This window comes from Strix aluco, chromosome 18, assembly GCF_031877795.1.
Source record: "Strix aluco isolate bStrAlu1 chromosome 18, bStrAlu1.hap1, whole genome shotgun sequence".
Classification (NCBI taxonomy): Eukaryota; Metazoa; Chordata; class Aves; order Strigiformes; family Strigidae; genus Strix; species Strix aluco.
Genome location: NC_133948.1, coordinates 14,525,345 through 14,770,516, shown reverse-complemented (window position 1 = coordinate 14,770,516; position 245,172 = coordinate 14,525,345). Strand labels below are relative to the sequence as shown.

The following is a 245,172-nucleotide window of genomic DNA, read 5'->3' as shown; positions in this document are numbered from 1 at the left end:
CAGCGACACGGACCGTGGGATCGAGGCACCCTCAGCAAGTTCACCAATGACACCCAGCTGTGTGGTGCGGTCACACGCTGGAGGGAAGGGATGTGCCATCCAGAGGGACCTGGACAGGCTGGAGGGGTGGGACCATGCAAACCTCAAGTTCAACAAGGCCAAGTGCAGGGTCTTGCGCAGGGGCTGGGGCAATCCCAAGCACAAATACAGGCTGGGCAAGGAGTGGAGTGAGAGCAGCCCCAAGGAGAGGGACTAGGGGTATTGGTGGATGGAAAAGTGACTATGACCCAGCAACATGCACTCGCAGCCCAGAAAGCCAACCGTGTCCTGGGCTGTGTCCTGGTTGAGGGAGGTGATTTTCCCCCTCTGCTCTGCTCTCATGAGACCCCATCTGCAGTGCTGCGTCCAGCTCTGGAGTCTTCAGTGCAGGAAAGACACAGACCGCTCGAGTGAGTCCAGAGGAGGCCACAAAAATAATCAGAAGGATGTAACACCTCCCCTGTGAGGACAGGCTGAGAGAGTTGGAGGTGTTCAGTCTGGAGAAGAGAAGGCTCCAGGGAGACCTTAGAGTGGCCTCCCAGGACCTAAAGGGGCTACAGGAAGGATGGGGAGGGACTCTTGATCAGGGGGTATAGGGATAGGATGAGAGGTGATGGTTTTAAACTGCAAAAGGGGAAGATTTAGATTAGATACAAGAAAGAAATTCTTCCCTGTGAATGTGGTGAGGCCCTGGCACAGGTTGCCCAGAGAAGCTGGGGCTGCCCCCTCCCTGGAAGGGTTCAAGGCCAGGTTGGACGGGGCTCTGGGCAACCTGGGCTAGTGGAAGGTGTCCCTGCCTGTGGCAGGGGGTTGGAACTGGATGTAAGGTCCCTCCCAACCCAAACCATTCTATGATTCTATGAAAAGCATCCAAGTACAAAAGCAAAGGGCTGACAAGCCTTGCAGTGCCAGGCTGGCATGAGGGGACCGTGGCTGTGATGTTACCTGATACACGGCGGTAGTTTTACCTTATAACTGCAGCAATGTCTAACTCAGACACAGCGGCAGTGTGACCTTAGACATGGCAGGGCTGTGACCTCAGCCACCGAGGTGGTGTTACCTGACCCGTGGCAGCATCGCCACCTCAGCCATGTTGTTAGCCCAGACACCTCACACACCATGCTGGTGTCACCTCGGTCCCCATGGCCGTGCCACCTCACGCACCATGCTGGTGTCACCTTGGACCCCATGGCCGTGCCACCTCACGCACCATGCTGGTGTCACCTCGGACCCCATGGCCGTGCCACCTCACGCACCATGCTGGTGTCACCTCAGACCCCACGGCCGTGCCACCGCAGCCGTGGCGGCAGCGTTACCGCCGGTGCCACCACAGACGTGGCGGCAGGGTTACCTCAGCTCAGTGTTCCAGCTCTGCCCTGCCCTGTTAGCCCCGGCCAGACGGGCACAAACCTCTTGCACTCAGCTGGCCCCCTGCAGCCTCCCCGGGAGGCAGCGTCGGCCTCGGTCTCTGCTCTACCGGGGCCCGGGGCGGCGGGCGGAGCAGCGGCGTTTGGCAGGACTGGGGCTCCCCGGGGGTTGACGCCTCCCCTCGGGGGTAGGAATTTGCAGACGCTCCCTAGCCCCGCCTCGGGCTGCTGCCCTTGACCCGGCGGGGCGGCGCGCTCCGCTCTGCGCCGCGGCACTTGGCAGACGCTCCCTAGCGCCTCCACGGGGGAGGCGCCGCTCCGTTCTGCGCTTCGTGGAGCGGCGGCACTTGGCAGACGGTCCCCGGATCGTTCCTCCGCCTTCGCTCTGCGCCGGAAGCGGGAGACGCTCCCTAACCCCGCCCGCGGCGGGTCGCCCAGGTAAACATCCAAGATGGCGGCGGCAGCGGAGAGCCCGGGCCCGGCGGCGGCGCCGGCGGGGCCGCGGGGCGCGGCGGAGGCCGATGGCGACGGGATGGGCCTGACGGACCTGCCGGGCGAGCTGCTGGAGCTGATCCTCTGCTGCGACGTGCTGGGAGCTGCTGACATCGGGCGGGTGTCGTGCACCTGCCGCCGGCTGCGTGAGGCGTGCCAGCCCCGCGGCAAGGTGTGGCGGGAGCGCTTCCGCCTCAGGTGGGCACCGCCGCCCGGCCCGGCACGGCACGGCCCACCGGGGGCTGGGCGCGGCTTGGCGAGGGAGGGCGAGGGCTGCCCGCGCGTCTCCTCAGCGCCCCGGCGGGCCCTGTCAGCGCAGGCCGCCCCCCCCCGCCCCCCCCGAGGGGTTCAGCTGGCACCGGGGACGGTGCCCTCGGGCCGCTTGGCCTGGGAGGACCCGGGTGCTCCTGGGGTGGTGGAAGTGCACCCCCATCACCAGCCGATCCCTGTCTCTCTTCTGTTCCCGGCTCCGCAGGGTGCGTGCTGAACCCCTCGTGGGTTGGACGAGCTTGCAGCTTTCTGCTGTGTATGTAACGGGTGAAATGGGGGTGTCCTTCCCGAGCAGGGATGTCACAGACAGTTGCAAGGCTGCTTCCCCTTCTAAATCCTGTTGGGTGGGACCAGGCTGAGCCTGCCGCTTGGAGGAGATCTCTCTTTGCAGTCCCTGCTCGGAGGCAATCAATCTTTGCAGCCCCTTGCACAACCAGACGCTTCGGTTACCTGCAGCCCCCAGATCCAGCCTGGGCTCTGGCAGTGGTACGGACATAGGGCCACATGCACACTGGGGTGGTCGACTGACCTCTCTGGCCCCGCTACCGGCTTCCAAGACAACTGCCAAGACTTGTCCTATTGCAGGACTAGTGCGTCACAGTAAAGAGAGGTGTTTATTTGTAGTGCTTTTGGGAGAGCTGTTTTCACAGAAACCAAAATCCTTTGGATTGATTTCTGCTGCTTGTGAGTTTAGTTTCCCCTGAAGGCTCTCACAGGGAAGCTGATGAGGGCATAACTGTTATAATCATTGTTATAATCAGTGAAACTCTTAACATTTTAGCTGGGAGTAAAACATGAGCGTTCTATCGCTTATTCTACGCTGGTTTCAGCAGTCCTACAAATGCCACTCCTTCATTGGGACTGCCAACCTATCTAGAATAGGGCATGCTCATCTGCTACCTGCTTTTGGCACAGGAAAAGTAGCAATATTGCTTTCTCTAATTGCCAGTTGGCTTCTAAAATTTAGCATAGCTCAAATGAGAGGATTATTCTCTTTTCATGGGTGAAAAAGGCTACTGAACAATTAGTTTCCCAATTCGCCAAGCTCTGGCTTGGGATGGCTGGCCAGATACTTTCACCAATTCAGTGGCTCTAATGTCTGAGGCAAACCTGAAAGTTTAAAAATGGTTGAGATCCAACAGCTGAAATTGAATGTGGTAGGTGATTAGCACATGCTGCTGTCCTCCTCTGTCTTTGATAATAGAACTTTTGGCAGGAGTTTGCACATTGACCTTGTCATCCTGGCTGGATGCCATTGTGGGTAATTGCACTTTATCTTCCTAAAATTTTCAACCCAAGAAATTATTCTTTCTCATCCTAAAATAAATGATTGTAATTGTTATTACGATGTGGCTGCATTTCAGCAGTAGATGAATGGCTAGGGATCCATCAGGAGAGAGGTGGTTATGTAATGTGAAGTTACATGGTTAGCCTTTGACTTTATTTTGTAACTGCAATTGCAGTGTAGTTTTATTACTAACTGGTAGTAAAATATCTGTCTTCCATGTGCAGATGGACATAACTTTGCATTTTGGTCAGTTGGTAGTAATTTTTATACAGAAGTAGTGATTTAAGTATTTGGCATTTTCTCTCTTTATAAAAGTAAAAATATCTATTATATAAAAGTGAATATATATGTATATAAAACCTGAAAAGAACCTAAGGCAATCCATGTAGTTGAAGGAAAATGTTTTGTAAAAACCGGTAATAATTGACAGAATTTCAAAATGTGAAATACATTCCTCTGTAAATTACAAGAGGCCTTTCTCTCTGTTTTCTTTCCCATGCTGTCCAAAATATTTCCGTCTGCACCGCTTCTTCTTCGTGTTTCATACACAAATGATCTTGGTATCTTCAGAACAGTCATGGGTATTGCTGTGCCGGCCCGGATTTTACTGCACAGAGCTGAGTTGTGGCAGCACACGCCCACTTTACTAGAAAATGTGCTGTTGCTAATAGCCCCCAAAACATTACCTGAAGTTAGGTTTTCAGATGAACCTTGAAACGCTTCTTTGTAAGCTCTGGAATGTTTTAGCTCTTGGACTTTTAGACTCAGTAAAGCAGGTCCATCTTTCTTTTACAAGAAGGGTGTAGGGGTTTTTTTAAACATTTATTGTGTTAAAAATGAACTGCAAAAGTATTTAGCTGTCACAATTTGACTTCACAGTCCTCTGTTTTCCTCCAGTAGATGTTGCCACCAGCAAGGGCAATAGAGGGAGCTCTGTTTTGTACATGCTTTGCATTAGACCCACAGGGTAGTAGGAAGAACACAGGACAATGAATTCTTATTCTGTTAGATGACAAGTTAGCTTAAATGTGATACATCTTCAAAATGGCAAAATGTTATGATGAAACTCTGCATCTCTTCTACTAATGTGAAACCTGTGTGTATCTTGCAACGCTCTAGAGGAAATCTCAAAAGTGTTCAGGATATAGAGATACTGAAATACCTGGAGTATGAACCTTTTGAAGGTTTCCTGTTGGCAGGCTTCAGGAGAGCTTACTTCTAAATAACCATTAATACACAGATGAAATCAGTTGGATTTATGCTTTGATGCTTGAGTCAGTCATTGGATTAATTTATACAAGTACATTTAAAGTTGTACTGTGTCTTGACAGTGTCTCAGCTCCTCAAGTCATGTGGTTACAGTAAGCAACACTGTACAGTTTTGGAGGTTCTCAGTGATGTTGAAATACTAATGAACCTGTTCACTTATGTCTTGTCATGTAGGTGGCCATCACTGCTGAAATACTACAGCCACACAGACAGTGTTAGCTGGCTTGAAGAATACAAAGCACGGCACAATGCTGGTCTGGAAGCCCAGAGAATTGTAGCTTCGTTCTCCAAAAGGTTCTTTTCGGAACACGTAAGTCATTTTCTCTTATGTATGTGCAACAGCCTAGCTACTTGTTTAGTACTTTTTATTAGTTTGTCTTTCCTCTCTCTTCACGTCTTTGTAACTGTGCAGTCAGAAACTTCATATTTGCTCACTTTTGTGCTAGATCACCAGCCAAAAGGGGAGAGACAGCTCAAAATCCAGAGGTGTGTAGAGTCCAAAGCACGCTCTGCATATCGCATTCAGCTGTTGCCACTGCAGCTTTAAAAGCTCTTTGCTCATTGCTGCGTGTTCAGACCTGGCTCTGGGAACTTGTGAAGGACCGATAGTTTGTTGACACATGCCAGAGCCTATGAATTTATCTGACTGCAGACCTTGTGCAGGGATACGTTCTGTAAGTTGTCAGAAGTCATTTGAAAACAGGACCAAGGCGCAATAGGTTCACTGAATTGGAAAGTATATTATTTAAGTTCTTTACCCAACCGTGACACCAAGATGCTTTTGCATTCAGTGAGAAAAAGGTGAAAATGTAGTTTCTCAGAGAGACTTGAATGTGGAACAACAGTTAACTTCATTGTTTACTTAGTTGACAGCTGTGGGTTTTCACTATCTGTACAATGCAGGTCAACCTGAAATTCTGTGGAATAAGCATAAATGCTGCCTATAACACCAGCTGAATTAAAAAGTTCACACAAGAGCCATAAATGGCCACCCCTCTGGCTCCTTTGAAAATATGTTGTGGTCCAGTAGAGAATTCCCCTAAAATATAGGAGACCCATGTTGAAATCCTCTTACCTGATTTTAAGCAAGGGTTGGCACCTCGGTTTTCTCCCCTGGAGAAAAAGGCTGTGGGGCCAGTAGGGTGTTTGGAGATGCGAATCTCTTAGCTGTTGTTTTTGGACTGTTCCACACAGCAGATATTTGACCATGGAGAAATCTGTGTCAGGGCATTAACAGCGGGCAGAAGCTCCTGGATTCCTACTCTTTTAATCATGTATGCAAAGACTACTGAGAGGCCATTCAACAATACCCAAAGGCCTAATAATTAGGACCATCTCCTGTGGGGCTAGAAACTGCAGCTAGATTCCCTGCTTAGAATTGAGGGGAAGAGACTTTCAACCCAGTTCAGCTAGATCCTGCTGAATGCCTGCTAAGATACAGTATAATGGGAATTGCTTTTTCCTTGCTCTATTAGCCCATGTCCTATACTGGAAAGCTTGAAAGCAAAAAGATTTGTTACAGTTCAATCCAAGCTTAAAAAAGAATTCCAAATTCTGGAAGAAAATAGCTGTTCTGAATATAGATGCATAAGTGATTGTTTCAAAAAAATTCTGTTCTATCAACAAGCTGGTAACGCTGGGTTAGTGCTCGTCATTAATCAGAGGAGGTTTTTAAGCATAAGCTTGAGGCTGAAATGAAGGTTCCCACTCCTTCATTCCTTCCCCCAGGAGCAATCTGCTATGCTAGGGAGGATTTGTAGAGGTTCAGTCAACCACAGGCAAAAGTTGATTCCACCTTAAAATTCCTTCCAGCTTGGGCCCAGCCTGTGTAAGATCTGGTATGCTTGTGCTGGTCACACACCCGCTGTAGGAGCCCCGAATGCTGTAGTAGTTAACTCAAATTGCTGTGGAGTGGTACTGGGGCTCTTGGTGGATCCCTGTAACAAATCCATGGAGTAGAGACTATGAGTACTTGGTGAACTGGACATTTTTAAGATCTTACATAATTTTAAAAAAATAGAACAAAATTGGTTTTGAGACGATGAAATTATGTTCTTTTGGGAAGAAGCTGTTGTGCTCTGCATAATTCATTGTCTGGTTTGACAGGTCCCTTGTGATGGATTCAGTGACATTGAGACTCTCGGGTGCCCAAGTCATTTTTTTGAGGATGAGCTGATGTGTATCCTTAACATGGAAGGAAGGTAAGAAAGAGAAGGGTTGGAAATGGAAGGGATTTTTCCCCTTTCACCAGTTAAAGGAGAACGGTACTGTGGAGAATGCCTGACCTCAGCTTCTGTCCTTTTGTCACTCATAAGACAACATCCCCAGGCTTACCAAGGCTGGGAAGTATTGCTGTGTGTTTAATTTCAGAATAAATTTAATATTCCCAGAAGAAACCATGTAAGCTATTCTACAAGAAGGAGGTTCTCTGGCTTTGTGTTGCTGTTTGTTGCTTGTTTCCTTGCCAGTTCATGACATCTCTCAGGACATGTTCAATGTACCCTCTTCCCTGCAGTAGTTTTGGTTTAAAGAGTTCCCATCCTCATGTTCCTTTTTTATTTAAACCTGGATCAGCTTCCTGAACTGATTTGCAAGATGAGGCCACAGCACCAGAGGGAAGCAGGAATACTCAATGAGGATTGCCACCATGAATCCCTCTATCATGAAACTACAGCTTTTTTTTTTTTTTTTTTTAATTCGTTGCTCTTCTTAACTGTAGTAGGTTGGTACAATCTTTGTCCCCAAGTAACCAACTGAGTTTAATTCAGTCGCTGCAAAACTTGCAGTTCTCTAAATTATTCAGACAAGTGAAATGCCAAGCAGGTAAATAAAACTTCTGGTTTGCATCTGCCTAGGTATTCTCATCACCATGGTTAACACTGGGCAAGATGAATAAGTCTCTGCTTTACTTGAAGGTTTTCCTGCTGGTAGCATATAAACCATGCTGATTTTGCTGTGGTAAGAAGCAGCAATAGATTGCTCTTAATGGAGTCTAATAGCCGTGATTAAAGGGACTGTTAGCAGAGCTTGAAAAAACATAACTGGAATGGCAATCATCTCATTTTTGCTTTTTCACATCCATTTTATTACCTTCTCTATTTGAATTGGGACTAAACATCTCTCATTTGACAACTGCTTAAAAAGCTTTTGAGCCTTTGCACTGGCCAAATGCCTCCCCATAAAGCAGAATTGATGCTAATTACACCCTGATTAAGCTGTAGTCATTGCCATTCAGGAGCATTAGGCTAAATCATTTCCCTGGAAGATATCCCAATAAATCAGTTGTCCCTATTGAGCATCCAAATTTATTGGAAGAGGATAAAGTGTTACAAGGTTTGATTGTCCTCCTGTCCAGTCGGATGGAGAAGGCTGATTTGATCTGGAGGAGAGGAAATGTGAGCAGAAGGAGAGGGTTTTTTCTGAGGAAGGAAACTGGACTTGTTTTAAACACATGGCAAGGACAGAGCCTGGGAATCAGTAGAATTCTCCCTTTCAGTGTTTTGGGGGCCAGGGCTTTGTGCCATTTCTAACTATTTGGTGTAAAAGTCCTCAGTGAAGCACTGGATGACCCATTGCTAAAGGCCAGGGCTTGCTTAGATGCCTGTGATTTGAATGCCTCTGAGTTAGCCTGTCATATTTCGGGTGACCTCTTCAAACCTTATCTGGACAGTAACCAGCTCTTTATTGCTTCTTCCTGGGCACTCTACCTTCACTTGTTAATTTAGGAAGTGAAGGGGTTCTACTATAAAACCTGTAAGGTTTTGGGTTGTGTGATCTACAGACTAACTGTTGATCTGTTCCTGCCTTTTCAGAGCAGCAGAGGTGTTTTTCCTCTGGGGATTTTTTTTTTTCCTTCTGAATATTATTGGACCTACATTCATGTCCCTCATCAATTTCTTTTTAATGTTGAGAGGATAGTTTAAGATTGATTCTGGAGGGATCCAGTCAGACAGAGGGTAATGTTTTATGAATAAAATACAGCATTTTAATCAGATATTCCCAAGCTACTTTACTTAGGATCTGTGTTGTTTCCCATGATACTGTATCTTCTCAAAATTATAGATTGGTAATAGCATAAAAATCAGAGATGATAGGAGCAATGTTTTGCAAGTGTCTTATATTGTGGTTTTTTTGATTATGAATTTCTCCTTAACCCTTGCTGGTTGACTCTTTGGTGATGGTGATGTCAGTCTTGTTTAGAAAAGCAATAGTCTCAGTTGTAAACTGTATTCCCTGGAAAAGTTAAATGTTCACCCTTAAAGTGCTTGTTTACAGCAATACTACTTTTTGTATTTAAATGTGCAGGAAAGGTCTCACCTGGAAGTACTATGCAAAGAAAATTCTATACTTCCTACGGCAGCAGAATATATTAAAAAATCTGAAGGAGTATCTTCAACGCCCAACTGATCGGCAGTCGTTTTTGGAGGGTAAGTCTTTGGCAGAAATCCCCTGTAGAGCACCTGATGACAGCTTTCCATCATTGTTGTTTTACCTGGAAAGAGCCTTCCTTGCTTATATTTCAACCAGCCCTTGGACAATGACTCAGAATTAAGTTTGGATTTTTTGATGTACCCGAAATCCTCAAAATCTTGCAGTAGTTGCGTAGTGTTGCGTCAGAATGTCAGGATTACATTAGCTTCTGTCAGTGCTGTATGCTTGAATAATTGCCCATGGACAGACGAGCTGAAAAGCAATGGAGAAAATGTTAAAACACTTGCATTTGAATCTTGAACAATGTCTTAAGGAAATCAGCAGTAGCTCAGCATCCTAATTAGCTGCCATGGCAGAAGGCTTGACTGTGGCCCATGAGCTGAATACAGCCTAACAGACCAGCTGATCTGATTGCGAGTCAGCTCCCTACTATCTCCTTTCCCAGAGCTTCTCAGATACGGGCAAGGAGCAGGCTGCAGGCGGGGGGAATTGCTGTCACGGCTCATAGTCTGAGCACTGTGGTGTTCTCTCGAGAGCTGCCTGACTGCTGGGCTGTTGAAGCTGTGCAGTGTAGAGCTGGGGAATGGGTGCGAATCCAGTCACATGGTGGGAAGGCATGTGCGCCTGATAGGAAGAAAGAAAAGGCTTTTCTGCAATTCATGTTCTCAGTCTGGTGGATTGTTCTCTTCTTCAAGCTTCCTATGGAGAAGATAGTCTTCTGAACGGATCAGAAGCTGCCAGTGTCTGTGGAAGAGTCCCTTACTCTTGGTATACACCTCAAAAATGTCGTATGAAAGAGTCTCTAACACCAAAGCTGGTTCTTGTTAGTGACAGTAGACTCTGAAGAAGAGGCTGTGTTAGGGGAATAAGGGGACGACATAGCTTGGGGCCCTGCTGAAATCCTCAAATACAGGCCTGTCATGAACGTGCTAACGAAGCAGTGTAGGAAGCTGGAAGAGGTATGATCCATGTAAAATTCATGCAGGTGAATACAGTTGATTCCAAAGGTTGAACAATACAGAGGCTTTGGAAAGAGCAATGGTGACAAGATGACAAGAAGAAGATTCTGAAAAAGGGCTATTTTTTTTTTCTCCACAGAAGTTTGACAGAAGAGACTTGGGCAGAAGGAAAATGAAAATCTGTTCAGTTATAGTGGTTTTCTGACATGAAGATGGAGAGCAGGCGTGGAAGGGAAAAATGAATGTAGCAGAAGAGGGAGTGATGAGCAAGAATGGTAGCTATGAGGATATGGCAGAAAGAGATCGGGACTGAAGCAGAAGTGAAGTTGAGATTGTTTCAGACTCTGAATAAAAACACCAAGTTGGGAGGATGCCAGGAGATACGGTGTGACCAGAGAGTTGGCTGGTTAAGCCTGGTCTAGCAGCATACCTGCTCAATGTACAAATCTATTGCTTTCCCTTTCAAGATGGTGGAGGGGGGAGTACTGAATTTAATTGAAATTTATGGTGTCAGCGTATTCTTTGCTTTGCATTTGATGTGATAAATCCCCAATATATGACTGCAAATGTTAACAGGAAAGCTCTTGTGTTCTGCTGCAATTGCTTGCTGCATGCCTGGGATTTAGAATAGTAAAACTAAGCAAAGAAAAAACTGAAGTCCTGTTTCTTATATAGTTTGTTTTTTCCAGGTGCTGTTTTAATTGATCAATACTGTAACCCACTGTCAGACATCTGCTTAAAAGGTGTCCAGGCACAGGTGGATGATATCACAGATAAAGTGCGCAAAGTCCTGCGGACAAAAAATCCAAGGCACCCCAGCTTGGCTTCCAAGGCAGGTACTGTACAGAAACGTGTACTTTACTGCAGAGCATTTCTGCAAGCCTTGATACAGGGAGACAAGGTGAAACAGCTGTGGAATTACTGCAGCTTAAAGAGCTGTTGTTCTTTATCCCCTGACAAGTGTATTCTGGCATTTGCTTAAACCATCATTCAGGAAACTGCCATTTGTTCAGCCACAGGGGCTCAGTAGCCCAGGGTTGTCAGTCCATCTGATGCTGTCTAAGCACAAAGAATTGGGAGGGGAATTCTTTTTTTATTTTTTTCCCATTTGTCCCTGAAATCTTAAGTAGTCCTGATGTTTGTAGGAGAGCTGTGGGACAGGGGATTGACATCTTTTCCTCCGCAAGTCTCAAAGTCATCAGCAATAGAAAAGATGCTTTAACATCTCCAACGGTCAGGCAGCGTCTTGCTCCTTGCTGTTTTGTAAGCACCATCTAATGTTTGCTGTCTTTCAAAGAGAGAATGAGCGATCTGCCTGTATCTGTGTATCTGGAGTGGCCGAGCTGGGACTCCCGAGCAGTGAAAGCACACTGCTGTGCGTGGGCAGTGTGACGTGTCCAGCTGCAGCTGAGCTGGCACAGGGTGGTGAGGATCCAGCCCTCTGGCCACAGAAGGAAGCGAGGCAGCAGTGCTGCACAGCGAGCTGCAGGGCAGCCCACCGAGCCAGGCCACGCTGGGAGCAGAGTGCTAGGGCTGTGCGCTGCCACTGTCAACTCCTGCCAGTCTCTTGACTATCTGAATTGGGACGAGTCTCTTGTGTTCTCTGTCCACGTGAAGAATTTTGGTGTAAGGTTCATTGCATAAAGGTTAAGTACACTTGTTTTCTCAGTCTTTATTTCTTTGCATGTCTTTTTAGGAGAGGTCCTGGTTTCAGAAGTGGAGCTTCAGCGACAGGTACTTGATGCTATGAATTGTGTCCTATATGAGCAGTTAAAATACAAAGGAAACGAGCTGGATTACTATAACTCCCTGAACTCATACATTCACCAGGTATGTGTATGTTAGGCAAAAACTAGGCTGCAAGGCTTGAGAATTCCTGTTTGTGGTGTTTATTTGTCCAAATGGAGTCAGACAAATAATTCTCTCTGAAGAACAATTTGCTGTAAAGTTAATACGATACCATCTTTTAGTGCGTATTCTGTGAAGTTGGTGTATTTTCATTTGTGAAATCAAACCTTTGGAGGTTTGTGTTTTTCTTAATACCCCACATGTTTTTATCACACTTTTATCCTCCAGGTTTTGATCCGCAGGACAGGAATTCCCATCAGTTTGTCTGTGCTTTATTTAACAATTGCCAGACAGCTGGGAGTCAGACTTGAACCAGTCAACTTCCCTAGCCATTTTCTACTGCGATGGTGTCAAGGAAAAGAAGGGTAAGTGGCCTGCTGAATTTTGAAGTTATGTCCACGATAATAAAAACCAGAAAGCATTTACAGCTCCAGACCTATACTAGAATGTTTAATTATTTTCCATCTGTAATTATAACCTACACGGAGGAAAAGATCAGACCTCTAAAAAAGTTTTCCCAGAACTCAGCTCTGCTGATGATAAATGGTAACAGATTTCTTGACTGTGACATAATAATACTAACCATGAGGTAATGTTTCTCTTAAGAAAATTATGAAAACTGAAAAGAAGAAAAAACATGTTGATTTCACTTAACCTTGCATACAGAACAGTTGGTGGAGGCCACTGCTCTTGTTCTGTGCACTCATTTAATTCTCTGAGTCAGTGCAAAGTACATCTTTGACCAGATCACAATCAATTTACAGAAATCTGTTTTGTGAATGACATCAGCAGTTCGATTCAGAGCAATAGTTTTGTCTATATGTACCCCTTCTGGCACTAGCCTTCAGATGCCATATGCGTGGGCTCTGTTACACTTTCCAGTGCAAGGCCATAATATAATCTAGCAATAGATACAGCAAACCTGAACATACCTGAAGGAAAGAACTGGTATGATGGGGTGAAAAGTCCCCTTAGTTTCTCTGTCTTTTCCCATACGTGTTTATCTGAAGAGGCAGCTAGGAGGAGAGAGAAGGTACCAGGTAATCTCTATTTAGGAGGGAGCTGAGGTACGAATGACACTTGTTTTACAAACAAGCTTGAAAATGGTGAGGGAAGAAAAGAAATACGTAATCCTGCTTTACCATGAGACCCAACATCACAGTTTAGTTTCCTTGTTATTTCATTAGAAGCACAGATATTTTTGACTACACCTACATTGACGCCTTTGGGAAGGGGAAGCAGCTGACGGTGAAGGAGTGTGAGTACCTTATTGGCCACCATGTGACAGAGGAGTTCTATGGAGTGGTGACTTCAAAAGAGGTCTTGCAGCGTATGGTGGGAAATCTCTTAAACCTTGGCAAGCGGTGAGTTGAGGATCATCTGACATGTAAGGCATGTGGAAAAAATGGCCCAGAATATACTCTCTGCCTGTCTGATACTGCTGCTTCACAGTATTTGAGTGAGTGCTTTAAAAAGGTGTCAGTCACCCCAGGGAATCGTGAAAACTCTGTATGTCATGTTGCACTGTCTAGTTGCTTTTAATCACCTGCAGCGGTATTGTGTGGAAACAAGGATATTTAGTAAAACTAGTTCCCCTCAAGAAAATGGACAGATTGTTTTTTTCCTTTGTGAAAAGCTGATAGGGACTGTCCACCGTTCCCTTAAGATCAGAGACCTTTGTTATGATCTGGTAAGCACAGCCCGCATGCTCAAACGAGCAGTTTCAAAGGTACTGTTGGTTTGTGGAAGATCTGGTTTTATTTTCAAATGCCCCTGATAATCACTTTCCCAAGTAGCCAGACACAGAAATCACAAAGTGAGAGGATTCTTTGGGTGATTTCAGAAAGCAGATTTCAGAAAGAAATGGCTTGGAGAGTGAATTCTCTATGTAGGATTATTTGACCGTGTGGAATACCAGTGAAGTGGGAGGGTAGAGTCCACTCATCAGTTGTGCAGCATTTTTCCTTCTGAGCAGGCTGTTGGATGTGATGAATGACAGTCAGCGCCGGAGTCACTCTTACTGAATGAGCATGCCTGTACCTGTAGCATCATTTTCAGTGACTCTCCCTGTACATCGGAGTACTGGGGATAGGGGTTGAAGAGCTAGCCTTACAATTGAGTTTCTTTTTTGCTGGCAGAGAAAGCACTGATCAGTCTTACCAACTCTTGAGAGACTCGTTGGATCTATACCTGGCCATGTATCCGGACAATGTGCAGCATCTAATGCTCCAGGCTAGGTTATACTTCCACCTGGGAATCTGGCCAGAAAAGGTACCTCGCCACTCGGTCGTATGTATTCTGATAGGCTAAACACTATTAACACTAGTCGATTGATTTTTGGACTACGTCAGCTTGCATTACAGTCTGCCACAAGTTGTTTCTGTAATAAATGCAATTGAACAAGTTATCACATTTCAGAGAATCAATTTCTACTATATGAAGCAAGGAAAAGAGGATGATTCTTGCTTGTCCTAGGGGAGACTTGTGAGCAGCCTCGAGTCTGAGTCATAATTTATGATTTACTGCCCAGGTCTGACAGCTTGCAGCCAATAGTGTGGACTTCTAGCTGTAAGAGCATTCTATTTGGTTTATGTCTAGATTGTGGTAGTGGTGGTAAAACTCTTGATGGACTCATGTAAAAGGAATAATTAACTTATCAGAAAACTTGTAGGAAGTTATGTTTTATAAATACGACCATAGCTGTTCTCTGAAACCTTAGCCACACAAGTGGCTCTTGTGAAAAAGCAGCTTAACATTCCTGCCCTTGGGATTCTTTTTTAATACAGAATCACAAAATCATCTCGGTTGGAAAAGACCTTGAAGATCATCCAGTCCAACCATTAACCTCACAGTGACCGTTCTCAACTCCACCAGATCCCTCAGCGCTGGGTCACCCCGACTCTTAAACCCCTCCAGGGATGGGGACTCCCCCCCTCCCTGGGCATCCCCTTCCAACGCCCAACAACCCATTCTGTAAAGAAATGCTTCCTAATATCTAGTCTAAACCTTCCCTGGTGCGTAGCTTGAGTCTTGCTATCTTGTGAATGTGAGAAAGATGGTGCCAAGACTTACAAGTTGTCTAAGTTGTCTAGATCATCCGCGTCTTTCACTGAATCAAGGGAAGACACAGGGAAGAAGCATGTAACTCAAGAAAGTGTTATTTCTTTAGTGTGTCACTACAGCAAAGAGGTGTTCCCTAGTCAAAATTTCCTGTGCTATAGTGAAGCTCACACACTAGGGCAGTGCCTGTGCCATTTCCAAATGTGAGGGAGCAGAAGTATTGGCTGGACAGCTGAGCTTTCAAAATCAAAGCTTTCCCCACCAAATTAACTGAAGCATAGGGCTGCTGGAGAAGCTGCCTTCCTTTTGAAGAACAAACTGTGCTAAGCTTGCTGCTCCTTTCTTACAGCAGCAAGTTTTAGGGTCACCACAGAAAATACAGCACAGACTAAGAAATTGTGTGCGGGGGGCACTCGCTGAGCTGCAATGGCAACCATGTGTAAATAGGGGACAGCCAAGTGAAACACTGAAAGATCTTTCCCTTTCTGGCACCCAGTGATGTGTTTGTAAAGCACCAAGACTTTACATACTTGCATTTTGCTGCTCCTCAGAACAAGTAATACAACCCCATGGCTGAGTTTTACATGTAGTTTCTCTGCACCGCGTTGCCAGATGCAATGAAAATGTGCAAATTGGGACTCTTTAGTGTTGCATCCTCATGTGCATCCAGTCATTCCAGGCTGTCGGGTAGGATTGTAGCTAGCCAGAGAGAATGCACTGTGTCTGACAGAACAGAAGATCCCAGATTTAATAGAGGTCTGCCAGATTTGTGGAAAGTGATACAAAATCTTAAAAGTCAAGCAGAGCTACACAGAATGTTGTCCTAAATGTTTGCAAACAACAGTAAATGAAATTGCCAGGAATCTCTGGCAGCTCTGGTCACTGTGCTAGGCCTTCCCCTTTATGTAAGATTTTTCAGGATTTTCATGTCTTTGAGATGCCAGCCAGAGAATCAAGGTGGCCAAGAAGCCTGAGCTGTGTTTCTTCTTCTCATACTTGATTGCTCACCTGTTTTTTTCCTGAATTCATTTTCGTTACCTCTTGGCTGATGTTCTTACTCAGTAGCCTGAGATGTCTATTCCTCTTCTACTGCTGCTCTGAACTTAGAGTGACCAAAACTTTCAGTGTGTGATCAAGGAGACAATCCTTTTGCCAGGTGCTAAAGTGTGTGAGATTTTGGAACTATGGCAGCACTTGAGGTGTTTGATACTGGAACAGATGTATCTGTCTTTTCCCCAACCTGTTTAGACAACAGTTTTGGTAAGAGCAAGAAAGGGAGTAGGGGAGGAAAAAAAAAAAAAAGAGTAAAACTTGCATTGCCTGCCTCTAACAAATTTGGCAGAAGATGCTTTGATAGTGTGCCAGAGGGTGTTTGGTGTTGGTAGGCTGGTATTCTGGATCTACAGGGTTTGCTGCTTTGAGAGCACGTGTAAAGTTAGTGTTCTTTAGTGATCCTGAGACAAGCAGGTTCTCTGTCTCTTGTTCACTATTACATGATATAGCATCATAGAGGTTATTTGCATTTCCTTCTGTGCTGCCTTATTTTAACTCTGTCAGGCTCCCACAGACATGCTGAGGAACTCTTTTAAACTAAAACGTTTGTTCTCAAGTACAGCAGAAGTCATCTGGAATAACTTCACAGCAGCAGTTTGGGAGACTAGCAACAGTATTCTCTTAAAATTTCAGAAACCTTGAAATGGTCTCATCAATGCCTTGTGGTCGCAAAACGCGATTAGCTTGTATGACTTAGTTTTAAGGATTTACTGTGCTCAACAGTGCCCTTCCTTGGAAGTAGGTCACTTTACAAATAGAGAAGGACTGTTTGCCATTTCTGCAGGTTAAGCAGATGTGAAGAACTCCTTGGGAGTGTGTAGCTAGAGCAAAGATTCTCAGTCCTTTGTGGAAAACTCGTGTGGCGGACCTCTAGGCCTGGGCACGTAGACCCTGTCAACTTGAGAAAGATTATCTGTATATATTTGCAAGTGGTAGACTGCTGTAGAGACTTGTTCTGAATCTGTCTCTTTGTTTTGGTTGCTGAAGGTTCTGGACATCTTGCAGCATATTCAGGCTTTGGACCCATCCCAGCATGGGGCCGTCGGGTACTTGGTTCAACATACCCTAGAGCATATTGAGCGCCGGAAGGAGGAGGTGGGACCTGAGGTGAAGCACCGTTCAGATGAGAAGCACAAAGAGGTCTGCTTTTCGATTGGGCTGATTATGAAACACAAGAGGTGAGCTCTTCAAAACCTTCCCCCTGTTAGCAGTCTGTACTGTAACAACGAGTGCAGAAGTGTTTGTTCTGACAGTAATGAGACGTGGTTTTTATCTGCCAAGGAGGAACCTGGAATGGAAAATGCCAGGACGTGCATCTATACCACGTACCTCATAGAAAAATGGGAGCAGCTCTGTCTGTCCTTTGAGAGAGCGAGTGTATTCACTGCTGTTTGCTTGCAGAGAGACATTTGTGGAGTGACTTGTCTGAGTTATCATAGATCACACAGCTAAAATTTCCACAGCCTAGAGCTCCCGAAGAAACATCAGTAATCAGTTAATGAGGGACTGTGGAAGAGAATTGACTTCAAAAGATTCCTAAGACAGCTTATGAATCTTTCCCTGTGCTATTATTACCCCTTCTTTCTGCACTGCGCAGAGGCTTTGTGTACTCCTCTGCCAGAATGACATGCCAGCACTGTGTTCTTCGGCCACTCCTCAACTCAACAAGACATCTGGAGCATATTTTAAGGGTGTCAGCAGTGACAGTTCTAATACCTCGCAATTAATCACATAAATTATCTGAAAATAATGATGGCACTGTTTCTGGGAGTTCAGTATTGGGGTTACCACATCTGTGTGATGGGCACAGAAATAATAGCACGACACAGTAGGATGGTTGTTTCTATTTCTTGTTTCCTGTTCTCCTGGTTGCTGACATCCGGTCTCTTTCCCATTTTCATTTCTTGCTCACATTTGGTTTTCCTTTGTCCTCAGTTGTTTGTTCCTGTCTATTTATCCACTCACTGGTAGTCATTTTCCCTCCTCAAAATACACACACATCTTTTTGAATTGATTTTTTTTTTTTTCCCCTCTTGTCCTCTCCTCCTTGTGCCAACTTACAGGAGGCTCCTATCCTGTTTGTGCTATATTAGTCTTGAGGAAAAAGAGCTGGCTCTGGAGTTTTCACAGTCTTTGGTGTGCAATTTTTTTAATTAGATATGGCTATAACTGCGTGATTTATGGCTGGGATCCTGCCTGTATGATGGGACATGAATGGATCCGGAATATGAACGTCCACAGCCTTCCACACGGCCCCCACCAGCCTTTCTACAATGTGCTAGTGGAAGATGGCTCTTGCAGATATGCTGCTCAAGGTGAGGAGGAGTCTCCTGTGTTTACTATCTGTTTAGAAGTACATTAGGAGAAATGGATGCTTAATGATAAACTCTTTTAAGTATGAAACATAAACTGTTAGTTAAGGTTGAGGTAGGAAGGAAAATGATCTTAAAATCATGGCCTGCTTTGTTTGCTCTCTGTGAAATCAGTACTGCTAGGAATGAACATGAAGAAGCACTCTGGTGTAATCTCTTGCCCAAGAAGTGTGTTCTGGATGTGATTGGGTTTACAGTGTAAACCATGATTGCTGCTTTTGAAAGAAGTAATTCAACTTCTGCTGAAGTCTGAAGGTCTGTCAGCAGCTCTTGCTCTTTGAAATTGTAGCTGTGCTTTGGGCAGGACCTTGAAATAGGATCTAGTGAGGGAGCAGGCGGGCTTTGCTTGTCAGGGCATGGTTCTGAGCGGTCATCAAGAGACTGTATGTGCCAGCATCCCAGAGACACAGGTAGTGTGGCTTTTGGTGCCACCTCTAATAAGAATGGGACATAAATGAATGTCTCTTTACCAGTGCGAAGAGGTGTAGAAATCTGTCACCCATTCTTTATACAACATATCATAAGAAAGGGAATTCTTGTCTGATGGTCAAAATGTGAGAGTAGGATACAGGTAAAAGTGTCCAACTGAGGTTCAAAAGAAAAAAAAAGGAAAAATACATCTGTAACTGTACACTGTAAACAGAGTGTTTCTTTGCCTCATGTTTGTCCTCCCTGTGATACAGAGGCATGCCATCCAGCTGACAGGGCAGCTGCGCAGCCTGATTGTATTTTGCTAAGAGAAGATGTGGAAGCTGCTGGAGGGGAAATGCTGAACAAAATGCAGTTCAGCTCTTTCCCAGGGGGTGCTCCCCAGCATGTTCTGGCTCTGTACATGTGAGCAAGACGTGGTTTTACAGGAGGAGACACTCCTGCCTTTGTAGGCTTAAAGTGCAGGTTTTTCTCACTGTCCTGAGAGTTCCTTTATATTCAGTAGTCCTTTTTGAATGAAGTGGGGACTGGGAATGTTGTAGCTCAGCCTTATGGCTCATATTAGGGACTACTTGGCCTCTTAGAGAGTCTTAAAAACCAAAAATTGGTGTGTGCCGTGGGTTGATATTAAAATATGCATCTCAGTGAAAACTAATCAGATAATTGTCCACAATGCTTCTGGGGCTGAGTCATCTCATATCTTTTGTCTAATAAACAAGCATAATGCTGGCTGGTTCCAGAGCACAGAGTATTTTAGCCAAGCTGTAGGTTGAACTGTGGCATCCAAGTGTTTTGATACTGATAGGGAAAATGGAAGGGTTTGTCCTTGCTGGCTGAAATTTTGCTGCCTGACTATTGAGTATCCCCTCTGAATACATCCTTAGATCATTTGGGAAGGAGCTGTTTCATAACTTACTGACCTGACCTTGGGGAGGGGATGGTAGTTTTGTACTGAAAGAATCTTAAACAAATCTGCAGGCAGTTTTATCTCACTAGCTCAGAAATAACACCAAGCTTATGTAGGTAGTTGTACCTCAGTTTGAGTCCTTCCTGTAAATTCGAGGTTGAGCTGTACCTCATTCCAAAACACCTGTTTCATACAGTGAGTTTGGTATCTACCTGTCCGCTCTTGTCTCTCTTTTGTTTATTTGTGGCAGCACAGGCCAGATATCCGTGGTTCAAAAACTTCTAGTCAGCATGTTCCTCAGGCTCCCCACCTAGTGCCAAACTTGCTTGTCTCAGTCTCTTCCCCCCTGCCAGCTTTTGTTTCGTCACTGTGTTCTTCCCTGTGTACGCAGCTCACTGCTCAGCCATGCTTCTGCAGAGCATACTGGAGTGTGAATTGTTTTCCGCAGTGGTGCGGTATACGAACAAGGTACTTTGCGAGCCTGTAGGACTGCACCAGCCCACTGAGGTGTAGAAAGCTCTTCTGCTTTCAGCTGCACACACACGTACAGCAGCTTCGAAGAGCCTGTATGGATTAATATGACCTGTGTGTGCTGTCTGTAGTGAACGGAATAGTTTCAGAGACAGATTAATTATTCCTGAATGATGTTCTCTGCATCCCATCTTCTTCCTGCCCTGCCTTGCAGATAAGTCAGACTTTGGGTCTCAGGCAGCTTTTGTTTCTACCTGTGTATCTGGCACTGTGCTCGAAAAAATGACATCATCTGGGGACTGCTGCAGGGCACCTGCGCATATGATTTACCGCTGGGCTGCCTCCCAGTCATGCTGCTTTATACAAACACTGCGGGAGCAACACAACGGCGCCCTCAGCTTGGGTCACCTTTGCATTTTAATGCCAGTGCTTCTGTGGTATTTAACTTAATCAGATTATTTTTTAGTACAAAGGAGGAAATGGGATGCTCTGGGAAGGAATGAACGTGCTCTTCTTGGGGACTTTCTCTTAACTTTAGGAAGTTTGGATGTAGAAAAGTTAATTTGGCTGTGTGAGACATACTTGAAAACCAGGCTGGTGACTTGGCATGGCTGAAACACAGGTGGGTGACTTAGGGCAAGAAAGCTCCTCTACCAGGACAGCCTTGTGCAGTCAGCCTCACCTTGGAGCATTTGAGAAGGATCTCCCAGAAACTCGAGAGCTCAGTGCAGCAGCTTCTCCCTGCACTTACAACCAACATCTGTGACCAGCAGAGTGGGGGCAGGTCAGCATCCTGCTGCCCAGACCTAATGCCAGACAACATGGTCTCAGGCATAAAACAGTTCTCAAGCCACTAGTAAATGGGGTTGGCATCACTTAGGAGATGAGGCTCTGTGAGCAATCCTACTGGCATACTATGTGTACGTTTTCTTGGATTAGGGTTTTTTTCTTTAAAGCATCAGGAGGTTGTGTTTTTAGAGATGGAAACAAGACTTAAGGCGGGTGCAGGATTTACTGCCTTCCAGCAGGCCATTTCATGTGATAACTGATTCTTTCCTCTCCTAACAGAGAACCTGGAATATAACTCTGAGCCTCGAGAGATCCCTCACCCTGACATTGGCCGCTATTTTTCAGAGTTTACCGGCATTCACTACCTAGCAAATACCGAGCTAGAAATTCGGTACCCGGAGGATTTGGAGCTCACACGTGCCACAGTTCAGAAGATCTACAGTTCAGGCAAGGAGTGAGTGCAAAAGGCATCATGAGGACAGAAGCAGCTGGAGTGTAGCTTTACCCTCTTTGCAAAACTTGCGTGGAAGGCAAGTTTGGTGACAATCCTTTGGCTTAATGCATTGAAAACTGCATTGAACTTTGTAACTGGTGCTATAGCATCTTTCCGTTGCCTGCCTGCCCATTCTGGCCCAAAGGCACAGGGACACATTGGTAGTTGAGGTCAGGCGTAAGGATCTTGCAGGGACAGTCGTGCTAGGAAGCACGTTGACCTTCGGAAGGATTTGTGCATACTACACATTCTGTGATTGTCTTGCCTAGAAGGTTGACGCAGTGAGATCCCTGATGTGGAATATGGAAGAACCCCCTCTTCCAGAGAAGGAAGTTGCTTGTCCTTGCAGTGTTGTGGGGTTTTTGTTTGGTTGTATTCTGGTTTTTTTTTAATGTATATCTCATGCAGGTGATAGTTTTTAAAGTCTCTTACGTTTCACTGTTGTCTTCTCTGGTCTGAATTTTTGGTCAGATTTTGCTTCACCTCTGTAGCCTGATTGTTTGCAGAGCTACCGTTCTGGTTCTGAATATCCTTATGAGCCTGGGAAAGAGCACCAGCAACAAAACCAGCAGCAGCTAGGCTTGCAGGGGTGGCAAGCGCAGTAGTAATGCTGAGGTCCAGTTGGCCACCTTGCTGATGATACAAACTCTCCTAATGCAGAAGATGAGCTTCCAGCCCTTTTCCATGTGTGCTGAACACACGCAGTCCATGTTCTTCCTTGTTTTTTGGTCTGTTCATCATGTATGTCCAAGGCAGGATCTGCAGCACAGCTGTGGGTGCTCCCAGGATGATTTTGAACCTCGTGGCACTGTTTAATGGAAGCCTTGAGGTCAGTGCCAGGATGACTTTGATGTGTGGGGACCTTCCACTCACTGCTGTCTCCAGTCTGTAGGTATTTATGCAATACAGTGGGATTGTGACTGGAAACTGGCCAGGCCTGGAGTCAGCCAAACCCTGTATGGAAGAGAGATGTTAATTCCTGCAGCTTGAGACCTTCCTTTTTGCTGAAAGAGAACAGATTTTGGGGGAGTGCATACTCTGCTGCCCAGAAGGGAAGAGCTTTAGCAGCTCAAGGCACATGAATTTTCACATGACTTAAAAGGCCCAGACAGAACCACTCCAGAAAAGGTTTTCCTCTGTGTTCAGGTACTACAGGGTGCAGAGTGACACAGTGTGTGTACGCAGAGCCTGCTTATCTTTGTGGTTTCTGAAGCAACGTCTGTAGACGAGCTGCAGCTAGTGTCTCCTGTCACGTCCAGTTGCAATACAGTAGTTCTGCTGGAGATGACAATTAGGTGCTGTGCCCTGTAGAGTTAGGTGGATGCTCTTAGTTTATTATAGCCCTTCAAGTATCGCCACGTGAAATCACACAGCCCTCCTCTTAAAAGAATGCTTGAACTGCATGCCATCCTGTTGAAATATAGAGCACTGATTAAATATGAGAAATAAATACTGAAAGCCCAGCACTTTTGCCAGCGGAGTGGTGGTGGTGGTCTGCAGGAATCTTGGTGCTTTAGGAGGAAGAACCCTGTGTGGTTAGTGCTGAGGAATGGGGAAGGTGCTGTACCAAGTCTTTAAAGAAGTCTGTACTGAAATAACTTGGAGGGGGGGATGGAGGAAGGGACTGAAGAATTTCTACAGAAGCAGAATGGATCCAACTGAAAGCAGGGCAGGGAATCACTAGGCAAAATCTTAAAATCCATCTCTTGTTTCTGAGTGTTGAAGTAGACCCCAACCCTTTTTGAGGGTTGAAAGCAGATCCCAAAAGATTCCTAGCAGGGATGCAAGGCTGGGAAGAGTGATGCTGGTAGCTGAGAACAGGCATGCAGGAGCAGGGCGTGGGCTCCCCGATGCCAGCCTCAGCTCTGCGACGGCGCCGCTGTCAGTGAAGCCCCCGGTTTCCTGGGTTTCATGCTCCCCTCTGCCAAACGGGCAGGCTCTTGACACCTTGCCCCTCTCAAGTGCATCAAGAAAGTTGCCACATTCCGAGCTCGTAGGAGTCCTCAGCAGGAGGTGCTGCCTGGATGCCAGGTAGAACCATGCTATAAAAAAGCCACAGGAGTCAACAGAAAGCTGCCCAGCGTTCCTCTGAAAACTGGTGGCTGGACAATGCACATCAACGTGCTCTGTACTTTAAGATGGGGCTCCCAGAGTAGCGGGCAGAGCCCATTATACCCATCTTTCTGGGGCCACCCTGCGTTTATAGTCTGGACAGGAAGCGTGGGAGCTGCTCCTCTGGCGGTTCGTGCGCGTCGCCCACCCACAGACTCTTAACCATTTCCGTTTTTGCGTGGGGTGCAAAAGGGAAACGTTACTGTGCAACAGGGGACGGACGTACTGCAAGTGACTTACGTACACGAGCAGCCCAGCCAGCCCTGTGACTAAAACCTCTCATCCCTTCGGCAAACGCTTTGTTGGAGGAGCTGTCCCCTCAGACAGGTGTGCCCACCTGCTTTGCTGTGCCCACCACGTCACCACATGGTTCTGTGGGTGTCGGTGTCGCCCAGGAGCGCCAGCACGGCCTTGTACGTGCCAGAACCGGAGAGACCAGAGGCATTTCAGTAGGCACTGCACAACGTCAGCACAGGGTCCAAGTCTGGCTTTGGGTTTTCAGACAAAATGAAGGGAAATGGCACATAAAGGTTTTGTTCTTGGTTTTATTCCCATTTAGTTAGACACACCAGCCGCCTCGATCCGCGTTCCTGCTGCTGCCTGTGGGGTAGGCTGCATGGTGTGCTGGGTTGAGTCCTGAGTCTTGGTGAGGAGGAATTCCCATGTAAGTATTTGCAGCTGTGGGAGCCCAAGCATCCAGGGTGGCCAGGGGAAACTGAAACCCCCCCCAAGGATCTCTATCTATCCCTGCTTGACCAATGTCTTGAAATGCACATCAGTTCCCACAGGCTGAGCATCCGAGGTGCAGCACGGCCGGGAAATGGCTCTTTGGGCTGGTGGAGGGCACACAGGAGGGGTTGGCCTACACATCAGGTGGCCCCTCTGTCCCCTCCTTCTCTCCTGGCAGCACAGGTGTCTCTACAGTCACCATTTTCCCAGGAAGACAGCAGTGGATCCATAAAGTTCCCTGTGTGAGTAATGTCTGGGTCCGTGTGAATGCACATATGTTAAAGGTGACGTGTATATACATCACAATTTGTCCTGTCATGGCTGTGCAGAGCTCACCCAGGAGAAGGGATGTTTTGCTTTCCTGGGGAAGGTGGGATTGCTGCCCTTCTCTTGTCTGGCTGCACTCACCCACCATCCCACCGAGCAGAAAGACTGTCCAGGTTGGTCTGGTGCAGTACCCAGTCCTCTGGGCCCGAGCCCTTCAGCTAATGCCATCTCCTCCCTTTTCTGTCTGTCATCTATCCTGGGTGCTGTCATGTTAAAATGGCTTTCTGGAGGATACAGGAGAAAAATGCAGAGAGGGAAAAAGAGGAGGCTGGGAGAGGGCAGGAAGCAAGTAGTAATGGCTGGCTGGATTCGGGGAATGGCAGAGAGCTGAGCAGCAGCCTGGGGGGGTTCCGAGCGGTGCCACTGGGCTGTGGGGCTCAGGGTGTGTTATGCAGGTTCCCAGACTTCCCCTCGCAGGGTGGAGGGCTGTGGGCAGCAGCCTGCCCGCAGGAGGCTTGTCCTCCCTTACAGGTCTGTGTCTGGATCTGGGGGTGCTTGTGAGAGGCTGAAGAGCTGCTCAGGCCCTTCCCCAGTGAAGGGTGTTCGCTGGGACCGCTGAGGGTGCAGCATCCTCGTGGGACACCCACCCCCTCTGCACCCATCCTGCCACCCAGGGCCAGCGGGGACAGGCTGCAGCGTGCCCTGCCACCCCCCTCCAGAGCCGAGGGCACGGCGTGTGGCCTCTGTGATGGACCATGGCAGTTTGTCACCAACCTGTCCAGGAAAAATGGAGGCCCCAAGACCCTACGCACCAGCCAGCCCTGCCTCTGGCTGCGTCCTCTGAGGCTGTGCCGCTGCAGTCAGGAGGGCAGGGGGAGGGAAGGACTCTGTGGGGCTGGAGGAGGGCTCTTGGGGATCTTCTGCTCCCTTCCAGGCCACCTTCACGTTCACAGCAGGTTGCTCAGGGTCTTGTCCTGACTAGTTCTAAGCAGCTCCAAGGGCTGTCGCAGCTCTGTGGGCCTGACCTGCCTCCCTGGTGGCTCTTCCTCCCCCACGAGGACCCAGGGACTGGCTGCGGGGGCAAGAGCAGAGGTGTATGTGTTACCCCTCTCTCCTCCCCTCCTCCTTTTGGTGGGGAACACCTGGGCTAGACAAAAAGGCACATTAGGTGAAAAAATGCCCCCGGCCTGAAGGGTGAGGACTCCTGAGCCCCAGGGTTACCCTGACACTGACAGCTGTGGTTGCAGGATGGGGACATCTCTCTTTTTTTTTTTTTTTTTTTTAAAAAAAACCAACAAAACTGACAGGTGTTTCATTGGATCTGGAACAACTGGAGGCTGGAAATGATTTGGTTCCTTTCCTGTTTATATTTGGCTTTTAAAAAATAAACCACACTGACTTGCTACCTCCTGCCCCGGCGTGCTGTGCTGTCTGAGCTGCTGCTCTTTCTCTAAACCACTGCCTTGTCCCTGGGAGGGGGTTTGCTCATCCCCTGCCCTCAGGGGAGGCTGCCGTGTCTCTCGCAAGGCTGGACCCCAGTCTAGCACCAAGAAAGATGGTGACAGAACCACCCACCTCTGCGCTGGGCCCTGCCAAACCTGCCTGTCTGCTGCTGCCTCCACCGCCTGGGGTCACAGCCAGCACCTCTGGCCCTAAGGAGGGCCGGGTTTCTCTTTTGCGGGGGGTGGATCCTGTGTCACCCCTCTGTCTATCCCCCTTTTTCTCTTCCCACCCTCCCCCGTCCCTGTGCGGTCCGGGTCCTATCCACGCCGGCCCGCTGGTGGGTCTGTTAACTCTGGAACCTAACGACGGCGCGCGGCGGCGGGGAGCTCAGGGACCCGGGGGAGCCGCGCCGCCGCTGCCGCCTCCCTCCCCGCCGCGCCCGCCCTTATAAACGGCAGCGGCGGCGGCTCCCGGTGCAGCGGCCCGCGGCGCGGGGCCTCCCGGCACGGCGCGGCCCGGCCCGGCCCGGCATGGGCTCCGCGCACTCCGTGCCCGCCGAGATGCGGGAGCTGGCGGACAGGACCGGCTGTGAGTACCGCCCGCCGCGGGGCTCCCGGAGCAGCCCGGCCCGGGGGCACCTTGGCCGGGCCCTGCCCGCTGCCTCCCCGCTGCCCCCGGCTCCGCGCACTCCCGCGGAGGGGGACACAGGCTGCGCGGCCCGGGGGGGTGCAGGACGGGTCACCTGGGGGGTGCAGGGATGTCAGCGGGGGATGGAGAGGTGAAGGAGGAGGGGGGGGGAAGGGGGGAGGTGTCGGCTTGTCACCCGGGGGTGTCACCGGGGGCGGCGGGAGGGGGATGCACCCGTGTCACCCCGGTGCCGCACTGCTGCCAGCCGGGGCGCCGAGCCTGCCCACGTGGGGGCCCCGGCAGCGCTGCCCACCCACGCCGCTAGTGCAAGAAATTGTCCCCACGCCGCTGCTTTGCCCGGGGGCCACCGGCTCCGCTGCCACCGGCGATGCTCCGGGGGCTGGGACCGGGCGGAGCGCCCGGCGGCGCGGGGGAAGGGACGAGCAGGCCGGGGCGGGGGCGGGGGGAGAGGGGGGCAGCAGGGAGGTGGCCCGGGGCCCCGGGCAGGGCTCGGCGCGGGGACCGGGGCCATCGTGTCCCTCCGGGGAGATGTCACCGCTGCAGGACACGCGGGACGGGACGTGGCCAGCTCCGGGCACAGAGGTCGGGCTGCTTCCGCCTGGGTCCTCCGGGTCCCGCCGTACCGGGAGGGGGCTCTGGCGGAGGGAGGGCTGGAGGGGGCAGCTCTGCCCACGGCCAAGGACGGGCCGGGGTCGGGGGGGTCACATCGCCCTTCCTCCCCTCTCACTCCTCCTCCTCCTCCCCCTCACTGGAGGAAGTCAGCCCCCCCCCCCGCAGCCTGGGCAGCCCCCGGGGTTCGAGCGTGGCAGCCCAGGGTGGGAGGAGGTTTCGGGGACCGCCGTGGGCTGGGGGTCCTGCCACCCCGGTGCTGCCCGCAGCAGGCAGGGCCCACGCAGGCAGCGCTGCCCGTGGGCTTTTCTCCAGCACCCACCCGTGGGAGGCACCTGCCTCACGCACAAGTGCCACTGTGAATCGGTCCTGCAACACCCAAAAAAGTCTCATCAAAACCAGAGGGTGGGGTGGGGGGAGTGCGGTGACCCCATGCCACGACCGGGGTGCATGTAGCGTGCTGCTGGCAGGACTCACGGGGCTCCCACCGTGCTGTATTTTCCCAGAAAAACCTGGGGAAAGCAGTTTTTTTACAGGCTTGCTGCTGTGGTACAACCTCGTGGAGGGCATCGCAGTCACCCGTGGGGCCTTGGGAAGAGCAGGGACAGGGCAGAGCTCCCTGCGGGTCCCCAGGATGTGCCCATGGCATGTTTCTTTGCCTTCTCCCCCACTGCCTTAACCCCGAAAAGCCTCAAGGGACCCTCAGCTGCCTGTGTGGGGCCATCGGGGCCGGTTCCCGTCCCTGCTGCCGCGTGCCCCATCACGAAGCTGCAGCAGCGGCGTCTGCCTGATGCTGAAGAGGCTCCTCCCGGGACGTGTCATCTTTTCTTGCACCCAGGCTGGTCCCACAAGGCAAAACACAGCACGGGGATGGCAGCACAGGCCTGAGCCCCTCCAGTGCACCTCTTTCCCAGGGGGGTGCCCTTTCCTCAAGCAGCACAACCCGCTGCAGGCTGGGAAACAGCAAACTCAGCGCCTTTTGGTTTAAATACCATTTTTTTTCCCCCTATAGCGTAGGTTGTTGTGCTTGGACACGGGCCTGCAGCATCAGAGCACTGAGGATGTTTCTGAGCGATACGAGCAGCCGCTGCTGCCCTTGAGCCAGTCCTTCTCACAGAAAAGCCTTTGCCCTTTGTGCAGGTGCAGCTTTTTTTCTGGAAAGCAGCCGAGCACTGCTGCCCTTCGCAGGACCGGTGCAGTCCTCAGAGACCTGCCTGCACCGCAGCCCTGCACCAGGCGAATAAGACCTGGGTTTGGGGAAAGAGGGAGCAAAAGCTCTCTTTTTTGCCTTGCAGCTGTGGGCTGGAAGCGGAGCAGGGCTGGACTGACCATGAGCATCCAGCCAGTTTTCCTGTCATGTCCGTGTCTGGGACATTTTTTTGAGAGATCAAAGATTTTGGTGTGCAACCAAGTCCCAGATGCTGAAGGCTTGGTGGCCCAGCTGCTCCCATGGTGACGGCGATGTTGTCAAGGGAGAACGTGAAAGGTCACTTCTTCATGGCCAAAATTGGAAAGCAAAGTCCAGAGAAAGTTTCCATATGTGTGTGGACAGCAGCAGAGCACCATCCAGAGAGGGATTAGGGAAAGAAACATCTTATGGGTGAATCGGTGGTGCCTGTGCAGCCGGGTGTCACCACCTGAGAGCCAGTGGGTTGGGAGGGGGGACCCCCCAGAGCCCATCCAGGGGGCTTAAACGGCCTCATCCTGCAAAGGGGCTGGTGGCTGCCAGCACGGGCAGCGATCAGGGCAGGCACGGAGCCCCAGCAACAAGCACAGATGGGTTTTCCAGTCCATTAATAGAGGTCTGTAAATGCTCAGCCTTACTGATCAATACAGTTTCTATTTCAAGGCTGTGAAACCACAGTCAGAAACGAGCAAGGACATTATTTAAACATAATAAAAGAGACAGAGGGAGCCAGGCAGCCAGCGAGCACCCGAGCTCAGTATTGACCTGTTGTCTTTCAGCCGCAGCAGTTAACCATTTGCAACCCCTCAATTATACTTTAACATGCTTTTATCTTTCTCCGCGCCACCAGGGAAGGCTGACAGCCAGCCACCGGCGCAGCCCTGCCCCGTGCCCAGCTCCGGCCACAGCCGCAGCGAGCGTGCGGGTCCAGCTGGCGCCTGGACAGACGCCACCGGCTCTTGCAAACAGTGCTGGGAGCCGCTTCCCTGGCCCCTGGGAATGGCTACTGTCAATATTTGCACGAGAGAGTCAGGCTCAGCATGTCTTGGGGGTTTGTAGAGCTGGGTTACAGCCTGTAAGCGCCTAGCTGGGAAAAAAAAAATAAAAGAACCTGTGACATGGGATTAAGGAGGTGAAAAGATGCTGCTGTTACCTCAGCGCCTGTGGGTCTCGAAGCAGGGCTGATGGGCACCCCGCTTCCAGCCCCTGCCCCAGGCTGATGCCCCGGGGGATGGTGCTTCCCTGGGGGAGGCAGCGCCCACCTCGATGGTTTAGGACTTCCCAGTGCCCCAGGTTCCCCAGAGCAGCAGCAGCTATTTCAAAGCCTGGCTTTGCTTTTTGGGTGTCAATGTGCCTCCTCTTCTCTCCAGCCTTTCCTTGCCACTGGTGGCTGCCATCAGCTTTGGGGTTTTCTTTTTTTTCGGTGTTATTTTCTGTCACTCAGCATGGCTGTGAGCACACGAACCTCCCAGCTGCAACAGAGCAACAGAGATGCCCCGGGGCAGGTTGAGATGTGCTCCCCGTGCATGGCTCCTGCCCACAGTGCCAACAAACCCCAAATTAAATGGTCAAGCCTGTTTGAAGAGTCTGCTACCAGGGATCTGGGGGGTGGTGGGATCCTGCCGTGCCATGTCATGCTGTGCTGTGCCATGCTGTGCCACGTCGTGCAGTGTGGGATGGGAGCTTCTGCAGACCAGGACTGGTGACAAACCAGCCCTTGGCATCACCCTGTCTCCCCTCTGCAGCAAGCAAGGGACAGAGCACACAGCGAGATGGACATTGTGGGGCTGCATGGAGCCACCAAAGGGAAACAGGGGTGGGGACAACTGTGCCAAGCAGTGCCCAGGGCCCTGCCCCACTGCCAGGGGGTGCAGCAGCAGGCAGCCTTTTGGCCATTGCTGGATGGGGTGGGCTTTGGTGGTGTCCCCAGGGAACAAGCTTTGTGGCAGGTTTTGGTGCCCACCAGTCTCCTCGTGTCCCTGGGCAGGACATGAGCTCTGCAGATGGGTGTCCCGGGGGGGGCTGCCCTGTGCCCAGGGAGCTCACCCCGCCGTCACCTCTCTCTTTTCCCCCAACAGTCACCTCTGAACAGATCGAGCACCTGCACCGGCGATTCAAGCAGCTGAGCCGGGACCAGCTGACGATCCGGTACGGTGCTGCCATTTCCACTGCTGGGGGATTCCTGCCACACCGGGGCTGGCCAGAGCATCGCCCGTGCCTCCTGCCTTCCCCGGCTGGCCAAGGAGGAGTGTGGCTTTCCCAGTCATCCCACGGCCATCCTGAGCTGGCTCTCTGCAGTGTGGCACTGCAAAGCATATGAGGAAAAATGAGCGATGAAGCAGAGGCCAGAGAACAGGGTCACTCCTGCCAAGCATCCTGTTTTCCCCCAGCTTTAAAATCAGTTTTGGGGAGGGAAGTGAGAAGTCCCCACACAGCAGCTACGGTGGGGTTTGCAGTTGTCCTTTCCCCCTCCTCGGTGTCTGTGCAGGCAATTGGGCACCAAAGCCACGACTTTGCTTCCTGGGAAAAGCTCTGACATGTCCAACCAGCTTCACCAGCCACACAAGGAAGCAGCACGGGCCGGGGAGCCCAGCTACCCTCTGCTTCCCCTCCCCGGGGATTATTTCTTGGCTCATTTGCTTTATAAAAAAGCTGATAGCAAATGACCAGCTCAACCTGGTGTCTGCAGCACAACATGGGGTGGCAGCGAGATGCAGCCGCACTGGCAAGGGCAGAGGAAACCAAGGGGAGAGTGGGCACCAAAAGCTCCTTCCCTCGCCTTGTCGAGCCCCTTTAGGAACCTTATTCCTGAGAAAACTCTCGGAAAACCATGCAGCCATTTGCAGGTCGGGCTGTGCAAAGGGCCCCCACATTGGCCCCAAGCTGCTGTGTCCCAGAGCTTCCCAAGCACCCATTTTAGTGGGGGCAAGAAAAATCCCCTGTAGCTGCAGCAAGCACAGACTGATGCAGCAGCATCATGTTTCAGCCTGAATTGAGGCAAATAGGGGTTTTTGTGCAAAAACCTATTTTTTTCCCATAATTGTTGAAAGAATGGGGTTGGGGCTTCTGCCCCAGCCCTGTGGTGACCATCACATCATCTCCCTCTCACATTTTAGGCTGTCTCTATTTCCTTTGCAGCAAGGAGAATTTTGACAGCATCCCCGACCTGGAGTTCAACCCGATTAGGGGGAAAATCGTCCATGCTTTTTTCGACAAGCGGTAAGAATGTCCCCAGCACAGCAGGGAGGGTCAGTGCATTTGGTTTATCCTCTGAAAGTGGAACATGGCTGGGGAAAGATCTTCTTAAAGGCTGGGAGGGATCAAGGGTGAAAATTGCAGACATTTAAGCTAAGTCTTAGGGAAAAACCAGTCCTAAAGCTTTGCTGAGGCACGCGCTGGGCTCTGTGGCAGGCTGGAGCGGGTGGCTGGGGGGGTTCTGGCTGCCCATTATTGGTGGTTCTGCTCTTGTCAGGAACCTACGTCAGGAGTCGGATGGGCTGGCAGACGAGATAAACTTCGAAGACTTCCTGACCATCATGTCCTACTTCAGACCCATCGAGATGAACATGGATGAGGAGCAGCTCGATCGCTTCAGGAAAGAGAAACTCAAATGTGAGGCTTGCCCAAAGCCCAGGGCTGGGGGAGGTGGTGGGAGGGGGCTCCCCTGACCCTGCCGCGCTCCTCTCGTCCCTCCCAGTCCTCTTCCATATGTACGACTCGGACCACGATGGGAAGATCACGCTGCAGGAGTACAGAAATGTAACGTATGGTCCCTCCCGCCCCATCACCACTGAATTCCCGGCCCCGACTTTGACCTGCTGCCTCGTAGGTGGTGGAGGAGCTGCTGTCGGGGAACCCCCACCTGGAGAAGGAGTCGGCACGGTCCATCGCTGATGGGGCCATGATGGAGGCAGCCAGCATCTGTGTGGGACAAATGGTGGGAGCTGGTTCCTTGCTCCACTACAGATGGTATCGAAAATGGGGCTGGAAGGCGTCTGTCCTGCCCAGGGTGTCTGCCTTATCCCAGGCTGCTTTGGCTGGAGAAGATTTTTTTTTCAGGCAGCAGCTTTCAGGGTTTTGGTTTTTTTTTTTTAACACTGTAAAAGCCCAAGGGGGATAAGCAAGGAGCACCCCATAAAGCACCATCCTTAGTGCTTGGGGCTTTAGTGCTTATAAAAAAGGCAGCTCCTTGCAGCCATGGTGGTTCTGGGAACTGATGTTGGGCTGGCCACGGGTCAGCACTGTGCACCCATGGGAGACACATCCCACAGCCCCGAGGGAACCACCCCCCCTCACCCAGTGCCATGAGGGCTCTGCCCCATCGGCGTGGGACAGCTGTAATGTTACCTCTCTTGCTGTGCACAGGGGCCGGACCAGGTGTATGAAGGCATCACCTTCGAAGACTTCCTCAAGGTTGGTGCCATCTCTGCTCATCTCCCCAGGAGGAGGGGGCCGGGCGGCTGCAGGGACCTGGGCGTTTGGGGCCCCCGGCCCCGCTCACCCCCTTCCCCTTGCAGATGTGGCAGGGGATCGACATCGAAACCAAGATGCACGTCCGCTTCCTCAACATGGACACCATTGCGCACTGCTACTGACCTCCAGCTCTCTCCTGGGAGCCAGAGGAAGAGGAGGAGGAGGAAGACGAGCACTCTGCAGCAGCTCCATGTTCCTGGCACGAAGCGCTTTGTACCTGCCCGCGTGCCTGTCCCGTAGTGGGGCTGCCTTCTGCTCTCTAGAAACATAAGAGGCTTTTATCTGTAATAAAAGGTATTTCTCTTTTTACTCCTTGCTGAGAAACGCTCCGTCCATCCATCGCCCAGTGTCTGGCAGGGTCTCTCCCTGTGCAGAAAGCCTCCACAAATCCTCGTGTCCCCATAAATCTGAATTTTTAGCCTCTGCTATGTGCTGCTCTGGAGAAGGAGCTGCCTAACTTGAGCTGTGAACCCCCTGAGCCCCATGGCCTGGGGAGTGAGTGCCAGCAGGGATGGGGATGCTGAGGGCAGGAGAGGAAGGCAGCACCCTCACCACCTGGAAAGGCAATTACATCCCTCTCCGCATCCCATGAGATGTTCAAGCCAACGAAGGTGGCAGCAGCACAAGTAATAACCCCAATTTAAACCAAAACCAGCCACCTTGGCTGCATCTGCCGGCCAGAGCCAGGCAGGAGGAGCAGTGTGGGACCACGCAACGGCCCGGACTTTGCTACCGGCGCCCCCCCACCGGGGCTGGGGCGCAGGCAGCAGGCATGAGGGAACATGGGGACGTGGGCTCCTGGCAGCCGGCTGGCTCCCACCCCCACATGTTCCTGCTAGAACAAGGCACCGGAGATAAGGGTTTGTTTACTGGTATTAATAACTGGATGGCTCGAGGCGGATTTCTGTCTCTACGGCAGCCTGAGCTAGGAAAGGAGGGGGAGAAAAAAGGGCAATGGCTATTTTTAGAAAAGCTGGAAAGATTTGTTTGTTTTATCAAAAATAGCTTCCCCTGGTGACATGTACACTCGATGGGAAAAAAGCCCCCGCCACAGCAAGCAGCCGGCAGCGCATGAGTAAAGGCTGGAGGGAGCGATGGATGCGCAGCCACCACAGCCCCGGCGCCAGCCCCTCCGTCCCCCGTGGGCACGAACAATTTCTCCTTCTGCTCTGCATTGGTGGGGGTTTTTGTGCTGCCCAGGCATCCCCACAGATAAGGACTCACCCTCACAGACTTTTGTAGCTTTGTCCCTCCGAATAACCCCGCTCTCCGTTCACAGCTGCTGGACCACAGCCCCGGCTCCAGAGTTGCTCCTCAGAGCCAGCAGCCGGAGAGCAGCTGCACTAACCCAGGGAAGGACAGTCCTCCCCTGCAATGCAGTCCTGTCCTGGGGAGACCCGTGCTGCTCGGCGGCACTGAGACAGGCTGGGGCTGACCTGGCTTCGGAGGGAGCCGCAGGGATGGAGCTGATCCCGTCTCGCAGCTCCACGCACGGGGGTTGTCACCACCCCTGGCATTGGTTGAGCTGTTGTGGAGCTGGCACACGGTGCTTGACCTGGGCTGGGTGGCAAGAGCCAGGGTTGGTGCCGGTGCTGCAGGCAGGGCTGAGCGCCAGGGCTGGGGAGGGGACAGCACTGGAGCTCCCAGCGATCCCAGTGCAGCCCTTCAGCCCTGAGGGTCGCCCAGTGCTGCCTGATGGCAGCTGCAGCCGTGTCTGCATGTGCAGGGCTCTGGGACTCTTTAGTCTTGTTCTGCTCTTGCTCCTCCCGACACCTCCATCATCTGGGCTCATCCCTGGCTGCACTGGCACCATCTGGAGCAGAGGCTCAGGGCCTGACCTCCCAGCTGAGGTTGAACCTCCTCCCGAACTTCCTCATCCTCCTCCTCCCCATGCCAGACCCTCGGTGCTCCCTTCCCTCCCCACACATGGCTTCTCCCAGATGCCCCCAGGTTCCAGGAGCAGACCCAGGCTCCTTTCTCCATCTTCTCACAGGAATTACCATAGAATCACAGAATCATTCAGGTTGGAAAAGCCCCTTGGGATCATCGAGTCCAACCCTCAGCCCGACTCTACAAAGTTCTCCCCTACCCCACATCCCCCAACATCTCATCCAAACGACCCTTAAACACACCGAGGGATGGTGACTCCACCCCCTCCCTGGGCAGCCTATTCCACTCTCTGACCACTCTTTCTCTGAAACATTTTTTCCTAATGTCCAGTCTAACCCCACCTAGGGATGCTGCAGAACTGTCCTGCTCCCCAGGCCGCGGCAGGGTCCATGCTGCCAGCCTCACCCTGCTCCCACAGCACTTGTGTGTAGCTGCACGGCCCTTTTCCACCCCTGACTCACCCCACAGGGCTGCCCCTCCCGAGCAAAGCCCTCGCTGCTGCTGCAGGGGCTGACAGAACATCGTGGTCCCACTCCCCCTTCACACTGTGGTTTTCTTGGAGGAGACATCAGTGCTTCTTGCAGCCAGCAAGGGCTGGGTACACTGTGCAATGCAGGGAAATAGAGGGCAGGAGGACTGAAGACTATTGATAAGAAGGTGATTGTTATCATAGAACCATAGAAGGGTTTGGGTTGGGAGGGACCTTACAGATCATCTAGTTCCAACCCCCTGCCATGGGCAGGGACACCTTCCACTAGCCCAGGTTGCCCAAAACCCCTTCCAACCTGGTCTTGAACCCTTCCAGGGAGGGGGAAGCCACAGCTTCTCCGAGCAATTATCCCTTGAGCTAATTAACTGTTCCCCAGATAAATAGGTGACAAAGAAAGTGTGGGAGCAGGGGCTGCGGGGAAGCAGAGGCAGGACCCAAAGCAAACTGGCTGCAGCGTATTTTGCCTTTGTTTGTGTTTGTCTTCTCTGCAGGAAATGGGATGGAGAGCAGGAGGGAGGGCTGCATGGAGCAGATGAAAGGGAGAGTGGAACGGGAGGGACCGGGGGGAGATAAGCCCAATCTTCACCCCAGCAAAGGGCTGATGATAAAGGCCAGAGCCCCAAGGCTGCGTACAGCCCTGCCTGTAGTAACAGTTCCTCCAGGTGGGCAGAGCATCGCTCCCACCGCCAGCAGAAAGCCAGGGCAGCGCAACGCGATGCTGACGTTACGCACAGCAAAACCCAATGAGATGGAGGATAATAATTCTATAAAGCACAGGAAAAACTGGCAGAGCACTGGGAAATCTGGCAAGGGTAATGTTTCTGTTGCAGACCACAGCAAAATCCGTCAAAGCCCAGAGCGTTCAATAAAGGATAATAGTTCTGTTACGGGGCACAGCAAGAGCTGCCAAGAAGCTGAGACCTGTGATGTGGCACAAAGCTCCACTGCAGACCCCAGCAGTGTCAGCAGAGGGTAATTGGAAAATTGAAGCCACTTTGCTGCGTCAGAAAGCTCAGGGAAGGCTGATAAAGGCTGAGCAGCATATCGCAGAGAGCAGGGACGGACTCGTGGTTCTGGAGGAGCAGGACTGAGCAACCCACAGGACTGCAGGGCAGGCGACCCAGGCACGGTGTTTTTTGGCACAGAGGGTATCTTGAACAGGTATCTTGACCCATCTCACCATCCCCACCCATCTCTCAGCCCCTGGAGCTTGGGACAAGCAGGAGAGACCAAAACAAAGGGGACACCTGCCTGGGAAGGGCAGGAGGCTCAGGAGAGCAGCAGGACAGCAGAGGAGCACGCAGTGATGGAGCCAGGGCAGCCAGCTGCAGCCCATAGCTGCAAGCTACATTTTGAGGAGCTCCTCCTTCCTTCGAGTGGCACCCTCTGATGCAGAGGTGACATAGTCACTGCCCCCCCCCCAACAAAGCCAGCAGCTGCCTTCCATGAAGATGCATTTGGCCCAGAGGCTGCAGGTCCATGTTTCTGGCCAGAAATTTGTCAATGGCACAAATCCTGATCTGGAACAGGCACTTTCCTCACTAGTTTCTACTGCTTAATCCATTGGTGCATCATCTGCCTACGGGGTCTCCGACCACTGCTGCCCCATCTCCCCTGGCAGCAGCAGGGACCCATCTCAGAGGTACGAGTGACTGGTAGGGGCTGGGACACCAGCATCAGCGAAAATGTATCTGAAGGTTTTAGGACCATACACAGAAGGGGGAAATGAGTGGCCAAATGTCACTGAAATAAAAGAGGGGACAGAGGGCATAAAGAAGTATTTTTTGCACCACTGTGGCTCATTGTACCACAGGCTCTCCCCTCTCCAACAGCAACCCAGACAGGGACTGACAGAGGTATCTTCATCTCTGGCCAAGGGCATGAAAGCAGACGCTGAGAGCAGGGAAGGCCCCAGGGTGGGAGGGGAAGTTGCTGCTCTGCAAAGCCAAGCTGCAGGGAAGGGGAGAGGAGTCAGAGACCCCCACAGTCCCCCTCTGCACAAAGAGCACCCGCTGTTCCTCCTCCCACCACTCCTCAGCACCAGGAGAGGGGATGGCAGCCCACAAGACACTGGAATCGCTCTTCCCCCACTGCCAAGGTGGTCAAGGACACAAAACAGAGGCAAAAAGTGTTTTCTTGGGCCTTTGCTGGTGGCTTGGGCCCAAAGTATGTGGAGGGACAGCTGGGGTTTTTCCAGTAGAGCACTACAGCTGAGTGTGTCCTCACGTCCTTCGCATCGAGACGGTTTTGCTGTGCACCACCCTCCCTCTTCCCTGAAGTCAGAGCTCCAGAGCCTGGCAGCAGCTGGAGGCTGTGATACAGAGACAGCCTCCCCCTTTGATCACATATTCTCTTTGGAGAATAGCAGGAAAATTTATGTGCAGGGATCCTTCTCACGAAGACAATAGACACCTCTTTTTTGCTAAGGATCATTGTCATCAAGAGCAGAAACCAGTTGTTCTTGAGGCTCTTCACTCCAAACTACAACCTCCTTTGATGGCTTCTGATTGTCAGGTGTCCCCAACTACCCAGCCCAGGGGACAGGCACCAGCCTGGCACACTGCACCACACTCTCACAGCCTGTGAGCCTTCACCTTCAGTCTAACCTCTGCCTGCTCAATCCACAACCCTGGTCCAACAGGGCCTGAGTGGGGCTCCTCACCTCGAACCCTGCCCTCAGCCCCAGGCACCACCCACCCCAGAAGAGATGGTGGGATACAACAGGGGTCTGCTGGGACAAGAGTCCACCTCTGCCCCTACCTACCACAAACTGGTAGCACTGACAAGTCCTAAGGAGTGCCCAGAGGGGAAAACCAAAGGTGGCATCTATCTCTGGTAAAGACTGGATGGTGACTCCATTCTTGCTCTTCAAGGTATTAGGGAAGAGGCTCCATTGAAGTGTCACCTAACCCTGGCAAAGATGTAAACAGTCACAATTGCATTTGCCACACTCCAGCACCCACTTCAGCACAGTATTAATGATTACCCAGGGAATTAGGACAACATCCCTTTTCAGAAAGAAAAATTGAACTGGCAACATGGATACTCTCCAACAGCCTAAGTGCCCTCATTTGCATTATGAATACTAGTTAAATACATACACAATCTTCTGCTGTGGTACAACCTTCCTAAACGAATTCCAGTGACAGGAAAAACAGACCAAAAGGACCACCCTCCAATCCACCCCGAGGAGCTGCATCCGGGCCGTGAGCCAGCGAAACGGTGGCTGTGGGAACAGAATTTCTCTCTCCACTGGAGGTGATGCAAGCCTTCTGCTGTCTGGATGGGTTGATGTCTGGCCCCAAATGAACTGATGATTGTAGGTCTTCTCTGCACAAGAAAGCAAACACCCCTACAAATGCAGGTGCTGCAAAGCATCCACTTTCTAGCTGCTCAGTGATTACCAGGGCTGGGGAGCAGTAAGGAGGCAGCTCTGCTGCTGGCAGTGCAGAAAGAGAAGGGAAGTGCAGAGGTGGACTCCAGGAAAAGGGCTCGACACACACCAGCACAAGACAAACTTATCTGCTACTCGCAGCAGGGAGATGAAGAAAGAACAAAGCTGTCCCGAGATAATGAGGCAAGATAAGGAGAGGCAAAGTCAAAACAAGCCAAGGGTGTATTAAGTGAGACGGGGCAGCAGGTCGCAGCACCGAGGGGAAGAGAACAATGACAGCAGCAGCTCTCTCTGTTCAGCCACATCAGAAGACACGGGGCTGGAGCAACCCACAAAATTATTTGTGCTGCAGAAACTATTATTTATTTGACAGGTTTCAGCTGACCTCTTGTCCAAACCATGTATCTGTGACACTTCTTGCTCTTCCAGGAATGAAGGGAGCTGGCTTCCCAAAAGGGCAGTGGAAGGAAAAGAAGAAAAGACCAAAGCTTTATGAAAGATAAAATTTATTGGTCAGACTGAGTGACTATGCCCCTTGCACAACCTGTATCAGTCCATCACAAGGAAAAAGCTAACTGTTAAAAACCACACATGTGAAAGTTGGCCTAGGGGGTCGCAGAAAACCACCCCGAAGACAATGAAGAGGCAGGAGGGCAGCACGAAGCTCCCCAGGGGCTGCCTCAGTGACTGGCTAAGAGCTGAAGGGACAGTCCAGCCAGCCCCTCTCCTGCAGGTTCCAGCACATTTCCTGCACTCCTCCCCAGCACTGTACTTGTAAATTGATTCCATTAAGCCAGCAAAAAGGTGTTAAGTTAAAACTTAACCTCAATTTAAACTTCATTTACATGGCTTTGGCTTGTAGGAGGAAGTTTACAAGGGCAAATCACAACCATAAAATAGTTTTAAAACAGTAAAACATACCATGCAGGACTGGAGCTCTTGTTCACTAAATCGGTTCTACCTATGTCAGTGCAACTTGGGTTTAAGATAAAGCCTTACTCCTCGTTTTCACCTGAGGTACCACAGTTTCCCTTCAGCCTGGATGCTTCTCCACAGCACTAGTGCTAACTGCCCATGCAGAGGGATTGCGGCCAGTTCATCCCTTCTCTTTCATTACACCAACATGATCAATTCCCAGCTTGGACGTGAGGACAATGTTGGAAACCCAAGTCCCAGCCACCTGGGAAAAACCTCCAGGTGCTGAGGAAGGGTGTGATCCAGCAAAGAACATACCTGACAACTAACCTGAGACATGACGGCCTTTTGTTGCAGCGCTCTGGGGCTAGTTCACCCTAACAGACTTATGAACAGAAAACCCGCAAACACATGTACATAAACAATTAGAAAAGATTTAATCCAGAATTTTAGAGACTTAAAAAAATAATTTGTTTTAAAATAATTCTGATGCGTGTGGCTTGCTGAATTTCCAAGCATCCAGCCCGGCCAAGGCCAACCTTCCCCTCCCTCTCTCCACCACACTCCCCCTCTCCCAGCCACCATAACCTTTTGTGCATGGTCCTGTTCCTAGACACATTCCGATGCACTCCAAGGAAAAGAAGAATGAGCAGCTCATTACAAGGGAAGAAATTTCAAACATGTGGCTCAGCAAGATGCTTCTTCCAAGTCCTTGGTGGGTTTTTTTCCCCTCTCAGGATAGGCGTGAGCTCCTCAGTGTGCTCCCAGCCCCCCACCAGTGGCAGTTGGCCACTTGGGGCTCTCTCTCGCTTCCCGACCGCATCCTCTGCCAAATGGGAGCAGCAGTGTTTTTCCCACAAGCAGTGGGAAGGAGTATTTTTGTTTACACTGAAGTGTACTGTTCCCCTTGACTCTTCAGTCTCTCCGTTCCACCACAGTGGACCTTTGAACATCTGCACAGCAACATATTTTACTGATACGCTCAAGGGCAGCCATACTTTCTGTTCTGGTTCATATCCCCAAGTTTTCAGCAAATGCTCAGCCCATTTGATGTGCCTGCGGCCCATCTTTCTGGCGTTTCTCCCGTGTGGATCTCCTTTTTGCCTTTGGCAGAGGGCTGGACCACAGAAGCCAAGTAAAGTGAGTTACCTAAATGTTATCATAGGGAACGGCAAGGCCAATGTTGTAGTTGTAACCAGTCACTTCATCGTAGGAAGAGCGGCAGATAGGAAGGATGCTTTCTACAGCCAACTGGTCCACTGAGAACTCGTAGGCATAAATGATTCCTCGATGCCTGGACAAAACACAACCAGGACACACCATTTTGCCTTAATTATATATTTCAACAGGGGAAACGAACAAAGTTAGAGACTGTCATAAAGATTCAATGCTGAATATAAAAACCCATTCCTTCTGCACTAAGGCTGTGCAGTTTTAACAGAGAAAACTGCCTCCTGCCTCCTTGCAGGGACCCCACCAAGCCCTGGAAATGAACAGTGAATCATTCACATTAGCACTGCAGAGACATGACTGTCATCTGCTGAAACACTTCTAGTCTATTCAGGAACAGGGAAGATAAGTGCACTGTAGTTTGATAGTTCAATTAGACATGCTAACAGCCATCTGAGATGCAAATACCAAAACCCAGCATTTAAATATCAGTAGTTTTCCTTTAGGAGGAGATATCATTACTAATATTTAGAGCAAGAAAAAGGCTGCATTCCCTGTCTGGCTTCAGTGGCCTTTACATTTCCCTGCTGTAAAAGAAATGTAATTTTTTTTTGCTCAGAAGTAAATAAAGAGCAAATTCGTCAATGGCTTTGAAAAACCATACCTTTAAGCTTTTTAAATTTTATTTTTCAGATGTTATACCTTCTCTGTTACTGCTCTGGATCACGACTCAGGGGCTTAGTATGTCATTTAAAAATATATAATGAAGCAGATCCTTGCAGTGCCAAAAATCCTACCCTTCAGAGCTGGCTTACTCACTTGCGGTGCGTGGTTAGGTCATCGGCCACGATGCTGGCGCCTCGGGGATTCTTCTCATCAGGGATGTTTGCAGTGATGAGGCTGTGAGAATTAAACCATATGTGGCGGACTGGATGTCTGAAAAATAACCAGCAGCACTGGGTGAGATGTCACCTGCAGCAGACTCCTAAAATCCAAGTGCAGTAAAGGAATCGCTCTGGATTAAACAAGAATTCATTTAAATCAGCGCCCTCTCTATGGCCAGAGGCTGGGAACCTGCACCTTTGACTCTTCTTCCCTGTCTGGAGTGGATAAACACAGCTTTTATCCCCATCTAGTGGGCTGTCACCAGAACACACACGGAGGCCAGAAAATATATTTTAGACACTCGACAGCACACAGGCTGCAAGAGATCCGGGCTGCCTGCTTGCTTTGTTGCTTCAAGGACTGCAGCAGCACACTCCTGGGAAGAGCAGGATGCTTCCCAAAAGGAAATACGGGGACACCCAGGACCCCCACACCCCCAAGCGCTGAGCTATGGCTGATTTAGAAATGCGCTCTATGGCACAAGCTAAGAGGTCTGGTCTTCATTCTTTTTCCTCTTGCTGGTGAATAAACTAACCCTGAACCACTGTAACAGCATTTACTGTTCAAGTAGGAGTAACTTATCTTCTCAGATTATAAGATGGCTCATCTCCACAACTGTAATGTGTCTCGTGTCATTTCCGTTAGTTTCTGCCCCTGCTTTTAATTCATGACACTGGGCTGTAGACACGGATAACAACAAACACACCTTCTTACGAGCGAAGGCCTTTCTGACTGAAGTGAACCCTTCTGATTTGTATATAAACAGTATTTTAAATGTTTATTCTAATGGTTTCATTTTTAGCACACCCCCAAAGCTCAAATCTGCACTGCCTGTCCTCCTCCTTGGCATGCTCATTAGTGCTGCTCCAGGAGACAATCAATGCAATATTGTCCTAATGCATCAGCCACATCACAACGGGCTTTATAATTCACAGGGTCAAAAGAGAAGGAGATACCTGCTATTAATCAATGACAACTCCCACTTGAACTTCTCTGACTGTAAATACCTCATCTAGCACCTCTTTGGGGAAGATGCATTAACAAAAAAAGATCAGGATTTATCTGTTCATTTTATTAAGGCTATCACTCAGACCTACAAGGGGCTAAAGCCTTGAGGTCTTCATTCAGACAGAGCTAACTCCCTGGGAATTGTGCCTTGATCAGGAAATCACAATGTGGCTGTAGCAACCAGCAGTCTTCTGTCAACTCCAGGATACTGATCTCTGCTTGTATTTTCAGTACTGTACTTCTTGTGCATTCCAGCATTTTAAATGCAAGGTTCAATAAAGTAAATACAGGTCAGGGATGGGGCAGGGAGAAGACACTAACTGAACTTCATGGAAAAATCCAGGGGAAACAATGTCTATGCTCCCTTACACCAACTGAAGCACTCTTTTTAACTAACGAGTAAAAAGCCTACGACAGCTAAAGGGCACACACAGAAACACGCACAAGACTCCAGGTGGGGAGACAATCTGTTCCCAAATCACATGAAAACTAAATAGAACTCTCTGAAGCTTCAGACATGGGCATGTTATCATTTTGGTCCTGGATCATCCCATTCCACATTCTTCCTGTCAGCCAGATCCGATAAACACCCTTGCAATAAGGCCCCACGCAGACTAAATTACCTGGCATACATTTCCCAGAGTTTGGTGCCCATCCGATGGTCCCACACGCAGACCAAGCCCTCTTCTCCTCCACTGACAATCTTCCAGTCATCCATCTGGACTGCAGACACTCCTAACTGGTGGGCATAGAGGGAGCACAAAGATTCACTTTTGCGGAGATCGAATACCCTGACCCTAAACAAAAGCAAATAAAGAACAGAGATAAAACCAGCTGTGGATCTGCAGCCTGTAGGTTCTGCAAGCACAAGTACTTCTGGGGTTATGAAAATGTCTAGGACAGTAGTCCCATGGCCACTACAGGGCCAGAAATCCAATACAGTTGACACTTTTCACCACTGAATTTTCACTCTGACTTCTATTATCAAAGACTTTTTGAGTCAGACTTCTCCCACCATACAGGACCTCTCTGACTCTTTACAAGTCTGAGGTGATAGAACATGTAAGTGAAATTTGGAAAAAGCTCCTCTATTCGTGCTTCCCAAAATGTTAGCAACACCATGAGGCAAAATACCATGTTTTGGGCATATTTGTAACACATCCTACCCCTCGGTACCTAACCCACATCCAGGTCGTAGGGGCAGTATTATTATGAGGATCAAGGAAAGGACTATTAGGAAGAGACTTAAACGTGTGGCAATTCAAGAGACAAATCAAGGGAGTTACTGGTTTATACGCTTGAGTTAATCACCAATATTGAAACAAAACTATCCACAAGCACCCAGCAATCAGTACCTCTTCTGATTTCAAAAACACAACTACTGACTGCGGGCAGCTTTTAGGTACATCTGGTTTCCAGAAATTATTGATTAGACAAGGCATTTTGAAGAGAAGACTTGGCTAGAAGCAGAATTGCAGAAAAAGAGCTTAGGATTTCAACCACTGTAACAAGTCCCAGGAACCAGTTAAAGCTAATACTGTGAAGTTTGAAACCTAGCACATAGCACAAAGGAGTATGTTTTTCGATCCTTACCTGTCAAGATTAAGAGATAAAGCGAAGTACATAAGTGAATCAAAAAAAAAAAAAAATGCAGCGAGTGAAACCAGAAGGGAAAATACTGATCTCAGATTTGAAAAGAAGCCAGAGAAAGTTCCTCCCGCCTGATGACTATCAAGAATGAAACCATCAGGTACACATTAATTCCAGAAAAGGCCAAAACACACTTGTTCCAACACATTAACTGTACTTTATTCCATACCCCTGCTACGATCCTAATGGTGTTGCAAGTCTTTCCTTTTCCTTTCTCAAATGGAGATTGCATCATATGATTTTACAAAAAACACATTTCAGCAACTGAAATAAAAGGCAACAGAACAGTCCAAAACTCCAACAGAGTAACATCCATCTGACATGTAGAAAAACATGCTGGAACAGAGTGAGGAGCACACTCTGTGTGGCTCTGCAGTCACCCTTAGGAAAACCCCACCACGACAGTTGCTGATGGCGAAAAGGACTTCTTGCTTTCTCCAACTCCAGCAGAGAGAAGTTTTGGCTACATATTAGAGCTGTGCTTTGGGTAAGGATGGGGTATTTTGGAAGTGTTTGCACCCAGCACTCTCCCTGTCTTACTGCATGTGTTCTGCACGGCAATCAAAGCTTCTTCTGTTTGGTAAGCACAGTTGGAAACAAAGATCTGATTGCGTCCTGGTTATTTCATTAGCAAGGGCCCAGGTTTTGGGCAGGTGTCCATTCTGGCACACCCTTGGAAGAATTGGAGGCACACTTGAGTTGTTTAGATGTGCTTTAGGAAAAAAAAAAAAAAAAAGGAAAAGCATTTTGCAAATCTAATGTGATGCTCTAATGCAGACCTGGCATGGGCCACCATCTCCTGCCTCAGCAGCTGGGCTCAGTGGGAGCACACTGGATTCATCCGAGTCCAAGGGAGTCTTAAGGAAGGTGTTCTCATGACCAGGCTTTGACTCATGTTAAACAATCTCAGAAGTAAACTCACTTGCTTTAGGAGAGCATGGAATACATGTTTTGATCCACACCTTTCAGCGACAGTATACACTGGGCTTGCCATATGTTTGCTTTCCCAGTGCTATTCATCCTTTTAGGTTCCACCAAGGAAAAGGGTGCTGTTGTGCAGTGCATCAGCACATGCTCCCTGTTACCAGATCTCCTGCCAGTGTGAAGCTCAGCTAAGTAATCAAATAAACCAGCAATGCTTCAGGAGCATTTTTTGATGGAAAGACAGATTTTATAGGTCCTACCAAAAACATTTCACAAGTGTTACTTTTCAAAATCATGGCTTTGAATGAAAGAACAGCACATACTAGTAAAACTGTGAAATTGCTATATTTAATTCAAGCAGTAAGTTTTCCCACTGGCCATCAGCAGCGTGAAGTCCCCTAAAGAGGGACCTTACACTTGCTCCGTAACAGGGCTCTGGAGGTTCAAGTCACATGCAGCACCACATGAGGAACTGACCTCTGAGATACACATGGTCTTGCCTCCTGGATGCCAACTTATTTGCTGAACTATTGATTCCTAGCTTCTTGCTGTTCTAGTGATGGCCAACCCCTTAAACTCAGTCAACGCTTGAGCCGAAAAAGTGAAAAACTTTCTGGAGGGGAAAGGGCACAGACATTTAGTCCAGTATGAAGGGAGTAAATTTCAATCTCACTTCAGGGATATCAACTTTATCTACTCTTCCATCATTGTCCAAGAGATTAAAATTGGAGGTAGTTTTACTGGGGTGCTTTGGAAAATCAATTATCTGCTTTTAGAGGGAAAAATCTCCCAAGGATTCAGTTACACATATCAAACTTCAGGTATTTCCTTTATCCTCTTTGCTGAGAAAGTGTGAGGTTTGCTTCCTCTGCCTATTCACCAAGAAGGAAAAAAAGCTATTTGACAAAATAATCATTTTTGCAAGCTGCTGCACTGGCGGGACAGAGGTCTGGGATTTGGCAAAGGAAAGTATCCGCCTTACAATCTGATACCCACCACCACACCAGACCACCACCTGCAGCCTGATGCCCAGTGCAGAAAGGAGGAGGGAAGGAAGAGGGAGCCATTAGAGACTGGCTCCTCGCCATCCCACATCTCCTTTGGTGCACTGGATCAGACCCCACAAATAACTAGCCAAAAAAAGAAAATCTAAAAATTGGACTCAAAGGGTGTTTTTAAGCACTTTAATCCTTTTGCACTGACTGTTCCCAGCGCGTCCATTCCTGGCACCAGATATTGTGCTGGGAAAATCCTACTCCCCAAGCCAAGGAGTTAAAGAGAAAGCTGCTAATCAGCTAAATAGAAGCTGGAATCTGTTCATATGAAAGTCTCTTTTTTTTGTCACCTGAGGGACATCACAGTGTTCCGAAATACACTCTTGACATCATTTGGCAGACGGACCCATCTCATCCTACATGATTCATCCCTTAGGTTATTTTTTTAATATCAGAAAGTGAGCTTTTAAATGCCAAACTAATTTTGCGGGTGGTGGTGGGGAAGTGGAAGATATTCCAAGTGGTCTCGCTGGGCTGTACACCAACTGTGTCCACCAAATGGCTTAAAAAGAAAGTCTTCCCGTGGAGCTTTCTGAAACAAAGCAAACTGGCAGCCACATCCAACTATTACCTAATGTTTTGTTCCTGAAGTTCACGCAGGCTGCATTTGAAACATTAGAGAAGAAACAAATTCTAACAGGTCCAGATGTAGGACAGCAGGACAGGAAGTAAGCTAATTTGAGATGGGTTACAGCTCTTGGTAGTACCTACCTTCTGTCTTTATTGCCTGTAACAAGCATGTTTGGAGGACTGTTCTGGAGGTTGACACACGTAAAGTCACCTATTGAGTTGCCCATCTTCTTCAGACACTGACTTGTTTCCAGATTGTAAAGAAGAATCTGGCACAAAGAGAACAAACACCAGCTCAACGTAGAATGAGCACAACTACATTTTGCTGCAGCATAAAGTAGAGCAGAGCTATCACCATCAGAGATGGTTTGCAGGACTTGTTTTTCAACATGCTAATATATAACCAAGATACAGATCTGTCACGATTTAAGAAGGGCAACAACACCCTCAGAAATAAGGAAATCAAGTTTCACAATGGAATCCACCAAGAAGCAGGGATGCAAGGCTCTTGCCAACCAGTATCAGATAGGTATAGCTCTCAGGCAGACAAAGCAAGCCACACAGATTTTCTCCAGATCAAATTTTTAAGGCTTACATGGAAAAGCAAATAGTTTCTTCATCAATTTTAAATATTTGAAAGAGTAGTAAAAGTAAACAGAATCAACATTTAGAAGGTTTAGACAGATGGACTGTGCAAGAAAGATTCAACCAAATACAGCAAAAATTGAAGAGCAGAACTGAACACCGACTCAGCGCTGACAGGCCCTGCTGATAGCTTCTGTACAGATCATGCGGCAGAAACAGATTAAGAGAAACATTACATCTGAAGTGGCAGTTCAGATGGGAAAGGAATAAAAACAACTCTGATTTTAAGCAACATCCAGGACGATTTGACCAGAGACTAGAAGAGAGGTACGAGTTGTTTCCCGTCTCTTCACCCTCCTCTCCTTTGTGCAGCAATCAGTTTAATCACGTTCACTGTCTTTCCTGTGGGGCCAGATGAGATTTATCTATCTGGGCCTTTCAATTTAGGAGAGCAAGTATTTTTAGAAACAGAAAAATGTACTGGTCAAAGCCCAGTGGAGCTCAGCACAGTACCTGGTCTTACATAACTTCATAAACATTATTAAATTTCGTGGTGATGCTCCTTTAATTTAAAAGAAACCTATGACCATGAAAAGAGTAACGGTGGTTAAAACATCAGAAAAAACTTACAGCTTCCATGGCAACATCAGCCTGGCTACGTCAGCATCACATCAATATACTTAACTTCTACTTTTCTGATTATATCCACATGCAGCTTAATAAATATTACACTATCTGTACATATTATTTCAACATTTGCCAGAACAGCGATAGTGATGCTGCCTGGCCTTTTACTTCCTATCTGTGTAATTTTAGTACGCATCTGAAAGGTGGAATTAAGAGAGCAGGAGGGGATCATTTTGTGATGGATGCCTCTAGGCAACAAAAGTCAAACTTTAATAATCTCTAGGAATACTGCAAAGAAAGGCAGAGAATCTGCAGGTTTCCTCCATCTGCCATTTCTCCCAACTAAAAAGCAGGCATGGTTTTATTCAGATGTATTATCAGCTCCCTATTAGAATCAACATATTCATACCCTACTTTCTCAATATTTATAATCTCCCAACTAGTTCCTTCTCCCAGCCTTGTCTTTGTGAAGCTATCTGCCTCAAATACCACTCTTAAGAATGAAAAATTGCATGCTAAAGACCCAAAAAACCAAAGCAATTTTACCCAAGCTCTGTAAAGCAAGGAAGACTCTACCTCTGCAGGGACACTTAGGACACAAAAGTTGCTAAAAAATTAATTTAAACTTCCATACCTACAAAAAAGTTGCTACAAACAGCAGGAAGATGTTAGTCTTCAAGGTAAAGACCAATTTACAGTCTGTTCTCACTTGCAGCACAGCTTCCAACAGCTCACTAACCAAACCCAGAGATAATGACATTCTGGCAAGGGTATTTTGCACAGTTTTCAGTGCAAAGGAAATTAATATCTGTGCCTGGCAACCAAATTCCTCCTTGGAAAGTTTTGAACAAAAGACAAAGTCAATAAACTTCTGAATTCAACTTATGAACAATAAATGATCGGGTCAACAACAACGTCTTCCAGCTCCCAGTTGAGCCTCTGAACCAGCCCTTCCCAGCTGTACGTTAAAACTCTGGAGAGGGCCAAACGCTGCTTTCCCCAAAGTCCCCTGGGGCTAATACTTAAAGTGAACATCCATAAACTATTAATTTATCTAAATGACCACTGCTCCCATCTATCTTATAAACATATGATACACACTTGAAAATTCAGATATGGCCATGAAAGACTATAATGAAAAATTGCTTCCACATAGCAGTTAAAGATTCCCCTGTTTTACATGGGAGCAAATATTACAGGTTCTCCTGCCTGCAGTCTCAAATTCAGACCTGTGGCAATTCTCATATGTAGGCAGCACCAGCTGAAAAATTATTTATTCCTCCTGACATAACTTGCAGATGGCCACCAATTTAAAGTGTTTACATCTAAGAAAGAGAATCTGTAAAAAAAATAAAGGTTCAGATCCACAAAACTGGAAGAAAAGCTGTCTTTCATCTTCTCCTACCCCCTCCAATTCCTTCTCTTCTCATGTCAGTCTCCACTCTTTAAAAGACTGTTGTGCTGGTTTTTGTTTGTTGGGTTTGGGTTTTTTTTAATTTTTATAATGCACCTGTATTTCTAGCCAATTAGCCCTATCACTGGAAGAAAGATTCTCTTTGTCATTTTCAGTTTCCAGGGTTTACCTATCTTTAAATTCAAATTCTGTCTTGAGCAATTTTATGGTTTGCAAACAAATTTCAAAACCTTATCCTGACAAACTGATAGGTAAAGAAACAAAAAGAACTCAGAATGCTTTTTAAAGTCTGAATAATAATTTCTTGAAGACAGGGTTTTTAAGAGTATGCTGATGACAATTTTGAAGTTGCTAGAACACTTGTGATGAGCTCTCCCATAATATCCCAAGGCAACAAGGATTTTCTTTACAAAGGCCAAGGAGAAAGAATGAAAATACCTGGTCAATAGGGACTTGAAATAAGGGCCTGTATGTTAAAGGGCAGATAAAGCATAAGATCTTTAGGAGGTTTATAATCCTATAATGCACACTGCAAAGGGATTACCCTTTTAAAGATATTTATAATCCTATAATGGACACCCAAGACCTGTGACCTAATAGGTACCGAACTGAAGGTAAGTGAACCCAGAGCATTTGGGTGTGAAATGAAGTACCCTGGGATAACACACTAACGAGCATCCCTTCCCCCAGTGGGACTTCAGCAACACAAGGGAGGAAAAACATTAAATACTCCATGCAGATGTATCAGGATCTAACGCACAAAATAAAAAGTGTTACCTATTAACGTTGTTCAAATGAAAAAGTCTAAGTTATTGGATAAGAGCCAAGCAATCTCCCAGAATGCTTAATAATTCAACAAGCCAGAAATAGCCAGAGTACCTTTACCATTATGTTTAGTTAAAGACCACAGAGATTAGAAAACACATTATCCATCTCAGAGGCGATTCTTTCCATGTTACAAGTCCCTTAACGACCTTTACCATCTCTCCCTCTCTCTCTCTCTTTTAATAAGGCTGAGCAAATGGGACTTCATTTTATCCGATTGCCACAGACTAGTGGTATTAATTATTCAAGCTCATACTCTCTCTTTTGTTAAGGCAGTGCATTAGACTAATTTCCCTCTTTACTGTGCCAGTTGGGCAAGTCTCAACCTGTGGTCACTGTTCTCAGATAGATGCGCTGAGAAGCTGGCAAATTCATAAGACACTAGGCAGAGGAAGAAAGGAAAAGTTACTGTACTTCACGGAACTGCAGAGCAGTGGGTACAGGAACTCTCTTTAAATGCTGTCCAAGAACTCAAGAAAGAAGACTAAATTAATTCACAGAGAATTAAACTCTGTAGCCAGAATAGCTAAGCTGTGAGCTTTGTTACATCTTGCAGCTAAGTGAGGTCAAGCGTGGTCGATGTGCTCTGGTTGAGATACTTCCAAGAAAAACCAAGGAACTGAAGGAAATGCTGTTGATGGAACTCTTCCATGCATGTCCAATACCCCAGCAGGTGTTTTGGGATCCTGTGTTGTTGGAGATGTCTTTTTTGGATGGAACATTAAAACAACAAATCCCCAAGCACTTGTTATCAAAGAGCCCGTGGTACTTTCAACAAGAGCAGGGGTGTTCAACCCACTGTCCTGGCCAAAAGCCAGCAGACAACTGCTTTGTGAAACAGCTAGTTCCCCTCTGCAATAGCATTTCTGCTTCTTGTCAAAAGTTACCACATCGCACAGCTAGTAAAAACTGAGCTGTCTCTCAGAATTGGGCGAAGCACTCTGTATATACAGTATATTCTGTTCTTATTTAGATGAAGTATTGAACAGAGTATCATAAATACTAGCAAAAGTATACTGTAAAACCACATTCAAAACCTACATCCTTTTCCTTACTGAATAACATACAGGATACATTAAAGAACCACTTTCTCAGAAAGAACTGTCTAGGATAGAGGTTTCTAACTGTCAATTTAGAGACAGAGGATCAAAATAATAAAACCTGAGAGGCAGAGGAACAAGCATCAAAATTGGGAATAGAATTTATATTTATTTTCAGATTATGTTTCTTCCCCTTTCCTTCTGCCCATCCCTCTGCCAACTAGAAAAAACATTGCCTAAATACACATCAATATTGTCAACAAAAGAAAGGGTCGTGAAATTTCAAGTCTACCACAAATAAAAAGGGATCTGGGTTTTGCTCAGATCAAAACCCTTCAATTCAAAGGGTGTCTACAAAAGCGATAAGGTTATTTCATATGCATTTGCAGCAGAAGTCATCAAATTTAAGTACAACATAAGGTACACACTGCTGTAAGTTTGAATTTTATTTCTAAAGGGATGTGGAAAAAGAATATTTTCAAAGTTTACAAGCCTCAGGGGCACGGTTTCCCCATGTAAATGTACTGAATTGCCTACTGTAAATATGGCACATAACACTGCAACAACAACAAAAAAATTTGACTATTAACAAATGCAAGGTCAGCATATTGATACTTGTACACAGAGATAAGTGTTTTGGCTCCATAAATTTAAAGATGAGCTAAGATTTAAAAGGAGCAGCTGAGGGAGACAGACAGACAATCAGAGAGAAAGAAAAAGAGTAAATCATACACAAAACAGCCAGTAAAAAAAAAAAAAGCAGTTAATATACATGAATAATGGATGTTTGATTTAAAAGCAGTTTACTCCAATATGATGTAATTTTTGACAATCAGCCAGAGAGACTATTTTGCAAGTTCTTGCCAGATATAAGTCATTGTGTAAAGCTGGTAACACAAGCGTTTCTCCGAGCATGTGGAAAATTGACTTTCATGCCATCCTAAAGGTGACTCTATGCTGGCAAATGAGAACTCTTATTTTGCATGCACTGAGCTGCACCAAGCAGTCTCAAGCAATGTTTAAAGACCCACACAGAGGATAGCAAAAATAACAGAATCTGAAGAGCTTGCAGCAAATCCAGCAGCAAAAAAACCCAGCCACACACACAGCCTGGTCCTCCAAATACCTACACCTGCCGTAAAAGTTATACATGAAGCTGAAGACAAGCATAGGTGGGTTTTTCCTTTTAAGTTTTCATCTGACTGGAGTTAAAAAGTGAGACTCCAAGCTGGTAGCAAGAAGTAGAGCCAAGCGTTGTGCAGGCAGACGGCGGGCAAGCTTCGGCAACGTGGTTCTGCCAACACACCTGCAACCCTCGCTGTTCCAGCGCTGGACACTGCCCGAGCCCGCGCTGCCAGCGGCAGGGACACTGCCAGCCTTGACGGGCTTGTGATGTGGACAGATGTCTGCTAGGACCAGGAATGAGGTCACCAGACTCACTTGACTTGTGGCTGAAGACTGATGTAAGAGTTCAGGTAGCCAGAAGATGAAAGGATAATATGTTTACCCACTGAACCACCCACTCACTAAAAAAACAAGCCCTAGCCCAGACACACATTTTCCCCAACATAAGGATAGACCAGGGAAAAGGAAAGCAAGGTAATTCTTAAAAACTGAATGAATTCTCTTGGTTTTATAGGTTATTGACTTGAATATGCATGGCACATCCTAGCAGCTATATTTTCAAAACCCGAGACACCTACCTAAGCAGCTGTGCCAATTTTGAGGTATTCACATTAATGTACAAATAGGGAAAGGGAGAAAAAAAAAAAAAGGCAGAACGTCATTAACATTAGCCAATAAGCCAATACAAAAGGGATTTTTTAACTTGCAATATTATTTCTGGTCATTTACAAACACAGAAAAAACAAGATGGATGATTGTTACTTTTTGGCAAGAAAGGGGTTCATCAATCCACCATGCAAAATTTAGGCAAGGAAAAACTTCTGGTCTCTCTGCTGGACTGTATTTCTTGCAGTGCCTAAAAAGTTACACTGTTCAGATCCTCAGAAAGAGTTCTGTCTCTCCTACAGGGTACCAAAGAGTTTATAAAGAAAAAGGTATTTAAAACACCTTTCACCTTCTAACTTCTGCTAACACTCTACAGTCCTACAGCTCCCCAAAGAGAAATGTTTGGGCAAGTCCCATATGTCCAAATTCAGTCACCAGTAAGACCTACCCTTCTACTGGTATGAAAACAAAAGTTCATAAAGATCAATTTATTGAGAACTGGACTACTTACTAGGACCACTGAAAAAAACCCCACATTTTTTAAACACGAAGAATCAAGATAAAAAAAATTTCAAGTCTTTCAAACTCCACAAGAACTGGAGACATTACAACACCAGAGAAGACAATGCAAGCTTATCAGTTAACAAAGAGGAGGAATTTAGTTAAAATAAGGTGCAAGACAGACGTAACAGCTTATATAAAGCAGCTATGACCTAAATGCATCATCCAAGAGACTGTAAAGCGTGAAATGAAATTTAAAAGATTATTTAAAATTTGTTTTTCCACTTACTATTAGTTCATAACATCCATTTCAAGTGGTTAATTTTACTGGATACACTCACATTAGCAAGCAGTTGAAGAACACCATGGAAACATTAAATGCAGGAGCAAAACTAAGCAGTATTTCAATTGCTGATGAGAAGAGGCAGGTGATGTTGAACGCCCCTCATCAAGTACAAGCCAATCACCAGCTCAAAATAGATGAAAAGGTGACAGCATAACAAACAACTCCCAAGACATCTGAACATATCTAGCTTTCTGTTTCTAAGTTGGAGGCTCTAAAATCATCACTGTCCTCCCTTCACTCCTCTCTTCCCCATCTACAAGTCTGTGCACAAAGCAACCAAAACCAGACATACTCTGAACTGCACCTTATAATGCATGTAACAAAAAGAGTTCTTCAGTTGCATGAGTTTAAAGTACAGTTCTCTTGCGTGCTACATGAAGTTTCTTTGGTGGAAAAAAACCCCAAAACCTCCCATGTTGATTATCTTCTATCACCAAGAACTGTTGAATACATTAAAAAATTTCAACTAAATTTTAAACACAGGAGAAAGCTGGGTTTGTTCTCCACCCCCATCCCTGAAGCACCTATAAATTTCATAGAAATAATCCACAAGCAGGAGAGAGCTCACCTGAAGCTACAGTAGACCAGACCTGACAGCAAGGGAAGCTTATAAATATACCAACTATGAGAAAAGCTTCAGTCAGATCCTACAATCAGTAAGATAATTGCATCAGAAATCAGATGATGTTAATCCTGACAGCTATAGCGCTACTGGTTTAAGAGGTTTATATCCTGACATGGAGAGGACCAAAGCCAGCTCTAGTTTAAATCAGTGGATTTAATTTTACATACAGTGCTCAAACCCCAAATTCAAACACGTGAATGCCAAGACTTTGTGTTGCTGCTGCAGCATTGAAACCACGGGTCTCCAAACCTCATGACACAGGGTATTATGTTATTTGCTAGACACCACCCTTCGAGGCATGTCCACTGCATGTCACAAGCATCACTTTAGGTTGAAAGGGAAAGCCAGGGTTAGGGTCTTTCTTCCCTGTGGTTCATTATCTGGTCTATATTATTAGCCACATACGAGTCTAGATGGGAATGCAGATCTCAGTATTTCAAGAATTTGGAATTTAAGGAAAATAGTATGTTCCACGTTGAGTTAATACAGCTGAAATAACCCTTACTAAAGAAATTTCTCTTAGCTTAACATAAAACAAAGAGCTCCAGCAGCACTAAACAGATGAATTTTCAAGAAACAGCATCATACTTGGGTTGTCTAATGCTTAATAAAGTGAAAGTTGAACTTCTCACAGATGAAGCATTTATATTCTTCCCTCTCTCCTGCACAGACGTCTGTCATCTAACAGTAGGCAAGTCTATGCCACAGATTTGATGTTTTTCTCCTCTTCGACATAAAAGTTCCTACAAAATTTATGCCTCAGATCTCTACTCTGCTGTCAAATTTGGTTAAAATTAGACGATTAAAAAAGAGAGAGGAAAAAAGATGTTTTCCTTAACTATATTTTCATCAGAAAGCAGGTTACTAGGCAGTAGCATTAGGACTGTGAGCTTACACTAAAGAAAAAAATATCCCTCAGGAAAAACAAAAAAACCCACCAACCCCCAAACTGAGAAGAAACACAGCTTTCCCACTACAGCAACACAGCCAGCAGCCAACAGGGCTGGAATTCTTCATCATTACATTTCCGAGACTGAAAGCTCTCTTAAAGACAGATTGTCAACTTGTGACCAGTGTAATCAGCCAATGCGAAGTCCCTTCACGTCTGCGCGAGGCGAATAATTATCATAATAGACATTAGTAATTAATTTCCGGCGTGATGTCAGCTGGTGCGGCAATGCCAAGCAAGCGTCCTTGTCAAACACACCCCAGCCGTCTGGACGACTTCAGTCCCATCTCCCTGATTAGGATGCGCACTGATGCACTGCATAATACAATCTGCCATCAAATGCCAAATAGTTCAGAACTAAATTAGGAAATATGTCCGGCTTTACAGAGTGATGCTCGGGGGCCTAAGTAGATTTCTCTATTCCTTTAAGAGGCACAAAGGCGATCACCGATATAATGCCCCTGAATGAGGCAATTTTACCTTCTAACCTCCCACCTCTGTAGGGAAAAGAATTGGATTAGGACAGCAAAGGAATTAATAAAGACAGCATGGCCTCGCAGCATCTCTCAACCCTAGAGGTATTTATGGTGGCCTCAGCATTTTAAGGGGAAATTAGATGCAGCTGGACACATTTGTTCCTAACACAGAGGTAGTCCTAAATAAAGCTTTCCTGTTCCAGTCACTTGCCAAAGAAAATGCTGCATTTATACACTACTGACCACAGCTGCTTTCATCTGGGTGCTCACCTCCTGCTTCTTTCTCCACCTGCCTGAAGCACTCTCCTTCCCTCATTGCTGATAGCCCATCACATGCCTGAAGTATAACCACAAAAAATGGAATGAAATTAGGGAGTGGAAAGCTAGACAAGATGCAGGAAAGGGAGAGAAACTCTTCTTAAGGCATCTGGAAACAGGTTGTTCTGCAGTTTGGTCCCTGCCCTGGAGTGGGGCTGTGTCCAGGAGCTGGCTGCTGCCTGGAATCTCAGGTAGGATTCTGAGCCCCCCCAAATACAAATTATTTATGCTACTTATTTGGGTCTGCAAACCCCAAAGAGCCCTTCCTGCAAGCAGAGAAGTTTGAGACGAGCTGCATTAGAAGCGTGCCTCAGCCATGAGTCTTCAGCTGGGTTACAAAACCAGTCTGGTTTTGATCTACCCTGCCACTGCTAAGATGTGCTGATGAAAGCAGCAGGCTGTGTCACAGGGGGCTTCAAAACTATGATTACCACTTAGCTTCCTTTAATACCACAGTCACACCATCCTCACCAAATTGGAAGTAAGTTAGTTCAAATAGTCAAATGCACAAAAAAAAAGCAGCATCCTCTTAAGATTGCACATTTGCATGTACAAGGCTTGACACACTGCTCAGGATGCCCTCATCAGAAAGGCTGAGGGATGTTTTGGCTTTTGGGGCAGGGGTTTAATGGGGTTTTTAGGTTTTTTGGGGTGAGTCCCCCTAGGGGGCCACTGACACAGCATACACCTGAATGAGCTGGGACTCGCTGAGGAGCAGAGAATGCCAAGTATCTACAGTGAACCCAGTCACCTGAACAATAATCCCTTACTTCAGCCCACTAGAACACTAATAGAAGCATCAGATTATTGCATTAAAAGAATGTTTTCCCTCTACTGTCAAATGCTGAATAGCAGGGAAGGAAATGGTCAGTAGATTGAACCCTTTTTTCCTTTGTTAATTACGAAGGTATAAAAATCTTATCAAAAAAAATTTCAGTACCTGGTTGGGCTCATTCAACAACCAGCCAAAGGTTTTGACCCCAAAGGCTGCTTCATGAGCAGACACATCAAGACACGTGACAGGCTGACCATAGACAGAATGGAGAATTTTGCCAGGATCTTCTGCTTTCAGGAGATAAACGACATCTTCTGCAGCTGCTACTGTCACTGGACTCCCCATAACATCTGGAACCAGATTAAGGAAGTTGACCTAAAAAAAGCAGACTTTTAAGTTTTTATTACATCCAAAAATTCTTTTCCATCACTACTGACACACGCTAAACTGAACATGCTACTGATGTGGTTATCTGCTATCTGGAATCATCCTAATTATGGATTATTTCAGACAAAGACCGCGTATCAATTTTATTTCTGAACTTTTGCAAGCTTAGCTCCTATGATGAAATCTAGCTCACAGTCTTTAGAACGAGCCCATTAAAAATACTAACCAGAACACATTACAACAGAATACACCAAAATATCACATCAAAGAAAGGAGCAAGACTTAATGGGCTCATTCAGATGAAGGACAGAAAGCCATAAGGTTAAAGCACATAAAGCAAATATCGTGGCTAGAATGTGAATACAGTACGTCAGAAGAGACAACACATTCACACAACTAACATGGAATAGTTGATGCTTACCCTGCAATCAATGTATATATACTCTAAATTAACAGAAAAGTCATCACGTGACTCTAGGACAGCCCAAATACCAGCTCCCCTATCTTCTGTCACAAGACCGGAATGACGTTGCTCTTCCATTTCAGTAAATGGTTAAGATGCTGCCGAAAAGTCTCACTACAGGAAGGGTTTAAACTCTTCAACAACACAGCTGATTTCTAACCCAACTTTAGAAGACAGCGTGCTGTCCTGACTGACTTTCACATGTGGCAAATTGACATTTCACAGCAAGACGCAAGAGTAAAATGGATCCAACTACAATGGAGTGTGTGGTAGTGTTTTAACATTTTTACTTGGAAACCTCTTAAAATATTTGGGGAGTTTGTTTATTTAAGCATTGTGAGACTGACTTAGCTTTTAAGAGGGGATTAATCAGGAGTGGTTTAAATCACAACTTCACACCCCTTAGCTGCGCAGTCAGCTTCCTACAATAGGAGAGAAGCTGCAAGCCTCAAATTATTCCTATGCACTTCCTTCCCCTTTCAGAAAAAATGTTGATACTCCCAGACATAATAAAACTGCAGAGAATAGGACAGCTTTTGCTTTTTAATTAAAATAGTCTCAAAACTTCAGTGACAGAAGGTGCAACCTAAAGAAGCTGCACAACTAGTTACAGCTTCACAAGTGGTACTATTAGCTCGTCTGCAATATCCTGCCTCAGAATTAATCAGATAGCGTTGATCTGGAATGAGACCTTGAGTTTTAGCTCCAATTCTACGCGAGAAAACTGATTTACAAAATGAGCCAACTTAGTTTAATGTTGACAAAAAAATAATTAAAAACAGCCAACCTCCTGCACCATATGGACTTCTATTCATTTTCACTTGTAGCTTAAGCCAGCATTTCACCCTTGCTCTTCAGCGACGAAAGGCTCATCCATTAACCTGCTTCAAAATCATAGCCTCTAGCTGAAAAAGCTGTTATCTAGTTCAGACAACACTCTTGTAAGATTTTTATAAGATTCCTCTCAACTGTACCAAAAATAATTAGTGGATCAGGAGCTCCAAGAAAGAGGCTGAGTGGCCTGGAGACTCACCAATTTCTGGATTTCAAATGTTTCTGTGGTTTGCCAGAATCCTCTGTCATTAGGGCTTTCCACTTTGACCTCGAAGCCAGATGCTGTTGCTACTGTGGCACCCTCTGAACCAAGAGCTAAAGCCTGTATCCTCTGATTGTGCTGGTAATGATGGATTGGCTCCCGCCCGAACATCAGGTTCCAAATGCTAACGGTTCCTGTACGCAAAGAAAGAATCACTGTGCGTTATCTTTGAATTTAACAAAACTTTAAAAGATGTAAGCTTAAAAGCATTCTAATGGAAAAAGTTAACATACAGAAAAGAGACTGTAGGGCAGGAAACCAGAACTTCAGGATGCTGCACAGCATCACCTACGAGGTTCAGAGGAAACCTTCCAAAATTACGTGCTCTGGCATTAGAGGCTCTGTTGCTCTCTAATTAATTCCCAATTTTTGACTTTCAGATAGCATTGGTATCTAACCTTGAGGAAGACTGCTTGACTTCTCTCACATTTCCATGTTTGGAGAAGATCAGACTTAAACTGATACCTAAACTCTTGTCCTACTATATACTTGCCCTCAATTACCACAACAAATAGTGAGGAAGAGCCCACATTCACATTTAAGTCACTCCACTGCACACAGAAAAGTTTTAAAGCGAAGAATCTGAAGCTCTGCATACACAGCAATCAGGTCAGGGATTTTAATACCATTCTTAACAGTTTACAACCAGCAGCAAAGCTCCTAATCCCGATGCTCTGGAAAAAACACAAAATGCAGAAGAGTTCAAAAAGCTAAATAATACAAATCCCGAAGAATACAGGACAATACATTTGCAATTGCATTTTTTCCCCCGCACAGATCACTGATACTCAATTTAAAAGCAGGGTACATTAAAGCAATAATCTGAATAAGAGCAACCTGAAGCAATCAGGAGCATATTACAGAACAGAAGGGCCAGACGGAATTGGAGACTTCTGGGCCACCTTTGCACTGAATTAACAGAGAAGCAATCTTCAGATGTGATAGACAGGGCTGGAGAAGCCTTCCTTCTACTTGAGCGTGGCCATTAATGATGAAATGATTAATGGTAGCTATTCCTTCAAAAGGAGACATAAAAGCTCTGACAGACAGCTGTGGACGGGCACCAATGCCAGTCTGCAAACACTCCTCCCATGTCCCAAAGGAGGTGAAGCAAGAGTGTGGTAATGAAACTGCACATAGTGAAATGGTATCTAAATGAGTTTAAATTGATTTATGTTTGCTTTTGTAAAGATTATTTGGTATCTGGAAAGTGCTACCAATGTGAAATAATGCAGATAATCCTTAAGATCCCTGTCTAATGGCACTCCCACTGAATATTTATATTCCTCGCCATGGGAATGAGTACCATAATGGGGACCATTTTTGTTTTATTAGGGATGCATATTTAAATTAATCTGCTATTTGCCTAAACAATTAGCCGCCTCTGTTTGTTTACACAAAGCCAAAACTGCAATTAGGCTTCCATCAAAAAGATAAGTCCCGACTAAAACTGTCCCGATGGAGTCATAAGGGCTCAGAGCAGAACTTCCCAAAATTACTTCTTAGCATAATGGTAATTATGTTAATTGCTTAAAAGGTAAATAACTGCTGAACTGGTTTTGAAAAACAGAATGCTAGCTTGCATCACACACACTTATGCTTAAAACAAGTTAACAAATACAAATGGACAGCACAGGCTACAATTCCCTCTGCAGCCTGGTCTGGCCCACGCGAGAGCTTAGCAGCAGCACTTCTGTGCCTTCACAGCATGTCCTCGGCTCCAAACTAAAACAAAGGGAATAGGTGAAGTCTCATCTCCAGGACAGCTGATTTAAACAAGCAAACACACAAACATCAATGGTAAAAGACTGTAGTGATATCAGATCATGGATGTTAGAACTGGACTTTTTCATCAGATGATGAATATTGCTGCCAAGCTCCTCCAGGCAGGAGTATATTTAACTTTTTTTTTGGCGAACATTTAGCCCAATTAAAGACCACTTTTGTGATTGGGAAAAGGAAGCTGATTTGCTTTCAAGTGAAGTCTTTTGTTTACACATTTCTGTGATGAGCATTTCACTGTTTTTAACAGAGTGTATTAAAGTATGAAAGTTCTGCAAAACACCAAAAAATACTCACGTCAGAGAACCCTCTTCTGACCATGTGAGCAAACTGGAAAACCCAGAACTGAGAGTTCTGATGTCTAAATTTGGGCAACAAAGCCACTATTATTATTAATGCATCTCAAACGTTACAAAAAGAGAAGACAGTGAGAATGGCTCATGCAATAGTACACTCAATTTGAGACAGGTACTTTTTTTTTACTAGATGGTTCAGTAGGAAAATCTGTTCAAAGTGTCTAAAAATTTTAACAGGAAAATGCAGTGTGTGCAACATCTGATGCACAATATGGTGTGAAAACATCCCTGGTGATATCAAAACCACAAGTGACTTGTAAGGTCACAAGTTAACATATGTTTAATGAAGGAACACAATATAAGGAGTAAAAAGATTTCAAAAGGAATGCAAAGAGCAAGAAAAATACCATTTTCTTTTATTAGGATGAACAAATAGTTGCTTGCAAAAGTATTGCTTGTCCCCCTTGCTTCTCGCCTCCTCCGAAAGAGTGTACAAGCCTGTATGTACATCCTCCATCATCTGTCACTTGCTATCAGTCAGAAACTTCAATCACTGCGTGCAAAGACCTTCTGTGGAAATGCACTACTGTCAAAAAACAGTATATGAATTCATGCATGACAGCAGGAAAACATTTGCAAGTTTTACACAGAAGAAGCAAACACTCCACTGTGTTTATCAATAGGTAAAGCTACTGTTAGGTCTAAAAGTGCTACTCAGAATATTCTGTATTTCACTGCAAGAACAGCAAAATGTATTTATTAGCGTGCAAGCCTTTGCAACAGTCAATCATGTTTATGTAAGAGCAAAAAAAAGCCACCATTACTGTTAAAAGTTATTAGTATGGCAACATAAAAAAAAATTAGGGATAAGATTTACCCGTGCAGATGAGATCACTACTTTACATAGTCTATCTTCCTGCCTCCAGCAGTGACCAGTACTTCATTTCCAAAGCAATATCTTTAAGGTGAAGTTAAGGTTGCAAGCATACAGTTATTTTTTTTTTTTTTTTAAATACTGCAATCTCAAAAGTGTTCAAGTCATTAAATCAGAATTATAAGCAATACTTTCACAGCATGCTAAAATCTACACCACAATTGTGATTATTCGAACTGAACAATAACTCCTCAAACGGATTTAGACTTTACAGCTTGCTTATATTTCATCTTGGCTCAAGGAAATGAGTTAAGTGCAAGAAGCTGATGAAGATGGTATAATCGCCGACACCTGACATTACAATCACTGGACCAGTCTTGTTTATCACTTCAGCCCAGATTGCACGAAGAATTCAGGTTTGTAACTTCTAACCCAATATACTGTTGAAATGTGGCCTGATGAAAGGTCCATTTATTGCAATTCACTCTAGATTGTAAGGTATTTGGATAAAACATTTAACCATGAGACTATTGTGCACTGCTAATCCTGACTATACTCCAATTTTAGGAAGCATCAGCCAGTCTTACACATCTCTTGCTATATGAAAGGTGAATGGCTGGAAGCTGTTCTCCATTAACAATGCCTGTCTCTAGTATAGTCCCCTCTTTGCAGCTGGGAGCACAAAAGACATCCTGCAAGAGCAGCTGGTTTTTACATCTGTTTTCACATAGGTTTCTCTCTGGTATAAAAGGCAACACATTTGCCACAAATAAAAAAAGGTATCTCTTTTCTTATAAAATATTCTAATCCTGTACCAGGGAAAGGCAGCATAAACACAGAGGCAAAAAATGTTGTATCACATTTGTGAATATTATACTGGCCGTGTTTGCCAGCGTAATGCAGCATGTCACAGCTCCTTCTAAGAGCTAGTAGCCACAGTAGAGGACAGGACAGCTGCCCACTCCTGCTACCTGCTAAAGCGAACCCTTGGGCTAAGCAGAGGGAGGGCTGTGTTTTGGCGTGGAAGATCCTACACTCAAATCCTAATGACCCATTACATCAGCTCTTCTGCGTTAGGATGATACCGCTAGCAGTTGCTGTCAGCTTTAGAGAAGATGTAAAGCAATCTACGTGTGCGTTATCTGAACAAAAAGACAGACAGAATTTTGTATATGTTAGAGCAGGGAATCTGGACATGCTCACGGTTTTCATGCTCATTCACTTCAGCTTCTAAACACAACTGCGTGGGAAGGCCAGAAGCTGCTTAATTCACATCATCTACATGATGTTTTTCCTATTTGTGGGTCGCAGCCTTGCCACTTGTATCTTGATTCTCTTTCACCTTTTGAAAACAATTCCTACATTTATTTTTTTCCTCCAAGCTGGGCACATTAATTTATTTCCTTGTAATTTTCACATAACATCACACTTCTATGAAGTACAAACAGTACATGAAATATATTGGTGGAAATGAGCACCAGCCTACAGTCTTAAGACTTATCTTGAATTTCAAGTTTCTCCCAAAAAACATTTCCAGTCAGAGGGACCACCAATATACAGCCATTTTAATGTTAGTGGACAGTTGGTGTTCATTAACTAAAATTTTACATTTCATTTTCACTGCAATGCTGTTTCTCAGCTTTCAGTGGGTACAGCAAGCTACATACCATACTCAACAGCCAGAGTCTAGACGTTAGTCGCGAGAGTTGTGCCTTTACATTACCATTACCACATCAGTTTCCACCAAACACGAGGTTTTATCCTACCACTCTTCTTACAGAGATTTCCAAAGGACATCATCCCTGTACAGTCCCTCAGAAAAGGCACAGACAAGAAAGTCTGTATTTTTCTCCCAGCTTGGGGACTCAAGAGGCAGAATTCCCTGACCGTGATGTGAAATCACACGCCATTTACCCAAGAGTTTTGCATCCGCAACCACCTGTATGTATCTGATGGGAATAAATATACTACCACCTGCTACATGCTGTTTTCTTCAAAAACTTTTTCCTTTCTTCCAGCCAGTCTGTTTCCTTGCTCTGGCTATCTTACAGCATGTCCTGGCACTTGGGGGAAGGCACCAAACACATTACTCCATTTCTCCCTTTGCAAAGAGGGTACAGAAGGGACAATACCTGCAAGCAGCTTTAAGGGCATCAGAATGGACAAGACAGCAGATTTCCAGTCCCAGAAAGTAGCGTTGCCAAAATTCCCTTCCTGGAGCCTGCCAACAAGCAAGAGCCCTTCTGATCCCTGCAGAAACCACCTTCCTTTGCTCCACGTTGTTACTCTGCAACTTGTGAAGTACCACTAACTGCTCCCAACGGGTCTCAAAGCACTACCATGAAGGGCAGCAGTGCAGCATCTCCCTGCCATGCCTACACAAGTATGAAGAACGGCATTTAAAAAAAAAAAAAAAAAAAAAGTATGTTCTCTTGTTGCAGCACATTGTTTTCAAGTCAAATTACGAGACTCCGGAGGGCGGGAGGGGGAGAGTGATGGCTAAAGTAGACTGCTGTTTCCCAAAAGCTGTGGCTCATAGCCAAAGTCAGGCAAGCATGGAGCAGATGGAGTCCTGGCAAGGCCTCTACTGTCCCTGCATTAGCAGCATCTGCTCATTACCCAGAACCCTCGCCTGCTTTATCTAATGCTCCAGGAAAAGCATTTTGATTTGATTCATTTCAGTTCGGTAACGTGCAACACAATTAGTGGTAAAATCAAACTGGAGGACTGCCAGTGCTGACAATAGGAAACAAGGCAGAAGAAATATGAGGCCAGTGGGTTGGAATTCAAAAATCACAACTGTGGATCAAGTTGCCAAGTCCTGTTGCCCCAGGTGTACATACAGTGCCCCCACTGAGTGTTGGCATGGGCGAAAGGAACTTCATTTTCTCCCCATACATTTTTCTCTCATTTACCTCTCCTTGCCGCTTGTTTCTCAGAGGCTGACGCCGTCAGAAACAGTCACCAGAAGTCACAATTCAATTTTTCTTAGTGCCATCATGGAGTTACAATTCACTTTGGATGCAGGCATCCCAGTAAGACAAATCTTTCTCCTTGCTATATTTCATATGCCTTGGGAAGCATTTGCTACTACGGAACCAGCAAAACAGCGCTGTAAGGCAGGCACGGCACGAGCAGAATCTGCCTGTTAGTTCTTCCCTGTGATCGGATGCCAAGGACATCGCTGCGTGAGCTCTGTTGAACTGGGAGAAACTGATGTTATCTGAACGAGTCTGCTAGCCAGGGATTCGACAGAGAAGTCTAGACTCTTTGCCTGACAGCACCACCTCCAACACTAGCAGATGGTTTCTCTGTGTTAGTCAAACTTACAAACAAAGAGAAAAGGGAGCTGGAAAAGTACAACAAAGAACAATCAAACACATTAGCTTCAAAGTCATCCTTCACCCCCCCCCCCCCCCCAAGTTTAAAATAATTCTCTCCACCAAACAGTAAATATATGCTTTCAGATTCCAGTTAGTAAACATTTCTAAAATCAGCCTTTATAATTCCCTATTCACATGGAAACTAATCTATTCTGACCAGGCTTCTCAAATCAGAGTAACTGCCATATCACAGAGCCCATTAAAATTTCTACCCAAAAGAATAAAAGACGCCAAGCTTTATGCAAACTAGTTTAGTCACAGCACACACAGGACTGACGACGAGGAATATGACAAAACCCCCCCCCATAGACAAATTATTAGATTAGCCAGTGGGAGACTAGAAAACAAACAAAAGACCCTCTGCTAGTCATTGTTTAGCACACTGGACAAAAAGCCAACACTAAAAACTATCACTGTGTTATAATTTCCTATGACTCGGGTAAATAATATTAATGAGTATTCTGTAATACCAGACTTGCTGTTGTCAGAAAACATTGCCTATCAACAATTTTTAGCCACAGAAAACCGTTCTAGCATGATCTAGAAAAACAGCTAAGGATGGTGGTCATCTTAAAACGGTTGTTTTCACATATTAAGCATTTTATTCACTTCTAAAATAAAATATATGGATTAGATATTTTGTTTGGATCAGCCATCTTCGGTTTTGTTTTCATGTGCAGAAATGCCAGGATCAAAGACAGTATGTGTACAAGGCTCCCTAACTTTGAAAATACTCTTTATTCATACCCGAGGAGAGGTTTTTAAGTATCAAATCATACATTTTAAAGAAAGATGATAGGAGCAGAGTTCTGCCGGAGCAACTCAGCCTAGGATCCCAATTGGCCAGCATTGTCCAAACCTGACTTTTTTTAATTGCTGCTCCCACATCCAGTAGATGTACAGTTGGTCTATGGCTCTTGTTGCCCGTTATATAAACATCTAAGTATATTTAAAACAATGCATATAACCAGGATTTTATTAGGGGTTCATTAACTATTAGGTCACAGTTTTTATTTCTCTATATCAAAGTATATAACAACACACCATTGCAAACCAGTACTTCAGTTAAGAAATTGTGATCCATACACTATGCCAAAAGCAAGAGAGGATGCAGATTAATCAGACATGCAAGTTTACCAGTATTCCCATAACAAAGCTTCACAGCACCCCAAGGGAGTTTTGGACAGAGAAGGCTGGTGGAAGAATATTTAATATTTTTATAGCAAAACAAGTTATTTGCTTAAGATAGTTTGGCTGGACTACAGCCTGGCACTCAAGCTTTGTGTAGCAGTTCCAGTAGGAATTAAACATCAGTTTTAATGGCTGCTATGTTCCAATGCCTCCTAATGCATTTAGGGTTATTGGCCAACTTTCTCACATAAAAGCAAGTGTGTGCATGGGTGTGTATATACAGGATTACAGACACACAAAAAGCTGAGCACAGCTGCTTCATTTTTGTAAAGCTTTTTTTTTTTTTAAATAGGGAGGAGAGTTGTGGTTACTTACCGTCCTCATAAGCTGCTACAGCCAGAGAGCTGTTTATCCTCACAAAGGAGACATGTGGCCGAGGTCCAGCATCACCAGGACCATGCACTGGTTCCAGGATGGGGGCTGTGTAGTCCCAGGTGCGAGTGTCCCACAACCTCACTTCTCCTGACGTGTATCTGGAAAAGAAGGCTATTATTCATCCCAAAACATCCTAAAAGAGGTAGCTGCAGGAGAAGGGAGGAAGAAACAGAAAGTATCTTAAAACTTAACACCATTTACAGCTCCTAGACTGATTCTCCTCCTGTTTACACACTGTTTACACACTCTGTGCACAAGCCCATCAGCTTTGCTCGTTTTATTCCCATTTACTGAATGTACCATCAAGTCTACTAAGACAGGCAGGTAAATTGGAGCTACAAGAACAACACGATTGAGCTACCACAGATTACCAACTATCAGTTTACAACTAGAATGCAAGGAGAGCCAGGCTCCAGGGAAAAAAGGTAATCACTAACGAGTCTAAATTACATCATGGCAAAACTTCAAACTGTTTCTTCTCGGTCTTTAAAAATCGGTGATTGCGGTTGTGCCAAGCAAAGGCTGTTTAATCAGAGGATTTATGTACGTACATACAAGCACGCATACGCCCATCCAGCCTACTGCTCTTTATAGGAACTTCTTAATGCCTCATCAACAGAGCAGATTTGCCTACACCTCTTAAGACTAATTCAGTTATTAATATAATTGTTTTCATTAGAATTAAGGCAGTGCTGCCTTCTTTGCAGAAGGCTCTCTCATTGAAACATCTGAAGAACTATAGTTTAACATCAAACTATAGTTTACCAATGAGAAAATTATAAAAAATAGAACTAAACTTCTCAGATAATACTGAATATATCTAAATGAATGAATGTTGTTACACAGCAAGCAACACAGAAACTGTTCTGTGCCATCTATGCTGTGGCACACAACATACTATTGAAAAACACACTGCAGGCAAAGTAGAGAAGCTCCCTCTACAACTGGTCAAATAGCTACTTGGAATAGTTCAATAATTATTTAAGATAAGTTTTGATAGAGCTGTGACAATTAACACCATCAAACAGTCTCAGATGTCTTTCACTGCCATAGCTAAGACTTGGATTCTGCTGGAAAATGAAGGGTGCTTCCTGCTCTGTCAGCTTTGTTGTTACACCCTGACTTTTGGGGGAAAAGGATTTCAAAAGAATGATTCTTGTAAGCCTCAAAGGTCTACCAGTTCGAAATCTGGCTGTCCTATGTTCATGAGGAAAAGAAGAAAATAGTTATTTACAAAGGAGCTGAAGGAAAGAGCTTAATAAAGGTTTAGAAGATATTGGACTTGGACTCAGGTTATCCAGTTCTTTGGGGAGTACCATGCAACAGGGTTACAAGTACTCGGGAGCAGATTACTCCCAACACCTGAGTGAAAATGCTCCACTTTATAAAACTAATTAAAGTGCCTGAGGGGGCAGTGAAATCTGTCAAGCAGAAAGAGATGCACCATTAACTCTCTGCACTGAATTGGGAAGAGAGGAGAACTGTGTCTTTGTCACCTGGCTTCCTCTTCAGTTCTTTACATGGTAAGACAGAAGAAAATGAAAGAATAGGGTGAGATAGCATTTCTCTCTTTTCTTTCTACAAATGAGGCCCAAATCCCTCTATAAATCCTGCTTTCATTTCCAATTTACAGCAGCACAATTTAAGAAGAACAGATCAAGAAAGAAGCTTCCCCAAAGCAAAGCAAAATGTTTCATGTCGGACTGAACAAGACGTCCAGATTAGTCCACAACAAATATCTTCAGTTTACAAAACTGAAAGGTGCTCATTTCGGATACATTTTAAAATTTAGACACAAACCACAATGGGCCAGGTGAAGTGCAGTCCCCTTCAACAACAGACACGGATATTTGGGAAACATTTTAATTTTGAGTTGCTTTTTGCTTCCCTTTATATTTGGGTTGGTTGGGGTTATGTTTTCAAGCTTCTCTTGACTGATACTGATAGAATTGACAGAACTAAGTGACAAAATATAAGCGATGAAGAACAGCATCTCCTCCTAGTGCATATACATACTCACTCTCAAATAGTTCAGACTAGGAATGTAGAAAGAAAGACTAATAGATGGAGAAAACTGAAGGACAGGAATAAAGAAGAGGCACAGGGATGGCTAATTCTCTGAGTGCATGGCTTCTGTTTTTTCTACATAGCATGAAACACAAGTGATCCAGGGCTCAAGACACGCTACCATCCATAAAAAAATAACATAGACTGCAATCTTGGAATTAAATATCCAACCTCACAGTACCACAAGAAGTGCTGAAATTAATTTTTTCTCAGAATTCAACCAAGTCAAAATTTAGTTTGAACCATTCTTTGTTCCTGAAGAAGAACCTGAACCACCTCTACAGCTAAGCTCGAACTGGAACAGAACCACCAAACACTATCAATCTGAAATAAATTTGACTCAAAATCTGATGTGTTTGTGCTGGGACCTGTTTAAATGCAAGAACTGTCTCTGCTTGGTAGGCTCTGCAGCCGACCACCCTGCAGCCTCCTCATCCTCACTCCCTTCCTCTCCAGTGACGATAGGTACATGTGGAAGAGCTCCCTCTTCTCTCCCATGAAGCCATGCTGCTCTCCCACACCTAGCAAGGACCTGCTGAGCACATGAGCTTGTTACGTGTTACCTCAAGTATGCTCTAGTGGGTTCAGATACTACAGAACAATCCGTAGGAGGATCCTGGTCATAGTGCTCATCCCAGTTCTGTCATGACAGAGAACGGGGAGCACTATGTGTGCCAGGAGAACCCTGCAAGCACCGACCACACCCTGCCTTCACCTTTGTCTGTCCAGAAATCCCAGCAGTGCACTGCAAGAAGGGACAAGCGCTTTATGTGCATCAGGCAGAGGAGGGTAGTAAGGCATCATTGCTCCCATCCCTCCCGTATCCCTCCTACCCCCATTTCTCACTCAGCAACACCACTCATCCCTCCCAGTGCAGCACAACAGCAAATCAGTCCCATGCGGCAAATCTAAAAGACTTGGAGAGATGTTACAAGACCATGCTGGAAACATAAGTGGAGGTCTAGGTTTGGGCAGGGAACCAACATGGGGAAATGGGAGACATAAACCATCTCCTCAGCTGACAACACGCTCCGCTGGCCATCACCACCGCGTGCCCATTTCCAGCATCCACTGGGCCTGTACCAGAACTGAACTGGAAGAATTTCAAACACAGATGAATCCAATTCAGAACTAAAAAATTTAATGGTTCAACTCCCTGCTTTTAATGCTATTGTAAAGAGCAACACACTTTCAATTTGTAACCACAACAAAAGGCTTTTAAACTATTAAAGCATTGCCTTGCTGTAAAAAAATAAAAAGGATGCTTTATTGCAGATAATTGGCAAACCTGCCATATCAATATAGATGGCTGAAGAGAAGAACATGCTGCACTTCACAGAACCTATTTCTAGATAATTTCAGTATTTCTATTAATTTCCTACCACAACAACTTTTTACACTTCACCATGAAAATTTAGTTTGGATTACCAGCTACTGAAAGAACCCTACATTTAAGTCTTCTGCCCTAGAACAGGCACAGTCCTCCAAACTCATTCAGTTACTGATTTTTCTATCAAGATGGCTATGAAAAGCTCACATAGCTTTCTGCTGGAGTGAAAACAAACAACAAAAACCTTTCTGTTTAATATAACAATGAATACATTCCATTTGCTGTAACACCAACAGCATTCAGCTGCTGCTTTTTTTCCCCCTGGTGCGTGTAATGAGATGATTATTGCCGTGGCAGGTAAATACTCCCAACACCTAACATAAGCCACAAAAAAACCCACCACCAACCCCAAAACCTATAAATTCTGAGAGACCATACCTGATTTACTTCCTTCAGAAAGGCTGTTCAAAGTCTTGCTTGCCTGAACACAACAGGGAGCAACAAGACGACTGTCGCTTACATCCCCAGGTTTCTCCCTCTCCAGGTAACGCCCTGCCCTGACGCCTTCCAAGGTGTTACATCCACACAGCGCCTCGTGTTCAGCTCTGGGTCTGCGTGCTTCTCTCCCTGTTCACTGGACACAGTCATCCTTCTCTTAGCACTCAAGAGACTCTCCACCCAAGTAACTGAGCTTCTTTGATGGACTTACATTTCACTTCGCGCTTGTTCTTCCGAACATTTCAGCGTCTACACAGAAGTAGCAGCAGAAGACAGACAAGAGCTATATTTTTCTAGCTATACTTCTCCTTGACAAGCCAGTTCTGTAACTCTGGACAGATATGTATACATTTGTAAAAATTAGTGTGCAAATTCAGCTGAAGCTTTACAGATATGCATAAAAAACTTGCTGAAATGGAGCAACAATAGGTGGAATGCATGTGGTATAGAGAAACTGAAAAAATTAAATTCATATGGTATCTACAAACCTACTTACTAATCAAAAGCATTTCAACTACTTTTTATTGGCAGTAATGTCATAATGAGATGAACAATTTCCTCGTGCCCTCTCATGACTGAAAGCAGAAGTCTGAAGGAGAAGGAACCGGGGGTTAAAAGCTGTTCATGTCCCACGATGGCTGGGAAGCAGGTGGTGAAGTGCAGGGCACATGTGGGAGGAAGCAGAGATGGAGGCTGGGCATCGCTCTAATGAAGTGGTGCTGAAGAGGCAGACGATTTCATAAGGAGAAAAACATCAGGAAACTGGTCAAAACACAGAATCTCATCTGAAAAAGCTCAACCGTGTTGGATAGCAATAGCCAGAACAAATTTGGGGAAGAGGAGGAGGGGGAGGCTGATCTCTCTCCAGAGCCCCAGATGTCTTTATCGTTGCCTAATGACAATTATACTCAACCAATTAAGACACTGCTATCACAGTTGCATTGTTAGTAAGCCTTTGGCCCTGAGTGTTGATGGCTGTCTAATTAGTGTTTGTGCAAAGTACAACTGCAACTAATATATAAACTGACAAATACACAAAAGAAAAACTGTTAACAGGAACATTTTCAAAACAGTCGAGACTCTACTCATTCAGTCCATGGCAGCAGCAAAGACAAACTGCTTTCCTTGATGGCTTTCTTACTGCTGGCACTGCAGAATTTCACTTCAAACAAGCAGGTCAACCAGACTGTCGCTGGGTTTCTCTTGAAACAGGCAGGATGCTGGTGTCAGTCCATTTTGTCAGCTGCCTCAAGCACACCACTCCAGGGCAAGTCTAACTACACTAAGTTGGTCTGAACACCAAAGACTCCTGATAAGATGCTTCAGAAATCAGTCTACATTTTCAGTATTTTCTCTAAAGAATTTGTAGCAAGAAAATAAAAAAGAAGGAGAAAGGAAAAACTTTGTTTCACAGTCAGGTTTGATTTCCAGAAGGCAAAGTCTGTTCAGTTTCCAGATACCTGCGGTGATCAACAAAACAAAAAAAACCCCAACAACTTTGTTTCAGGCAGTCAGTGACCATCTGTTAATACTCAAAAGATCTTATTATGAAGTCCTTACAATGTCAATGCGTTTTATTGAAGTCAGCAGGAATTTTGCTCAAGTAACAATCTCTAGCAATAGCTCTGTTGAAATGGGTGCCTGTTGATAAGCAAGTAAAATAATGAGTATTTTTCATCGTCTTGCTGCAACAAGCGTCTCAGACCTTTCATCCTTATTCCACCAAAAGCAACTAACCAGTCCTTCATGTGGTATCTAGTCAGTGACCCCCTCAGTAGGCTTAAGAATAAGGTCCAATTAAACATGCAAACCCAAGTCCAAATGCCTTTAAGTTGGTTCAAATTCCTCCTAAGCTTCATCTTCACTATAAGGCTCAAGTACAACAGTGGTAATTCATAATGTTCAATTTCAAAAATCCTCTTCATCATAAACATTGCAAGTTGCAAGATACCTCAATCACAACACACAATACTGATATTAAACAGACTATTACCTTCTTCATACTCAACATTAAGACCCACAGCTCTTCTCTGAAGCGAGGGATAACGATGGACTGCTTCGATACATTTGCCACAGTGTTAGATGCCTCACAGAATAAGGCTGGATGAAAGAGGTAAAAGTTCCCAAGCCTTCCTGTGTACTCACCTCCAGTTAGAGACATTGATACTGCCACTACATATATATATCCAACAGGTAGCTTGGCTAAGGGATTTCTTAAGGGAAGGGCTTGGTAAAAACAAACAGCAACGTCAGAGTGAAGAACTACTTTATATGGCAGAAAGGTATATAAATAGAACACAATGACAAAAAGATTAAATACAAATGAAACAAAGAAGAAAATTTTCTCCTATTACATAGCGTGGCAGAAAGCTACATCATAAAATACGAGAAAATACAGATGGTAAACCAAAACCAGCATTTGAAACAATCCAAACACTGGTAGAAGAACATGAAGTAGAAAAGCCACGTCCCTGATTTCATCCGAACATTATTTTGGGTTGCCTGATATACAAGTGCAGCTATGAAAAAAGTGACTAACTTCAACCAAAATGGATCTGGAAACACTTTAAGATTTAACATGTAGGAAATACATTCTGAGCATCCCTATGATCGGTTCCCAAACGCTTCTGCTGGGAACTTGTCTTTCCAACTCATCAACCCACATCCATCTGTGGACCACTCACAGAAACTGAGCTGCAGAGAGCTTATACCATCATTCTTAAGGCCTTATTTAGGAAATCATAGCTCTAGAACGTGGGTTAAGCTGCTGGAAATAGCGTGCAGTTCTGCAGCTTAACACTGTTTCTGCAACAAAATAAAACATTTTGCCACCCTAAGTACTTCTGAGTGCCTCACCTTCTTATTAATTTTAAGTACATGCAAATGTCATACTAAGGGAACAGAAGCAAGCCAAAGGGTTAAATAGTAGGCAAAACATTTTAACTAACACTTAAAAAAACCAGAAGTTAGAGAAAGCCAAACTGTCTCTAGTAAATTCTTTAAGGCCAAGAATCTCCCATCATTTAGATCAAGGTTCCAGTCCAGGCCCATTAATTAAACCAGTTGCTCTGACTAAAGAAACATATTACTGTGGGTACTGCCTAAGGCTACTGCCATGGCAGGAGAAAAAAAAAAAAAAAAATCATCTTTTTCAAAAGAATTCAAGAGGAATTATGATGCAATTTGGGAAGGATCTGGTCCATCAGCCCTATTATTTCACAAAGGACAAACACATAATGCAACAAATAAAACGATGGTTCCAGTTTCAGATACAGGCAAGAAAACACCATTTGAAGATGATGTAAATTGATACGTTTACATGTTGGAAGGAACACAAACTGCAACACACTGCAAACAACAGAGAGGAAAAGTATCACCTGAACTCCAGGCACTGATGGCAACAGCCCAGAGCCTGACAGGCTGCAAAAACAGTGAAAATGGTCAAGAATTTTACTAGAAAGAAGCATCCGCCTAGTTTGTCTGGCCTCAGTAGAAAAACCAGGCTTTACAAGCTCAAAAATAACGACTGTGACTTCAGAATACTGGGCATCACTACGCACACAGCGCATCTCACTGCAACAACACGTTCCTCTGCATCCAGCAAACCCTACAGGTAAACCAATAGTTTAATGGCCAGGCAGGCTGGAAAAGCATCTTTCACAAAGAATCAGTATCAAGCTTCTACTATCGGTTTCACCTGAAAGGCTCTTTTTCATGAGATGACAGAGAAGCCAACGTGCTTGTCACTTAACACAACCTTACCTAACTCCCGTAGTTTGTCATCCGACCCCTCTGAACTCATGATGTCATCCTGTTTTCAACCCTCCTAAAGGTGACTCACTTGAGAAAAAGAAGGTCTGACACTTATTGCTTCTTAACAATGATGAGAATGAGCGAAGAGAACAAAAGGTTTGGGGAAGGTTGAAGGAAAAAGGCAAGTATTTTTACCTTCTCCTCACTGCTTTGTTTTAAATTTCTCAGTCACTGGGAGGGGAGGGAGAAACCTATCAAAGTTGTGCTATTATACAAGAGAAATTTAAGCAATTAAGTAAGATGGGTTTATTCAGGCTGTTTAAGACTTTAGTTTGTTAACTTTTATTCATTTTCACTACTAATTAATATTTTGGTTTCCTCAGGTCTGCACACTGAATTAAGATGCAAGAGCTAATAATAAATACCTTGAGAATAACCCACAAGCCCTATAGCAAAAAAAACAAATTAGATGAGAGTTGACACGAAGTTTTTAAAAGTGCAGAAAAGTGTTTTCAAGCCTTTCGGGCTAGTTTCACACATCATTATGAAGCTAAAAAGAGCGGCAAGCCCATTTTTTTAAGAAGTCATTTGCAGGTCACCTTTAAGCAAGAGGAAAGCAGAGTGGGAGGTGATCCTAGAGAACAAAGAAAACTACCATATAGTAGCAGCTGCTTATATGTCTGTATGTGGCTCATAATGACTTAAACTGAAAGGCCCAAAATGTTCAAAAGTGCCGCAGTGTTTAAACTGTAACTCCCATAAGACTCCTTCAGAACAAAGACAACTCTATGAAAATTATTTCAGTGCATTTATTTCTCAGTATGAGAGAATCGAAACGTATCACTACCTCTGTAACAGATGATTCCCCTAACTACACAGGATATTTAGAAAGTTGTTCTTCTGCTTCTCATTGCCTTTATCAAACATCACTTGGAGGAATACCATCTGCACCAGGTGTGCTCCACCCTGGAAGGGGAGGAAGTGTTAATCTGTTGATTTAGAGGCACTCTAAACCTGTGAGCAGATGAATCTCACTAGCCCTAACTCAAGAAAGGAACATCTCTAGGAAAGAAGACAGTACTTACTGGGGGAAAGAGGAAAATGTCTGAGGTTAAAATGTAAAGCGAAGAACCATGGGCTGACTCCCAGCCTAGTCTGTGAGAGGTGCAGGGACTCCACGCAGCATCTGCTGGATCTGTCTCTGTGGCACAGCAGAGGCATGCCCTCAAATCTCCATTTATGTAAGCTTTTCACTAACAGTCTACCACTCTTTTTTCAGTCAACAAAAACTGAAGAAAGAAAAAGCAGATACCTTTACATTTCTGAATCTTTGGAAGGGTGGTCTGAGTCTGGATCTCTTCTGTTTATTTTCATCTGGGAAGCTTTCAGAGCTACAAACAGCAGCAGTAAAGCAACAGTGCCCTTCCCGCAAGCACAAAGAAGTTAACACAATGCACAATAAAACATCACCCTGACTCACAGCAGACTTGGTGTGGTTTTACAGGGTGTGTTGTGAGGCAAGGTGATTGCCACCAACACAAGGCAAGTTTACCACACAGTTCAAGGACAGCCACGCATGAGCATTTCACACAGAGCCAGTCAGACAGCTGTCAGTCTCACAGCATGCACGGACATGTTACACCACAGGATCCATCGTGTAATGACAACACAGTTCAAACAAGGACCAGATGCATGCTCTGAGATAGGTATCTCCAGGAGGACCTAACCTCTGACTACAAATGCCCATCAGTACAGCTGTCAACACTGCCAAGGAAAAAAAAAAAAAAAAAAGTAGTAATTTCACTGTCTGAACATGCACTTGCTTTAAAAAAAAGAGTAATATTTTATTAACAGAAGGTGAAGAAATCCAGGCATTCTGTACTGAAACCAAACATACAACAGCATTAGGTACAGTGAACCTAATCACCAGTAGTAATTTATAAAAGCCAAGCGAGCAGACATATAATTGTTTTAAGTAAACGCTGACTTAAAAGACGAAACTACATTTGAATTGAATATGGAGAGGGGGGAGGACAACATCCCTTTAAAGAAGATCCTTTGAGACATGTAACTGTAGAAAGGCTGGTGAATACAACATTGATTGGGAGTGAGGTAACCACAAACACCGCTGTCTCAAATGAAAAGGGATTCAAGGTCTGACCCAGAAAACAAGCATCGTAACCGCTGGGATGAAATTTTAATGATAAACACAAGATGCTCTGCATGCAGGCCAGATTGAATTATCTGATGTCAGCCAGTAAATGCAAGGCGCTCTGAGAAAGAGGAGCTGCTAGCAGCCACCTTCAACTCACAGCTCAGGTTGCACTTAATCAATCCTTGATATTCTGCCATCTTCTGGCTTGAGCTTTGGCAGCAGCGTGGAGAAAACAGAGGAGAGTGCATGAAATAGGTACATTTCTCTAAGGGAGAGGTATAGTTTATCTTTGCTTCCTTACACAAAGTTAACAAAGAGATCTGCTCCTGAACAGGTTCAGGCAAACTATGCCTCTCTGTATCACACTGGTAGCTGCTGGCTTAGTCACTCTGCCCACAACCTGTACAAATTACTTTTCAGAAAGATTTAAAAAAAGCTCTACAGCAACTGAAATAAAAATCATTCCACTTTCCAGCAGAGTATGAAGCAATATAGTGAAGAACTATCAGGTCTATCACAGCCCAGAGTCAAATCAAGTTAAGATTGTTCCCAGGCTTGCTCCAAGACTCCAAATACACAACAGCCCCAGCATTTCTGCTGGAGAGCCTCTCTCTCCACACCTTTTTTGATTTTTATAACCATTCTCTGATCTCCCAAGATCCTGAGCTGAATGTCCTGAAACCAGGGAGCAGCTGCTATACACTGCCACAGTTTCCAGCTCTAAAGACAGAGTGTAATGCCTGGCTGGCCTGACTGAGCTGAGCCAGAGTGTTGCAGCTGCTCCCCAAAGGCAAACATCAAAAAACCTGCTAAAAACTGAGTGGCCCTGTTTTTCTCCAGTGCAGCAACCTGACCGTAGAAGAAAGAAAGGTAAATGATGCCACAAGCTACTGCTTAGAAAAACCCTACGAAATTCCACCCACAAAATTAGCCTTAAGATCATCACCAACTTCTCAAGTCTTGCAAAGTCACACATCAGTTTAGCTTTATGCACATCCAAGTCTCACTGTAATCTATGATTATTCACATGTAAAGCTAAGCACATAAGTGTTTGCAAAACTGGAGATATAATCATTAAATGTAACAGATAATTGATATTTATACTGAGAAGAAAATTGACTTCTGTTAACCTCAGCTATTAAATTACTTCTGCACTACTGAAAGAATGCAACAGCTAGCTATTGATCACCAGATTCATTACACTTTTATGACAAATTTGAAAGCCATTAAGTACAATACTATAAGCTGGGAGAGAAAGGAGAGGGTTATTTTTTGGATTTAGAAGGGTTATTTTTTGGATTTAGAAAGGAACACCACCAAAAAACAAAACCCCAATAAATTCCTCAATCTACCTATCCTAAATACTTACCAAATGCACATAACAAAGTATTTGCCTGCACAATTTGCTAATGTCCTTGGAGGTTTTATATGTTGACTTTTCTTTTGCTAATACATTTATAACTTTAGGTCTGTCTTGTTTGATAGTTACCATGAGATATTATTGGGAGGTGCAACAGCGTGCTACTGTCTTGCAGACTTCAATCATCACTGGCAGAACAAATTTGTCTTCTTTTGGGCAAGATTCACAGAATAGTTTTCTACTTGCAGCAATTTAAAAGATGCTTTCAGAGACCTCAAGCTACCCAAGCAGAGCAAAGGGCAAGTAGTAAACAGCAAAGGAAGTAATATAACTTTTGTGTTCTAATATTCTAAACATTTTATTTACTAACCAGGCAGAGTTAAACAGCTGAACTCTGATTTCCCCATGTTGTTTCATCAAATATATGCTCACAGCTTCATAAAAAGATACTTCATTACTAAAATTCATTTTCTCAGAGAAGGGAAATTACTGAAAAGTGATTTGAGTGAACATTGCTTATCCTAATGAATATACATGTGCAGCTTTTCCCTCAGTGGTCTCTTATCTGCTCACCTATTTTCATGAAACTTTCAGGAACCTAAATTATTTAATGGCACCACCTCTCTTCACCATGCCAACTGATGCAAACTCACCACAAGAATCAAGAGATACTGGAGGAACTGGGGAATTGATATGAAAAGATTGTGCATAAACCCAACTTCCGTAATACATCAAGCTAAAATATGAACTTTTTGAGGTTTAATATGTAGGATTAATATCCTTTGTTTATTAATTCTTTAGAAATTTAATTTATTCTGCCTACCTTCTATATATTGCATGTTTGGATATAAACACAATGGAGAAAATGAAGAAAAAGAAGAGCTGGAGGTTTTGGCAGCAGCATGGAGACAACTGGGGTTTCTGGCTCCCAAAAAAGTACAGGAGGTTTCATTAGAGACAGTGGAACGGATACAGTAGTGCAGATGCCTAGCCAAGGCCAGGGAACACACTGCCCAAGCTGAAGGGCACAAAAGGAGTTGGGTTGCTATCTGCAGAGCTGGATCCCAGCTGCAGACCACAGCAGGCAGGAGCTGTGGTGTCTTATCGGTGGCTCAAGGAAGTCTCAACGTCAGGCACTAGTCACTGTAAGATCTGTGGTACCCCGGGCACACAAATTCTTAAAGCCTCTTTCTATGGCCACTGTTTAGGTGAACCGCTGTGTGGCATTGTCCCTCTAGAGGTCACAGACTACACAGCTCTTCCACAGAAGCATTTTCATTGCTATAACGCAACCAATAACAGCAGCAAAAACACTGCATGGAAAGCATAGAAAGAGAGGCAATAGTCAGCGAATAGGATGGCAGAGAGAATAGAAAGGGAGACCTCCAAATGCAGAAGTAAAACAAGTGAAAGAGCAGCTAATAAAACACAAAACCAAATGAATCAAATATTAAAATTCCACTCTCGCTCCTGCCGTCTGCTAGTTTAGATTTCTGCTCTCAGTTGCCCAAGAGCATTCAAAAGCATTTCAGCATATATTGCCACAGCACACAAAAATATCCTTGTGATTAAGAGATTTTTATGGAAAAAAATAATCAAAAGAGCATTTTTCAGTAGATGTGTTCAATACTGAATACATTCTGGGTGCTTCCACAGGAAAACAATAGATACAGTTCCTGAGAAAGTACTATAGTCTTTACAGGGAGTACCTGTACATGAGATGGCTTTTTGAATAGCACAGTAAAAATCTGCACTGCTGAAATGACTTGTAGATAACCATGATTATCAGTTATTTTAAGGACAATCTACCTCACCCACAAAGGAACTGCGGTCAGAAAAATTCATTCACGTTGCCTCAAACAGGTGCTTCTTTTGAATTTGTTAAAAAGCAGTACATGAGATTTCCAACAGTGAAGATTAAGTGAGCATTACACAACCTCATACTCACCCAGCAATAACAACTCCATCGCAAGAATGTACATCACAAAGAATTTTTCCCAGCTCATATTGCAGCTGGCTCACACCACCGATACGGTTCTGCACAGAAAGACAAGACATGGTGTTAGTATTGCAATACATTCATCGACCAAGTTAATTTGCAGCCTCGTGGAAACTCCGAGCTTTGCTATTGCTGCTGACAAGTTGCAGTGCAGCTGAGAGAGAAGACACATCTATTTTATGCTTGCTGCCTGGAATTTTTTTACAGACAGAAATGAAAAAGAAGCTATCACTCTTCATTATCATTCATAATCTTTAGGTAGAGAAACAACTATCACAACAACAACAACAAAATTACAGCTTTCTTTTAGCCAGGATATGTAGTGAGCAGGGGATGGAGCCTTCATCTTCAAGGCTGATTCTCATTATGAAGGGATGGCTGAAGCATAAATGTCTCTCTTTCACCAAAGCCAGTGGAGTAGCATAGCAGACAGAAAGACTCACTCCCAAAAGTAACTAGTCATTGGGGAAAAAAAGGTATTACAGCTAGGGCTAGGTCTCATAAATCCTTCAGCAGCTTTCCCCTTTTAACGGGCAAAAAGAAGCTGCAATACACAAGACCAACTTTTCACTACCACTTGCTTGAACCAGATTCCCATTTTTCTAGAGCATCTGGATCCCATTAAAGAAATTCCCTTTTACCTTCCAGTTGGTTTTCAAAGTGCGCTCTCTGGCACGGCAGTTTTTGAGGGCGAGCTTCCAACAGGAACGATCAGAGATGCTCGTATCTAATAGGTATCCTTCCTGTTGGCACAACCGGTACCACAACACTTCATCTTCTGCAAGTATTTTCCATGTCCTGCTGACCTAGAAATCAAATTTTTATATATATAGCATAAAGTAAAAATTAGATTTCTTATAAAATGATTTAAATAACATGTGAAATACACACATATAAATCAATACATTGCCTGCGCTGAGACTAAATTCTTATCTAAACAAATGTATTTGTTCACACTTTATACCACTGAGAGTATAATAAACCCAGTCTTTTAACAAAATGCTTCTTTTCTGTGTATTCTTTTGAAAATAACTGAGTTTCTACTCCATTAAAACTCCATGCAACATGGACACCAGTGTTTACTGGCCACACTGTCAACCTGAAATATCAGAGTATTAGAAAATTTTGAAGGGAGGAGAAGCAAGAAAACAATTAAGACAGCATTGTACGTTTAGAGCAAAAATATGAATTTATTTTCATATTTGTAGCTCAGAAAACCTCTCAGATCACACCACCATATCTCTAAAGTTCTACCGACAATGCCTGATTAGGTGTATGACATGAGTCATTTATAACCTATTGTATTACAGTAGGCATAAATAGGAATGAATTATTAAGTTTTTCAAGTAGCCTCAAGTTGCTGTCCATTTCAGAGAGAACAGCTTCATCATAATCAATTGTGGGCTTAGAATTAAAGATTCAAGAGGTAAGAGCCAATTTAAGTAGCATTTGTTCTCTGTAATTCTTAATTTAAAAAAACAGATGTAACCAGCGAAAACTGCTACCAGTGAAAGCAGCAATCAATTGTACGCTGTTTCCAAAAGATTAAAAAATGTTCTCAGACTGACGTCATTTTTTGCAACTTACAATTATGCATCTAACAACCATTTCAGTTCCAAGCTTATACCAAGAATCTAGGTCTCCCACTGATACAAACTCTCACAGGACCATCTCTTCATGTTTACTTGTCATTTGTCCCACATTTACACACAGATTCATCTCCCTGTGCCACGTTGTAAGATGAACTATTACTTGTTCTCCACTTTATAAGATTAATCTCCTTTGTATTTTGTCATTACCACACACACCTTGCTTCAGATGTCTTAAAACCACAGCTTTCAAATACAAAGTATAGCTTCACAAAATTATGTATCGTGAGGAATAATGGAAGCACGAGATCCTTTTGGCTGGTACAGATTTGCAAGAAGTCCATGCTGAACACAAGCCACTGGAGCAATGAAGTGTGCAGTGAGACTTACAGAGAGGATAGGAAAACAACACACACACCCCCTTAAATAAATCAAGTAATCTCCAAGTTTGGAACATGATCTGTAAAATTTTACATGTGATGACTTGGAAGAGCATCCCTTAGCCTGCTGTATTAATGCAGCATCAGGCCAAGATCAGCCCCACCAAAACACCCACAGCAGTGCAGGGAGAAAGCAGCTAAGGTCCAGAAAGCACCCGTCAACACGACCCTTGTGTCTTACACGTCCCCTTGGGTGTGCAAAACCATCTTACACGCATGGTCCCAAACCTCCTTACACACTATATAGTCCCCAAACAGTGGACAGCATGCTCTCCGATGCACAGCCTAGATCTCCCCTTGAACACTTTCTGAAGCTACTAGCCATTGTGTTTACACTGTGCTGCCTCTTGGTCTTGCTGTAAAGACACACACGTATCATTACTGCTCTCAAAAACCAACATCCCAGTAGGAAATCAAGAATTGCATCATAAGACATCTCATGACCCGTTTCCTCCACAGGAAAAAAAAAGTTTAATATGACAGAAAAAAGGGGGGGGTGGACTGAGTAAGCTGTATATGCTTTTAAGATTTGATACCTACATACAAGCGCAGCTCTCAAACAGGAATATCCAAGTCCAGCAGAGCTAATGTTCTAGTTATTCACCAAAAGACCTCAATTCAAACTAGCAGACATACAATCCCCTTCCATCATCAGACAAAGAAAACAACCTGGATAGGGCAATCATAATGCCTTACAAATGACAGAAACTGCATCAACTCTTCTCTAGGATTATACATCATCCTGTAAAAAAAAAACCCAAAACCAAGAGTGCTGAACGCTCCTGTCCCTACAGGGACACACTCAGGAAGTTCAAAAACAAACAAACAAAAGCAATCCAAATTTCAAACCATTACAGTTTAGTGGTGAATTTGCTCTCAATTTGATTTTAAAGTAATATAAATCCACGTATTATTGCTCAAAGGAAAAAACCCACCCAGTTTTTTGCTGACACACAAAAAAAGCAGCTGTTGTGCAGGAGTTGAGCACCCCGGCCAAGCCCAGCCAACAGCAATGGCAGCTCTGCCCCCCTCCCGTAACCACAGCACGTTTCTGCTGACACTGAGGGACAGGCTAATGCACAAGCAGAAGTAAACAAAGCCAAACTACACCAACTTTTGCCTTGCTTTAAAAAAAAAAACAAAAAACAAACCACACACAAAACCCCCACACCTTTGGAGTTTGCCAAAATAGACAATGTTGTGCAGACCTTTCTAGTTTCAAGGTCTTAAAAGCATTTTATAGACAGTAAAAATAAAAAAAAAGGGGGGGGACGACAACACACTACATAAAATTTAGACTGCGTTTTCAACTTTCAGGAACAAACATTCAAGGGGAATAAAGATCCTATCCTATTATGATTTTTTTAAATCAAATTACATCGAATCCTGCTGCTTTACAAGCATGAATTTCCAAAGGGTCCCTAATGCAGCCTTTTCTTAATGCACCAAAACTGGCATGACAATCCCTTGTAAAAGCCCCACTGAGCGAGCCTCAGCTGCAAGAAATCTCTAATAAAAGAGTCTCAAGCATTTCACTTTACAGCACCACTGTGAGCTGCCGCATTAAAACCAGCCATTGGCTTGAAGTCAACTTTATTAGATCTGCTTGACTTAGAGTTTCAGGTGAGGCCCCTAAAGTCAGAGCATTATAGCTTTATTTATACACACCCATACATTCTGCTTGTTGGAGAGTAGCCGAGACGTGCAAAGCTCTTATTAAACTACGAATGTAATTATTTCCAAATCTACACTATGCAGAAATTCCAACAATGATCAATGACAACATCTTACAGAGTTGTTTATGTAGAGCCCCCAAATTAATTTTGTCTTTAGTGTTCCTATTATCTTTTTACTACAGTTCTCAACTGTTCTCAGCAAAGAAACTTTGGTTTCCCCTGAGCTCCACACAGGCTCAGTTCTGTCTCTTAAGAGTTCAGCAAGTAATAATGTTCTGAAGGACTTCAAAGGCTTTCACTGATACAGGTTTTGCTATTTGGTTTTGCCTTTGGAGGATTTTTTTTTCCCCCCCAAAAACCCCACCTCTTCCATCAAATCCTAAATTTCTTCTAATCCCATCTAAATCAACTGGCTCAAATCCTAATGAAGGTTTATTCATCCCTCTCCATCTGATAACTGTCTTTGTTTCATTAGGTTTATTTTCTTCCCTAGACACACAAAGACATAGTCAAGGTTCACTTACTGAAGCCAGGGCCCTCAATTAGAAATATCTGGACTTTCAACTCAGTACAATATGTAGCGCCAAACAGTATTTAATCCAAAGCCACTCAGATGGAAGCCACACCAGGTGGAAGCTGCTCATCTTTTCAATTCACAGCCATAACGTTATTTTAAGCCTCATCCTGAGCCCAGGATACCCTTATCCATCCGTTTCTCCGCCATCTCTCTGAACTATGAGGAGGATGGATGATTACTTTTACCCATATGCAACCTTGATGCAAAAGTACGCTCAACAAATATACAAGATTTTCTTTTTTAAAATGTATAAATACCAAAAGCCTAACAGTTTGTCAATTCCAGAAGCTCTAGAGACAAGCATCTGAAATTCTTGATTTATGCAAGACAATTTATTCTTAAATTCCTAGAAAGTCTCCTTTGTCCTAGACACATACACAATTGTTGTGTTGGTAAACATTTCTAAACAATCTCCCAGATGAAAATACTAACAGTTCAAGGCAATTTCCCACCCATTCGTTCAGAAATAAAACTGCCTTAGCATTGCCATAATTCAGTACATACTGTCGAGAAGTATTTCACACCACAAAACACAATTTATGCAGTCTCTGGTATTTACTAGGAAGCAGTAACAACTGTAAGTATACAGAAAAGTTCATATATGAGACACATCACCTTATCACAAAGCTGACAGTTTAAAGGCCAGGTCCTTAGGTCACGAGTGAAGTTAACTGCAGGTATCTGCAGTATCAGCCCCAAATAACAGAAGAACTTCTGATGCATTTCAATTTGTCATACTTGTGGTGCCCCAAGCGACTGTTCTTTTCCCTCTACATCAGACCTGGAGGAAGGACTGACTGTTCTCAAACCCGCTCATCACAGAAGTCACAAGAGAGTCGCTCACAGCATACAATATTTCTTTCAATGGTCAGAACGTAATCAAAAGGTGCTCAAAGGGCTGGCATAAAGCAGAGGGAAAATTTTGTCATTACTCTGGACTGTTCTGTGGACACATTAAGTCCTGGATACCTTTCTCCTTGAATTATAAACATTGGGTATCAACAGGGACTGGTCTCTGCTGGATGCTACTGAATATTGCACAACTACTGCAAACCCACCAGAGCTCAAGAACTGGTGACACCATTAATTTACATGCTGCACATGGCTTTTGTATTTCAAGTGCCATACAGATAGTGTGTGTTTTATAGTACTAATTCCAAAAAATCAAAGAAAAGCTGTAGGGAAGAAGGGGAGGGTGAAATATCAGGGTGAAATTAAAGTTCTCCGGAGCAGTCTGTGGTGTGATTAAATCTCAAAGAGGCTCCGCAGTCAGGCTACTTTACTGTTAGTTGGTTACCAATTTGGCATGAAGAACTAAGCAAACAGGTTTTCTCCAAAGGCACTCACGTAGTTCATGATGCCAATTCCACTAACTGGCCCAATTTCACTAAAATCCCAAGGTGCCTTAATAAAAAAAAACCCTTTCTACGGTAACACTGTAAAGCAGCAGGGCTTTCCATTTAACAGAAGAGGGCTTCCCCCCCTTCAAAAACACAATCACCAAGAGAAAAATGAAAATGGTATTTATTTTTATTGCTTTGCTTTTTATTTGAACACTTAAAAAGAAGCCAGCTCTGCACTAAAAGCATTGGATATTCATCTCATTCTGAAAGCCTTGTAAAACACTGGGCATTTGCTCAGCTACCTGTCAGCTGCCACGTAGGACCAACTGACTCAGTCTGAGAAGGCGAATGAGAAATGTGGAAAATTTTCTCAGTGTTAAAACACATCTTATGAGAACAGGTTCAAGTTAAAAACCAAAGCGAGCAAGACAGAAATCAAGTGCAGGCCAAGCACAGAGAAAAGCAGCAGCCCTTCATCAGCCAATCTTTTTACTATGCCATGAGGTAAATTGATCATGCCAAAGGGGGGGGGAAAAAAAAAAAAAAAAGGAAGAGAGAGAAAGTATAACCCTGAAGTAATCCACTTCAGAAATGCACCCTGTTCTATTTCATGGGATGCAGCCTTTACTGATCGCATATCTCTACCTCAAATGACAGAAACTCAAGCATATCTGAAAGCTTCACAGTCTCTTGGACAGCACCAAACAAATAATCCTGGAGAATTTTTTCCTCTGCAACAGCAGCTCTGCAAGAGGAATTATTTTTCTTCTAGCAGTTCTTGTTCCTAAAAGGCATTAGCAAGTCAAGGATTTAAGCAATAACCACCTGTAGCTATTTAACACTATAACTTACTCATACTGAACATTAAAAGCCCAGTATCATTTAAATGCATGTGCCATTTGGGTAATACTTGTGTCTAGTTTACCTTCCACAACAAAGCCATAACCTGTCCGTCACTTTTCAAATTTTACATGTTAGCATTTCTTTCTCTTACAAACACTCCAGGGCATGGTTCGAGTGTAACACAAAAAATGGTTTTGGTTGGATTTTTGTTAAGTTGAAAGATGTGCTTTGTACATAAAAGTTCAATCAACACCATCATGAAACACTAAATAGTGACCATGGGAGAAGTTGGCAATGAATATCCACAATATTCTACTCTATTTCACAGGGTAATCAGCACTTGCCAATTAAGTTTGTTTTGAAGATCCATTCAGGGAGGAAGTTCATCATTCAGTGTGTGAAGAAAGGAGATAAAGAGGCTCAACAGCTTGGGCTGAACAGTCCTTAGTATAGTCAAGTGTGTGTGAGTGTTTAAGTTAGTAAAGCTACTTGAAAAGACAGGCAGTTTACAACTACACATAAATTATGGACCATGTCTGAGTACAGACTGGCAAAACCATTATCTTAAAGTATCACCGAAGAAAAACATAAACCCCTTGCAGAGCAGGGGGTGAGGAAGTCAGTGTAACTTAAGAATTTAGCCTCACATGAAATTACTACAGACAAAAAGTTACTACTCCAATTTCTATGGTTCAAGTCACACACTGAAAAGTGGGAGGAACAGCTTTGTTGCCATGTCCTTAGCACTGCAAAGTGAGGAGTTCTAAATATCGCAGCAAGACACTCACTTGTTTCTAAATACATTCCCTCAAATCAAAAGATCCTTGCAAGTATTTACTTTAAATTTTAAGGCTTCCGTTTTGTCCAAGCCACAAATGTTTTATTTAACTCTACTCAACTGCAAGCTATAAATCCAGCTCATTTACTATTATTTATTCAATATTCAGCTTTGGAAGTATTTCCAATAAGTAAAATCACAATAAGCTGAGCTACTAGGGCTACCACACATCTCCCCTACATCAAGGTGCCTGACTGTTTCTTGAATATTTCTGCCAATTTTACATGGTATCAGAGAAGCAAACTGTCAGCAGCACTTACTTGAGCACACCTTCCCAATTCAGTCTTGCCCAGGTAGTGAAATATCTTTAGTGCCAGTTCATAAGGCAGCTGGATATCAAAGAAAGGAACCTCATTTATTTCATTCTGAAAAAAAAAAAAAAAAAAAAGAGAAAATAATTTGTTAGGCTTCTTTAACATACAGCTAGATAGTAACAGAAGGTACCATAGTATGAAGAAAGGAGACTGTATCCTCAGAGCCATCATAGTTCCATAAAAAAGGCAGAAGTCATTCTGGCTCTCCTTCCCGTAATGGCACAACATCAGATAGACCACACTGGCATGAAGGTACCCGAGCTACTCTTTGTTGAGTCATGACAGGTAAAGAATATTAGAAGGCTAAGTGGAGCTAAAAAACAAATTGAGGAGAACTATAAGGCTTATCTGTAGTCAGATGGCAGAGAAAGGCAAGACACAGGTTCCAGCAAAAAAGTTTGTTTAAGGTTTCAGCATCAATAAGACCAGACAAGTAAGCACTTTGGAGACATATGCCCATCATTAATGTCACTTACAAGATTTCAAACACAGACGATGGAAAATGAACAAATATTTTGATATAAAACTGAATGGAGATGATGTTACAGTTTGTTTCTGTCTTTCATTAGCAACATATAAATTTCTTTTTAATATGTAATGTGCTGAAAGACTTGCTGCGTTAACTGATTAAGTATCTCAAAAAAAAAAATCTTCAAACCAAAGAATCCATCATTTTAATCAAACAGCTAAATGCAGCACATGCGTTTTTCCTAGATGTTTTTTGTTTAACTACATAATTATTTCATCTTCTTCCTGCAGTTATGGCATCAAGATTTGTCCTCTCCCTCATTTCCATCCACATATTTCAAAATTTTATACTAATACAGCGAGCACAATCAGCCCATTCTGACCATTTCTATGTCACCCATTTTGGAGTTTTGCTCTCTAGTGTTTTTTCCTGGTTTCTGTACCCCACCAAGGTGCTTCAGAACACCTGATCACTCTCCATCAATGCCCATACACAAAATCAGCTGCTCAGTTGAAACCCACCTCCACTGTTTGCCATCAGAAAGTCTGGCAGATCCCGAATCAGGATCATCCCCTGCCCCTTAGCACTTCTCTAGCCCTGATACCTTTGTTACTCTGTAGGTCTCTTCTACAACTACTCCCCACTCATTTAAACCTGGACCCTTTGCAGTACCAATGAAGTAACAAAAACAGGCAATGCTGGGTTTATTTAAAGTACAGTTGCACAAGAAAACCATGTATAATATGGTTGTATGGAAGTTTTTCATGCAAAAGGTATTCTACACTAGAGAAGTGTTTAGACAGCACAAATATGGGCAATGGTCCCATTAGGTCTTTCTAGCTAAACAGCACCAGTTTATAAACACTGGAACATCACACTCTTTCTAAAGTTACTTAAACTAGGACGTGCAGCCAACCTTCTTGCTCCCCTCCCTCCTTATCCACAATCTTCCTGCACAAACAGCTCCTTTTCCTTTCCCTCTGCATGAGGATCACTGGCTCCACTCCCCGCTGTGGATTTGCAAGAAGATTGTTTGTTTTCATGTGATTTAAATTGCATCTATTTCCAAAGGGGACACCAAAGAAAAATATAAAAAGGAACTCTGAGAGCACATCTCCACGGCCACATGCAGACAGACCCCAAACTGGCCAGATGTGAACCAGCTCGGATCCAGGAACCGCATAACCATTTTAGAGCAACACGCTGCCCAAACAAATAAGATGAGCCATTCGGCAAGGTTTATTAGCTCTAGGCTTATGAGCTCAGGCACAGCACCACTATGAATATATTGCTTCCAAATTGCAGTTGACTCGCATCCAAGCAGCGGAACCTAGTTGGTCTGCATGTATCCAAAGGTATCATCAGGACAGACTGGTAGAGATGCAACAGTCAGAACCAACAGCTCCCTCGTGAAAAAGGAGGAAAAGAAAAAACAGCTGTATTTTTTTTTAAACTAACCTGCAAGAGTATTTATAGTCAAACTGTAAGCATGAGCATGTGCAAAGCACAAGCAGCAGCTCATCCTAATTCCGTTCTAATGCCATTTTAGCATTAGAGACAGATCAAGGTCTTCCCTTCCTACATCCCAAAAATTCACGCAGCTTGTCTTTAGCACAGTGCTCGCCGCTGCGAAGGAAGCAGTAACGTTAACTCAGCACCAGCCTGTCTAAAAGTCTACTGGAATGAATCCAAAACTCAAATACTACCATCCCCTTCGAGACAGATTTGGGCTCCTGTGTGCTAATGGAGCACTAATTCTGTAAATGGATTAATTTGTGCCTTGCAGACAGAAATTTAATCTGTTCCTTTTAATTTTTTTAAGCAAAGAGTAATTAGTCACAGTTAGGTTAGTGAGAAGCAAGAAAATGGGTTTCCCCCCTAGTTTTCCTACACTGTAAATAAAATCTCTATTGCATTTAGAGGATTTACCAAAATAACTTTTATCTGGTTCAGAACTGTATTTAAGACTATTTCCAAATTAACTGCTTTAAATAAAGAATTAATACTTGTTTTCTTACTACTCTGTCACAAGGCAGGATATCCTTAATTAATGCACCTGCATCAAATACCCTGATTAAGCAACCAAATCTTCTTTAAGAGAAAAAACTGCACCACTTCATAAGAAATAAAGTAGATTTCGGAGGGTTAAAACCTCGTAAGACGAGGAGGTTACGCACAAGCCCACAGAACCCAAAACTCCGCGTCCCCCTCTCCCGCCCCGTCCGAGACGCGGCGCAGCCGGGCCCTTCCCGGGCCCAGCCCCAAACCTCCGCGGCCCCAGCCCTAAACTTCCGCGCCCCCCCCTCCGCGCCTCGCCCCGGTCGCTACCCCGCGGCAGAGCGCCGGGGCCGCCACAGGCGGGCGCCAGCCGAGCGCAGCCCCGGGCCCGCGCAGCCCTACCAGGTCCCGGATGAGCTGCCCCAGCAGGTCGTCGCCATCGCCGCCTCCGCCCCCCACGGGCTCCTCGGCGGGGCGGGCGGGCGACGGGCTGCGGCGGGCCGGGACGGGCGGGGCGCCGCCGTCCAGCAGGCCGCGGGCCAGCGCCAGGTAGCCCGGCTCGCCCGGCTCCGCGCTGTGACGGCTCTCGGGCTCCGCCGCGGGCTGCTCCGCCGCGGGCTGCTCCGCTGCCGCCTCCCGCCGCCGCCGCTTCGCGCCCCCCGCCAGCTCCTCCCGCCAGCGGCGGCGGAACAGCTCCAGCTCCGCCGAGCCCCCGGCCATGGCGGCGGGGCCGGGCCCGGCCCATCTCCCGCCGGCCCGACCCGGAAACCGCCCCCGCGCCCGCGCGTTCCGCCGCGCGAAGGTTCCTACGGCCGCCGGGGCGGGCCGGGGCGCTGCCGACAGGGGCCGCCGGCCGCCATTTTGTGGGCCCGAGGCGGGTGTCGGTGCTGGGGCCGCCCGCGCCTCTCGAGTACACGAGGGGCGGGATGGAGGCCTGGGAGCCCGGCGGCCACGGCCCGGCCTCAGAAAGCCGCTGGTGGCCGAGCGAGGGCCTGGGCTCTGCTGGGAAACCCTTAGCTGCTGCCCAGCTGTGGTCGGCCGTGTGGCCCCACGGGGGCAAAGCCGCTCCCAGAAGAGAGGCCGCCGAGGGGGTCGTTGCCCTCGGAGGAAGCACAGAGGCGCGTTGTGCTGCCACCGGGTGATGCACCCTGGTCGGACCGTTTATTCCATTTATTTTGTTGGCCAAGTCTGACCCAGAGCTTGTGGGCAGGGGTGGTTCTGCTTTATACCATGTCCATTACACCTCCTGGGGAAGATGTGCTGTGCTGCTCAGTGCACCCCGAATCACCCTCGCCTGCTGCAGCCACCACAGCCCAAGCCGCTTTGGTGGCGCTTTGGGGAGGAGACAACATTTCCTCTGCGCCTCTCCAGCATCAACCCACCTTGTTGCTTAAAGGCTGCGTTTCAAAGGATGGCTAAACCCAACCGCTGAAACACAGCCACAGAGCTACCATTGCCTCCACCAGTCCAGCTGCCCTGCGGAGTGGAAAGTCCACAAGTATCCAAGTCTTCTGCACAACTTTTGTGGAGCACTTGGGGAAATAAAACAGGTAAGGGATACTTGTCTGTTTAATTCAGACAGCTGGTCCTCGCTGGGCACTGGTGGGCGTGCTAACACGTGCGGCCCTTCTCTCAGGTGTGTGCCAGTGTACCTCCACCCTCATGTTCACCTCTGGCTGCTGCCATTCAGCGTCCTCAGCGGCCACTTGCTGCTCTTTCTCCTTTGCAGAGTGTTGCTGTCTGTGCAGTTTACAAAACCCAACCAGCACAAACAGGCATTCTGGATTCCAGGAAAAACCTGAACTACTTCATTTTGGGAAGGAACTCCTGTATGTAGAAACGCCACAAAAGACTTGTTTTTCCTACAACACAATCATTTGGACTTAGAGGAGAATCTCCCCGGGGTGCATACGCAGACCGTGGTGAGCTTTGCCAGTGGAGGGATTGCAGAGCAGGAGCTGCTCCTGGAGTGGGACAGGGGGCTGCTCCAGGGAGGGTAGATGGGTTGTGAAGAAGGTGACCCCCAGGAGGGTCTCCCTAGAGCCCTTTGCAATACCCAGGTGATCTGCCAAGGAGGTGGCAGCAGCCTCCCTTCCAGGCATGAGGGAAACAGGCCAGCCTGGGGTGATTCCTGCCCCACAGGGAGCCCCCGCTGCTGTCCCAGGGCTGATGGGTGACAGGGAGTCCTGCCTGGGGGGTCCCAGCCCTGCTCCTGTGCTCTGTCGGCTGGGGGGGCTCCGCACCCCCATGGGTCAGTGCCCAGGGGCTGGTGGGGAGGCTGTGCACTCCTCCTTCGGCCACCTGAAATGTGATCAGAATCAGTAATGCTCTGGGTGATGAAATCCCCTCCGGCTCTGTGTAATCCCTTCACTGCCCCCCTGCATCCCCACACCGTCCCCTCCATCCCACCCTGTCCCCTGCATCCCCACACCGTTCCCTCCGTCCCCACACCGTTCCCTCCGTCCCCGCACTGTCCCCCCCATCCCCACACTGTCCCCCATCCCCCCGCCGTCCCCCCCATCCCACACCGTCCCCCCATCCCACGCTGTTCCCTCCATCCGCACCCTGTGCCCGTTATCCCCCGCTGTCTCCCCCATCCCCACGCCGTCCCCCCATCCCACACTTCTCCCCCCATCCCCACGCCGTCCCCCCATCCCCACGCCGACCCCCCATCCCACACTTCCCCCCCCATCCCCACGCTGTCCCCTCCATCCCCACACTGCCCCCCCGTCCCACGCCGTCCCGTCAAACTCCCACACCATCCCCAGACAACAGAACGTCCCACCACACAGTCCCTGTCCCCCCGTCCCACCCCGCCCCCCAATCCCCCCCCTGCCGCCCCCATCCCACGCTCTCCCCTCCCACACACTGCCCCCCGCCCCCCCCTCCCCGCTGTCCCCGTCCCCCCCCGCCCGCTCCCCGCGGCCGAGCGCCGCCCCGCGGGGGATGATGTAACCCCCCCCCGGCCCCCGCCCGCCGCCGCCCCGGCCCTCCCGCCCTCCCGCACACGCCGCGGCACTCGGGCGGCGAGCGGCGGCGCAGCCATGTGCCCCTGCGCGCTGCACGGCGGCCCCCCCGCGCCCTGCCCCTGCAGCCCCGGCCGCGCCGCCCGGCCCTCGGCCGCCGCCCGCCTGGTCGCCGCCCGCCTGCGCCGCCTGGGCGATGAGCTGGAGCAGCGGGCGGCGCGGCGCAAGGCGCGGGGCCGCGGCCCCTCGGCCGGCCGGCGCCTGGCCGCCGTGGTGTGCCTGCTGTGCGCCCTCACGCCCGCGGCCGCGCTGGCCTGGCTGATCCGCAGGAGGAGCCTCTAGGCGAGAGGGGCGCTGGCCGGAGCGGGGAGCAGGCGGGACGCGCAACAGGTCGGCACCGCGCCGGGGGGGGGGCGGAACGGGGACGGCTGGGCGGTCGGCGGGGTTCGGCTCGGCTCGGCTCGGCTCGGCTCGGCACGGGGCGGGACGGGACGGCCCGGCGCGCTGGGGCCCGGCCCGGGGCCGGCGGGGGGGGCCCGGCCCGGCGGAGCGCGCTGTCCGCGGTACCCGGCGCCTCGCTGGGCGGCGGCGGCTGAGCGCGGCCGCGGCAGCGCACGGAGCCTCGGGCTGCCGGTACCGGCGCCGCCAGATCCCACCGTCCTGTCCTGTCCTGTCCTGTCCTGTCCTCTCCTCTCCTCTCCTCTCCTCTCCTCTCCTCTCCTCTCCTCTCCTCTCCTCTCCTCTCCTCTCCTCTCCTCTCCTCTCCTCTCCTCTCCTCTCCCCGCTCCTCTCCCCGCTCCTCTCCCCGCTCCTCTCCCCTCCACTCCAACTTCCCCTTTCCCAGGACTCCCCAAACGCCCCCTTTCCCATTCCCCAAACTTTGACGGCTTCCAGCCCTGTGCCCCCCCTCCGCCCGGGCCATCCGTGCTCTCATGGGGCAGTGTCAGCTCCGTGCCCGCACTGAGTGAGCCCGTGGCCCCCGTGGGCCAGCAGCAGCGGCACAGGGTGGCTCGGGGGGATCGGAGTAGGTCCTGCGTCACCCTGACTGCCGGCCCCGGGAGATGGAGGATGCTCGCCCCGCACACCCGTGCCTGCCAAGCCTCCAGCCCTCTTGTGAGGAGAGGAACTTCCCCTGTGTCCTGCCGTCCCTCGGTGGGCTTTAGACCCACGGGTGCTGCAGGGCACCCATCGCCACGGTCCCTGGGTGGTGGGATGTCCCCACAGGACCATCCAGCGGGCCAGCTTAGGACTTTGGCTGACTGTGCCTGGCTCTGTGTTTTGGATAATGCCTTGCCCAGTGTTGGAGGCTTTCCCCAAGGGGGGTCCCAAGCCACCAGCCAGGGAAAAGCATCCAAGCCCAGTTACTGCTGGTTCCTAGAGCCCCCACCGTGCTCCAGAGGCACCAAGCAAACCAGCAGCAGGGAGATAGGACATCTGGTCCTGTAACCCTCGTTGTCATCCTGGTGACACTGCCTGGGCTGGTGGGGACAGCTCTGCACCCTCAGCCCTGGGAGCACGCAGGGATACTGAGCATACGTGGGGTCACCTCAGGGATTTTGGGTGCTCTGAAGTGCTCTTTGGGACATGGATTTCTCCCCACAGGCATGAGGAGCAAGGGCTCCTAATTTCGGTGCTTTAAATTATGTTTCTGAATGTCACCCAATGTCTGTCAGTGTTCAGGAAAGACCTTAAGTGCATGTCTAACTTTCAGCACGCACTCATATCCCACCAGCTCAGATAGGGTTTAGACAAGAGCTTAAAATTAGTTGAAAAATGCCACCAATACTGGGCTGACCTTGTACAATTTCAGCTTAACGGGGCTGTTTGCAACTTTTGGGCCAGACCTTGGCTGTCAGGAATCAGGTCTTACGTTGCAAAATGTCTTGCATGCTTTTTAGGTGCATGATACACCATTAAATACATATGTATAGTGTGGAGAAAAAGTATGGTTATCAAGAGTGTTTAAAAATAAGGTTTTTCAGCAGGTGTGTGTGTTTGCAGCATGCGTGTGTGTGTATGCACTGGGGTATGGGGGGGGGCATTGTTGTCATCTCTCTGTCTGAGCCACAGCTGCTCTGTCTGTCAGGAGGTTCAGCTGGTTACCTTTGGAAGGCTTTCTTTGAAAACAGAACTGGTTTTTTGTTGAATCAGAGCCTCAATTTCTGTAAAATCATCAGCTCAGAGGCATGAGGCTCTGGGATGGTGCCTGCAGAGCTGTGCCCAGCAAAGCCCTCGGAGAGGTGGTGTCAGTGGCATGGGGCAGCAGTTTGAGATGTGGGGCTGTGGTCAGGCGCAGAGCTTAAAGCTCTTCTTTCCCTTCCCATCAGTTTGTGGCAAGTTTGATTCTAGTGTTTGGAAGCAAACCCACCTGTCTGACTTGCTTGCCCCTCTGAGCTCAAAAGAAGTAAAAATCCAAGGGGGAACTGTGGCGATCTCCCTTATCTAGTGTCTCAAGTGTCCTTTTCTTTCTAACAAGCCGGGAGATTTCCTTCTTGCCCAGTCTGGGTCTTCATCCCGTGTAGAGGAGGTGGCAGGTGAGAAGGGCTGGCAGAGAGAGCCCGTTTGCTGGCCCCATGGATCTGTGCGCACACTCAGCCCAGATTTCCTGGTGATCCCACCAGGCCAAAGCTGTTTTTTTAGCTTTTGTGAAGGTTTGTGTAGCTTTGGTTAGGCAGATACTATTTTTTTTCCCCAGTCTCTTCTGCTGTTGACTCTGTGGAACCCTCACTTCGATCTGGCTTTCTGCACTTCAGGCCCAACAATAACCAGGTGCTTATAAATTGCTTTGATAAGGACACTATAGAAAAGCAGAGCATCATCCTCAACATAACCGAGGTGAGCTCCTTCAGCATGCACAGTCCTTCCTCGCAGCTTCAAAGGCTGCTGCAGACAGGACGTGCTGAGCTGCCTCCAAATGCTTTGGGGCTTCGTGGACACAAATACAAATGTAAGTCTCTGAAAAGAAGATCCTTGTGTGCGATGGGAAGCAGTTTCAGGGATAAAGAGGCCAGATGTGGGAGAAGAACAAGCTGGTAACAGTCTCCAGGTTGCCCCTATGCACAGTGGACTGGCCTGTCCAACTCCTGGCAAGCTCCTAAGGCACAACTGACCAAGCTGCAGGTGAAAATACAGTGCTACCCCAGCATAATTAAATATAGCATGTACACTCAGTTTCTGAGTTATTTTTGGCATTAAGAATCCTTTCTATTCATCCTGAAGAGTAATTTGCTCGCACCAGTGGAGGTATCTGATTATCTGCAGCGTCTCAGAGCCCAACTGACAGTGCAGTAAACTGGGTTAGACTCAGAGATGTGGTAAGACAGTGGTGTTTCATTAACTCAGCAGAGTATTTCTGAACAAACTATTTTTCTGCCATCCTCAGAGACACTCTGCAGTGATAATAACGTTGTTCTGCAACAAGATGGGAAGTCCAGGCCTGAGCGCCTGTGATTTTGGGATTTCATGGAACGGCTCATAAGAGCAGAGTAACTTGTACACTTAATAAATGCGCTGCAAAGTCAGCACTGTCTTGTGATCTGGTGGTTGCAGAAGGAATAGAGAAGTTAAGAGGGAAAGGCCAGTTTCAGCTTGGCTTACTACTTGAGTTCCCCTCCTGCTTTTTCAAGCGGTGATAGCATTTTGCATTGGCTGCCGTAAGTGTACGTACTGTTTCTGAGGAGAAGGTTGGTAGTTGTTCCCTCAGGTCCTTGTGGCTTTACACAACGGTGCAGCTCAGGGAATAATCCTGTGTACCGTGGAACTTCTGCTCTCACGGCCCCTGGGTGATGCCAGTGAGAGCAGGACTGCTGCATGGGACCAACTGGTATCTGTGGACCATGCTTGGGATTTGGGGACAAATGCTTTGCAAATGGCAGTTTTATAATATATAATCTGACATCACCTTGAAATATCCAGCCAGGGCATGAAGTATAGTTGTCATGTGCCAGTTTGGCATACAATGTCACTTGTATTTCGCTCTATTAGTTCAGAAGTGGCAGTGTATTAAAATCAAACCCTACTTGTCCCTGCCAGCTTCACCAGCCTGGTTCTGTGCCCACTGTGTTGCCAGTAATTCCCCCCACTGTTTGCTGCGAGGTTCATGCAGAGCCACTCTGTCCAAAGTCTCAGTGCAGTTAATTATCTGTATTAAAATTGGGTTGATAAGATTTCTGGAGATGTCACACTGAGCTGAGCAGGAGTGCAAAGTAAATTAAGGACCAGAGGCAGTACAGCTAGCGCAGGACTAAGCCGACTGGCTCAGCAGTGAGCTGCAGTTCTGCACGAGGACAAACATCAGCGTGTTGCACCCTGTAAGCATCCCTGACACAAAGAGGCAGGCGCTGTTGTTTATCCTCCTGGATAAAGAAGGAAGAAGGAGCATCCAACTCAAAAAAGCCAAAGGTCCCCGCCACCCTTGCCCCAACTTCACAGTTAAATTGCACAAGGAAAACCTTCAGCACTAACTTGCATGATAAACAAGCAGCAGAGTTTTCAAAAATAAACAGCAGTCCAGAAATGCCTCTTTCCGCAGGTGGACTACGGCCAAGCAGGCCTCTTCTTCCTGAAAAGATTGGAGCCCCAACATATTTCTTTACCCTGTCTGGGTTCCTTGATCTTCCCGTGCTAAGATCTCCCAGACGCACCATTCTTCCGAGTTCTTCCCTAGTAGTTCTACTCTTCTTTCGTCTTACCTCTTGATCCCCCTCCTAATTGTTTTTTGGTCTTCCAAGCTGCCCTTCCGTCTCCCGCAGAGATGCTAATGAAGTGTGAGTGTACATGGATGCAGGCTGTTTGGGAATTTGACAGGGCTCTCGCCCAGCCCTTGTTTTCTCATTAACCTGCTGCTGCGTGAGGAAGAAAGCGAGAGCGCCTCGTTTTGTCCCTGCCTCGAGCTTTCCCTTAGCAATCCGAGCCCTTGAATATTTTTTTTTTGTTTAAATATATCAATAACTGTTATTTTGTTTATTAGGAGTGGAACATGTGCCAACTGAATTGCCTGTGCAATCCATTTAAATCAAGAAGTTACTTGCTGACACGTTAGCCGCGAGCACAACTCCTTTTGCCAACTGCTTTAGGGGACGTGAGCTCAGATTCTCCTACGGCTTTATGCAGGTGGTACCCAAGCACAGCTTTGCGTCCTGTCTCTGAATAAAGATTAGTCAAAGAAATGCTGAGGTGAGACTAGGAACCCCCTACCCGAGTCATTTCCTAGCATCCTACTCAGCATCCCAAAGAAGAGCAGCTTGCTTTTTTTTTGGTAAACAGCAGCTTAGCGAGCTGCGTGATAAAACTGTAGGATTTGAGGCTGGAGAGTTCAAAGTAATTGAGAAGTCAAGATGCCCGTATCTATTAAAAGCAATGGGATGTGTCGAGGCTGGCTGAGATGGTTTTGCAAATATCAGCCAACACGATTTGTCGTCTCACAACATTATTGCTTAGTAAGTGCAATGAATAAGGCAACTTTCTGAAAAAAATCTGCATCTCCCTAAATGACCAGGAAGAGAGGGATACGTCACCAAAGGGAATGTTGGTTCCATGAAAAATTTCGAAGCAAATGATTTTTTTTCTTTATCACTTCAATCCTTGTTTTCAATAGACACCACATTTTTCATATAGGAACTCAGCTATAATTTCTTTTTTTTATAAGTAAATGAAAAATTTTGATAATAGTGGACAATTCCCCCCCGAAGTTTCAACATTAGAAGAATGACATGTAAAATAAACAATATTTCAGCAGCTCTACAGAGGGGATATGCTGGCACTCTTTCCAACTTACTATCCACCCCAGTATTACAAACAGGATGTTTGTAACAGCCTTTTTCAGACCCGAAGTACTAAATTTTGATCTATCTGCTGAGTGCGTATTGTGGGAAATTTGGAGTAACTCCACTGAAGTCAATTGGGTTGCCCTGGATTTACAGTGCTGTAAATGAGATCAGAATTTGGCTCAAAGTATATTCCATTAATGAGTCAGATACTGGCAATGCAGCCAATACGCACCCAGAAATGGCTTTAACACAGCCTAGGATATTCAAAATTGTTTTATTGAAAGATGGGCTGAAGGCCAGGATTCTGGGGTTCTCTTTTATTCTTTCCATGAAATTCACCTTTATGCAGAAGGCCAGCACGAGGCTGATGCAGAACTTAAGAGCCATTTAAGCTCTTAGAAGAGGGCTTGTGAGACGCATAAACATTGTGCTGAGCTCTTTGCCTGCCCCAGAGCAGATTTATCACTCGGAGTTCAAGGCGTTCTAGGATTTATCAACTTTTACAGGTTTTTAAAGATTTTCTATACGTTAAGTGACACAGAGAGACAGTTTGTAAAATATAATGGCACCGAGGATGATCTGTTGCAGGCCGCAGCTGGCACAGTAGGACGAGAGTTCATAGCTGGCATTTGGAAGTGCTACTACAGGAGAAATAATAAATAAGGATTAAATGTTTCTGCTCTGGAGGAAATCCTTTCATCAGCTCCTGAAGTCTTTATTCGAGTGTAACTTGAGTAAATACCTCAGCTCTTTGAGTGTAAGCAACCGCGTCCCAGGCTCTTCCTCCATATGGCCAGCCTTGCTTCTCAGTACCCCACACCCAGCTCAGGCTGTGCCCTGCTTTCCCACCCCGGCGATGCTGATGCGGGTAATTTTGAAGACCTCTCTATAAAGACATCTTGTCTGAGAAGTGCAGCAGGTGCCCAGAGTCTCCTCCTTGTGACGTTTCACACGTCTAGAGAAATCCGTGGCGCGCGCTGTCTGTGCTCGGCGCTGGGCTAGGCCTGAGCGGGCAGCGGTGGGAGCGCAGGCTGCGACGCCGGGAGGGCTGTGCGGGAGCACGGGGCTGCAGGAAGGGCTGTCCCCGTGCGTGCAGGCCGGGAGGCCCAACGGGGACGTGGTTCCACCTCTGGGCTACTTACTGACAGCTGGTTACTGACAGTCAGTGCTCTGGTGGCTGGTTTTGTGTAGCCAGTATTATCGTGTTCAGGTAGCGAACGCCTTTCCTATTTACCTTCTGCCCAAAAAGTGAAGTAGCTCTGCAAAAAACCTTTTCTAATACCTCCAGTACTTCCAGAGAGCGGGTGAGCTTGTGAAAGTCTGCGTGCATGCAGCTGCAGAAGCCACAGAAACTGTGTGGCTAGCTGCTAGCCTTGATCACAGCGAGACAAATGAAAATGTGCTTCAAGTCTAGATGATTCATTCTGGCTTAAGTCCTTCAAGCTATTTTCACTGTTGCTTCAGATTCCTCCAAACTAGAAAGCAAGACTGTACACTGAGGGAGGGAGAGGTTGTAATTGCCGCATCCCGTGCACGGCGGCAGCCTGAGCAGCTGATGGTAACCGGGATAAAGCAGATATGGTAAATCTTTTGAGGCTCAGAGACGTTCTAGGTTACTCAGAGTCCGTCGCAGCACCAGAATTTGCCCACTTTCCTCACGGTGGAGGTTTCAGTTCATCTCAGAGGCAGTGCTGCTGAATTGTGATAACCTTCACGCTGGCCTAACCAGGGCAGTACTACAGAAGGAAGAGAAGCGATTCTGGGTTTATGCCGGAGTAATGCCGACCAGAATCTGCCCCAAAGCTGTTTGCCAACCCTAATTACACTCTGACTTCATAGTTGATGCGGTTGCATAGTCAGCTACTCCCCCCTCCTTTCTCCCACCCGGGTGAAATCACCTCATCCAGAAGGCCAGCAGAGATTTCTCCACTGAGGTTTTTATAAGATCACTCATTGTCACAGTCTCTGCAAACTAGACAACACAGTCTGAAAGATGGGATCTACCCCAGCAAATGCTGGTATCAACAAACCTAGGTATAAATGTGGGAAATGGGAATTTCATAGTAGATGCCCCTTGGGCACCTCTCCTGCTAATTTGCACTTAGATAGGTGCCTTTCTCTGAGCACTTTATTAATTAAGGCTTGCAGCCCACCTCTGAGGCAAATAAGTTATTACTGCCCTCATTTTACAGCAGCGACTGAAAGAAGTGGTTTGCCCAGGGCCACAAATCTAATCAGTGGCAGAACTAGGAATGAGTGAGTTCTTCCAGTCTCCCGTGATACTCAATGCACCCCATTGCCTACCTGGAACAGAATTAATGGCTTCCCTAAAAGTTAGCATTTTTGTTAACGTGATGTAAATGAAGATGGAGCACCCAAAAGAACGAGCCTCGCAAAATGAGAGCTCACCAGAAATCCTGCAGCAGCACAGGGATAAAGGCGTAATCTCTTGTGTTGAACCACAAAACCATCCTCCCCATAAATTACATACCCCTTCTCGTCAGTAAATTTAGCAGGAGGGTTCAAGCATAAATTTAAAAGAAGCTTTTATTGTAACCAATGCATCAATATAATTAAAACCAAACACAATTCTTTTGCTTTCTTAGGCTGGAGAAAACCCTGTGCCCTTGGAGAAAATTGTTTCCCCTTTTCCTCCAGGGAATCCAGAGCCTGAGCAGCAGCTGTGAAGAGTGGAGATAAAGAAAGAAGTGGAAGATGTTGGAAGTGCTTTGGGCAACGTGAAGAAGGATTTGCACGGAAGGAGCTGTTCAAGGGCCCAGCAGCAAAACAGAGACACATACATGCTTATATATAGAAGAATGTAAACCCTCCTGTATGCATACGTTAAAACGTGCATGCCTTGTTGAGAACGTAAGCAACATTCCTTGTAGATGATGGTGGTCTGAGCATTCATGCTCCTGCAGTCTGAGTCAAAAGATTAGTGATGTCCTTGCTGTAACGCGAGCATTTTCTCCACTGCACCTTGTTTATGGCAACAGAAACGTTCCTTTCAATGCAGCAGGATGAAAAATAATCCGTACATCCAGAGTTAAGTAATATCTCGAGAGACCAAACTTGCTGCAAAATGGGCATGTCCTAGCCGTGGTGGGGGGGGAACAAACAGGTGCTTAGCAGCTCGGACGACAGACAGTTTGTGTGTGTATATATTAAGCGCTATAGCACCAGGTGAGCTAAGCTTTTCTTATGACTTTAGTTTCTCTGGTGCTACATTTAATATTTGTCTGGGGCTAAACTGCCTCTCTGTGGTGCTACAGTTTCCCCAAGAGAATGTTCTGAAACATGGGACGAGGAGAAATCTATTTTGGTTATTAATATTTATACACAAGATAGCAAAAAATAATACTTGTTGAGAAGGTGCTATTTTTTTTTCTTTCTTTCAAACTCTGCATAAATGAAGACAAAACAAATAATCTAACCCAGAACTTTATAAAACTAATTTTCTTTGAGGCATTTCTTTTTCTTTTGAGGGTTCGGAGCTTGGGAAGCAGCGTTCACTGAGGTGGCAAAGACATGCCAGCTCTTTTCACTGCAGTGTACATGTCAAAGTCTGCTAGTGCAGAATCTCCCACGGCTCCAGAGCTGGGGACTCTCCCGGGGGGTGATTTAAGTAGTCTCAAACCCTGTGAACCAGGGAGGAGAACTACATCGAGACTAATCAATAGACTAGGGGATAACAGGAGAACTTGTCCCAAGAAGTCAAAGGGCTTTTTTCAGTCTAGTACTGAGCACTTTTTTTCTTGCAGCCAAAACTACCTGTCAGATTCAGGATACCTTCCAGATACTATTTACAGTACTTATTACGCACATTTTTTGAGAAACATTTTTTCCAGCTTCAGATATTTACACCAGAAAATTGACCCTCCCGTGACAGGGGGGGAATTTTTGAAGGCATAAAGGAATGTTAAGAACCCAATTTCCAAAGGAAGTTTGGCTCCTTGTCTTTTAAAAATACTTCCTAACCCTCACCCAGTCCAGGAACAAGCCGGGTGGCCACCGTGTCCCAGTCAAACCTGGCATTTTTCGTGACTGCAGGCGAAGTGTTTCTAAGCAATCTAAAAGCTACATTCTCCCTTTATCAAATATTCACCGATGTGTTTTGGGCCCCTGCACACATATTTGCGGGTATTATTGATCCAAGTCAATTCACAAACAGCAGAAAGGGCTGTGCTGAAAGAGCAAATTGTTCCTAATGAATAACCTTGCCCTACTTTATGTTGTGTGCAGTGTTGGGAGGGATCATGTAGCTAAGTGTAGTTTGTCTGTTGGTAGAGTTTGGATGGTCTCAGAGCCACAGGGACCGATAAAACATTTTTCTACCATTTTTGGCCTGATGCTCAGTAGTACTCGGCATCCTGCACTCCTTCCCGGCTCAGTCTCCTGCTGAAATAAATAAGAATTCTTCTAGCAAAAGGAGGAGCCTCAGCTGATTTCAGCAGTGTGGCAAGTGCTGGATTAGTGACTGCTGGATCGGGCATAGTCTTAAAAATACAACTTTCTGCAAATCACTCAAATGAGGAAGTGAAATTGTGTGTACGGTATTGCACAAGTCAGAGATGAACAGAAAATAATTGATCCGGAAGACTGGATGCTTTGCTGTAGGGGACACGCAGCCTGCAGGAGGTCTTCCCTCCGCCACCTTCCCTCACCCTGTGTGTGTCCCCCCCGGCCGGCCCATCCAGCGTGGAGCTGGCTTTCATTTCTCAGTGCCAGACAGAGGGCTCTCCCACATATTCCTCACCCTTAACAATTACTAGCTCCTGAGCTCTGAATGTTTAATAAACTTCTCACCCAGAATGTGCATTAGTCCATTTTCCCCTGCATCTTCTGTACATACAGTCTGCACTGCCATCACTCTTCCTGCCACACTGGCTGTTTGGGGCTGCAGCCTTGAGACTTCTTGCAGCGTTTTTCCCAAAGAAGCAATTCCCCTGAAACGTGACAGCACAGCAAAGGGAAAGGAAAGAAAGTTCTGTCCTTACCATAGCATCCTCACCTTGGGAAAGCCCTTTGAACCGATGATCCACCTCAGCAGCAGAACGATTGGCTAATCTCCCTCAGTCCTAACCCTCCATGGGCAGGCTTTTCTGTAAAAAAACCAAAAACCCAGAACTCCCAGGGGAGCAGTCTCCTCCTTGGTGGTTCCCAACATTCAGCAAAAACCAGTAGAAGACACGTGCTGCATGTTGTTATTCTCGTGAAACAACAACCAAATTTATGGTGCTTCCCAAGTGTGAACAAGAGCAGGTCCAGTACCCCAAAACCTGCTTTAATCCTGATTTGCTTCACTTTTGTAGTTCTAAATCGGATGTTTAGTGTGAAACGAGGGTTAAGTTTTGGAGACTTTCATCTATTAGTTGCTGGGTCAAGCAAGTTTTGCTAGAGAAACAGTTTCCCAGCACTTACAGCCAGCATTCACTGTACATAAATCGAATTACTTACTAGAGGGTATGTATTTGTCAAAGCCTTACATTTTCTGGTATAATTGCTATTCTTGAATGCCTCCAGTTTTTGACAAGGGGTGTTTTTATCCTTTTTAAAATATCTCATTTAACCCTGGTTGATGTTTGTATCGGAAAAGAAAGCATGCTGCATACTCCCCTAGTGCTGTTCTTACTGTATTGCAACAGCTGTGTGAGATGGTGGGGGGGTTCCATACTGTACTAATGGGTAGGAAACCAGCACAGTTCCTCTCTCTCGCTCCTCTGGTTTTTGTTTGTTGTTGTTTTTTTTTTTTTTTTACAGCAGCCAAGAAGTCATTGATTTTGATTAGCTTCGCAGTTGCGCCTCTGTGAAGGCTGGGTAGTGCTCTCTAAATGAAAAAAAAAGACCTCATCTTAGGTTTCAGCAGACGGTGCGTGTGCAAGCCAGAGGAGGAGGTTATGAGATCATAGTCTATATAGAACGCCGCATAATGTGGCTGTGAGGAAAGTCTTTATTAATTTTTAAAGCAGCACTCCACCAAGATAGCTCCCATCACATATTGAAACTTCATATTTCAAGTTAAAAAAGCAGTCTAGTGTGGACTACTAATCAGCTTCTCTCCCCCTGCTTGTTAAAATAAGTCCTTTGGCCAAATTAATTCTAGGATAGCACTGCTGTCTGCTTGCAGACAGCTGGGTTACACCCAGGACAGAATTTAGCCCATTAATTCCAGATTCCTTCCTCTTCTGTCTTAATTTTCAGTAGGTAAAAAAAAAAATGGAATGGGACCAGGCCTCCTGTCATACACTTTCATGTGTCCAGGAGAGGCATCACCCAATAAAAACATACAGCAAATCACCAAAATCAGTGTGTTGCCAGTGATGAGGAATGAGAAACCCATCACACTTCTGGTTTAGAGCATGTAGGCATGCAGAAATCACCCTCATTTAGCTAAGCCCATTACTAAAGCAATTTACTTAAATCAGAAACACTTGTTAAATCAGTGTAATCTGATTTGTGAATTTGCTTTGTTTCTATATCATGCTAAAATTGTGAGGGTCTTAAATCCACTGCAGAAGCAGGAACAGAACCTTTGAGCGAAAGGGATTACAGACTCGGTTAAACCGGTGCAGTTTCTGTGTCCACGTAGGTCGTGGAACACGGCACTTCTCCCTGCGGCCTCGTGAGACCAGACAGTTGGGTTAAATGCTGCTGTCGCTGTAGCCCTGGTGGGCTGGGCAGGCAGAGGAGAATCTCACTGGGCGGGGGGGGAGCAGTGGAGAATGGGGAAACAAAAGTGAAGATCTTCTGAAAAACTGCACTATCATGTACAAAATGGTCATGAGGACAGAATAGTACATCTACCTTAACATTTAATCTTCCTACAAATGGTTTTAAAACATCTGTCCATGATGTTGACAGAAGTCTGAGAGATACAACAGACTACCTGTGGCTCCAAATTAAATCCTGGTCCCCCATTTTTCGTCCATGTCAAAACCTCCCGGCCATATTCTACCTCCACAACAGGGGAGCAGTATCTTCACAACTTTTCTTAGGGTACGCTTGCTTAGTGCAAATTTGATTTTGAATCCCAGCTTCAAAATCGGCCTCATTCTTGTATAACACTTGGCAAGGCACCGCTTGCTGTACGCTGAGCTGAACGGGTTCATCTCTCTCAGCACAGTCAGGAGACACTGGCCATGTTCATTCAAAATCCGAACGCCTAGGGAGGTCTGAGTAACACGGGGCTTGATCTTCCTTAGGAAAACACCAGATTATTGGCCAGGCTGAGTGGTGGAGAGGAATAATCCCCACGTGCTGCCCCTACCTGGGTTTTCTCGTTCCGGCCTGGCCTGGCTGCCAAGCCCTTCTCACCCGGAGGCTCTTTGCTCACAGCACAGGTGTATCCCTGTCCCCGCCTCGGGCGCTCGCCTGCTGCCTCCCTCTGCCACTCCTGGCTTGAACCACGCGCCATCTGCCGAACAAGAACCTCCACAGGCCGCCCCGACGCGCTCCCACACGCGGGTCCTCCCGACTGCGGCTCTGCCCTCGGCAGTTGTGGGAGAAAGCTGACTGCTCCAGTCAAAGCTGCAGAACTGCCGTTCCCCATCTGCAAGAGAAATCTAAAACTCAAAAAAAGTGAATATTATTTCCTGACAATATTTATTTGAATACAAGAGTGAATTTTCATGTAACTCTGATCAGACTTCTCCAGTGTTCACTCTGCATGAATACTTGAGTAATTGAATTTCACAAGTTTTTTAATACTTACAGAAAGTGACTTTGGAACTTGACAAATATTCACTGAAAGCATCTGGGTGTTGAATTGCCGTCATTAGTTCCATCCATTATTAGTTACAGATGCCACCTAAGTAGAGGTACAATGGGATTTAGTTTTCATGGGTATTCACAGCATAACCTTTCCAGTCAATTTGAAGACCAGAGTTTATCACAAGAAAAAATCTCCCCATCATCTTTAGTCCTTCAGATGTTATTTTCCAGCCTGCTCCCAGATTGCTAACAGAATAAACCAGATGAAATGCAGTGAATACACAATTCCTTGCATGTTACTGACTTAGTACTCTTTGGATGTAAACTCTTGCAGAGTCACTGTGCAAGTTTCCACCCTCACCAAAGCAAGAGCAAAGCATTTGCTCACTGCTGATAGGAGCTCATGAAGGCTCCCGTTTAAGGTTGGATGTGGCTTCTCTCTTTTGTAAAAGGATTTTCATATGCTGAGACTCTTTGTACATATTTATAATGACTTTAATAAAAAAAAAAAAAAGGAAAAACAACTGTTCAATGGCAAAAAAAGGCTCCAGTTTTTATTTCCTCTCTGAAATGAGAGTAATTTCTTCCCACAACCTCCGACTGTTTTCCCGTGGAAATCCACAGAAGTTTCTCATCAGTTGTCACTAGAACTGTAGTTTCCCCTGCATGTTTTCTGGTCCAAATGACATGTTCTAGGAGAGGCACCACCAAACCACCACCACAACCTACCTGAGGAGGGAGGGTCTGACAGACTGCTAACAGCACAGAGCTCACCATCCAGGCCAGAGAACAGGGACTGAAGGATGTTGGTTTAATTTAACAGCTATATAATAGTGGCCTGTAGTAAATCCTGTATCTTGCAGGAATTAAGATGATCTTTGTTATGCTTCCAGTAGAATAAATATCCACAGCACCACATTTCACCCTCTGTTTAGCACCGGTTGATCTCCACAGGGCGGTGGAGCACCGGATGCCCTCCGCGTTGCAGGCCCAGGGCCGTGCCCTCTCCACAGGCCCTCCCGTAAGGGACGCCTCGCACCCGCCGCGCTCTGCCGTGGGGGCAGCTGAACAGCAACAGAACTGCTGTCTCGGGGGTCACACAGGCAACAGCCTCCCTGGAGCTCTGCTGAGACTAAGAATGCAGCGGGTGGATGCCTCGGCAGCACATCACCCGAGCAGCCAGACTTCTGCAGAGCGACCCGAGTGCTGCCTTGGAATAGGGAGGGAAAGCAAAAATCAAGAAGGGATCACTGAGATGAAGCAAAAGAAAAATGAATCGTCATGAGTTCTTTAGAAAATTCTGATGCTGGCGCAGGGGATCTTACATGGGTACTGAAACCACCCGCGGTCCATGGCAGTTCTGCTGGGTGCTGCTATGGAGCCTTGCCCTGCCGTCCTTCCCTGTCCTTGGGCTGCAGCAAGGTGTCTCAAGTATATGATGATGAGTCCCCTCTCTCTTACACTGACAACTGGGAAAGATCATTTAATAAAGAAAAAAAAATAAAAAGGACTATAAGAATGGCAAAAAATATTCCCCATACTTTGCATCTGATTGCCTTCCTCCCTTATCTCCAAACAAAAAATAGTAATTTTGAAACAGTGTATCAGATGCTATCTGTAGTGTTAGGCTCATACTGACCTTTTCATACACTTCTCCAAACACATTTTCCAGGACCATGTAGAAAAAATCAGAAGTGGCTTTTCAAACATTTTGAAAGCAGGTATCACCAACCCTTTAATTAATTGGCACTGCACTGAAAACTGATGCTGAAACCTTTCATAAATTGCCTTCCCACAGAATCAGTAATTTTCCCTTTTCCTGGTGAATACACCAGACTATTGTACATAACAATATCTTTATGCCCACTGAAAACCTGGCTCCCTTCCTTACTGAACTCTCTTCCCCCATCCCCAAAAGGCCACTATCTCCGATTGGAGATACCCACTGGATTCCCTGGCTTAGTTCTCCACTTCCATGGGATCCATCTGACAAGAATCAAATCACTCTGTTTGGGAATGTAAAGCTTTCCCTCCTCTACTTCCCTGTATCTCCCAAGCCAGATTTGGGTGATCTTCCCTGCTCAGGCTCTACCTCTCATCATTTCTCTTCCAGCCATACTGAACTATTATTGCAAAGAAACGTTGAACCTTAATGCTGTTCCCATTAGCTCCTGTTTGCTTTAATTCTTCTCCCTGTGGAGCTTCCCAGCAGGAGGGGAAGGCGGCAGTCAGTACATACACACAGATTCATTTCCCCCAGGTACAGTTCTTCCTGATTTTCCGCTCAAGTGGGATTGTAACCTTACAGCCATTTCCATAGTAATGAGTGTGGAAGATGCCACAGTTGCCTAATGAGACACTTTCTCTGGGCGTGCAGCAAAAAGCAGAGGTTATTTAGTGAAAAAGAAAAATCCGCGAACAAACAGCAACTCCACTTGCACGCAAGGGCCCCTGCAGCACCCTCAGCAGAGAAGGAAATTGCAGCAGTATGAAGTATGTTAATTCTCCCGCTAACAACAGAAGGAACCTCCTCGAAGGGCTTTTCCTGAAGCAGAGGTGTTACAATCCAGTCTGCACCACCACGGGTGGGTTAGCCAGCTGTGTGTAACCCAGGCCGGCTCCCGCAGCAATGCAGCTGCTTCTGTGCCATTCTGCCCTCAGGCTGGTCGCTCTCGCCCAACCCCGCCTGTCCCCGGGCCGTGTCCTGACGCCCCGGCAGTTCTGGTATCAGCGGTGCTGAACGGGCTCAGTGCTCCTGGTTTCGGAGCCGGGCAGGCTGTGGATGCTGAGTGGTGCTGGTTTTAAGGCCAGCAAGCCTTGCCTCAAGCGGCTGCACCGAGAAGCATGTTGCAGAGTACCTGAATTTGTGAGATGCTCTTGGCTAGGACCTCAACTTTTCACCGAGACAAATCAAACTTGACTTTAACCTCTCCCAGCCTCCCGCTGTCCCCATACACTAGGAAATCACAAAGTCTGATTGTGAAAATTAAAGAGGAAAAACATTCCCAAGTGTTATTTCCACCTTCACTAGCAGAGTCTTTCCTGAGTTCCTTGAGATTTTATTAAGATGACAACACGCTCGATTTGTGGAATCACTTGCAAAAACACGGATGCTGGGAAATTATGTTTCTCCAACCCCAAATAAACTTTGGGCATGAGGTTCTGAAGCACTGTTTTGGAGTTCTCAAAGGTAATATAACAGCAACACTGCAATGCTGTGAAGTTACAGATTCAGGGAAACTAGTGCCATTTAATGTGGAAGATCTCACCAGTGGTCTGAGCCAGAGGAGGACAGCTTTTTTCCAGTACACCAGGTTATACACATGCAATTCACAGTATGCTTGCCTGATACACACAATATTTAGTTATACTAAAAGGACAGAAAAAAAGGAAACATCCCAGGCAGTTTATAACCATGTAAGTTCAAGAAAAAATCTTGGCTGTAGCTTAGCCATGGGGTCTGCCATAACATAAAACACATCTTCCTTGCCTTTGAAGACAAAGTTTCTGGCGAGTAACAATTGTTCTTTTGGCTCCTGGAGAAACAGAGCTGGAAGAAAGACTAAGACAAAAAATCCACAGGCAACTAAACAGGGATATGGGATCCCAGGGTTTTCCAGCTTCTTCTGCTCTCCGCACACGTTACTCCATCTGTCGGTATGTATTTGTTTTAATACACCTGGAAATGTGCAGAGGTGGTGCCATCTTTCCAGCAACGCAGGGTTTCTACTGTGACAGAACGACACAGAGGACAGGTCTTCTCCCTGTCAAACCAGAGGCAGAGGCATTCTTCACAAAACACATGCTGTGGAGACAAAAGGGGATCATCATGGTGAGGGCAGAGGCCCAGTCTCGTCACTAAGTGTGCACACTCAACAGGACAGCGACGGGAGCAAGGAACGACTCAAGTTCAGGTGGGCAGTGCAGCTGATTAGCAGTGCTCACGTGATATGAAAAATAAATCCCAGCGTTAACATCAGTTTGCCAAAGCTAATGATATATTACTCTGTTTCTTAATATAGCAATAGAGAGAAACATTAAAAAGGTCTAGGACACTGAGAGGGTTTTCTCTACCCTGTTTCCATCCTCAATTCCCTGGTTATTTTACAAGTCTTTACTTAGCCCAAACAACCCTGACTCTTCCCCCGACTCCCTGTTGCATTTGTTTTTTTCCGTTCACACCACCCAGTCCTAGTCAGGAGCTTTGCAGTCCCAGTTTCCCCTTCTCTATAAATGTTAGTTTTCACCCCTGGTCTTCTCCTTTCACCCCTACACTGAGCCACAACAGGATTCTCCCTCCAGCCTGCCTTGGGTACAGGGATCAGGAGGGACGGCTCTCCAGCTCACAGCCCCATCTACCCCAGCCTGGAAGAGCAGGAACAGGGCAAGAGGGAGTATTAGAAGCTGTAAGAAGCCAAGACCTCCTCAACACATGCAGAGTCAGCAGAAATGTTACTCATCAAAATCTGGACTCTGATAAGCACATACCAAGACAGCTTCTCTGGGGCTTACAGCTGGTAACAGCTGCACAACGTTCACAGGAATAGTAAGAGGCACGTTTGATGCACAGGGCATCTACTTGCTTTAGTTTGATAACGCTGTGACAAAGCACGGGAATGTTAAAGCTCTTCAGAAAAAGTCTCTTGAGCTTTATTTTGGTATCACAAGAGAGCATATATCCCACCAATTCCATTCCCAGAAACGGCTGAATCAGTCTGCCTACAGTTTTCCTGCACGCACCCACACATCAGCCAGAGACAGCCTCCAGGAGGCAGAATTTCAATCTCAACAGACAAAGCTTGACTGAGTTACAAGCAACGGAAAAGAAGATCTTGGGGAAGCATCACCAGTCTGGCCAGGAAGCAACACCTTCAGCTGGCCTCTGAGACATTAACAGAACCCATGGCAGCGTGCTGTGTTCAAAGGGTTTTACCCGCACCAGATTAGGACTCCTGCATTACTCAGAGCATGCTGTTCTTAAGCTCTAGGTTTTGCCAGTGTTTACCAAATGAGAAGCAGGACAATTCCCCGTTACTGGCAGTGGTGACCAACTTTGCTATGCAGAACTACTTTTACTCCTGGCCAGGTGTTCAGGGGCCGGACCGTGATTACACGGTGCTGCCAGCCTTGCAGCACCCTATCAGGCTCATTCTGGATCGCTGCCCCCTCACAGCACTTGCTCGCCATTCGGTTGGCCTGTTGACTAGCCAGTCTCCCCAAGGGTCAGATAAAAATGTCTTGCATTCTAGATCCAAGATCTGGACTGCCAAATGGCAGTCCCTGGACTACGAGGCTGGTCTTTTCCACCTCAGTAGCTATGATCAGCCCCTAAAGAGTGGCTCAGCTACCACGAATCAGTGGCTATCTGAAAGAGGGCAATAAATATTCACTAGGACCTAGATCAAGACCCAGCACATGATTTCAGAAGTACTTAGGCTAACCATGTCCCTCCCCAGCTGCAGAAGTTAACCAAATGAATGCCAACGGAGGAACCTGACGTGGGAAGCTTGGGGTCTTACCTGGCACATAAGGATCAAAGGTTCCCTGAATTCTGCTTGGCAAATGGCACAGATGTCACCTGCCTCACTGCACTGCTGGCTGGTAGCACGAACTCCATAGGTCTGTTAGAGAGAGGTGGAAAAAAATCCCAACGTCAAAGGGTTTGAAGATCATCTGGTTTGTGGCTAAGCATATACATAAGACACTGTTTTTCACAGCCAGATTCCCTGCATGACCTGGGAAGGACACTGGTGTTATGTCACTGTGTATGGGGAAGGGAGATTTGGGCACCAGCACACAGAACAGAGGGAGTCTGGAGCTCTGTGCTCTCTGTTTTGTTTTCCCCTCGAGCTGACTCCATCTTTTAGTGCCTCCACTTGTGGAGCAATGATAATGAAATTTAATGAGCTCAACAGGGAGCTGAAAGGATTAATTCAGCATCATTTGCAGAGGTGTTTAGATAGTGGGAGGTATCATTATTAGCAAGTTAGACAATAGAAGAAAGAATAACAGCAGCAGCACCCACAGGCTTCCCACTTTTCTTTTTAAATATGTGGAAGGTAAATGTTGCTTCTCCCATTGTAACAGTGATAGGGGAAATGGAAACGCGCTGAGGAAAAACAACCAGCCCAAGCACACAGAATAAGCAAGGCAAGCTCTAACAAACTTCTATGATATTATGTTCCTTTCCTCTACAGTCTGATTTTACCATTTTAAAATATAAGTCACAGTATTTCAGTGCAACAGATCTAAATATCATATGTATAATGCAATGCCTGGGATAATTTCTGTGCACTGTAGGATCTCTTAATGTCACTGCACATCAAGCACTACATACTTCTATTTAAAGTCTTTCTCACACTCTGCACTACAAAGTTTTGTCACCTTCTTGCAGTTTTGGCCTCAGTGGATTAATCCATATGACACAGGGCTTCCAATCAGACAAAACAGGCCAGAGTAGTAACAATTTCTTACCACAGCTGGGACAGAGCAGACAGCACAAAAGGTTCCTAACATCCCTGACAAGAGATACCAGCTTATCCAGTCATGGGGCAACAAATTATTTTATTCTATGAACCTGATACACTGAGCAATTCTGAACTCCATCATTCAACAGTAACAAGGTTTCACCTATGAAACTGCTCTAATACATTTGACTACTTACCTGTGGGGTGCAAAGGACCTTCAGTGCCTTCCGGACGCTTCCCACACGACCACAGATGTCAAAAGACTGCAATAAAGACATTCCATTTTAGATACTTTTCACAAAATGTGTGTGTGTGTGAGCATGTGTGCGTAGAGTCCAGAAAATCATGAAACTGTGTGTCCAAATGGATACTCGGAGGGAACAAAGATGCTAAGTATCAACGGTGCCAAAAAAGATTTAATGGTGATCATCAAGTATGTAATAAATGTGAATTGACAGTGGAGAAGGGTGGCCAAAAAAGCTCTGGTAACAATGGACTGCAAATCAGGGTCCTTACAGGACAGAAAGAGAAGCAGACATCAGGGGGTTGTGTTAGGGTAAATTGCCCAGCCCCACTAAGTAGGAAAGGGCTAAAATGGACCCATTCCCACCCTGAAAATGGAGTACCTGAGAAGCCCAGAAGGGAGGTTAGAAAACACTGTGGCTCACTTCAGAAAGAGGGAAGGAAGGGCAGTCTTTTCACATGGAAGAGGCAGAAAACGGCCTTCCTCAGCCTCTGGGGAAAAAGGGGATTTCCAGGGCTGTGCAGCTCTGCCATGCTGCTTGACACTTCAGGGCCCAGATGACATTATGAAAGAAGGAGTGGGAATTGCCTGTCCTGCTGCGGAGAGTGATTTAGCGGAGTGCAGTGATTAAATGCTACCAAGAGAAGAATGGCCTGAGGAATGAGAAGCAGGACTGAGGCCGAGTTGCTCCCATCCACCTAAAAAGTGAGAAACTTCAAATATCAGGAAGGGAGCGAGTTTCCAGTTCCTTGGTACTTTGCAGACGCCCAAAGAGGGCCAACAGCAGGGGCAACGCCAGGTCCTTCTCTTCCCCCCTCCCTCTATTGCCCAGCAAACATGATGTAACTGCATCTGGAGAGCAGCGCTCATTCTGGGCTCCTCATTAAAGACTAAAAGCAGTTCAGAGAAGGGCAGAAAATGAGCCTGCAGAAAATGATTTCTGAAAAGAGACTAAAAGACATAAATATTTACAGCTTGGCTGAGCAGTACAAAAGTGGGGGGAAAAGATGATAAACTGCCTGCAAATACCAAGGGGCTGAGCAAGAGAGGAGACAGTCAGTGTTCTTAAAGTGAAGACAGGGTACTACTAATAGAAGGGAAAACAACTTGAAAACCTAATCCAGTATGCCAGCTTCATCTTCCCTATCTGCTGGCAGAACACAGGGAAAAAGACACTGTAAACTACACAAGGTATGAAGAAATGATTGTGCAAAGAACAGCCCTGCATTAGCTGGGAGAAGGGCCAGATGACATAACAGGACCTTCCCATTTTTACTCTGTCTGAGTGAGAAGCAGCTAGGAGGGCAGGGGCAGATGTGATGCAGAATACGCAGAGCTGTAGCGGACTAGCAGTACAAAGGCACCAGAATGCCTGGAGTTGGCTTTCTATTTTTTTTTGGTTAGCATGATTAAGTGGGCTCACTGCAGGGAATGCCAATGAGATCATCGTGCAGTAGAGGTGGAATCAAATGAAGGCACCAGTAATGCTTCCAGTCAGCACGTAAAAAGGCTCCCAGGGTCCTTCCAGTAATGCTTCCAGTCAGCAACTAGCACTTGAAGCTGCCGACTACTACAGACTTTTTAATCTTCTAACAAGGATAGTGATCAGCTCTTTTCCACAGTCCAATTCACAGCTTTTGCTGGTTGCTTTGCCTATAGCATGATTTCTAATGCCTTTGCTCTGGCTCGGATGTCTCCTCTTCTCCCAATCCATTTCCCCCCTCCAATTTTTTTTCCTCTGCGTCTTTCTGTACCCCCAAAAGATGCATGTTTTAGTAGTTTAACATCCACTTATCACTCATGCACTGAAGTCTATGTTGCATCAGTCGTCTCTCCAGCAATATGATTGCAACAATTGGGCTCACAGACAGTGAATGCTTCTGTTCAGGACAGGGGAAAAATAAAGACCTGGATGCCCTTACTGATGAACATCTGGGATTTTTTCACCAAAACAAGAGGTTCATGTTTACACAGTCCAGACAGAGACCAAGACAGCTCCCATCAGCTGCACTACATACAACCTTCTGAAAGTCGAGCCTGCCCTTTGTGTAGGGAAGGGGATGCAGCCCTAGCTGAGCCCTGGATTTTTGCCAGGAGCACAGAAGGTCTGAGTGCCAAATTGGCTTCTGTGGTTTTTCTAATGTGGTTTGTGGCTTTGCTAATGTGGACTCCTTTGGGTATATTTTCAGTGTCTCAGGCAAGGAATTAGACCTGCAACTCTTGTGATTGTAAATGGGATGCATGTACCTAGTATTTCATGATCTGTATTGGAAGAGTTTGCTCCCACTTTTCTTATGCTTCCATGAAAAGTCTCTGGAGTGCAGAGGTCTAATCCTAACCTGGACACATCCATGGTACTAAGTAGTTGCCATACAATGACCTGGGACATGTTCCTGGACCTATCACCCTTCAGCTGGCCTATCCCTCCATTTAAATCTCTGATGAACTGGATGAATTAAAGGAAGAAACATGCACATCAAAGGCACAGGCTGTAGCCAAGGACTCACAAAAGTGTGCCCCACAGTCCTGGTCCTAAGTTATAGTCAAGGCTGGTAAAGAAGCTGTCCTCTCCTCATGGACCTTCTAAATAACAGGTCACCAGAACTTTTCAAAATTAGGTTGCTTTTCCAATCGAGATCATGACAACACTACCTATAAAGGCTTCATTGTACAGAAACATCAAGGTAACCCATAAAGAACTGCCTGCACCTATGTGTCAGGGCCCTGAGTGTATGAATAGGCCTTCATGGTCCCGAGGAGCCTCAGCTGGGGTCTCCACCCACAGTCCCTGCCCATGGCCCAGGAGCTCTATTTAAGCTCAGCTCTGGAGACCTCAGTTCATGTCTGAGCTGTGCTATGCAAGTACTGGTTTCCAGTGCCTCATTACAGACCCCACTGATCTGCACACCCCAGCGCATGGAGTGAGTTCCCACCCTCACTTTGAGCCTGTCTCATCACTATGGCTGTGCCCTGCAATTTCTGGGCTGTGTCTGACCCTGGCTGCCTTCACCAGACCTGATCCTGTTCTGTGGATTGATGTTCTGGCTTTGTCTTGGACCTGCATCCCCACCTGAAGATCTGGACTCTTTGAACCTGGCTATCACCTCCAGACCTGCCCTGCTTGCCTTGTCTGGGTGCTGCAAGGGCTGGGCCCTGGCTGGTGACACCCTTGCCCTGCCAGTTGTGTTTTTGTGCTTGGTTCCCCTTCATTCAAGGAGCAGATGGCCCCCACTGCTTCTTCACGCTATGAGGACTTCTCCAGATGTAAGAAATGGCATGTAGAGCTGCAGGCAAGCATCCCTTTTCCAGGTGTTGAGTAACTTTTGCAAGAAGGGACACCAGAAAGATCACTTGAAATGTGTCCCTGTAATTGTGATCTGCATACCTGCTAAGTCAGAAGGGTGTGGAAGGCTTGGACACTGCTGTCTACAACAGATCCAGGCAATGACACCTCTGAAAGGGGCAACAATCCTCTCCCACAGCACGGAGTGAAGAGAAGGAAACACACAGCTGAGAGAATGGATGGCTGTTCAGGGAATGACACCGGTCTCATGTGCCTTCTATTCTGGCACTGGTTGCTCTGTTTCTGGCTTGATCACAAACCTGCTGTGATCAAGTCACTTCACTTCCCACGACCTCCTCTGCCTGTCGTGCTTACAAAAACTGTACATTCCTCGGCAGCAGGGGTTGCATTGCCCCATTCCTACACAGCATATAGGTGCAACTGCAGCCACATCTCACATAGAGCTATAGCATGATTTAATATTGCTCAGCAATCCATTAGCCCCTTTGAGTTGTTTTCAGCTTGGATATATTCTTTCTTCTCTGTTCTTCAGTCTGCTTTTGCAAAGCCATAGCCCCTTTCTCCTAGGCAGAGACAAGTATCAGGGCTGCAGCAAGCTTGACTCATTTGGCCTTTCTCAGAGGGTTGGATAACACAGGTATATCATTGTTTGCTTCAGCCAGGGCTCTGCCCCTAGGCAGGGTTCAACATGCAATTAGAAATACAACTATTTCTAGACCTCAGACTTGGGACTCTTCTAAATAAGTCATACCTATCCATTTACAATTGTACAGGCAGACTTTGAGCTCTTACCATTCTTATTTTTGATGAAACATTAATTAGTCCTGTCCATCACTGAGATCCTGGAGTTGTATCAGCTAGACCAGGACCTAGAATGGGGCCAGAACTACCTGTTTTACCTAGGCAGGACTCAGATGACCCTCTCTCTCCCTGCTGCATTCAGTACTGTGAGTGACAGAGTACCTACCCTGCCTTGAAAGACGGAGGAAGGCTTAGAGAGAAACATTTAACTGTCTGCAACCTTCCTTTCAGCATTGCATCTAGAAGCCTAGAGACAGCTAACATCTCTTCCAGTTCTGGTCCCCCAAGACTCCACTCCCTTTCTCCTCTAGCCTTTATAGAAAGATATTAGAAAGCAGCAATGACTTCATAAGCCTGATGCAACACTACATGAGCAGTCACAGATCTTCCTCTAGCTCACCAACGCCCACATACTGGTGAAGCAAAATGCTTTTGGCAACGAAAGCACATGGTGCCCCCAGCTGCTGCAGCTTCCCTTCCTGGGTAGCGATAGCAACGATCAAAAGGTATATTTGTTCCCTTCAGGTGTGCTTCTTTCTCTGCTCTTGCTACAGCTCCCATAGAGGTTATTAATGAGGTGGTACTCGCCTTGCAGAGGCTATACAGGATGATCAGGATCCCACCTAGGAAGTAGCTGCTGGATGGATCATCTCCCATGATGTATTTATACCATAGTTGGATGGGGACAAGGGAGCGAAACAGCTGGCTCAGCTCCTCAATAACCAGATAAAACTTTCCCTGTAAAACAACCAAACAAGTGATACATGATTACCAGCAGGAAGTCAAAATAAGAGCACTTAACAGGTGCAGGGCTTGAAGCTTACAAGACTTGTGTTCACTGTCCATCTATGGACTGTTAAATGGTGCAAAGACCGTATTCCTGAGCTGCAGCTTTCTTTGCAGCCATTTAACTCGGTGCCTAGAAAGGATAACCATCACTTCATTGTTTCAAGCGTTCCTCTCGCTCTGTCACTTATCCAGCTATTCTACACTTTTGAATCTTGAACTTTTGGAGCAGGATACGGATATACACCTTACTGCATATCTGGACAATGCCACAGAACACTAGCAGCAGAGGTTGACTTACAGGGACTAATATGATGTAAACTGTAGATACTATTACTAATGAGAAAAGGAATGCAAGGTAGGCCTCTTTGATTTTATACCCCTTCTGAAGGTACAGGGATTAAATGTAAGGTGATATTGGGCTTTTTGACAACTTTCTACATAATTCTAGAGAGTCAAATTAATTATCTATTTGCCAGCATCCTTCCCCTTCCACTCAGGTGTGTTGGCTCTTGTACAGTGAACAGATAAAAAGGCTGGCGCTGAAAAAGAAAACCCTCAAGGCATTTTTAAACTCAAAGATACCAAACTTTCCTGAGGACCTTAAGGCAGAAAAGGCGGGGAGGGGGGAAGCATGCTGGTTGAAATATTTCTCTCTCAAAAGAGATACAAAGAATTGGCAACATCCTTTGTAAACCTTCATCAAAGCTGTCCTTGCCATTCTGGTGTTTACTCCAATTAGAAAGCTTTCCTTCCTCGAAGGACACCTGCAAGGTAACATAAACTCCCTCCTGGTTTACTACAACCATGAGGTGCAACAACTGAAACAGATTTTTCTTACCACATAATTTCTATTTTAAAGCACCTGAAGCTGGCTAAATAAGGCTATCTAATTTAGGGCCCCCCAGTCTTAACGAGGACCTGTTTATGTTCTGTCCCACACAGTTTAAAAGGGAGAACTGGTCACAGGGCACTAGGTCAGGGCAAGCTGTGAGCCCAGAACTATGCTTAATCTGCAGTGACATTATCTGGACTGAAAGATTTTGTTTTGACATGTCAAAATTATTTTGTTTGATAAGATCATGGAGAAGGGGAAATTCCCCTGGAATTTTGCTGTGTTGTCCCAGTTAGCTTTGTCATCAGTGATGTCGTCACAGGTCAATCGTTAATTGGTGAGATTTGGAGTGGGGATTAAGTTCTCTGCAGTCCACGAGGCTAGCAGCAGCTCGCGCCCTTCCCTAGGGTCTCAGAGATGAGATCACTCGGCAGGCCATCCTGCTGTACCGAACAAATCGAATCCTTCAGAGAGCTCTGGCATTCTCATGATCTCATATGCCCCCTGGGACAAGGAGTGAGGTCACACCAGCGGTTGCTAACGGACCTGGGCTGCTTTCTTCCTCTCCCCCCATCCCCTCCTCCTTGTTAATCCCAGGTGGCATCACATAGCAAAAATGTAACAGCAACAATCTGGGGTCCTAAATGCAAGCAATTTATTAAATTAGCACAGAGGTCTCTATCCAGCCTCATGCTTCAATACAATCATCGTTTATTTCAGGAGCCCCTGTGACAGAGGGTCACAGTCTGTTAATGACTACGCTGTCACTTCCTTCCCTTCACACAGGCGGTTCTCCGCCTCCCCCTCCTCAGCCAGCTCTGATGAAAGCTACCAGCAAGCTAAAGGCAGCAAACTGTTTGCTTTCTCTGACTTGTTCCTCCCACCAGGCTCACACTCATCTTCTTTTATTTAGCCTTGCCTCCCTAGCAGGCTGGGCTGGGACAGGTCACTGCTTACTTTCTCATTGCATCAGATGGAACTTCTGGATCCAGCATTTGGGGCATCAGAGCTGAAATTCTACAAGAAGCTTTTGAGGCACTAGAACACTAGAGCCCACAGCAAGATGTAAGGCAAGATGGGTCCAGACAGGATGCGGAATTGGAAGTGGCAGAGTGTGGCTCTAAAATGAACATGCAGCAAGTGACAAATTTCAATTTTTTAACCACAATCTCCACCCTTTACAAAGCTTTCATAATTCCTTTACCTAATGCAAACCTCCAGTTTTCAGTGGTAACTGCAGGGTATTGGGATTTCTAAGCAGCTAGATACTTGTCAACACCCTCACAAGAGTGAAGTTAAGTTTTAAATGGATGCATCTCTCCATCCAGCCCATTAATACCACCCACTTGACCATTTAAGAGAGGCCTGTTAATAAGCTTAGAGTGATTACGGCTAGAAGGAGGGAAGCAATACAAGGACAGCTAGCTGAACATCATTCAGAAGAGAACTAGAGCTACAGTAAATGCTTACAGAAATGTTAAATCTTGTCAGGCTTCTCAGCCCAACATACCAGCCTTTTTTTGAACTAGGAAAAGTGCCTAGAAAATCAGAAGTAATTCTACAAAGGGCTGAAGCAGAAGTGGGGTCTTCCTTCTGAGCCAGAAAACCCTTAGAAAACAAGCGCTGTTCCCTATAATTTCAGCAGCAAAATTTGGCCTTCTGATAGCAGTAACTTATTGCAGACAGCACTCATCACTTGTAAGAGCACTCGATATATCATTCTGTCTTCTGCTTTCTAGCTTTATTATATCTTGGCTATCTAGGTTGAAGTTTTCAAAGCCAAATCTTTGTCTCAAGCTGTATTTTATTTGAAAACTTCAGCTAAGGTATTTCAGCTATTTCTCATCAAGATTAGGAAGAACTGTGTGTCATATTAAGCACAAATACAATTATTTCTCCTGTGCATGACTTGGAACAACAACTTAAAATAAGGCAAGGCCTGCCTCTGTGAAGTGGCTTTTCCTATTTCATAAAAACCCATGTAAATCTGGGAATCTTCTCTTGAATATGCTCTATAGAGACTGAACAGCTCTCTAAGATCAGCAAAAGCTGGTTTTGGTGAGCCTGTGAGCCAGCCCCAGTGCACGACTGGACTGTGCAGGAGCCAGCCCTCCAGAGCAAGCCTATCTACCTTGCTGGACTGCCAAGATTAAGTAGGATATTACCTGCAATTGCAGCTCCTGGTTAGGGGCGAGTCAGATACCAGAAAAGAAGCTCTGCTGTGCTCTCAAGCCCTTGCAACAGGCTGGAGTTAAGCCTGACTAAAAAGTAAGAAGTACGCTGCTTCCCCTGCTTCCTCCATAGGGTCAGTTACTGTAAAAGCTGACAGTTCACTACTACTGTTATCAAACACTTCATTAGCACAAGGACTGAGCTGTGGATCTAACTATAGCAACTCTGCTGATGAGCCCTGTGATACCACATGGTGAAATTTTGATTCCTTTCTTTTTCCAGAATGCTTTGTTAAAAACAAAAGTGAATGACTCATGTATAACCCTCAATTTTCCTCTACCTCCTTCAACACATAGAAAGACCATTTTTATACTTTAAATCAAGCACTTATTTTGAAAGAACAGAATTCAGGATTTTCATACAAATGCAATATTCCTTCTGTACACGCAGTATTATACAGTCTGTAATGATGTGAACACATACTATTCACAGAGGGTGAGTGGTACTCATTAAGCATGTAACTTTTTAGTATTTTGCTATATCCTCATTACTTGATGGCAGATCTCCATCCTATCACTTCATGCTATTTGAGCTCTGCTCAGAGTAGCAAATTACTAAAATTTCTTCAGTCTCTTTATGACATCACCACTACAGTAAAAGGTTTTTTTTTTTTTAAAAAAAAACCTTATTTTCACATTGCTGGCTGCCAGAAGGGACAGCTATTCTCTGCATTTTATAAGTGAAAACTTGAGACACAGGAAGATTAAGGCTAAGGTAAAGTTGTTTTGGTGTCCAAGATGAGATGTCTGGGATCAGACTTTTTACAAAGCACTTTATTTTATAGATCACATTACCATTAAAAGCTGAACCACTGACTTCAGTTTGCAGCTGTACATGAATTTTCTAGAATCACATAGGAATTACTTGGCAAAGTAAAGGATGGAATTTAATTCTCTAGCGTAGCATTCAACTTGAACTTGCAGAACATTCTTCTTCTTCCAATGGTCTCTTTGTTCTCTATGCACTTTCCAGTTTCTACAACAGCTTCTTTCAATACCTCACCTTGCTTCATCTGTGGGGCACAGTATACACTGGTGATGGATGGAAGGATGTCTTAGAGACGGATGGATGGATGGATGGATGGATGGAAGATGTCTTAGAGAAAAATAACACGGAATCACATAATTAAAAATTGAATCACAATACATACACACCAAAGGGGGCAAATTACAGCTGCAGAAGCAATGCTAATTCCCACATAGCCTAATGGAGCATTGACTCTGTAGTCTCTTTTGACATAAGGCTTTGCGTAAGTGTGCATGTGTGCCTCCACAGAAGGAAACAGAAAGGCATGCTAAGGTTTTACACAGCGGAATTAAAATGCGATGTAAGAGAAGTGAGAGAAGTTGCAATGAGGCAACTGTAAGTTGTGATTAGCACTCAAGGGAAGTTCCAAGTCTCACTTGTTCTGTTGCCAGCAGCATTAGGACATATTCTGAAACAGGAAGATGTGAGAAAAAACTTTTGAGACCTGCTGGCAATTTGGATCAGAGGAGAGCAGGCTCTGCTGAGATTTCAGGTCATATTGCCAATATAAGAAAGTGTTGGGTTGGAGCAGTAAACAGGACTGTGGCACAGAGGATGCTGGTGAAAATCCATGCAAGACTAATGAGGACTAATTCCAAGGTGGAACTAGAGGGTAAAATGAGATTTTTAGTTAATGCACAGCACTTCTGAAAGTCACATCTTGGATATCTTAAACCAGAAAGTTAAACTTGGAAGGCACTGACTCCTTTGGAAAGCAATGATTCCTTTAAAAAGTTTAGTAGCAGTGACTTTCAAAGTGTGTTAGGGAGAGGGACAGAAAAGAGTCCCAGTACCTCAGTACCTAGTGCCCAGTCCCTCAGTGTCCTCAGTACCTAGTCTTACGGTTTAGTTAGTCTTTTTCTTTCATAAGTAACAAATCCCACACTTCTGATTCTGGGACACGACATCTGTCCCAGGCTGCAATAGGGAAAAGTCTTTGCAGAACCATCACCTCGTTCCTGTGGCTCTAGAGGATCAAAGCTCAGATTGTTGTCCAAGAAGAGTGAATCTATTTCTGAGCGAGTTCCCCCAAATAGCATCCAAGATCATGAAGGAGAGCGTAATGAGAGGATAGGCTATCACCTATCTGGAAACACCACTTTAGCCACACTACCAGAGATGACTACGATTAACTTGCATATCACACAGTACAAGAGGGCCCAGAAAAGGAACAGGAAGATCTTTACCCAGATAGTTTTTGTAACACATCATCTAAGTGCTCGCTCCTAGTGCTTGTTTTAATGCTTCCATACTTTTTGATCAGCACCTAGAGGACTCAAAATAGTCCAAGAGACCTTGTTCTTCTCCAGATGAAAAAAAGGTACACAAACTTCATGTTAAATGATTGATAAATATCTGATGAAAGAGAGACTGCAGGGACATTAGAAGGCCTGTTGCCATCACATCACAATTAACACAACTTCCCTCTGGCACCTCTCTCTCCATCTTCTGGAAGAGGCTGTGGCCTAGAGAGAATGCTTTGGCAGGAGCAAACTGCTCCAACTTGCCCTCTTTCGCCCAGTGCAGAAGAATGGACTTCGTTCTGCATCACGAGTTGTTCTACACGAATGCCTAGTGCAAGAAGAGCTTGTTGCTCAAGGAACGTAAAACTGCACATGTAAGACATCTGTGCAGCTAGTCCTGTGATGGAGAAAGGTTCAGTCTGCCCAGTGAGAAAGACTGGGCACCTGGATTTTGGACTATGGTATGCCAGCACCAGGATTTTGGACCATGGTATCCCATGGAGTTGAGCTCTGAGACAAGATGGAGGTAGGCTGCAGAACAATTCTAATCATTATAAGGTAAGTGTTCATTTTCCTTTCAATAACTGTTTAATTACACATGGCTGTGCACAGAGACAGAAACAGGTGGTGATATGATAACCAAAGTAACTGTGGATAAGCTTGTGCTGTGTTAGAACATGGAAGAACACTGTGGCTACTCAAAATGAAGTCTTACCAGCTTTAGACTCACAGAATACAGTTATCACAGATCAGCTGACACTGTAATACATTACCTTTCAATAGTGTGCTTCAGTTGAATGATCTAAATCATACTACTTTGTGCAAAAGACATCCTCATATTTCTTTCATGTCCAAGGTGCAGCTTCAGAAGGAATAAGAACAGCTTAATGTGTCAGTTTACATGGCAGAGCTGCAACCATCTATGCTAGGAAACACGGTATGCACCTGAAAAAGGTACCTGGTCCAAAGTCCAAATGCAAAACTATGTAAAGAATGGCTGTCACATACAGGCCAGGTTTTCTGCAACCAGATTTGATGAGATGGTACTTTAAAAAAGAAAAAAAAGCACCAAAAGACCCAATCGATTGAAAAAAATCACCAAGAAAATATTTTCCAAGATGCAGTGAGGAGTCCACAGTGTTAGTGAGGACTAGTATTTGTACACTTGCCACTGACACCATCTAAACAGCATAAAGAAAAAACTCCACGAGTAATGCCAGTCTTGCAGCAAAAAACCTTATTTGCAATGTCTAAACCCAGCTTTCAAACAAAACTGACAAGTATTTATTCAATAGTAATTTCATGCTATGTTTTCAACAAATAATGTTAGTGATTTCCTTTTGAATTTTCAGTCTTCTGGAAACACAGCCCCTTGTAACTTGGCTGCACATCTGTATTGAGCATGTAAAGAAAATTTTTACTTAGGGCCTTTCTTATATACCAGCCACTAAGACCACTGGAAAAAACCATGTCTTTGGTATCTTCCTCCCCTATAGAGATAGGGATATATATATATAAAAGCATCTGGGATACTAGTTTCTTACAGTTCTTTTGGTTTGGTTTTCTTTCTCCTCTGCCATGCTTCACTCCCTTCTCCAGGATACCAGCTTCGATTGCTGACAACAGCATGAGGAGGGGACGGGAGACTTGCAAGCACCTGGGATTTCCCAAACGAAATCTTTGGCAACTGCGTCTTATTATTTATTTCCTTATTTTTAATTCCACCCCCCTCAAGCTGTCATTCCTTAGCAGTGAAAATGAAAAGCTGCCATTTATGTGTGTACAACAATGGAGGCCTCTGCAGGCCACATGGCTCCTGCAGTTTAATTTACTTTAATTCATTTTATATTGAACCAAATGATCTTATTTGCCTTTTTTAATGGAGAGCCTTCAGCATGCAGGGTGGGAGCCAAACCCCCCTTCCAAAGAAATTATGAGCCCAGCTGCTATTAAAACTTGTACTCAGCTTGATGTGCCCATCGCAGCTGAATGGGGGAGGAAGGGACATCTTTAGCCACAGGTATGCCCCTTCCCACAAACTCCCCCTGATTGCAGAGGTGTGAGACTGGAGTCTGATGTTGGAGTTACCTTCCTTTTTCTGCTTTTCTCTCCTACTCACAAGCTCTTCTTTCCTTGCCTTCCAGCCTGATTGTAGTCTCACAGCTTCTCTTGGCACCTGTTTTCCAGGCTGGTTTGGAACCTGGAAAAGTCTGGGATTATCACAGACTACCAGGCTGGAAAGGACCTCAAGGATCATCTGGTCCAACATATCTTGGCAAAAGCACGGCCTAGACAAGATGGCCCAGCACCCTGCCCAGCGGAATCTTGAAAGTGTCCGATGTTGGGGAATCCACCACTTCCCTGGGGAGATTATTGCAGTGGCTGATTGTTCTCCTTGAGAAAAACCTTCCTCTTGTGTCCAATCGGAATCTCCCCTGGAGTAACTTGTACCCATTACCCCTTCTTTTCCACGTGTCTCCTTGTAAAAAGGGAGTCTCCATCTTCTTTGTAGCCACCCTTTAAATACTGGACCATGGTGATAAGGTCTGCCCTAAGCCTTCCCTTCCCAAGGCTGAACAAACCCAATTCTCTCAGCCTTTCCTCACAGGGAAGGCTTTCCAGTCCCTTGACCATCTTTGTGGCCCTTCTCTGGGCCCTCTCCAGCCTGGCCACAGCTTTTTTGTACAGCAGGGACCAAAACTCAGCACGGTATTCCAGGTGTGGCCTGGCAAGTGCTGAGTAGAGTGGGATGATGATTCTTTACCTCTGCTGGGGATGCCCTTGTTGATGCAGCCCAGCACCCTGTTGGCTTTCTTTGCTGCTGCAGCTCACTGCTCACTCATCTTGAGCTTGTTGTCCATAAGGACCCCCAGGCCCCTTTCCACAGCTTCTCCCCAGACAGGTGGATCCCAGCCTCTGCTGCACTCCTGGATTATGTTTTCCCAGGTGCAAGACCTTATACTTGGCCTTGTTGAACTTCACAAGGTTCTCGTTAGCCCCCTCTTCCAGCCTATCCGGGTCTTCCTGCAGGGTGGCTCTCCCCTCCGCAGTGTCCCCTTCCCCACTCAGCTTGGTATCGTCAGCAAACGTCATCAGGGTACACTTGACCCATCACCCAGATCACTTATGAAGATACTGAACAGCGTTGGGCCCAATATCGATCCCTGGGGGACCCCACTTGTAACAGGTTGTCAGTTTGAAAAGGAGCCATTTCCCACCACCCTCTGGGTGGGGCCTGTCAGCCAGTTCCCCACCCACCCACAGACCACTTGGCTGGGCCGTAACACATCAGACTCTCTAGGAGGAGGCTGTGGGGAACTGTATCGAAAGCCTTGGAGAAATCCAGGCAGACAGTGCCCACTGCTCGCCCCAACACCTACTTTGTTATAGAAGGCGATCAGGTTTGTCAAGTACGATTTGCCCTTGGTAAATCCCTCCTGGCTTTCCCCAATCACGTCCTTCATTTGAGTTGTGATAACCCCCAGGAAGATTTGTTCCATAACTTTCCCAGGGACTGAAGTAAGACTGATGGGCCTATAACTTCCTGATTATTTTGTCAAATTTTCGATCCCCCCTCATTCTTTGGAGGGGTTGCTTGCAGAGATATTCCATTTCTGAGTTATTTAAGCTTGACGAACTCTGGCTAGCTGTATGCTGATAATACAGCAGTCCTCATGCTTCACACTTCAAGCACTCATGATCATGTTTACTGCCCTCTGTATTCTGATTGCAAAGACAAACTTCTTTTTCTGCCTCTTAATTTTAGTTTTTTTTTTTTCTCAGTTAAAGCATAAACTGATGCTATAAATCCAAGATGGTTCCTGACATCATCTTTAACCAAACGTTGCCCTTCCTGGGATAGGGCCGTACTAGGAATACACGACCCAGGTACTTTAGAGAACTGAGTGCTCTAGCTGAAATTTTTAATGTGTTCACTATTAAAATGAAAAGATGCATCTAACTGAGGTAAACAGAGTTTAGTACTATTCACTATTTTCACTAACGATCTTGATGGAACAGATTAGGCTTACCAAATGTGCAGCTGACACTAAACTGGGAAAGGCTGTAAACACACTGGAAATAAGGATTCTAATCCAAACTCATCTTGACAGACTGGAGAAATAGTCTGGAAAACAGGAGGGAGTGAAGACAGTCCAGAAGAGAATAATAAGATCTGGAATGAATGATCCTTGAGAAAAGGCTCAAAAAATTCCTGTTGTTCAGTTTACAGAGAAGACTGAGGGGAGCTATGAAGACTTTGATGTGTAAAAGAAAGAAAAGAATCTGATCTTGCTCCAATCACAATGGACACAGAGAGGTAAGAGACTTAAAAGAAGGACATTCAGAGGAGATGCCTCGTACTAGAAAGGCTATGCAAGCATCAGTGAAAACCACAGAGTATTCAGAGAAGACTAGAATCTCAAGGAGCAGTATGAAAAGCCAGACTAGCTTTGGAAGTGCCTTAACTTCCAAAATGAGGAAAATCTGAAGAGCCTGCTCAGAGGTTGAGTACAGAATGATCAAAGTCCCTGATGTCCCACCCATGGGCAAGTTTTATCATCTATTATGGACTGTCTGCAGGAAGGTTCTGCAAGGAAGCTCAAGATTAAATACCTCTATCCCATTCACAGCTGTGCTGAACTTTATTCCTCACAGTGCAGCAATCTCCACTTCAGGCCCTGTATTATGGGGAGCTAGAGGCTGCTGTTCTGACTAGTTATATCGGCAGAAAAATTCTCAGTATATACACCTTGAAAAAAATCTTGTAGTTCTACTCGATGAGTTTAATTTACATTTCTCCAGCAGCTTCCTACCTGCTACTATTAAATGACAGCCGTCCAGACGTTCATAAACTACAAGCTAGGCCTCAAGCAGAAACACTACTACAAGCATATGGGGAGGAAAAGAATAACTTTGTATCTGGCAAGTATTAAGACAGCAGATAAGATAGCAGATTAAGATAAGAATGTAGTCAAAGTTAATGTGCCTAAAGTGCAATAGAACTGTTCTGACTCTGAAAAAGCTTCCATTTGCAAAAACTCATCTGAAAAAGAAGATGTGTAGCATTGTGCTGGCCTGTGAAAGTAAGCTGGATCATCAGGCTCAGGAACAGAGCTCAGCTATGTGGTTACCAATTACAATTTCTATGGCATCCTGGGGCTCTCTTGGAGCTCTCCCATCCCAGTTTGATCTTGCTTAATTTGTTACACCAGATCTCATCCCTGGTTGGCTTAATGGATGCAGTGTAGAGAGGGGGATAAAAATAAATCCAGATCCATAGTGGTAGGTAACAGCAGTCTCAGATGTCAAGGGACAGTGAGACCATCAACAACATCCTAAGACAAAAAGGGACTTAAAAAAAGTGAGAAATATTGCTATCCAGAAAAAGGTATTAAAAATGAAGCATCTGTGCTCTGAGTCATTATAGGCCCTTGACAGATGTGATCTTACCAGCCTCCCACTGTAGCTGCAAATAAAGACCCCTTCTCTTTCTTCTCTCCCGACAAGGATTAATGAGTACTTGGGATAGCTCTCAGACAAGCAAGCAAAGGCTGTGAACCTTTTCCAACACTGCAATTTATCTTGGGAAGACTATTCACATCACTTTTCCCTCCCTCCCCAGGCTGGATTATGCTCTGACCTAGCACATTAATCTCTCAAAATAAAATAATAATAATAGAAGAAGAAGGAAAAAAAAAAGAGCTGGACAATTGCCAGAAATAAATTAATAACCATCTCGAATAGCCCTGCTGTGCAGGAACAAACTGCTCAACTCCCCTGCCACCCATGTCATTTGTAAGCAAAACTATTCCCAGTTTAGATATCCCCTTAAGTGCCCTGCCTGAGACTTTCAGCAATTAATGATAATATCTCGCATCTATATAGTGCCTTTCATCCCAACAGCTGCCAGAAAGTTTCTTTACCGAATGCAAATAATACACATTGCTACATTTGCCACTGAAGTGTAGACACTACTAAGCGGAGGAAGAGGCAGCATGACAGAGCTGTAAGAGTAAAAAAATATGAAAAGGTATTTCAAGAGAGAAAAATCTAGTGAGAAAGTTTCAAAAGTTAGGCCTAGTCTACATATGATTTTATAAACATTTAAGTGTGTGAACCATTTAGTTAAAATACTTCTGCACCCGTGGTTAGAACTGGTGCTGTCTTGTGGCATCGGTAGCTTCAATTTAATACTGCTACATTTTTGACCCAAGTGGAAAGCCAAGGAGACAAGTACTTGCAATTTCTTTCCATTAAATGAAAAGATTTGTTCTTCTGAAATACCTATTTACAGAGATTACTCAGAAAATAAGACTCAGAACAAAGTCAACCAGAAAAGAGGTTATCTCACTGCTAGTACCTATTCCTTCTCAAGCAATGCTTACCTCTCTCTCTCTGGACTTTAATTACTTGGTGGTATTACTAAACCTTTGCTCAGGTCTGCGATGATTCAAAAACCAAAACTCACTACCCAGGTGACTTTCTGCCAAAGTTTTATAGATTTTATTATTTTTATTCTTCCACCCATATTTCATCCTGCAAACATATTGTAAAGGTATCAGATTATCACAGACAAACATCTGTACATCAAGGAAAGAGACTCTTACCTTTGACTTGACAGCTAGGATGATCTTAGGCAGGGCAACAACTAGGCATTTCAGTGCAATGGTGAGGTACTTCAGCACAAAGTCTGCGATCCCCACAATCCACATCAGGTCGAAGAAGTCCAGCCTCTCAAGGTTGGGTTTCAGAAATATAAGGCTGAAAGGCATGACACCAAGGCTCAAGTACCAGATGAGGAGAACTTCACTTAAGCTTCTTGATACCAGCTGTATCCACTGCTGGCTAGAAAAATGCCTAGAAACTCCACTGAACTTCAGTGAAGTTCTCAAGGGCAACAGGAATAAGACATGCAAATTAGTCCTGTGGTTGCTGTGGACCTCTTGACTTTGTCTGTTCTTGCCCACTTCTACTGAGGTCAGCAGGTTTCCCACTATCAGAAAACAGGACACATACATGTACAAACTCTGTTTTGGAAGCCTGCAATCTCCATAACCTGCAATTCACACTGTGAAAGAGCCTTTGGCCTAATGACAGTGCCTTTAGCCCACAGGCTTGCTCTATCAGATCTGATTGTAAAAGCTTATCCTTCGAAGTCCAAGTCAGCAGTAGTTATGATTCCTTGGGCAAGTCGTGGTCAGGTCAAGACCACTAAGTCCCCCGAGGCGGGCTTGCCACGGGGGCAGCAGTCTCTAAAGCTACTTGTGCCTGTGAAACAAACTGGTGACAAAGGAAGCACTGTATTCAAGACATGGCAGAAAGGTCAGAATTTCAGGTGTGTCATGCTCTGACAGCAGCCTGACACTGTCTGAAGCAGAACAAGAGCTGGGCTGTGTTAATTAGCAACTCTTACCTGAACCAAAGATCCAAAAAGGTAGTGCCCCTTACGTAATGTTATTGACTTGGCTGAACATTTGCTCTTTAAAGAAGGGGAGTTCAGGACAGCAGAACGTCATATAGCAATGAGCAGGAGCTACTGCCCTGAGTGGCAATGAGCACTGGACCCTACTCAGACTGAAAAACCAGGATTTGTCTTCAGGATATTCACCTACTAAAGCCTCATGGTAGAAAGCAAAAACTTAACCAAAAAAAAAAAAAAAAGCAAACGTAAAATAACCAACCCAGAATGAAAAGCCTGAACATGAATTTAAAATACTCACAACACTGGCACAGCACAACAGGTAAAATTACATCCTAAAAACAGAAACAGAATCAGAGACTTTACTACTATTCATGCACTAGAAACAAGCAAATAGTAAATAAATCAGGAAATGAAAAATAAGCCAGAAAGAAACCGAAGCAGCTATTTCTAATTTCACAAGCCTGCCTTGTGAATAGCCACAGGTCCCCACACAGCAAGCAGCAGATACACTAGCCCAAGCATGACGCAGCAGGCACCACTACAACACTCACAGGAATGGGGCTTTTCAGTGAAGCTGCTGCCCAGTCTGTTCACTGTTAATAAAAAACCACGCCCTAAACAGTGTGTAGGATGGCCTCAGTCTGCTGAAACCCCTTTATTTTAGATGATCTAGCTTTTATTTTAAACTAGTCCTATTCATGCTTTTAACCTTAACCACCTCCTTAGAGACACATTGTTTTCCCATGGTGCAAACAGATTTCTTCTTAATGCTTTCACTCCTTTCTGTCATACTTGTTTCTTCTCTTCCATTTCCTCCCACAAGCCCTACACGGAGTATCCCATGGCTTGCCATCTACATTTGGACCCACACATACAAGCCTTCTCATCTCTCCCCCTTTCTAGAAGCATTTACATACACAGCTCGCCACTGATCAAACCTAAATACATTAGGGGCAATTCAAAGGATACCAGGGTTGTGGGCAGACCTTGACTCTTCCACTGTATAGACAGTACTGGTGGGAAGAAGCAGGGAAACAATTAAATAAATGACAGAAAAAACATACCCAAGAGCCATCTAGCCATAACCTCACTGATGCACATTACACACGATGTAGTTTCAGTCTGAAGTTCTAAGTCTCATTCAGTGGGACATAAAATTTTCATTGGGAAGATAATTCACACAGTTTTAGCTACTAATATCAAAACTACTTTCTCAAGTAACTAGGTTTGATATTGCTCCATTTCTTCCTGTTTATTCTATGATCATCCCCTTGCTTAAGTTCGGTATCTTTGGTTCCTATCTGTCATTTAATCTCTGCTTTATAATAAGGAGGGATAGTACTGAACCAAATCCATGGGTACTAACTCTTCTGTATTTGAGAATCACTTTAGTCAGAATTTGAAAGTGGAGGCTATCTTGATTACCTCACATACAAATGCTTCCAAGCCCTGAGGACGCTGAAGTAAAAACACTACTATTTCCTCTCCAGTTTATCTCCTGTAATAGACTCCAAGCTTGACAGACTGAAGAGAAAAGAAAACATTATAGCAAGAGGAAAATCAGTGGGTCAATTTCTTATCTGCTTCCACCACCTGCTCTTTATGTTCAGTCACAGCAGTCAAAATGGAAATTCTCAAGTCCCACTATAAAAAAGTAGCCACCCTGCTTTGATACATAAGAAAATTGCAAGTGTGCATGTTTCAAGCAGCAACACTGTAGTATATCACCACACCTGGCTCATTTAGACCCTGGTTATGTCATTTATTGATAGCAGCACAGCCAGCTGGTAGATGCGACACACACATTCTTTTCCTCCACTGAAAGGCATTACAAAGATGTAACAAAGACAACAGATACCTGAAGTATGCACACTTCCTCCACAAGTGTGGGGAAAAGTGGGCTTCCCTCTTTTCTTCCCTTACAATTATCACCTGCTTCCATCATGTACAATGTAAATTTTGCCCACCTGTTGTACAGCTGCTGAGAGCTGAATGTGTAAAGCAAGTACAAGGTGTTTCCAGTGAGAAAGGCCAGGATCCAGAAGACAACCAACACTGATCTCTTTTCCTGAGTAAGAAAAAGAAGCAGAGAAGATAAATTCAAAGTCTCAGGTGTTGCGCTGAGCCTTTGACTGCTGAAAAATGCAAGACCAACCCAAGGAACACAAATACACAACTAAGTGTTCAGTAATTAGTTTATTTACATAGGACTAAGACTCAGAAATAGGCTCCTAGGTAAAGACATATACAAACACAAGCAGAAATGGCTCTCACTCAGCTAACCTTTTCAAATAAAGTGACTTCAGGGAAATTAATTGAAATACACTTGTGACGATGACAGCCTTACTTGCTGAACTCAATTTTCAAAGTTGGGATCTTTCTTGGGACATCTGAATTCTCCCGATATTTAAAATGCAGTTTGACAAGCAGATTAAAAAAAAAAAGTTAGTTCCATATGTTGTCCTATAATTCTGAGCTGTCACCTGTTTGGAATGACACTTCATCAAAGGGGTGTTTTACAGATAGATCCACAGCCACTTAGAAGAAGGCTTATCTAAATCAAATATAACATAACCCATCACTACATGCAGCACATATGAATGTTATCTGAATGCATGGAGGTTCTAGAACACGCATTTTTGATTGAAGAAATAATTAAAGGTCAAAGAAGTGCAAACTTTGCATTTCAGAAGACATGGAACACTACAGATGGAAGCTGGATGGCAGAAGGTCTTGGACTGGGTCTTGGCCCAGTGTAATTTTGGAGACTAAATTTTACTCCTGGGAGGAAAAAAGCCAGCATTTTCCTTTGACCTGATTTATTAAGAAAACAGCTCTTTGTAGCTATTCAACAGCCAGGGATGTAAGGTTGAGATTTAAAGCAGGCGGATTAAGGGGCACACTGCTGGAAAGACAGAGGTGCAAAGTGCAAGGCAACAGCAATCTATTACATGATTGTGCAATTTCTCTGTTCATTCAGCACTGTATCGCATTTATTCCACTGCTGGTTGCTATAAGTACACACTTGTGCCACCCATGTAAATTTTACAAAAAAGCAATTCTAGTCTTGTGCTTTTAGTGCTATTGAAGTATTGTGCTGACGCTGAAGATCGTAAGACCTGAAGAGATCTGCTGGTTTCTTTATATTCTAAGCATAATATCAACAGAGCATTATAAAGATGCTAATAAGCAATACAGAATCCTTCAGCCAAACATCTCAAAACATTATCTAAATGCTAATAAATTAAATCTCATCATTAACTAGTGAAATAGGTTTCAGCACCTCTGGTGTGCATAATAGGAAACTAAGGTGCAGAGAAGTGCTTGAAGACGCACTGCCAGTGAGTGACAGAGCCAGAAGCAGATTACAGTATCCCTGACCTTTCCTCTCTTTGTTTTATTATGCCACAGTTTCACAAAAGAGTGGGATAGAAACTGTGGGAGAGCATCAGTGGGGAGAAGTAGCAAGAGGAAGTGAGGATTATGGCACAGTACTCTTATTCTGACAGATCTGTATACATATAATGGCATTCAGCCCTACACTGCAAAAGAAAGTTCAACACAGACACTGCTTTGTACACAAAGAGTGATGCTGCCTGGGAACATAAGAGAGTCAGATGCTGTACTCACCTTCAGAGCAACCTGCTCTCGGAGCGTTGAGTTGGCGTACGCGAATGTGCTGGCCATACCAATGCACACGGCAATCCCTGCAGGGGAAGACACTCAAAGTGTGTAAGGCTTCAGTCCTAAGCCATTTGATGTCAGCATCACAAGCTTAGAAAAAAATTGAGTGGGTGATATTCTGGATGCACTGGGAATTAAAATATACAGGTGACTAAGACAGGGCAGTCTCGACTCATATAAAGTTCAAAATCAAGCTAAATTAAAATGAAGCTACTGACTCGTCACTCAGCCCAATACAGACACTTTGTCCTAATGTCAGGTTCTGTGCTGAAGGAGAACGAAGTGCTGCAAGCTGTGGCTGCATTGTGCAAACAGAACTCAGCTAGATGACAATACGACAACAGCAGTTCAGAAGCTCATGGAGGACAGGGCACACTGTCAAAACCACACAGGATATCAGGTCCAAAGAGCGAGCTGTTGCAGACATGAATCAATACCTGGTTTTGGGAATACTGGCAGAGCTGTAAGTGGACAAAACTCAAGAATTATTGGCTTCACTGTGATGATAATTGCAGCATACTACTCCCAGAATGAGTAAGGATCCTCAGACATGCCACACATACAATTAGTAAGAGCAGGATTAGATGAATAGGTTTTACATGACCACTGAGGGCCTGAAATACCCAAGTACCATTAAAGAAACCTGGACAGACATAATCTTTAGGGAACTCTGAAGATCTTGACAGTAAGACGTAACTGGTGATGCTGTTTGGCTTGATTTCACAACTACCAACCCTTCTGTGCTACAGAGAAGCCTTTGCTAGTCACTAGTCTAAGCTCTCCCCATTTCTCCTAGAGAGAGGTCTGAGGGAGAAGCCTTGGAAACATCCTCAGACCCTACAGAAATGTCAGGGAGAGATTAGGAAAAGGAACAGAACTGGTCTCCCACAGGTCAGGAGAGGAAACAGATGGGACTGACACAGATGAAAACAGCTCGGACTGAATAGTGGGCTGAATTTATTAGATGCATTATCCCATGCATTTGAATATGTCCCCTTCATGCTAGACTACCTCTAGACACTGTCACGCAGATAAATGTACCAGACATCACAGCATGATAAAGTTTCCTAACCACTCTCTAATACACTTACAATCCGAAAAGGATAGATGCTTACCAAGCTTGTGCTGGAAACAAACTTTAGCCAGGAGGATCAAGATGAAGGGAAGCCCCTTCTGCAGCCAACCTATCACAGCTTTTAACTCTGAAAGAGCTGGGGCTGGAGTTCCAGCTTGGTCGTCACTGCCTTCCTCAGCATGCCCATGGCGGTCACCTCCTGCCATATGCAGTAGAGATGAACCCCGGTGATGGCCATGGTGGAAATGATGGGATGACTGCCGGTGGTGAAACGGGGCTCCTTCTGTGCGGCTGGTCCCTTCCTCCCGTGGGGCTGGCATCTGAATGAATACTTCCCCACCTCCTGCTGAAGAGCCCAGAACCAAACCTGACTGGAATGGTGTGGCTGTGATGGTGCCTGACGGGATACCTGCCAGGCCTGAGAACAGCTGTTGTGGTGAGGAAGCTTCAGCCTTCAGACTTTCAAAAACTCCACTTTCATCCACGCTGGTTTCAGAACTGACTGTTTGGCTCCGGTTTCTGCAGTGGACAGAGAACAGAGAAAGGTGATTAAACAAAAATGAGTGCCACAGAACCTCTCAGTCTTTTAGCCCAATCCTGACTGTAGTCATTTAAGAGTTCCTCACAGACGATCAGAATACCTACATCTTCAGATGACAGTGCTCTTCCCTCTATTTGCTCTTGGAAAGACACAGTTTCAGAACTAGAGGCCAATAACCAGACTCCTAAGATAAGATCAGAGTACTTCTAAAGAACTGATCAAAATGCACCAGTCCCTTCATCTAAGGAACAGAGTTCCCAAACACCCCCTTTACTTTTGGAGGAACCAAAGAAATAACACATCCGACACCAAATTCAACGTCTTCTATAATGATTTTAATATTTAAAGAAAAACATACAAAACCTCACGTAACTTGACACAGCACAACCAAGGCAGGTCACACAATGTAATCAAGCTAACTCAAAGAAATGACCTACCCCCAAAATCTTCTGGTTTTATTTAGGGATGATCACTACTTTTGATGAGTAACACCAAGAGACAGAGGCAACCAGGAAGAGAAGCATTGAGAGCTGCTTGTGTGTCCCTAACCCAACAAATATTATAAGTGAAGGATGATCTCATGGGTCAAGAGAAATTGTTTTATTTTTATATTCTCAGCCAGTTGGACATGGATGTACCCAAATTACCGGGCACTGGACAGAATTAGATCTGGCACTGATTCTTTCCTGAGCCTGTTGGATTACAGCCAGATTCCAAAGAGAAACTCTTAAATATCTTCATCCTAATATCAAAAGAAAATAGGATTTCTTCACCTGAACTCAATACTGTGTACTGAAACGAATACATGTAAAGTTTAGGTGATGGTAACAAGTAGAACAATCATCAGGCAGTAAACGCCTGGCAGACCGCAAATGCCTCTCTAACTTGCAAAAGGAGAGTAAAGAATAAATAAAGCTCAGCAAGAGGCAAAGCCCACAAATAAGGAGTGTTGCAGAGCTTCGGTCTCTCTTGATTTTAATCCTTGGAGATCTCCAGCTTTAGAAATAGTGGTCACAAGCTGAGACAGAACACGCAGGCACACACAGGGCCCTTAACCCTCTCTCTCCCATGGGTTCACAAGCCTCCCCAGGCATCTAGCACTGCCTTTCATCTCACTCTGGAGAGAGCTTCAAACCTCGCTGGGCTTACCTTCCCACTAAGTAAACTCCTAATAAGGCTTTTTATAGCTACACCCCATTCCCAATGTCTCTCCACAGGCTCCAGCAAGGAATCAAGTCAACAAGACACTGCACACCTCTTTTTGGTTCAAAATATTTGTCAACCAGGTCTTGGATTTTATACCTAACGTTACAATTAGGGATGTATACACAAGACAGGGACATAATGTGACAGTACTTACGTCTGGGAACATAACAAACAAATTGGGTGGAACCTGGTGTTACAGATAAAGACACAAACATTGTTTGGAACAATACTACCAGGATGCATGACCATGCTTTCAGCAGGAAGGAATTAATCAGGGACATATTTAAAAACAAATGAACAAGGATGAAACTGTGAGTCTGCTGAAGATAACAAAGTGAAGGCCAGTGGCAACAGCATTTCATTCTACAGTTAGAAAACCCTCAGCCTATGTTACTGACAATATGTATTTACCCTGTTAAAAAACAGAAGCATTTATAAAAACCAATTGACATTACTCTGCTTATCTTTTGCACTCAATAATAGACACCTATCATGAACATATTTTAACTGTTCAAGCAGATCCTGAAGCACCTTACAAGTTTGTACAGACTCAGAGAGCTCTACACTGCAGATGAGAGGGCCTATACAACATCTTGTGTGCCTGTCAAGCCCCAGTCTTGCCTGCTGATATAAAACCCACAGACTGCGCTGAGGCTTGGGCAGCACCATGCAGAAAAAGTTGAAGATGGCTTTCTTCTCCCCTGAAATTAAGAATGGTACCATGCTAGAAGTGGTCACGACATCAAGGTCCATCTCTACTTGAAAAACTACTAAGAAACACTTAGTAACGATCTTTTACTTACAATCTCAGCTCAGCCAGAACAATGAAATTTGTTAGTTCCATCTTTGTCTTAATTAGATTAGTTTCTTTAGAAAAAAAAAAAAAAAAGTCAAGCTCTAACCCTGGGAAAGCACAAGGGAATATTTAGTACCAGAACAACAACAGCAGCAAGCCTCCCTTGCTGATGTTATAATTACAGAAATGAATTAAGAGGTATTCTACTTCTAAATATTCACACACATGAAGCTAGATACAGATTCTGGGATGATGTAAAGATCACCCAAACTCTATAAAATACTAAGTCATCGCAGTTGGGAGCTTCAGACCAGCAGACTTTTTAAACACTTTAATATCAGAAGTATAAATGGCCCCTGTTCGTACAGATTGATCCTTTCAGATTGGTATCGCTCAGGATCCCCACAGGGCTGTGCCATGAATTGCTCTTCTAGAGCTCCAAAACGCCCTGCCTATGCTAAGCCAACTGTCTCCATATGCACCATACTGGATCATGAAACCTCAAACACTGTAGCTGGTAGCAGTCAATAACTGACATGAAGGGGAGAAGTAAATCTGTCTCTAAACCTGAGCAGAAAGCCTGGCCACACTACCTGCACAGCAAATATTTGCTTTTCTCAGTTTTGAGCTTTTGTCTTCTAAAACACACCATACACTTAAATCAGAATATTCCCCTCCAGAGAGGAAAACGGAGGAAAAAAGAAGGAAAAAGATTTACCTTTCAGGAGGAACGTTGTCAGTGTTGCTGCTATGCCGTCTCTGCATTTTCCTCAAAACCTTAAAACACAACACGCTCAACATTAACGTTGTAGGTCAACAATCCCAGTGTGACTACTAACAAAGGCCCACAGAGTCAGAGGGTTGTGAAACCCATTCAGCTAGTGACATGGCTGGCATAAATCATTTGCTTCTCTGAAAGAGCACCTCAGGCTTGCCTTCCTGTCTTAGTACACTTGAGAAGAAACAACTTTCAACTGGCAAATGGAAGCACATGTACACAGGTCTCCAGGCAGGGCAGGAACTAGTGAGCTCCCCTTTGGCAGTGTGTGGCAGTCACACGGAGCCTACAGCTGTGTGACGACATGTTCTGATAAAGAATGTCAGGACAACGAAGAGAGGAGCTCTCGATGTGACATGTGAGTCGGCATACACTCTCTGGACATGAAATGCCTTCTTCCTCTTCTGAAGAAACTTGCTTTGTAAAGCAAAACTGAGAGGGAGGGAAAAAAGAAAATGTATAAACATCTGTTATGAAAAAATACAATCAGATTCTTTTAAATAAGCAAACCGTTCCTTTTAGACCACAAAAATGCCATTAGCAAACTCTGCACAGTGGTCATAAATAATATGCACATGTGCAAAAGGTCACATATTCCTGCTCCACTCATTCTGGAATTGTCAGCATAAATAAACTAAGGTCTGGAGCAGGAAATGAAAAGGCATTGAAACTGTATTACAGAATCATCTCGGTTGGAGAAGACCTTGAAGATCCCCCAGTCCAACCACGAACCTCACAGTGACCGTTCTCAACTCCACCAGATCCCTCAGCACTGGGTCAACCCGACTCTTAAACCCCTCCAGGGGTGGGGACTCCCCCCCTGCCCTGGGCAGCCCATTCCAACGCCCAACAGCCCCTTCTGCAAAGAAATCCTTCCTAAGAGCCAGTCTATTAACTTCAGGACCTTTTTCTAGACCAAGGAGAGAAGTTCTTCAGTTACTTAAATCTCTGTTTCCAAGTGTTTAATTTTAAGGGAACAACCTCAAACACATTACACCGTTTAAAAATAAAGTTAATTCAAAAGCAAAGAAGAACACATAATCATCACCATCATCAAGGCACAGCACAGAGTACCTGGCAAACAGGCGTACACTGCTTAATGTTATATTAGTTATATAGAACCTGTGGAATGGGCTATTTTTGCAAGTGATTTGTCCAGGTTCCCACAGGCATTTCACAGAAGATTTAGAGAGACATCCTTTAAATATAGAAGTCTGATCCTACTCAGCCCTAGACTCTGATAGCTATATAATAAATAAATGTAAATAATGTATATTATTTACATAAACAATGTATATAAACGTATAAATGTATAAATTTATTCATAAACATATAAATGTATAAATTTTTACACATAAACGTATAAATGTATATAACAAATAAAATGTAAAGGGCTCTAAATACTTTTGAGCATCTGAAGTTAACTTCATACTGCATGAATATATGTAAATATATGTGTAGCCCTACACATACAGAATATATGTAAATAAATGTGGGCCTTCTGTAAAGGCACAATGGCTCTGAGAACATTTCCCAGCTGTCTGTAGGCAGAGATATGGCAGCTGAGAAGCAGAAAATACAGATTTTTTTTCCCCCCTATATTTTCACCTGTTTATTCACATTCTTTACTTTCAGTGACCCACTAGCCCATGCAGAATTGCATTAAATTCAAATGTTATCCCTTAATAAAGCCCAAATCATGCAGTTCACAGCGCATAAACAGGCAGTTGTGTTTACCACATACACCTGCCCAGAAGACAAGTTACAAAACAGTGAAAGAAGAAAGGGTATTTCAGTTAAATCACACATATAACTGTACTGAACGTGTAAGAAGATGAGATTAAAAAAGTTAACATTTACAAAAAAGAGAAAGACTCTTGGTTTGTAACATCCAGCCTTGAAGAACCCCATCAAGTTGGCTGAACTGAGACAACACTGGATTTGAGTCATCACTGATAGAGAACATGGAGGTTTTAGTGAGATGCCAACTTTGGACGTCCCCTTGACAGCTCATATAAATACACAAATACCTATCTAAATAAATTTTGGAATAATGATACATGGCAGGAAAAACACAGCTTTTAACACATTTTATGGAGAGGATGCAGAAAGCCATCATAAGTACCAGAAATCTAATTCTAACCAAAATTTTCTGATACCCTAAGTTACCAACACTCTCTTAACTACAAATTTGGTCTTGTAACTCCCAGCAGGTTTTTAATCTCTGGCTATACGTTTCAATTTGTGTTGTGTTTTATGGGGTCAAAATTAGTTTTCTAAGGATGTGTAAGTTTTCGACATTAAAAAAAGATGTATTAGGGTTTGTTTTTCCCAGATTTTTTAAAATGCATTTGTAGTAACAACACTTAGTACTCCAGGAATCTTTTACGCTTTCCCTGCAGTAAATGTTATTTAATCCTAACCTGACAGTATCTCTGTCAACTTAATATGTAACATTATCCTCTTTTTAACCAAAACAGTAATTACGATATGATGAAAAGGCCAAGACAGGCTGACCTATGTAGGCGGAGCTGTCCTACCTGTGAACAACTTTGGGATCAGTGCTTATAAAGAAATCTGTCCATCTTCCCATGCTACAAGCTGAGAGCTAGTCAGTGTGGAGATAACTTTGACACTTGGAAAATCCTCCACTCTCTTCTAGACCACTAGAAGTCTACTAGATTGCAACATGGGGTGAAAACACATTCCAAAACGATGTATGGGGAGACGCTTTTTCTTTTGGCATCAACCATGAAGGGGACAGTGACATGAGTGCCAAGTACTAAAGATGCGGGACTTCATGAGATATAATCATCTGTTGTGCTGAGAGTCCTAAAGATTTAAGATAAATTTAAATAGACTTTGTTCTAAAAGACACTCGGCTTTAATACCAATTGGTTCTGCCTTTTCCAGATTAGGGGTTTTCATCTTGCAACACTTGGACATTTTTTAGCAGTACCTGAACAACAGGTTTAACCAGAGGTGCAAGGTGCCACGGTGGGAGAGAGGGAAGCTCAAGAAGGTGCAGACATCTCATACACGGAGTCCTTCAGATAATCCAAGGTGGTCCAAATTTCAAACTCATCACAGGTCCTCCAAGCTGGATGATCGCAAAGCACCTGGACCACAGTGCTGAAACCAGCGCATCTGTAAGAAGCACACGCACAGAGTCATTTTCATCACAGCACAGTGAGTTTCACCTCCTCATCTCCTTGGGAAAGACAGAGAGAAGCAGGAACCTTGGTGCTTGAACCCTTGCATGCGTGCATGATCCAACAAGGCCGTTTTCGTCCGGGACTGGCACCTGCAGCCCTGCTCACTGCACAGGCACTCGCTGGGCTGTACTCTGCCTTCGTGTGCATACACACCCTCACCCCCACGTGGGTGCGTTATAAATAAATATCTACAGCAGCGTATTTCTATAAACACGCACACATATGCAGATATATATCTATAAATACAGCTATATACATAGACACATATATATATACACAAACACAGACATTTCTCATTAGGTCGGGGAAGGAGATTCCCGCCGGACGCCCCGGAGAGGGCGGGAGCAAGCGGGGCCTAAGGAGCAAGCCGGGCCTAGGGAGGCGCCGGCCCGGCCCTGCCCCGCCGCCGCGGCCCGCCGTACCTACCCGTGCGGCCGCGGTGCCGAGCACCGCCCCCGCCCGACGCGGCCGCCCCCCCGCCCCGCGCACGCACCGCCGCGGCTTCCGCCTCCCCCGCCCCGCGGCCGGCGGAAGCGGTTGGGCCGCGCTCCCTGGGCGGGAGGCCGGGCCCGGGGGCAGCGCGCCCGCCCGTCCATCCTCCCATCCTCCGCCGGAGCCGGTGATGCCGGTGCTGGGGCAGCGCTGCCCCCGCCGTTCCTCTCGCTCCCTGCGGCGGGCAAGCGCGGCGGCGGCGGGGGGGGGCTGAGGGCCCAGCCCGCAGCCCCGGGGCCGCGCCGCCATGGTGCCCTGGGGAGCGGTGCTGTGGCGGCGGCTGCTGAGGAAGCGCTGGGTGCTCGGCGTCGTCTTCGGGCTCTCCCTCGTCTACTTCCTCACCAGCACCTTCAAGCAGGTCAGTGCCCGCCCCGGAGCCCCGTCCCGCCGGCGGGAGGTGCGGGCTGGATTAGAACATGCCTTATCCCAGGGTAACTGCTGTTCTTCAGGTGCTGTCGCTGAGCTTCTGGGATACGTTCCTGTAAGAATTACATCGTAATTATTAAATGAAGACAAGAGTTAAAAAAGTCACGTCGGATACTCTGGCTGACAGCAGTAGTGTTTTGAACCAAGACTGGAAAAAAACGCTCAAAGGGACTGTTGCAATAGCTCTCGTAGACTATAATTCTGCTAGCAAAGAATTTATAAAAGAGAAATATTGTGCCTATAGTTATTTAATATAATATAGGCTACTTATGTGGTTGTAGTGACTGAGTTCGGCTGTGTTAGTTGATCCTTCAGTGAACCTGCATACCCCCGTTTTACTGGGTTATGTTGCTTTCCTGCTGTGTGTAGCAAAAAGTAAGCTGCTGCATGTAGTGTGTTGCTTACTCCGTTGACACTGGAGTTTCCTGTGCTGTGGAGTTCACAACTACCAGGCGTTTTCAATTGTGGGGAAAGCACATGGATTGGAATGGCAGAAGGAACTTGTATGTTTAGTTGCATAACTGTCTTTCCTTGCAGGAAGAGAGGATGGTGAGAGATCGAAATCTCCTCCAAGTGCAAGAGCACGAGCAGCCGATCATGTGGAAGGTGAAGTTCAGTTCGGGAAACAGCAGTCAGCTGAGTAACCAGTGCAGGAATTCTGTGCAGGGGAAGCTCCTCATTACAGATGAACTGGGTATACTTGATACTAAGAATTTACTCCACATATTGCAGTGTTGAATGCTGCTTTGCCTGTCTGGTTGTTATGGTACTTCCACGTAACAACTGCTCCTTATTAAGGTGTTTTTACTGCACAACCTCAGCTGCTGGTGCTTCATCCCCAGTCTGGGTTCATTTTGGCATGGCTGCAGACACAGCTGATGTGATCTGTGCACAGCAGGCTTGGGTCCAGCCAGGCTCGGCTCAGGCACAGGGCCTTAGGAGCGCGGCTGTACTGTTTCCAGGGCTACCAAGGCTTCCAGTTACCTTTGCACAGAGCTCAGATGTTAGGTCCCGCTCAGTTTAGTGTGGTCCTTGCAGAGCTGTCTCCCTGCAGCATGTTCCTACTGTCAGGCACGTTAGGGAGAGTAATCAGGGACACCTGATGGGCCTTGTGTGGAGGCAGCTCAGGGCGGGCACAGCTGGTGCGCTGTCACAGTTAACAACCTCATCTGACCCTTGTAGACCCAAGGATGTTTCTCGTAGGTTCTCAGATAAACCACTTGTTTTAAGTGTATGGAGCTTTTCCTGCCCTGCACATACACTTTTCCAGTGTGTGTGTTGCGCAGGTACCGGACCTTCCTTGACCAGAGACCAAGGCTGTAGAAAACCCACCACGTCTTTTGTGATTAGCATTAGTGTTAAATTTAGCTCTGCCTGAATTATGCTTACTGCTGATTCACTGAGGTCTCTCAAATCACAGAGATCTTTGGTCTGACACTGTGGTGGTACAGTTTCCATAAGGATGTACGCTGTGGTTCTATACTATTAAGGATTCTGCCTAACAATGAATATTACAGCTATCCTGCAGGGATACATCTAAGTCTCTTTATACTGAACTGTAAAGAGAGTTATCCATAGACCAAAGAACATGTCAGTAGTTTTTTCCAGTCTAATCATCACCAATCGCCTTTCCCCTTCCAATCACAACAATGAATTATGCCAAAAAGAAATCAGAACTTAAATATTCTGCATTTTAAATACTCATACTGTATATACAGCATATCAAAGTAGGTACATAATAGTTGTGCAGGTAACACCAGGCTGTTGTGAAACTCGTCTCTAGGTCCAAGTGTTATTTCAAAGAATTGCTAGTTAGGGCTTAAATTGAGGGGGATCATCATGTACTAAATGATAAATAAACCTGTTCTTAAGTAATGTGATTCTTACCATGGATTTCTATAGAACCTACAACCAAGTGCGTCTTGCAAGTTGTTACTACTGTTTTTGTTTTTCAGGCTACATCTGTGAGAGGAAGGACCTCCTGGTGAATGGCTGTTGTAACGTCAATGTGGCCAGTACAAAGCTGTACAGCTGCGACAGCTGCCTTCCCAATGGCTGTTGCAGTGTGTATGAGTACTGCGTTTCCTGTTGCCTGCAGCCCAGCAAGGTGCGTAGACTTTGTCCTGCTTTTCAGGTGTTCTGAGCTGCTCAGGCTCCTCTGTGGCTAAAAGTACTTGTTTGTGAGGAGCTTTTTCCTTAGAGGGGACAGTTGTGTTTCCTGGAAGGATGACGAAAGCCTGCAAGGACCATATGGCAAGCTCTAAATAAGGCTTTAAAAAAATCCCACCTTTGAGAGGAAATACTGGGAGCCTTGCAGAATGTTTCAGCTACAGGGGAGTTGCATTTGCTGAGGGGAGATGACTGCAGAAGAGCTATTCCAGCCAGAATCAGTTTTGTATTCTGTTGGCTTCTCTAGATGCTCTTCCTACTGCTGGGGTTCTGTGATGTGTTAACCTTTCAGTGCTTGCTAGAAAGTCTAAGTGGAGTTGCTTGCTATTCCTCTGATACTTGAGCTGTGTAGGTTAAGGTGGACTTTGGTCACTCTTTGTTGATGTATGATGTTTGTGGGTTTTTTTGGTCTTCATTTTTGCTAACCACTTTAGCAACATCTTCTGGAACGTTTCTTGAACCGGGCAGCTATTGCTTTCCAAAACCTCTTCATGGCAGTGGAAGATCACTTTGAGTTGTGTCTGGCGAAATGTAGGACTTCATCACAGGTAAGAAAGCGCCCTTGGAAAATGGGACTTAGGTTCTATTGGCTGGTCTGTTGTGCTTGCACACACACAGGCACCTTCATAAATGCTAAGCTATGGCTGAGAGCTAATCTGAAGGCAGTCCTCTGATTTGTAAGGTGAAATAGTAACATCAGCAGTAAATGAAGGGCAAAGTGCATATTTAGGGCAGGACGAGTTGTATACTTTCTTTAGAAAAGAGGTACTTAACTAAAAAGAGACTAGCTGAGTTCAGTGACCAGTGAAGATCTCATAAGGATGAAAACAGTGAGAGTTGTTGCAGTAGCTTCAGAGTGCTACTTACTTTATGGTATGTTTTTAGACTCACCATATGCTGACAATCATCTGCATAGTAACTGAAAAAGTATGTTTGCTTTTTAAGAACAGAGGTGAACTTCTGTTACCCATGTGATTTTATTAGAAGTTTTGGTCTAAGCAAGCATTGGCCCTCTTAGTGCTGTTGGAGATGTCATGCAGCTTGAGTATTTAATCTAGCAATAGGGATGGATGGCAAACAAAGGACATAGTTCCAAATGTCTCCAAAGTTTGTTTTTTTTTTTTTTTTTACCTATGGTATCTGAACTCTAGCTTTATCAAGAAAAATGCACACATCTCACGTATCAACTTTTATTATGCCTTGCTTGCTTAGGACATTTGATGATACTGCCTAAGCATATGTAACTCTTTTTTTGTATATTGAATCTCTTCCCACCTACTTGGGTAGTATTCTGAAAAGGAGGTTCTGGGTATGGTTCAACATTAAAGTGCTGTAATACAGCTACTGTATTTTATATGTTGCAAGTGCAGTGTTGTTTGACTCCAGATGATATGCTAATGTGTAGAAGAATTTGGGAAATGTTTTGCTTATCCATAAATGCTCTGGGTTTTGGCCCTCAGTGAAGTATTATTTCAATATGTGTGTATTCTTAAAGCTTCTCCTCCTCTTCCTGACAGAGTGTGCAACATGAAAACACCTATAGAGATCCAATTGCAAAATACTGCTATGGTGAATATCCCCCAGAGCTTCTGCCTGTTTGAAAGCTGCATGATGTAAGCAACAAAGGGAAGGAACTGGAGACTAGAATCTAAAAGAGCAAGACAACAGCTGTTGCTTTACAAGAGCCTCAGTGTAAATGGCTGATGTTGTTTCTGGGGACAAGCCCAGAGGTGTACAGCGTAAGTGAGGGATGTAAAGTCTCTGGGATTGAATCTTGCTTTCTTCAGTTTGTTATGCACCTGCTTTAGAGTACTAGTACATTCTTTGAGTACTTCCTCTAAATTTTAGGATGCACGGAGTCAATCTAGGCTATAAAATGTAGTAGGAAAAATACCTAATGTAGCTTTGCAGCTATACATGGAGGTTCAATTGTGTCTCTGAAGTCCAGAGGCTTTCCAGAGTGACAGTAATAATTGGAGGATTTTTGCTTTTAGAGAGCAAAGCATGCCTGTTATGCTTCTCTCTCTGGAGCACTTCTTGACATGCATGGTGTACACTACATATGTAATTATGAATTATTTATTCATTTTATATGGATTACTAGCTGAAAGTATTGATGCTTTGCATAGCTAGTTGTTGATGCCTTTCAGTCCCTGTTTTGTTATGTCAGGTAGAAAGGATGTTTTAGATCCTGACTAAAATTGGTTGTTTTTTTTCCTCCTTAGTCTAAAGGAATTGTATTTGGATTCATCACTATAGTGCTTAGTGAGTTTAAAGCATTCAGAACTCCAATGGAGTTGTTATTCTGTCAAAGTCCCATAGCATGTAAGAAGAGCAGGGATCTGGCTAGGATGGGATGTTTATTGTCTGTAAACGCTTTTCTTGTTACTCTGCGACAGTTTCCTCGAAGAGGAGTCTTGTAAACAGTGCTCTGCTAGTCTACTTTCTGACAGGGAGCACTGAAGACTTATTTGCTTGAACTTGTTCAGGCCTTGGTAATTCAAATGTACTTCACTCCTGGTTGTGCAAAAGGGGGGAGTTGTTCTAGGATTTCAGTTTAATGATGTCCTTGTGCATGAAGTAATTGGAATGTTGGAACATGGCGCAAGCCCTCCTCTGAGGACAACTGTGTTGCATGAGTTCCCCGCCGTTCCTCTCGCTCCCTGCGAGATGTCATGATGTTTTTGATTTGCTGTTTGACGTACTTGCTACTCTGGAATTTTGGTCTGATCAGAATGGCACTAGAACAGGGCTGGTTATCCCACCATTTCTCCTAGGTCTCAAATTTGCAATTTAAACTGTTTCCCTCTTAAGACTCCACAACACAGAAAAGATGTGTAGAGAACCTGTAAAATGCTGACTAAATTTGTACTCCCCCTGCAAGTCACTGGACGATGTCCAAGCGCTAGTTCTTTTCTATATGCAGAGCCTTATTTCTCTTGCTTTTACCTCATCCACTTGCTCCATGATTTTGACTTTGATTATGTTTGTTTAAACTGATACTTCCTGTTCCCTGACTGAAATAAAACAATCTACAGAGGCTTTAAAAAAACCCCACCAAACAACAAAAAACCCAAGCGCAGTGGTGGAGTATCCTAGTGCAAAAGATCTGTAGAATGCTATTGCAATTACATATGATATAAACAAGAAGTAGTGTTACCAGCCAGCTGATAAAATCTACTTGCAGTGTTTTCATTCTTCTTTCCCAGAAGTCATCAAGTGAGATAATGGTTCCATCAGCAGATTCTCTTGAAAATCTTGTTTTTCCAAAAGCTTAAAAGCTTTAGCATTAGTAGTTTATCCACCTGAAAATCTTGTCTCCCCTCTGCTGCCATCCTATGGCAACTTGCTGCAGCAGACATGACACAGTGTAAAGATGCAGTGTGAAATGCCGTCTTCAGAGGGTAGCAGAGGTTACTTTTCTTTTCAGTGTTAAACAGATTCGTCACCCCTGTTCCAGCACTTCATAACTGTTTTCCTCAGGGAAGGCCATCAGGTTGGTCTATGATCATTCCTGCTGAGATATATTCCAGCACTTTATGTTTTTGCACCATGACTGATGAGATCAAGATACTGATGGCTTGCTCTTGCTTTTAACTTGGTATTAATTCCTTAGCAGGCAATAGCACCGCTTGAAGCACTGATTAAGAAATCATAAGAACCAACCTAATTTGGACAACATTAGTGGGAATTCCTGGCCCCTTTCTCTCCTAGAAAAACAGGATGTGATCAGAAGTGCGTTGTGACCTTGGTCCATTCAGTGGGACGGAAACTGCATCCTCCCTCCCTGGTTGTTAAGATGTTCAACTAGTGTCTATACTGTATGTTAAATCATTAAAAATTTATCTGTGTTCCAAAATACTACCTGTTCTCATGTCTTTCCTTGAACTACAAGGCAACTGTAGCAAAATACAAGTTTGAAAAATGCAGTGGAGCAGAGAGACACTATCTTGCATGCATGTAATAAAGGCAAGCAAGTAGAGGCAAACAGGAAATCTATTTCATTTCAAGTCAAGAAAAGAGCATGCCTCTCAGTGGTGCACAGAAAGATCTGGCCCTTTGCAAAAGTGGGTTGAGCAGGGAAAGGAATGCAAATGATTGTTTCATGTTGTGAAGATAGGTCAGATCTGTGCTTCCTGGTACTACTCCTGTGTGGTTTAAGTGATGTCCATCCCTCTTGCAAAAAAGGCTGGTGATTCTGTGGTTGTCAGTGCCTGTCTGACATCTCCTTTCTATTTGTCAGCTGTGAGACTCAGGTTGTTGACTTGTGTTTGGCAGCAGATTTAATGAGAGCACTTGATGGAGCGACCTGCTCTGCTTATCTGCACTGAGGTCAGTGCTGGGGATAATTGAATGGGTTGTGTACTGCTTGATTTCTGTAGTTTACAAGAATATTAATGCTAGTGAAAAATGGTAGCAGCTGTCATCTAGTGAGGAACAGGTATAGTATTTAGCTGTACCAAGCTGGAAATGTTAATCTATGGCAGAAGGGCAAAGCAGTAACTGCCATCTTTGCTGACTTTAAACTTGAGCCATTGGCCTTGAACGAACCTGCTGTACTGCTCCATTGGGATGGTACATGGAGAACTGGATAAAAATTCTTATTGTGATGGGCTGGAGTTCTGAAAAGGCAAAAGCAGACTTCGGGCTTGAGGCCAACACTAAACAGCTGATGAGTTGGGATCGTGGTTTGTGCATTCTCAGAATCTCACTCATTGTAGTGGCAATTCTTCACTCTGTCTCCTGCATGTGCTCAGGTTCTAATTGCTTGGAGAACTTTCTAATAAGCTATATTAGGAGTCAATTTCTGAATCTAAAGCACAAAGCACAGCAAATCCTAAATATGTCGTTGTTCTGATATGCTTTTAAAAAGTAAATTTTTTTCTACTTCCCTTGTCATTTAGCTGGACAGGCTTAAGCTTTAGGATTTGTTCTGTCTTGTGCTAGTCACTTAAACTGCAAACACACTAGATCCTTTTACCTAGCCCCATAATGTGATATTTGTTCTTTAGTTTTTCTAGTCAAGGAGAGGTGGGGGAGGAGGTGAAAAGGAATTTTCTAACTCAGCAAGTTCCACAAAAGATGGAGTTCAGCAAATTATTGGTGCTTTAATAACAGCCCTCTGCATTTCTTTACAACCCGAGGCAAACAACTAACTATATGCAGAGGGGGGGGAAAATTCCATCATTCCCTGCAGGTTTTGAAGTTGGCAAAGTACTTAGTTCTTCATTTTTTGATCCGTGTCTAATTAAACAGACAGTTCTATCTACTATTTTTGGTCAAATAAGGTCTGACTTGTAGCAACATGCATATTGTCTACATGATGTTTTCCATTTTTGAGGCAGTCACGTGGCCACAGATTTTTCTTAGAAATCATGGTTCCTAGTAGATTAGAAGTACAGGTCTTAAGCAAGAATTCTCAGGATACCTTCAGACTGAAGCATGTTTGTTGCTGTGGTCTGCTGTTTCGCCTATGGTAAAATAACACAAAGTTACAGAGTAGAGAAAATGAAGAAATTAATTCTGGCTGGAAAACTTGCCTTGTAGAAGCTTTTCTAGTATGTATTTCAATTAAGGGGATAGAAGACCGCAAGCTAGAATTGCAAATGGAGTGGGAGGCAAGTGTTAGGTTTTCCATAGATGAGATTACAATTAATCTGTTTCTGCTGTTAATGGTTGAAATGAGGACTAGCACCTGATTTCTTGCCAATTTAATGGAAGCTTCCACTAAAATCCAGCTCTCATTTTTCCCATATGTTTTCTGCCTCTCTGCATGCACCTACAGAGTAAGGCACGCTAATAGGAATCAACGTGAATGGGAGTCATACGTCAGTTGTCTGCATTCTGTTCCTGCCCTGCACAAAATCTGTTTAGATTTTAAACTCCTCAGAACAAAAAGACAACATTTGTGGTTCCTACAACTTCTGACCATGGCCTCACCTGGAGCCTTTAATGTACCTGTTGATGTGAGTAATACCTGTTCTATGCAGATTTGAAATATCACCATTTGAAGAAGTGGGATAAGGTTGAGTATGTCACAGGTGTGACATGTTCATTTTAACACCTAAAAAAGTAGCATCCTAAGCTACTACTACTAAGTGACACTACCATATGCATAAAAATGCATCCCTCAGTTGTGTAAGATGACACTGGGTGTGCTGTATCTGCATTTTCAAACTGAAAAATGTAGATTATTTTCAAACTACACTTTACAGACCTGCTTAGTAATAAAAGTTGTGCTGTCTGAGGAAATAAACACGTTCATACATGGATGAACAGGGTCCTGATTTATCTAAATCGCTAATGCCTTAAAAATGCACATTAAAACCCCCCAATCCTCTGTGGTAGCAAATGCATACAAAAGTATGAGAAACAAATGTAATATACCTCTTCTGATGGCTTTGTTCAACTTCTTGTGTCAGCCTTAACCAGCTTACTTCTAGCAGCGTGTCTGAGGCGGTGTAACAGCGAGGATCAGCCAGCAGAGGTTACCACAGCCCTTGGAGAAGAGCCGGTCTGCTCCCCGCGGAGCCGGGCTGGCAGATGGCCCTTAGAGCTGGGTTTCACTTGGCGAAAGGCAGGCAAACCTACAAGTACAGAACACGAGTCATTACACTGCTCCAGGAAAACGTCTGGAGTGACTGTCTGGAATTGTCCCTGCACCCTTGGCCTGGCACCCAAACCCACAAAAATAAACTTACCTTTGAGGGCTGCCTGGGTTTTCAACCTGTTGGGCAGTTAGGGGTGCTAATGTGGGAAAATAGCCACGGTGCCAGGGTAACCTGGTTGACCGCTATTGTACTAAAAATAATAGTGATGATAATAATAATACAACCCTGGCCCTCACAGCAGGGGGAGAAATCGGAGCGATTTGTCCGGCTGCTGCTGAGCGCTGCTCTGCCATGGCGGCTCTCCTCACGCCCCAGGGGAGCGGCGCTCTGACAGCGCGGTGGGAAAGGCTCCTCCCTCCGAGCCGGGCTCGGGAGGTGCGAAGGGCGGGCTCTGCCGTCGAGGCCGTGGCTTTTCCAGGGCCGAGGCTCGCTGGGGAGGGCTGGCGCAGGGTAAGTCCCACTGCTGCCTCCCCTCAGCCTCCTTTCCCGCCCTTTTCCCCTCACGCTCGCCCCCCCCCCCCGGCCCAATTACCGGCCCAGCCCGGGGCGAGGGGAACCCTGGGCTGAGGTGGCTGCTGTGGTAAAGAACCGGGCCCCAGGACGAGGCCCTGGGACAGGACGGAGCATCGTGGCTCTCAGGCTGGTTTCCTGCCGTTGACAGAGCTCCATAACCGTGTCCAGGCCACGGCCTTCTTCGGCGGGAGCGTCCTCTCCCCGCTGCCCGGCAGCTCCTCGGTGGAGACTCTGACCGGGAAGAAGGAGGTGAGGCGGCGTTTCGGCAGCTGGGGTCTCATGGCGGGGCGCTCCGGCACTGCTCTAACGCCAGTTGACGCCAAGGTGTTGCTTTGTTTCAGCAGTAGTTTTGTTTACACTCGCTTAGAAGCTTCCCCTGATTACAGCTGAACGAGCCTGCTGCAGGTTTTTGGGTTGGGGTTTTGGGTTTTTTTGTTAAAACAAACATACACAAGGCCGTGTTTTAATGTGCATTTAAGTCTTAACCTCACTCCTGCACTGTTGTGTCCCCGGTACGCAGAGACTGGCTGCTTGCTGTGGGGGGTGTGGGCCGAGGCCACAGCCACCCCCATGCCCGGGGGACACGGAAGGGTTCAGCCCCCCGGAGCCCTGTTTTCCTTCTCCTTTTCCCAGCCTCTCACCGCAGGGAGCTGTGGTTCTGCTTTTTAACCTCCGCCACCCTTAAACCTGCTTTCATTTTTCTTCTCTCAGCTCACTGACTGCTCTGGTTTCTCTCTCTTCACCCCCCCTTTCCTCTCCTCAAGCCCCTATATCTTTTCTCCTTCCCCTGCTTTGCCTTGGATCTCATAAGATCATAGAATCATTTAGGTTGGAAAAGACCTTTAAAATCATCAGGCCCAACCATAAACCTAACACTGACAAGTCCACCACTAAACCATGTCCCTAAGCACAACATCTACATGTCTTTTAAATACCCCCAGGGGTGGTGACTCAAACACTTCCCTGGGCAGCCTGTTCCAGTGCTTGGTAATGCTTATGGGGAAGAAATTTTTCCTAATATCCAATCTAAACCTCCCCTTCTGCAACTTGAGGCCATTTCTTGTCCTGTCTCTTGTTACTTAGAAGAAGAGAGCAGCTCCCACCTCCCTATAATCTCCTTTCAGGCAGTTGTAGAGAAGGATAAGGTCTTCCCTCAGCCTCCTTTTTTTCCCAGTTCCCTCAGCTGCTCCTCATAAGACTTGTGCTCCAGAAGTCTCAGTCTCAGTGCTGTCCTTCTCACCACAAATTGATGATTACCAGATCTGTCTCAGCTATAGTCACTGCGTTCCTTTTCTAAGTAGGGAGAGGTAGTGTAACACTCCCCCTTGGTTTTCAGATAAGAGGGCATGTCTCTACTCTTTTCTCCCCTCTCAATTTCTTTCCACTCCCACTTTAATCTGGTACTAGCTGTAGTTTTCCAGTGTCTCTGTCCACTTTTGCTTTGAGGATTTGTACAAAATTTCATGCTATCATGGTTGCAAAGGCACACCCATCCAAAGTTTTCATGAGAGAAAACTAGTGTCTGTTGGCACCTGTGCTGTCAGCTGGGCTAGAAAGCAGAGTGAATTTTCCCATTTATGTAGCATTTGTCCCTAAGAACTCAGATCTTGGGCCTGGATCCCACTAGGCAAATGCATCTCAAATGTATGGGTTTTGCTTTGATAAGCATACATTTCCTTTTTCAGCAACAAGGGTTCTAAATTTATTTGAAAGTTACTGAAAACCTCTAGGTTGCCAAAGAAAGCATTTATCCTGATTATGATAGCTTGCTGCCAACAGCAGGTGAGGCTTGCTTGCAGAAGTATGACTTACAAAGAAGAAAGGTGTACATGCTGTCTGATCTCAGTCTTTCACTGTGAAAAGTTTATATTTAGAATTTGTTGTAATGCCCAAATAGTACCAACATCAGTTAAACTTTTTTTTGAGTAGTTACTTAAATTTTTGTTATTTTCTCAAAATGAGCCCGGATGAGTTGTGCTCATGAACCTTCATCTCACTGTATGGAAGCCCAGCCCTATGCTGAAAAGTGATTCTAAAAAAAATATGTAAACAATGATCCCTGCCTTGGTTAGTGACACCTGGGAAGACTAGTTCTCAGTGTTCAACATGCTTTTTTCCTGTCCTGCTAGTTTGTAAATTCAAGATGGGTTCTATCTGCATCATGCATATTCCTATTTATAAAAGCTTTGCAGCTGGAAGTGAGGTGATTTACTGGTGATACATGAACCGAAGCAGCGGTGTTGAGTGTCGAGAGTTCTAACTCTAAGTGTTCAGCAATCACAAGCCAGGACCACTCCTAACACCATAAAAAATTTAAAAATAAGTGAGAACTGTGCTTGTCTATCATCTGAAGATGGACGTTTGAATGTGAATGAAGTTTCAAAGTTCTGAGTTCCTCTCCACAACTGTAGAGCTTTCATTTTTCTTTCTTGTGTAAAAACTGAGGTTTCTGTGTGGCCACCTTACTAAGCAGCTGCAACTGGGAAAAAAGCAACAAACATGAGACCCGTAAAAACATTGTGGGAGTTGGCAACTGACAGCCCTCTTATTTCTGCAAGGTGAGTGAAATAAAAATCAAACTTCACCCTATAAGGAGTTAGTTGCTTCTGTATATAAAATGGAAATTCATCCAGGGTTTTTTTTGGTACAGAAGTGATACTCAGCTACAGAAGATCTGTTAAGGAGCTGTGATTTTATAAAGTCAATTTTTCTGATCCTGAGTCCTACAACTAAAAAAATGGTGGTGCTAGAGGTTGGAATTCCTTTGGAAATTATTAAGTGCTGTAAATTGGGTAAAGACTGAGAGCTTTGGACCTCATCAGGATTCTCCCTGGCTTTCTGCCAGCTGGCTTTCAGGTAGGTTTCCTATAAAGAGCTGATATATTCTGCCCTCAAAACCAGAGTTTGCAGTGGAAATGCTGCAAGGAACCAGGCTATTAAAACAAATTAAGCTATCTATTTGTGAGCATCAGTGAAACATTTTGTGATGTTACACTATATGCACTTGTCACAGTCCTCCCGCATCAAGGTTAGAGTGAGAAGGTGACTAGTTGGCAGTCACTTAATCAAACGGAGATGTTGATTTCTCAGGTAACCCAGGCAGGGTGAGGCTTGCATGCTCCGCTGCTTTTAACAGCCAGATAATGAATATGCTTTCCAGAATTCTTGTTTCTTATAGTGGAAGCAGCAGCTGCATGTGATCTGTGTCGCTGTCAAAGGAAAGTGAGATGTAGTTAATTCAGGTCTACACAACAAAGACATATTGATCAGGGCTCTTCTTGCTATGGTTGGGTATCTGCAATAACAATGACTAGGACAATGCAGCAAGCCAGGATGGGAAAACCAAATATGCTTTGTCTTAATCCAAAAAGTGAGAGGGTTTAGCACCTAGATTTGCTGCTGAGCATCAGCAATTTCAGAGCAATTCTGCTCCAGTCTTCAAAGGGTCAGTAAGATACTGAAATCAAGTGAAAAGGGCACATCTTGTTCATGTCATTATAAATACACTTCATTTGTAGCTATAAGGTTAAAATCATGGATTCGGTACAAACAGCTTGCAGTGGATCAGTTCCACATGATTTAAAAAACCCCGTGTTTATGGTATCTGGATAAATTTATACTGAGCTGCTTATGGAGGTACTGAATGTTGCAAGAATTATATGGAGTGGATGTATATATTATGTTTCCTCTGTTCCTCCTCTACTAGTAGTACATGGATGTGGATGATTATGTGCTATATATTTAGTAGAGTATTGCAGTGTATTTTTTAGTGCAAAGCTAAAAATCCTTGTATACTGGTTTTGTAATAAAAAATGTAAGTATTATTTTTATTTCTGCAGAGGTACCCAACTCATTGTCTGTCTTCCTGTCAGATTCACTTAATAGCTGTGTCTGCTTTTCTTTTGTTCGTGTGTTGTGCAGAAGAAAAATGGGCACTAACAGGTTTGCTAATTACTATAAAATTCTTCCCAGCCTTGTTCTGTTCAGATCGTTCTATTAGCTAAATAATGGAGTGCAATGGCATGATGGCTCTCATGCTTTTCATTATATAAGGTCTTTCTTGTGCAATATATTACTGGGATTGTCTTCTGGAGCTGTCACCAATAGGTTTTGATTTTATACACGTGCTGTTTTCTTTTATCTCAACATTACTTTTTTGCTACTACTTTAATCCTCCTTATCTTTCCTATCTGGCTTTTAAGGGCACAGGACGGTTAGCCCACTGCTTCCTCAGTTTTTGCTAGCAGCTCGCAAAGCTGAGTACTGACATGCTCAGTATCTTGCCCGACAGTCCTCTGACCAGTGTCAGTGCATTCACATCAGTGCAACAGTTCCTGTCAGTTTTAAGTTTTACTACTATACCTAAAGGAAAGGTCTTTACCCTCACTGTGTCATTTTGCTACTGACACCTATTTTTCCCTTACCTATTGGTATTGTTAACGTCATCTTCTTCAGCAGTATTTACAGCAGCAGACTTTTGTCTCAGCGCTCTGATTATATTAGCTCCAGTGATTATACTTTCACTCATTACTGAAATAAAGTTAACATTAATGAGAGTCATGCAGCTAAACCTCTGTTCACCTCTCTGGAAATTTATTCTAATGATGAAAAGGAGATGCATGTGGATCTATTTAAAAGCAAGCTAGCTTTTTTCCCCACCCCCACCTAGCTGCCTACCAAATTCAGTGTTAAATAAAGTCTTTTGTTATTAAGAGCTGATGATGCAAAAGAATCCAAATACATTATACAACATTAACAAGGACAAATTATATTGGTTAAACACTGATCTATGTATAGGTCTGCTACAGAGAGTACCTTTATGACCCAAATTTCTGTGTTGCTGCTGCTTCTGGAGAGGGTTTCTCATATCTGACTCTCACAATAAATTAGCGATACAGCACTTGGAGGTCCTAGGGGGTATGCTAGGGAAGTTCAAGATATTATCAAGTGTAACAGTAATCACACCTATAAAGGAGATGAAGCATTGAGAGAGGTGAAAATTGTTTATAGAAGATATAGCAAGGCTTTGAGCTGAAAGAAGAAATATAATTTAGATAAGCAAAGTTAATGAGATAAAACAAATGTACATGATGCATGTGCCAAGCATGGCAAGATCTCATGAGATCTTTTACTGATTGGAATGTGAATTTACAAGAGCAGATATTTTGCTACTGGTCATTGCTAGGGAAGCCGTATCAGTAGAGGTGGTTTGTTTGTGGATTTATTTTGTTTGTTACTGAAAGGTTAGAGAATAAGAATTCTCTTTTTATTAAATCTTCTTACAAGCAGCTAGCATGATGTGGTTTCAAACAGGACTGCTGTAGCATAACAGGCTAACTAGAAGGATAGTAGTATTGACTAAGAGGAATACATTCTCTGAATCAACCTTATTGTATGACATTTTCCTTAAATGTTGCCTCGTCATGTATGAAACTAGACTGAGCCTGGTGTAGTTTAAGAGGTCCAAAATGATTCTTGCTAAAAATTTGCATATATTTTAAAGGGCTTTTATAAAAAAAAAAAAAATGTTCAGCTCACGCAATGTTGTGAGCAAATAAACCTCCTTTGTGTTCAAAAATGAAGATATGTCTTACAAAAAAATACCGCTGGCCTGTACAGTAAGTGGAATGTTTTAGACCAGAAGTGTTCTAAAATACTTGCTTTAGGCTTTCAAAGAAAAAAGTAATCCAAGAATTACCAAAGCATGGTTGACTCAGAATAGGGAGTGAAATACTATTGTAATGATAATCATGCTTTGACCTATTTCAGATTCCAGGGTGTGGAAGTATTTTCTCCCTTGCATAGGTTTGTGATTTTGACCACAGAGTTCACAAGGAAGAATATGTAGACTTACTACCAAAAGAGAAGCTGTCTAATGGGAAGACTGTTTAAGTTAGCCTTTTCAAATGTCAAAATCCTAAACAAAATAGATAAAGTTGGATAAAGGTAACCCTTTACAAAGGTTGGTGAAATAACATTATCGCCCTTTGGCAGAGGGAGAAATTGAAACACAGTGTTTAGGAGATGTCAGTCTTGTCAGATGATGCAGCAGGAGTGGGCTGGGGCATAGCATCTAAAACTGAGCCCTGGATTGCTGTCCTGCTCTGCCTTCTGGAGATCTCTACCTTCCCTTTCTGAGAATGCTGCTGTTGTGCCTGAAGATAGCACTGACTTATGTCTATAGTCACAAACTGAGTGTGTCAGGTTGAAATGTGCCTTATGAAATAATTTATATTATATTTAATTTGAAAGGCTTTTACATGACTCTATTCTAAAGCAGCTTTTCTTATAGATGCAGACAAAATTAAATAATCTCTGTATAAGCAACGTGGATTAAATAGTTTTTAGCTCATGTTTTGTGGTCATTCCTACTGCTCCTGCAAGCACTGTTTCGAAAATACTCTCTATCAGCTGCAGGTATTTACCTCATAGTTTATTCCTATTCCTTTATGTGCACATCCCCTCTTGCCCTACCTGCTTCCCAGCTTGGCTTTTCCTCATCTTGGTGCCCAGGAAATGCCAGTGTCTAGCTGAATGAGCTCTGCTATAAATCAAAGTGTCATCACTTAGCTGGTAGAAGTGATTTAATTAATGCGTCATGCCCTCCCCAGAGCCTCTCCCCACCTGACTGCTAATCAACCTTCATCAGCAGGAGGAAAACGTAGCCCTTCTTAGAACTGTGCAGGAGAGACTGAAGGGAAGACAGTTAATTGCAGCTGCAGAGATCAGCCTTGTCACTTGTCTCTAATCTGTTGTCTGTTTCTTGAAATACTGCTGTCCTGGTCTCTTACAAACCATGCTTAACTCCATTCATACAGAAATTATCTAGTATCATATCAGCAATCACTTTCTGTCAGAAAACGTATTTGGCAGATGACACGTTTTAAAGTACCCTATTGTGGATATGAGTTATTGTAGCAACTTCTACAGCCTGAGCACTCTTTTAGCTGGAATGAGCAGTTTATACATAAACATTTCCGTGCACTGTGGATGCACTTCCTAGGTGGTGCTGTGCAGGTAACACCACAGATCACTGAGCCAAAAATGGTCATGCCAGTGTGAAATTACAGAGCAGATGTTGTTAGCCTTTGTCAGCTGCTGAATAAATAATTGATGATTTTATCTCAGGTATATATGTATCAGAATGATAATTTCTGTGCAAGCCAGAGTACTTGTCCGTTTCAGTTCGGTGGTTTCCACCACTTAGGGTAGGATCTGTGGTAATGGGAGTCTTAGCCTCCATCTATTGGATAACATGAGTGTAGGAAGAATTTCATAGAATCACAGAACGGTTTGGGTTGGAAGGGACCTTAAAGATCCTCCAGTTCCAACCCCCTGCCGTGGGCAGGGACACCTTCCACTAGCCCAGGTTGCCCAAAGCCCTGTCCAACCTGGCCTTGAACCCTTCCAAGGAGGGGGCAGCCCCAGCTTCTCTGGGCAACCTGTGCCAGTGTCTCACCACTCTCATAGTGAAGAATTTCTTCCTTCTATCTAATCTGAGTCTACCCTCTTTCAGTTTAAAACCATCACCCCTCATCCTATCCCTACACCCCCTGATAAAGAGTCCCTCCCCATCCTTCCTGTAGCCCCCTTTAAGCACTGGGAGGCCACTCTAAGGTCTCCCCAGAGCCTTCTCTCCTCCAGCTGAACCCCCCCAACTCTCTCAGCCTGTCCTCACAGGGGAGGTGCTCCAGCCCCCTGATCATCTTCGTGGCCTCCTCTGGCCCCGCTCAAGCAGGTCCATGTCCTTCTGATGCTGGGAGCCCCAGAGCTGGACACAGCACCGCAGGGGAGGTCACACGAGAGTGGAGCAGAGCGGGAGAATCCCCTCCCTTGACCTGCTGGTGGATTTAGGGAGTGTTGTATTTGTGACTATTCACAGTTAATAGGCAATCAATATAAATATGGAAAGTAGCACTTGTGGGAAGCAGTGTTTTTTCTGGTCACTAGAACAGAAAACTGAGAGGTTCCTGCTTTCTGGGCTTGACCACTTCCAAGTTGCCAGATGACCATGAGCAAGACACTCAACTAGTTTTTATCTGGGTTTGCCCCAACTATAATGTTTGCTAGAGAAGGACATGCTATACCTATGATAGGACACACTCTGCTCTCTCTTCAAGTACCCAGTGCTACTGAAGCAGATGGGCCTGCACTGCCTTCTGTGAGATCAAGGAGACTCATCAGTAAGATGAACAGCAGTGTACCCGGAGTTGCTTACAGGTCTGTCGGCCATTGGGATGACAGAAGTGCAGTAATGATAACTTCAGGCTTAATACTGCAGGTATTAGGGAGTACCTCTCTGCTCTTGGAGCCCAAGATGGTCTTTTTGGTGAGCTTCAGAGGGCAATGGGAGAAGAACTTGGCCCCCACTAACTCTCAGTGTGGTCTAAAAACTGCCATAAGCTGTAGGATGTGGGAGCTGGGCCACAACCGGTCACTTCCGATATCCCACACCACCTTATGATGGTGCCACATGGCCTGTATCAAGGACACTCAGCCTTTAATCCTTCCTGGGAGGGCCTGCCACACAGTCAGCCAAGCACACTGCTTCGTCCTGTTCCTCAGCCTTCTTGTGACAAACAATACGGATGAGTCGGCTACAAGCTCTGTGCAATGACACTAATTCAGTTCCATCCCTGTGTTGCACGAGACGGGTGCCCTGAGCCACAGCCTCAAGGCTGGGTGCTCTGCAATCTGACCAGAGTAATTACCATTATGGTTAAGCAGCTGTTTCCTTTGTAAGTCCATAATTTTGAGGGTTCATTACATGGACATAAAAGTCCTCTCCAGGCAGAGATTTGGCAGACAAAGCCCGGCCAGGGAGCTGTTTAATCATTTGTTAGTTTGTTTATTTTTGCATCTGTTGGGCAATTCTTTTGGTATTTTGTATACAAGGCAGTAAAAGATACAACTGCAGTCATTTTCAGTTGCTTACCATGAAGGTCTTCACGGATCTTTATTTTGCTGTTGGTCATTTATGATTTATTTGAAGAAATAACTGTATATTACTGTATTAAAAGTGTTTACTATGCAGTATTCAAATAGCATCTTTTTCGGACATTTCACTGATTTCTGTGTGTAATCCATGTGCCTTGTTTTGCTTAATTCCCACAAACTCTGCTGCTCTGTGATTGCTTATTGCTGGTTCTGTTGTTTTATACTAGGGTACTCTGTAGAGTAGTAAGTAGACAAAGACAGTGTTTACTGCATAGCTTTGCTACTATTTTTATTCTTTTCCCAGCTTTTTTTGACAGAACTGGAAATCTGGAACCAAGCTGTGTAAATCTCTATCTTTTTGGTGATTTTAAATTGAGAAGAACTTTTAAGGTAGTAGAATTACTGTAATTTTATCCCAATGCAGCTAGTAACAGAGTTTCTGCCTACTGAGGAATTCTTTTTTTAGGAAATGGTGTTGAATATAACATCTGTAAATTTGATCTCTGAAGGGAACTGTGTCCTCAGGCTTTCTAGAATTCCACAACATCCCTTATTTCTACTGTTGAAACCACACCTGAGCTAATTTAAAAGCAAGATGCACTGATACCCATAGCAACCGATGCCAAATAAAACTGTCTTCCTTTGTAGGATTTTGCTCAGGGCACAAGACTGAATAGCTGGCCTTGTTGTAAGGATTATGCTGCAGGTGAGTGAATGGAGCCATTCTTTAGTGGATAGTTGGATACTAGTGAATCTTGTTGCTGGCACTAGAGCTTGTAAATGCTACACCTGTGTTTTTTTCCTCTTAAGAAGCCTTGACAGTATCTGATGACTTAAATCTGAGTTGTCATCTGGCCAGTTTTCATCTTGCATTGAAAAATATTCTAATGAACGCCTTCACAGAAGGGAAAGGAGCTGTGAGTATTTTTGTCTCACACTTCTAGTTTGTTTTAGCACTCAAACAGTCCTGTCTGTGCACTGAGCAGGTCACAGAATCGGGAGATATATACTGCATTAACTGTGCCACCCTCTAAACTAGGAATGTCATCTTTTGTGAGCCTGGACAATGTCATAAGGAATGATTGTACTTTCTGTCCAAGTGCTAGGTGCTAAGAGAAGTTGGTAATTCTTGTACATCGTTACCCGCACTGCCTTTAGAGGGGAACAGCATGACTAGACTTGTGTGACCAGAAGATAGTGTGTGAAGGAGTGCAGAGCTGTGGGTATGCGTGCCTCAGCCTTCTGCATGCCGTCAGACCTCTTCAGCTGTGTCTGGTCCTCCGCTGCTAACACCTCGTGAAAAGTGACTGTTACACGGGGGAGCAAAGCTTGTGTTTTCAGAACAGACAGAGCAAAATTCTGTTACTGCTATCATGACAGTTAACCAGGAAGTTTGTGAGGACTTACTAATTCATTTGTTTTATGTAAAAATGTCTCATCAGAAGCTTTCTATCCTTTTTTTCCAAAGAAAATCGCTTTTTGATGAAATGAAAGTGCTGAAAGAAGTCGTCAGTTTTGGTTTAAGAATATTAATTTCTGGGCGAAAATATGGTAGCCAGACGTTTCCATTTCAGTTTAATTAGAAACCTAAACCTTTAGAATATTTGGTATTTTTTTCTTAAAATTTTTACGTGATACGAATTTTTTAAACTTATTCTGATTAAACAACAAGCAAAAGAATAAGTCCTTTTCAATGAAAAAAATTCAGACAAATGGATAATGTGCAATTGACAGAGGATTGGATTGGGAGCCTGGTGAGCAAGCTACCTTTTTGTGGGGAATAGAGAAGATGACTGTCATTTCTGAAGGTATCAGAAATGTAGGGTTTTTATTCTCTTCTGTGTTCTGCCTCTCATTCTCATTTTTTGTGTGTGTATTAAGTGGCTCTTGCTGAGCTCTGCATTGAGATGTGTCATTGTGATAAATCACTTTTACTGGAGATTATATTTTTCCTCCAAATGAAGCTGCCAGCAAGACACATTTTAACAGTTGCAAGTGACTGCAACATTTTTTGCCACCTTTTCTCTCTCTCTCTCTCTCTCCCCTCAAAATATTATTCAATAAATTCTGACTAAATTCTGTTGAGGACCATGTTTTCTAGCAGAAGGGAAAAAACCCAGAAGTGGCAATTAACAACTGTCAGAACTAGTCAAAGATCTTTATACATGTAAATAAATCTGTTTTTTTCCTACCTTGCTTATACTCAAGGAGTCCTAGCCTGCTTATAGTATTACCCAGTGAAGTTCAAGATCCCTATGAAACAGGGAACCACACAAAAGTTAAGTGCGTTGCCTAGGATCAAATGTCACACCCGTGGTGTGGCTGTAAAGAAGAATCATCAGGTGTTTTTTGCTCTAGCCATGTGAACCCCTGTCATCAAGTTCAGGGACCTGATGTCAAGGTCGTACAGTGTCTTCAGTAAATTTACTAACTTCTTTTAACAAACAGTTGTGCCATTTTGTCACCACTGCAGAACTGGAAAGCTGTTAGAAAACCTCATCTGTCTGATGGTTAGGGGAACTCTTCATTATTTCTCTCTAAATCAATTCCTGGCTGGTTCCCACTTATTTGTTGTTATGTTGATTACTGCCCCCCCCCCCCCCCCCCAAAAATTCAAAATGAATATTGGAAATAGCATATCATATTTGTAGCAAGAAAGGAGTAAAATAACTTCAGTACAATAAAAATCAAATCTAGATCTTTGTTATTTTTAAAGTGCTGGAAACTGAGAGGCAGGATATCTGTAAAATGTTGACCATAACATTTTCTTGAAAAGTCTTATCAGAGTCATCAAAAGCATTACTAAATTTGTTTTGGTTTTGGCAAATTGTTAACTGGTTTTGACATTTTTGAGAAAATAATTCTGATGAACTTCAGAGGTGCCAGCTTAAATACAGTCTTGAGTTACAAATAATAGGTTTTACACTCTGATAGCTTTTTGGTGTGCTTGACTGTCACTTGGTAGGTTAGAGTTTTATTCCCCAGGAAACAGGTGGTCGAATCCCAGCTGGAATCATAAGGTTAATCAAAGAAATGGGAAATAGTTCTTCGTAGATATGTAAAGAAAACATCATCTACTTCCAAAGGCATCTGGTTACTCAAGTATAAGATTAGGTCACTCTGTTGGTGGAATGAATGGTCTTACTGCTCAGGCTGCACAAGCAGTATGGGTAAACGGGATACAAGCTTTCCAGTTTTCCAGTCTCTCCAGCTGGGCCCTCTCTCTCAGGACTTCTCTGCTTGTTGACCTGCTTTCCTTTCTTTGCTCTAAAATTTCTGAAGTCCCATTTTTGTTTTCTCTCCAATTTTTCCTTTCAGATGCATTCCACATCATTTTGCCCTTGAATTCCATTTATAGAAGGTGGTTATGAGTGAAAATTCTGTGATATCATATTTCTGTGTGAAAGTCAAACAGTTTCAGAGTTTATTTAGTGCTTCATTCTATTTTCCCTTCCTTTTAAACTTTACATTGCTGGTAGATACTCAAAGCCAGGTTGATTTATGATGTTCTGTGTGGTTTTGTCTTTTTTCTTGAAAGAGATCTGAGAAAACACCAACATTAAAATAAGTCCCATAGAAACTTCTTTTCTGCATGTGTCTTGGGCAGACATGCCCTTCTATTTTTCTAGCTGAAGTTCTCATCTTTCGAAGGTGAATTTCTTTAGAAAAGGAGGGAGAAATAGGCTGGATTTTCAAAGCTAGTTTCCAGATGTTAAATGCCAAATCGCAAATGCCAGGCCCCTTGTTTTGTGAACATCCCATGAAAGTCAGTCATATCCTAGAAAAATACAGACTGTAAGCCGGTGTCTTGGATAGCTGCTGAGACAATTGTAGCAAAGATAACAGGCGCATTGTATAGTCCCACAACGATGAAGAGTACGGCTTGGTCATGGAGGAGAGCCCTGTTCCTCTGTGGTTACTTGATAAATACTTTTAATTATCAGCATTGTCATTTGCATAATGGAATTGTACAGCTGGCCACATGCAGCGAATGGAGTTACCACATGCTCTGTTGGTACTCATGCACAGGAAGAATTGCTGGAAGGATGTTAGCTCTGAGCAGAGGGGAGTAAACAATTGCACATCACAAATGTACGGACTGCCTGCATAGGAAGAAGGGGTTAAGTGTGCTAGATTATGGAACTCCTCGGCAGCTTGAGCAGTACTCAGAAAGGCATCAATTTGCTGGCCTGTGTCAAGAACCACTTTCTGTTGGTTGCAGGAAGCAACTTTAGGGTAAACTGTCCTTTTTTTTTTTTTTTTTTTTTTTTTTTTTTGTCATGGTTCAAAGCTGTAAGTCTAGGGAACGGCTTTTTGACAGAGATCCAAGCATCTTAATATAATGGTCAGCTGCACTTTGGTATCCCATGGTTTTGGCTTTGGCTTCTGCTTGGCTGTAGCATAGATGAGTAGACACTGCATTTCATATTCTCGTGTACCAGCATACACTGAAATAAGAGCAGGCTGTGAGAAAAGATGGATGACTGCTTTACCTTGAAGGCTGTAAACACAGCTGCTTAGATCAGCAGATGGCTGCTAGCGATGGGCCACAAACAATATGAACTGTTCCTCTTCCCTGTACTGTTCCAGATGGGAGGCCTCTAAAGGGAAAATGGAATGTGCTTGTTTTGCGGTGGTCTTTCCAATTCTGCCTTCCGTACACTTGGTTTGCTCTTCCCTTCCGAGGGACACTTTTTCCTCAGTGACACGTGATTCAAGATGAGTACAGCCAGCCGTGTTTATTGTATCGTTTTATGACTCTCTTTGACCTTGTAACATATATGACCCTATGCTTTTAGCTATCACCAATCTTAAATGTAGAATGAGATTTAATAAATACCATAATTTCTGACACTTGGTAGAGTTATGAGTGAAGCTTTTGGACTGCAGAGCCACGATCAGTGAATGACATTCAGAGAGGAGGAATGCATCAAAATTAATCTGCTCCATCTGGGGCAGTTGGAGCTTGGCTGCCAGTGCAGTAAGAGTAAACAGGATTGCATCCTTCACAATGACATAGTATTTGGTGTAAATAAGTTTTAATTTCATCCCATTGCTGAAGTAGTTAACTGTCCATCACCAAAAACTGTACCATAGATGCTGCTTTTCTGTGAGAGTGGGCAGTTGTAGAGTTCATGGGGCAGCATTGTCAGCTTAGGATGATGGACTATAAGAGAAATAAATTGGTTTTTTTGTTATAAGAATTGACCGTTTACTTATGTCGTCATGACATTGGGTATCAAGAGTGTCCCAGTGGGAATCTCTTTCTTAGTGATGTGAAGAAAGAGAAGTGAAGTACTGTCTGTCAGCATGAGCTAACCTCTGCAGTCATCAGACCAATAGTGCTCTGTGAAACACCTTGGTAATAGCCTGCTAGTGGTGTGCTAGTAAAGTAATGGGTTGTCTGAATGACTTCAGTTTCTGACTGAGGGCTCACAGATATGAATCATGAACTCCGAGGAAGGATTTGGGAAGTCAGTCATCTCAACAAATCCCTTTCCCAAAGAGCTGCTGTTATTTTCCAGATATAACATTTTTATGGGACTATCAGAGCATTCTACAAAAAAATTTTCCTCTCTTGCACATGAAATATTAGGAATTGGTTTTGGTTTACATTTTTTCTCTGCTTCCCAAGTGCTTAGTAAATGAAACAAGCAGCAGAGGATAAATATTCTCATCAATCATCTTTTGTTTGTATATGCTCGTCAAGACCTAAAAATCCTCTTGGATGGAAGGAGGAAAAACTCTGGAGGCTTGCTTTTATGTTACTTCAAAAGTAAATGCTTCCAGTTAAAGCCCAAAACCCCATAAAATAACTTTGTCAACTGGCTGCATAGTGGCATAAAACCAAGAGAGACTGCCAGTCTGGAAGGTTGTCTCTTCCATGGCCAACTAGGTCTATAATTCTGACTTTGCAGCATGACCTGACCCCAGCAGACATTCAGTTCAGGGCTCCCTTACAAGTTTCAGAGGGAATGCTGGGCAGCCACCGAGAGTTGTTCAGAGTTTTCATGTCACATAAGCAATTGCAAACATCCAATTTCTAACCACAGCCAATGAAGACGCTCTGATGTAAGAATGCTACAGCAGACCACTCAATATATTCTTTTCCATAGAAAATTTCCTGCTAATCCTCCCTTGCTAGATAAAAACCCCAGTATATCAGGGTTTTCTTTTTCTTGAATGATTTCCAAATTTGACCAACAGTATTTTTTTGTGAACGCATCTTCAGATGATCTCTTGGAGCTGGAACCTCAACAAATACTGAGGAGGACTCTGTAATATGAGTTTACACATTGTCTGGAGTCTTCACTGTTTGGACACAAAGATAATGCCTCTATAATACCACTTAGAAAAGGAAGCTAAATGTGTGGTTTCAACACAAAATGCAGTATTAAGGAAAATAGTTGTTAGGAATGACTGCATCTTGCAGTGAAGCAAAAATAATAATTGACCACTCTAGGGTGTGCTGTTGAGACTGACGTGTTAAATTTATTAATGACCTGGAAAAAATGGACCATAAGCTTTCAAAATTTGTGGATAAAAGCTATGGAGCTTGTAATGTCCATGCAAAGATAAGTAAATCATTGGGACAGTCATTATTACAGTAGATGAAATTTCATTTGGCTACATGTCAAGTACTACATGCAGGCAAAAATAATCTAGGCATTTTCTGTATAGTATGCTGATGGACTTCAAGCTTCCCATATCCTCTGAGGAAATACTGAGCAGTCTGTGTAAATATTTAATTCAAAAAGACGCCTACCCAATGAACAGAAATGGTAGCAAAATATTTAGGACATCTAGGAGCATTGTACATGGGGCGGGGTGAAAGAGAACAAGTGGATACTGTATCACCACACCAAGTGTTCATTTTCATCTTCTGTGACCTATGGTTTTCCAGAAGTCTGGGATTCATCTCCGTCTTACTCAGCCTGTGTATTAGAGTATTATTGCTCTGCCTGCTACCTCATCTTTTACATTACCAGTGCTTTTGGCACCTGAGTAGCTATAAATGCCACAAAAATTTAAGTTGCAAGTGGGCAAAAGGATGTATCAACCAATGAAGGTTTGACACGTGTATTTGTGAGCTTCAGTTCCTGCCTTGTGTGTAAAAAGCAGCCATTTATTTACCGACAACAGCATCTCACTGCCTCGTTATGTTGATTTCCCAAGTTCACTAGCAGAGCTCACAGTCTCTTCCTCATATTTAGCATGGCTTATGTTATGCCTTAGCCACTGGGCATCACCTTTATAGGATCACAGAATCTCACTGTCCCAGTGGCATACAGCTGTTCTAAGCTGTTAAATAGGAAAACAAGCTTTCCCGGGAACTGGGGGAAAACAGATTTGTTCATGGTGAGGTGATGACTCTAAACTTTCCATTTTTTAGAACACAGTAAAAAACTGGTTTACATTGCTCAATTTGTCATCAAGTTGCTCATCCACACTGTCACATCCACACTTGCTTTTCTTTTTTTCCCTTACATGCTGCTGAAACCCTGGCATTTTAGCCTTTTAGGGACATGAGAATAACACTGCATTAAATACAGGCTTGCATCATACTAGATGTTCCATGGACAGTTTGTGTAAATCTTCTAGTGAGCACAGAAGTGTCCTTTCATTTATATAAAAACTTCCTTTATTTTGTTGTGTTATTCTTAGGTTACTTTGTCATGGATGATGAAATATATGTTTCAAAAAATGTAGTTGTGTACCAATATCACCAACCACTAAGGCTTCATAAGTAGCGATCTACTTCTTGTGAATAAGTATTAAGCAAAGCTCTCAAGACTCTGTAAAAGAGTTTGTGGCTTCCTCATTTCCATTAGTTTGTGCCACCCTGGCTTAAAGCAGTCTGTCTTTTTTGGTCGTATCTCAGATGAGCAGTGATAACAGTGCCCCAGGGTAACGGGCACTGAGCTATACTAAAGTTGTAAGCATGGGAAGGGCGCAAATCACCAAACAGCTATAATCTATGCCATTTAGAGAAGCAAACTCTCTGAAATATTTCCAGGCCTCTTTAGCATTTCTTAGTCTAATCAAAGAGGAGAAGAAATGCAAATTTTTCTATGATCACTCGGAAAAAGATCTGTAATGACTACCTTAGGTCACAAAAAGGAACCCATGAGAAGTGATTGGCATGTGCCTAAAGATACTGCTGTACCCACCGAGGAGTAGACGGTGGAATGAAAAGTAAAGGACATGGATACACTTTAATATTGTTTCATCTTGCAAAGATAACATCAAATAAAGGTGACATCAGAAGATAGGAAAGAGTCTGAAACCAGAGCACACATTTTTATCTCTGAACTCACATTGCAATAAGCATGGCAGTAGCAGTGCTATAAATTCAGACTCACTATTTGTTATAAACCCATGCCTTAGCACTTAGACAATTCTTCAAACACTGAGATTCAGAAATACTTATGAAAACTAGCATGCAAGACACTAGTAAAACCTGCCAGTGTTGCCCAAGTGTACCAGACAATATGCCTTTGAAGCACTGAGCTGGCTAATGATGCCATAACACAGTGTGTAACAGCAAGGGTGAGGCATTCCTAGGGCAAAGACTGCTTTAAAGGTATATAGCTGTTCTTAACAAAAACTGAGCTTGCTTTGCAATGCCTACAGCTTAACCATTGATTCGCAGGACCCAGAAATATAAACTAGGATTAATTTTAATTTCTGTAAACAAGCTAACTTTGGAAAGGTAATTGAGAGACTGCAAGTATTATAGCTAGTCTTCACCTAAAAGAAAATGAGCTACTTATAGCCAGCCAGATGTGAGTTAGGGATTTGGAGATCTGTACCTATAGGTTTAGCTTCAGGCTTATTGATTTTGGGGAAGATCCCAAATGAGTTAATAGCTGTGGGGGTTCCTGCTCAGGCCATGGCTAATGGCAGGGGACCATCTGAAAGTTTCCTACCAGCTGGCAGCCTGAAGCTGAAACAGCTCCTCTGTTGAGCAGCCAGCTGACTGCAGCCAGAAAGGAGGGCTCTCTCGCTAGCATGAGAAGTAGCTCATGGTGGAATGAGATCTGCTCTCATTATCAGTTAGCACTTGGGATACTCAAACCATTAGTCCCTGCAAACAGCTGGAACTTCTCCTAGTTAAGAAGTCTTCCTCCAAAAATCTGTATCCAGCCACTGGAGAAGAATTGATATTGCTCTAAGTGTGTTTATTATGAACCTGAGGCTTAGCATCCTAAGCAATCTCCCCCTCCCCTGTTCATCCAGCAGGCAAGCACATAATTTCCCCATACCGAATCCTACACCAGTTAATCCACCGTCCTGGGTTATTTTATGCTGCTTGACTTCAAGTGCTCTTAGCTTTACAGAATGTGTCTATACCGTTTTAAGTGTCTGCATAGTACGGAGGCTAAATTCCAAAAGCTGTTTTGCTGTGCCTGCTGCAAATGCTTGGATGTGTTCCAAGTCCTAGTCTGGCATTTAAAAGGGATTTTCCAGGATGTTACAATTCACCCAGCACTGTAACTGTGCCAATCCAAAAGCTTTGCTGCCTTCAAAGACACACTACTGCATGTAGTAAAAGTGTGTTCCAAGGCACACAAAGCACTAAAAAGACGAGCTCAACCAATGGCTTTATTGGCATAGACATTAAACTATCCAGAAATGCTTTCTCTAAGCCACTCTCAGGCTGTGTGAACTATTTAAAGTTTCAGTGGTGCTGTGGGTATAGAAGTTTATGTGACAAAGCATATTCTTGTGTCTGCTCCTGCATGTATGTGGCCTGCCTAGAGAATTTCACACAAAGGAGGAATATCCACTTCCTTTTTTCCCAGTAAGTCACAGCATCCAAACCCAATCATACAGATCCTCCCTATAATCTCAATGCTTCCGTGGAAGAGAGGGGCACAGAAAATGTGGTGTTACAGGGAGCAGTTCTTCGAGCAAAGGGTGGATCTGGTTATTATGTAAATGGAAAAGTGGGGTGTCCATAGCCGCAGTGGCATGACATTGTTAAAAAATAAATTACTAAATGTTTAAAAAAAGGGTGAGTGAGAGAAAATATATTTAGCAATTAATAATTTAAGTAGTCCTACCCTGGACTGAGTGCTTTACTGTATCTAAGTTAAGATGAACCATTTGTAATGGACAGGTTGACTCTGTCTTTGCATATAATACAAAACTCTGACAAAAATCAAGTAAAACAGTTACTGTTGAAAAGCTAAAACAAACCAAACCAGAATAATTCTGCAAAATGGCACATACATTTTAAACTGCATTGCTTCAGCCACCGAAAATTTAACATTGTTCAAATGAAGTTGCTCTGTAGTGATTCTCAAGGTCCCAGAGCTGGCATTTTGTTATGAATCTAAAATACAGGCCTTTCAGGAAAGACATGCTTTAGTTAAACACAAGTTACTGGGATCAAATATATAAGTGGGTGAAACATAACTGTCTGGTTTTAAAAGGTCAGATAAAGCTACTTAAAGGTATATACTAGCCTTATACTAAACTACATGAATTTTGGTGAGACTGAATGTTTTAAACGTGAGTGCCTATGTGTATGAGTACACGTGTGAAGACAGTTCCCAGCCTGACAGTCGGTGGGTGAGTTTGCCTGGCTAGCTGAGTGGTTGCCTGAACCCCAGGCTCAGGTCCCAGCTGCTACTGTTATTCAGGGACACTGAGGGTGGCTGCAGAGCCCAAACCTCATGCTCCGTTTAGATGGCTCAGCTCTGGCTCACAGGAGGCTGCAGTCCATCCTGAGCTGATCTGCTGTTGCGTTACTGGTTATATCATGTTAAGCTACAAGTGCTCCATGTCCTAATAAGAACAGCAACATTGAGAGCAGTAGTTTGTCAGGACAGACGAGCTGGTTCTCTCGGATATAATTAAGTGCTGACAAGCTCAGACATAAGACACATGTAATAAATTAGTTATAGTACCTGAATAAGAAGGATGAACTCTGCCGCAAAGGCAATTATACAGAATTTCAGCCTTGGGACCACTTCCACACATTCATGTGTGTTGGGAAATCACATATAAATTTTATGTGTCTTTAGCAAAACTGAGAAATTATTACCATAATATTAACATAAACAGATATAAATTTTGAATTCCAAGTGCAATCTAGGAAGATCGTTGCAATAGCACCTGTTTTTGTCAGTGTTGTCATTCTTCTGGCTTTAGAAGCAAAGCAGCAAGTACGGAAATGCTCTTACTCTGCTCCTATATAAAACATCTGGACTTTTAATTACTGAATAGATATTTAAAAATCTCAGCAATCTGCTATTAAAAAGCTACCAGACCTGGGTTTCACAAGATTTCTGCTTTGGAGGTGATAAACATTCTGACTGCATTCAAGTGGTTTTCTAGTCCTGCAATCACCACAGGAGCTATTTTAAAAGTTTTATTTGCTAGTTTCCCATTTTTCCATTTGCTTTTATTTTAATTCTTTCTTTGTCTTTCATCCCTTCTGGCCACATTCAACTTCTATTTAGCATAACTGTGTGTTTACATTGGAGGATAATTTTACTCATATAAGCAAGAACAATTCTTGGATTTTTGTATCTTCTATTTTAAAATCCATTTCATTGAGGGTGGAGAAGGGAGGGAAGGGCCCTAAAAGAGCTGCTGACCCTTAAAGGAGAGTTATCATTTCACTAGCAATAACCTGCAACTTGTCTCCTGAAAGGAATTGCCTGCTATGCTTCAAATAATGAGAAACATTGTCTTATTTGCTTTCATATAAGCTGCTGAACAGCTAAGATACCAAATAATTTATTTTTTCTTATTATACAAGGTCTGGAGCTATTTTCCCTATTGGCTTGCACTGTAGTTTAGCTTGGATTATTGGTGTTAAAGTAAGGAAGCTATGTAAATGGTAGAGGATCAAAAGACCTGAAAGAACAAGAATAGAAGATGTGTCAAGAATAGCAGTATTTCATAGTTGATAGCATCACTGAAATGCACCGATGTCTAGGGGAAAGAAGGTGACGATGGAACTAGCATGCTGTGAATATTATCCGTGGGCAGAATCTTAACCAAGAATCTGGGGCAAATGGCTATTCAAAATTAAATGTGCCGTCGGATCTTCAGTATCAGAGCAGATGGGGATTTAGCTTTTCAAATCTCAGCCAAATAATATAATATAAGCAAAAGTGTAAGCAGCAGTAAGAAGATTCAATATGGAGAAAGACAGTATCAAATACAAAGCCCTTATTTGTAAACCTGAGCAGTGCACAATTTGACTGAGAAAAAACAATGATGTAATCAAAATTAAATGGAGTCCAGGACATTATTAGAATTAACACCTCAACTGATTAAATGAGTTGCTGACAGCAGCAGCAGCGTTGCTGGGCTATCAGTCTTGCACTCTTGTTTGACATTTTAAAAGAAAATGATGAATGTCACCGAGTTTTTTGCCATTATTTGTATGATGTAAGAGTGTTTGCTTGATGGATTTCAGGTGTCCTAGTTTAGTGGGATCCTGAGCACATCAAAATATTTACCACTTACCTTACTTGGAGGCAAGTTTAATTTGTTTCTTCTACTGTGGTTTCAAAACCAAGGGCTTGTCTACTTACACCTTGAACTAAATTAACAGAATTCTATTTAGATTCTGACAATTATTTCAATGCAAGTCTCTGTGTTGGCTGTAGTATCTTAAAACTGACTTAATCCTAGTTAGTGTGTAGATGAGCTTTAATTGCCATCTTCCACAGTGCTTTTCTAATGCTACATGTTTTTCATACATTTTGAAGGCAGTGCAGCTGGACACTTGGCTGTAGCTCGCCTTTCAGTAAGCGATCTTCTCTTTTGTGTCTGGCACCGTGATGCTTCTTCTGGTGCCAAAGGGGAGGCAGCGGCCGCTCTCTGCTGCGTCCTGGCAGAGGCGCAGGGCACAGATTGTTAGTGACCTCTTCTGGAATCGAATAGTTGTGATGGAGCTGATCCAGTTATACAAGGGCACACTCCATCCCCCTTGGTCTTGGCTCTTCTAAGCTGCTATAACACCTCTTGAATACAAAATATTCAGCTGAACGTGAAGATAGGTAACACTAATTTGGCCAGGTTTACCCCAGTAAACACTTTCAGTGTGGCAAGTACCCTGTGATCCTTAACAATTAGAAGAAATTAGGATTTACTAAAGTTGGTATTGACAGCAACAGTTCCGTTTGGGAGTGCCTTACTATGCTTAGGGGAATCTGCTTAGCTGCCGGGAAAGGACAGCATCCTCCCAGATGGATGCTGCAGAAAGTCACTGGAGTATGCTTCATACTCACTTTCCATTCTGTATCAATGTCGCTTGCATTCTGTGCCTGCAGGATGACAAGAGGCTTGTCCTAATTGCTATGGCTTTTCCAGGCTCAGGTGGAGGGTCTGATTGTGGGGTTCATGAGAAGTAGGAAAATGGGTTTCAACATGAGCCAAGTCCTTAGACTGGCCGTTGTCAGAGCATGAGGATATCACCTTTCTAATGGAAGTTAGAGGCATGATAAGCAAATAGAAATTACTGCCTTGTGTACGTATATTCCCCAATGACTAAAGATTGATTTGAAGTTAGAGCCTGTGTCCCACTGAACACTCAAGCACTGGGTCACGGCTTCCTTTCTCTTCTAATATTGTCTACAGCCTTCTTACCTGTACCTAATTCTTCTGCTCTTACATTCTTCCCTATTTAGAGGCCTGTCTTTAAAATCCACTTTCCCAGACAAGACTTTCTGCCAGAGACAGTCTTTAACCGAGGATTAAGAGGACTCAGGCCATCATTCCCTCAGTCTTCCTTCTTCCTGCTAGGTAGCTGTCACAGAAATACTCCCTGGGACAGAGGTGTTCTGTGTGAGGCTCCTTCTGCAGCCTGCCAACCCGGGTCCACGCAGTCCTGTCAGAAAAGCAGGACTTGAACAGCCAAGTGACATGTGCACAGTACCTCTTTTTCCCCCAGGCTGAGGATGTGGTGGTATTATCACTAATTCTTTTAACTGCTTTGCCTTGCCTAGGCCACAAGCTGCTGTTTTGTCCAGAGACCTCAAAAGCCACACGGGAAGCAAAAATGTATTTCCAAAGATAGGAACATTGCATCACTAGAGGGCATCCCACACCTCATCACAGCCACAGCCAGCAGCAAACCCCAGGGTGACGGAGGGGCAGGCAAGCGGGGTCCTCAACTCCATTCGGCTCCCTGGGCTTTGTCTGCATGGAGGTTTTCTGTATGTAAAACTGATCGAATAAGGGTATGTTTTTCCTTATAAAATAGTAATACATGTATCCAGTCTGTACTGTAAATGCTGTTGTACCAGTACTGAAGTATAACTGACTGTTTCTATTCAGGAACAGTTGTTAATATAAATCTTTGGTATTCAGTATACATGTACACACACATAGGTGGGTAAGAATGTTACCATTTTAACTAGACTAGAATAAATAAAACAACATAATATTTGGTATGTACAAAAGATTACACAGAAGCATCCAGATCAGCAGGGGTTTTCTCCCCTGCTTTTACTCAGTTTGCTAAGACTTAAAAAACTGGAATTTGTAGGTCAAGGAGAACCCCTTTCTGATTCCAGCTTTCTGTGAAAGAAGTCAGGTACAGATCGCTTGCATCCTGAGCACAGAGGTCTCAAGCACTGTGGCAAAGAACACAGCAAAATGTTCTAAGTGGAACATTTAAAAAAAACCCAACCAAAAATAGATACCAGTAATGCAGCAAGAGAGAAGGGGGAGGGTGAAGACAGCTTCATTTTACAAATGTCTTTGTTGAGACAGTAACTGGATACAGAAATCCAAGTCACAGTGGGATTCCAAGAGTGCACATCTGCCTTCCAGCCCTTGTGTTTCCCAGAGCAGTGGTGGTTAGCTGAGATCTTTAGAATTGTATGTGTCTGCCTCTGAAGGCAGATTTTAAGGTCCACTTTTGGGTGCCCAAAAGATAATGACTGTAACATCTGTTCACTGATATTGAGCAGACTACGCTCCAATACAGACCTGTTTCCATATCTCAATGTTCTCCTAGAAGAGAGATACTAAATTAACTTTTACCACATAATTTTACTAAGGCTTGCTCTACAAAGAAGCAGTGTACAGGTCTGGCTCCGGTGAGACAGCCGGGTGGGGCCCACTGGCTGTGATAACAGCTGCTTGGTGAGAGAATTGTAAAACTAGAGGATCTTCAACAGAATTTCATGAAATGTCATACTTTACGTGTCCCACTGAGGCCCAGGCAAAACTTACCCATGAACTGGTCTTAGACTGGAATCTACGTAACCTGCCTGTGGGAAACCATTGACGCTGATATCCTGGGATCTCCAGAATTTCTTTGCTGTAAATCCCTGCAAAGTCTAATTCTTTTCTTTCATACCATGTAACCCCTATGTTATCATGCCAAAGCTTCTTTTAGTAAAAGTTTCCTTTTAATAAAATTTAGCCAAGCAGCAAGGCAGTTTTCCAATAGTTATATATGGATATCTATGTCACATCAAAGGTCTCCATTAGAGAAGATATTGCAGCAGGCAAACATATTTTCATGTGAGGCTTCATACAGGTTTGGTTCTCACATGAAGCCTCACCACAACTGTATTTGCTTCCTTTCTTTTGTGTCTTTGCCATCTTTACATCAGTGTCAAAGGACTGTAGTGAAGGAATCTAGAGAACTTGTTGCTTTCCCATGCTGGTAATTGACTCCATGTCCGTCGTGCACCCAGTCTGTTGTGTAGCCAGTCTGTTGTGTACCCACTCCATTCGTACGCTGTTCATTGAGTCTTCTCTGTAGCATCTCCTACTCACAAACAGGGTCTGGGTCCACCTTTGCATAGCTGAGCATCAAGATTTTCCAGTCTTGGAATCTATTGCTTTTGCATCCTCTGGTATGCTCTTCTTCAGATCATACAGATCAACTCCATTTGTTTCAAGACCCACAGCAAGCCTTAGCAAAGGCAAAGGCTGGAGCTCTGTGGCAGTTCTTGGCAGGAAGCTCTTTGCATAAAGCCCATTAGGGCAGCGACAGCTGAGCTTCCCCCTTAACAACTTGCAGAAGCAGATTGGAACAAATTGTTCTTGTGGGTTTGCATTTTTTTTTAATACGTATTTTCAGAGTGAAGTTTAGTGCATGCACACACACACTCACTACTGAATTATTTTAAAATAGGAACAGAAAAAAACAGATTAAAATAGAGGTCAAAGAGATGCTAAAGAAGGGACACGTATCTTTCTGTTCTGTTTGATGGTTCTGAATGCAAGGAAGAGCAGACAATGCCTAGATTCAGAAAAATCAGTGTTCTTTTCCAATCCAGTGTTAAAGGTCTGAGGTCCAAAACTGCGTCTGTGAGATTTTAAGCATGCAAAGGGGAGCAAAATGCTCGTGTTGTCTTTTCAACACAGTAGGATTTGAGTTCTTTCAACTCTCACTTTTGCCTCTGAAAGTCTCCTTCTCCATGTTTGTAGCAAGCAATAAAATTCTAAGAAAAGCTTTGGAGACCTACAGGGATTATTAGACAAGGATGCTTCTGAAGCAGCACTGGCACTACACAGAGCATTCTGTCACATGTGTGTGCCTATCCCTCGGTTAATAGAAATATGTGTAAAGCTGGATCCTGAGATGCAGGTATATCCTGCATTCATAGATATTTTCTCTTTAATTATATATATATATATTTTTACCTTGCTAAATACTTCCCCACTTTATGGATATGGAAACTGATAGGTAAAAATTAAGTGGCTCCTTAAAAGATTTATTGGATATAAAGGCAGATAAATCATTTGCTCAGGCCATTTGCTATATATCTGCAGCATGTCTGGGAAAGTGTTACATTGCATAGATTGCATGTGTCAGAGGTGAGATTTCTTGCTTCTCTAACAATTTAAAATTGCAGGTAAATGTATTCAGACTCTTTGGTTTTCTAGGAAGTTGCCTGCGTAGTCCTGTTCATGTGAATGGGGAGATCACCACAGTAAATGTGGAAGGCATTTGAACAAAGGCCTTATGTAAATGATTGTTTAAACCAGCATATCCCATTAGGACCAAAAAATCCGGAGTATGACATGTTCTGATGTAGTGGGCTTTGGAGAAGTTAACTGCTTCCATGCTAGGATGGTGGAAGGCCATATCCAGTGAATATATTGTAACTGATATAGCAGCAAGCCGTATAGGATAATAAACATGTTCTGCTGTCCAGACACTTTGCATACACAGTGTATCAAAAGGGTTAAATATAGTTGTTCTCAACAGTATTTGGCCTGGCTGAGGATTAGAGCTTATTTTAGCTGTTCTTCCTAAACATAGCAAAGGTCACGAGGGAACAGGCTTTGTTGCTGAGTCTTATTGGCCTTGTTCCTTGTAGGGTTTTGCAGGAGGATAGGATTGTCTCACTTACAAGGATAACAGATGACAAGCCTGGTGCTGATTAACCTCATTTTAATTGATAATTAATTTTAAACTCTATTTACTTTCCCTGGAACAGCTGAGACTTCAAGGGAATCACAACAGAGGTGAACAAGAACTGAAATCTTCCCCAAGGAAATGATACAGGCAGGAGGGAGAAAAGGCGAAGATAGATGCATATTCAGATTGTCAGTCTGGATCTTCATTAAATTTATTGCTTCTGAAAGTGGAGGCCTCTCACCTTTTGCTAGCTATTACAGATGCTTTCTCTGCTAAGGCATCCCAGTCTTGTTCTGCCAAGACCTCTAAACTCCAAATTCTGGGTCCTTCCTTAGCGTCGCTTGCCAGTTAGCCTTGGTTTTGTTTTATTAGAACTCCTTTTGCCTCGTTTCTGAGCCTGGCAAATTGGTGGAGTGGCCTGCTGGCCATCTGAGAGCATGAATACTCCTTTTATACTTGGAATATATGTGATGCCTCATAGTTTTAAAGTAAAAGCTTGAGAATGTGTGTAAAAGGTCATTTTTATTCACAGCCCAACTCTGCACATTCTGTACTTAGTTCTGCAAATCAGAGCCTTCCAGGATTAACAGCTGCATTAAGTTTCCTAGCAGTGCATTCCTGCAGGAGCTTTCCTTATCATAGTTAAAATCTATTGAAAGCCATAATGACTGCAGTAATAAGTCTGCCCTTCTACAGCACCTCCTAGAGAGGAATCTCAAATCATTCTACAAACATTAAGGAGTTAATTCTTTAAACACCTTTGAGATGCATGTCATCCTTATGGTGTAGGCTGATAAACTGGAAGTTTGAGTAATTTATTCAGGGTCACATAACATCTACAGCAGAGACAGCAACTCCTCCTGGCACTAGGAACTGCTCTAAACTTATTTCCAGGACAACGTTGCAACATGAGCCACATTCTAAATTACCTTTTATATCAAGATTGCAGTTCGTCTCTCACTAGTAGTTATGGCATTGCAGAATCTCAGTGAAATTACCAACTCCATTTACTTGGTTATGTTTGTAGCCTAGTTATTCAGTACCTTCATCCTACATTGTAGAGCCTTTTACAATAATGCAGATAATTTAGTCTGAATTTACATAATCTCACTTGATCGTTAGGTATAATCAAGCTCTATTCTCACAGCATCATTCTGAGATATTCACGCACATTGAATATGAAATGCCACCTGTGACATCTCCCCCTGCCTTTACTGATCAGAGTACCTCTCATTCAGGTAACAGGAAAAAAAAAGCTTTGCTGAGTCTTGACCTGAGTTCCCAGAGTGATTGAGGTCTTACTCCGGGCAATTCTAGAAGAAAAATTCCTTGGGGCAGCTTCATACTTTATCAGTGTTAGAGCAAGAAGGTTAGAAAACATAGCTCCTGTTTAATCAGATGGAACTAGAAATGTTTTTCTAAAGGGCATCTGACACTGCAGGCAATTTAACCCTTTATAACCAATACCAGCTGATCCCACTTCTACCTTTCTTGTTTTAATGAATGATTGAACATTTGTCCTAATGGATGCTTCTCTTTTGAAAATTAACAATTTGCATTTCATTATCTGTGTCTTGCTAGGCAGATAGTTAGCATTATAGATTCCAGGTTTGTTTCAGTGACTGCAGATCAGCTTCAGTTCATTTACAGGTTAAAAAAAAAATCCCCAGGTGCAGTCCTGCAGATTCAAAATGGAATCTGAAAGTCAAGGTGAGTTTCCTCTGGCTCCTTCATCACTAGCAGCAATAAACACTCTGCCAGTTCTTCCTTCTATTATAGAATATTTCTAGTCCTGTGCCAAATTAGGAATAGACCCCATCTCTTAGGGCAGGTTTTTGAAGTTGCACGGGCTGCTTGCAGAACTGCCCATTGACAACGGTTTTTCCAAATGGGTCCTACAAAGAGGACAGTTGTTTGAAAATGTGGCCACAGTTTTAAGAGCCGTTTTGAAGTTCTTACATTCATAACTTCTTTGCTCTTTTCTGCCCAGTAGCATACTCAGACCACGGGTCTCAGCAAAACACTGGCAGCTTATGGGAGGAACATGGTATGATGAAACATGAGCTAGCGCTCCCGATTACCTGTTCTAGCCCCAACATTGCGAGTCTCTTGCATCTGTCGTGTCTTATAAAATGGGGATATTTTTCTGCTGTCAGTTCTTATGGTAAAGCTCAGTGTTTGTTTATAGAGGACATTGGGATACATGCACAGAAAGAATGTGGAAATTCTATTAATGAAAGCAATTTAGTTTTAATAGCTGCTATGTGAGTGCTGGATCTGCTCAAGCAGAGACAAGTTATTAAAGGTGATAGTACAATGATGAGTAGAGCAAGCCTGTGGCTACAATCTTTCCCACATTTAAACTCATTTCAGGCATCAGGATCTTGCTGTTACAACTGGCAGCACAGGTGGCTTACCTGCTTCGTACACACATGTACAATTTCCCCAAGCTAGATGTTCCATGTGTTTTTGGATAATGTTTTCTTTCCTTCCTTTCCCCCACACCCCTTTGCACTGGAAAGAGGAAGATATTTCCCTTTTGCTTTCTTCCTAAAGGCTGCTATGTATTTTTAGCTGCTCAGGATGTCTCCAAATAACACACTGACTCTGAACTTGCATTGTCAGCCTTCCCTGTAAAGCCCCTCCTGGGAGGTTTATGGCTCACTCTCTACAGCTTTGCTGATACAGCGTGTAATGTTTATACCTGCAATCAAGCATTGGCTGAGCTGCAGCCCAATGCTGGCAGCTTCTTTCTTTCTCCCTCAGCCCCCCGTATCCCTTGCAACTCCACTCCAGTGGTACTGGGTTGATATAGTACATACAGTGGTGGTTGCCTGTATAAAAATAAAAAAAAAGGCATTACTCAATAGCCAGAAAAACTTGTATGTGCTCTGCCCAGCAAGAATGAGATGGACTCAGGGTCTATATTTCTTGTTCTAGATGATTTATAATGCCTTCCTCCCCTGCACTGTTCTTTTCCAAGCCAATTCATGGATTTTGAGATTTACCAGATAAGAGGTTCATCTACAGTTTATAAACTGTTTTTCTTTTAAACGGAACACAAAGGTTAGGGTTTTTTTGGGGAGTACTTAACAGATCTTCTCCACAGACTATCTAGTGGCCTGCAGTTTTCTCAGAACTGCTCAACAGGATTTTTACCAACCAACAAAACTACCTTGCACTCGACAAGCAAAAAGAGTGCCTTTGAAACAGGGGCCTCATCTAGATGGGAAAGTGAGGCTGAGTCAATTGGAGCAGAATTCTAAACTAGCTTTACTTGAGCATTCACAATGCAGACAACTTTATTTCAATTTAAGAGAGTCTTACTCATGTTTAGCTCTGGTTTACTGTGTATTCTCAGTCCCCCTCCACTAACCAAAATAAACATATCTTACAGACTTTTGCCAGCATTTGACTAAATGGGTTTGAAGTCACTCTTTACTTAAATCAGTGCAGCTGTGGATGAAAATAAGACCAAATGCATTCAGTTATCCTGAAGGCAGTGCCAACAAAATGCATGAAGAAAGGCATCATGCACATTTTTCATGATTAACGTATCTGCAAGTCCTCAGTTACTAGGACGGAGATGCAAGTGAAGCTGAGTTTCGAATGCCATGGAATTAAGGATGTCATTGTTGTGTGCATTTGTATTTATTTTAATAGTCTCCCTGAAATACATACCACTTTATACGGATGACGTTAGGTCGCAGTTTGTCTATGTTCAGTATAAACAGGAAGTTGTAGTTGCCATGCAGCTGTACATTCAGGTCTTTGGAAGTCTTCTCGCAGCTATACTGAAAGAAAATGCAAGGAAGAGTGCATCTAAGAATGTTCTGCTGCAGCTAAGAAGGTTCTGATGACAGGTGAATCTTGTGATGCTTTGAGTATGGGTTTTGACTGAAGACATACTTCAGATCTGTATGAACCTCTTGCAAGATCTCAAGAACCTCTTGTGACCAATGCTGTGATCCCCCCAGCAACCCCTCTGCAAGAGTCTCACTAGGTATGAGGAGATTTCCCACCTATCAGTGGAGTTCACTCTGTAGTTAAAAAGCTACTCCAAACTGAGCTAAGTTTGTTCATTTATCCTTGAGGATTCTTGCTTAATTAAAATGGGCCTGAGGGAAGTACGACTATCATAATTTTATCTTTTAGCAGAGAAAATGTTTGAAGGCCATGATTTTATGCAGATCTAGGCTTTATATTAACAGAAGATACTCTTGGTTACCCAAGTCTTTTTAGGCTGGTAGCTGGGATTCTTGCTATTTCACTAAATTTACAAAGTAGTAGCAGAGGTATTGAATTGAATAGGCATCACTGGTAACACTGCAAAGAGGAAAAATAGTTAAGTATGTCTTCATGATAGAGTTCAATCAGTTTTCTGTTTTTAAGCTTCAAAGTCAATATAACTGCTCTTTCTAGAGCATACAAAGGAATTTTTTCACCCTTATCCGCTCATAGAAGTTTCTGTCTCATCTCTGACTTGAGCTTCCACAGTACAGTCACCTTCTTAAGTTCCCATTTATTATTTATTGCACTAACTCAATTGAAATATGAATTTCCTCTATGAATGCTTTAGTTTCTTGGATCTAAAGCCTGATATTTAGCTGCTCCTAAATAGGATAGATTGATAAATAGTTGCTACTTCACAAATGTAGCAAACAAGTCCACTACCTACCTATTCCTTCTTTTTTACATTTTACCCACCTTGAAAGTAGACTAACAGTCATGTGAAACTTGGCCACCAAACCCCATCATCCACTTTGGACTTAAGTAGGGCTTGGAGTACAGCTTTACCCCATAGAGAGAATATTATTATGTGGTTTCTTAATTTATAATGCAGTATTGCATTGTGTCTCCTAGCAGTACTGGAGCAATTGTTCTTGTCACTGAAGTTGCTTTGCAGTGTGGTGAGTGTTGTTTATCAGTTGTTCTATTTTAAATATGCAAAGGACAGACATATGGTTTTAGTCCAGAAATACTTGTTAAAAAGCTTCCTTCTAATCTAAGGTTAAGTAATAACAAAACTCCCAACGGAGAGTTCAGTGTGTGTGTGTCTTAGAACAGGCTCTAACAGCTGTGAAAATGAAATAGCTACTTCTCTAGCAGACTGTTGGAGCAAAATTTGCTATCTAAGGCACATAAGTTGGTAGGTTGTTTTCTTACTTATCAACATCAGAATAGTGAATTAGTAGCTTATATTTATGTGTTTGAAAAGCAAGGCCTTGAAGAAGAAAGAACTTTTCTCTCCCCAAAATGCCACTTTCAGGTAAGAGAGATCTGTCATAAAGCAACTTACCTTTTGTGCAAATTTGCAAACAATTACTTTATGATTTTTTTGATTTGTCCCTATTCCATCTCTCAGTAATATGGCCTATATATCTTGAAAGATACTTTAATTACAATAAGATTTGTGCCTAGTTCTGTACAGCTTCGTCAGAGTTGACAAATGTGGAGAGATACTTGGAAGGTGAAGAGTGGTTGTAGGTAGTCATTTTGAATTTGACATTGGGGAATGAAGGGTATGTGCTGTCTAGGTACAGGCTGTCTCAAATACTATGTTGGTGCATCATGAAGTTGTGAAAATCTTTCCAAACAGCAACTGCACAGCTAGTGATGTCTTGGTGTGAGTAGCAGAGAGGTATGGGCAAAATGTCAAAGGTGTGGCTTGCTGTGCCCTCCTTGCCTTCAAGCACTGGAGCTTCATTATGTGACTCACTAGTTATGTGTGTTGCTGTTCACATCAAAACTGCTTAGAGAAACCACATAGCAGTGACTAAAACTCCCAGTTCCTGGCAAATTAACTGTCAGCTTGTATACGAGACCTATTCTGAAGTGAACCTTTTTTTTTCTGTTAGGAAGGGCTATACAAGGATCCAGAAATTTTGGGCTTAAAGTTCAGCAAGAAGAGAAGGTGCTGCCAAAGAAGGACCCTTACAAACTCTTGCTTTGTGGAACTAAGGGTAGATGTGTCAGCTCTAGGAACCTAAATAAAATTTAATCCCATCCGGGTGTCTTGACTAGACACACTTTGAGGTGCTGCATGGAAGTGTGTCCCACCATCAGCTCTGTACTTGCTTCCATCACATTTCAGTCAGTTAAAACAGCAGAATGGGTGGCGCTGTCAGAAAAATGTACAAATTTATCTTCTGTGTGTGGTTGCAGAAGGAAAAATGTAGGCAAATAGTGAGATAAGTTGTTACCATTCCTGCCCATATTTTGAAACAATGGACACTCTGATTGGTGCCAAGACTCCCTTCCTTCCTAGGACTTGGCTTTAACAAAATACAGAGTGAAAAAACAAACTCCTCTTGTAACACATGCGCTGATGGCACAATCCCACGTGATAATCTGAAATGGATTTCCTCCCTGCAGACTGGCTACCTCTGCATACTCGCTGTGTGACTGGATTTCAAAAATTGCTCAACAAAAAACGTGCTGATGGGCTCTTATGTGCAAAGCAGTTTTTAAGTGGTGGCCATTTATATGTGGGAGCTGAGCTGCTTTGAAAATCTGTCCATGGCTGTCAGTGTTCAGACAGGGTGACAATTCCAGCCTCTTACTCACATCTACATTATCAATCTTTGCACAGACGATTGAATAAACTGGCTGAAGCCTGCAGACTGCCTTCAGGAAGAACTAGCTCACAGTACAATTGAGCTCATCACAAGAGAGCTCAAATGTTTTTGTATAACAAAATGTTGATATCTGTCTTCAAAAATAGCAAAGTTTTTTGTTTTGTTTTGTTTTTTTTTTCCTTAAAATGAAGAAAGAAATTCTTCAACTGATGGTAATCACAATGATGATTGACCTGGCAAGCTGCAGCCTCAGCAAAGACTGGCCACATCTCCATAGATCTTCTACTTCTTTGATTTCTTCTTTAAAAAAAAAATACTCAAAAGTATGTGTCTTTGTGGAGGGATACTTAGGAGGGAGTCAGGGAATAAAGTTAAATAATGTTTTTAATTGTGTTTGCTTCTGTAGCTTTATGAGTGTTTATATGTGGGCTTGGCGAAGAGATGTGAGGCCAGATTATGCATTCAAACTGCTGTAAATTTAAAGCTTTCTGCTAAAATCATGAGTGACTCCAGGTTTGCCTCACTGTAAATTATGCATAATCCCACCTGCAGTGTTTTAAGAACTGACTAGGCTAAGACATTGTTCTGAACAAAACCTGAAATAACAAAATACTTGCCTCGAATTTTAAATTTCAGAGCCTGCCCTGGCTCTATATACAGCCAATCAAGCCTGCATAACCATTTCATAGGTGCCACATTTTGGATTTTGGTCTCCAAGATATTTTAACATAGTAAGGACAGAGCCCATTAATCCAAAAATAGCACAGTGTTAAAACAAAACAAAGCTGAGCTGTAATCCTGAAGATTATAGTTTCAAGAGAAAGATTTAATGTCATCTCAGGGTGGTTGCCTTTTTTCTATTTATTTTTTGGTTCTGTTTTGTTTTCAGGCAAACTTCAAAGTGCCTCATTAGATGCCTTCAGAAGTCATGAAGATGAAATGAATAAGAAGCGATTCAGGCAAATTGTTGACTCTGGAGAAGGGTTTTAAAAAACAACAACACAAAAGCAAAACCCCTAGGGATAACTGTAATTGCATATCTGAAGAGTATTTCAGCGCTGGTCTGCCAGCCTCACTTAGCTGAGGCACCTTTTCTTCATCCTGAGAAGGGCTGATCCTTTTTGTCCTGGCTTCTCAAACATCAGTCTAAATTTTCCTTGACTGTCTAAATTTCCCCTGACTGTGTCATAGTGATTGAGCCTCACAGACTTCCTGTGGGGAATGCTTTCTGCTACAGAGTAAATTTGCTGAGGAGAGAGATATTCAATATCTGTTTTTTAAAGTGTGTAGGAATCCAGACAATTTGATAGCTGCAGAGGAAAAATGGTCTTTTTTTTAAAGTTCTATTTGTTACTTTAAACAGTCCTGGAGTAGGATGAGAGAAAGAAAAGGAACAGAAAGGAAAGATTTTCTCTAATTGATGGTTTCCATATCATCAGGAATTAAATCCTTAGGTCATGCTGCACAGTGAACACTGTTCTCTGGGAGCATGTGCTTTGCTATCTCAGGTTTAGCTGAGCCCGGCCTTCCTTGGCACACCTATTCTTTTGTAAAACCACAGATACCGCAGAAAGTCTCCACTCTGTGACCCCGTTGCTTGAAACAAGTGTGGACACATGCTCACTGTGTCAGCAGGGAAGCTCTGTCTGCCCTGTTAGCTGTTGAATCAAGACTAGTGAGGAAGGAGGAGTTCCCAAGGCAGACTTTTTGGGACATGGCACTTTGCAATACTGGAGTGCTACTCCAGCTGTCCTGCAAACCTTTGGGTGATGCTGATCTCCCTAGAGTGGGGACATGGACACCAAAAGTTGAGTGGGATGTGCTTCAAGGCTCTTACCAGCATTTCCTGACTTGATGTGTCTCTCTCGCAAAGCAGCGAGAAGGGGTGTGGTGGAAATAAGAAGGCAGATGAGCGCCGCCTCCTTTTCTTGTCTTGGCTAGACAAGCACCCAGCTGCATTTCTCCCCCCTGACCGCCTTGGTTACTGTGATGAGAGCTCCCCCTTTTTCTTTTGCATCTGCTGTCTCTCCAGTGCCCTTAACTCTTTGAAACATCATGAGCAGAAGAAAAGTAGGGAAGATGGTAAGGTTGTTTAAATTGTTTTTCCTTTTTCTTTTTTTTTTTTTTTTTACCTTGATGCAATCACCTTTGTGATATGTACAAGGAAATTTAACATTGGCTGAGGACAGAAGTTCTGCACGTCACACACCTACTCACAAGCTTTTCTAAACTTCATTTGTTTTTAGTAGAAAAGTAATTGTACTCCAGTTACAATGATCAATGGGAATTGAAAAAGGCAAGTTGAATAGGGAGAGGGTAATACCTTTTATTATGCTAACTGATACAGTTGAATAAGAACAGCTATGCTTTCAGGCTCAGAGTCCCTGTTAGGTTACTCACTTCATCTTGTGTTTGTGGGTGTAGGCCAGAGGAGTGCCACTACCAGCGACAGCCAGACGGTGCTGCTCTGGCCCTTGTATTATAGGGGAAAGTGCAGGAGAGAAAGCGGTGGAAAACAGGCACTAGGGAAAGAACGATTTGTTCCAAAACATTTGCTTTGTAACAGGGTCATCTATAAATTCTGGGATTTCCTGTTTGCTGAATGGCAGGCTTTCTCTTTTCAGGTTACAGACTGGAATAATTTTATTAGCTCATTGTAAGCTTCTTTCCTTTCCAAGGAGCAGATTTGCAGCCTTTGCACAGAAATTTCCCAGCTTTCTTGAGTTTTAAGTTGTATCCTTCAGTGCTGTCCTCTTGAGCTGTGCTTTAATTTCCTTTGGGCTTTGGAAGTGATGAGATCATGGTAGTGTTAGGGGGAAAGCATTAGACATGTTAATGGGTTCTTTTCATGCTGATGTATGTTTATTCTGGATACTGGGGAAGTAAAACTTAAATAAAGAAAACTGGAAAAATAGTAATTTTAACCACAAGGAGCCTGATCCTGCATCTTGTACATCTTATGAATTCATTGACTTGACTGGGAGTTGTCAGTGTTTAGGAAATACAGATTTTAGGCTACAGATAGTCAGGATTTTACTTTTTTTTAAACAGTTTTGTTTCAGAAAACACCCATTAATGGGTCATTTTTGTCAAGAGTGTGGTTGGGGAACACTGTCAGGGTAGTCCCTCAGGTCCAGACCCTTCTAGTTAAAACAGAGAGACCTGTTTTTAAGCTTCTCATAGAATATTATCTCATAATGATAATAGCCTCATGTAGGGAGAATTTACCTGTGCTGTTAAAGATCTAGGTCAGGTCACAGGTCTGAAGCAGGCAGTGACAATTTTCCACATGAGTGCCTTGAGTACCTGGATATCTTAGTCTCTTTCTATTTCATGGAAAGAGTGGGAAACGATCAAAAAATGCATCCTTTGAGAGCTGATGATAAATGAGGAGAGGAAGAGAAAAGTAATTGCAAGTTTTGTCAGATAAGAAAACTGTTTTCTGCCTAGCTATAGCATGAGATACACTCTGTGATCTGCTAACACTGGTGAGATGAGCCATCAAAGTGGTACTAACGCCTTTGGTCAAAGCTGTTGTATATGGCTGACGCTATACTGCATAGGACTTCAGACAGCCAGTGAGAGATCCTCTTGTCTGGCCTGGGGAGCATTTACTGATTAAATTTATAATGAGGGAAGATTAATTTTTTGTAACTGGGGAGCAAATCTTCTGCTAACTCAGCTTGAATTTTTATCAATGGTACAAGGTTTTAGAAGCTCTGAATGCATGATTTTAAAGATGTCTGTTGTTGAACATGCTGGGAGCATTTTGTCTTTATGCTGAGTTTAGCAAATGAGATTCTAGTCCTTGACTGGCATTATTAGGCGCTATTGTAACAATAATGAAAAGAAGATGATTAAAATCTGCCTACTAGTGGCAGGGGATGATGTTACTATATAGTGATATAAGTAAGACGGCATTCTGAGCTTCTTGCATTCTCCAGTGATGTGAGCACAGTATTATCTGTGTATCTCTCTGTTGTAAGGTAAAATGGGATTTTCAGAAGAGTTAAAGTGTGTAATTGCTGTTTTTATTTTAACTGATGAAATAGCTAACTTCTTTTCACATAGCTTTCCATGGAAATTTTGTCTGTGTTAACTTTGGTGAAAGCTTCAGACTATTTTTGGCAGCAATTAAAAGCATTCAAGAGATGCCTGTCACTTCAGCTCACATATTTCCACAGGGTACTTTATTTGTGTTTTATGAAAGAAACAGAAAACACAGCAATATGGCTTCTGCTTAACTTTAACTATCTCGCATCTTGAGGCAGCAAGTGACAAGCAATTTTTCTTCATTGGAAGCTGTTCTTCCAGATATCACAGCATGGAGTTGCTGATAGGATTTTCACAAGAAAAATAATAACACCTACCGTTCACTAACACCTGCTGTCCAGCAATCTTAAAGTGCTTTTGAGAAATATTGATTAAGATTCATGACTATGAAGCTGGTAAAATTGTATTGAACTGGGTTTACAAATTAGAAAGCTGATCGTTGTGTCTCTAATACTCAAAAGTACCACTAATTCAAAATGTCAGCATTTTTTTTGAAGGCTTAATTTGAGGGAACTGGGACCTGATGTTCAGAGCATATCAGTTCCCACTTTCTTCAGAAAGGGTTAATTGCTGAGAAATTGAAGAGTTGGGCCCACAGTTTTCCAAAATTAAGAACGAGCTGGGAAGATACCACTGCAGAAAATTTATGTCTAGTAATTGCTCAAAGGGACAACAAGCTTGTATAGTAGTTAAGCTGAGAATAAAACTAGGATCTATTTTATTTGCAGGATCCTCTTCTCATTCAAATATTTATAAAGCTTGTTGAATACATCTCTGTGTGGATTATGTGGGAGGAAGTATGAAATGTATGTGTGGTATCTCTATGATAAAATTTAGCTTGCTGTGTGGGTATAATCTAAAAAAATATTAGATCAAGGGTACAACTGTGTTGAGCTCATCTGATGTATGATATACCCAACTTCTAAAAGTGGTTGTACTGCGCTAATACTTTGAGCTTCCACCAAAATTTTTCCTACCTCTGCATTCTGAATTTTAAAATCTGGAATGTAGTTATATGACAACACTCACTAATTAATATGGTGTTGAGCCACCTGAAATCACAAGAGCAACGTTTCTTCTTCTGGCACACCGCAGAGCTACTTCTGAGCAATCAACGCTGGCTGCATGCAATGCCCCCATCACACCAACACATATACGGGCCGTACCTACTATTGCCCTTCCTGACTGAATTAAAAGTCACTAAATATAGCCCCATTGGGAACTAGACACCTCTGTGTTGTTTCCTATTAGGCACTAGTGGAAAAAGTAGGGGCAAGACATACAGTGTGATTTTTAGGAATGCCTCACCAGTACTGTATTAAAGCATCAATGTATACAACTGGTCAAAGTGGTAGGCACCAAGGCTGCTGTTCGGGGTGCGGGTGCAGTTGTGTGGGCCATGGATGGTAACAGGGAGGTAGCTGATGTTGAAAAGGGGAATCGTGGTATGAATAGAGATGGGACTTAACAGCTTATTTTCTTACAGTTCAGGGCTTGTTTGGAACTACGCAAGCTGGGAAACTTATCTGAAAGTTTATCTGAGTTGGATGCTGGGATTACATTTCTACCATCCTTAGAACCTTGATTTTTGTGTTCATGGTGCTGGGACTATGGTTAGGATGGGCAGTATATTGTTAAAATTTCGCCTTGCTACATTGCCAGGCTTTGCGGTACTACAGGACTCCCCAGTGTTCAGCTATAGAAGGGTGTATTACTCCTGCAGGTAGCTGCTGTTAATAATACATTAGGTGTATTGCAGCAACTCTGAAGTCCTACGCACAGACCAGACCCAGTTTCCCTAGACACTGTACAAACAGGGTAAAAAAAAAAAACCAAGAGAATTCCTATCTTTAGTTCTTTCTGGTTCTTTGGAATCACGTTGCTACTAGTCCAGAGTATGAGAAGGAGAAAAATCCCAAGAGGAAATGGTTCATCTCTGAGCAGGGAGATTTTTTTAAATACATTACAACTGGATGCCAGAGTTTAGAATAAGGTCCCCTGCATGGTGAGGCTGTATGCCAGTTTTTATAAAATATATAAGTGTAATTTATGCAGTATTTCTGTTAATCATGCTCTCTGCTTAAGATATCCATTAAAGCCTATCATATTAATTTAATTGAAAAATTCTGTGGGAATTGTATTAGATTTTTTCCCCATTAAATTAATATTACAACCTTTAAATAGAATTTCTGGGCACCCATTGTTGTTAGCAGAATTATTATGCAAATTGATATCTGCTATCTGCCTTTTTTGGACCTGACCACTGTAACTTTTTTTCTTTTGCCTCCTGTCTACTCCCTCCTCCCCAGCCTATGTTTAATTATCCTCTCCCTTTTGATTTCTGGGGTCATTAACGTGATGCTTTCTGGGGTTTGTCACAGGACATTTGTTGTTTGTCTGTCAGTTTGGGCCTCTCTGAATTAATCTGTTAATTAATTAAGGTATGGGGACTGCAAAGTGAAATTCCCCGGGTGGCAGCCTGGCCTTATGGTGAGGGAAAGGGCGGCTGGGGAGAGGGAAAATGAGATTAAGGTTGTTCAGGACCGACCCTTAATCAGCCAGTTTGGAGGCAGAGAGTGCAACATGCACAGGGCTTGAATGGTGCCTTTGCAGATCTATTACCTGGCTACCAAGATGCTTGGTGGGTTTAGCGCATCTACAGCATATGCCGTGTGGAAACCAAACTGTGGGCACTACCTGCACTGGCTTTTACAGAAAGACACAGTGAGCCACTGTCCTTCCACTGTCCTTTCCCCTCTTCACCCAGCTGACAGAGAGGAGGCTGTGCATTTCTGTGTAAATAGCTACCCTTTTTGGAACCTAGGGAACCTTGATAAATGCTGTCATGCAGTGGATACCTCAGTGCAGGTCACATTTAAGAGCAACATACCCTTGCAGTTCTTACACAGGTTACCTAAATAAGCCAATCCCTTTTTTCCTCATGAGCAATCAGCTTCCCCCACTTTCTGTTGCTGTGTTGTGCTTTTTGCCTTCTCCCAGACTTCAGCTTTTGTTGGAGCTGTTCCTGTGCGGAGTGATACCGAGTGAACCGGCTGCAATGGAGCTGGAGCCCTTTAAGAAGTTGGGGCATTATCCAAGTAGCTGCTGAATCTGAGAGTCGTGACTCCTATGTGCCAGAGCGCCGAGGGAACAGCTTGTGCTCACATTCAGAGGAACAGGTGCCACTGCACAACTGGGGACGCCATGGACACAGGCACAAGGAAACAGCAGCTTGTTCAGCACTGGTTTGATATTGTTCCATAACCTGATACAGGCAATGGGCTGCAATATGGGCTTGTGCTTATTAGCTGTCCACCTGCCTGACACCCTCCCCCGTCCTTTCCTAATTAAACAGTGAGCTCAGGTTTCCCAGTCTGGTTCAACGAAATCAGGAGAGGAGATGTCTCCAGCTCCTGTTCTGTCATCCAGACATAGCCTAAAAAGAGCAGGACAGTACTTAGCGCAGACTCTGGCTCAGAATAAAAGAAGTGCATGAAGTAGGATTGCATCTAATCAAAGAGCTTCAGGAGTCTGTTGTTGAGTTTGCGGGTCAATGTGTTTTTGTTTTCTTTAAAAAGTGCAAGTCCTTGCCTTCATGGTTATTTTTGCATAACAGCTGTGTTTCCGGTGAGCAGCTGGGGGAGCTGCCTGACTCAGCAAATCTCCTGCCTTAACAGTCAAAAAGTGCACTCAAGCAAGACTAGGAATGCTGCGGGCAAAACAGTGGGTCCCCTCCGCTACCTTCTGCAACCAGTGAAGAGAGAGGTGCTCGTTCGCATGGATAGAGGTGTTTAGATTCAAGTGACATGAATCATTTGCTCTGGGGACTGTGCCCATAAAGAAGGAACAAATACATGGTCTTCATTTCAGAAATATATTGTATGAGTAAGTTGTTCATGTCTGTAAAAGTACTCACTCATGTAGAAAGAACCTGATACAAGGCTGGGGTGCTGTAGGGAATGAAAGCCTCTTTCAGTAGGAACGGAGAGCATTCAGTGCTTGCCAGATTAGCCTTACAGAACAAACCCAGCCATATTTATACTTCAGCCCTATGACAATATGCAATGTCTCATAACTATCTTGAGTCACATTTTCCAGACAGGTTCATCATAGCCTTTGCATGGGGTAGCATTTGACCTCTCCACATGTGTTACTGATTTGTAGCATGTTTACACGCTGCAGAGTTGGGGGGTTTTTGGAGGGTGGATAAGAACTGATGAGAGAGGAGGCTAGGAAGACACTTTTGCCTAGTGGTTTGAGTAATAGAATAAGAATAGGAAGATTGTATTACCAGCTCTGCTTTTGACCTTGGACAAGTAAACTCTCTCTGCCTCTCTCTCGGTTTTCTGCCCTTTGTCTGCGTTGTCTGTTTTGACTGTAATTCTTTGATATAAAGGTGGTCCCTTTTCATGTGAGTGTATAGGGTCAAACAGTCAAAAACTGAGTTGATGGAGAACTTTTCAGTGCTACTGTGCTACAAGTCAGTAAAAAAATAATGTAAAAATGAATCTGTTTTGTAAAACACAGTGGGACTTGCATGAACAGCAAAATACCAGTTAGAGTGAGGAGGAATTAAACGTCTGGTGTAATTTGAGTCCGCTGTAATAAGCGAACTAAAATTCCAGTTGCAGTGAGGTTGTTGGGGGGAACAGGAAAGGAACTTTCCTTATAAGCATGAGAATTTGACTGTTTCACAGGGTAACAGTTTTATCATTTGCCTGTTCAGGAGGAAAAAGTTCTTTAATCAATTGGATTTTCTGGCAGCATCTCTGTTTGGAATTGAGTGTCATGGCAGCTCCCGACTTTGTAGCTGATGGAGAAGAGGGAAAGCTCTTCTCTCCTAGGAGCACACAAGCCTTCCTTGACCTATGTAGCTGTGTTTGTCTTTAGGTATTCTGCCTGTCATAGAGGCGAGGGGTACTTCCAGTTCCAGGTACAACAGACTGAATTATGAATCTGGCACAGGAGGACCACTGTGTGTCCCAGTGCAAGCACTGAAGCTGCTGAGTGCCTTCCCTTGCCTTGCCTCAGAACGAGGCACAGGAATCATCAGGGTTGGCTGCCTAAGACAGCAGCTCAGTTTGTGAATAGTTTTGCAGTTGTTTGAGCCAGTCTGCGGTTAGCACTGGACTTGGGAAGTGCTGTATCCTCACTAGAAGTGTCCCAGAACATGCCTTGTTTTAGAGTCCATCTTGAGATCTTACTTCACTAAGCGCCTGAAGACAGCTCACGCTATTTTGATCCTCACAGCCCTGTTCTACCGAGTCAGGTAGTGGGGATGACGCAGCACTCCCTCAGAAAGTTTCATCACAGCTTTATATCCCACATATAAGTTATCCTTCCTAATCCTAGGCTGTCTGTCTGATACAATTAGGATTTCACAGCAATAAGAGCTATTATTTGTTTACTTCTTTTCCTGATTGTAACTAATGCATTTTTCTGAAGACAGAAGCAGGCAAAAAAAAAAAAGAGGTTGAGGATTCAATATGATTCACTTCAGCCAGCTTCAGAATAACATTTGCCTCCGTGGGTAGCAGTGACTCCTTACACACTTGATTGCTCCATTTCCTTCCTACCCCCTCAGCAGAGTTTTTTTTATGCCAACTCATACAGAACTCCCAGGAGCACAGGAAGCCTTTTGCTATGTAAGAAGGACTTGAGCTCTTTCACATGCTCTTGTATCATTTGTGAAATTAGATGCACATGTAGCGTCAGTACTAAGTGTGCTGATCCTCTGTTGAAAAACAGGTTATTTAAAAGCAAAACCACCATAGTCAATCCATATGTGTGTGTATGCTTGTGTGTGTATATATATAGATAGATATAGGCAGAGAGAGTGAGAGCGCTTTGTCATGATTTGGGTTGACTCAGCGGGATTTGCAACCAATATTACTTCTCATAGTGCTGCTGAGACAGAGATTTTAACGTATGAATAAATAACCAACATGATCTGCTACACACAGACTTGCTGAACCCTATCCCATGGATATACAAATGGTGTCATTAAGAACGAAGGTTTCAGAGGGTCTTCCCAATTCATCTGCTCCAGTCCTCTGCTATCACAGGCAACTACATCTCATACATCTGTTCACACAGGGAACATAGCTCTCATCTGAACGCTAAATCCTTTATTTTGCCCTTATTTTGTGAAGAAGAGTAAAGGACCTCTTCTCTGACTTCATGTGCACACAGGACTGAGAAAATACTGGTAGGTGCCTCTTAAGATCTTAAAAAGTGACATCAGTACTACACCATTTCACTGCCTGAGAAGACTCACTGCTTGTCCTCCACCTTGACAAGATAACTATTCTGAAGAGCAGGCCATCTCTCTTCAAGATGAGTCCTGTTCATTGAAGGAGTAGAAACTTGTTATTTAATCTAGGTTTTTATTTTATGTCATGTCATGGCTTTTCTGCAGATTATGCTAATATTTTTGGGCTCACAGATCTTTAGATTAACCCTTTAGATGTTGAATACTTAGAAGTAATTTTAACTAAATGAACTAGTTAATCTGGTAGATTAACTACTATATTGAAAAAGTTCAATCACCTCCACAACTGAGACTGGCATTTAGAAAATCAGTCTAGTAAGTTTACTCTCTGTCTTCCACCTGAGTCTTCCAGGAATGACTAGTTTCTGGGTGCTTTAGAGCATAGGCAATTTAAGTACAAAACCCAAACCAGTCTGTCTGGGTTGAGCAGAAAGAGGTGGAGGGGAGCAGCTGACTTCTGTGTGAGAGAATGGCAAACCTAAGTCAGCAAGATGATTTAATGGGACTATTCCCGTGTTCTCTCCAATTAACAGGAAGGTATTAGAAACTTGGCTCCTAATCAGGAACGATATCTTCCTTTCCGTGCCTTTCTCCCCTGTTAAGGGAGAGGAAACTTCCTTTACATCTTATGTATGTTTGCGCGTGTATGTGTCTCTGTGCATCGCTGGGCGTGTTGTTGAAGCATCCCGCATATAGGATTTCTAAAACCTACATTTACAGAAACCTGTGCATTCTTCAACCTGCTCATAAACACAGTTAACACGTGAAATTTAAATCGTCTGTCCTTTTCCTGAAGATCAGGCTACATCAGATCAAATCCAGTATAATTGATTTTCTGAATTATAATAAACAAATCAAATCCAGTCTTTGATCTGAAGCCCAGGATGGGCTGCTCAGTCCATACTCTACATCCTCTTTTCTGTAGGATCTCCTATCTCCTTTCTACCTAGATGGAAGAATGAACTCTACCACTCAATTAGTCAGTAAAATGACTTAACCCTTTCCCAGCAGGTTCAGCACCTACTACTGCATAGCATTTTAGCTAAACACTTACAAGCCCTTTTTGCTTTCCCCCTTGTCTCATTTTTCTGCAATCCTTTGCTTCTTATTAAATCACTAGCTGTCCTGGGATTATTTAACTGCATGAACAGCATTTCCCCCTGCCAGAGCCCTGCCTGTCAATGCAAGAGCTCACCAGCCTTTTAATACAAGGCAGTCATCCATAAAAGAAAAGAAGGTGGAGAGGGTACAAGGATTCACACCAGTGGAAACAAAGGCAGGTGATGGGTGCTGAAACTGTGTGCCTGCTGTGTGATCTACCTTGCCTGCCTGCCTTGAGCATAGTGGCTGTAGCAACATCTTTGTCCTCTGAAAGCCTCAGCCTGCATAACACAATAAATAATGCCTTGGAGCAATGTGACCTGTGGCAAGCAGTAAGTGATGACATTGTCAGACATACACAACTGTTGAAACAACCAGACTGTAATCATCATGCTGTACCCACGGAAAGACATTTGGCAAATGAGATTCCATTTTCACATTGGTCTGTGCCGAGCATGTAAATTTCCAGCGGGACAACCAGCATTAGGGATGTGTAATTGATTGTCTGAATTATAATAAACAAGCTGTGACAGGTGATCATCCATCATATTCCTGCGGCATGTTCCAGCACCACTGCGAGACACCGAGAGCGAGCGAGAGAGTGAGAGCTGGAACATGAACGAGGAAAATGAAAAGTCAGATTCATACAGAAACAGAGGAGAGAGGGTAATAGAAAAAAGGATCATGGTGGAAGGAAGGGGGGACTGCAACCATGAGGAAAAAAACACGGCTGGAAAAGACTAATTAATTTCTGTGACTTGTTAGAAATTTTATTGAATGAAAAAGTCCCTTCTACTGTTACTGCTGTTGAGAACTGGAGGATTTGCTGCAGTGGCTGGTATTTGGAGCTAGGTGTGCTAAGAAATAAATACAGAGAAGAGGACAGCATAAAGGAGGAGCTGTGATTAGAGCAGAACCAATTACAAAAAAGTACATTTGTGTGTATATGTGTGAGAGGATGAGGACTCAACAGCTTTGCCTTCTTGTTCAGGCTTAGACACTTCACTCCACGACTGAATGGTCAAAAACAGTACCAGGTTTTTATGATCACGCTAAGGAGAATGCTTTCCCTGATACCTTAATGTTGTAAAAGCCTGTGGTTTGCAGGGATGCAGTCTTAGCATCAAAGTGATCTGAATAACGGTTCTTTCCTAAGGAAGGGGGATGGGAGTCTAGAGCAGTTCAACTCTTTTGTTTCTCAGATCAGCTTTTCCAGGGAGGAAATTATTGGTCTTGGAGAGGAGTGTGAAGGCATGTTGAAAAAAAAAAAAAAAAGGGAGTAATAGTGTCCCTGGATAGACTGGAGAGTGGTATTTTCCTGAATATTTACAAGCATACCTCATGTAAATTAGAGTGTGTGGCTCTGTACTGAAGACGACTAGGCAACTATAGGAATAATTTGCCCCTTTAATATACCCTGTTTCCTTTGTTTTACTTGTTGTCTATGCAGTATGAATGATCAGACTTTTTTTTTTTTTCCAAATTTGTGAAATTTTGGATCTCTCAGACTTGCTTGTAGACAGTTTTATGCCATTATTTGACAATCACCCAAACTGTAATTGTCATGGTATTGTTTGTGTTTGTTGTTTATCAAATGCTCAGACATTTCCCCTACAGGCCTTTGCCCAAACATTTGAAATTCACTCTCTGCAAACATGATAGTCACTGGAATTTGTGGTATAAATGCCTATGTAAAATGGACATGAACACACCTGGTGCAAATTCACCTAAAATGGGTAGAAGAGTGAAGTAAACATGGTAAAAAGTCTTAAAATTATTGTGAAATTTTTGAGAAAATTATATAAAAATCTTTAAAGTTGGAATAATTTTTAAATTGATCAAATAGCCGTTCAAAAAGATTTCTTACTATGTCTCAAGCTTTAAGATTAATCTTCTTTCCAGAAGGTAAAAATAATTCCATCTTTTTTGTGTAGTGCCTGACTTTGGTGACATATCTCTTACTGAGACTTCTCTGCCCAGATGTCTAATTTCAGTCCTGTCTGACTGAAATCCTGAGATCAGTGAAGCAGTGGCCATTTGTTCCTTGAATTCTTTAGCAGGAATTTGATTTAGGCATCCAAGTTCTCTATGCGAACAGAAGTGGTGAAGGAGAAGGCGCAATGTAAACCACTAGTTTCTGAAACTGAGAACAAATCCTTTCTTAAGAAGTAGAAATGAGGGTGGGAATGGAAAAGCTTTGTAGCGAAGCAGGATATGTTCTGGGCAGAGACTTTCTGGATCCAAGACAGAATATTTACCTTCTCACCATTTTCTTTTCTGATGCTTATTTTGTGACTCAAGGAAAACATGCGAAGGGGTGCAGTTGGAGACGAAGTGAGGAATCTCTCAGGAGGCGTTATCTATTAAGGGAAATGGGAGATGGTTTGGAGTGGGAAGCTGCAGAGTGCTGTGATGCCTGGGGTTTGACTGTAAGTAACTGCTGCTGGCACAGCGGGGGTTTATTTTGGCCCAGACCTGCCCTGGGAACAGCAGAGAAGCTAACGCTCTTGGAATTCTCTCCCTTTACGATTCACTCAGCAACTTGGCTTCAAAAGAGTATTTAGAAAAAAAAAAGAGGCAGGAAATGTATCCAAATATTGAAGCCAAGGTTTGTATGTGAAACTGTGAGGCGGAGATTAAAGACCCAACAACCCTGATCTCTCTGACTAGAAAATTTAAAGGGGGCTGGAAGGAAGGGCTTGTGTACAGATGGAGGGAGATGAACATTTGGGGGCAGTGGCTTCTATTCTGAAGAGCTTGTTCAGCCCTGTGTGAAATATGCTTGAGATCTCTGGAAAGGGAGTAACCTCCTTCCCGAACGAACACACGAAATTTGCAGTATCTGTGTCAGGGAGAGGAAAGGACTGGGAGGCTGTAGGGAAGGAAGCAGCAAAAGCTTTTTTTTGTTTGTGTGTTTATCACATGCAGATTTTTGTTGTTTCCATTCGTGCTGCTGCTCTTTCCCCAGGGCTGCCCTCTTGCTTCCCTTTCCAGAGGCTGGGGTGTCCTTGGTCTTAATGTTTGTCTCACATGTAGGAGGTGAACCACAGTGTACTGAGACAGCAATGAATCTAGCAATGGCATGAACAAAGCACGCTGTAGGATGAAAGTCACCCGGTGCATAATGATTAAAACTGGTTCAGGTTGAAACATCAGATTCAGGATTTTTTTTTTCTTTTTTTTTAAAATTGCTGTAAAGCTGTTTAGTCAGTTCACATGGGACACAGTTTAGTCCATGTGAAAGGAATGTAAAATATAATTTTCAGTATGGCTATTATTTGTTACATTATGTATTTTTAGCCTAGAGGATGAATTATATATCTTAAATACCTGTTTCAGCACATAACCAACTTATTCACAAACCTGTGGCAAATGCCAGAACCTTCAGGTTATGTACAAACCAAACTGGATAGATTTTGTTACTGTCATAATGGTTTGTGAAAGGGCAACATAATAGCTTCCATCAAGGAACTTTACTACAAACAGTATTATTTGCAATTCCAGACTTTCTTGCAAATACAGTCTTTTTCTCTTTTTTCTTTCCTTTGTCCCAAGCTAGATCATCTGTTAAGCTGGATATGACAGTATTTTTCTCCTTTTTTAAAAAATGTAAACAGAACTGAACACAGAGTAGAAATTCTCTGCAGCCTTAAGATATCCAATTTTTCACTTGACCTTTATAAAAAGTCAATTTGTGCTTTGTTTCTTTAACATGAAATCTAAAATGCCCTCCAGTCACTTCCTCACAGTATTCATTTTTGACCATAAGCAAAGCCATTCTGCGTTTGCTCTTTTCAGGAACTACTAAGGCTCAGGAGACAGGGGATTCATTTCTGCTTTTTGTTTATACTGGAGAGTTCAGGTTGCAAAGATCTGGTGTCGCCACCATAATGTCATTCGCTTTGCAGTTAACTGTGTGTTGCAAGATGTCAATGCAAGCTCAATTTGAGAGAGAGAATGGATAACTGTAGATTGAACAGGGACTGAAACCCCAGATTTCTGATTTTGCATCTGTTGCTGACAAAAACAAGTTAGGCAAGCTACTTAGGCCAGAAGTGGCAGCTCAGTTAGGGTGACTCACACTTTGGAGATCCCCACCAAGACACTCTGAGTCTGAATTTTTGGAACAGGGAAATACCTACATTTCCAGATGGTGGGTCACAGGAGCTGCTGCAGGGCTGCAGAACTCCTTTGTTACACGCGACAGGTTTAAAAGGAGTGTGTATGGAGTGTCCTGTGAATTAATTTGTTTATGTTTCACAAAAAATCACAAGAGGGGTTTTTTCATAACATTTTAGGTATTCTGGCTTTAGAGGTTCAGTGTGAAATTCATACCCAGCAATTTTTTTGTGCCTTTAAAAACCTCTATCTAAGTAAATCTTATTAACTCCTTTGGCAGTCCATCAGTGACTTCCAAAGTCATGTGGTACGGAAAACCCTTTTGAAAGAGTGCTGCCCCACTGGGTCTCACCGAGTAAGTACTCCTGCACCATGAGAGTACTTTCCAGCTAGTACCTAGGCTTGAAGGCACATGTCCCTTGACCTTGTTCCTCGTACCGCACCCAGAGTGCGTATTTTTGGACACAAGTATGCATGCCTTATCGTGCCAGCTGTTGCTTAAGTATTCACATGAAACTCAGTGTTTCCAAAGAAGATGCTGCAGTCTATAAATGTTGGTGAACTGTTGGTGGTGTTGGTGTCAAAATCAGGCACCCAGTTTATTGCTGGGTTAAATTTAAATACAATTACATTAGTAATATGGGGCACTGGGTTGAAAACCCATCGTGATGTGGTTGATCATACCAGTGACATTTCTTTTCTGGCTGAACCATTGTTTGTAATTCACATGCTTCTTGGATGCCTTAGAAAGGCTGGAAGGTTAGCAGAGCTGCATGAATTGAACATTATCTTGTATAGACTTCTTTCACATAACCATGATTTAATCAAGGATTACATTTTCGGAAATTCAAATACTGCATAGTATCCCCTAATTGACTACTGTTCTAAAAATAAAGTTAACACAAAAAATCAGACATACAGAATAAATTCAGTATCTCCTCTTTTCAAACTTTCTAATCTGTGATAATAAAAATTCTGCTTGTAAGGTATTTTATGTATTTTGTGACAGTATGAGGCACTTCAGTTAGGATCTCAGAATGCTTTATGAACACAGATTTGTTAAGTCTTCCAAGACTCAGTGGAAGACAGTGAGTATTATTGTAGTGGAAGTCTGCAATATAGCTGGAAAGAGGAAAGATCTAGGCCTCTGGATTCTGTGAATCCTTCACTTTAACCACAAGATCTTCCTTTCACATCTGTGACTTAAAAAAAGAAATGATTTTTCTTCATTGTAATGAGATGTAGTAATTAGAATATGGAAACAATCTGTGGCCTCTGAAACTGTACAGATGTCACTACTGCATTTTATAGTCACTTGGGGCTTTGTGGTTAACTGGAGATAGAATTCGAACTGTCCTGTTCCAAAAGCAAAGGCTCTTAACATTTAGGCTAAAAAAAGAATCTGCACTGGCTCTTTGCTATAAAGGGCTTGTGATGTTCACATGTGATAAGACACGGTTCTGACCACTTAAAACAATAGTATGCCATTTATGTGTACATATGAAGGATACAGCAGTAGGAGTTCCTGGACAGTCTTTAGTAGCTCTTGATGCCTGATTTATTAATCAGTCAATTCATTTAATGCAGCTTTGTGTGCAGAGTGATATGGCTCTATGTTGTATAATTTATTTCCCTTGTACAAAAGACTCATTGTCCTGGTTTGCCAGTGAGACCTTGTAAATGTGTGTGTTGCTCAAGCAACTTTTTTTTTTTTTTTCTTTCTGCTTTGGTTCCTGTTTTTAGCCATCTACTTGATGTTACTGTTTGCCTTTTGTGCCTACAGAACTTCCCAAGCTATTGCAAACTGTGCTATCCAAGTCTTTTCTTCTGTCAACCTCTTCATTCCAATGTCACCCACCCATGGTGCCAGGGAATAATAATACACAGAGGTGTTAAAAAGTGTCTTCATTTACATGTTTTCAAAAGTGCCTTTGTGTTTGATCATAAGGATGTTACCTAAAAATTCATCAGACCTGGAAACCAGTATTTTAGAGCTCATTGGAAATTGGTTGACTGTGTTGGTGGTGGTCATGTGTGTAGACCAGGAGGACCTCAAGTTGGGCATGGGAAGGTTTAGACTGGCTCTTAGGAAGGATTTCTTTGCAGAAGGGGTTGTTGGGCATTGGAATGGGCAGGGCAGGGGGGGAGTCCCCATCCCTGAAGGGGTTTAAGAGTTGGGTTGACCCAGCGCTGAGGGATCTGGTGGAGTTGAGAACGGTCACTGTGAGGTTCATGGTTGGACTGGATGATCTTCAAGGTCTTTTCCAACCGAGATGATTCTGTGATTCTGTGACATTATGCTCATTAGGCTTGTACAAAGAAGGTAACACTGAAAGACTGCCTTTGCTACCAGATCTAGAGAGAAGAGTGAGTTACCTGTGTTCTTGTTAGGCTGGGCGATGGAGCCAATCTTCCCAGCTTTGTCCACATAGAAACTTCTACTGTCCTACCTCCCCCCAGAGGTGCAATTCCAATGCTCTAGCTATCCCAGCATATTTTACCATATGGATATGCTTATTCCAATAGAAAAACATTCACCCAGGGAGTTATATTATTATAGCAGTAAGTCTACATCATACATATCCTTGAGGATATAAGGTCTTTGAGTGCTGAAAGCTTTAAGAAAGAAACAGTAGTGGCCAGTGAAAGGAAATAAGAAACATTTGCTTACTCTAAGGAAAATTGGACTTGTGTATTTGACCTTGCCTAAGCTAAGAAGTAACTAGAGTGTTAACTCCTCATCTTAGGACAACCATATATGTGTGTCATCTTGGCTATGTCTTTTTCATCCCTCCAAAAGTATATTATTCAGATAGTATTTGAGGATTTTATCCATTTGCCTGGATTTTGAGCAGTCCAGCAGCCTGGTCAGAACAGTAGGTAGTGCTGCAAGCAAGCTACAGAGGAGACCTTACACATCTCAGATTCGTTAAGCTCACTGTGCATGTGTTACAGAGCACAAAAGCATGTTATTTTTACTCAGGATTTCCCCAAAATAAATATGGCTTCCTACCCTCTTTTGAACTCAGATGAACTTTGCTGATGCCCAGAAGCTGCAGCCACAGTTAAAACCAAGTTTTGTTGTTCATAGGTGGAAAAAGCAGCAGCCCGAGTTTCTCAATCATTATGTGAGCAGGAAGTTTTGTTTAGCTAGAACCAGTGGCTAAAAGGAAGTGCTTTGTGATTGCTTTGTTTCTCCTTTCTCAGGAATTATGCCTTTCCCTGGGCTTGTCAGCAGTGGGCCAGCTGGTTTACAGCATCCATACCCAGCCCTTGAGGATTAAAGCAATAGACCTTTAAACTCAACATTAATGCAAGGGTGACTACTATCCATCTTACACTTTGGATCTTTGTAACTAGAGGAAGAGAAAGGAAAGGAAACAAGTCTTCTGACAGTTTTTCCCATTCTGTATTTTGAGTAGCAACTGTTTTTCAAACTGTTCCTAGAGTCTAGAATAGGATAAATTCTTGGAGAGGAAGGTTAGTGTACAGAACACAGGTGAGGTGGCCAGGGTTGAATGAAATGTATGATTTATTGTCTGTTTTTACAGTTTATCATGCTACCATTTTATATGTGTACTTTATAAAATACCATTATATTTATTGTTAGTTGTTGTATATGTAAATGCTGCTTGCTTATATAGCTCCACAAAGGCCTGCTACAATTCTTAAAATAGCCAGACATATTCTTGCTCCAAGGAGTTCACTACTTCTAACTACAAAATACGTTTTAATTACTTCCTATATCTCTATTGTGTCTTCTTAGTCATGTTAGACTGACGTTGTTCCTTCTTTGCGGATAGGTTCCAGACACTAAACCAGAGCAGCTCAGGAAAGGCTGGGTGTCATTTCTGTGCAACAGCCTGAAATGTTTCTGCTGCTGGCCTTATATGGGGATGATTGAAAGGGAAATCCCTCCATGTAGGAACCTTCAGGTGAGAACTTGTGAGAAGGAATATATCACATCATGCTTTTTTGCACATACTTTACTGTGCCAAGAATATTACAAATAAAATATACCTGTCAGCAGGTAATATGTCAGCAAAACCGCTACCATCTGAGATCATTGTATGAAGCCCCTGGTTCCACCAGCTTCAATAGGGAATCAGCCTTTTCCCAACAGAGCCTCTTTGGGGAGAGAAATGTTCATGTCTGCGTCAGCCCTCATTGTCTTTTGAAACAACCTCAGCATCAATGTGCTAGAGTTCAAGTATTACTCAAACTGCCTGATTTCAAAGATAGTTCTGTCATTGTAGAGTCTCCTCCAGATCTGAAGTACCTTCTGTTTCCAATTGTTGGTAAAAGCCTTTTAATAGAAAGAGTTTTCATACCCACTTGTAGTAAAGAACAGGGATGGCTAACTAGCAAGGAGAAAGGAGTAGATCCTCTGTTCACGGAGGGTAGACAATTCTGTTGTCTATTATCAAGCTACACTGACGTAATTTTCAAAACAACAGCTTTCTGTTTTTAACAGCTATAATCATCACCAGGAAGAGATGTGAAGAAGAGAGCCTCACTGTACCCTCTTGAAGCTATTTCTTTTCTTTTGCAAGCAGTCACAGAAAACTGAGATGATTCGTGTTCTGGAAGAAAAATATTTCTCTTCTGCCCCTTTCTTTTCTGTAAGAGAAGACATGAACCCATTCACATTCCTTTATATCTGTAACAACAGTGAGGTTACATAACCTTCATAAAATATCCCAAGTTTCTTAGCTAAAGAAGATTAGGACATAGCTACAAAGCTTCATTATAATCTGGGAGACTCTTCATTGGGAGGTTATGGATATTAATTGCCTATTGATACTGACAAATATTTTATAAGCAGGTTTCTTTTCTGTCTAAAGTTAAATCACTGGTGCATTTGCAGAGACCACTATTAGAGCTAATGCCTGTGTGGCCAGTACTACAGAGAATATTCTGATATTGTGTTACAGTAGAGAGATGTAATTTGAGGGCATTTATGTACAAGAATTGTCATTTTTGATCAGGCAAGGCAAAGATGGACAACACAGTGGCAGGCTGGAAAGTGCCAAGGAGGTGTCAGTGAGCTGGATGCTCTCTCTCAGTACAAAGTTGGGGGAGCAGTCCAAGTGGCGTGGGCTGGCAACATGTCAGGTAATTGTAGACTGATTTGCCTCTGAATCTGGGAGAACCCGTAGAGGAGAAATAGTTTCATTTAAAGAAAGCTGTTGGTAATAAGCAGAATTGGGTTTTAATGGGGTTCATACAGATAGAACAGAAATCACATTTGAGTCTAATTGGCATACACAAATGGAAGGAGAAGCGGCGAGGAGCACAGAGCAGCAATGGCTGTCTTAAGCTGAGAGGCTCAGCAATCAGTGCTGAGGCAGCCAGTCTCCATTAAGATCCTATCCATAATGCATGAGGTTTGGAAACCCAGGGGACTGTCCAACAAAAAGGGAAGAATCCTCCAAACTACCCTTCAGAAAGTGATGGGCACGCTGTCCCAGAAGGGGCCTGTCTAGAGAGCACTTTTAGTAAGTAATGGTTCGCTTTGCCAGTAGAGGTGATAGAGCACTAATGCACTACAAGCCAAGTGCTGGCTTCCCTTCCATTGCACTCAAATGCTCTGCTGTTCAAGGATCACTGCGGAGAAACAAGGCTTTTTTTATTTCATCAAGATTACTGTTATTTTTATTTTATTTTGAGCAGATTGCAGGAAGTAATCCCTGCCTTAAATTTCCTCTCAGGTTGGGAATACCAATGTCCTCCTGATTACTTAGTTAAACCCTTAAACCTTTAATTGTTAACCCTTTATTACTCTAGTGTGAGTCTAAAAAAATTAGGTGTCTATTTCAATAATTCTGAGATTTAGAAGAATTCACATTAAGAATTTTGATTCAAACCACTGAAGTACTAGAACAGAGTGACTAGCCTGAAGATGGGGATTTGGACTTTTCTTAAGAGACACTGTGATTTGGTCCTCACAAATTTGCATGTCTTTTCAGCTGAAGCTATGGGCCAGACCTAATGTAAATCACTGCAGTCCTGTTTCTCATTTCTGATTTGTGGGGCCTACAGTATTATTGAGTGTTCCAGTTATGTTTCGTACCTACATCAGAAAAAAACTTTACATTGAGCATTTTTAACTTCTTTTCAGCACAAATGCCGTACTGAAAAAGCAGAGTTATTAACTGAAATCTTCCTCATTAGTTCTGCTAAAATGAAGCTGCAACAGGCAGTGATTGGAGTGACTGAATAAATGGAGCTTGAAACTCAGAAGGTATTTCTCATCTGTCCATGTTTTATCTTGTCTGTGGACTTTATACTATACAGTAGCATAGACTTGAGACTGGCCTCCTGGGTCTTCATGAGGACTGCGGTCTATGACCTTTTCCATCAAAGAGAAGAGGGAGGATCTGTCAGTTCACACATGTCCAATTTATTTGCAGCAAACTACAGAATTCTGGAGAATATAAAGCCTACATCCCACATACCACAAAGCTTCCGACTACCTTACACTTTGGCAGGCAGCTGAGGGAACAGCTGAAACAGTAGGGATCAAAGTTGCAGTACTGTAAACAGCTTTGGCTCCACTGAAATCAAACTCAGTGAAGTGTAATGGTGAATTTGCTTCTCAGGCCTGAGAGGTATTGATTCCTTCTTCTTTGCTAGTAAGGCCTCCTGCATGGAGGGTACTTTGACAAGTAAGATTTGTAGAGATCTTCATGGTCTTGAACTGATGGAGTGTGCTCTAGGGTGAGACAAGGAGAAGATATCTGAAGATTACTAGTGGAGATTTATAACTCAGTAACTTGAGGGAGATTCTGCAAGTAGTGTTTTTCTAAAGCAAAAGCAGAAATATAATTCTTTATCCAACTATAAAAGGGACCTGATAGTAGTCTGCAAGTACATAAAAGGCTGGTATAAAGAGGGAGGCAATCAATTTTTCTTCAATTCATGATAGAACATGGATAGCATGTTCATGATAGAACAGGACAGCAGTCTACAGTTGGTCAAGGAAGCCTCAGACAAGATTTTAAGAAACTTTTTCTAATGATAATGGTAAGAAAGCACTGAAATAGATTTCTTAGGGAAGCTGAAGGATTTTAGAAGATTTTGTATAAGCACAAATTGATCTTGCTGCAGAGCAGGGAGGATGACTAGATGACAAGGCTCTTCCAGGCTCTGATTCCATGATTTTATACTAGGTTATAGCTTTGGGCAAAGTCCTGAGCTTGTGGTGCATAATTTGTTCTGCCTCATTTCTATCCATTTACTATAGACAGAGTTGGAGAAGGCCAGGAAAGTTTATTCTGGTGCATCTTTCTTTCTTATTCTTGTGCATCTGTCCATTTAGACACAGAGAGGTCTCACTTCAACCTGGAATCCAAAACACGACTCAATGAGAGCATGACTGAAATTTAGAAAGGGCCGTTTCTAAACTACTCAGATTACACATTTGGCCTGTTCCCATATTGGCACATGCTTCTGTGCGGATTCTGTGAAGCCAAGGTAAATGCTGAGCAAGTCTTTCCCAACTTTTATGCCAATACCTGGGAGTCTGGCAGTAGTCTTCAGTGAAGTACCATCCATTCAAATGTGTTAGATTGCCAGTATATGCCAGGTAGTTCAAGTTGCACTCTACACAGCACTTGCTGAGTGAAGTTAATACGTAAAATAGTGGTGGACTTAATTGTACTTCCTTTTAGGTACAATTTATTTCTTAATGCGTGGTTGTCAGCGTCATAGACCCTAGGGTCTGAAGAATATATGACCTATGTTTGGCCCATAAAAATGATAGACTCTTTCTACCTATTTACATACCTGTAGAGTCCCATGTGACATTTGGTTCATCTGGGAGGTAGTTTAATACTTTTTTGCCTCAAGGGGGTTTCATTTAATTAAAGCTCCGCAGTTTTTGGTAGTTGCAGTTCTTTCTCTCTAATGAATTTCTCAGCTGTGCTGTGCACTTTTGCAGAGATTGTGTTACTGCCCGTTCACAAGAGTAGAAGGTCACCTTGTAGGAGCAGCCACTGCAGTCAGTGGACACTGACCTGCCAGGTAACATTAAAATGAGGGAAGTTAGTAACATTCCTAAACCGTACTCTTACTGCATGCATGTCTGTCTTATAAAGCCACTCAAACCAGGGATCAACAATACGGACCATTTTCAGAACATTCCCAGATGTATGTAGAAGTTCACTGAACATAGGTGTCTTTCAGATTATCATTGAGACACCTGTAGTCAAATTGTGTTTGTTTTCTTCAAGTCCAAAATATTTTCTAGACTTTCCCAGGAAAGCATCAGAAATCCTGAGGAAAGCTGACTGCTGATGGTGTCTGTTAAAGAGCTGAAAAAACCCAATTTTAATTATAAAAGACTCCTTAAAATAATTTATTTTTCATCTTCTATCTCTCTGCAATCTTTCAGTAATGCTTCATGCCATCCTTAAAAATGTATATGTGTCAGGCCTGGATTTTACTTTGCTCTGAAGAGAATGCATTAGGTCTATTTGTCATTATCATAACCTTTGTCTCTAGACGTCTCTTTATGGCACTCAGGTTTTGTAGCTACTGGAAGCTTTTCTGTTATTATTGATTGTTGTAGCTGGCGGTGACCACTCTTTCAATGTGACATAACAATTTTTACTTCCACCATCTCTGCATATTGCCATTTGGAAACAGACCACCTAGGAGGAACAGATGTGAGTTTTAAGTGATGAGGAGGTGTTAATTGATTCTTTTTGAGCTTTCTCTTCTCTCTTTTATCCACCAGGTTGTCTGTACATTTTGCCATAGATACTGAGAGAACACTATAACAAGTTTGAGTTCAGATCCCTTGATCCAAAGTGTTTTATTTCGGTGTTGCTGATACTGACCTGACAATCTCCAAGGAGGGCTTTCTGCGTCTTCACAGTATTAGGAAAGTTTCAACAGGAGGTGACCTGCTGTGAGATGGAAGGTCAGTGCTTCTTGCACAGTCATGTCAACAGATTCCCAGACTCCTATGCAGGCAGCCCTGGAGGAATTGGTCTCGGTGCTGGAGATGGCAGTTCTATGGAAGTCATGAAGAGTAGCAGAAATAAAACCAGACTCTTCTAAAACAGATTCAGGGTGAATACAAGATCCTTTGATCACTCCAGACATGATTTTGCAGAAAACACAGTGTTCAGCTTGTTTTGAAAGCAGAGAGATACTTGTCAGCAATTATTGCTAAGCGAGGGAGAGTACAGTTAAGATAGATAAACTTGTCAGCTGTGTCAACTGTGATGATGGAGGAGCAGAAGGGCCAGCTGTAAGGTTGAAAAAGACCTTTGTATTTTAGATGCAGATAGTGAGGTTGTTCTTGCATAATGCTGAAAAATGGTTGAGACTATCCTTGTTTTTATATGCACTAATTCCACAATTCTTACATATAAAAGAGGCATGAATGATGGGCTAAGAGGGTTGTATTATCACCAGGAATCATGTTTGCTGTTGACAACATTTTTTTTAGGCCTGCATGACTGAATCTTTCAATTTGAGCTCCCTTTGCTATTCAGAGGATTAATTGGTCTCCTTCTTCTACACACTGTTGGTATGTTCATCCTCCATCTTTCATACTTATCTCTTTAAAATTGTAACTTTTGCTGATTTTCTTCAAAGGATCTTCACAGACTTGACTGATAGCTATATCAAATGTACTCTTTTTCTCATAAAAGTCTGATGGTGTAAGATTCTCACCATGACATCGAATTTGAGACTGGCAATGAATACATTGAAGTGTTCACTCTGTTGGGCTGCTAGACTTTGGCTGTCTACATGGCTGCTTTGAACCCCTGAAGAGTGACTTGGAAGGCCCAGGGAGACTGAAATGTTCAAATGTTCAAACTTGCAAAATGCATAAACACAGTGTATCCAGAACTGTTTTAATGTGTCAGGAACTTCCTTTAAATGCTACTATTATTTTTATATAAAAATAATAGTAAACACGTTTCATTTTTGTAGGACCTAAACAAAGTATCTTCTGCTCTGATGCCTGCGAGCCAGTAGAGGGAGTGAAAGTTAACTACTGAACCACCTTGGGCAATGCTGAGCTGAGATACTGAGGAAAAACCTTGTGCACAAAAAAAATTGCACATCATATTCCTTTCAAGTCCCATTAGAAATGAAGACTAAATAATCAGTCTGCCAAACAGAAAAATATGATAGTAGTAACAAAAAACATTTTAATTCCATGCTTCTAAGTGGATATTAGCAACAATAACATTAAACAAAATTAAACCATAAAAAAGTACTCAAGAGCATCGTATTCATAGGCAGCATATAGAACCTGATGAGACTTCTGGTATGTTCTCTCCATTACAGATGCTAGCGTGAAAGAAGTGAAAAAATCTGTGTGTTGCCCTTGGCTTGTTCAGACTGTTGTTATGTTTATTTCTATAACATTAGTCTCCCTCTCTCTCCTCTCAATAACTTACAGGTTTCAAACCGTGTTTTGCTCCGTCACACTGAAAGATGTTTAATGCATCTTCATTAATATACATGCAATGCTGTTACTGTTTTCTGCTGAAGAGGTAACTGTGGCTTTTCCATCTCAGGTCTCAGCTGTGTGTGCGAGAGTGAGAGAGACAGAGAGAAACAGAAAGGGGAAGTGCAAAAGAGAGTTGTTTTGTGTATATATGTAGGTAGCTTTAAAAAAAACCCTGTCTTTTTTGTTTTTGTAGAATATATATTATATATCCAGAAGACACTCAAAGCAGAGTCATGTCAAGCAGGGTCCAAGGGGGACCTTTTTTCAAATAGTTAAGTTTTAAGGCCTATCAGCCAGCTTTTAATCAACTTGGTGTATATCATGTTGGAATGTATGTCGTGTTCTGGCTTCTTAATCAGAATTTCATATTATAGAAAATCAAATGTCTTCTACAGACATGAAACTGGAGTAGTTGCCCTTTTTTTCCCCCCTCTGCATGACACAGATCACGCTAGTATAGAAATCAGGGAGTGAGGTTCCTATGTATCAGCATATCAGTAACTATAATAAGGGAATAACAAAAATAATAGGACATGCACAGGTATTATTAATCAATCATGATTGTAGTTACAGTTCATCAACTGCTTGGCCTTGTCTAGACCATTTCATGTTAATAGATGGAAAGATTTTTTGCTATCAGAATAAATCCTAGTGTTTTTACTTCTCAAAACATGAAGATGAGTACACCAGCAAGTTGACTTGGAAACTATAGCTATGTGGTAGGGATAAAATATCTAATGAAAATAAAACATCTTTTTCAGTGGTACAGAGTCAGGAACATTGAGTTCTTCTGGAAAAGACTGTATTCTTTTTCATTTGCTCCAGTCAGATCCTGTCCAGTGATTTCCTCCCTAAAATGTATGCATTGTAGCCTGTATACAAGTTCCAGTGTAAGGAAGATTTTTACAAAGCAGGGAAAATTCATATCAGCAGCAACTCAAAGGATGAAATTATCTGGAGTTTTGATTCATGAAGGCAAATCAAAAGAGTTTTTTTATGTACAGCTTGGAAGAGAAATGTGAGAGAGAAGTGGTCTGATAATCTAAAATGTTTCAGAAAGTCACAAATGCTGTGAGGTTGCAAAATAAAACCCAGAACATGCAGCATAAAACCCTAAGGAAAAACTCTTGGGAAAAACCATTAAAGATGATACAAAGGAGTGTAATTTCTTGAGGTAAAATGAGATGATGAAATTTGTTCTTGACTATGAGTCAGCGTACAGAGGAGCACATTTCTAAGAAATATGATAGAAGTACAGCCACTGACTAAGACCGAATAACATTCTTAGAATACACTAATTACTGCACTGATCAGGATTAGGGACTAGGTAGTCTCTCAATCTCTAATTTTTGTAGTTGTATGGATTTGTTCACTATTTCAGTACATGGCAGATAATAATATTTCATATTCTTGCAGCACCTTTCAGCAAATGATTTTAAATAGCTTTCATTAATACTCAAAATTGCCCTTTGTGATCAACAAGTGTTCTGTTTCTTGCACACAAACTGGTAAAATGAGATGAGTATGAAATACAGCTCTATGTAGATGGGCCTTTGCAAGATCTGTGCATTACTTAGAGTCGCTGCTGCCAGAAGAGAAATGTAAAAACACCTGCTCCATGTAACTAAGTAGCTCAGCCAGAATTGTATATATGAACTGTCCACTGAGACCTGTCAGCAGATCAAGAATTATCTAGTGAATAAGTTTGCAAATTATTTTGATAAAAATATGTTCAAGAATTTGACATACAATATGTGAAGAAAGTGAAATTAATTGGAAACTTCTACTGAGCTATAGTAGGCATTTGTTCAGCTGTAGCTGACAGGGAAGACTTTTTACCAGATGACACCTCATAAGCATTACTTGGTCGTCATTTTATATACTCCAGGTAAAATCCAGAGTACTGTAGTGAAGAATGCTATGATATGATACAGAAGTAGGGAATATCAGAATCTGAATCAGTGTTTGAAAAGAATCAAAGGCTCTTTTGTCTACTTTGACACCTGATACTCTGCAGCAAAGATTTCCACTTCCAATGAATAAAACTGCCGTAGGCCTTGTTTGCTACTCCAAATATCCAGGGAGTAAATCTCTCCAATTGTTCGAAACTGCATCGATATATAACATCAGGAGGAATGTGCAGCAGAATGGGTATAATGTAAAAAATCTACAAGGCTGAAAATAAAAACTAAACAACCCTCTGATCTGCACACATAATCCCATGGTGCAGCTGACCCAGAATTGTAATGCAAATATTGTAGTTCAATCAGGCTATTTTAAGACAGGATAGGAATGAGGCTTCTACTTTCCCCAGAAGGAATGTACATCATTGCCTCTTCTTTAATTTCCTTTTGATTAAAAAAATATTAGACTGTCTGAAGAGTATGTGCTATCTTTTCTGTGTGTTGAGGGAAAGAGAAAAATCAAAAGGAATGAGAAATACAGGTGAACTTGTCAATTCAGGTTCACTGGAAAAAGCTTAGAACTTTTTGTTAGATGCTTTTTATATGATTTGGTTTGGCTGATTAGGAAATCCAATTTCTTTCCTTCTTTCTTCCTAAAATTCTGAAATCTACCACTGAGATTCTAGATAAGGAGGGAACAAGGGGATATGAGTTAAGTTTCTATGCAGTTCTTCTCTCACCAATTGTCCAAGGTTTATTTATATAGCCATTAGTTCAATGGTTAGTGAGATGCAAGATTGTTGTGGGAAATGTCAGTTGTCGAAAGCATCCTTTAAATCATGGAATCATAGAATGGTTTGGGTTGGAAGGGACCTTAAAGGCCATCTAGTTCCACCCCCCTGCCATGGGCAGGGACACCTTCCACTAGCCCAGGTTGCCCAAAGCCCTGTCCAACCTGGCCTTGAACCCTTCCAAGGAGGGGGCAGCCCCAGCTTCTCTGGGCAACCTGTGCCAGTGTCTCACCACTCTCATAGTGAAGAATTTCTTCCTTCTATCTAATCTGAGTCTACCCTCTTTCAGTTTAAAACCATCACCCCTCATCCTATCCCTACACCCCCTGATAACAAGTCCCTTCCCATCTTTCCTGTAGCTCCCTTTAAGCACTGGAAGGCCGCTCTAAGGTCTCCCCAGAGCCTTCTCTTCTCCAGCTGAACCCCCCCAACTCTCTCAGCCTGTCCTCACAGGGGAGGTGCTCCAGCCCCCTGATCATCTTCGTGGCCTCCTCTGGCCCCGCTCAAGCAGGTCCATGTCCTTCTGATGCTGGGGGCCCCAGAGCTGGACACAGCACTGCAGGGGGGGGGTCTCACGAGAGCAGAGTAGAGACCTGACTATCCAGTATGACTGTCCAGTGTAGGATGAGGAGAGTGGCTTTTCCTGACAGCGTCATGGAGACACCAGAGAACAGAATAATATTTTGACCAAAAAATACTAGATGATAGCTTTCCTATTAAGAAGACAATATCAAGGAAGGTTGAGGAAACAGAACTGCTGACACAGAGAGGGAGCTATAGGCTTTATCAGGAATATCCTTAAGCAACGGAACGTTGAATTAGTTGAAGCTCTTGAATTTCTATTTTCGTATCGAGTTTTACTGTCCCACAGCTAGTTCGCATTGTGTAGCTGTAGAAGGGCAATGGGAGTGAATATGGTGCTGATATAATAATTTTACATGAAGATTTGCATGTGGTAGATAGTGGAAAATCAGACTCTGCAGTATATGAATATACACATACACACAGGTAAAGTGATGCATAAAACTTCTTTAATCCCTGAATTTAGAGAGCCTTATGTTCTGTTGAGGTTTCTTCTCTTTAGTATGTAATATTATGTAACAGAAAGTTTCTATTACTTTGTGTGTTGATCTGTCACTCCCACACTTCTCTGCTAGAGCCAAAGATGGTTGCTTTGCACATGAAACTTGAAATGTGAATTTTTAAACTCTTCATGGATTTCAGAAACTGATCTCCCCTCCCAAAGATGATCATTCCATTTGATACAAGCTATAGAAATTTTAATGGATTTTGAAGCTTTGCAGTGTTAATTGGAAGGCGGAGGAAATTCTTTATGCAGTTCTGCACGTTGATGGAGGGAATAAAATCTTTGTTTCATGAGGTCTAGGTATGCCTAGCTACTGCAGTGCTAGGTGCCACAGAACTGTTTGGCTAAACAGTTTACGTGAATTTAAGTGACAACATCCTGAGTGAGGTGGTGCTGGTAGTTCCAAACAAATGGCCATAAAACGGTGCTTGCGTTCTTCACAGTGTGTTTTTTGGTTTTGTAAAGACACTTTTTTTCTTTGGTCTTCATCATTTTTTAAGGATTTTTTTAGCTTCTTTTTAGCTTCTTCCTCTCTTTTGCAATGCATTAGTTACTATAGTAACTATGCTGTGAATGGTATAGAAAGAGGCTAGTGCACCCTAGCAGTGAAGTATAAAGCCACTTTATATAATAGTTTGAAATTTATATCATGGTTTTGAAAATACAGCAGTTTTGTGGTGGTTTCCATGACCACATATGTGGTATAAGTATATATAGCACTCTTAGGTCATCACTGGTAATTACCCTCTTCTGCCAACATCCGAAGGATGGTAACAGCCCTGCCTGAAATTCTACTCCACAGACAAAACGTTCTGAAATACACATCCAAGCACCTCGCCACCATCCGTTTTCACCTTCTGAACATGTTTAGTTGTTATGGAAAAGTAATCTGTACCTGTAGCATAATGTTATATTATAGTTAATTTAACTTCTACTTACTAAATAGATGGTTGGTGAAGGGTTGTGTCTGGACTATTTGCAGTTGATTGAAATACTTTGCATTACTATATTACATCCCAGTAGTGTAAAAGCAATAGTGTTTGTGCTGTGATCCTGTTATGTCCTAAGCTACCCTGCTTTGAGTCAGTATTTTCACCGACAAATGCCAAACATTGCAGAAAGTAAAGGTAGGGTAGAAAGTATTCCTGAAGCCAGTTCTGACCTGTAACTTCAGCATAGCTTCAGGAGACACTGAAGTACAGGGTATTTGTTGATAATGATGTATTACTCACCTGGTAACTTTTGTGTCTCCTGGTCATAAGAGACTTTTTTTTTTTTTTTTTTTTTTTTCAGAGAGCGTATTTAAGCATAGCCTGGTGTAAATTCATACTTTAGTAATTGTGTTCTACCTATCCCTGGAGTTTTGAGTGAAAGCATTACCATTCATTACTTCCTGTCCTAAACACAGTGCTGCCAACTCTCATGATTTTATTGAGTCTCAGGATAGTTGTTGTATTTTCAAAAAGTTCCAGCTCCTGAAGTAATGCAAATATGTGAAATCTATTTCATTACATAAAGGGCACACTTCTGGTTTTCTCAGCTGGGGGAAAAGCTTGAACTAGCAACTCAGTGCACTGTTGAGACTGGAAAAAAAGTCATTTAAAAGTATATTATTTTTAATATAGTCTCTAATTTAATCGAGTATCTTTTCAAGTTCCTGACTCATGAATTTTGGATGTTTGGACTTGACAATAAGGTATTGTTTGTTTATTTTTGCTGTCATGCTCTTCTTGGGAGCTTGAATATCTCTCTCACTGGAGGAATATCCTTTGCATTACCTCATAAAAGAATGAAGTCTAAACTAGAAACCCATTTTAAAATGTTTTGAGACCCTTGGATGGAAGCTGTGAAAAACACATCTGTACTCTTAAATATGCATTAACATATAAAGCATATTAAAAAGTCAGTTCTTAAAATCTTATTCCCATGACCTGAAACTCTGCTGATGTCTCTCTCTGACCAGTATAGCAGATTCTTGATGAGCTGGCTAATTCCTTATTTAAACTCTGTGAACCACTTAGTAGATGACTTCAAATACTGTGTTCAGTTTTGGGCCCCTCATTGCAAGAAAGACATTGAAGTGCTGGAGTACGTCCACAGAAGAGCAATGAAGCTGGTGAAGGGTCTAAAGAACAATTCTTATGAGGAGCAGCTGAGCGAACTGGGGTTGTTTAGTCTGGAGAAGAGGAGGCTGAGGGGAGACCTCATCACCCTCTACAACTGCCTGAAAGGAGGTTGTAGCGAGGTGGAGGTCGGTCTGTTCTCCCAAGGGACAAGTGATAGGACAAGAGAAAATGACCTCAAGTTGCACAAAGGGAGGTTTAGTTTGGATATTAGGAAAAATTTCTTCCCTATAAGCATTATCAAGCATTGGAACAGGCTGCCCAGGGAAGTGTTTGAGTCACCACCCCTGGGGGTATTTAAAAGACATGTAGATGTTGTGCTTAGGGACATGGTTTAGTGGTGGACTTGTCAGTGTTAGGTTTATGGTTGGGCCTGATGATTTCAACCTAAACGATTCTGTGATTCTATGATTCTATGATGCTAGGGTTCTGAGGGTACTGTGAGTAAAAGACAATAGTTACAAGTGGAAAATGGCTAGTTTCTGCCAAGGTGTAGAAAAGGAAAAAACCAGTATGTGTATGCATGCACGCATGTGTGTGCATTTGTGTACCTGTGGTTGCTAGCATGCTGCTTTTGAAAGGCATGTTGATCACTGGTCAGCAAAAAAATGGTGAGCAGATTATTTCACAGCTACCTGCTTTCTGCAGGTTTTCTTGGCTCTTCCCTTTTAAATGCCTGGAACTGACCACTGACATAACATTTAGCTGACAGTGTCATCTCATCTACTCTACTCATCTACATTGGCAATGTCCTGCATTTCATCATATAGCAGATGCAAGCTTGTATTTTTTCTTTGCAGAGCAAATTGTTTAAAGTATTCCTCACTGTGTAGTAGTAGGATGTTTATTTCAATAACACGAACTGTTGGATTCCTGTAACTTGGAGCCTAGAGAAAGGGAAGGAGCAGGAGAGAGACTGAAATGTTTCTGTACAAACCTCTGGCTAGAGAGCCCAGTAACCTCTCCAAAGCACTGTCATATTTCAGCCAAGTTATAGAAGGACTTGGAAGCTTGCTCGAAGCAGGCCTAGGAGGAACTTGCATTGTTCACATTACTGCTGGTATTCTCTGTTTTCTGGACAAGAGCCAACAGGAAATTCCTGGGACAAATCCTTCCACTTTTTTTTTTTTTTTTAACTAAAATATTTAGGGGGAAAAAAAAAGGAAAGAGAGTGAAACTACAGACAAAGAAGCCAATATTAACCTCAAATCACAGATATGTAAAGTTTTGGGCCTCCTTTGTGATTTTATTTTTTCCTCTGAAGGATTTATGACCTCACACGCGTTGTTTCTGTGACATCAGATGGTGTTGCCATGGGAACATTTTATTGTCAAAAACAAAAGAATTTTGAAGAGTTCCTTAGCAGCACAGGACACAGAGTGCAGAGTATAAAGAAACTATTTTTATCTAGATGATAAATCTGTTTTATTAGGCCCATGATTTTTCAGCTCTGTCCTGCTAGAAGCAAGAATAAATCTGGCAAAAACAACAACAGTTGCACCTGTTAATCAGGGGCTGAATTTGTCCTTACATGCAAAATCTTGGGAATTTCCTTTCTTGTCTCCCCCCTCCAAATGACTGATAGTTTCCAAATGCTTTAACATATGAGAATAAACAACAATCTGTTCATACGAGCTTTACAGGAGCAAAAGCTTGATAAGTAGCAGGAAGTTTATATTGCTGTGATTTTGGTTATTTTAAAATGACAGTGTACAATGCTGAATGCAATTCATGCAGAATGAAATACTGAGGATTCATATTTTATAATAGCTCCAGAATCAAAGGACTTGAGAAATTTGGTAGTTTATGTTGTTCAATATACAGTCTCTAGTTTGTACTGAGATATGAGGGTGAGACCTCCTGTCCTCAGCTGGAATGATGGATACCCACCAATGGACCCATGCATAAAAAAAGAACAAAATGTTGTGATTGAGCATATTTAAAATGCAGAAGAATGTTCAAAACCTAGCTGAAAACAACACAGCATAAACCTGCTAAAAACTAACTGTTAATATGTAACAAATCTAGGAGTTTTATGTCCATAAAAATAGCAAGTGTGTATGATGTGTGTATGTGCATACTGATAACATGTACTGATAAGTGTTACGATCAAATCTGTGTGCATATCTGCATACAGAGTTTAGCATATAGTAACAGGGAACAGCCTAGTTTTCCTTAAGAAAAATATCAGCATGGGTTCCTGAAGAAAGTTGTTAGAGGAAATTTTAAAAATTCCTTTCACATATGTATCCTGCTCTAGTTAAGATTCTGCAGCTGCTGAATTTAGTGCCCCAGAACTGTTGCTGTATTCCAAAAGACAAGTGATCTCATTGCCATATATTTGCTAGAGTAAAAGTAATATACACAAGGGGATAGGTAGGTTAAACTCCATATGGTTAACCCCAACATTTCTGTTTTAAATGATTCCCTGCGTTTGGGTGTATATCAGCATTTTACAATGTTTTGCTGATCTTTTGTTTTGTAACGAGGTAACCTGGGGAGGGAGAGAATGATAGTAACTGTAATTACTACCGATTTATATCTGTTCTCTGTCCAATCCACCTCTACAAATGTATTCTTGTAGACCTAAGCAGCTTAGAAGTGGATCTGAGGGAATATCAAGGATGCAGAATCCCAGCATGGGAAGGAGAAGAAAAGTGCTGCTTAAACATTGACACATTGCCAGATGTAGTGCTTTTTAACATTGGTGTGGGCTTGTTCACACTTGTCAAATCATACTGTGCTTGCTAATGTTGCATTTTCATCAAATATATTAGCTCGCTCTCTATTCCTGCTCTTCAGCAATCCTTTTCATTTCTTCATTCTTCCCTTCATTACACTGTTCTTTGTTTTCCCTTTTTGCCCTTATCTTACGGTTATTTTCTTTCTTTCTTTCTACCTGACTCCTCCTCAGCTGAAAAAAATCAGTCTGACCCAATCTACATTTTTTTAGAACACATAGGTTAAGCAGATTCCTGCCCGGAGGAATTTACAGTCTCATCCTGATGTACAACATGCAAGGAATATATAGGCTGCTATACAAGAGTGGGAGTAGTTAGTTGTTAATCAGCAATTGAGGGATACATGAAAGAAACATGTTTGGGATTTTCTTAGGAAAAAAGGTATAGCAGTGGATGCCTGCCCTGAAGAAAGGGATGCTTTTTTTGGTGTATCAGTGGGTAGTGTCAATGAAGAAATGGAGTTCAGACCTGAGGAGCATTTTGTGCAGAATACTAGGATGCAGCAGAAATAACAGTAGGTGGGAGTTTCTTATAGGTGAAAAAGAGGCTCTTATATTAGTTGTGGAAAATAGCTGAGGTTTATGAAGGGATTTAAAAAAAATACATGGAGTAGCAGAACATCCCCTCTTCCCTCTTGTTTTAAATGTACACAACAGAAGAAAGTATTCTCATTCCTTTGCCCCCTCAGCTCTTCCCCATTTCCATGTGTGATGTAGAAGGATAAAAAGAGCATTGAACTCAGAGTGTCTGATATGGTTGGACAGGAGAAATACTGAGAAGATCTTTGCTGAGGGCAGATTTGTAGGCAGCAAACAAGGGTGAGTGGAAAGGAGTTGTCCTGAAAGGCTCTTATCTAGGATCTCATCTCATTGCATCCGAGAGGGGGATGTCTGACAAGTACAGACAGTTAAGCAATGCCAGTGTTAAAACTAGACTGTTGCCCTTCAGTGGTTTGAGAGCTGCTGCTGGAGGGAGAATGTTAAGCAGTACAAAATCCTGAAGGATCACTAAGATAGCCTGAACTATGTAGGTTATGCTGTCTAGCTGGTAGTGGATGCTCTTAGGGGCAGGTATCATATTATAATCTTTTTTTTTTTTACTCTAGATTGTAAGTCTTTTTATTCTTATGCTGAAAAATGCTAATGGGTCTAAATCTTTTCTTCACATAGACAACCTTTTACAAACCTGAAAAGGAGATTTTGCCAAGGAAGGATTTCAGCTTGTGGTCCCCTGGTAATGTCTTTTGCGATACGAATATATACATTTGTCCAAAAAAGAGCAAACAAGTTGCTGAGGAGGCAAAGCCAGTGAAGACACAGACCAAGTTGTACCAGCTTTTTCATGGACCTGGCACCTTTGCTGGGTGGGTCACAAAATGGGGTTTGGTCTTTGCTACCTTTCTCAGAATATGTATAGGTCAGCTCTTCATATTGCCATGCGGCAGTTACTCATCATACTGGGGGACTAAAGATACTCACTTTGGTAGGATTCACATGGGCACTGCTGCATTGGAAGCCCAAGGAAAATTCTGATCAGATCAGTTATGCTGTAGAAGCAGAGAAAGCTCCTTGATCCACCCGTATTAGTGGAAGAACCACAGATCTGCTCTACCTCTCTATCTTGTTATCCTTACGATGGGTAATCACTGCTTTTGTGCCAGCTTAGTGTGACACATCCACACCTGATGCGATACTGATTCCTAAATCTGATGATTATCAACCACAGCCTAGACTGTAATGTTTTGGAGTCCTCATATCCTATGCATAGCAAGGGAACATAACCAAATATTTTTTAAAATAGCTCTGTTTCTTCCTGTTCAGGGAAGGGATATGGTGTGTTCAGCAAAGGGATATGATTTGTTCAGACATAGGCTTACCACAAGCCATCCATCTTTCCCTTGTATGTAATCTGAGGCTTTTCTGTGTTTGGGGAAAGATTTGCGGGGGACTTAAGTAAATTAAGGATAGTTACATGTTAGAAGATACAGAGCTGCTGGTATTCGTGGTAATGGCTGTAGGTATTATAATGAACCCTTATAAGAATACCACTTGCCTGAGACCCTGCGTGAATGATTACTGTTCATCTGAAAGGGGCTTTACCTGAATTAGTGTTTTGATTTGGAGCAATAGTGTAGTCTTGAAGTGAGCCCCCTAATCATCTCTACTTTCCATGCATTGAAGTGGTTTTAGAATGCATTAACCAGGTTTCTTTTGGACGCACTTAAACAAAGACCCTGCTTTAGGAGCACCACAACTCCCAGTTGGGGTATAAAGGTCCAAAACAATGATTGGTCTTGTGAATACTCCTGAACCAAATATATGGCAGGGATACTCTGTCCGTGGAATCAGACTAAATCTAGTCCAGAGCAAAACTCCAGGACTGCATTTAGTGTATGCTTTGATCGACTAATGTGCTCCTATTGTACAAAATTACTTGCAGGATGTAGCCAAAAGTGGCTGCGGTTTAAATGTCAGAATTAAATGTAAAGATGAGAAACAGGAGAAACAAAAATTACTCCCATGCCAGTATAGCAGTTCATCCTAATAGTTCACACTGTGAGCAGCCCTATACCTGCCCCCCAGCTTCACATTGCCATTGGTAGATACAGCAAGTTCTGGTCTTCTTTGCCTATGAAATCCCTACAATGAAGTCAACCCCTCTTTCCTCCTTACAGGAATATGACTGTCAACTGAAGATTTGTGAAAATTCACTTATCAGAGAAGGACTGAAGGTAAAACTTAATATCAAGAAGTGAGAAGAGTAAATGGTGTGGTATGGGAAGTCATTAGTGTGTCTTACATGCCTATGCATTGCACTGCAGATTGATCTCCCCGTTGTTCAAAGGACAAGGATACCTGAGACAACCTCAGGGAACTTTAATTTTAAATTCCCTCCCTTCCCCACAAAAGTTAGTCTTATGAAGAAGGAAACTGGAGGTAAATGTTCCTGCTTTTCATCTGTGGGGTGGGGCAGCAGTTCTCAGCCCATGGCTGCATGCCATCATTTTTGCCACTATTCTAAAAAGGGAAAGATTTTAAAACTTTCATCTTAGAATTAGAGAACAGCTGGGGTGATTCAAGCACTCTGTGCCCTGTGGCTGTCTGTAATTTCCTCTTTCTTCACAACTAGCACAAGCATAATTGTTTGGTTCTTTTGAGAACGGAAGGTTGTATTTGTTTCTTTTTAATCATTAATATGCATCCCTTAGACCATATATTGGATTTTTGGTTAGAGAGGAGAGAACCACTATGAATGTGGGTGCAAGAATAAAAGATTAAGGCCTGGTACAGCCCTGAGACATGGAGAGAGATGGGACACAATGGATTCATAGGCTGAAGCAGTACTGAAGACAGGAATCCTGTTAGAGGACAGGGGGGTTCTGCCATATGTAGTAGTTCATACGGGGTGAGGAAACAAAGGAATTCTTACAGAAAAGCAGTGCTGACATTGTTTTCAAGTTAAGCTTTTTGTTCTCATTAGTCCTATGAAATTTCATGGTGAATCAGTCTAAATTATTACCTCCTCATGCTATTGTTTCTTGCCTTGTTTTGGGGATAATGTTATAAATCTTAATTTTTATGGCACTTTGCTTGATAATGCATGGATGTTTGGCTACATGATATCCAATGTTAGTTGGTGTGGTTGTTAGTATTATGTTATCTTTGTCTTAGAGCGGGCAATATAATTAAAATACATTAATATTGACTAAGCTTCAATGTTTCTAGATTTTTAGCTGAGTCTGAACTCAGTGTGAGTAGAAATAGAAAGAAGGAGTTTTATGCACCCTGTGTGCATGCAAGAATGATTTCTGGAAAGTGCTAAACATTTCAGCTTAAAACTTCTACAGGAAAAACCTAGAACATTGCAGTTGCACTCCTTCATACTGATTTATAAGCCAAATTTCTAAAGGAGAGGAAGAACTACAGCTTCATTTCTTTATATGACTATGGACCATTCACAGTGTACAAAAGTCATAAATCAGATCCCAGCAACAAAGAGATTGTTCTAGGTTCCTTTTACTTGCTGGATGGCCTTTAGGATTCAGTTTTCCAGATTTTCTACACATTTCAGGAACTATCTTCTAATTGACAGGGAAGACTGGTATGTAATTTCCTGATTCCAGGAGCTGGGTCTTTGTGAAAAATACAAAATACTGCAAGACCAGCCAAAAAAAAAAGTGATGTTTGCATATATCTGTGTCATTGGTTGTTGTAGTCTGATGAATTCTGTACTGGCTTAAATAGGAATTTATTCTGTTTGCTCCACCTTAAATTCTTCACCATGATCTGGCTTTTACACATTCAAGATAATAATTTTTCACCCATAAGAGTAATCAGGATGGCGTAGGTCTAGGGAGAGAAACACAAGGACAGTACAGTAGAAGTCTTCCCTTAGACTTAATCTAGGTAAAATTAGTTTTGACATGCTCTTCCCTATCTTATTGCTTCTATTCTCCTGTGAAAGGGGAATGAACGCGAGGATTTCCAGGTCAGAGTACAGGAACATGAATCAGACCAGAAGTCTGTGGGAAGCTTGCCAGTGCCTGCCTACTCTTCACTTCTGTCTGCTACTCTGTAATATATGTGATCACTAAATACTACTCTAAAATAAGGAGAGGAAGAAGACAGGTCTTTCTCAGAGTGGAGAGGGGTAAAACGAGAAAGCAAGCGAGAAAAAGCCCTCCCAGACACAATGCTTTAGAGATTCACATTTGACTGCAGCTGCTCGTGCTACATTCAGTTCATCCCACTGAGCAACATCAGATTTTTGTCTTAGTCCCTAACTCCATCAAATAATGGATCCTTCCCTTTGTGGGCATTTTCAAGGAATCTGCTTAAAAGCTTTGCAATGTGTGCAAAAGAAAAAAATTTTGCAGGGCTCTTCTTTGCTGAATAGCAAAGCCAGCCAGAGCTCCCTATCAACTGTCCCCACTGAGCTGCCATTCTTGATTTAAACAGGACTAACTCTGCATTTGCCTTACAAAGGTGCAGTAGCCCTTTGAGATGAGCATCAAGTCCTTTTTTTACATTAGCTGTTCCTTCCTCACTTGCTTTTAACAGGAGTTGTGCTGGCAAGTAAACTCATTCATCCTGAGTACAAAGAGCTTAACAGTTGATTTTGTGCTGCCTCCCCTTGTGCTGCCATTTCTACATGCATGGCCCTACCAGCAGCCCTGCGTGTCTCCTTAGTTGCAGGTTAGAGGCAGAAAAATGTCCCCTTTCTGTCAGTAAATAGCACTCCTGAGTGTTTCTCAGCTGGTAGCGCCAGTCCCCTGCAGCATTTTCATTGATTTTGCACAGTGCAAGGAGTGTAATTTTTACCTCAGAGAGGGCAGGAGCCACATGGTGTTCCTCCAGCTTGGGAAGAGCCAGCTGCACATCCAAGTCCTGCTACTTGGATCCTTCAAGAGAGGCTGTCAACTCGACTTTACTTCAAAACAGCCTCAGTTTAACAAGCCTTTTTTGTTGGGCTGTAAATTCAAATGTAAGCCTTCAATTTTTCTGCTTTTCTGACATGATTCTTTATTATACATATCAATGCAGACTGGAGATGCAACCAGGTATGTTGTATGTATCAGCTGGGCCACGGAAGCTGTACATGATGCCTCTGGACTTTTCTCAGAGCTCCCATCCACCCACCCCTACCCTCAACCCACTGTGGAAATGACCTCTTCAAAAAATGCACGTGCCTAAAGACATCCTTAAATATTGATGGAACAAGTGCGTTAACAAGAGGCTTCTTCCAACTGCCTTTGCTAAAACTCTGGCAGTCAACCCCTGACTCTGGTTATACCAGGTATTCAGACTGAGAAACAAAAGCATCAGTTTCATTGGAAATGCACTGAAGCAGCTGAGGGGAACATCAGCTCAACTGATATAAACGGGCAGGAGATTCTGTCAGTGAAATCCTCTCTTGCCACCTTTTAGGAGCCTCTTCTGGAAGGAGCTCAGGATGAGGTGACTGGTACAAGGAAATCATTCACTCTGGAAAGGGAGAGAGTAAGGCTGCAGCCTTGGGAGTATAATATCCTTCTGAGAAGATCTCAGAACTGCTCTAGGAATATGGTGGGTATCCTGTGAAGTCAATATTTACAGTCTTCACTTTATAAGGGAAGACACAAAGTCACATATTGGTGGCAATATGTGTGACAAACAGACTGTTACACAGGCCTGTGAGGCTACACACCCTTCTGCAGGCAAAGGTGTCTGTGGTATCTCATTTTTGTTCTTCCTATCTGACAACTATTGGTACATATCTAAAAAGCACAGTCCATCAGGAAAGAGATCCTACCTCTTTTGAAGAGGAAGGTAAGACTTCGAGAATGTTTGAGGTCACCTTTATGGTGCCCAATTTACATGCTCACAAACCTGCAGTTGGTGAAAGTCGTTTGTGCCCAGTATTTCTTAGATGAGCTGAAACTGCCACAGGATCACTCCAAAGTCTCCCCAGCTTACAGAATTGTTTCTTGCAGGTTTGTCTCTCCCTTGAGAACTAATTCCTGCTATTGCATGTCTCCATTCATTGGCATATTTTGTGAAATATTAATTTGTTTTTATATTGTACTTCATTTGGCCACCTGAGTTACATAATACTATGTCTGCTTCCTAAGTGATACTTTTTAAACTGGATTATGGCAAGGTCATTTAAAAAATGAATTAAAAAAACCAATGGGATTAATTCAGCTGTGATTCTTTTGGTTTTGCTTTTCTCACTGTTCTCCACACAGGAAAAATCTAAGAAACTTACTTTTTATTTTCCTAAAACAAAGGTTCCAGACAGTCATGTGGCCACAGAAACTAGGGCTTTAAGAAAACATTATAAAACTGTGAGATTAATTATAAAATCTTAAGAGTGGACAAAACACTAGCACTCACCCACATACAACAGCTCTTGTGGTAGGGAACAAGAAAAACAAAAAACCAAATACCACACATCATGAGTGCTCCAGAGAAAATCCAACGTGTTTTTCATAAAAAAACCCACAACACAACAAACAAAAACAGAACCCAAACCAAAAACCCCAAATCATTTATTTGTATTATTGTCCTCTGGCTGCTTTCTGACTAGCTAATTTTTCTAAACTACTCTAAGATCCTAGAGTCAAACACAAAATGGGGAATAAAGTTAAGGGAGTCTAAGGAAAATGAATTTTACTGTATGCGAGAATAATTAATGAAAAATTGCGGCAATAACTGATTTAACTCTTTTATTGGACTCTTGCTCATCTTAACATTGTGTCTCTTTCTTTTCAGAGTCAAAATGCTTTTATTAGAATAAATGTTGTGACTCTGAGGATAACTGCTCTGTGGTATTATTTATAAGTGAAAAGGAAGAGATTTTTGTCCATTGGATAGAAATTTGCAATGTTTCAGTTTGATCCTAGCTTTATCAAGCTGATGCAGGTTTCCTAGGAGGCCACATGCACACCCCTTGCTCCACAGCACTGTTGGCACCACACTATCGCTGAAGCCCTGAGATTTGGGAACTGTTCTTCTCTGCCTCACAGCAGACTTTGCTGGGACTGCCCTGGCGTTTCTTCTTCCCATGCACACTGCAGTGAGGCTTAGAATTCATCTCCTTGTCATTTCAGGTTATGGAGCTCTGATCTTGTGCTGTTCTTTCATAAACATCTGCTCTGCATGCTTGCCATTTGTGTTAACCCACAATTCAGTAAATGTTAGAGTAAACAACTGGATGGCTGCAGCACTGCAATTGTTAGTCTCTTATTGCACTGCAGTATACACCCACTAAGTATTGTTGTATATTCAAGCCACAATCATAAAACCCGTTCACAGCTTAAGGCATTTTCTTTTCCTAAGACCACCTCAAAACCCCATGCAATTAGTACATATAAAACCCTGTTCCATTTCTAGCAACTGATTTTGTTGGCTCTTTCCTTTCCTTTTGGCCTTCTGCTGCACCCCACTTAATTTTTAATATTTTTCCTTGGGTTTGCCTTTTTTTGCAAAGTTCCTCTGCAGTATTCTATTGTCCCACAAAAGCAGTTTGCTGGTACATCCTCAAGGTCCCCAACTATGTACAGAAAGCCTGTGATGTTGTATGTGAATCTTGTAAGTTTGGGAGGGGTCTCCTGCCTACATCATGATATTTTTCTTGTCTGTAGCTTTTCAAAATAAGTTAATGAAAAATTAATCAAGTTCTGAGTCTACCTTCAGCCCTTCAGTTACTATATCAAGTTAATAACCATCTGCTGACCTTTAACGTGAAGGTGCCAGGTCCTTTGGTGCCTGAAATAGAGTGTAAATCTGGGGCTGCTCAATTCAATTCTGTCCCTAGCCTTGACTGCTGTGATTTTCCCTCTCTCTATGATTTTCAGTATCTTTTCTGTTTTGGACTTTGAAAACGCTTAGGTCATCAATGTCTGAAAGCAGAGGATATGAGGGGATGTCCGAGCTGAAATCTGATTTACTGAGGATTCAGTATCCAGTATAGGATTCACTTGTGACAAGTACTGCTGGAAAATGTTTGCTAACAGAGTATGTGATAATGCACATTTCCTGCAGCACCATGGCCATGCTCAGACTCTGGCTAAAGGCACTTCGCAGTATTCAGGATTGGGTCTGAAGTGAACATTTTTTCAGCCAATGGGATTCCTTGAAGTTATTTATTTACTCCAAAAAAGAGGAATACTCCTCCTGAGACTGGCTGCTTCCAGGGTTCCTTATAAAAATTGCCCCGTTACTTCAAGTTTTGGGGGGACTGTGTGTGGGGGTGTGTCTGTGAGGGAGAAACAATATACATGTAGCTTTTGTACCGTGTGATGTGGAAGTTGCTCTGGCAACTACACATGGCTTATTGAATGCCAAGGTAAATAATAGCAAAAGACATGCATACACTATTATTCTCATAATTTCCTGCTGCCCTCAGGCAGTAATAACTTACACACCCTATTTTCCAAATGTTTCTAATTTATTTCTCATGAGCAGAATTATCTCATAAGTAAAACTCCTCCCCGCTGCCACCAGTCCTGCCTCTTCTTTTACAACTGCCACAAATGAGGTGACCAGTCAAAAGAAAAGATTACGGTAATCACATTTACTGTTAACTAGTGAAACAGAATGGCTGCAGCACACTTAAACTCCTCACGTCGTTCTGCTTGTTCATCTGGAGCTCTGGAATTCTCCCTTTTCAAGTATTAATTCTGCATGCAATGCTGCCTGCAGTTCTGCAAACATATTTCATTCCTTATCATCCCAGATGATGGTTCTCACACAGCTTCTGCTTTTATATCTGAATCTTAGACTGTGATATCCTTGTTATTCCAGTCCCACGTCTGTCATGTGCAGCTTGAGCTTGATTTGCAACATGCCTTTTATATCAGCTACTAAGCTTCTCTTGAGAAAGAGCAACAGAGGGAGGAAGTAGCCAATTTTGGGGATTTTTTTAACATTAAGGCAGCAACATAGTTATAGGCCCTCAATTTTCCTGTGTTGAGGGGTTTCTTTATTTTTTCAATACTTTTTCCCCTTTATTGCCATCTATATTGACTTTTGAATTGGTTTTGAGAGTGCAGCAAATGATGTGCAGTGATGACAACAAGATAATTGAAAATGTAGTAGAAAACACACCTCAAAATTAGATTTTGAAGATTGGTTAAGCAAATAAAATTACTCAAAAATACCATAAAACGATTTCAATGAATGCTTAGGTTAAACTGCAGTTTGAAAAGGACGTCCCTAGGCTGGACTGTAAATCCTACTTTGTGACTCCACTCCTGCCTTAACATCCTTTAGCATGAAGGTCAGCAGTAATTTCCAAGCTTGTGAGTGAGAGAATCGATCCAGGTGACTCTGACTCTTGAAAGTAGATATTTAAATTTTCGGTCTTTCTTTTTAATTTTTGGGGACTCAAAGAATAAACCACTTACAGAATGTATTTTGCTTTTGTATAGAGTGCAGTGAAAAAGCTCTATATGTCCATACGAGAGCACCGTGTGTACGCCTCCTCTATTAGTTTGCAGCAATCCTTGAAACAAAAAGGTTATTGTGCTTCCATGCCCAGCCAAAGTTCTTAGAAACTGAAAATGTACAGTAGTCAGAAATAAAGAAACTGAAAATTTGTAGTTATGCTACAATCTGTTATAAAAATGAAATTGTTCCTACAGATTTGTAGCTAGTGCTGTTTATTTCTCCTTTATAATCATGTAGTTGAGCCTGTGAACTGGTTAAGGGAACTAGAAAGCAGGATTAGTCTTTTAACATGTTTTCACTTTCTCAGTCCCATGCAATACCAATACAGTATTATGGTAACTGGATTGCAAAATACATCTGAGATGTTACTTTTCTCAGCAATAAATGAAGTAAGCAGATTTTTTTAATGGATTTGGAAGTAATCAAGAAAAATAAGTTTTCTTCCACTTTCTATGCTATATATTGTGTACCCTACCCCATTCTTTCCCCTTCAACTTCCCGCTGTGAGAAACATTATGCTGACTACTTCTGCTGCCTTCTCTACTCACAGCCCAAATAGCCGTTTTTTCTCTGTAGCTGACCAGCAAAAATTGGTGGTGGTGGTGGTGGCATGGCAGTATGAGAAGCGGTGAGGGAGAAGAAGGGATGGTGAGGAGCAGGGTGGTTACAGTGTGGGCTCTGTGGTCGTGAGAGGTAATCATGGCAGGCAGAGCTGTTTGCTTCCTGCAGTGCTGCCTGCCCAGTGAATGACATTTCAGCGGGGTGATGGAAATGGTGGCACAGCGAGTGGGATAAAACCATGAGAGTCACATTCAATATATAGAACTTGAAGAAAATTTTTATGTGTTTTTTTTAAAAAAAGCCCTTTTTCAATTCTGTTCAGGTTAGGCTTTTATAGGACTCTATTTTCTTTTCTTCTTCTTCTTTTTGTGACTAAGCTTTCATCCCACTTTTTTGAGTGGCCATTTTCAAGGAACTCATTTACAAGGATTCAATTCTGATCTGAGACAGTTGCTTCTGTGCTAAATAAAACAGCAATTAATTATTAAAAACATACCTTTTGTGGCTGAACATTTTCCCTCATAGCTGTTAAACTCTAAGACATGTTTTGCTTTTTAATAATTCATTTTTTTAATTTATTTTGTGAGTATACAGTAAGTGCTTTGTGGAAACAGGGAGAAGGATGGTCTGGCTGCTGCTTAAGGCTGCTGTGTGACCCAGGATCAGTTCCTAGCTCTGATACATGCTTCCTGAATGGCTGAGCACATACCTAGACGTATCATGTACATCTGCCTCAATGCCTTTGTAAAAACAGCTGTCAGGTTATTACTGATGAGCTTTAGTACCTCCTCTTACAGGACTGAGAAGAACACTGCCCATCAGACTGTTCAGGGAAGTGTCTCAGAGATCAAAGAGGTGCTGCAGTGCCAGAATAAGTACAGGCACAGAACAAGGGAACCAGATATGCTAATAAGAAGATTTGTGTATTCTCCTCCTCTCTCCTCCTTGATAACCTGCGAATCGGAACAGTACAAACCCAAGATTTTTGTATGGACTGAACCACCGTAGCTTGCCCTGAGAAAAACTGGTTCTGTACGATGAGAAAAATGGCAAATTTATTTGCTTAAGGTTTAAAAGATATTTATGAGCTTTGGTAAGGAGGAAATTTCATCTTTGAACAAAGCCTTATGCACTAGATTCTTTGTGAACTGCCTCAAGCCCTTTGCTGTAATTATTCATCTGATCTGTACAGGGTGAATTCGGCACAGTGTATTCCTCTTGACAAACTGACGCTGAATGTTACAGCGGTGCTCTTTAAGTCATTGCCTCTGTGCTGGAAACACTGCAGGAGCCTGCGAAGGGTAGATCTAAACTCAGCTGGTGCCCGTAGTCTGTGCTGTTACAGTGTGGGAGTTATGGTGGCAAAGCAAGAGCATTAGGAAATGTGTAGCAGGACCAGATAGGCAGCACTCCTCACTGGTGTGTTAGAGGGTCTTGTGCTGCTGAAAGTGCCATTTTTTTTCTAATGAGACTTAAGACTGTAGCTCTGACCTCCCATTGCGTATTAGCACTTTCTGCAAGAGATGAGAAATTTGGTAGCTGGCCAGATTCCAGCCTGCAGTAAGTTCTTATATTTTGCCTGCTGAGATTCCCTCTGCAGCTTCAGGTACACTGAGTGCCCTTCTCTCATTATCCTGAAAGGTTTTACCTCCGTTAGCAGTATACAGCAACTTTGTATAACTACCACTTTCCACTCCAGAAAGGACTGTACCGCAGTGGTAAAGTCCTTTGTCTCTGAGTGTATACCTGTGTAAAAACAATGGATGATGGAGAGGGAAAATTTATCCTTCTCTTCTCCCACAGTAGCTTTGCCTGGAATCTGAGGGAATGACTGCTTTTTTGAGGGAAGGATGATAATGGTCCCAAACAAGCAATGATTTTCTTCCAACTGATTGGGTTATTAGGAAGGCATAATTGTGCTCCTGCTGCCAGCTTTGGATACCGCCCCTGTGGAGGGAGCTTGTCTCCAGGGCTTTGAGGCCAAATCATTTAATGATTCAGACCATATAACATTCATTTCAGCCTCCATGTCTATTTAGTGTGAAGAGTCAAGCACTTGTAAGGAGATTCAAAAGGTCTGGAGGCTCTGAGTGAACAACTGTCTAAAGATAGCCTAAGGATCAGTAAGTACAGGCACTTCAGTAAAATAGAGGCTGTGTGAATTTGTTCCTTAGGGCTAGATATGATAATAGATTTTATTCACTAACTGATTAATATGAACTTGGAGAACAGTCCTGGAAGCAGGGATGAGAGCCCAGAACTCCTTCTTCCAGGTGTGTGTCATAATGACTAAGATGCACAAACAGGCTGTCCCTTTCTAGCCAAAAAAATCTTGAATTATTTCTGCACAGAGATACAGCAGAGACAGACTACTCTATTAAAGGTGAGTACTACCTGTCAGAACTACTGAGCGCTATTATTAAGTAAGAATAATCTCTGCTCTATTAAAAAAAAAAAAAAAAGTCACGAGGAGCCTGTCCAGAAGAGGGCCTGCCAGGTTACAGGTCCTGGAAGTGCCTTTCTTTAGCTCTGAGTCTGAATCTGGGACATGAGCATTAAAAAAAGGGTAGAGTCTGTTCCTCAGTGTTTGCTGTTGATTGACATTAGACAGCACCTTGTTCTTGGACTGGTGAGGAGACGAATGCTTGGGTAACTCATGTTTTTGGCATTCATCCTGAGCAATAACCCTGGGCTCCACCTGCAGCCTGGGAAGACTAGAAAGCAATTCCAGAGGCAGAGTCAACTGATATAACTTAGATTGCTTTCTTGTATCATCCTGACTTACATGCCTGGGTTAGGACAAATTAATCCCACCCTGGAAAGGTGAGATTTAGGGATTTAGGCTGGCTTTTGACACAATAAAGAGAAATTGAGGAAAGGTTTTTTTATAGTTTAGGAAACCAGGAGTAAATAGGAAAAAAATATTTTACACAGAAGATAATAAAGTGCCAAGGAAGGCACTGAAGCAGAGAAAGCAAATACCTTCAGGAAATACCTGCTGTATCTTTTCTTTTTAGAAAATGTATTTAGAAGACACAGTATAAAAGTAGGGAAGTAGGACCAAGAGCAACCAAACTAGGCAGACCTATGGTCAAGGATAGCCAAGTTGTTTTCCTGAAATTTCAAACAAGATTTTCCCGTGTTGTTAACATTTGAAGTGCTGAGAATGTATGTAATTAATCAAACATATTTGTTATTATGATGAAGCAGCCTGAGAAGTCCAAAATTTGGCCTACCAAGTGAAATCAAAATAGTCTCTGTCCAAAGAAACACATAGAGGATAAGAAGTGAAAGAGTTAAAAATAAAGTGATCAAGGAAGGCAATGGCAGCAAAACTCATGTTTTTTTATTATTTTTTTGGGCTAGAAGATCTCTGGAAGTGAATTAGAGGTAGGAAAAGGCAATTAACAGGAAAGTGAGGCAGGGACAAGTGTGAAATGAGCCTGGGGTCTAAACACTGAAAATCTGGGTGTGAAGACTGGCCAAGCAGCATAGCATGAAGAAATATCTGGGAAGTAATATTCAGGAAATACTATCTGTGACAGTTTATTGCTGTGCATACTTCCCCTGCCGCTTTTCTACAGGTTCCTCTCCGCAGTTTCTCCAAATGGCTAATGCCTTCCTTCTGCACTGTTAGTAAGATGTGTACTGTTCATCAGGCAATTTTCTTGAACCCTCAGAAATACTAAAACCTCTCCATTCTCTTATGCAGTCCAACAGGGGATCTTTGCTAACACAGTAACACAGCTCGTGCTCATCTCCAAGGCTCCTTGTCTTGCACTCTAGATTAGCAGAGGCATGCTAAAAGCAGCAGGCTCGGGACTTTGCTGGAGGTAATTCATTGCATAAGTCCTCTTCTTGTGCCAGTATTCAATCAGACTTGTACATTCTCAGACTCATTAGAGGATATCCCAATAAGAGGCGGAGAAAACATGGGCAGTATTGAGAAAATTCAGGAACTCTTTCATTACTTGATGGCTGATTCAGGATAGTCCTCAATACAAATAAATGTTAACAGTAATTACTTTGTGGGCTCCTACAGTAACACGAGGGGTGGATAACACTGGCTTTTGGCAGACACTGACAAAGAATTTACTGGTGCAGATTTCCCTGCGCAGTTACTGTCAGTGCATGTCACATTTGACTTGTTACAGCTTCTCCTCCGGATCCTGGTTTCCAGTTCAGGTTTCCAGCTCAGGTCTTCTCTTGAGCAAGATTCTGTCCTTCACCAAAATGGGCTCTTTTCATGGTGTGCACAAGAGAGAGCTAGGGCGTGACTGCTGAATCCAGTTTTTAGTTTAAATATACAAAATATGTTCTTTGATGTGGTTTTTTTTCTAGTGGTAAAAAGATAAATAATTAAGTCACGGTGATGTGGCAGCAGCAGCGGTAGTGACATTATTTCTGTGCCATGTGCTTTCCCAACAACAAAATGGGCAATCTATCTTGAAAGATTTATAATAAGAAACAAGCAGGCAGGCAGAATAAAGAGGAGGAAGCACAGCATACAAGTTCAGTAGTCAAACAGATGTCCAGACTCCTGTTAATAATAGGGATATGTAGATTACCCTGGGCGTAGAAATGTTGCAAGGCAAACATGATGCTGTGGGTGTTAGGAATTTCAAAATGAGGTATCCAGCCCTGTGCCATGACTTTTTCATTAGTGAACTATTGGGACAAATTTTGTGAAAGTCTTGGGAGTTGGAGCTCATCAGACTACAGGAGGACTTTTTTGGTTAGCTAGTTTGCTTTCTCATGTTCTTAAAAAAATGGCTACTTCTAAGTCTGCTGAGACAGCTATATTGTACTCCAAACCTCCCTTCAGGAGGGTAATTAAAGATTAGCATGACTTTTGACAGTGCCAACTCTAGCTTTGGGGGCTGGATTCCTTCAGTCCAGCTTTGTTCTTCTGGGCGTGCTGATGTCTCTGGTCGGGGTGTACTTGGTTTTTCTAGCATCCATTTGCCAGTCAGACATGGCCTTCCTGATGCCAGCTGAGCTTGAAGAGCTCTAGGGATTCATGCTGCCAACTCGTCCTGCATTATCATGTGATGCCAAAATTACAGAATCATCCTGATTCCCAGATCGGCACAGTGACACAAGGTAACCCATTTTTTAGGTTAAACATTTGATATTCCCATGAGTTTCTCTCCACCCTTTGGTAGAACTGCATCATGTGACTGAATTTCCATACATAGGATCTCCTCGGATTTTCCAAGGATCCATAGGATCTTCCTTATTTCCCTTCTGTGTGTGCCTGATTTTTAAGACCTTTCTCCTTGAGAAGACAGAAGACTTTCTTTATAGTAATTGGGAAATTCTTTTGAATATATATTCTGGAAAACAACATGTACATCTTAGTGTAAATGCTTATGCTACGCTACATCCATTCAAAAGCAGTGATATTTCATATTATGGGGGCAAGGGGAGACATCGAGTTTAGTTAAAATAGCGCACTGAATTTGGCAGGAACGTACAGCGTAATGCTGATCAGACTGCTTATGAGAGCAGCAAGTCTGGAATGTGTGCTGTGGAAGCAAGGAATAAGAGAGATTTCAGCTCTCTTCTGCCCAAATTAATTAGCATTATGTAAGTGGAGAGAAAAGCAAAAATTTAAAGTGGAGGGAGACATCTGTTATGTCTCTGAGTTTTCAAGCTTGCCTGCAAATACGGGTCTCCTGGAAAGACAGAAGTATCTCTGTGCTTTTGAAACAGTGAGGGGGTAAGTGATGAGGAGTCACTGGCTAAAATCCAGTGGTGTGGTTATTGCTAATTCTGGCTTTGTCTTAGAAGGGATGGTTTGCTCTTGCAACTCTTTATGATTATTTATTATTATGTTATAATGGGAATTATATAGCAGCAAAGTGTGAGGACAAACTGAAACCTCCCCGTCCTCTCCCAAGAAATCTAAGCAAAGTGGCAGTGTCTATCAGACTGATGGATACAATTCCCAAACACAGAATATCTACAGAATAAGGAAGTTTTCTGCGATATCAAGAAATTCTTACTCAGGAATGTGTTTTATTTGCTCTAAGGTGCTGCTGGCAAAGGCATGGTGGCTCAAGAATACTCTTGAATATGTACCAGGCAAAGAACTGATTACAGTGGCGAGGTGGGAGGTAATGTTCCAGCAATTTGGAAATCACTGTTGAGAGTTATAATGTTTAGCTAAGGAAACGCTTCTCTGAAATAAGACGTTAAGGCAGACTGACTCCTTCTCCCCCCACTGCTTTCCTGTGGTGGATTCTATTAAAGTGTGTTGGGAGGAATAAAAGGAGTGAGGTCAGGTCAGACTGCGTGGCAAGGAAGGTCAGACAGGGTTAAGCGGGTCAGGTCACATTTCTGTGTCTTCTGTGGTTCTTCAAGAATTTGGGGTCACTGCTTAGAAACTGTGCTATTTGATCAGCTGTTGGTAATTTGAGCATTACACAAGAGCAAGTGGAATCAAAGATGATTCTTGAAGGTGAATGATTGGAAAGAAGGAATGAATGGAACACTGTTACATTAAAAAATTAAATTCACCAATCCTTAATTTTATTCCCATTTCAATTAAGCTATCATGGTTGGTTGACCTAGAAACAAGTACTGTCTGGCTAAGCAGCCAGAAATGTGTATTTCACTGTGCTTAAATAAATGCAGAAAAGTCCATGTGTCTGGGAAAGGAGGACACACAGCTGAGACATGTGCATAAGGTGTTGTTGTGCAGAGAAGATTAACTTGTCACTTCAAAAGTGGCTGGGCACCAAGCTTGGACAATAGCTACTTTGAATATCTGGTAAGAGATGGAATCGTGTTGAAGGGCTAAGAATAAGCTTTATCCAGTAATTGCAAAGTATTTAATAACTTTTTTAAAAAAGTATATTATCGTGAAGTAGTTTTCATCGCCATTCATCAAACTGGCAAATTGAGACATTCAGAGGTTAAATAACTTGCCTAAGGTCACAGCAGACCAATAGCAGTGCTGGCAGTAGAACCTATTTCTAAGCCATGACTGCTGAAATTACTATGTCTGAAAGAAAGTAAATTCAGGGTGGATAAATTAACTTTTCTTGAATGACAAAAATGTCAGTAGAATCAAGTAAGAGGAGAAAAAGCCTGGCATCAGCAGCTTAGAAAACGTAACTTCAGGCTGGATTTCCTGTTCCCAAGTGAATGAAAGAAGACAAAGGAAAACTGTGTTTGTTTGGGTTTTCTGCTAGGTTGTTTTTTTTTTTTTTTTTTTTTCCAGATCATGTTGTTTGTGTCCTGGATAAGAATATGGCTCAGATGTTCCCAAATCTTTTGCGCTTTGTAGGCCAGTCTCCTTATAAAGTAATATTTTCAGGTCTAGAATAGCAACATACATAGAAAAGCAAATCCACCTGAGACTGTTAGCTTAATGGTAAGTTCTCCTCTGGTAGCTGCTCTGGGCGATGAGAGATGCATGTGGTTCTCTATCGCCTGCCGTCCTTGTCTTGGATCTCCTTCTCCTGAGTTCTCCAACCCTGGGAATTTGTCTCCAGCACACAGAGATAATGCTGAGAAAGAAAACACCTATCTAGTGGGGAGCAGAGGGAATACCCTATCCCTGTACATTCAGTAAGGAAAATCTTGTCACGGAAGTAGGAGTTTATTTACAGCCCAGCAAAGGAAAGTGAGTTTCAAGGAGGCATATTTTGTGGCTGTTTTACTGAACCTATAAGGACTTACATGCACTCACTGGTTATGTCACTCCATAATTTTGTAATCCAGCTCAGAGTTCCTACTTCACCATTTTCCTCTACCCACTCCTGCTTGGCAGTTTTTTCCTCTGAGCATTGGTTTTGGACCCATGACAGATTTCTGAACAAAACAGCAATTTCACTGCACTGTGATTTCCAGTGTTCTCTTATGTTCAGATGCACCTGCACCCCCACAGACTCTGAACATTTCATATCCTTTTATGCAGAAATGGCTACTTCTGAGTTAGGCTGTAGCTGGAGTAGAAGAAGCAAGCCCAGCAGTCATGTGTTTATTGAGGCATTCAATGAACTCATAGTACAACTTAATTGTATATACCATAAAATTGAAATACTGCAATAGTTTTGTAGGGAGTGAGTGTTTTAAAATCACTTAAGCCTAAACACATTCAATTAATGTCAGATTTTCCTGTTTCTGGGTCCTGAGAATACTACTGTTGTGGAGAACAAAGAAAGAATCACACAGATGACACTACAAGAACTTTTGTGACTTATCATCTGCTTCACAAACAAGGGAGCAGCCTTGAACATGTGCGGATGTTTGGTGATGGAGGGGCTTGAAAAGTAGGGTTAGAGAGGTAAGACTTTCAAGAAGGGCAATCCATTATCTTATCCTAAGCCAAAGAGCTCCACCTTGCACTTTTCCATGCTGAGGCAGCCTCTCCAGTCTCCTGCAGTTCGGGGTTTGTGCTCAGACCATGCTCTGCCTCTAGAAAATATCTGTGTCAGTTCTTTTCACTGATGTATTTGAGGAAGGACAACACGAGACAAAAGTTGGTGACTAATCCTGGTGTTTTCTACAGGATGATAAAACAGCCACTTCAGTATTTTTCTTTGAGTTATGAAGAGCCTGAAATGTGTGCACTCCGGTTACGCTACCTTATTTTCAGTGGCTTATTAATAATGTGTACATTTAGTTTGCCTCCATAACACTATCAAGAACAGCTCATTTAAAAACCGCACACAGGCAAATGTACCTTTACTTTTTATAGCAGGAGGGAGAAGGATGAGTGTCAGTCAGTCAAGACTGGTTCCAAAATTGTCTCCAACTAGGCCTCCTACAGAATAAGTGATACTGGCTGGGTGCCATCGAAATTACTCAGGGCTATAGCTCTTTAAAGAGTGTTTGTTATGGATTTCCACAGTAGAGATATTTACTGGGGAAGAACAAACAGATCCTGCTACTGTGTTTCCTTGTGCTTTATAGAAGTGCTCTGAACTGTTTACAGTGTTGCCTAATACTGTTTAGATTAGTTTCACTTTCTGGGTGTTGTTTCATCCTGCCCTGTGTTAGTGTTTGTGTGGACGCAGGCTATCTGAAACAGCTCATCTAGTCCCCCTCGGTACACCAATGTTCTTGCAGAATCTCACAAGGGGCGCTTTTCTTAGCACTGGGCCAGGGAGTCCAGCAGGGGTATGCAGAAACCGTCCTAACTCACTTGCTTCAAAACAGTCTGACTGTGGAGGTGAGCCAAGCTTGGAAGCGCTTTAGCCTGCCCGCTCTGCAAACATTCAAGTCTCTGAGCTTAAATCAGGGTTATGCTTCAGGGTTACTCACCAATGATTTCATTTTCTGGTTCAGACAAAGCCTGGGAAATTCATCTTCAGGACACGACCATCCTGAAAGCTTTCACACCTGATCTCTGGAGTAAGCGTGCCAGGATTGCATTGTACCTTCAGAAGGTGGTATGAATTTCCTGTCCTTGTGCTTGAATGATACAGAAATCTCAGTGTAAACTAGGGGATGAATTTCACTTGATAGTAATTTTTTATTTTATCATAGCCGCAAGATGTTTGCCTTATTCAGATATTTCTTCTATCGTTTGTCTTTGCTTCTGTTGAGGAATATTCTGTATATTTTTTTCAAGTTTTACATAACTCTGTAGTGCCTCAAGCAATTATTGGGCTTAAAACATGAAGGGACAAAAAGTTACTGCCCATGGACAAACCCAAATATTGTAATAATTTATAGTGTTATTTTAAATGTACATATAATTATTCTTTTGGGCATCTCCACATGACATTTGCCATTTTTAAAGATGCTAGGATTTTTAAAGATTCTCCTATGAAGAGCAATGTAGAGATTTTTGTTTCTGAGGGAACAGAGAGACGGAGAGCAGTTGTGGCAGTGGAGGGCTGGGAATTGCAGGGACTGGATGTCAGTGGTGTTGCCTGGGGGAAACGTGGCAGAAAAAAGCACAGGGGGAAGAGTGTGGGCTAAAGGACAGTGGCAGGGAGGTCAGGCTGGGGTGAGAGGGACTGCAGAGGGGTTCAGAGGTCCAGCAGGAGATGCAGGGACTATGTAGTATTAGAGACTGGAGAAACTTCTGGGGAAGGCAACACATAAAACAAGATGAAAACTGTGTGACTGGACGCTGCACCGAGTGAGAAGACATCCCTGAACAGGGAGTCTTCAGCCTGACCTGGCGCTCAGTATTTGTTTTTCTTTTCCCTGCCTGTTAATTGTTGAGGCCAATGGCCATTAAGGCAGTGGACCTTCTGCTGTTGGTTTTATCTCTAGTTTTACAGTCCTGTCAAGCAGCAGTAATGTAGATAAGCTGCTCGGTGGAAGCTGTTCAGACACTAACTAAAACTATACTGGGAATTACAAGTTAAAACTCAGCTATACTGATATTGAAAAGAAACTTAAAATAGAAGAGATGTCAGTTCAAACTGCCAGTCAAACAGCAATGCTTGGCTCTGCTGGGTCAGCTCCTGCCTGACTTACTTAAAGATTTGGACAGACCGATTATTATATATTTATATAATAAAGATATGGCTATGTCAAGAAGAATCCTCTCATTGCATAACATAACCAAAGCAAGCCCTCGTATAAACCAGCTCATGCCTGATCTTTTTTCATTCCACCAATGTAATTCCATTCATTTCAGCAGGGATACTATTGACTCAAGCATCACGCTTATACAGTGGCACAGATGCCCTCTCTATTTTCTAGCCTGCTTCCTATGTAGCAATGGGTTATGTTGTAAAGTGTCTATAGTCTTTGACTGAATCAGAAAAGGCTTCTGTAATATTTCACTGGGAATTTTGTCACGATCTATTATTTACAGTCTGGTTTGTGAAAGGAGTTCAAGAGCTGAGGCCAGCAGAAGTAAAGCAATCCAGAAGGGTGAAACTACTACCTTTCTTACACTGTATCTTACTAGGTAAGCTCAGTCTTACAAAGAGCAAACATACCAGTTTCATACCTGTGCATTGCCAAAGGCAAGAGCACAGTGAATGGCACCACTCATTAGAGCATTAGAGTGTTTGAGGTGTCTGAAATGATGAATTTAAGAGGCCAGGGCAATTTGAGGACAGCTTCAATTTTAAAAGGTGTATCCATAGACAATGGGAAGGATTAGAGTTCATCTCTGAACCAGGTGGGACAGAAGATACCTTGCTATAGAGGTAGTCGTTATTCTGGCAGTTGCATGTGATACAGACAGTACCTTGCCGTTCATCAAGGGCAGAACATGCATTTGCCTCTGGAGGAGGGCATACGCATACTAATCCCACAGGAACAGCTGGTTAATTAATAAAGCCATGAGGAAAATTCTGTTTGGCTTTGTTCTCTCTTTTCTGACTTCAGGGTTGATGAGTCTGAGGAACAGAGAACTACACAAAACTGTTTATTGCAATGTCTTGGGACCTTCCAGCAACAGAGAACGTGCTTTTTAATGGCTGTTTTGTTCGAAATAATAGTCGTGCATCTGTACAGAGTTCATGAGCACCGTTCCATTACATACAAGTTTTAATGTGGCACTTGAACAGTTCCTGCCACATTAAAACTACAACATTGAGGAGCACTTGGGCCACATCGCTCTGCAGCAGGAAAACACTAGAAGGTAGGTCATGGAAATAATCCTGCTGGTTCCAGTAATCAGAGTATACAATGGGGTCGAAAGTTCAGAGTGAGCTGGGGAATGCAGTCGGAGTTTCTTCTGCCTGAGTGCTGGACACAATGTATTCTCTCTGAGGGGCTGCTGGAAGGAGAATTTCTCTTAAGTGGGACATAGCCATCAGCCGGGCTCGATAAAAAATGCAAAGTTTGCAGAACCATTTCTTCCCTGGAACCTGGTGTCTTCCTTCCTCTCTGAAGAATGAAGTTCTTCAGAGCAGAGAGTGTGAAGAAAAAACTTGCTAGGTCTCTATATTCAGATGTGCAAGTTCTACATACTGGAAATACATCTAAGTTTCTGGGCAGCTCTACGATGGTTTGTTCATTCCCACTCAAAGAATTTAGACACAGGATGAGGGAGAAAAGGAGAAAACTGACTGGATGTGGGTCAAGTTTAAGATGAATTTTGGGTTAGAAGCTGTGGATATAAAGATTGTTATTTTTTTGAAAGTGGATAAATTGTCTTGGAATTTCAGACTGATTATTCCTGTGGTATTTTGGCTGCTCCTGCCTCAGGGCCAGGATGCAGAATCCAAAACCATGCTGTGGACTTGATTCAGAATCCAGACCTCCTTCTGAGGTGTTGATACAGCAATTTGTATCCATGATTATCCCTTTACTCCTAGTCAAAGTAGAAACTCTATTTGAAAACTCTTTCAGAACATCAGGGCGGCTCACCTGGCCTCTGTCTATACACATGAATAGTATAAAACCAGTAACTGTCATGCTGGGTAAACTAGAGCTGTGTATAGGCTATGCATAGGATAAGGTCCTACTTTTATACCCTTCTGGCTCCTTGCAACTGGTAGTTTATGATGTATCCTTACATAAGGGATGCATATAAACCATCATGTTTAATACCTATGAATGGATCAGTCCTCCATGAAATAGTCTTTTCAAATCCTAGTGCCTGCACACCATCCTGCATCAATGAATTCCACAGTTTCATTTACAAAGAAAAATCTTTGGTTTGTCTGTTTTTAAACTAATTTATCAGATTTCTTCACTGTGGCTCCTTGATCCTTGTAATGTGAGAAACAGTAAATAATATTTCATCCATTTTATCCATAACACTCAGGATTTACATGTCTCTTCATTAAGCTCTTCTCTGAGCTGAAGATAACTAGTTAATCTAACTTTAGTCACTGCTACAGAGTCCTTGTGTGGCTTTGCTCTTCAATTGCTGTGCATGTGAAATGAGGACAATACTCCCGACACCATAAGTGCTTGTAAAGAACTTAAGGACTATTATACAGAAAAGGTATTATCATAGCATTCAAAATGCTGCATATAAATTAATCCACAAGTATGCATACAGGTGACATGAGCATAAATTTGGTCATTCCCATTCACAAATCACTTTTCTTACAAAATAGAGACATCAATTCCCAGCATCAGTTTTTGCAGATTTGGCCATTACTTACTAGGACACACTCCCAAAATTATCTTGGCTCTAAAATATGAATATTCCTATGTAAGAAAGGTATACAGTGAGACTATTCAAAACATTAATTGGTATTAACTGAAAGAAAAGTCTCCCACACTTCCTTATTCATTGCCTCACTCATGAATCACAGTTCATATAATGCATCTATCATTCCTGGACCAAATGAAAGGGCAAGTATATAAGTATTTCTTAAGTCATTTTACCATAATTAAATTTTGATTTGTCTCTTTCAAACCTTTTTTTCCTTGCTAAATCTTTGAAAGAGAGATTACTGTAAGTAAAGAGTTTAAATGGCAACTTGTAAAGTTCTACCAGGTTCTCTTCTGAGGGGTTTGTTTATAGCGGGTTTCTTAATCTTTAAAGCTTGTATTTCCCTTTCAGATTGTCTGTTCAGATCACTTTGTTTTACCTAATGTAAATATTCCTGCAAATTTCAGAACCAAATAGTGATGAATGTGATTAGAATCAGACCTTTGTTAAACAGTATGAGAAGATCCTTTATTTCAGCAAGGGAGATATATCACCTCTGTTGCAAATTATATCATGCTGACAGAGTGAAATGTACTGTAACCTGATGAAAAAAGAACATGATCTAACTGTATTGATACAGGAGGAAAGAAATGCACACAATGTTCAAAACAAGTATGTCAGGAAGAGTTCGGTTTTTTCTTGTTTTCATTTTCTGAAGCAGATAGTGAGGTAATTGTTTCTCTGGATAGAAAAGTACAGCCAGTGCCTGGTTGATAGGTGGGTCTTATTCATTTGCTCATTAATTGACAGTTTACGGTATGTGTAACAGGGACAATCACAGTAAGAATGATGAAGAGCCATCTCAAACAGAAAACATTACAGGGTCCCATCTTGTGGAATTGTACACTGAACAATTTTTAAAAACCTTTTTTCAGGGGAACAGATGGATTGTTTACAGGCAATAATTAAGAAGATGTCCCTTACCTAAAATGCTTTTTATGTCAGGACCAAATTTCATTTACTGTTACATCAAATCTCAGATTAAGTCATTATCTACTTCATCTGAGCCAACAGAGACAGTCTGAATTAATATAGGGGCTGTCGGGAGGAATATCTACTTAAAGGACATATATAGCAACAGAGAAAGGAAAGCCCAGTGGTGAAAAGCAGTATCATTGGGCACTGATACGAAACACAATTATTTGGGTCTGTGGTCGTGTTTGCTTCTTTGCTGGATACACTGGTTTGCTGAATAAGTTGCAATACACAAACTCGACTGCCTGTATAAAAGTCTACTGAGATTTCTTGAGGTCAGGTAGCGGAACAGTGTTCGTCGATGGTTGCTCACATACAGGATTTTACAAATATGTAAATAATACCAGTTACCATTGATGCAGGTTAAAGGCATCACCATATTCAAACCGATGAAAAAAGAGTAGCAGGACTCCTTGAAGTGTTGTATTGTGTACCCAAAAATAGGCTGTCCTTTATCACTCTTCTCAAAGATTGTTTGATATTGCAGTTGAGGCT

General features: G+C 43.5%; 6 protein-coding genes and 1 long non-coding RNA gene across 16 annotated transcripts; 5 read left to right on the top strand and 2 right to left on the bottom strand.

Annotated features, from left to right (window-relative positions):
* The first annotated feature begins 1,825 nt into the window (after positions 1 to 1,825).
* Positions 1,826 to 21,975, top strand: FBXO21 (F-box protein 21). 2 transcript variants are annotated; one of them, XM_074843706.1, is made up of 12 exons: positions 1,826 to 2,096; positions 4,900 to 5,035; positions 6,832 to 6,926; positions 9,031 to 9,152; positions 10,805 to 10,951; positions 11,812 to 11,849; positions 12,192 to 12,328; positions 13,151 to 13,327; positions 14,102 to 14,234; positions 17,064 to 17,254; positions 18,234 to 18,391; positions 21,324 to 21,975. In XM_074843706.1, the coding sequence occupies exons 1-12, from the start codon at positions 1,858 to 1,860 to the stop codon at positions 21,500 to 21,502; spliced, it is 1,752 nt and encodes a 583-aa protein (XP_074699807.1). In that variant the 5' UTR covers positions 1,826 to 1,857; the 3' UTR covers positions 21,503 to 21,975. The 2 variants fall into 2 exon arrangements, with proteins under 2 accessions (XP_074699807.1, XP_074699806.1); XM_074843705.1 differs by having other exon boundaries at positions 1,827 to 2,096; positions 11,812 to 11,945.
* A 4,502-nt stretch (positions 21,976 to 26,477) lies between these two features.
* TESC (tescalcin) lies at positions 26,478 to 33,314 on the top strand. Of its 2 annotated transcripts, XM_074844278.1 has the most exons (8): positions 26,478 to 26,676; positions 30,610 to 30,679; positions 31,670 to 31,750; positions 32,004 to 32,143; positions 32,229 to 32,290; positions 32,361 to 32,468; positions 32,897 to 32,944; positions 33,049 to 33,314. In XM_074844278.1, exons 1-8 carry the CDS (start codon positions 26,619 to 26,621, stop codon positions 33,124 to 33,126), a joined length of 645 nt encoding a protein of 214 aa, XP_074700379.1. In that variant the 5' UTR covers positions 26,478 to 26,618; the 3' UTR covers positions 33,127 to 33,314. The 2 variants fall into 2 exon arrangements, with proteins under 2 accessions (XP_074700379.1, XP_074700378.1); XM_074844277.1 differs by lacking the exon at positions 26,478 to 26,676 and having other exon boundaries at positions 27,199 to 30,679.
* A 5,953-nt stretch (positions 33,315 to 39,267) lies between these two features.
* FBXW8 (F-box and WD repeat domain containing 8) lies at positions 39,268 to 90,995 on the bottom strand. Of its 2 annotated transcripts, XM_074844571.1 has the most exons (13): positions 90,666 to 90,995; positions 87,743 to 87,847; positions 80,818 to 80,982; positions 80,126 to 80,214; positions 66,955 to 67,112; positions 59,051 to 59,247; positions 57,333 to 57,542; positions 56,345 to 56,411; positions 52,753 to 52,904; positions 47,097 to 47,224; positions 43,380 to 43,553; positions 41,683 to 41,799; positions 39,268 to 40,987 (listed from the first exon to the last, which is right to left on the bottom strand). In XM_074844571.1, exons 1-13 carry the CDS (start codon positions 90,981 to 90,983, stop codon positions 40,843 to 40,845), a joined length of 2,025 nt encoding a protein of 674 aa, XP_074700672.1. In that variant the 5' UTR covers positions 90,984 to 90,995; the 3' UTR covers positions 39,268 to 40,842. The 2 variants fall into 2 exon arrangements, with proteins under 2 accessions (XP_074700672.1, XP_074700673.1); XM_074844572.1 differs by lacking the exons at positions 52,753 to 52,904; positions 56,345 to 56,411.
* Positions 90,996 to 93,307: 2,312 nt separating this feature from the next.
* On the top strand, positions 93,308 to 93,505 carry HRK (harakiri, BCL2 interacting protein; the record flags this gene model as incomplete). Its single annotated transcript, XM_074843954.1, has 1 exon — positions 93,308 to 93,505. A coding segment is annotated over exon 1 (198 nt), but the record flags the coding sequence as incomplete, so codon positions are not given.
* Positions 93,506 to 93,543: 38 nt separating this feature from the next.
* Positions 93,544 to 105,194, top strand: LOC141931824 (uncharacterized). The gene is made up of 2 exons (XR_012625674.1): positions 93,544 to 93,619; positions 101,604 to 105,194. It is a non-coding gene; the product is annotated as an uncharacterized LOC141931824 (long non-coding RNA).
* A 4,984-nt stretch (positions 105,195 to 110,178) lies between these two features.
* On the bottom strand, positions 110,179 to 142,843 carry RNFT2 (ring finger protein, transmembrane 2). 5 transcript variants are annotated; one of them, XM_074844136.1, is made up of 11 exons: positions 142,794 to 142,843; positions 142,112 to 142,299; positions 139,093 to 139,151; positions 135,872 to 136,350; positions 134,703 to 134,779; positions 133,040 to 133,140; positions 130,258 to 130,411; positions 118,115 to 118,264; positions 113,375 to 113,440; positions 112,230 to 112,331; positions 110,179 to 110,515 (listed from the first exon to the last, which is right to left on the bottom strand). In XM_074844136.1, the coding sequence occupies exons 2-11, from the start codon at positions 142,187 to 142,189 to the stop codon at positions 110,381 to 110,383; spliced, it is 1,401 nt and encodes a 466-aa protein (XP_074700237.1). In that variant the 5' UTR covers positions 142,190 to 142,299; positions 142,794 to 142,843; the 3' UTR covers positions 110,179 to 110,380. The 5 variants fall into 5 exon arrangements, with proteins under 5 accessions (XP_074700237.1, XP_074700239.1, XP_074700238.1 ...); XM_074844138.1 differs by lacking the exon at positions 142,794 to 142,843 and adding an exon at positions 142,656 to 142,780; XM_074844137.1 differs by lacking the exon at positions 142,794 to 142,843 and adding an exon at positions 142,392 to 142,648.
* Positions 142,844 to 142,892: 49 nt separating this feature from the next.
* On the top strand, positions 142,893 to 222,803 carry SPRING1 (SREBF pathway regulator in golgi 1). Of its 3 annotated transcripts, none has more exons than XR_012625640.1 (6): positions 142,893 to 143,217; positions 143,823 to 143,979; positions 145,241 to 145,392; positions 145,889 to 146,002; positions 146,972 to 147,193; positions 222,788 to 222,803. XR_012625640.1 is itself a non-coding variant. In XM_074844104.1 (5 exons), the coding sequence occupies exons 1-5, from the start codon at positions 143,107 to 143,109 to the stop codon at positions 147,053 to 147,055; spliced, it is 618 nt and encodes a 205-aa protein (XP_074700205.1). In that variant the 5' UTR covers positions 142,893 to 143,106; the 3' UTR covers positions 147,056 to 149,315. The 3 variants fall into 3 exon arrangements, 1 of the variants encoding a protein (XP_074700205.1); XR_012625639.1 differs by lacking the exon at positions 222,788 to 222,803 and adding an exon at positions 151,240 to 151,726; XM_074844104.1 differs by lacking the exon at positions 222,788 to 222,803 and having other exon boundaries at positions 146,972 to 149,315.
* Positions 222,804 to 245,172: the final 22,369 nt, after the last annotated feature.

Bases quoted from the DNA above. Each gene is read 5' to 3' on its own strand.
- FBXO21 (XM_074843705.1), top strand. From the start codon at position 1,858: ATGGCGGCGGCAGCGGAGAGCCCGGGCCCGGCGGCGGCGCCGGCGGGG. The intron at 6,927-9,030 runs GTAAGAAAGAGA...TTAAATGTGCAG, and splicing joins ATCCTTAACATGGAAGGAAG to GAAAGGTCTCACCTGGAAGT. The intron at 14,235-17,063 runs GTACCTCGCCAC...TGGTTGCTGAAG, and splicing joins TGGGAATCTGGCCAGAAAAG to GTTCTGGACATCTTGCAGCA.
- TESC (XM_074844277.1), top strand. From the start codon at position 30,522: ATGAGCTCTGCAGATGGGTGTCCCGGGGGGGGCTGCCCTGTGCCCAGG. The intron at 32,291-32,360 runs GTAACGTATGGT...GCTGCCTCGTAG, and splicing joins CGCTGCAGGAGTACAGAAAT to GTGGTGGAGGAGCTGCTGTC. The intron at 32,945-33,048 runs GTTGGTGCCATC...TTCCCCTTGCAG, and splicing joins CCTTCGAAGACTTCCTCAAG to ATGTGGCAGGGGATCGACAT.
- FBXW8 (XM_074844571.1), bottom strand. From the start codon at position 90,983: ATGGCCGGGGGCTCGGCGGAGCTGGAGCTGTTCCGCCGCCGCTGGCGG. The intron at 87,848-90,665 runs GTAGGGCTGCGC...TTTTTTTTTCAG, and splicing joins GGCAGCTCATCCGGGACCTG to AATGAAATAAATGAGGTTCC. The intron at 59,248-66,954 runs GTAAGTAACCAC...CTTTGCGTACAG, and splicing joins TGTAGCAGCTTATGAGGACG to GAACCGTTAGCATTTGGAAC.
- RNFT2 (XM_074844136.1), bottom strand. From the start codon at position 142,189: ATGAGATGTCTGCACCTTCTTGAGCTTCCCTCTCTCCCACCGTGGCAC. The intron at 136,351-139,092 runs GTAAATCTTTTT...TGTCCACTGCAG, and splicing joins GACAACGTTCCTCCTGAAAG to AAACCGGAGCCAAACAGTCA. The intron at 133,141-134,702 runs GTGAGTACAGCA...TTTCTTACTCAG, and splicing joins GAGAGCAGGTTGCTCTGAAG to GAAAAGAGATCAGTGTTGGT.
- SPRING1 (XM_074844104.1), top strand. From the start codon at position 143,107: ATGGTGCCCTGGGGAGCGGTGCTGTGGCGGCGGCTGCTGAGGAAGCGC. The intron at 143,980-145,240 runs GTATACTTGATA...TTTGTTTTTCAG, and splicing joins CCTCATTACAGATGAACTGG to GCTACATCTGTGAGAGGAAG. The intron at 145,393-145,888 runs GTGCGTAGACTT...TAACCACTTTAG, and splicing joins GTTGCCTGCAGCCCAGCAAG to CAACATCTTCTGGAACGTTT.